The sequence below is a fragment of the Metopolophium dirhodum genome, chromosome 9 (assembly GCF_019925205.1).
Source record: "Metopolophium dirhodum isolate CAU chromosome 9, ASM1992520v1, whole genome shotgun sequence".
In the NCBI taxonomy this organism is placed as follows: domain Eukaryota; kingdom Metazoa; phylum Arthropoda; class Insecta; order Hemiptera; family Aphididae; genus Metopolophium; species Metopolophium dirhodum.
The window spans coordinates 9,772,324-10,039,524 of record NC_083568.1 but is presented as its reverse complement, the minus strand read 5'-3'; the positions used below and the strand labels follow the sequence as shown (position 1 = coordinate 10,039,524).

At 29.7% G+C, this 267,201-nt stretch overlaps 13 protein-coding genes and 1 long non-coding RNA gene across 22 annotated transcripts in view; 11 read left to right on the top strand and 3 right to left on the bottom strand.

The window, feature by feature from the left end:
* Positions 1 to 6,329: 6,329 nt before the first annotated feature.
* LOC132952434 (uncharacterized) lies at positions 6,330 to 8,632 on the top strand. The gene is made up of 5 exons (XM_061024733.1): positions 6,330 to 6,374; positions 6,739 to 6,843; positions 7,179 to 7,403; positions 8,090 to 8,188; positions 8,291 to 8,632. The coding sequence occupies exons 1-5, from the start codon at positions 6,330 to 6,332 to the stop codon at positions 8,630 to 8,632; spliced, it is 816 nt and encodes a 271-aa protein (XP_060880716.1).
* Positions 8,633 to 13,839: 5,207 nt separating this feature from the next.
* LOC132951754 (uncharacterized) lies at positions 13,840 to 14,827 on the bottom strand. Its single transcript, XM_061023681.1, has 2 exons — positions 14,739 to 14,827; positions 13,840 to 14,581 (listed from the first exon to the last, which is right to left on the bottom strand). Exon 2 carries the CDS (start codon positions 14,579 to 14,581, stop codon positions 13,997 to 13,999), a length of 585 nt encoding a protein of 194 aa, XP_060879664.1. The 5' UTR covers positions 14,739 to 14,827; the 3' UTR covers positions 13,840 to 13,996.
* Positions 14,828 to 18,875: 4,048 nt separating this feature from the next.
* Positions 18,876 to 22,226, top strand: LOC132951753 (WD repeat domain phosphoinositide-interacting protein 4-like). The gene is made up of 7 exons (XM_061023679.1): positions 18,876 to 19,438; positions 19,544 to 19,618; positions 19,709 to 19,892; positions 19,965 to 20,145; positions 20,205 to 20,413; positions 20,582 to 20,802; positions 21,985 to 22,226. Exons 1-7 carry the CDS (start codon positions 19,393 to 19,395, stop codon positions 22,092 to 22,094), a joined length of 1,026 nt encoding a protein of 341 aa, XP_060879662.1. The 5' UTR covers positions 18,876 to 19,392; the 3' UTR covers positions 22,095 to 22,226.
* Positions 22,227 to 22,898: 672 nt separating this feature from the next.
* On the top strand, positions 22,899 to 34,589 carry LOC132951752 (histone acetyltransferase KAT8-like). Its single transcript, XM_061023678.1, has 7 exons — positions 22,899 to 23,505; positions 30,598 to 30,709; positions 30,776 to 30,920; positions 31,996 to 32,214; positions 32,280 to 32,510; positions 32,590 to 32,834; positions 32,900 to 34,589. The coding sequence occupies exons 1-7, from the start codon at positions 23,313 to 23,315 to the stop codon at positions 33,144 to 33,146; spliced, it is 1,392 nt and encodes a 463-aa protein (XP_060879661.1). The 5' UTR covers positions 22,899 to 23,312; the 3' UTR covers positions 33,147 to 34,589.
* A 17,968-nt stretch (positions 34,590 to 52,557) lies between these two features.
* Positions 52,558 to 147,410, top strand: LOC132951620 (uncharacterized). Its single transcript, XM_061023433.1, has 15 exons — positions 52,558 to 53,312; positions 92,774 to 92,998; positions 95,284 to 95,426; positions 122,701 to 122,747; positions 123,748 to 123,848; positions 135,922 to 136,038; positions 137,933 to 138,186; positions 138,880 to 139,134; positions 144,740 to 144,818; positions 144,891 to 144,965; positions 145,032 to 145,146; positions 145,911 to 146,062; positions 146,137 to 146,340; positions 146,508 to 146,658; positions 146,834 to 147,410. Exons 1-15 carry the CDS (start codon positions 52,839 to 52,841, stop codon positions 147,274 to 147,276), a joined length of 2,835 nt encoding a protein of 944 aa, XP_060879416.1. The 5' UTR covers positions 52,558 to 52,838; the 3' UTR covers positions 147,277 to 147,410.
* A 4,055-nt stretch (positions 147,411 to 151,465) lies between these two features.
* Positions 151,466 to 152,421, top strand: LOC132951692 (uncharacterized protein C9orf85 homolog). Its single transcript, XM_061023567.1, has 2 exons — positions 151,466 to 151,798; positions 151,872 to 152,421. Exon 2 carries the CDS (start codon positions 151,880 to 151,882, stop codon positions 152,318 to 152,320), a length of 441 nt encoding a protein of 146 aa, XP_060879550.1. The 5' UTR covers positions 151,466 to 151,798; positions 151,872 to 151,879; the 3' UTR covers positions 152,321 to 152,421.
* Positions 152,422 to 154,861: 2,440 nt separating this feature from the next.
* LOC132951691 (large ribosomal subunit protein eL24) lies at positions 154,862 to 161,140 on the top strand. Its single transcript, XM_061023566.1, has 6 exons — positions 154,862 to 155,017; positions 155,235 to 155,310; positions 155,425 to 155,510; positions 155,583 to 155,744; positions 160,898 to 160,970; positions 161,028 to 161,140. The coding sequence occupies exons 1-6, from the start codon at positions 155,013 to 155,015 to the stop codon at positions 161,097 to 161,099; spliced, it is 474 nt and encodes a 157-aa protein (XP_060879549.1). The 5' UTR covers positions 154,862 to 155,012; the 3' UTR covers positions 161,100 to 161,140.
* Positions 161,141 to 167,054: 5,914 nt separating this feature from the next.
* Positions 167,055 to 181,749, bottom strand: LOC132951696 (mitogen-activated protein kinase kinase kinase 4). Of its 5 annotated transcripts, none has more exons than XM_061023573.1 (24): positions 181,586 to 181,749; positions 175,006 to 175,079; positions 174,597 to 174,755; positions 174,346 to 174,519; positions 174,104 to 174,264; positions 173,983 to 174,047; positions 173,721 to 173,926; positions 173,327 to 173,472; positions 173,174 to 173,229; positions 172,884 to 173,049; positions 172,626 to 172,746; positions 172,350 to 172,556; positions 171,316 to 171,623; positions 170,723 to 170,827; positions 170,431 to 170,623; positions 170,064 to 170,213; positions 169,780 to 169,995; positions 169,547 to 169,706; positions 169,096 to 169,460; positions 168,866 to 169,034; positions 168,546 to 168,668; positions 168,376 to 168,482; positions 168,130 to 168,309; positions 167,055 to 168,063 (listed from the first exon to the last, which is right to left on the bottom strand). In XM_061023573.1, the coding sequence occupies exons 3-24, from the start codon at positions 174,702 to 174,704 to the stop codon at positions 167,980 to 167,982; spliced, it is 3,570 nt and encodes a 1,189-aa protein (XP_060879556.1). In that variant the 5' UTR covers positions 174,705 to 174,755; positions 175,006 to 175,079; positions 181,586 to 181,749; the 3' UTR covers positions 167,055 to 167,979. The 5 variants fall into 5 exon arrangements, with proteins under 5 accessions (XP_060879556.1, XP_060879555.1, XP_060879557.1 ...); XM_061023572.1 differs by lacking the exon at positions 181,586 to 181,749 and adding an exon at positions 175,769 to 175,907; XM_061023574.1 differs by lacking the exon at positions 175,006 to 175,079.
* Positions 175,206 to 187,083, top strand: LOC132951697 (uncharacterized). The gene is made up of 3 exons (XR_009665380.1): positions 175,206 to 175,343; positions 175,532 to 175,973; positions 183,601 to 187,083. It is a non-coding gene; the product is annotated as an uncharacterized LOC132951697 (long non-coding RNA).
* Positions 187,084 to 201,762: 14,679 nt separating this feature from the next.
* LOC132952324 (pyrimidodiazepine synthase-like) lies at positions 201,763 to 204,768 on the top strand. 2 transcript variants are annotated; one of them, XM_061024603.1, is made up of 6 exons: positions 201,763 to 201,943; positions 202,012 to 202,117; positions 202,189 to 202,408; positions 202,986 to 203,115; positions 204,056 to 204,174; positions 204,219 to 204,360. In XM_061024603.1, exons 1-6 carry the CDS (start codon positions 201,835 to 201,837, stop codon positions 204,234 to 204,236), a joined length of 702 nt encoding a protein of 233 aa, XP_060880586.1. In that variant the 5' UTR covers positions 201,763 to 201,834; the 3' UTR covers positions 204,237 to 204,360. The 2 variants fall into 2 exon arrangements, with proteins under 2 accessions (XP_060880586.1, XP_060880585.1); XM_061024602.1 differs by having other exon boundaries at positions 201,765 to 201,943; positions 204,244 to 204,768.
* Positions 204,769 to 210,237: 5,469 nt separating this feature from the next.
* Positions 210,238 to 211,422, top strand: LOC132952406 (uncharacterized). 2 transcript variants are annotated; one of them, XM_061024700.1, is made up of 2 exons: positions 210,238 to 210,702; positions 210,764 to 211,422. In XM_061024700.1, exon 2 carries the CDS (start codon positions 210,803 to 210,805, stop codon positions 211,271 to 211,273), a length of 471 nt encoding a protein of 156 aa, XP_060880683.1. In that variant the 5' UTR covers positions 210,238 to 210,702; positions 210,764 to 210,802; the 3' UTR covers positions 211,274 to 211,422. The 2 variants fall into 2 exon arrangements, with proteins under 2 accessions (XP_060880683.1, XP_060880681.1); XM_061024698.1 differs by having other exon boundaries at positions 210,242 to 210,687.
* A 1,305-nt stretch (positions 211,423 to 212,727) lies between these two features.
* Positions 212,728 to 215,584, bottom strand: LOC132952405 (uncharacterized). The gene is made up of 6 exons (XM_061024697.1): positions 215,110 to 215,584; positions 214,266 to 214,647; positions 214,054 to 214,185; positions 213,860 to 213,979; positions 213,533 to 213,782; positions 212,728 to 213,196 (listed from the first exon to the last, which is right to left on the bottom strand). Exons 1-6 carry the CDS (start codon positions 215,172 to 215,174, stop codon positions 213,039 to 213,041), a joined length of 1,107 nt encoding a protein of 368 aa, XP_060880680.1. The 5' UTR covers positions 215,175 to 215,584; the 3' UTR covers positions 212,728 to 213,038.
* Positions 215,585 to 216,486: 902 nt separating this feature from the next.
* LOC132952926 (lipase maturation factor 2-like) lies at positions 216,487 to 227,577 on the top strand. The gene is made up of 11 exons (XM_061025442.1): positions 216,487 to 216,774; positions 220,325 to 220,505; positions 221,816 to 221,917; positions 221,987 to 222,219; positions 222,969 to 223,147; positions 223,294 to 223,399; positions 223,469 to 223,615; positions 223,683 to 224,129; positions 224,202 to 224,418; positions 225,609 to 225,760; positions 226,970 to 227,577. Exons 1-11 carry the CDS (start codon positions 216,678 to 216,680, stop codon positions 227,092 to 227,094), a joined length of 1,986 nt encoding a protein of 661 aa, XP_060881425.1. The 5' UTR covers positions 216,487 to 216,677; the 3' UTR covers positions 227,095 to 227,577.
* A 35,274-nt stretch (positions 227,578 to 262,851) lies between these two features.
* The window catches only part of LOC132952927 (S-adenosylmethionine synthase-like), a 9,776-nt gene continuing 5,426 nt past the window's right edge, over positions 262,852 to 267,201 (top strand). The window contains exons 1-5 of one of the 3 annotated variants that reach the window (XM_061025444.1): positions 262,852 to 263,011; positions 263,171 to 263,410; positions 263,931 to 264,008; positions 264,636 to 264,758; positions 265,870 to 265,982. In XM_061025444.1, the coding sequence (XP_060881427.1) occupies positions 263,278 to 263,410; positions 263,931 to 264,008; positions 264,636 to 264,758; positions 265,870 to 265,982 (447 nt within the window). In that variant the 5' untranslated portion in view covers positions 262,852 to 263,011; positions 263,171 to 263,277. Of the gene's footprint in view, positions 263,012 to 263,167; positions 263,411 to 263,930; positions 264,009 to 264,635; positions 264,759 to 265,869; positions 265,983 to 267,201 lie in introns of all 3 variants that reach the window. The other 2 variants (XM_061025445.1, XM_061025443.1) reach the window with 2 other exon arrangements.

Below are 267,201 nucleotides of genomic sequence, written 5' to 3'. Positions count from 1 at the left end.
AAACGGTCCGTCAGCCTATGATATTACCAAGTGTACTTGATGATATTATTGTGAATAAAGTAATTTATATATTTACGTGGAACCTTGTGTCATATATTGCAGACAGTCGTCAAAATAATATTATTTAATCTGAGCGCACGGCAGTGCGCCAGGCCAAGTTACAGCAATGCCACTATGCCAGTGTATCTTTACACGAACCAATTCGCCTTTTTTTTTCTAACCCATATATCTCTGTTTCCTCTTAAGATAAACTTTTGAAATTTAAAACACAGATTAACCTCTAGTAGCTTAGGACGCTTTAAGAAAATGAGTCTTTAATATTGTGCCATTTCAAAATGACAGGATTTCAAAATTTGCAATATTGTTACTGACTCACTGACTCACTCACTCACTGATCATCAAAATTATAAGACACTTCCCGTATAGGTAGAAACGTAAAATTTGACACAAAGGTAGATTTTACAATGTAACTAAAGGGAAAAATCTAAAAATTGAATTTTTTTCAAAATGAATGTCTCTTTAGAGTGTCTATTTCTAAACGTATGAAGTGGTGCGCTTAGCACGCATAAACGTTTACTTTCAAGCGTACGTGGCCCTCTCCAGGGTGACGAGCCTCCAGGGAGTTCACTTAATTAATTTTGATCCCTGTCAGGTGAAAGCCAAGAATAGTGCTATTGTTTAATATAACCGTCTAAGAACTTTGTATAGGCCAGACTTAACAGACATTCCATCTAAAAAGTCTCGACGACGAAAAATAAAAGACCGTACTTGGGTATCTTTGCCTGGTATTGACAACGCTCAAGAGTCCAATTTCTCAGCTCCTCAACAGAAATCCAAACGGTCTTACAAGAGAAAATCTACGACGTATAAAAAAATTAATTTAAAACAAATAAAAAAATAAATTTAAAAAAATAAATAAATAAATAATAACAACACGTCGTCCACGATGCTGAAGCCCGCAAAAATAAATGATATCCCCAACAAAAACATAACAGTGAAAAAAGGCCAAGTTCCAAACTCCCTCCCAAAAAAGTCGGCCTATCAAAGTAGTGAAATCTACATTGTGGCCAAGTCTGCTATTTTTTAATTCATAACCTCAATGCACTCCTACATTAAAGAGCAACACTTCTCTTTTATTTGTATTGTTTAACACTTGGTCAGTTTCTGAATGAGGAATAAAACATCATTATCGAATGTGCTCACTTATGACTTACGAGGGTGATGGGGAGAAGAAGATTCAGAAAAAAGTAAAAGGTTTAAATTTCTTCTAAAAAAAGACAGCGAATCATAGTAAGTAGTGGTATCTACATTGCGGCCAAGTCTAGTTTATTCCTCATTCAGAAACTGACCAAGTGTTAAACAATACAAATAAAAGAGAAGTGTTGCTCTTTAATGTAGGAGTGAATTGAGGTTATGAATTAAAAAAAAAGGTGGAAAAGTGGATGTCGCTCTGCTGCACAGTAGGTTACAAGTCGGTCACTGTAATGGATGGTGTTAAATTAGAATTCAATGATATAATATCATTGTATAAGAAAAACGATTCTGAGCGAAAACGGTCCGTCAGCCTATGATATTACCAAGTGTACTTGATGATATTATTGTGAATAAAGTAATTTATATATTTACGTGGAACCTTGTGTCATATATTGCAGACAGTCGTCAAAATAATATTATTTAATCTGGACGAGACTTACATGTACGACGACGATATGCTCAGACACTGGTACGACGAACCTCCATACGAGTCAGACCCTGAGGAGCTGCTCATGGAGCACGCCAACAACAGGTATAATAATATATAAAACGTCAAAAAAAGTTTCAAGACTAGAGGACGTCTGACTCGATTTATTGAGAAATGGTGCAGTGAATAGGTTTGATCGTACACTACGCATGTATACAGAATGTTTTTTTAAACGTATGATCACTGTCCTTGTTATGGTTAAATATTATTCAAATATTGGATTTTTGACTTTTTAAGTTTATTGAAGACCACAATTTTACAGAAATAAACTCTACTAACTTCAGTAAATATATCTGTAATAAACGTGTCTATTTAATTTTCAGATTCTAAAGACTAAGCATATCTTCTATATCTATAATAAGGAGTATACTCAAGTACACAAAATGTAAAAACCCAGAAACAACTTATTAGAATTTCGATTTCTCCATAGAATAATAGTGTTTATTCATTATTCTCATCTATGAAGAGTATAAAAATTTGCGATTTACGTTTCAAAATTATTAGGTATATAATACATATATTGCGTTATCCAGAAAAAAACGCGATGTCTTATAGTTTACTTCGGGAACCTTTTTTAAGAACTCAAAGTGTGGGGATGAATCGGAAAAGTTTGAAGTGGTGCTCACCCTACCTGCCTTAGGTTTCCTCTTCTTTCCCGGCGCATAATGATAATATATCCGTTGCCGTGTTCGGCAAGTGTATAATAATGTAAAGACTCACCGACGTCTCCATTTTCAGAGTCTATTACGGTTACGCCAAACACAGAGCGCCCCGGAACAACAATTCCAGTTCAGTCATATCGTTGCGCAGCGCCGGTGACATATCGTTGTCCGGTGGCCACCACCACCATGGTGGCAGTGGCATCACCGACAGACAGCCACGGGGCTCTTGTTGCCCGCTTCCGGTTCCGGTCAACCCACCACCATAATACCGTTGAGGCGACAGAACAGGGAAAGCGGAGACTATGCCACGTCTGACGTCCAAAGCGTTTGGTAATAATAAATTAATATATACAAGGCGATTAGGTAATATAGATTAGGTCAGGTATATATACACCGGGCATGGCAGAAACCTACGGGTTCCCAACTTAACATTCTGCCAAACCTAAAAACATGTTTCAACCAACTGTTCCAACAGTTCCCCCCTACAAAAATAACAAAACAGCCAATGGCTATAGTTTCCGGGCTTAAGTTCAATAAAAAAAAAAAAAAAAAAATGATGATACATACTAATCACTTTATTATATACATTATTACGCTAACTTTTATTTATACGCCTAGACGCTCGTAGTTTACAGACATTTTGTAAAGCAAATTATGTCTTTTTATATTTATATTTACGTCGTTTTTAATGTGTTATAATATTATGACAATCGGGAGCATCAAGATAAAAAAGGTGGATAAGTGGATGTTGCTCTGCTGTACAGTAGGTTACAAGTGGGTCACTGTAATGGATGGTGTTAAATTTGAATTCAATGATATAATATCATTGTATAAGAAAAACGATTCTGAGCGAAAACGGTCAGTCAGCCTATGAAGTATATTTGATGATATTATTGTGAATAAAGTAATTTATAGATAACCTATTTACGTGGAGCCTTGTTTTAAATTTTCAATCTTTAGCCATAAAAGTTAAACATTTTATACATTTTTAACTACAAAATAATTAACAAAATAAAAATTTCATAAATTTTGTCAAAATTTGAACTATAAATGCTTATAAAAATAAATTGTGCCTATGTATTTTTAATATTTTTTAACTGCTAGTAGAACGATATATCAGGAAATTTCACGCTTTTTTACCCAACAAATAAATTTTTTTGATATTTATAGAAAAAAAATTAAAAAAATTGAAAACTGACAAAGTCCGTAAACAGCTCAAAAAGAGTCAAAATATTTTCAAAATTTTATGGGGTATAGAAAATGCTAATACAAACATTCAGTGAAATTTTCAAGTATCTAAAGTCATTCGTTTTTTAATTACATTAAAATAAGAAAATGGTTACATGAGAAATCAAGTGAATATCAAATGTTGTAAAAATATAAATTTCAGACGCTCATAAAAATTTAATTTAAGTTTCTTGTAGACATTTTTTTTTTTGATAAAGGTAAACTAACTTATGAGTAATTTTATATTACATTTTCAAACTTTAGATTTAAAAAGAAAAATTTTTATGAATTCTCAACTCAAAATAATTTGCTAATTTTCGTGATTTTTCCGTATTTTGTCAAAATTTTAACTTTAAATGCTTATAAATAAAAACTGTGACAAAGGATTTTTAATTTTTTTCACCTGCCTTTGAAACAATAACCTAGGAGCCTTCTATTAAATTTTCAAGCTTTTTTACTCAACAGATAAAAATTTATTGATATTTATAGAAAAAAAAACTAAAAAAATTGAAAACTGACAATGGCCGTAAACAGCTCAAAAAGAGTCAAAATATTTTGTAAATATTATGGTGTATAGAAAATGCTAATATAAACATTCAGTCAAAATTTCATGTCCCTACAGTCATTTGTCTTAGAGTTACACCAAAAACCAAAATCGATTTTCTCGAAAACAGATTTTGCGTAAAAATTCCCGTTTTTCCTTAATTTTTCTTTTGTTTTTCACGTCGCTTGTGAAAACTACTGGGAAATTTTTACTTTCGACCCCCCAAAGTACCAACTAGATTCACTTTCCTATCAGAAAAGTTACTATTGAAGAAAATCCAAGCACTTTTACTGTCCTAAAAGGTGATGACAGACACAAAAAAAAAAAAATAAAATAAAAAAAAAACACACATCATTGTAAAATCAATACATTCATCGCTTAGCTCAGAATCTAATAGCAGACTTGGCCACAATGTAGATTTCACTACTTTGATAGGCCGACTTTTTTGGGAGGGAGTTTGGAACTTGGCCTTTTTTCACTGTTATGTTTTTGTTGGGGATATATATGTTATATAGGTGGGAATATTTTAAATTGTAAATTATTGACATAGGTCAGGCCAGCGAAGCAATATGTGCTGAAGCGACAATAATATTTTCTATATAACACCGCCGTATGCGCAGGCACAAGCAAGATAATATTAAAAACTCACCTTATGAAATACAAAAAAAGAAAAAGAATTAACTACCACAGAATCAAAGAATAAAATACCATAGAAGAACAACAAAAATGTACTGCTATTTGTCGAAATAAAAATATTATACTTCAAACTGTAAACAATCTCTAAGAATACATTTTTCCACAAAAGGACCAATCAATATATTTTCATAACCTTATATTCATATTTTTTTTTTTAGGCACGTATTATATAATTAATAATTAAAGTAGTAAGATTAAATTAACATTTAAGCATAATTTTATAGTCAACGACGCGAATAAGCCGAGACAGTAACCTAGTAATAAAATAAGTAGTAGTAGTAATAAGACATTTGTATGTAGCAATAGCATTAAAAAATTAGGGCATTTTTTCGAAAAAAACAACGGGGACTGTCGTATATTGCAGACAGTCGTCAAAATAATATTATTATTTAATATATATGTAATATAGGTGGGAATATTTTAAATTGTAAATTATTGACATAGGTCAGGCCAGCGAAGCAATATGTGCTGAGGCGACAATAATATTTTCTATATAACACCGCCGTACGCGCAGGCACGGGGCCGCGTTGTCGCCGAGTGATTCGGCCTGGACGTTGGTACGAGGTGCGTGTGAAACACCGATCGTCAGGGACGCCCGGAAGGAGTGGCCAGTGGGGGCCATTGCCCCCCCTGAGATTTTTTGTGTCAGTTACAAAATTGGAAATTTTTTACATAAAGCTGGTCTTAGGTATTTAGCGACAATCCTTGTATCTAACAAGTCATATATAAGCAGCATAGGCGCACATAGGGGGGTGCTTGAGGGTGCTTAGCACCCCCAAGCTTCAGACTAGCACCCCCAATTTATCTCAATCTTTCACCAATCATTTATACATTTTTGTGGTTTATTGGTTCGGAATTTTTTTCCATACCAAATATTGACAACTCGACTGTTCACGAATTCACTATTAAAACAGTATTGTGTGAATGCACGTTTCAGTGTTTAAGTTTTTGTCAATATGCAGCAATCATAATATTATTATTGATAATTATATTATCTTACGGTTCACGGTTGGGTACGAAATGTTCTATTAATAACTTTGGTTATTACTTGGTTTTTACTAATGTGCCTATTTATTTAATCTGCGGGCTACGCTGAATTGAATAAACTCGGGGAATGACAAATTAATATTATTAAGGCTTGAGAGGATGCACCCGCATGTCTGGTCTCCGTTTTACAAAAATAAAACTTAGTAAAAACGGTTTTGCGCTGATAAGAACCCCTCGGGCAATAGTTCAAGTTATGCAACCAAATGTTTCTACTAGAAAGAGGAGAACATATTGACTGTGCAACATTGTTTTTAATTTTTCATATTAAATATTGTGTTTTCCAAGTCCACGTATTGTTGAGTGTTGACTGTTGTTGCCCTACAATTTACAAATTAACCAATTTTAAAGTTAAAATAATTAAAAAAAATCGTTAAGAAGTGCAAACATGGATTCAGTTCCTTAAAAGAAGAAAATGAGGACACTTGACTCTTATTTTTCAAATGATAAAACAAAAAAGGTAAGCTCTTATATTGGATTATTTATATTTAATTTCTTGCTAATATTTTATTAAAATCACATTCTACCGACTACCATCATAACAATTTAATGTTTTTGCGAGTTAAATTAATTACATTCCTACTTAAAGTATGCATTTTTAAAGTTAATACAACTTACAAGAATACCCGGATATTTAAATAATAAATAGCCAATATTATTGGCACAATAAGGTCAATTTTTATTTTCATGAATATAACTATTAATTAAATACCTGAATAATAATTCAGTATCAGTTATAAATTACATTATAATGAAGTCTTTTTAATTATTTAAAAGTAAGACTCAATCTTTAAACTTAAATTTATTTTGTATTGTTTTTATAGCAGTCACTTGCCGCAATCGATCATCGTGAAGTAGAACTAGTAGAAAAATGTGTAGATGACCCTGCATTTGTTTCTAACCATACTGATACAGCTAATTTTAAAGAAGTAAGTGTGTTGTAAAATACAAATTGAGTTTCTTACATTTGATTACTTTTATTTAATTTTTTGTTAACATTTTATCAAAAATGAACTAATATAATAATACAATACAATTACAATAGTATACCTAGGTACCTACAACCTACTACCTACTTAAATAACAAATAGGATGTATTTTAAATAATTTTTTTTTTATGAATATAACTATTTACTACTAAATAATTATAATGTAGGTAATCTTTTTAATTATTTAAAAATAAAGCTCACATTTTTTTGATTATATTTTTATTTTACTGTTTTAATTGTAATAAGCATTAAATTTATTTGTTATGGTTTTATAGAAGTCACTTGTTATAATTGATCACAAAGATAAAGTAGAAGAATGTGTAGCTGATCCTGCATTAATTTCTGTAGACCACACCAATGTGCTTTCTGATAACAATTTAGGACATTTTATAGAAACTTATTCACAAATTTCTGAAGATAAAAAGTTTGATCTTTTATCTAATCTATGGACGCCTCGTAAACATTATTATTTTAAAAATTATGTTGAAGACAGTAAAGTAGTAAACGTCCATTTTTGTATAAATGGTTTTCACAATACCCATGGTTAGTACTTAGTATATTCAAAGTTATTGAAAGGAGGTCTTTGCCTTACTTGTGTTCTCTTTCGGGCTCATGTGACACACGGTATTCATACTTTGGATCTTTTATTACCAGCTCAATTGTAAATCATAAACAATTTGTAGAAAAGGCTAATCAACACGAGAAATAAATGGCATATTGAATCTTTCATACGGTCCAAAGATTTTAAAGATATGAAAAAAACAAATTGTGGTATTGACATAGGCGCAAATAGGGGGGGGGGGGCTTTAGGGGCTAAGCCCCCCCCCAACACTTCAATAGCCCTCCCAAACATTTTTTACATTTTTTTTAAGCTTTATCATGGATTATGATGCAAAATTTGTGTTCGTATTTTTAAGATTATGTACCTCGTAAATGAACAAATTTTATTTATCGTGGTATTATTTTTATTATTATTGTACATTGAAGACTATTGTAGCCATAAACCATAATACCTACCAAGAACTAAGGATAATAAGTAATAAGGAATAACTAATAAGCATTCTTATTTCTTATTACGGAGTCTGTTGTTGCAGCTCATATTGATATACCATTTGGTCCATTTGGCTGTTATACTTATACGTAATATTTTATACGCCTGTACGGGCTATACTATAGTCTATAATAGTATCGATTTTCACAGGAGAGTTTAAACATTGCAACAGCAGTTGATGAACTATTTAAATTAAATTTTCAACAATCATCTTTTCTTATTGATTATTATAAAGTACGTTGTAACTTGTATTTGAGCAATATTTATAAATTATAAATTCCATTTGACAAATACTTTTTTTAAACTATTTTGTTTTGCTTGTATATTTTTGTACAGGATACTTTTGATATCAATTTTTCAAACTTGAAATGTGAAATGAATGTAATGAAAAACATGATGAACGAAGTTAATTTTGAAAATATCGAAAAACATCTAAATGAAGAAGTATTTCCTAATTTATTTAAAATTATGCAAGTGGCAATAACATTACCTTTGAGCTCGGCCACTTGTGAAAGGTCCTTTTCAACTATGAGAAGGATCAACACATATGTCCGAGCTTACATGACTCAGGGCCGATTTAGTAACTTAGCAATATTGAATATCGAAAAAGATATTAAAGTAGATACTGAAACAATATTAAACACGTTTGCTAAATCTAACCGAAGAATACAGCTCTAAAAATGTATAAGGTACATTTGTAGTAAGCCAGTTACTACTTAACAACACCATTGTAATATAATAGTAATTATACTATGCCATAGATTAGCTATACTGTAATTCGGCATAAATCGGATATTAGAAACGGAAATAAGATTTCCTACTGTTTAGTATGAGAAGACAGGCTCACTGAATAATATAATTACTCGGGGAGTCCTGTGTACGACAATATTCAAATATAAAAATATAAAATGGTTAATTTAATTACAACGCGGTACGCGACAAAGTTCAATATAGAAACATAAAAGAGTAGAATGATTATTCAATTGAATCATAGATTAGCATTTTTAGCAATACGTAGAAATATAAGGAAGTCATAAAATGCGTGGGCCGGAACGCTGGTCACACACATCACATCCGTGAGCCGAGATACAGTATCTATAGGCAGGGGGTACGGGGAACTTCATATATAAGGGAGCCCGAATCGGCCTGTTTTCAGACGTGTACTACCACCCATTAGTGCAAGCACCTTCACGCCACTCTGTACGAGCATATTTTGGACTTAGAAAAAATTATCAACAATATAATAAAATTCACAATAAAACAACAATTGTCTTTTATTTATTATCAACCACGACTACAACATCAAACAAATTGTCTGCGACCCGCAACTATAATATCTCGGCAGCCACTTATCTACTATTAGTACTACGATAGTGGGTACCAAGCTGTCGAGAACATTACACATTTTTAAAATAAAAACTTGTTCTATAATTATATTATTTTGTTGTTAATTGTTGCTCTAAATCCATACTTACAGTAATAATTCCTATTGTTTTCCTAAAATTTATGTGGTGTATAATGTATATTATATATTATAAATATAATTTTGACAACTATTATAAGTACCTACTTGAAATAGCACATTAAAAAAAAAATGTTTAGTAAGTGTTATTTTCTGTCAATATTGTAATTAAGTAAGCAGTATACAATATACCTATATGTTGTATTAAAAATTTTTTTTGGTGTTAATTACTTGTATAAATGCTTCAATGCTTCATTTAGTAGCTAGGGCTTCAGCCCCCCCCCCCCAAATCTCAAACGCTATTTGCGCCTATGGGTATTGACCAAGTATTAGATTCTTGTTATAAAAATAAAATTGAAAAAAATAGAAATAAATTAAAGCCAGTAATTTCTTCACTTTTATTTTGTGCAATACATAATTTACCGATTCGAGGAGATACAGACAACACTGCAGTATTTAATGACTTATTAAAATTCAGAGTTGATGCTGGTGATTTGACTTTAAAAACTCATTTAGAAAAAGGTGGATAAGTGGATGTCGCTCTGCTGTACGGTAGGTTACAAGTGGGTCGCTGTAATGGATGGTGTTAAATTTGAATTCAATGATATAATATCATTGTATAAGAAAAACGATTCTGAGCGAAAACGGTCAGTCAGCCTATGATTTTACCAAGTATATTTGATGATATTATTGTGAATAAAGTAATTTAAATATAACCTATTTACGTGGAGCCTTGTTTTAAATTTTCAATCCTTAGCCATAAAAGTTAAAAATTTATAAATTTTTAACTACAAAATAATTAATAAATTATAAATTTGATAAATGTTGTCAAAATTTGAACTTTAAATGCTTATAAAAAAAAATTGTGCCTATGTATTTTTAATATTTTTCAACTGCTATTAGAACGATATATCAGGAGCCTTATATTAAATTTTCACGCTTTTTTACCCAACAAATAAAAATTTATTGATATTTATAGAAAAAAAACTAAAAAAATTGAAAACTGACAATGTCCGTAAACAGCTCAAAAAGAGTCAAAATATTTTCAACATTTTATGGTGTATAGAAAATGCTAATATAAACATTCAGTGAAATTTTCAAGTATCTACAGTCATTCGTTTTTTAATTACAATAAAATAAGAAAATTGTTACATGAGAAATCGAGTAAATATCAAATGTTGTAAAAATATAAATTTCAGACGCTCATAAAAATTTAATTTAAGTTTCTTCTAGACATTTTTTTTTTGATAAAGGTAGACAAACTTATGAGTAATCTTATATTACATTTTCAAATCTTAGATTTGAAAAGAAAAATTTTTATGAATTCTCATCAAAATAATTTGCTATTTTTCGTGATTTTTCCGTATTTTGTCAAAATTTGAACTTTAAATGCTTATAATTAAAAACTGTGACTAAGGATTTTTAATTTTTTTCATCTGCCTTTGAAACAATAACCTAGGAGCCTTCTATTAAATTTTCAAGCTTTTTTACTCAACAGATAAAATTTTATTGATATTTATAGAAAAAAAAACTAAGAAAATTGAAAACTGACAATGGCCGTAAACAGCTCAAAAAGAGTCAAAATATTTTGTAAATTTTATGGTGTATAGAAAATGCAAATATAAGCAACCAGTGAAAATTTCATGCATCTACGGTCATTTGTTTTAGAGTTACACCAATAACCAAAATCGATTTTGTTAAAAATCGATTTTGCGTAAAAATTCCCGTTTTTCCTTAATTTTTCTTTTGTTTTTCACATCGCTTTTGAAAACTACTGGGAAATTAAAATTTTGACCTCCCCAATGCACCAACGATATTCACTTTCCCATCGAACAAGATACTGAAGTCGAAAATCGAAGCATTATTTCGACTACTTATCCGATAAGTCTTATCGTGTACACAGACACAAAAATAAAAAAATAAAAAAAAAAATAAAAAAAAAAACACACATCATTGTAAAATCAATACATTCATCGTTTCACTCAGAATCTAAAATACAATAAAAATGCATTGTACATATCACACCGTGTGCAAAATGAATTATTAGAATGTTTATCTTCTAGTTTAAGATCTGTGATTACTAGAGCTAGGATTTTGGTGACTTTTGCATTTTTTTTCTTTAAGTGCTATACAATTCTTACCAAAAACTAAATTTGTTTCGTGATTTAACAATGTAGAATATGTAATTTTTATTTTGCATTTTTTGCATTTTTTGTGTTAAATGCATTTTATTGCATTTTTAAGGTCATTTTTACGTAATATTACAAATATTACGTTCATTTTGTGTATTTTAACTAATTTTTTTTTATTTTAAGCTTTTTTAATACGTGTTGTAAAGGTTATCCCAACTAGTACCTATAGGCAATTAGTAATTGCCAATTGGCAATACTAATAGCACCTACTCCAGTCCATTGTTATTGAAAAAGTAATCTAAGAGTAAGTAAGATAAGATTACATATCGAACGAACCCAAAACTATATAGGTATACACTATACAATAGTAGCTTTAGTAGTGAATACGACACGTACCTATATGGTTCTACACCGATCTGTACACTATTGTATACTGAACAAATAATATTACGACTAATATTAAAAATTAATATTAAAACTTTAAAAATCCCAAAAATTAAGTCAACAGTAGGAAGCCGTTTACGTAGTTTTGTGAGTGAGTTTGGTGCCGATATTTTTTCTACGGACGGTATGGTGCTTTTTTGTAAAGTGTGTAATGTTGCAGTTGCCTCCGAAAAGAAATTTACAATTCAACAGCACATCAGTCGAGATAAGCATGCTCGTGGAATTCAACGAAAACTGAATGAAGTGAAACAAAATGATCAAGTACTAATATCTAATTTAACAAATAATAGTGATCAATCGTCATTTAATTTAGAGCTTTGTAAAACATTATTAGCAGCTAATATTCCACTTGCTAAATTAAATAACACACATTTTAGAAATTTTTTAGAAAAATATATAAAATTTAAAATCCCAGACGAGTCTACATTGCGTAAAAGTTATGTTGAAAAATGCTATTTAAATACAATACGAAATATTAGACACTATGTAGGCGATAAAAAAATTTGGGTTAGTGTAGATGAAACGACAGACGTTGAAGGCCGTTATGTATTAAATATAGTTATTGGTACCCTGGAAGCAGAAAATTCAGGAAAAATATTTTTGTTATATTCTGATGTCTTGGAAAAAACAAATCATTCAACCATTGCAAAAGCGTTCGATAAAGCCATGTTTACATTATGGCCTGAAGGAATAAAACACGATAATGTCCTTATTTTTGTATCTGATGTTGCCCCATATATGGTGAAAGCAGGAAGAGCTATTTGCACTCTGTATTCAAAAATGGTGCACGTAACCTGTGTGGCGCATGCAATTCATAGAGTTGCGGAAGAAATAAGAACAAATTTTCAAGATGTCAATAAACTTATAAGTTGCGTAAAAAAAATATTTTTAAAATCACCATATCGTACACAAATGTTTAAAACTCTTGCTCCAGGTATTCCATTGCCACCCGAACCCGTAATCACGCGATGGGGAACCTGGCTAAATGCTGTAAATTACTATTGTGAGAATTTTTCTTATGTAAAAAAAGTTGTACTTGAATTAAATCATGATGATTCGACTAATATAAAAGAAGCAAAAAAACTTATGTCTGAATCAAGTTTAGAGGCTAATTTGATTTATATGAAATCTAATTTTGGTTTCATTCCTTCAGAAATAAAAAAGCTGGAGGCTTTAGGAGTTTTTAGGTCATTTTGCATTTTTTTTAGTGCATTTTTGTGTATTTTTTAGGTCATTAAAATCCTAGCTCTAGACTGATTACCAATGAAGCTATGGAAGCATTTTGTTTTTCATTAATTGTTGATGAAACGGCTGACATTAATGGTACTGACTACTGAGCAGTTATCAATTTGTGTAAGGTACCGTAAAATGGGGTGAATTGCAACAATTTTTGAGTTCTACCCAACTTTGATCTTCATTTAAAAATCAGGCATTTATACTACTGTTAAGGAAAACACTTTTTTAGAATTGCTGTTACCTTTTTCATCATTATAAGTATAATTCAAAAATATAACTTATAAAGTTTTTTTATAATATATTTTTATTTGACTTTGTTGCAATTCACCTTTGAATGGGGTGAATTGAAACATTGCATTAAAAATCATGTTTTATTCATTTAAAACAATTTATGGGTGAATTGAAACACTACATACATTTTTTTTTTAAAATAGGCAATTTTTTGAATTTATTGATATAATTTTCAATTTTTTCTGATTATTATAGGCAAAATAATAAATATCTCAAGTTTTAGTAACATAAAAATATAACAAACTTTGACAAATTTCAGTCTTTGAAATCACTTTATTATTTCATAAATTTATATAAAAGTGTATCTCCTAATTACCATATAGTAAGTAATATAACAAAATTACATTTTTTATTAATATCTTATAAAATAAAAAAAAACAAATGAGCAAGTAAGTAATAAAGCAAACTTATATATTAACATAATACAACAAATTTAACAAATTTCAGTCTTTGAAATCACTTTATTATTTCATACATTTATATAAAAGTGTATCTCCTAATTCTGCCAGGATCATCAGATAAATTAGTTTCATCATAATTAATAATATTTGATGATGGTACACCTTCAATTGATACTTCTAAATTATTAAAATAATTATCAATTTGTTCTGGCGAAACAGCAGCCCTTGCCCTTTTTATGTTTTGACAAATCCTGGGAGTAATGCTCTTTGCATGTCTTTTTAAAAATGACAGTGCAAACTCATGACCAGGCATATTGTCTTTAAACCGTTTTATAACTATACCTTTTTTATCACAAATATGTTTTACTATCATTCGTAGGTCCATAGTGTCCATGGGATAGCCCCATTCAGCACATTTCACTAATCTTTCAACAATCATATTTTCCATGTCTGCATCTAAAACTGTTTGACCTCCAATTGTTCTCCTTTTTCCGTTAGCTTTAACCCATCTTTGGAGTGTTGAGTAATGTACACTATGGTTTTCAGCAGCTTTCCTTAGAGAAATTCCATTTTTAACTTCAGTAGCAGCAGCATTTAAATCACTTTCATTTCTTTTTCTATACTGTTTCCCTCTGGGATCAGAAATATATACTCTGGGCATCTGAAAAAAAAAATGTATTTTAAAAGTAGGTTCATGAAAGTGTAAAACAACACATTTTTGGTACTATTTATGTTTTTGTTGCAAATCACCCCATTTTTGGTTAACTACTAAAAATGTTTGATTCAAAAATTTATAATTAATTGAAAAATGTACTTACGTTGTTGTATTGTAAATTTCTTATAAATTTACAAAATTTTTTATTCAGAAAAAAAAAATTACTGTGATAGTGACATTTTAACAATATCAACTGAACTAGGATTTTGGCGGTTATAAAATGAGTAAATTGATAAGCGCGAAGGAAATATTTTGCTGTGGAGGTAGAAATAATCCGATAACAATAATTTTTTTTCCAATAGATAACATTTATCACAAAGAATTTAATTCTTATTTTTTCATAGTGATAACACATAAATTGAATATTCGTCATCAATAATAAACAAATTACTGAAGACTTGTTGCAATTCACCTTGCAGTTGCAATTCACCCCGTTTTACGGTATCTGTATAGTAAAAATTTACATGAAGAATTTTTAGGGTTTTTCCCCTTACAAGAGTTTGATGCTTCATTTATTACTCAAACAATATTAGAAGCATGTACTAACCTAAATATTGATATGAATAAATGTGTTGGACAGAGGTACGACAGATGTGCTACGATGGCTGGCCATATATCTGGAGTGCAAAAAAGAATTAATAATGTGTATCCCATGGCTAATTTTTTCCATTGCGCTAGTCATCGTTTGAATTTGGTAATTAATGATTTGAATTCTCTTTCTGAAGTTAGAAATTGTATAGGGAAAATAAAAGAAGTTACTACATTTGTTAGATAGTGCACTTCGTAGAAATATTGTAGGGAGTAATTTGACAAAATTATGCGAAACAAGGTTTGTTGAAAAACATAAAAGTATCAGAAAATTTAAGGACCAATATGTTACAATTGTTGAAGGCTTGGAAGAAATATCAAAATCCAATAATTTTAACAGCAAAACTAAACAGACAGCGTTGCTATGAAATGCTTACTGCAATCACTACTCCAACATTTGTTGTAATATTATCAATCATGGCAAAATATTCTGCAAAATTTGAAACTGTATCAACACTTCTTCAAGGGATAGATCCCTGCAAATATTTACCTGCATGAAGCTACAAAACATATTCAAGACCTATTATCAATGTTAGAAATAGACTGTAATAATTGTGAGAATATATTTAATACAATATTTAATGAAGTAAAATTAGTTGCTTCTAAAATAGATCTTGAGTTAAAGTTACCACGGCGTAATGTTAAACAAGTACATCGTGAAAACTATCCAACTAACGATGTGGAGGTATATTTTAGACAATCTTTATTTATACCATACTTGGAATCAGTTATAATGTCTCTAAAAGATAGATTTTCAGATGAAAAATTAAAAATATTTACATTATACAACCTACACCCAAAAAAAAATGGAACTAATGAGCGACCAACAATTTGTAGAAAGTGTTGAATTTATTTGTACACTTTATGGTTCACTTCTAGACAATTTTAAAGAGCAAACACTGTCATGGTATGATCTATGGAAAAAGAAAGAAGTCGAACCCACCATGAAATTAATTGATATTCTCGATTACACCACATATTACCCAGCGGTATGCCAAGCAATACAAATTGCAATTACTTTACCTGTAATTTCCTGCTCAGTAGAAAGATCGTTTAAGTATGGTTTTTAAATAAATATTTCTACAAATATTATTCTGTGTGTAAATTCATATTTAACAATAACTATTTTATTATGTTTCAGCACTCTACGCCGTTTAAGGACATGGGTTAGAAATAGGATGGGAAACGAAAGACTGAGTAGCTTGGGGTTAATTAATATACACCGCCAAAGGTATGATGATAAAAAAATTTTTTAACAACAAATTGATAAATCAATCAATTTATTTGCTTCTAACAAAAGGAGATTGTCATTATTTTTTGTCTATTTTTTACAAAATAATTATTGAATTTTAAATTTCATAAATTTTGTCAAAATTCAAACTTAAAAAGCTTATAAAAAAATTGTGCTTATGTATTTTTAATATTATTCCTCTGCTATTGTAACAATATATCAAGAGCCTAGTATAAAATTTTTACTTTGGATCCCCCCCCCCCCCCCAAAGTACCAACTAGATTCACTTTCCTATCAGAAAAGATACTACTGTTGAAGAAAATCCAAACACTTAACTGTCCTAAAATGTGGTGACAGAAACAAAAAAAATTTAAAAAAAAATATACATCGTTGTAAAGTCAATACATTCATCAATTCGCTCAGAATCTAAAATAGTAGTAAGTAATAAAAAGTTGAGAACTCATAAAAATTTTTCTTCTTAAATCTAAGATTTTAAAATGCAATACAAGATTCCTCATAAGTTTGTCTACCTTTATCAACAAAAAGAATGTCTACAAGCAAATCAAATTAAATTTTTATGAGCGTTTGAAATTAATTATAAATATCAATAAAAATTTGTTGGGTAAGAAAGCGTGAAAATATAAGGCTCCTAATATATCGTTCTAATAACAGTTGAAAAATATTAAAAATACATAGGCACAATTTTTTTTTATAAGCATTTAAAGCTCAAATTTTGATAAAATGTATCAAATTTATAATTTAATAATTATTTTGTAGTTAAAAATGTATAAGATGTTCAACTTTTATAGCTAAGGATTGAAAATTTAAAACAAGTGTGGTATCACCCGTATTAGACAATACGCGGTAAACCAACTATACGCCTTACCCTCGTATTCTCTAGTTCAGTGGTTTTCAACCGGTGGGTCGCGACCCATTTTTGGGTCTCGTAAGCTTTAAAATTGGGTCGCGATAAGTCTTCTTTTTAAAATAAAAATAACATTTTTAAAATTATAAAAGGTAAAAAAATAATTTTTTAATAATTAAATTTAGAAATTTAATAAATGAAAATACAGTTTAAAAATAGTAGTGTATGTTGTGTATTATGTATCAACAATATTTTATAATTTATTGTTATTCTATATTCTATTCTATAATATTATAATGAATGTGAAATCACGGTATAATGTTTCATATTACACTGGTATGATTGTACGTAGTAAGATATTGAGATAAGAATTAACGAATAAACTGTGTTATTAATAGAATTAATATACATTGTTATCGTTAGAGTCCCATAATCTACGAATATTATCATAATAAAAAATTATAAAAAAATATTCATCAGTTTCGCAGTCGGCTTTAAAAGCATCGTTTTTGGTCTCTTATAGAATTGCAAAATGTTTGAAACCATATACCGTCGGAGAAGAACTAATATTACCTGCTGCTATTGAAATGTGTACGGAAATGATAAATGAAAAAGTTGCAAGCCAATTAAAAAATATTCCTCTCTCTGATACTACAGTCGCTAGACGTATATCACTTATTAGTAATGATTTAAAATTGCAACTTTTGTCTCGGTTAACAGGGAAATTCTCTTTACAACTTGACGAGAGCAAGGTTTGTCTTATTTTGTAGTTAAAAATTTATAAAATGTTCAACTTTTATATCTAAGGATTGAAAATTTAAGACAAGGTTTCGCGTAAATAGGGTATATTATATAAATTACTTTATTACAATAATATCATCAAATACATATACTTATAGTAATATTATAGAGGCTGCAGACTGACCGTCTTCGCTCAGAATCGTTTTTCTTATACAATGATATGCATTTTGAATAAAAAGTTGATTGTAGGTATACATCAATACATCATTGTTTTTTTTGAATTTTTTCAATACGCTTTATGCCAACGTTGCGTCAGCGCAACATTTTGTTACGCAAAGTTAGATTAACCAACAAAATTAAATGTTTTTTTAAGTGGTAAGATTATAAATATTAGCAAAACCGATCACAATTATAATGAATTTTTAGATTTTTAATACTTTGGCCGTTCGTGGGTTAATATTATATGAACCTTCTCTTTCACTTACCGAATATTTGGAAAATATTAGTTAATTCATTGTGTATTTTTATAGCACACAGGACACATCACACCAATTTTAGCATACTAATTACTAGGTACTAGGTAGTTTACTATTTTATATAGCATGTAAATTATAAACCCTAGTCGGCTAATAGTCCTAATTATTACAAAATATAGTAACGGCCTACGGTTGTTTTATACTTTTATATTTATACTAATATATTATTATTATTATTATTATTATTATTATTACATTCAATATTGTCAACACAAATATCAAATAACGTATCTACGTCCTAATGTACAAAATATGATAATGAGACAATGTGTCAATTTAAATTGTGTAAACAGTAACACGATAGACCAATAAAAGTATTTAAGTATAAACTTTAGTTGATAGTTCTATACTCTATACTATTGTGTAACACGCGCATTTATCATATTATCACAGAATTCTATTTATTATTCTACTTATAGGTCTGTGGACGCAATAGACTCTTTACAGGTGCGCAGTACCACGGCTGTAGAGTATAGATAATAGATATATTATCTACAATCTTGAGCACTGCGCAATTCGCCAGTACGTGCCACTGTACTCACTACTCAGTTGTTGTAGTACCACCGAACAACTACTGAATTACGCCTGCACGTTGATTGTAGACTGTGGTCTGTATACTGCGGTGATTACGATTTACGATACATACTCAAATATATTTAATAATAGATATAATACCTATCGTTATTGACGAATTCTTTTGTTTCTTGTGCGTTTTTCATTTTCTTTTTTTTAACGAAATATTCGAAATTAGTGCTTGGTCGACCGTGCGTGTAAAGACTATATAAACTATACAAACATGAATGAAAAAGGCATAATCAGTTTGAGTTTCAACCAAGACCATAGTGAGTACTGATACAAATTAAACATTTCACCGTCAACTATTATTGTATACTGTAGATAGTGTCGTTGGACGTAACAGTTATCTCAAAACATTTGTTGTTTTTCAGCTTTTTTTGCCTGCTGTACCGAAACTGGTGTTAGAATTTACAACGTTGAACCCCTGTCGCTGAGAGAAAGGTTTGGTAAGTCAATATTAAATAACGCTAAAGGCGAAGGTGAATTTTTAGCACCACATTTATGATTGAAACCATATTATTTGTTGTGACGTACAGATTTAGGCGGTGTATCGAAATGCGAAATGCTGAACTCATCCAATTTCATCGCCATAGTTTCTGGTGGAAAATATCCAAAATATTGTCAGAACACTGTACTAATCTATGATGCTGTGTTGGAAAAATTTGTGATGGAAGTTAATTGTGCTTCCAGTGTAAAATCTGTGCTAATGAGGAGAAACAAGTTAGTATAAACCTTTAGTATTATTCTTTTAACAGAATTATTAACTGGTTTTATTTTTAATTTGTAACTTAGGATGATAGTTGTGACTATGGACAAGATATCTGTTTTTACGTTTCCTACGGTCATTGAGCACATAATTAATTTGGAAACCCGTCCAAACCCGATGGGATTGTGTGAAATCACTCCTTTAGAAACTTCTACAAAACAAATCATTGCATATCCTGGGAATAAAATTGGAAGCGTTCATATTATGGTAATTACAGATATTATATTATACAAAGTTGTGTACAAAAATAACTATTTTAATTTTAGGATGTTTCAAATTTGGAAGCAACAAGTTCTAGTGCCCCGGCAATACTCAATGCTCACCAGGGAGAAATTTCTTGTTTGGCTATAAATCGACTCGGTACACTTATAGCTAGTGCAAGTGCCAAAGGAACCTTAATCAGAATCTGGGATACTTGTCATAAAGTCAAAGTTGCTGAATTAAGACGTGGGTCAGATACAGCAACATTATACTGGTATGTAATTTTTTGTTGAAGATAAAATATATTATGTAAATAATATTATGTATTTTTATTGTTTAAATAATCAAGTACAAGTTTTTAAAATTATATACTACAGTACATTTTATAAAATAAAAACGTTATATAATTAATGTAGCTTGTAATCTGTTTGCATTTTCACAGCATAAACTTCAGTCCAAATTCAGAATTTTTATGCTGCTCAAGTGACAAGGGCACAATTCATATATTCGCAGTGATAGAATCTGATTTAAATCGCCGATCTAGTCTATCCCCGTTCAGTTTTTTCAGTTCCTACTGTCAATCACAGTGGGCTCTGGCCACTTTTACAGTGCCTCCAGAAGTGGGCTGTATTTGCACTTTTTTGACTTTAGATACTGTTGCTGGTAAGAATAAAATTGTGTTTTTAAATACCTGATAGTATAAGATAATTATTGTAATTTAATATTTTGGTTAATTACAATTATGCTTTGTTGATTTGTGTGAATAATTTTTTTTTGGAATGAAACTATGTACTTTTATAAAGACAGTTCTGTGATAAGGACTAATGTCAGATAAGAAGTATCAATAAAATTCTGACTTTGTAATTAAATAAATTTGAAAAATATTGATATGGTATTCCAAGGCAATTCAGTATTAAATGGATGTCAGCGCAGTATTTGTTTTCTCTCTCTGGCCCACACGCAACATAGACAAAACGCATTGACAAAGAATCATTTTTTCTATGTTTTTAAGTAATCTCAGAATAAAATTACCTATCATGAATAAGATAGAGAATAATATTTTTAAGGGAATTACATACCGATTCGTCGAAATATTGTACCAAAACAATTTAAACATAATTTAAATTTACAACATTTTTTGTTTATTTAGAAAGTCGAATACAAAGTCAAATAACAATAAAATCGATATGTCATTCCTTCAAAAATATTATTCTCTATCTTTTTTGTAATAGGCGATTTTACTCTAAGATTACTTAAAAACATAGAAAAAATGATTCTGCGTTAATGCGTTTTGTACATGTTGCGCGTGGGCCAGAGAGAGAAAACAAATAGTGCGCTGACATCCTCTTTAACGGTTTTAGATAAATAGTTTGTTCTATTCATTCAGTACTTTTTGTTTATTTTATCAAAATTATTTCTTAGGAATTGCAAGTACAGTGAAACTTCCATATTATTAAGTCTTATAGGCAGCAAAAAACATTTGTATTTTAAAGAAATTTGTGAAACATAATTTAATAAATTTGATTATAATTTGGTTTGATTCTCAAAAATATTTTGTTTAAATGGGAATTTGTTACATGAAAATTTCACTGTATTACTAATATAAATCTAATACAACAGTGTGAATGTGTGTTGCTGTCTAGTGGTAGACGTATAATTTCTTACATAGCTGTCATTTCCAGTATAGTTTAGCTTACCTCATATTAAAAATATTTTTTGGCTGTTTGCCAGATTTGCAATTCATTTTTTGCAATCAATATACTATTGTTATTGACAGTTTGTTTATATATTAATATTATGTAGATTATTTTATTTTAATATAGTTGCATTGAACTTATGTTACAGCTATCTGCCTTGATGGTACTTATCATAAGTTTGCATTTTCCAAAGATGGTACTAGCAGACGCAAATCGTTCCAAATATATTTACACAATTGTGAAGATGATGAATTTTAAATTAATTTTTTTACCCAGACTTTCCATAATATTTATTTATTGTAAGTTAGTCCTAACTAATCTTAATATAAATTTAATTGACAATCTTATAAAAATAAAGGTTATATTTTATTATGATAAACATATAGTAAATCTATAGTTTTTATTTATACATATTTAATATTGTATGGTATAAGGCAAATGTCACGATTTTTATTGTTTTGAAATTTTAATTTAGTTCCAATATTAATAATTAATTTCCAAAATAATGTTTTTCATTATAAACATAAACATAATGAATATTGGAAGTTTAAAACTTTTTATGTTATACATTTGTAATAACTTGATCTTAGTTTGGTAATTAATTTTAATGATATATTATATTGTAAATATTTAATATAACATAATAAAACTCGTTTATTGCCTAATATCTACGTGTATACAGTATTATAGTATGCTGTATAGGTATTAGGTATAATGTGTATTGTGTTTGTTACTCTAGAAAAGAGATAAACCGTAAAAACAATAATAATCAGGGCCATGCACAACTGTTTGGACATCTATTGCAATTGATTCGAAATTCGAATGGTTCAAATGTTCAATGGTTGTGAATTTGTGACTAGACAGTAGCCGACAGCCGTGTTTGGTTCTCACTTCTCAGCATAGAAAATAACAGCTATATTATAAATTATAATTCTCAGTTTCTCACTCACGCTGTCTCAGTCATCGTTGTCTGTTCATGGAAAATATATTGCGCCTGTTCCACAAGACGTCACAACAGCTTCATTGTGTTACATCGATTTTCCGTTCCATGACGACGATGGCGAGGTCGTATGGGCGGCGCCACAGTGTGGCGCGCAGGTCGGCATCGGTGCCTGGATGGTGCGGGGTGGGGCGCGTAGCCCAAACAAAGCCGACACCGCCCGTAACCGACGTGCGCCGCTCTCAGACTTCTGAGCTCTGGTAGCGTCAAGCGTTGGCCGCCGACTGCCGAGCATCACTGTTCCACTAGTATTGTACTATAAAAAATTAGTGTAGCGGACGCCGTACAGTACTGCTCACTAACTTAATCTTTTTTCTATGTCACTAACACTCATCGCTGTCGCATATTCCTCGTGGTTGACGGTTAAATCACCGCGTTAAAAATCGAAAACTTATATTATTGTTTTTGCGATAATCTCGCCTCCGCTTTGCGCTTTTTATACTCGGTATCGTCTTAGCTGTCGCCCGGTAATTATTATGGTCGTGCATCACAGCGCGACGTCCGTCAGCATGGAGGTGGATCCGCCGCGGAACGCCAACAGTCCGGACGACCCGAAAACTGCTAACGGCTCATCGGAAAACGAGAAGGCCGAGGATTCGGAATCATCGGAAGACGGTCCGCTGGACGTGGGCGAACACTACCTGGTCCGCCGGTACGACGACTCATGGCGTGAGTACACATAACCGGCTGGTTGTTATTAATAACTAATTATAATTGTATGAGGTAGTTGATCGATCGATGCGTAAAAAGACGTTTTTGTTATCCTCCTTTGAAGCCACCGCCGGGAACCAACCCGGCCGGTGCCGCACAACGTGATTTTTGTGCGTGTGTGCGTGCGCGCGAGTCGCTGGTTTTACGCCGTGCTCGTGCGGGTGCGGGCGCGTAGCACTGCCACCGCCGATCGCTGACGAAATGTTGTGCAATCTATAGCCGTCGGCCGGCGCGCAACATGTGCGATTAAATTATTATTATGTGTATGATATATACACTACCCGCAATTATTATTTTGTTTTCCGACGACCGACTATGTGTGAAACGACAACAGGCGGCGTTCGATTTGCCGGTCGTCCGACAAACGCAAAGCGCCGCGCCTGGGTCGTCGACTCGTTCTTTTGTTCGTTTTCGAGCGCGCCAGCGGGTTCCAGTGCAATCCTGACCCCCTCTCCCCCACACACTACTTGCTAATCACTTTGTTCCCCGCGATCGTCACAACCGTAGTTGTTGTTGTTGTTGTTGTGGTGGCGGCGTCAGTTTGTGGCCCGTCCCACGACCTCTAAAACTTCAAAGAAGAAAAACGTAAATAAATAATTACGCTATGACGTTATGATGCCGCCAAAACACGTTCACGACCACCGCCGCGCCGCTTCTTGCGGTCAATACCGTTTGCCGTTTGGCGACGGCGGGGTTCTCGCGCGTAATTTTCACCCGCGCAATTCCCCCCCCCCCACCGTTACTCCGCGCAATATTGTTATTGTTCCGCTGGCCAACGCCGGCACGCCATGCCTGTGCGTTCTATAGTCTATTAGTCTAGTCTGTAGTCTGTACTCCTGTTCCACAACGCCGCCTAAACTACTTTTTGCTGTTTTCCGGCACACGTCTCGTTCGTACAGCGAGTGAGTGTAGAACATAGATTGTTACTGTATAGTGTAGAATGACCATATTTTATATTTATAAAAATTATAAACTGGGCGTGCGATTTTGGCTTGTCTCTAAAATAAACCTTCATAGTTCATTTAATTCAATAATTGTCTAGGTACATACCTTATAATTTATATATAATATGTTAGTGTTAATGTATGAAATTATGTAATTCTATAAAATAACTATAGTTACGGGTACTTTCAGTTAATATATTCAATGAATCCATAAATACATACTTCTACTAGTTATTCTACATAGGTATTAATCCGGGTATTAACTAGATATTTTATAAACTAACAATAACGGTTTAGTTAATGTATTTACTATTTAATACTATTATTGAATCTATATATAAAATAATTAATATTCATTTTGAAAAAGACGATTCTGATTTGTACAATGTCAATTTATTTAAATTATTAAACTATTATTATTACCTACAATTTTATTATTTAGCAATATAATTAGGTATACTGTGCAAGAGGTACTACATAATATCTCTCATGCCGACAATTATTCATCGTTAATCAACGATTGTTGTTTATAAATTTATTATTAACTTTTAACTTTTTTAACCTATTAACTTTGATTTCAAATATTATTTTGTATATTTTTTGTGTACAAGTTTTTCTTTTACACAAATAATAATAATAATATGGAGGGATCAGGGAAAAAACGTCCCTTCGTAGTTTGTCAGGATTCAGGACACAAGGGGTAAATGATGCTAAAAAATTAACAATCCATTCAGTTCATTATACCCTATGATTATAACTACATTATTTTATTAATTATTAATATGTTTTATTCGGTTGTTTCGTATTTTTTAATGTAATTTTTCAATTCGTTGGACGATAATAGTTAGCAAGATCCACAGGAAGAGAAATAAAATCGAGTGGGTTAGTGGCTGTAAAATCCACCATACACATCACCATGGCACTATATTAAGAATGGCGAACATTTTCCCCCGACTGCTTTCAGTGTAGTAGGACATCTTACCCAGATAGATTTTTATGCAGACAATTCCCCTATATTTTTTATTTTTTGACAAAATTAGACATTAGGCAAAAAAAATAAACTTTTAAAAAATATAGGTATGTATTATCTAATGTATTAAACATTTTTTATTGAGTTAAGCCCAGCAACTGGCCAATAACTGTTTTTGTTTGTAGGGGGGGGGGGATCATTTGTGGTCGGAACATGTTTTGTATATGTGGGAATGATTTATTTCTAAAAATTCCAGGTAGTTGCCCATCCGGGAGCGTTTCCGCAGTTGAGTGTATGGACCGCGCCACAAAGTTATGTTTTAAACGTTTATTATACCTACCGTACCTACCTAATATCTATTGGACACAATAAAAAGTATTCAATGTTATTTCAATGTAAAAAAATTAAGATGGAATACTTATTGTGATTGTTATAAATTTTAATCCACGTTTTAAACTTATTATTTTAATAGTACCTCGAGTGCTACGCCTTTTATTTAAAAATATACATCTATAATTCATTATATTAGTGGAAATATTTGGATTTCAGTCTTTAAACAAAATGAGACATTAGACAATAAAAAATAACTTCATAAATCAGTAAATAATAAACTTTTAAAAAATAAGTATGGGGGAAGATGTCCTACTACACCGAAAACAGATGTGGGGGAGGAGAGGATCTAATAAATTATAATTCGGTAAATGTTGCAACTATGTGACTATGTCCTTGATATTGTTATGTCAGTTCTTTGTTGAAAATTTAACAGATATCTACTACCGAGTCTACTACCTACTTACCTATTGGCTACTTGTAGGTAATACAAATTTGCCAATCAAATAATTTTTCAAGATAAATTATAATGTATCTAATAGTATCCTATAGTTCTTGTTGCTTAGCATCCTCAGTTTTCTTAAATGCACTTAGTTTCCCTGAGTAACTTTTCACAAATCACATGCAAACTATGGTTTGAATATTATGATGTATAGGTAGATACAATAGCTATTATGTAAGTAATCAAAAACTTAATGTTGTATACAATTACTATGATTGTTAATAGAGGATGTTAGCGCACTGTTTATTTTCTCTCTGGCCTAGGTGCAACATACACAAAACGCATTTACGCAAAATCATTTTTTTTTTTTATCTTTTTAAGCAATCTAAACTAATCTCAGAGTAAAATCACCCATTACAAAAACTATATGGTTTAATATTTTTGAGGGTATGACTTATAAATTTGTCTAAATATTGTTACAAAACAATTGAAACATCAATTAAATGTACAATATTTTTTCTTTATTTTGAAAGTCGAATACTAAATCAAATAATAATAAAATATAAAACCGATATATTATACCTTCAAAAATATTATCCTCTATAATGTTTGTAATAGGTAGGTGATTTTCGAGGTGATTTTACTCAGATTACTCAAAAATTATATAAAAACGATTTTAATGGTCCCAGTGCCAGTTTTAAAATTTTCCGCAATTCTATACAATTTGAAAATAAAATTTTATATTTTAGTGGCCACCTCAATTATAAGACTTTTTCACTAATCTACTACCCGATGCCTATTTAGGGAGGGGGATAGGGTGTATTATATCGAAAAAAATGACTACGGGAATAACTCTCAAGCTTTGTAGAATTATCGGATTTTGATGACTATTTTTTTATCTTAAAGAAGAAGACTTCCTAGAGCCTGCATTGATCTCTGATTTTGTATTTTATTTCAAATAATTGAATTAAAAAATTTGTAAAAAATGCTTTAAATCTTGTATTTTTTTAGACATATTATAAAGTTTGAGAGTAAAATATTTTAAAAACAAAGATCAATGCAGACTGTAGGATATATCCGTCTAACAATTAAAAAAAAAATTATGAAATTTGGTTGATTCTACAAGGCGGTATCGTTATTCCCACAGTGTATTTTTGAGGACAAATGGCATCAGCACCGGGTGCCTTAAGTGAAAGCGTTTCATCTATGTGAGAAAACAAATATTGCGCTGATACCTATCCTCATTTTATTGATTTAGGTATAATACCTACAAATTTTTATTTGTTATAAATTCATTAAAATGTTTGTTAAAATGTATTATTATAAAATATGAGAGTAAAGCCAGCCCCCCTTCCTCCCCAGGCTTTATACTAAATTATTTATTTATCATTAAAATTGCAATTATTGCACTAAATCTACACTTATGGACTTCACCCCAGTATGAGTTTTAGTAGGTCTTGTTAAAACAGATATCCTTTTCGACTGCACCATGCTGCAGTTTTCCAGCTGCCGGTGTTTATTGAAATTGGTTAAACACTTGTTTGATAGCAACAATATTATAATTGAAAATGTATTTTTAATTCATTTACTCAGACCAGAAAAAACATATTATACACAGCGTGTCTCGTGAGGATTTATTACCCATTGCAAAATCCATGAAATAAAAGAGATATCATAATTCTGGTTTTTAAATAAGACTCACAGAGGCAAGAACCTCTTAATTTATTTTAGTTTAGGTTTTGGTAAAAAAGTTAAAAAATATATTTTTTTATTTAATTGTTTAAAAAAAAAAATTGAAGATAGCTATTTTGTAGAGTTCATTTTTCTGAAAATATTGATGTTTAAACCTTTTAATTTCATTAATCTCCTGATTTTTAATATTTTTTCTAGTTTTGAAAAAAACTGCAAAATATTTAATACCATAGGGATAGGATATAACGTATTCATTATGACGTGTTTTTCGCGGTACAACGTAGATAAGAAATTGAGGTCGTTTGCTTACATTTTTGTATAGCATGATTAGGTATATATTTATATCTATAATAGTCATAATAGAGATAATCAGATGATCAATATAGGTATTCCTTTTTGGCCTCAATTTATTCATGTACCTAAGTAATAAATTGTATTCATCACTGGTAAGACTTAATGTTCAATCAGTGGTGACTGGTGACCATAATATTACAATAGTTTTTAAAAATTACAATATAATATGTATCTAAAAACCATGACATTATTAATTACATTTCAATTTTAAATAATTATGTTTTTATTTTTTCCATTATAGTAATTACTAATAAATTAGTAACAGAATATTATAATATATTATTTTTTACATTTTACCATAAAACTTCATACGCTCACTTTAAAAGAATATTAAAGAATATAATATTGAGAATTGTCTATAAATGTATATAATTTTTAATGTTCTTACATTTGATACAAAGTCTACATCCTAATTCCCAATACTTTTATTTAAATAGTAAGTATAAAAATTAAAAAAACTTATTATTTATAAACGTTTTAACAGTTATTGTTATACAATACATAGTATACATAATACACTTATTTAAATAGAAGGTAATAAATAATAATACATTTACAATAAAAAGTATATATTTTTTAGAAATATTTGTACAGTTCTTATTATTATTAAATAATAATAGGTAATAATTATAATTCTTTTTTTAAGAGAAAAAAATTCTAATTACAAATAATACAATATTTTAGAAGAATGTTGAGTTCTTTTTTAATTTGTACATACATATTATCTCAATCTAAGCAAGAAACTTACTTTTGGCCATTTACTAATTTTAATTCAATAACATTCTGTTATAATTAGCCCTATATGTATTACATTATACATATTATAATGTAGGTTCTTTCGCTAATGCTACTAGTCAGTGGCGTGACGAAGGACTTTATTTGAGACACGTGCTTCAGTTTAAAGGGTGGTGGGTGTTCAGGAGACTAGAGGCATTTCGCATATTATAATAATTTATTAAGTGTGTACTAAGACTAAGCCAGTCGTTCGGAGTTACCATTTACGTAAATACATAATTACTTAGGTTTATAAATTATTGTGCCTCATAAGTTAATGAAGTTCGCCATGCCACTGCTGCTAGTTGACGAATAAAAAAAATTCAATGCCTATTAATACAAGTTAACAATTTGTTGGCTAAATGTTCAAAACAAATAAAAGTTTTATTATAAAATTACGTAACCGTTAGCAACTAGCAGAGTATTCATGTATTATACAATGAACTCCTAAATGTGTCAAACAATTTAACCATCATTATAAGAAAAATAATGTCACATATGTCATGTAGAAAATTTTAAAATATATAAGTATAATGTCTATTTTTAGGAGAATCATTGATTTTGTATGTTATTTACTTAAGTCTGTCAATATTTAAATCTTAAAAGGGATTTCAACTATACTTTGTATTAATTTTCTAATACAAGATCTGCAATAATAATTGTATGCTATGAGATAGTCAGGGAAATACAATGTGTTTACCCACTACCTAGGGTTTTGTATCTTTGTATCTATACATATTCAAGCCACAAAAAATATTATAGGATACCCTTATTTTTCTTTTAAGATTATTGTAATAGGTAGGTATTTATTAAATTCCTAATTTACTATCTCACTAAATCTAAAACATTAATATTTGGTAGATGGCTGGCCACATGTTTGATATACCACTATGCCACTATAGTATTAAATTAATAATTTGCTGTTTTTCTAAAAACTAGAAAAAATATTAAAAATCGGGAGATTAATGAAATTAAAATGTTGAATCGTCAATATTTTCAGAAAAATAAACTACAAAATATATTTTTTTAACTTTTTACCAAAACATTAAAATAAATTAAAACATGAAATATTTGTAGTTCTTGTCCCTGTGAGTCTTACTAAAAATCAGAATTATGATGTCTCCATTTTTTCAGGAGATATCGCAATTGGTAAATCCTCACAGAACACCCTATATATACTCAGAATAAGAATAGAAAAGAATCTCAATGAAACAGTTGACACATTCACATGTGCAGTTTCTGTGGCTGCTGACTACTGGCCAATCACAGCGGTCCTACCATTCTGAGGCCACCCAGTTTTTCCATTCTTATTCTGAATAGAGTATAGGTAGTAGTTAAAGTAGTTTATGTAGTTTATACTATTATTATAAATTATAAATAACAAGTTGGTATTTTGATCTTATTTAAGTATTTTTCTGGGATTTAAATAACTGATAACTTATTATTGATCAATAACTTGATATGTATTATGTATTTTTACATTTCTTAATATTATATTACTGATTAATTAATAAAATATGTCTAATTTGTTTGTTAATCTTTAGATCCCGCTGAAGTCTTACATACGAGGTTCAATGATACAGAACATCTTTTTGAGTATTATGTACACTACGAAGGGTACAACCGAAGATTGGATCAATGGGTACCAAGAGATAGGTAAGAATCATTTAATTTTGATTTATAGTCAGCAATTAAAAGTCAAAACTTCAAATTATGGTTTAGGATAATGAATTCAAGATTTGATATTTCTGAAAAAAATTGGAAACAGAAGGATGTAAATAAAAATTTAGATCTTCTAAATCAGTCCGACAGAAAGATCACAAGGAACCAAAAACGAAGACACGACGAGATAAATCATGTTCCAATGGTAATAATTATTCACTATATTATTGTATCATCAAATTAAATTGCTAGACTATTAAGATTTTTGTAATAAAATAGTGTTATAAATATTTCAAACTCAGTGATGTATTTAGGATAGCACATGGTAGGTATGCATTTGTGTGTTTAAAATTCTGTAGTATGTGTAATTTTGGCTTGCATGCAGATACCCAATCAACACATTTAGCTTTAATAAAGTATTAAGTTCAAGAACTTATTAATTAATAAATAATATTAATTTAATCTTTTATCATAATGTTGAATTTACATATTGTTAAAAGTTATATTGTATTAATGGAAGCCATATTCCATACTGTAAAAGGATGTCAGAACTATTTTTTTTATCTCCATGAAACATACCAAATTTGTGTCCCACAAAACCAATATTGTTGTTTGATTTAATACAATTGTGTATTGATCTATATTCTATTATCAAACTCAAAGTTAAAATATTATCTGTGTTTGGACTCTGGCCTTTTTGTACGATTTAAATTTTTCTGCCCTATAATTTAGAAAAAAACCACAGATAATAGTTAATTGTCTATGTTTTGCGTGGTCAGAATCTAATAAAGAATTGAGTGCTTTGTCCTCTTAATATCTCTAGCAAAAAGTTAATATATTTTTTTTATTATTATTAACCTGCGGCAACTTAGGCCATTGGGTGATTTTTAAACTGTGGGGGAGGGTACTGTAAGGTGTAAACACATGTGTGTTGTTTTTGGCAGATTTTCAAGTGGGCACCCGTAGGTATCTGCCATGCCCGGGTGGGGGATGGTTGCACTTGTTCTTTGGACACTGTGACTTGCCCTAAAAAAAAATGCCGCCTGTGGCCGACGCCATAGTCCACTTGGCCACTCCGTCCCCGAAGTTAATATTGTTTGTTTATTATTGCAGTGGCTCCTTATAAATATAAAAATATTTTATAGACTGCTTAAACTATAACATACTAAAAAAATAGTTAAATGTAACTAGGTATTACAAAAAAAATATAATACAAAAATTTACTAAGGAAATAATTGTAGACAATTTAAATGGATTTCATTGTATTTTATTTAAACTAGTCTTATGCAGAAATGGATCCAACTACAGCTGCATTGGAAAAAGAGCACGAGGCGATAACTAAAATTAAATACATCAATAAAGTACAGTTGGGAAAGTATGAAATTGACACATGGTATTTTAGTCCATTTCCAGCAGAATACCAAAAAGAATCTAAAATTTGGATTTGTGAATACTGTTTAAAATACAGCAAACTAGAAAAATCATTCAAATACCATATGGTCAGCATTAAATTATATCTGTTAATAATTGTTTTTTGTTGCATAACTGTTGTGTCAAATTTTAGAGCCAATGCACATGGAGACAACCACCCGGTGTTGAAGTGTACCATAAAGGATCATTATCAATCTGGGAAGTGAATTCCAGTCAACACAAAATGTACTGTCAGAATCTTTGTCTATTGGCTAAGTTATTTTTAGACCATAAAACACTCTACTTTGATGTTGAACCATTTTTGTTTTACATCCTTTGTGAAGTTGACAAAGTTGGTGCACATTTAGTTGGATATTTTTCAAAAGTAAATCCCCCTATTACATTTTTAATTTAAAAAAATCTTTAAATTGTGAATATTAATGATTGTCTTTTTTTGATTTTAGGAAAAAGATTCACCAGATTGCAACAATGTAGCTTGTATATTAACAATGCCACCATTCCAGAGACAAGGTTATGGTAAACTATTAATAGCGTTCAGCTATGAATTGAGCAAGTTGGAAGGACTTGTAGCCAGTCCTGAAAAGCCATTGAGTGATCTTGGTAAATTGTCATACAGATCATATTGGTCATGGATATTGTTGGAAATTCTGAAAAATGCTTGTGGATCTTTATCAATTAAAGACTTAAGGTATACGTTTATTAACAATCATTGATAACAAGGAGAGCAGATAATAGTTATATAATTTATTGTAGCGCGATGACTAGTATTACCCAAACGGATATCATTTCAACGTTGCAGTCTATGAACATGGTGAAGTACTGGAAAGGCCAACATGTGATTTGTGTGACGCCTAAAAACGTTGAACAGCTGGTTAGTTCAGAACAGTATAAACGACCAAGATTCATATTGGAAGGAAGTGCTATCAAATGGACGCCAAAAAAGTACAATCCTCGCCCAGGACCATCTAGACATTCAAGATCACAATACTTAGCTGGATAAAAAAATTGGTGCAGATCCTGTGAAATTATTAACATTACCTAGTAGTCATTTAAGATTTACCTAATGTAAATAGTTAAAACTTTTTTACATATATATTTAAATATATATTTTGGGAAGGTTTAAATGACAAGGGCTAACATCAGTGTTGCTGTTCGTTAAGGACTGTTATGGATTATTCACAACATACATTGAGTTAAAAAATATTTTTTTCTCGGATTGTATCATATATCCAGCGGTTATTAAACTGTTAATGGGTGGTGTTGTAAATGATTTATGGTGAACACAATTGATGTGAAATTGGCATCAGTCTTTCAAAAATTGTGGTTGTTCCCCAATACCCTATGGTGTTTGTCTTGTGTCGGTACACTTATTATTAGGGTTCAGCGTGATGATGTATTTGCTATTTTAATTAAATACCATATTGCATTGTCCCTTGTCATGCCTTTTCATCATGTGATAGTATTTTATTTTTGACTTTTCCAAGTACACGCATAAGACATAAGTTGACATTATAATTATCTCATTGTATATCAATAATTTTCTATTTTATATCTTTTATATTTCATTAATTAATGTGAATGTGCTTATGTTTTAGCGTAAATAAATACAAACTTACATTAACTTTGGCATTTAATTTTAAATATGAGTTTCCGGTTATTTTATTATATTTAAATAATAAAAAAAAAATAAGTAAACATACTTTCCTATAGCCGGTCTTTATTTTGTATTGTACTTTTTTGGTTACCTTTTTTTAAATCCATACATTATTCATAAATGTATCGATATATTCTGCTCTTAGCTGTACAATAGCAAGAATAATGTTTGATGCTTTTATATAAAAATTTAAGTGAATCAACCGCTTACTTAATATTGACATTAGTTAAAAACCATTCTATGAATGTAATTTACAATTCGAATAATATTCGACTGTGAAATTGTGTAAAGTAAAACTTAAGATAACTTATGATAAAAATAATATATTATTAATTATACTACTGTATTAGTATTCAGTTGTTGGTGCAAAGTGAACCTATTATTAATTAAGGTTATTGCATTTATTATTATATTCCAATGGGTTTTGTTAAATATGACATGGCTTATGTTTGTAGACAATTAGATTACTTTCTATATTCTTTTGTATTGATAGGGAAAACTGTTTAGTTTCCATAAGACATTTTGGTATAATAACTAAGATAATGTGGAAGTAGTTGATGCTTATGTATACTATAGCTTAAGCAGATAAATATATTTAGATCACTGTTGAAAATGTACCATATTTAGTATCCTACTTCAATTTGTACTAGACGGTAATATTAATAATCCTATATTTTTTAATTACCTAATATAAATGTGTAAACAATTAAGAATACTAAAGAATTTATTTTACTTGTCCATAATTTTCCCTATAATTATAAATACATGGCCTTTTTGATATTATTTCTATACCTATTTGTTATTTTATTTTAAATTAATAGACATTCATCTGTTCATTTATAGGTTTCAATATAATATTATATTAATGAATAATAATTTATTATTATAATATACAATGTTTGTGTCCGGAATTGTGTAATTTATTGAAACCTAAAATGTTTCAACATTTTAATACTGATCATTGTGCGATAAGTTCTATTTCTGTTTTACTTAATTTCAAACAAATCCCACTGATTTATTGTATATTTCTTAAGTTTGAGTCTATGAAAACAAACAAGTTCATGAATGATAAAAAAAGTCTGTCCTCATTCTCTAAATGATGTTTGATATTTTTATATTTTTATTTTTTATTGATCAAAAATAAATAATATACATAAATTATTATCGAAGATAACATTTTTGATTATCTATCTCTTTTAAGCAAAGCTTGTGTTGGAGATAGATAGAGAGTTATTAAATTATATAATATAATTATTAATAAAAAGAAATTAAATTAAATTAAAATTTTAAAGATTCTAAATACATATAAAACTAAATAATGAAATATTAATGTAATATTTTTAAGAAATTGTACATGATGAAAAGAAAACTTTACAAATAACATTGTATTCAAAAACATGCACAAATAAAACAAACATACATTAAAATTATTTACATACCTTAAAATAAAAAAAGAGTTTAATTTAAGGTTGATTGCACTGTAACCATTCATTAATTATTTTAGATTCTGAGCGGAGCGAAGGAGCTAGTGGTTTTACAATGGTGTTTATTTTATTTTTATTTTTTATATCCTGTATACAAAATTTCTACCAGAAGAAGAGCTTCGATTTCAACATATAGTACTTTATGTTTTAGCAAATTGGATCAAGATGGTACTTTAAAGAGGTAATTTCTCAATAGTTATTTAATGCCACGGGAAAAACTACTGACAAATTATGAAAAACCGCTTAAAATCGGATTTTAATTTCTAACGATTTGTTTATTACTGTAGCAATGAATAAAAAATTATAATATTAATTCTACTTAAAGGCTATAATAAATAATAAAAATTTAAAAAATCCAAATTGCTAAAACCGTCTCTGTTTAGAATTGTTTTTCTTATACAATGATATTATATTATTAAATTCAAGTTTAATACAATCCATTACACATTGACTCACTTGTAACCTACTGTACAGCAGAGTGACATCCACTAACCTGCTTATTTTTATTTTTGTTTTTATAGTATACTAATTTCTGTTTTATATCATTCTCCAATGAATTGAATGTAGTAGGCCCAAGGTAGTCTATGCATTTTAAAATTATATTATGTATTCTTATAACAAACATTACATTTGGGACTGTTGACTATAATTTATTCTGTTATCTATCTGTCACTTTTACTATTTTTGTTTAAAATTTAATAAATTGGTAGGCAATTGTCAAAAATGTAGATACCCCTGCCCAAATGTTATTGTGCCGCTGCCACTGACACTTTGAATTTCCATATAATTTAGATTCGAATGATATACATTTTTAACTTTAAACAATTTACGATACATATTTTTTGACATGAAAACGAAATAAACTGAAATAGTGAAATCTTATAAAATTAAAAACAAAATAAATTAACTTACTTCTTAAAACTCGTTCATTTCACGTTTATTAAGAAAGAAATTTAGTAAGCCTAACCGAAGGTGGGTCATGGGAGGGTGTTACACCCCCCCCCCCCCCCCCCCCCCCCACTCGGCAATATTTGATTTTCAGTCAGCAAAATGGAATTTATTTTCACCTGAATTAAACCAATTTTTTTTAAGACGAGGAAAGGAAAATTAAATTAATTGTTTAAATGTTAATATTGTTTTGACTCAATATTTTCGTAATGGGTTATGGAGCGGATTCGCAAAAGTACATCGAGACTGCCACAACGGCAGTCGGCACAAGATAAAAACCTAATGAACGGCTCATAACATAAAACGCATACTTATAAGCAGTTATAACGATAATAGTATATCATGCATATTATAATATACAGTAGAAAATCGATAAACCGTCTATTTCTTTCATCCGTCATCGCATTTAAGCAATGCGGGTAATGGGTATACGGCCTTAGATCATACACTAGTATAATACTATGATCTAATAGCATGTGGCGACGGTTGAGGCAGGCGATTATAATATTATATTTAATATTATAATACGTTATCGAGTGATGGTACGTAAACATTTTTTTTTGGAATATCCAAAATACGCGATATTCGCGTTTCAAAGAAACACTCAACAGACGAAGATTACCGATTATCTTGTATCGTATAATATGTGTGTTTGATGTCCGTACAACTTACTGTAGTTGACAACAGTCTGTTGTACACCATATTCGGTATTTTAATAATTGTGCTTACTTCGCAAGTTATTTTCCGGTACAAGGCTTAGAAAGTACCGCGAGTTGTAAATTGTAATTTTTCATTTAAAACCTAACCTAACCTTTCAAGGCTTAAAATATCTTATATCTACATAATATGGTTCATCACTTTTATAATTAACGAAATATAGATTATAAGTATATAGATTAATTAATATTGATACAAAAAATATAGATTTTAAAAATATTATACATATCTCGTTTCACTCAGAATCTAATATTTTTTATTAAATTGAATGCAATTTTTTAATAATTAGATTAAAACCATTAGTAAATAAAGTAAGTAAATTTTGAATTTCAAATTCTAATCGGCAATTTTGATGAATACATACACCCCCCTATGATTCTTTTATTGAGATCGTCCCTGGTTAAGTTAATGAAAAGCCAAAAGTAACTAGTTAAATTAAAAAGTTAAAATAAAATTAACTTTTTAATTTAACTTTAACTTTTTAACTCGTTAATGCACAGCCTTGCTTGATAGCATAATAAAATAGATTTAAAATTTAAAATGTTGAAATGTTTTGAAGCAAATATGTGGTATGTTCAGCTTTGTTATAAAAAAAGTGGGTAGGTGGATGTCACACATCATTGTAAAATCAATACATTCATCGTTCCACTCAGAATCTAAAAAAAAATAAAAAGTTAGATATCCAATTTAAAGAGATTTTTTTATAACTTAAGGTGCCTATATACAACCTATCATATGATTATAATATGAGGCCAGACGGCGTATATTAGCTATATTATTATAATCGATTCTGCCGGTCTCTTACCAATTTTTATATGTGGATAGTGGATGTGGTTATCTTGCAGGTTAGTCATTTATGTTATTAGGTAATTAAAAATTCACATATAACAAACATTTTTTTTAGATTTTATTCAAATGAAATAATATAAAAAAATTGAGTTTTTATACACATTACAGGTAATTATAACGATGAAATATATCAAACGTTTAGATTCCAATTTTTGGAAATAATTTTTCACGTCTATATTTTTTTTTATCAACTCGAAGGTTGGTTTGGTTTACAACTCCAATTCTCCATTCGCTCGCTTTTTCTTTAAGTTCCTTAAAGATTTTGACTCTTGCATCACATTTAATGTATCCTGTATATAAGAGTTACGTGGACATCCTGTAGTAGTACTCTTCCCTCATATCATACAACTACTACTCTAGATAGGTATAAATAAAAAATAGACAAAGTACCAATATTCGTATAACCAGAATGTACGTGTATAATAGTTAAATAATAACATAGGTATTATCATGGCTAAATAAATAGGTATGATCGCATTGAGATGCATTTTCGTTTTGGGCTAAGCACGTACAATTATTGCATGTCTTAGCATAGACCTATAAATTATTATATAATTTTTTACGGTATCGATTTTTAATTTAATACTGGTATCCAATTTTTTTCGGTTTCGGTTTTTAAAACAGTTTCTGAAATCGGTTATAAGCCCTACTTGTTATTATTCAGTGTACGCAAATCGTCACGTTATATATTATACATTTTTTCATATTTTTAGTGGAGGCTTGAACCTTTTTCCTTGACTCACATTTAATATTTGTATACCTCCTTCGAGACATCACTACATATTATTATTATGTTATTTGTTATATTAACTCATATAACCGCTAAATAGCCATATTTATTATTGTTTTTATCTGTTGGGCCAACATTGACTTAAAATATATTTTTTAAGAGAAAAATAAAAAAATGTATGATATAAGATATGTTAAGATCAACGTCTTTCACAAGGAAACCGTTATTTTGAAACGCAAGTTTTATATTGCTGTATCGACACTGTATAGTTAATTTATAATTGACACAATTGAAAACAAGATTTGAAGGTCTTAGTGAAATAAGTAATTTATTTAGTTGTATTTTAAGACTGCTTGTAATATCAGATGACGAGATCAGTGAGAGTACAAAAAAGTTGGCGGATGAATTTTAGGACTTTAATCCAGCAGAACTTGCCGCACAAATTGAGTCATTAAAATGTCTGTTTGCTTCTGAACTTAAGTCTTGTAACAGTGTTTTTGATATGACTAAATTACTAATAACTGAAAATAATAATTAACTACTAGTTTCCCTGTCTTATTAACGGCATTTTACTTGTTCCTTACATTATCGGTTACTGTGGCGAGGGCAGAAAAGACATTCTCAAAACTTTAATTAAAAATTATCTAAGAAGCACCATGTCCCAAACACGGCTTAGTGGTCTTGCAATGATTTCGATAAAAAATGAGCGTGCTAAAAAATTGAACTTAACGTTAATATTGGTGAAGACGTTTGCTCAAGACCGTAGCAGAAAAAAATCATTTTTATTGTAAATAAAATATTATTATTACTGTTTCCGAAATTAAAATTTAGTAAATTATTAATTTACTATAAATATATTTTTTTTTATTGCGTACAAATAAACAGCCCAATGTTTAGAAATTTAAATTACAGATATAGGGCCTCCAAAATAGTTGTATTCACGGGCCTCAATGATCGTAGTTCAACCAATGGGCAGGTAGGTACTTACTATTAATTGATTATGATTATGAAAATACTATTAAGAGGACGCTTCACCGCGGCCATTTTTGTCTGCGTCTTACAATTACGCGTAACATAACAAATTTACGCTTAGCAGATCACGTTTAGCTCCGTTAGTTTAAAAATTAAATTGAATCGAACTTTTTAATTTCTTAATTCATAATATGTTAAATGAAAGGTTTGGTTATATACAGGGGGATTCACTAAGCATGCTCTGCAGTATGTTTATTCAAATTCTGATTGTTGGAGTTTTACTGCAGGGGGGGCAATCTGTGGTAAAACTAAAAATCTATAAGGTAAAATGACACTATTGCCCACTCAGTTGCCTCCCCAGATTACGCCTATGATCACATGCACGGAATAGCTATCAGTTATCAGTAGGGAGCGGATGTTTATGCTCCAAAAAATTTAAAAATATGCATGGAATTATGCTCTAAAAAGTATAAAAATATGCTTAGAATTTATTAAAAATATGCATCAATAAAATTTTTATTTAGAACTTATTTTGTTTATTAAAAATTAAAAATATATAGGTATTATATTAAAATTATTATTCTTAAAATTAAAACTTTGAAAAGAACTGTTGGTGAATTGTTTGTTAATCTGAAAATAATATGCATATACATGGGTAGATATTAGAAACCAAGTACCTACTAACTAAGCATTAAATGATTTGAAAACATATACCTAGTGATTGGGCATTGGACTGGATAATCAATGTTTTCTTTAATTTATCAAAAGTAAATTTTCTTCTGTTATCCGAGAAAAATCATGTCTAGAAGAACCCACGGGTGGAAACCGGCTATTGCCGCCGCCACCGCCGCCGTCGGGACATTTTGAACTATTAATTATGCGTGTCGAGTCCGTTAATATATTAGTATATTACGAAAAACCTCAAATATGCACTAAAAGCATAATGAATATAAAAATATGATCAATCAAGTAAAAATCGGACAAATATGCAAAAATATGCAAAATTAAATTGGTAAATTTGAACTCTTTAGGCGATGAAAACAAATTTTTATCTTACTTCCGCATTAATTTAGATGTTACTAAAAAATATGATAAATGCATAAACCCTAGTTATCAGTTATCACTAATATATTTTTAAATAATCAAGTATAATTTTGTATATACTTTGTATACTATGTTTTTTTCTAAAAACACTATTAATTCGGTAGCAAACGCGTACCGGTAATCGCTAAATATTGTCATCAATATTGAACCATCAGGGTCTAAAATTAAAATTTTTTGCTACTGCACACCTAATTCCACACAAAAATATTTTAAAATAATGAACATATAGACCTGGTAGTGCACACAGTGGCGTATTTGGGGGGGGGGGGGGGGGGGGGGTGGGGTGTCAGGGGGAAATTGCTCCGGGGCGCCAAATTCTGAGTCCCTCCTCATAGGGGCGCTAGTAGTTATAACAAAAAAAATATTTTTTATTTTTTTATTTTATTGGATTTGTTGAGAAATTATTTTAGTTATAACTAATAAGTGATAACCTGTATTTTTCTTATAATATCATTTCTATACATATTTCTATATATAATGTATTTTTTACATTGTCATAAAAAAAGGCTAAATATAATTTGTTTTATTTGATTATAAAGGTTGACTTTTTACTAGAAATAAATGGAGTGGTCAAAAATAAAAGTGTTCTCTAAATTAGTGGAAGCATCAATGCAATAAGAGGAAAATATACATTTTGGGTTATTACTTATTACATTTACAGGGCTTGAAACCGATTGAAAAATTTCGGTTTCGGTTTTTATTTTTCTCGATTTTGGTTTAAATTATTCAATACTGGTATATTATATTCAATACTGGAAATGTCGGTTTTGGTTTCAATTTTGTATACCGGTTTTCAATTTTTTTCTGATACAGTTTTCAATTTAATACCGGTTTCCAATTTTTTCCGATTTTGTTTTCGGTTCCAGTTTTTAAACGGTGTTTACCGGTTTCTAAAATCGGTTTCAAGGCCTGGACTATTTACGTTTATTCTTAGTTTATTAATTTTTTTGAATCGCCGGATCGAGCGTTTGAATTGCCAGTTGTGTAAAGAAAACTTGCCAAAATGTCAAGACACAATACCGATTTTTAAATTATATTCGGTTTAGGTTTTTAACTATAATATGCAAGGCTGGGCATTAACGAGTTAAAAAGTTAAAGTTAAGTTAAAAAGTTAATATTATATTAACTTTTTAACTTAACTAGTTTCTTTTGGCTTTTCATTAACTTAACTGTTAACTAACTAAAATTCTTTTTTAATTAACATGAAATTAACGAGTTAATTTTCCATATCAAGAAGTAAGTTAAGTTAATTTATTTTGTTTTTAGTTTTATTATATTTCACTATTTCAGTCTATTTCGTTTTTATGTCAAAAAATATTGACCATTAATTGCTTAAAGTAAAAATGTATATCATTCGAATCTAACTAATATGGAAATACTGCATAAAGTATAAACACTATAGTCTATAATTTAGTTTTGGGTTGGAAAAAAATTAAGTACTCTAGCGTTGTATAAACATATAAACTTTTTTTTTAACTTAATAAAAAGTTAACAAAAAGCGTGTATTAACGTTTAACTTAACTGAGTTAACCTATTGTTAAATTAACTTTTAACTTTTAATTTTTTGTTATTGGTGCATATTAACTTGACTTAACTGAGTTAAAAAAAATCATTAACTTGCCCAGCCTTGATAATATGTACCGGACCGGTACTTCCGGTATCCAATTTTTTTCGGTTTTTGTTTTAATTTAATACCGATATCCAATTTTTTCCGGTTTTGGTTTTGAAGTTAATACCGGTTTCCAATTTTTTTCGGTATCGGTTTTGATATTGTTTTCGGTTTCGGTTTTATAACGGTTTATACTGGTTTCAAGCCCTGCACTTTTAATGGAGAGAAAAAGTAAATTGTGAATTTGAGGTGGCTTAAAAGTTTTTTGTGACAATGAGTAAAAGGAAACTGAAAAAAAGGGGCGCCAAAATCGTAAATACGCCTCTGAGTGCACATGCTACATATAACTTCATTGCACTATTGGTTTTGCTATTAATTAATAATTAGGTAGGTAGTTATAATAAATACGAACTAAGAAAATCTTCTATAAACGTCCTTGACAGACGTCTATGACTAAACATTTTAAATTAAAAACGAAATAGCTTGGGTTAATATACTTATTATATTATAAACCACCCAGAATATAGTGTAGTCGGTATTATTTTTAGTGTTAAAGATTTTAAACGAACACAATATGCTAATTAGTAATTTTCAATAATTTAATTGAATAAAATCAAATACAAATTTATAAAAGCCGAAAATAAGTACTGCACACTTTTAAATTTGCTTCTGCACATTTAATATTAGCTACTGCACATAGTGTGTGCTACTGCACACAATTTTAGACCCTGAACTATTGTACATTGACAATGTGATCAAATTAGCAGATGGTTGTCTCTGAGGGAAGCAGATAGTAATAGTTCTGTTGCGGGCCCTCAAGGGTAATAGCGTTGCCATTGCAAGACTGGTTGCAACATTAAACGTTGTGTCTGACGTGGGACTGAAGAGTTGTGTAACAGTAAATGTCATGGCCAGTACAACTTGTAAAAATAAATAAATAATAATAATAATGCATTTTTCTATTTTTAAAAATACCTAGGAACATCATTTTAGATTCCGAGTGGAACGATGAATGTATTCATTTTACAATGATGTGTTTTTTTATTTTTTTATTTTTGTGTCTGTCATCACCTTTTAGGACAGTAAAAATGCTATAGATTTTCTTCAACAGTATCTTTTCTGATAGGAAAGTGAATCTAGTTGGTACTTTGGGGGTCAAAAGTAAACATTTCTCAGTAGTTTTCAAAAACGCCGTTAAAAACAAAAAAAAAATTAAGGAAAAAACGGGAATTTTTACGTAAAATTTGCTTTCGAGAAAATCGATTTTGGTTTTTGGTGTAACTCTAACACACATACATGAAATGTTCACTGGTTGTTTATATTTGCATTTTCGATACACGATAAAATTTAAAAAATATTTTGATTTGTTTTGAACTGTTTAGGAACATTTTCAGTTTCCAATTTTATTAGTTTTTTTTTTCTATGAATGTCAATAAAACTTTATTTGTTGGGTAAAAAAGCTTGAAAATTTAATACAAAGTTCCTACTATATTGTTACAATGATATTTGAAAAATATTAAAAATCCTTAGTCACAGTTTTTATTTATAAGCACTTAAAGTTCAAATATTGACAAAATTCCTAAAAAATCACGAAAATTAGCAAATTATTTTAAGTTGAGAATTTATAAAAGTTTTTCTTTTTAAATCTAAGATTTGAAAATGTCATACAAGATTCCTCATACGTTTGTCTACCTTTATCAAAAAAAAAATGTCTACAAGCAAATCAAATTAAATTTTTATGAGCTTTTAAAATTCATATTTTTACAACATTTGATATTCATTGGATTTCTCTTGTAACGATTTTCTTATTTTATTGTTATTATAAAACGAATGACTGTATAGATACTTGAAAACATCAGTGAATATATTAGCATTTTCTAGATACAACACAATTTAACACCATCCATTACAGTGACCCACTTGTAACCTACTTAAAAAAATACTGTTGTATATAAGAAACTGCGATTTTATTCGTTATTTCAGTAACTGAACTGTAAACGGTTTTTATGTTTGAAATATACGTTTAATGTTATTGTTTGCGAGAAATGTGCATGCATAGATTATAATATAATCGTTTACACACTCTGTCGTAAATAAAGACTGGCCAAAATTATAAACTACAAATAAATATTAATATATGTATAGTTTTAATATTAAATACATGAAACTATGAAAGTTGTTTGGAAAACACCAATCACTTTATATTTTTGTACCACGACAAACTGAATTATATAAATTGCTTTATCTAAAAAAATTAGTTTCATATTTTACATTACTACCTATAATAACAATTAGTTAAAATGTATTGTCTTTATGACGTTATCTATTACGCATTTTACGTGTGTTCATTTTATCCCGGGTAAGTCAGGTAAGTCAGCTATAGTATATAATATTATATATTATTATGTATTATGTAATAAATATTTAAATTTTTATAATATTATTCCATTGAAATATTAATTATATATTCTTATTAACTTCTAAGTCAATACTAACGTATACTGTAGATTGGTGTGAATCATTTTATATTTTTATATACTTGTTGGGAACATTCTGTCAAATAGAAAAGACGGACGATTGTGAGGGAATTGGAAAATAATTGTATGATCTGTTCTAGGGATAATAATTCTAAAACTAGCCTGCTATATATACACAGATTGTATAATATATAATATCAAATATACTAATATTATACTGCGCCTTTCTCAGCACAGCGCGTCGTGATGTGATGTATGTTAAATGGGCTGTGATATAGCAGGCTAGATATTATATAACAGACAGACGGGGTTGGGGTGCAGGAAGGCAACAGCACAAAGATTTATGAGCCCATAAACTTTATATTATACATATATTGACTTTAAAACAATTTTGCATCCCCACCCCACTCCTCCCCCTCTATTCCCTCACCACACCAATACAATTACATCTAACCGGGCCATAACAAATGCACGGGCGCCGCCCACGTATTATATTTAATTATTATATTGTATACGAAACGGCCGACTACCCTGTTGCCCTTGAAAATTGCAACCATTAATATAATGTACGTTCGACTAACGTCGGCGAACGCGTATTACGTATATTTTACATATTACTGATGTAGGTATACAGGTGTTTGGTATTGGTATAAGTATATTATATAGGTTATTACTTATTATATAGGTGCTCGTATAGTCGAATCCAGCGCGACGGTAGTGGCGCGATGCTAAGTCAAAAAAAATAGCGGAGTAGCCACTAACGTATGATAACAGGAGAACTATTTGGCAGGACGCAGAAGTTAACTTAAATAAATACAATTAAGTAACCAGTAACCACTATAGTATTTTTCGTAATTAATAATGTATAAACAATATGTTGACTAAGTATTTAACATTACAATTGATCTTATTTGTCATCATAGGTATTTGCAATATTATAAAATGCCATTTTATTTAAATTCCATATTATATCACGTATTTTAAAGATTTAATCATTACTAAATTTATTTATTTTTTAACTAAACTTTTTTTTACACGTAGTTATAATGAAGTGTTTTAGGTGTGATATTATATGGTCGGCAGAGTCCTACCCCCACCTCCACGCGGTGCCGACTGGAAACGGAATTCCGGTTCCGGCCAACGGGGGAGGCACAGAAGGCAAACTGTATAAAACCGAACACCGGCGGGTCAACACCAGCGACCAGAGAGGGCCAACATCGCCCTCCATAACCATCGACAACAAACTGAAGGCTCGATGCGAAGACAACCGGGAAGCGGGGACCAAACGGTTAGATCGCCCAGCGTCTCAGTACCATCATCCGAAACTGCCCCACAGCGGCAGGTGCGCCCCGGGGCATTATTAGGACACCCACAGCACGGCTTGGTCACCGTCCGGGTGATCGCGATTGATGTGGAAGCGCGCTCGGGCCGAACGCCTCAAGTCTTCGCCGACCGGGCAACTCAACGCACCGATAGCAGCACGCAGCAAGTGACACGGAGGAAACAGAAGGAAAACTGTATAAAACCGAATACCGGCGGGTCAACACCAGCGACCAGAGAGGGCCAACATCGCCCTCCAACCACCGACAACAGACCGAAGGCTCGATGCGAAGACAACCGGGAAGGTTAGACGGGGACCCAGGGGCTAGTAAACTCAGCGCCCCAGTATCATCATCCGAAACTGCCCCACAGCGGCAGGCGTGCCCCGGGGCAATAGTAGGACGCCCACAGCACGATTCGTCACCGTCCGGGTGATCGCGATTGATGAGAAGGGGCGCTAGTCAGAACGCCTCAAGAAACCACCGACCGGTCACTCGACGCACCGAGCAGCACGAACGAACGAACGAACGGAGGAAACAGAAGGAAAACTGAACAAACCAAAACACCGGCAGGCATCAGATCAGAGCGGGAAAACATCGCCCCCACCCGACAACAACAGCCGAAGACGGACTCTGAAAGACAATTCCCGCGACGCCGTCGGTTCAAACAGGAAAAAAAAAAAAAAAAGGTGTGATATTATATAACAGCAATATTACCTACAGCCGCTAGTTTAGAATCGCCTTAACGCCATTTTCACACCTTATTATTTTCACACCGAAAGCCGATAAAGTTTAACCGAATATCATTGGCTTCAGTCATATGCGTGTGTTATATTTATATATATTATATTATGCGCTAGGCACTTGCCAAGACACGCGGAGTGGCGTTAAATAGCAATAACGATTATTGCATACTAAAAATGGCGATTGTGAATGGTGGGCGATGTTTTTGCGCTAGACGGTATATTTCAGGGTTAGGTCAAATGTATGGCCGACCAACGATTAGCTATAGATAAGCGTTTTGGTATAAATTTGAATAAACAAATAAACAGACATGCGTAGTACGGAATTAAATTGAATTTGGCCGCATTCCGTATGCGATATAAGTGGTTAGGTGGTATCAGGGCCTAAAATTGCGTGCAGTAGCACACATTATGTGTAGTAGCTAATATTAAATGTGCAGTAGCAAATTTAAAAGTGTGCAGTACTTATTTTCGGCTTTTATAAATTTTTATTTGATTAATATTCAATATTGATTATTGAAAATTACTAATTAGCATATTTTATTCGTTTAAAATCCTTAACACTAAAAATAATACTGACTACACCATATTAGTTAATAAGTATATTAACCCAAGCTATTTTGTTTTTAATTTTAAAATGTTTAGTCACATAGCCATATCGGTATCAATGACTTGTATAGAAGATTGTTTTAGATTGTATTTAATATAACTGATTATTAATAAATAGCAAAAATAATTATGCAATGAAGTTATATGTTACTGTGCACTACTAGGTCTATGTTCATTATTTTAAAATATTTTGGTGTGGAATTAGGTGTGCAGTAGCAAAATATCTTAATTTTAGGCCCTGCAATAGTTTTTCTTCGCAAGCAGCTATTTCTTGGCGTGTGTAATTGTACTTAAGAAAACCATATTCTGTATACCTATAAAATAAATATTAATTACTTTTAATATAATTTATTTATTTTAATTTTAATGAAATATTTTTATTAAGAATTAACTTACAGAGTTTGTAGGTATAAGTCATTTTCAACTTGGGTGACAACTGCTAGTATATTTTGTGGAGAACCACGAGCTCCATTAACGTCCGGTATAGTTACACGTACAATTGTGCCTATTTCTCTGCTTGTTTTTCTAAATTTTGTTTTGAATTTTTACGTGCAATATAAATATTTTCCTGACAACCAACAGTTTTTAAACATAATGTTTTTGATTTTTTAACTTGTTCAATGCATTACACTTAATCTACTTACAATTAAAATAATAAATAATTCATTTCCAGTTGTACGGTAACTACATTATACGCAAGTACATAACCACGGTATAGTGCACGTGTACACGGTATGTGCGTGTTCGTATGTAAGTGTAGAATATAATATATTATATTATATGATTGTATAAAATATATTGTTGCTATAGGTATAATATATTATGTGTACATTTATGTAGTGGTGGTTTATATACTACATTATCATTTATTATACGTAGGTACTTTGTACTTACCTATAATATAATACGGGAACGAAAATTCGGATTAACCGGAAGTCCGGAAACATTGCTCTTATAACGTGCTTATATATATTTAGAATATAGATTATACCATCGGGCAATTTAACTCATTCACACAGGGTATAATCTATTTATGTATACAGTGTATATTAAACATATTATTATTTGACGTACTCGTGTGTCTATAAGTAGTATAAGTAGCCATGAATACGTCAGCGACGGTTCTTCGCGTAAACTTTTTACCCGCAGGACCCCGAACCCCGTGATGTATTATAAACTATATATTATAAGTTATAACGTCATACACGGTTATATACATACATACTTGTACTGCGATTTTCACTCCTCCTGTAAATTGGCTATACCTACATACATATATGCTAGGATGCCACCCAGAAGAGCCGCAAGCACTTCGACTAACGTCACTATATAATATACGTCTTATAAATATGACTATAATATAATATTTAGTTGGTACTTGATACGTAGGTATATGTATAGGTGCTCGGTGCTTGCGGTATATTATATTATACGACGGGGAGCTTGCAGAGTCTATAATAATTAATATTCCATCGGTCATGGTTATAATGATTTGCTAATATATATATAATATTAATATATATATATATATATATTAATATATTTATATATATAATATTATTAGGCCTAAGTGGTTTCTATTTAGCGATACAACTTCTAAAACACGGTGGCCTGTGATACTGTGATATACTCGTAAATAATGACGCAAAAAACACGTCAGCTGAAGATTTACGTAGGTACTCACTCACTGCATTGATCATTTTTGGCACACCTATTCAACATCTTTATGTATATATGTACCTACTGTATACGCATTAATTACACGGCAGTGCAGAACCTATAGGCCAGGGGGATCTGAAGCTTGTTTAAGGGAGTGGAGAGTAGGAATATTTTTCAGTGATGTATAATGATATATAAAATACTTAAAATGAAAATTTAACTTCTATATTAATTAATAATTAACTTATATTAGTTTATATGAGAATCCAAGTTCAGTTTAAATTTTAAATACTCTGAAAGTCTGAACAAACATTGATTAACAATTATTGTAATTAATATGATTAATTAAATAATCTCAGTTAGGTCTCAGTATAGTTTATAAATCTGACTTTCCAGGTGAGCAAAAATATGGCGTTTTAAATTCAAAAGTATAAAACTTTAGGTTTGGCATAAATGCAGTTCAGCTTTCAAGCGTTTTTTGGATTTTTTTCTTCAAAATGGGTGTTTTGCATGCATAATTTGATGATACTTTCAAATAAAAACGCTCAAACTTAATTTGTAAATTATGGTCAGCAAATTGTTTTTAAATTTTTCAAATTAGTTAATTTCGCGATGTAGATAATACACACGTGGTCACTTCCGATCTTTGATTAAGAAATTGTTGAGTCTTTATTTTACGGCATTTAATGCGGGCATTGGCCATCAGGAGCGCTAAGAAAGCCGGTTATTAAAATAATTCTGTTTAGGTACGCATTAAGACTTAGGAACGAATGTAGCTTACTTCCCAAGTGGTTTTTTTGAATATTTTATTTTTTAAATGTTAGTATTATTATGCTCGATGTGTTTTTGAAATCAGAATTTCTACACCGTATTATCTACATCATGAAATCAATTAATTAAAACAATTTTTTTTTAAATCCCAATGGAAGGGGGGGGGGGGGGTAATTGCCACGCTCCCCCCCCCCACATAAATCCTCTCCTGCTATAGGATAAAACTATTAATCCTTATATATGTTATACGGTAAATGATGTTATATCGGAAAATAACGTAATTCGCCGGTTTATTAGCAACAAATGTGGAAATTATCGTTATTTTCTGGTGATTAACATTAATAACCGTATACTATATAGGAAATGTTAATTATAAAATAATGTCCAATGAGTAATGATAAGGTGATCGCTAAACTAATTGTGGTACTAATCGGGTAAACTAATAAAACTTTATCGGGCACAGATAAGGCGTACCTATACGGATATACATAACATTGGTGGTTACATTTGAACATAATACGAAAAATTACGTACATAATACGACTTAACGAAAAATTATATAGTTGATTATGCTTTAGTATAATGTGTACATTTGTACAATAATTGTCGTCATATACTCATAATATGACATATGTACTAATTTGAAATGGCTATTGACTACAAACTGTTCGTACAACTTTCAACAAAAAATGAAGAATATTCTTATGAATAAACGGGATGATAATAACTCTTTTTTATCTACTAAAGATTAGTGATCAACATTGATATTCACTCGATATCTCATGTAACGATTTTCTTAATTTGTTGTAATTAAAAAACGTATGACTGTAGATACTTAAAAATGTCATTGAATGTTTGTATTAGCATTTTCTATACACGATAAAATGTTGAAAATAATTTGACTCTTTTTGAGCTGTTTACGGACATTGTCAGTTTTTAATTTTTTTAGTTTTTTTTTCTATATTTATCAATACAATTTCATTATCTGATATATCGTTTTAATAGCAGCTGAAAAATATTAAAAATACATAGGCACAATTTTTGTTTACAAGCATTTAAAGTTCAATTTTTGACAAAATTTATCAAATTTATAATTTAATAATTATTTTGTAGTTAAAAATTTATAACATGTTCAACTTTTATAGCTAAGGATTGAAAATTGAAAACAAGGCTCCACGTAAATAGGTTATATATAAATTACTTTATTCACAATAATATCATCAAATATACTGGATAATATCATAGGCTGACTGACCGTTTTCGCTCAGAATCGTTTTTCTTATACAATAATATTATATCATTGAATTCAAATTTAACACCATCCATTACAGTGACCCACTTGTAACCTACTGTACAGCAGAGCGACATCTACTTATCCACCTTTTTTTTTTTGACATGAAAACGAAATAGACTGAAATAGTGAAATATTATAAAATTAAAAACAAAATAAATTAACTTAACTCACTTCTTAAAATGAAAACATAACTCGTTAATTTCACGTTAATTCAGAAAGAAATTTAGTAAGTTAACAGTTAAGTTAATGAAAAGCCAAAAGTAACTAGTTAATGCCCAGCCTTGCTAAAAGGGTAAGTGGATGTCGCTTTCCTCTACAGTAGGTTACAAGTGGCCAGTGGGTCACTGTATAATGGATGGTACTAAATTTGAATTCAATGATTTAATATCATAGTAAACAAACAAATCCAATGCCGTATCTGAGGGGGTGTTAACCTAACCCCCCCCCAGAAATGTCTTTAATATGTCTTATTTTTAACCAAATATCAAAACCTTAATTCAATAAAATTACAATATACATGTTTTCGACCCCTCCCCCCCACCAACAAAAAAATTCTGGTTACGGCTTTGCGAATAATGATTATGAGCGGGGAAGGTTTGTCAGTGTGGTTATTTTATATTATATTTATATTTTTATTACTTATTATTAACACGGTAGCCGATAAGTTGAAATAATATTATAAAATTACAATAAAATAACTAAAATCGTTATTCTTGATTATTTAATATGTAATTTCCTTCAAATTTGAACGTAAAATATTAAACGACTATAAAAAAAACTGTGTTTTTATATTTTTGAGATGTTTTGGTTACAGGATACTTCACCTATTTACGTGGAACTTTGTTGTAAGTGTTCAATACTTAACTATATAAGTTGAATATCTTATACATTTTTAACAACAAAATCATTTAAAAATTAAAAATTTGAAAAATTTTGTCAAAAATTGAACTTCAATTTGACTTTCTTATAGACATTTTTTTTTGTTGATGAAGGAGATAACCATAACCTTATAAGAAATCTTGTATTACAATTTAAAATCTTAGATTTAAAAAGAAAAATGTTAGGACTTTCTTATTCAAAATTATATGCTAATTTTCGTGATTTTTACTTATTTTGTCAAGATTTGAACTTTATATGCTTATTAAAACAGTGACTATGATTTTAAATATTTTTCATCTGTCTTTGAAACAATATATTCGAAGCCTAAGCTTAAACAACTTAGCAACTGCCAACTAGTGAACTATGTAGGTACGACCAAACATTAGGGGTTCACTGACCACTGTTCACCGATAAATGATAATGTAAGAACTAAAAATATCTATATAAGACATAAGTGTGTAACTATCACTATGTACCTAAGCTTAATTCAATGGTAGGAAAACATGTAAAATTGTAAAACTGTCATAGCCGTGTAAAATAATGCGTGTCAATTCCAATTGTTGATGGTAGCGACATCTGGCTGGGTGGCTAGCAACTGCACCGAGAATGTCAATATGTCCTCCGGTAGAATGAGATTAGGCCGCACGCGTTGTTATCGCACTTTGGCTGCAGTAGTGCAGTGTTAACCGCACAGAATCCGCGTAAAGTTCACCGTCGTCAATCTTCCGCGTCTTCTTCGCAGTTCACATAGAAATTTTCTAATTTTTCATGGTCACCTCGAAGTTATGCGGCGCGCGCGTCGACCCGAACCGTTTGTGTTAGCCGTATGTGGTCGTCGTCCGGGCTGCAGTGTTGTACGTGTTGACGCCGTCCAATGACCACCAAAAACGGTAGCAACATTGTAGTTGAGTGGCTTCGGTCCCTGCACCTGGGCCAGTACGCCGATTCGTTCTTGGACAACGGGTATGACGACCTGGAAATCTGCAAGCAGGTTGGCGATCCCGATATGGACGCCATTGGCGTGTTCAACCCATCGCACCGCAACCGGCTGCTGCAGTCTGTTCGCACGCTGCGTGAAGAGGGTGCAGCTAGTGTTTATTTTACTCTTGAAGAGTCCGCCGCTATACAGGAGGAATGCAAGTACTCCACCTCCAAAGAGCAATGCGCTCCCAGCCCTGGCCACTCGTCGGGCAGTAGTACGCAAGAGCTTCAGCAGGTACATTATGATGAGTACGAGGAAGGAAAGGCTGAACTAGTCAGGATACCTAAACTTCAGTTGAAGCTGTTGCTTAAAGACAAATTATTACAAGATGGCATTCGTCTCAGCTCTCAACCATACACCACTCAGGTAGGTGTCACCTATTATATTATATTGGCCTATCTATGTGCCTAATTAGGTTAAATATTTTGTCACATGTCACCTGTTATTGATCAGTAGATAGAATTCAATATGTAGATTGATTGAAATCATTCTCAAGTTATTATTATAATACAGTCAGTGTTTAATATACACCTCTAATTGTCATACAGACTATAGAGTATGTCCAGTTAGCATAGTTATAGGAAAATGTTTATCTGGTCCAATACTGTCTGTGTTATGGGCATATTATAACATATTTTGTTACACAACTTTTTTATATAATAAAATTTCAATTTCTAAAAATTAATAAGGATCTTGTAGTTTTTTGGATAGGTAATGGAACTATTGAAAAAATTATTTTACATTGTGTCTTCATTTTAAAGTCTGAACTGAATAAGAATAATTATATATTTTATAGGGTAGGACGTAGGCACCTATTACCATTAGGCAATGGCAGACATCTGCTTCAATATTCTACATTATATTCTCCTTCCAGTAACAAAACCTTTAACAATGCAGACTAAATCATTTAATTTCTTTATTATATTTTTTATATTACCTATCTATTAACTGTAGTTTGTACCAGTCTTAACAAAAAAAAAATGTGTATTGTGCTTTTAATATGTTAATGATATATTTTCCTTTAAATGACACAGATATTAAGATGTTATTTTATTATAAAAATGTTCATAAATATGTTACACAATTTGTGATGTTGCAATCTACATTTTATTTAGAAACATCCAGAAAATAAAAATATAATTTTTTGATTTTAGAAAACTTCTATAAATGTATGTTTATAAAAGTTTAAAATACTTTAGTATTAACACAACGTGAAAAAAGCAAAATCATTTCGGTACTACTTAAAAACATATTCTGAACTACTCATCCCACTGCTTTCATATAATATGATATTGCACTTGTAAAATATCAATTGAAAAACAAATCAAAACAAATTTGAAATTGGAAGTCTGGATAAAATTAAAAATTTTGTATTTATATTGCTGCTCTTAATCCTCCTAGGATCCTGTGATAATTAAAAAATATAAGTATCTACTTAACTCTATTACCATCTATTACCATTATATTATTAATTATACTAGGTAGGTGCTAAGGTTCCTACTTTATTTTATAAATAGCTTAATGTATAATGTGATGTTTAATTAGTTTTTTATATTTTTTATGATAGGAATTTTTCTAAAAAAAAATGTTAAATTTTTACTAAAATTCACATATACCGTCTAAGAGTTAAAAATAATATAAGTAATTAAAGAAAACTCAAAATAGTATTTCTCATGAAAACAAAATGCCAATTACCTAGGTATACAGATAGGTACAATTGTTAAATATACCGAATTTAATTTAAAATCATTTATTTTTTTTTCTGTTTAAAATATTTTATTTATGTTACCCACTCAAATAACCTAATATACTTTCTACACAAATAGGTAATTGATTTGTTATCTTTAAGTGTAGATTACAAAGATATTATTAAAAACAATTTACAATAACTGCAATGTCGTTATGTAGGTACCTATTTACGGGTAGATATTTATTTACAAGTAATTAACATAAAATACGATTTAAAAATTAAATTATATCTAATTTTCCAAAACTCAGTATGTATTTATTCGAACTAATGATCAGCATTTAAAGTATATACAAATACTTGAAATGTATGTATTGTATGGAAACACCGATTAATATGTTAAAATGAAATATTAATACATTTTTATTATACTTAAGACTACTATAATCGCATTCGACTATTCGAATACACACGTCACTAAATAATGTTAATAATTTTTTATTACGATAGTTCAACTTTAAAATTGTATTCTGGATAAAATGTATTTGATGTATAAAAAATATGTGTACCTAGATATTTTATTCTTCTCGAGAACTAAATTATTATATTATAAGATTAGAAGGTTTTATATTTTATTATCATATTTTTTTACGTAGCGTAAAAATATAAAATACATTTCTAGTTCCTAAACATAAATAATCGAAACTGCAGTTAATTAATTTAATAAATTATCAATCCAAGTTTAAAAAATACAACCGTTGTCTTGGTTTCTATTGTTTGTTCATTTTATTCAGACATTTAGTATATATGCATATATTTTTTGTCATTAATGATCACGAAAAAGAGAATTTCAAAGTTTAATATACAATTTCTTGTTTAAGTGATAATTTTCTTTGATTATTGTGAATGTCACCAACAAGCCATCATTTTATCAATTGAAATCTTAACGTTTTGCCTGGTTCTACTCTTTTATTCGCTTTTATTTTTAATATTTACCAACCACTGGCGCCATTCCAAATATTACATTCTTGTTCCTAATGCATTTCTTGGATATTTTTATTTTGTACTGTACCAAAATGCATATATTATTATTATAACAAAAGAAAAATATTAATAGCTACTAAAACAAAATAATTAAAAATACAGACAATGAAAGTTTATTACGGGTTTTTACCTTGTCATTCCTACTTTCGTTACAAAAATGATACATTTTTATTATTATTTAGATTCGCATAAATAAATAATATTTTGTACTAGGTATAATATAAAAACCACCGTAAAATGCACCCACCAAAAAAATAACTACACTAGCCTCAAATGAATCTGTTACATTTCCGTTGAACTATTTACACTTATTCCAAATTTCCAAATGCAATAATTGGTTAAGATTAAGAATTGTAATAACTAATAAGTAATAACTGTGAATTATGGGTATTAAATTATCATTGAGTTTTTTTTTCACCCGTGAATTCACCGTATTAGTGTCTAATTGCTCGTCTCCCAAACACGGATCTTGAAAACCAGTCTGTCAGCTTTTTTCATCTATTGAACAATCCATGTCGTTTGTGAAAAGTAAGCTGTTAATCAGAGAGGCTACGAAGAAAATCTCGGTTACTGCTTATGTTATATGGCTCCCTTCTTCTGCTTGTAATACTAATATCAGTGTAGACTTTTGATCATATTTAGAACTTGTTTTCTGATATAAATAATTAATATTATGAGTATTATAATATATTATGTATCATGTACCTATGTCTGTAATGATGATACACATATTACATTATATTATATCGTTTAATATTATTAATTTAGGTATGCGTAAATTGTTCGTTGTTAATTGTATTTTCTGATTAATTTACTATCAAAAATTGTTCTTGTGTAAAATATTTGAAAACGACGATAAGTGTTGTAAGCTCCCAACGTTATATTATTTCGTTGTCGAAAAAGTTAGTCGTGTTCCATCTGAAAAAAGTGAGGCGAAAAGGTTCTTTATATTAACTGAAAGATGAAACAGATTGAAGTTATTGATTCTCAACGAATGAAAATAATGGATAAATTGCGTTTTCATAATAGAATAGTCGATGCGCTATCCGATGGTGTAGCGACATCTGCACTGTCAAATATGAAAATAATATCTGTATTTGTATGACTCATTTTTTCATTGGAATCTTTGTTGACAGGCTTCATCGAAAATGCGGATCATTTGTCACTAGGTTTTCCTACAATAGGGAATCGTTAATCACTTACTTATTAATTTTAGATTGTGAGAAGAGCAATGTTACAATGATATGTTGTTTGTGTGTGTGTGTGTGTGTGTACTTACCACGATAAGTAGTTGAAATAATGCTTCGATTTCAACTTCAGTATTTCAGTATTTTGTTTGATGGGAAAGTGAATCTAGTTTGGTACATTCAGGGGAAAAAATGTCCAGTAACATTCGAAAGGAAAAACCGAGGGAAAAACAAAAAAAAATTAAGGAAAAACGAGCATTTTTACGTATAATCAGTTTTTAACAATATCGATTTCGGTGTCTTGAGTAACTCTAAAACAATTTACCGTAGATACATAAAATATTCACTAGAAGTTTATATTAGCATTATCTATACACCATAACATTTTCAAAATATTTTGACTGGTTTTTAGCTGTTTAAATACATTTTCAGTTTCAAATTGTTTTAGTTTTTAGATTCTGAGTGGAACGATAAATATATTGATTTTACAATGATGTGTGTTTTTTTTTTTAATTTTATTATTTTTGTGTCTGTGTGCACGATAAGTAGTCGAAATAATGATTGGATTTTCAACTTCAGTATCTTGTTCGATGGGAAAGTAAATATCGTTGGTGCATTGGGAAGGTCAAAATTTAAAATTTTCAAAAGCGCCGGGAAAAACAAAAGAAAAATTAAGAAAAAACGGGAATTTTTACGCAAAATCTGTTTTCGAAAAAATCGATTTTGGTTTTTGGTGTAACTCTAAAACAAATGACCGTAGGGACATGAAATGTTGAATAAATGTTTATATTAACATTTTCTATACCTACACCAAAACATTTTCCAAATGTTTTGACTTATTTTGAGCTGTTAACGGAATTTCTATTTTTTTTAGTTTTTTTTTCTATAAATATCAATAAAATATTATTTGTTGGGCACAAAAGCTTGAAAATTTAATAGAAGGTTCCTAGGTTATTGTTCCAAAGGCAGATGATAAAAATTAAAAATCCTTAGTCACAGTTTTTATTTATAAGCATTTAAAGTTCAAATCTTGACAAAATACGGAAAAATGACGAAAATTTGTAAATTTATTTGAGTTAGAAATTCATAGTAAATTTTTTCTTAAATTTAAGATTTGAAAATGTAATACAAGATTATCCATAAGTTTGTCTATCTTTATTAAAAAAAAAAAAATGTCTACAAGAAAGTCAAATTCAATTTTTATGAGCGTCTTAAATTCATATTTTTACAACATTTAATATTCACTCGATATCTCATGTAACGATTTTCTTATTTTGTTGTAATTAAAAAACGTATGACTGTAGAATGTAGATATTTGAAAATTTCACTGAATGTTTGTATTAGCATTTTCTATACACGATAAAATTTTGAAAATAATTTGACTCTTTTTGAGCTGTTTACAGACAGTCTGTTTTAAATGTTGTTAGTTTTTCTTTCTATAAATATCAATAAAATTTTATTTGTTGAGTAAAAAAGCGTGAACATTTAATGCAAGGCTCCTGATATATTGTATAATAGCAGTTGAAAAATGTTAAAAATACATAGGCACAATTTTTGTTTATAAGCATTTAAAGCTCAAATGTTGACAAAATTTATTAAATTTATAATTTAATAATTATTTTGTAGGTAAATAGGTAATTCATAAAATGTTCAACTTTTATAGCTAAGGATTGAAAATTGAAAACAAGGCTCCACGTAAATAGGTCATATATAAATTACTTTATTCATAATAATATCATAAATATACTTGATAATATCATAGGCTGACTGACCGTTTTCGCTCAGAATCGTTTTTTTTATACAATGATATGATATCATTGAATTAAAATTTAACACCATCCATTACCTAACCTAACCTACTTGTAACCTACTGTACAGCAGAGCGACATCCACTTCCCCACCTTTTTTCCTATGAATGTGAATAAAAGTTTAATTGATTGTTAAAAAAGCTTGAAAATTAATACAAGGCTCTTAATATATTGTTAGAACAAAATTTGAAAATTTATCGTCACAGTTTTTTTTTATAAACATTTAAAGTTCGAATTTCGACAAAATTTATCAAATTAAAAATTGAAAAAACGGTAAATGGTTGTCGCTCTGTTTTACGGTAATTTTGGACAAATTTAGGTATTAAACGAGAAGCAGAACGATTTTAGTTTTGTGTTATATTTAAAAAATATTATTCGTGAAAAGCGTACCTACTTGAAACTTTTTAAGTATATTATTATATTCAATATGATTAACCTGACCTATTTTTCATCTAAATTTGTACTTATTCATATTTTTCAAATAGAAAAATAAACCACAATTTTTAAATTTTGATGTAGCTTTTTGGTAGCTGTTTTATTCATAATAAATAATAATTAATAGAAAATATTCATAACATATTGTAACTTAGGTATTGTGTAATAAATTTAATTTAAGTCAGTTTTTTTATTACATAAATATTTTTGTAGATACCTAATCAAATTTTCCGCAGAAAAAAATAAAAATATAATCGTAAAAAAGTAAAAAAACTTCAAAATGTAACTATTTATTAAATACTTTATTGTAGGTAAATTAAGAATAATAATATTTTTAAGTTTTAGGTAAATCCTTTATTACATTATTTCGTAGTGTCAGTAGTACTTTTAGCTACTATTTAGCCACTAACCGATAATCAGTCGATTGAGCAATATCAATCGTAAGGTCAATCGTAATTCGTAGGTCATAATATTCTAGTTCAATAAATTATGTACCGTAGTAATTCATATAGTTCATACGCATTATTATACTAATATGTTTACCTCGATGTTTATGTTATACTAATAACCTGCAGCTATGTATTGGAAATATCGTGTTTTTAGTTAAACAATGTAATAATATAGTTTTTTTTATTTAATAAAATTAAGTGTGTATGGAAATAGCCCGGAAAGGGTTAATAATTTCTGCGAATTTCTATACATTTGTAGCTAATAATAATTTATGAAAGCTTAAAAATCTAGTATACCCCAAAACGGTTGATATTTGTTTAAAAGTTGATATTTTATTCCGTAGGTTTATTGAAAAATAATGTCCTCTAAAGTAGGTACCATCGTGTGAAATTTTCTATTTAAAGAGAGCATAATAAAACTTTGTGATAATTTTTTGCTGACCCATATGAAGTATTAAAATATGCGTATAGTATAAGTTTATATTAAGTAATATATTTTAAATCAAGTATGTAGGTGAAATTATTTTGTTTATTTTATTAAATGGTATATTTCCAGACACTTTACTATTGTATTATTATACCTAAACTTATTATTTTCCATAGCTTAAATATATAATGTTTCGTCCATATTTACAGTACATATATATTTAAATTGATGGGCTCACTTCTTATAGCCATTACATTAAATTGGAAGACGTTTTTTTTGATGATTAAAAAAAAAGTTTTGCAAACTCAGATAACTTTTCATGAATTGAATGAAATTCAAATGAAATGGGTTTACGAAATGGGTTTGGCGAAGATTTCGATTAAAAAGACCAGGATTTTGGCACACTTAAGGGTACTTTTGTGATTTTTCCTTCGTTTTCTTTGCTTTCAAATTCTGATAGAACGTGTGTGTACCATATACTCTTCTTTGTGTATTTATAATATAATATAGTGATTAAAACAATGTGAATTATTTATGTCTATTAGTCCATATCAAGATGAATTGTCATAATTTGAAAATACCTAATAATTTATAAATCTCCCAAGATATTATACTCTCTAATCCCTATAGTAGAATAATTATACATTTATATCATAAATTAAACTCATCTCAATTTTAGATTCTGAGCGGATAAATGTATTGGTTTTACAATGATGTGTTTTTATTTTGTTTTTTTTTGTTTTTTTAATTTTTTAATTTTATGTCTGCCATCAGGTCAGATGTGTGTTGTTTTTTGTTTTTTGTTTTATTTTTATTTTTTTATTTTTGTGTCTGTCATCACCTTTTAGGACAGTAAAAGTGCTTGGATTTTCTTCAACAGTATCTTTTCTGATAGGAAAGTGAATCTAGTTGGTACTTTGAAGGGGGTCAAAAGTGTTGGTACTTTGAAGGGGGTCAAAAGTAAAAATTTCTCAGTAGTTTTCAAAAACGCCGTGAAAAACAAAAAAAAAATTAAGGAAAAACGGGAATTTTTACCTAAAATTTGCTTTCGAGAAAATCGATTTTGGTTTTTGGTGTAACTCTAAAACAAATTACCGTAGGGACATGAAATTTTGACTGAATGTTTATAATTGCATTTCCTATACACCATAACATTTTCCAAATATTTTGACTTATTTTGAGCTGTTTACGGACATTGTCAATTTCCATTTTTTTTAGTTTTTTTTTCTATAAATATCAATAAAATTTTACCTGTTGTTTAAAAAATCTTGAAAATTTAATAGAAGTCTCCTAGATTATTGTTTCAAAGGCAGATCAAAAAAAATTAAAAATCCTTAGTCACAGTTTTTATTTATAAGCATTTAAAGTTCAAATTTTGACAACATTTATCTAATTTATAATTTATTAATTATTTTGTAGTTGAAAATGTATAAAATGTTTAACTTTTATGGCTAAGAATTGAAAATTTAAAACAAGGCTCCACGTAAATAGGTTATATATAAATTACTTTATTCACAATAATATCATCAAATATACTTGGTAATATCATTGGCTGACAGACTGTTTTCGCTCAGAATCGTTTTTCTTATACAATGATATTATATCATTGAATTCAAATTTAACACCATCCATTACAGTGACCCACTTGTACAGCAGAGCGACATCCACTTATCCACCTTTTTTTATTTATGTTCATTCACGCACAAGACTAAATTTGCACGAGTTACCTTAATTTTTTGTGTAGGTTATAAAATACGACATTGTGATAGAAAGTGATCAACAATTCACCTGTAGTTTTTCACGGTATTTTCCCTGGGAATATAATATAATATATATACACATACACAGATAAATTTGTCCAAAATTCCTAAGACTTAATGTTAGTGTTTTATACTGCTAGCATATAAGTTTTATTTGATATTACTCTTTTAATTTATTTTAAACAGTCATAGTGTTTATTCTATTATATAAATACTATAATACCTAATTTAGTATATAATATTATGTAATATGTATACAATTTTTACGTTTTTGTCCGGGCATCTGTATATAAAACATTTATAAATTATTAAAACTTAATTTAATACAAACTGCAAATAGTTTGACAATGAAGCCGATGAAAACAATTTTCCAAAATGCTATTTTTAGCCTTGTAATGTTTAAAGATGTTGAAAAATATATAATTCTATATATAATCAATTAAATCATCAGTTAATGTTGTAAGTCTTTATAGAATTATTATTTTTTGAATGACTACAACATAATTTAAAAATACATTTTTATATTACCTGATAGTCACAATTTATTTATACCTATATGAAATCTCTTTCTAATAAGTCGTTACTTGAAACTTTTGGAGCGTTCTTTGTTTCTACCCTTAACGATAGCTGACAAAAGTACATAACTAACTTAAACAAAATAAAACACATTGTAAAATATTTTATATTTTTATTGTTTTTACGTACATAATATTTATTATGAAATTCTTTAAACTTTTGGGTTTCCTAATTTATTTATTTAATTATACTAGGTACTGGAAAAAAACCTATTATGTATGTTTAAATTTAAAATTATTTTCATTTTAAAGTCAGTTATTAAGCTTAAAATTTCTTTAAAAAAATAAGCCTATATTCAAATATGGTAATTTTATAAATATTAATATTCATACTTTTTTGTACATATCAATAATAATTAGGTAAGTATGAAAATAAATAAGAATTTAAATTGTTTCTTTTATAATTTAATTTGATAATTTATCACTAGTCATCATTTGATTAAGGATATTATATTATATTTTGTCTATACATGTAAATGATGTATGTGTAGAATAACTTACAACTTACTAAATACCTACCTATAGGTTGTGCGTTTGCTTCTGTTTATTTCGTCAAATAAAACAGTAATATTGTGAAATCGTGTTTTGACAGTAGGCGCGTGATGCGTCACATGTTCATCGACCCAAACTTATTATCACGAACTTTGTGCATAATGTATGACAAACAGCGTTTTTGTACTAATTTATAACGTTGCTATGTTTAAGGTTTGGTATTTGATGATTTGTTTTTTGTCAATTAACTTATTATTACTACCTATATCAGTGGCGTATATATGAATTATTTTCACCATAAGTGAAATTTTAGGAATACACATACTACATACAGTACCTATGGCATATGTTTTAATTTCTTATTAAACTTTAAATTTCATTGGCCTAGCCTCCCCTTATTGGGATATACTTGTATAGCTAGGTAGGTACAATAGATAATGTATATAAAATTATAAATTATATTAAATGTTAAGTTTAAAAAATTAACTTTAAGACTTACGGTTGCCTTAAAATATTATTGAATAAATATAATATCTATTGCCTATCGTTATTCCATTTTTCTTTCGGTTTTTACCATATAAAAAATGCAAAAGAAGAGTGTTTGCATGCGATATAATATTATGTACGTATCACGGTAAGACTAGACAATTAATCTGAAGGCATTGGGTGGGTTTTAATGTATTCACGCTAAAGGGTCGGACATAAATCCCGGAACCTCTTATCGGAAGCCTGTCCCTTCCGGCTTTCTCGGAACGCTGATAGTGTCAAGATAGCTCTACTTTGGTCTTTAAGCCTTTACACGCTTCGAAAATTTCAGTACCAAACTAAAGAGAAAATCGTTCAAACTGCTCGTTCGCACAGTACGCATAAGTACGGTTATACTCAAGTTTTGTCCAATGAAACTGCGAATGTTGCGTTAACATAATTAATTAATATTATAGAACAAAAAAAGATTAATTATAGGTACCTATAGGTTTATAACTCATACATTTAATACAATTTAGCTATTCATGAAGTTACTACTCCTATAATTGGTATTCACTAGTACTGGTATTACATTTTTTAATTACTTCTAACTGGAATGAGCAGTTATGTAAATAGATTACCAGTTATTGATCCATGATACCATTTTTAATTTACAAATTATTTTACTGTGGTAAACAACTTAGTAATATTGAATAGATTGTTACATAGGTATTAAATTTCATAATAACTAATGTTAGTGTACCTACCTACTACCTAGGTATACTTTATTTTTATATAAATAAATATATGGGTAGGTAGTGTTCAAACGATTTTAATTGTAGTTTCTAGAAACTCCGGCAAAAACATTTTTACTTACCTACTACAAAAATGTAGTAAATTATTTTTTTCTTCAATAATAATAGTGTATTATGTATAAAATAAATTATAATAATAATATATGTTAACTATAGATGGACGGTAGTATGGATAAAATGTGTGTTTAAATTGTTTCATTAATGTTGGATTATTTTTAATTTAAAACGAAACAGAACATATTAAACGCATTCATCTATGTATATTTTAATACCTAATAGGTTAGGTTATAGGTAAAGATAATACCTAATTTTAATACCTACCTATTCAAATATTTTTGAAGTAGAGAAATGTTGAATGATGTTTTTTTAATATCATTTCAGACTGATAAGTTAGTTGCCAGACAACAGTATTATAAAAATGCATTTTGTCTTTAACTCGTTCTTTAAAGACAAAAGCACTCTCTTATGATAAAACAATTATTTTCATATTTAAATTAAATTACTATTGTTTTAGAGATTTAGACCGGAGTAAACATTTTTTTTTATAAATATGTATTTATAATTCGCATCTCTTGTGTCATTGTTAGTGAATAATAGTTGCGGCGAATGTCTTTGATATTTAAAGGTATTGTTAGTTATTTAAGTACCTAATTAAAGTGTAATATCCATATAAGCGTAAATCCATTACAATTTTTGTGGGGGCTAACATTTTTAACACCAATGTGAGTGGGGGGCTTATGTCCCACAAAACTATAAAAACTGTTTTATTTTTTTTTTTTGGGGGGGGGGGCTAAGCTCCGTAGCCTCTCGGCGACTCGCACCTATGGTAATATACCTTTGGTGAAAAAAGTTAAACGTCTAAAAACGTATTTATTCAATAGGAATATATTCGAGCATTGCAGTAATATATGTATAATATCTCCAGTTAATTTAATTATTTTCTTTTAAGTTATAATTTTGTTGTCTACTTTTAGATTCTGAACTTAGGGCTGAATGTATTGGTTTCCAATGATTTTTTTTGTGTCATCACTTTTTGTAGCAATAAAATTGTTCCAATCATCAACGTTGAGAGTGTTTTCTAGTGTAAAATTGGATCTAGTTGTGCTACTCTATGACGAGGTACATTTAAAAACTAGATATTTATACTGCAGAGCGACTTCCCAGTTTTTTTTTTATTAAAACTGACAACTGTTATCATTATTTTACCTCCCGTTTCACTTAAAGATTTTAGTATCAATAAATATTATCTATATAAGTAGTTTTAAAATAAGTAGGTAGGTACCTAGTTTGTTTAAACGTGCCAAGAATTTAAAATAAAGCGGGGTTCACACTACACCGTGACGTGTAGTTTTGTGTTTTTATGTTTACACCAAAATGCAATACCAATGATATGAATATTGTACACGATGATAACATAATATCGTTTTTTTTTAGTTATTATCACTTTTCCGCACATAAATTTAACAGCACGGTCAAAAGTTGAATATATTCTACTATGCGGTATCGCCGGTATTGTTTGGTAACTGTGATTATTTTACACGTCACGGTATAGCGTGAACCCGGTTTAAGAGATAAATAACAATAATAATAATAATTAAGCCTATTGTTATCACAATTTGTAATTAAACATTTAAAAATTAGAATTTTCTATGTATGTAATATTAGTATTAAACTCATAATTCATGAATTAAATAGTTAAGCAATGTCTTATTTGATAGTCTTCCTGTAATTCTAAAATACCTTCCGTGTACAAAATCGTTGTATTCTATAGTTAGCGAGTTATGTGTCTTTTGATGAAATACCTACCTAATTTGAATACCTGCATTTGAATAATGTTCATAATGTGACTAAAAAAAAAAAAATGATATAAAGACGAATGAAGTATATATACATTTAACACACGTATCGTCCAAGGTTTTTGATGTTTTTCGATAATATAGCTAATCAACTCTGAACCCATCAGAAGGGCCAATTAACAGATCCTTTCAAATTTTCGGCTCCAATAAAATAAAAAAAAAGAAAGTAAGAAAAAGAGGAATATGACGTGAGGGTTATATTTGTACTACACACGAGTAAACTAATCTTCGACTCTAGGCACGTAAACTTCACAAATGACAGCTTAGGGTCTCCGGGGAGATTGAACGAGGGCGGTAGTGGCAGCAGCTATAGTTGTGTAGCAGCAAAAGCTAACAGAAACAAAATTATTATTCGACGATAGTATTCCGAGGGCCTGCCTGCTGATAAATTTGACCCCGGCGCATACGGCAATCGTAAAAATTAATCCTAACACTTCGTGTTGTGTAGCGTCACCGTCACCCACCACCCACTCGACCGGTCGTCACGTAAAATGTCTGCAGATATTTACATTATTTACAAAACGAACGCCTTTCATCCCTACTCTGCAGCGGCACACTCCCAATGGTATTAGGCCTTAGCACGAATTAAGATATACAAGATACGAAACGAACTTGTGATAAGTGAAACCCGCACCTTCTCACGTTGCGGCTAGACTACTAGCGCTTTATAGGATTGTTCTGTGTTAACCGGGAGAAAAAGGAACTAAATGACAATAGTTCATTATTTCCCTGGTTAACACAAAACAGTCCTATAAATCGCTAGCAGTCTATAGCCGCAACGTGAGAAGTGGGTGGACTCAGAAAAATATTGATAAGACCTTTCCGTTCCGTAACCTGTATATCTTAGTCCGTGGGCCTTAGACAAAAACAAATTGTACAGACATAAATTTGAAATATTTATAAATTGAATAGTATACTTTATATAATATAATACATTGTAATGTGTAATATTTTAAACGCATTTTGGAGGTGGTGTATGACTGTATGAGTGCCTCGGACTAATGGGAGGAGGCTGGGCTGAGGTCCTATATGTTGATGGAGCTAATATCAAGACGACCCCTTATGCATATAATTGGAAAGTTACTGTGACGATGAGACGGTAGGAGTGGGAAGAAGAGATGAGGATGCAAAGGGGTCTTTTTTCACCACACCGCTGTTGGTAATAATATTTCTACTGGGAAATTTCGCTAACTGCTTTTTCACCAGCAGCAACCCTCATTACAAAACGCATAATGTATAAATGCAACTAATAATAAAAATGAAACGTATGTAAACATACATAATTATTTTTTAATTAACAGTACTGATTAACATATACACCTTGTATAATATTTTGTTTTAAATTTCAAGTTAAGTATTTTTATTGGTTTTATTGGTTTTATTGTATCTATTAATGAGGTATGAACAACGAAAATCTAAATATATTTAATTTAATTTAAACAATGCAAATTTAATATTGATTATTATTATTTTGATATTTAAAACCTCGTTTAAAACCAAGTTTTAAAGATTATAATTTTATTACTGTGGCAAATATTTTATTATTTTTTTATTATTATTTATATACAATCTGTACCAGTAGGCACAATAAGAGTATAAGCTATATATAACTAAAAGGAAATCGCAAGGAAAACTGTGTCAAATATTTGCAATTTAAATAGTCTATAGTTGTTTTTCTTCATTTTACATGTTTATCTATTTATTTATCATAATAATGTTTTAGGTATTTGAAAATATACGTTAACTTTATAATATGTTTTGTTATATATCATTCCTTAAGTACTCACTGATAAGAATTTTTTATTACTTTAAAAATTATACTTTAGATATTTAATAATTTATGGTAACAACAATATCGTTGAATAACAATGTCATACATGTCGTCTTATATGTATATTTGATAAAAAAATGTTTACCTAGTTAGTCGTTATTTTGGTATCTAGTAATTAGTATAGATAATACAGTAAATTAAGATTTATTTTACATTTAAGTTTGCTCGCAATACTCTAAATAGATTAATACATAATATTAAATACATTTTATATTGTTCATAAAATAAAACTACTTGGTAGACATTTTTATATTCTGAGTGATTCTGAGAATCAACATTGTATTGGTTTTACAATTATGTTTGTGCGTTTTTTTTTCTAAAATGCTCTGATATTTAACTTTGAAAGAGGTTTTTTGTGGCAAATGTGATCTAGTTTGTACTTTGGGGGACAAATAAGAGTAGTAATCCAAAAATAAATAACCATGGACATGAAATTTTCACCAAATATTTATATTCATAGTACCATTTAATAGACGTTGGTACAATGTTGGTTCTTTTTGTGCTTATTTAAAAATTTGAATTTTTCGAATGTTTTAGTTTTTTTTAATTTATGTACCTATGTTAAAATATTTGTGTATGAGACAAAACATGAAAATCTTATACAATGTTTCTCATAACTTCTTACAGCAACCTCAAAAAAATGTCATTTTTTAAATAGATATTTCCTGTCGATATTGGTTATTTAAACGAAATATAATGATTTTAAATATGTTATTGTAATACAAAAAAATATTATTCGTAGGGAATTGAAACTTTTTACCATTACGTTTATTATTATTTACTATTATACTTAGGGCCTAGGGGTAATGATATTTTCATATAATTCATATTCATTTTAAGGTTTTTATACTACGAATCTACTTATACCATTCTACGGTACGTCTGTGTATTGCCTTATAAGTAACTCACAATTTAAGTTAATTATAGCTATCTAGTACCTTATAAATTATAGTATAAAATAATATCATAATAATTCTAATTATATTATATATGCGATTTGTTTTTAGCCATAATTAGTTAAACCTACTGTGTTACTAATATAAATATAAATGTATAACACCAATACAAAATGTATAGGTAGAATAAAATATTTAAATATTCTTAGAAGTATAGGCTAAAATAATCGTCTCCGCTCAAAATTGTTTTTACACAGCAGCATGATGGCTTTCTTTGATTTTAAATCTGTTTAATACATTTTTAACACATAGGTAATACCTATTACATTTTTTTTGGTATACATGAAATCTACCAACTTGTCCACTTACAGGTGGCATTACATTTTGAAGAAATCAGGGTTTTTAGGTACAAATAATAGAGTAATGTAGGTATATATAAAATATTTTTTTTTTTTTAGTGTTTTGAATTTTATAGTGGAATCAGATCGTTAGTTTTTATTGAACTTGTCATTTGGTAGGATTGAATATTCTTATTGAGTTCAAAGTTCGAAAGTTTGTACCAAAATCAAAATTGCGCATTATAAAGTTGCGCGTGTGTGGTTATTGTAAATTGCGCGTGCTTTTCATCAAAAGAAATATTTCCACCCTATAGATAATAGTTAATGACACTTGTATAAACTCAGTCAAACGCAATCCCGAGTGCCCTCGACCCCCCCCCCCCCCCTGCCAGTCCCGGTTAACCCTATATGTGTGAAAATTTAAAGACATCGCCGCGGTGCGTATAATTATAAATTATTATTATTATGGAGGAGTTCAGAATTTACTATAGTTAAAAGCCACTTGTGCAAAAGTTTTTGGAACACCTTATGGCGCACGTACCCGACCGACCGCGTCGACGATTTGCCCGGTGCGCACCTGCTGGTGCGTTAAAAAATAATAAACGAATATTCATAACTGCGTTTATCTTTTGCGCCGCAAGTATACTATAGTATTTAGCCGGGGATTGCTGTCGCAATGTGCTTTACCCGCATAATTCGAGGATCGGCTATGCATATGCTTTTTTTCTGTTTTATTTGAGAAAACCCATTATTTCGCATGACCTAGACAGGTTAAACATAACTCTTGATATGTAAAACAAAATCACATTTTCAATGGGACTCAAGTGAAAAAAGCATTCATTAATTTTTTTTAGTGCTCTAAACATTACCATTTCGAATGGATTGACATTATGCTAAAAAGTTCTTCATTTTTTGTGTTTTGAGACAATGATTAACACCGGGCATTTTTCAGATTAAAACGGAATCAAAAAATATTTCGTTTAAATTGTTTGAATATTCTGTTTTTAACATTTTTTTTTTATCTACATTCAAGACAGATTGCTTTGAAAAGTAACGAAAAAGCGAAGAAAAAACTTTACCCATTAATCCGGCTTATTAAGCACGGAAAAACTACGGATTCCATTGGCACCCCCGTCGGCCAAACAAGAATGAAAAAAATAAATTTATTGGATTCGTGAAAAATAACGGCCGGGAATCTGGGCAGAATTAATTGGTTTTATTGCAAAAAGTTCCTGTTAAACGATTTTCCGGACATCAGCGGAGTGACATACAATAATTTTCCCTCGTCGAAAATTGTCGAGGGTTAGATAAAAAACCCTCCACCAATGGCCGTTGCACGTTGGTCCGAAACGAATTAATTTTTATTTAAACACGTATATTCAGTGAAAAATTTCGAATTCACGCGCAACAATGGCAAATGAAAAACCGACAGGTAAAAAGTCCTTTAAAATAAAGGTCGCTTACCGCTATCATTTTTCTTCGCTTATAGTTTCCACACATTCCTGCGGCTATGTGTATATGCGCGTACACTACATTACCGCCAGATGCCCTTTTTGCGCGCGCGAAGGTTTCGTGCGAACGCCACACACAACACTACAACCCCGAGGTGAAACGACGGAAACCACCCTCCCTTCCGTTATCATACTCGTGTTATCCTGGAAGTCCGGGCCGTTAATTTATTAAACAGGATAAGTCGGCCAGAAACATAAATAACATTTCGCGTGGGTTTTCTTTCCTTCAACATTTGCTCTCTCCCATACACATACGCATACACACCATATTCTATATATATACACGAACAGGTTGATAGGATGACACAACTATTATCGCATGTCCGTCTGTCCGTGCATCTTTGCGTTCGTCCGTACACTCGCCACTCCACCACAGCCGTTGCCGTGTTAGAATTTACGACTGTTAGAACAATACCCCTTACAAAAGAGAGGAGAGATTATTTTAATGTTGTTCCAAACGGCGACAGCGACATGCTCGCACCCGCTACAAGTAACAAAATGAACACCACCGTCGTGTCGGTCTTCTTCTCTGGGGAAATTTGGCGTTGCGCTATAACCCTCTCCCCCCCCCCCCCACACACACACGCGCGCGCGCGCGCGCGAGTGTGTGCGTGCGCACCACATCTACACGGTGGTGCCGGCACTTGTTTTATTGTTCACTCCGTCCCAAATGAATTTGGAATGCCGACTGAATTTTTCAACTCTGTTTAACGTTCTTTCACTCACTAACAATCATTACGGTTTATTTCCGTAATGATCATAATATTCAATGTATAACACGTCATATATAATATACATATACCTCTACAGTATTATAGGTACCCAGTGCTTTATGATTTTGAAATGTAATAATTCACGGTTCCCAACATTGTCGTAACGCATAATATTATGTTATTTACATAATATCGTTTATTTAAAATTTACTTACTTATTAAAATCAACTTCACAATTATTCAAATTAGTGAGTGTTTGTATTAGATATTAAATCCTCGTGTATACTTAATTGTCAATATATTTAATGCATTCTCTCACACTAACCATTATTTTTATCAAAAATGTTTGGTTGTTTTTTTATTATATTATAATAAAACAAATTATTATTCTATACTGTACACTTACTGTATGTGACAATCATAATTTTATAAAACACTAAGATATTATTAGAAAATTACTCGGATAATTGTATTATAACTTATAAGGTAAGAGTATTAATAACTTTTTTTAAAAAAAGGTGGGCAAGTGGGTGTCGCTCTGCTTAGGTTACAAGTGGGTCACTGTAATGGATAGTATTAAATTTGAATTCAAAGATATAATATCATTGTATAAGAAAAACGATTGAGCGAAGACATAGGCGTGTCTACGGTGGCAGCCTATAGGGTGCCTGGGCTGCCCCTGCAATTTTTGAAAGGTGCCGGTCAACCGAGTTTTGAGTCAGAAGGGTTACAAAATTTATTTTATATTTTTAAACTTGATTTTTTGTGGGTATCATCATAATTACCATTTACTTATAAAGATTGATTTCCTGACTTCCGAAATAGGAAAAACCTACTATAAAGACTTGAGACAGACGACGACGGTACGATACGCATCTAGGTATTATTGATATTATTGTTGTATTATTTTTGAATTGTAGGTAAGTGGTGTAATCCAAGACTGTAGATGAATAATATTTCTGAAGTTACCGTAGATTATTATTGTAAATAGATAATTTAGACTTTTTTTAATCTAGTCACGCCTATGTATGATACTACTAAGTAAGTGTATTATTTAATACCTAACGTATTTACGTGGAACATTGTTTTAAATTTTCAATCCTTAGATATAAAAGTTGAACATTTTTAACTACAAAATAATTATTAAATTTTGTCAAAATTTGAACTTTAACTTTAAATATTTATTAAAAAATATTGTGCCTACCAATATATAATATTTTTCAACTGCTATTAACTACAATATATATATATATATATATATATTACATTTTCACGCTTTTTGGACCAACAAATAAAATTTTATTGATATTTGTAGAAAAAAAAATTGAAATTTGAAATTTTCCGTAAACAGCTCAAAATGAGACAACATTTTATGAAGTATAGAAAATTAAAATATAAACATTCAGTGAAATTTTCATGTATCTATACAGTTATTCGTTTTTGAATTGCAACAAAATAACAAAATCGCTAAATGAAAAATCGAGTATAATATCCAATGTTGTAAAAATTTTTATCTAACTCAAAATAATTTGTTTATTTTTGTGATTTTTACGTATTTTGTCAAGATTTGAACTTTAAATGCTTATAAAAAAAAAAATTGTGAATATGGTTTTTAATATTTTTCATCTATTTTTGAAACAATATATTAGGAGCCTTCTATTAATTTTTCAAGCTTTTTTACCCAATAAATAAAGTTTTATTGACGTTCATAGAAAAAAAACTAATAAAATTGGAAACTGAAAATGTCCGTTAACAATTAAAAAAAAATCAAAATATTTTGAAAATTTTATCGTGTGTAGAAAATGCTAATAAAAATAAATAACCAGTGAAAATGTCATGTATCTACGGTAATTTTTTTTAGAGTTACGATAAAAACCAAAATTCCTGTTTTCCTTCATTTTTATTTCGTTTTTCATGGCGCTTTTGAAAACTTCTGTACTTTTTGACCCCCAACCAGACCCATACCAACAAGATTTACTTTCCTATCAGAAAAGATACTGTTTAAGAAAATTTAAGCACTTTTACTGTCCTGAAAGGTGATGACAGACACAAAATAAATAAAAAACATAGGTTAGGTTAGGCTCATTGCTCCGCTCAGAATCTAAAAGGTTTGAAGATTAGCATTCCAATTAGCAATGAAGTACCCAGATTTTTGCATAGTTGTGATATGTTTATAGTTTTTAGTAAAATTTTAAGGATATTCCAAAACTTGTTATAATTATTAACGTCTATATTGAATTCAAGATACATTGTTTATACAACTTTTGGTACTTTCGTTCTACTCAAAATCCAATAAAGCGATAAATATAGCAAAAAAATAAAATCACTTTGTTAAACCAATATATTTATTTAGCATAGGTAGTAAATAGTCCATTGAATATAATCAGATTGTTTAATATTTTGTGATATATTACTGAACTCTTTATCTTTGTCTGTTTGTTCAAGATAAATTGGATAATAGCGGTCACTGTAAATAAAAGCTGTGTGCCTGTGTACATTCTTTACCTCACACATAATTATTTTCAAAAGGTTTATTTGTATACAAAAATACCGTTTCTTTTCTCTGTATAACGTTTCAATAAAATTTTAGGCCTAATTTGTTTATGGTTTTTGGGAAACGTTAAAAAAACATTATTGTGGTTCGTTTGTTGTTGTAAAGATCTTTTTAACCGCTTAACGGTTTGATGGAAATATGGAATACATTTATCCGTTTCGTATTGCTTTTTTTGTGCATCTACCATTTTATTCAACCATGGGATTTATATGGCTTTGTATTTTTGCTCCCATTTGCTAGAAAAATGGTTATCGCATCATTAACTTACTGTTACAATAATAATATATTGGGTGTTGTTCTGGAGTGTAGTCGTATAGACAGACACATATTATGAAATTAATTAAATGCAGTATGAATATCTCCTATATTGTAATAAAATGAGTTTTTTTACTGGCTATTTGATATTTAAAAGTGAAAGAACATAAAGACGGCTATCAGCATTATACATGTTACATTTATAAGAAATAGTGTTTTAGGTAGGAACTGGAGTGCACCTGCTTGTTTTCATAACAATAATAAGACTAAAACCATATTACCCTATTGAATTATTATTATATAATGTCGGGTTTTTGACTACTTAAACTACTTAAACTGTACAACGCTACGTTTTATCACTGTTATTTTTAGGATACCTATTGTGAATTTGTTTTTACTCCTTTGTTTGCATTCAAACTCTTCTGACAAGATCAATTATTCATGCGGTGGTGCTCGGTGACAGGGGGCGAGCGAGCGGTTTAAGTTGAAATATTAATCCCCGGGGTCGCATAGCTGCTTACAGTAAGTTGTACAGGCAGCAGCAGTAGCAGCATATGTGGACATAATCGAAACGTACAATGCTTTTATTCAATTTTAAGGCCAAATACTTTATTCTTGTATATATTATATGTATGTATAATAGGTATAATATAATATAATATATATATATATAGCGATCATGCACTTTGAATGTGATTTTGGTGATGGTTGGAGGGGAGAGAGTTGTTTAAAAAAAATTAGAAGTCGTTTGTTCAGACTTCGCCACGATAACAGTGGCAGGTCGTTTTATCTCCAACCGTTGAATATAAAGGGGAGGACCGCATTAAAACTGCGTAACCCGACAATGGAAATATTTGCGTGTGTGGACATTTTAAAGAGCAGAAGCAACAATGAGTGTCTAAAGTAGGCGGATAACACGACGACGACGACGGCGTGTGTGTGCGTAGTGTAGAGGTGTAGTAGAAAAATGAATGTGGGTTCACAGCGATGGTCTTAGTGATAAATGACTTGTGTAAATTACACAAACGTGTCGTCGTCAGATGGCCACCAAGTTATTCCCGAAACTTGTTAAATAAATAAATAATAAAAGGTTGGTCGGCATTGTTTATCATCATAGAATTCCAGGTTAGGTATATTATACCTTATATTATAGGTAGGTGACGTACAGAGATTCGGATTTGTGATGTTTTCTTATTTCATAATAATTTTGATTTGATATTACAATTATTTAAAAAAAAACAATAATAATGTTGTGTATTTCTTATACTCTATTCCAAATAAGAGATAATACAGTATATATACACCGAGCTTATATAGTACAGTTATAGATTTATATGGTTTTAATGATAGTGAATAATAGTGAATCAAAATAATTATGTCACCCCTATTCAGTAGAATTATCTGTGCGAGATATTGTATGTGTACCATATTAAAAACTTTACATTATTTTATTTTTTGCTTGATTACTTTTAATTTTGATTTTATACAAGGTGCCCCGTGAGCCGTGAGGATATAATACTCATTAGCCGTGGAAGGGGACTTGCTGCCTGGACAAAAACGGTGTTTTGCTGTTTTACCTATAAACTAAAAAAAATATTAAAAATCATGTGATTAATAAAAATATAATGTTGAAAGATCAACATTATTACACAATAAAACTCTATAAAATAGCCATCTTCGATTGTTTTAAAAATAAAAAAAATTTAAATTAAATATATCTTGTCTTTGTCTCTGTGAGTCTAATAAAAAAAAACAGATTTATGATAAATGTATTATGTCAGGAGATATCTTAATGAGTAAATCCTCGCGGGACACCCTGTATATTATCTGTTTTATTATACTTTTATCTCATATACTTACTCTACTCAGTTAAAAATAATTTTTAGTAGGTACCTATTAAACAATATTACGAATTTGATTTAAATTAAAGTTATAATAACGTTTAAACGATGAATGGAAACCGTATACCTTTACAACCTACACATTATGGGTCTTTATGGTTTATGTTGGATATAATAAATTATATGATTTGCATTCTTGAACGTGTACAACACATTCAATAATATAATAGTTATTTTATTGTGTTAATAATGCGTACTTGCGAACTTGCATACTTGCGAAAGAGTGTAATTTTTATATTTAATTAAATACGAATAAAATGTCTGTATAATTGATACATAACCTTTTAACATTATGCATCTAACCCTCGATAGGTACAATGTTAGGATTATATATTACTTGATTTAAATCAAAGTAGCTCTCTTATAAAATGTCAAATTATTCCGGTCGATATACTAATTATCTTTTGTAATATCATATTCAATGTTTTTTGATTAAAACGAGTGGTATAAAAATGTTCATACGTGTATTATTTTGATTTTATCAATAGTTTCTTTCTTGATCGTTAATAGAGGAATCATACCATCGAAACATATTGTAAATATGTATATCAGCTAATATGGTTTTAACCGGACTCAGACAGTTGTTTTTCGAATGGGATATCATCTTTGTTTTCAAATTAAATAATAAATACAAATTCATAGCACACAACAATTCAAAATATTATGTTTTCTTATTTGTCAATTAAATCGTTCAATCATAAATTTCTATCTTAACAGGCTATGAAACTCGTGAAAGTGTATAGGTTTAGATTAAGCCACTTGTACCACCGTAAACCATCACTATATGCTTGCGGATTATTGTCACTACAATGAGAATAGCGGCGGTTGCAAGAAAGTTATAACCACAATTCAGTGGTAGTGAGCTATAGTATATAACCAGTAACCACTGGGTAAAAGTATTATTAATTTATTTTGCAATCGTCTGCATCGTTGTATAGTCTATATAAACATTTTGGAAACCGATCACGAACCACCAACATTGTCCACCCTCACGGCCTCACCTAACCTAACATTCTCACCGCGTCCGTCGTTATACTGAGACTTCTCTGACATGACCTGCCCACCGATTGGCCGATTCAAATGCGACGGAGTAAATTTCTTTTTGTTACTCGCCTGCCGTCCATTAACTGCAAGCTAGACTTTTTCGTCTCCTCACCCTTCTCTACCACTGGCTATCCTACCGATTCACCCTAGTTTTGGTTCTCTTATTTATTAGTTTAAAATCATTCTCCTTTAAAATTTCCCCGATCCATAGTCGTCGCTTTATTCAATTTAACTTCGTTATATCCACTTGTACTTGTCCCTTCAACTTTGTACTGCCGCCATCATCGACAAGTCTTCAAACTTGATTACACAATCTTCACAAAGTTCTTTTAACAGATTTCCATTTCCTTTCCAAACAAAATCAAAATGAAACGTGTGCATGTATAATACATTTTCACAACGAGGTTAGACCTATCACCTATAGTTACATATTTACCAAAATAGTTTCTCTTTAATTACGATAAATAAATTTACTGTTATGTTTTTCGTTATAAACCATATTGAATTAATTGAATTTTAATCATACAAAAAATATATATTAACAAACATATTGAAAAAATGTTCCTTGTACTACAGCTCTGTTTTCCATTTAAATGTCTCAAAATTACTTCATAAAACTTTATACAAGAAGCGTATAAAAACGTACAGGAAAATAATAATAACTATGATAATAAAATACATTCAACTATTTTTATTTTTTTCATATTTACCAGACCTTCCCTGCAGTATTGCAAAAGTTGTTTCATAAATTTAATTCCACTATCTAAATATCTATTATGTAAACAGTCGTATTATATTATTATAAACTTATACCTTTGCTTACCTATATAAAAATTTTAATGCAGGAACGACAGTAACCATGTTGTATTGTATTTTGTATGCCAACGTTAAGATACAAAGCTAAAACTGTTAAACGTTTCGTGGACATGGCACATGGAAAACCAAAAATACGTGCTTTAGATAGCCCACGGTTCTTGAGGTTTTTTTTTGTAGTGTTCTTTGGTATTTTTTCTATTTTTGTCGCTGGGGAATCGTAAGAGGGATTTTCTATTGCTCTCTGATTTATTGTATAAAGGTTTTCTGCGGTACAAAGCCCTTTCAATTTAAAAAAGGTCTTCCGGAGGGATAAAAATAGCGCGAAGCACGCTTTAAAGTATTAATGGCGTCTATGATGCATTCCTAAGCCACAAACTGATAAATTTATAAATTTTCAATATTGAGAACTGCGATAATGGGTTCATATCTATCATTTTATTTTTTTGTTAATATTTTAACAGTAATTTATACGAAATTTGGGTTAGACGTATTTAATGTTTACCTATTAATTTTATAATTATTATTAGGAGGTGTCTTAATTTTAACTAACATTTTTGAGTTAGAATATTTTAATAATTTTGAACTGGTACCTATAAGCCATTGCAATTTATGTAATGTATAAAATTATTAATATTTTTTTTGTTATGAAGTTCTTTTGTCATTAGAGAAATTAAGGAGAGAAATTCATTATCATTTATTATAATTAATTATTAAAAAAAAACCTGTCATCTAGTAAAGTCACGAGTGATTAGTCACATACATAATATAAAGTTTAATTTATTTATAGGGAGCGCGTAGAATACTATTTTATTTTTTTTATTTTTTTAAATGTCGTTTATTTAGGAAAATTTACAATCTATACAAAAATGGTACAATAAGTAAATGTGAATAATGATTAAAAGTGGCAATGAGGGGAGTACAATGAGTAGAAGTTTCACATTAGAAATTCCTACGTAGAATACTATTTATAATATTACAATCGATGTTTGTAATTTTTTTCCCCTTGGGCCTAGACGTTATAAAGGTATTTTTTATGCATCTTCATTTTTTTATTATTATGCGATTAGACTGAATCAAAATTTGCATTAAACAATCGTTTGCGCGTTTCGTGTAAACTAGCTGGTTCATGTCAGATATAGGTAAATATGTTAAATTGGAAATGCCGTGTTTTCACTGTATGTATATAGTGTTACTAAAAATGATGGAATTCGATGAGATACACGTGCTGTATATTTCGTATATAACCGCAAAGTTTAGTTTTTTTTATTATTTTTGTCTCGAAAAATAACTTTTCTGCAACATCTTCGGCGACGAGGGTGTCCAGCGATAGAACCATTATATTATATAATATATAGTAGCGCCGGAACGTAGAAAAATTTACTACGGCACGTGACCTGTCGGATGACAACCGCCGATTTATAAACGATGTGATGTATACTCCCTTATACTGGATTTTCGATTGTTCTTCTAGTCATGAATCCGATATTTGCCAACTTGAAAAACGAAACCGTCTTTTATACATATACTCCCCTTTACTGTTTTTTTTGTTGCCTAGATTAACACGGAAATGGCGTTTCTATGGTCTGAAACGTATAGAATCACGTTTAGCAATATAAAACTGACCTCCGGATGTAAATTTTTTTATATTAGACTTTTATCGTTTATTTATATATACTTTAATTACCTTAAGTATATATTCACAATGTCTGTTATGTTCTATACACGTCTTTTTTTTTTTATACTTAGTAAAACGCTATAAAAAAGTTCTACGCAGTAACTCCATGTGAATTTTTATTGAACACAGATGGTAACTTCAGGGTCCAGGGAGATCACTTATTGAAATTATTAGTAGTTTTCGAAAAAATAGCAAATACAAACTAACAAATAACAAAGTAATAATGTAAGCATTTTCAGATAAACCACTAACCACTCGAAATCATTCTTCGATTCCAATGATTTACTATCGATTTAAAGTATAAATTGGTCACACCGCCCTTCAGTGGAACATCTTTTAATTTTTTAATTTAATTCTCTATTTTGACCTTAGGTATATGTAGAACATTACGCAAATAATCAATATTATTTCCAATTGTATATCGTCTAATAATTGGTGGTGTAATTATATTTATATAGCCATATAAGGTAATTGACCCCAAAACTTAGAGATCTGCTCGAGAGTTAACATTTCATTTTAAAAACTAGTTTGAGCGAATGCTGTAGGTAGCAAAGGCATAGTGAACAATTTTTTTCATCTTTTTTTTCACTGCAGTAGGTAGGAAGGCACTTCGTCAGATTTCACAGATAAATCCACTCGTGTTTCTGAGTTTTTCAAAAGACTAAGAGATTTTTTTTCTCTAATGAAAATCCAAGAGCTCTACTGCGTTTCATTATCCGGGCACAAAAGGAAAGGGCGGCCACGCTACTTGACCGCGTAGACCGCGATACTGCATTTTAAGACGTTTTACCCGATTGGCGGTCATACATATATAATTATTTATTACATTTCCTGCATTTCTATAATGAACATAATAATATGACAATTGCGATTATTGTTGCCATGTTAGTGCTTAATGCATAATATTTATTATTATTTACTAATTATTACATCCATTATTAATGCGAATCCATTAAAACTCATATTCGAATGTATTTTTATTTTAAACTTATGTACACTATACCTAACGTTCTACATAATTAAATCCATGCTATAAAATATATTTTATAATTTGCCTAAATAATAGATTTTTTAAAATTTAGTTATTATAATATATTTAATATGAGAACTATGAATGCATTCGTGTCATATTAATATTATCTACACAACAAAATATATCATAATAAATAAACATTTAAATTATTTACTGAGTAGATATATTTTAATTTTTTTAATAAGTTTTTCATATTGAGTAATTTATTGTTCATTAATCATTGAAAAATTCATTATAAAAATAGAAATATTAAAGTTTAAAATGTAATATTGTAGGTAGTTAGTTTATTAAATAATTTATTGTTGTATAAGTTATTAGTTATTAGTCGCACAGAATCATCAATATTAATTCTTAACTTTTTGTAAATTTTCTTTTTTAAATATTTTTTTTTTAGCTAAATCACCGCTAAATAGAAATAATTTTATATATATCAGTATACCTTTATGTATAATGTATATCACGTTTATTTTTTTCCTGATATTTTTCGTTCGCTGAATCCAATTTACTAAAATTATTATTTTAATGTATTGCGTTTATGTGGCTGTGTGAGTTATATGTTATGAGTTCAGGACTTATCGTATTTAAAAAAAAACTTTCAATTTATAAGAAAAAAAGCAATTTAGTTGAATTGAAAAAAATTAATACTATAAAATATTTACATTTCGAAATAATATATTGACATTTAATTAAAATATAAAAAGTAATTTTGTCCTCAAAATTGTAAGCTATGCCGCTGTGGTATTTTAGAATATAAATATTTTTTCAAATATCGATATAATCATAAATCTTAACGGTTATATCAATGGATCAATACAAAACGGTTTGAAATATCAGCTTTTATCCGACGTTAAACTATAAAATTATAAAAACTTAGTATAAGTAAATAAAAAAGTATCGGTGTGAAATTTATCCGGAGATTTTCGGGTTTTATTCGTGTTTATTGTTTTTTATAACACAGACATTTTTTTTTATGATTATTAAGAATAGGGCAAGTGAACGACGTATCTAAACTAAACACGGTACAGCTTTGTTATTCGGCGTGGGTGTTATTACAACTTTTAATGGGGTTCTTGTTTCGACCTTGTTTCTCTGTCTTTCTCTCTCTATATACACATATACATAGACTGAAATTCAAGTTAATATCGGCGACGAGCGGTGGATATACCCTGGTCCGAACTTCGGGCTTCTAAAAACTTTTTTGCTGATGACTGTGTGTTGGAAGCCGCCGCCGACGCCGTTTATTGCCGCCAGACTGAAAATATCCACTTAATTTCAACGGGGTCCCTTCTTAACTCCTCTCCGTCCTTCTCCAAGTAAGGGTCCTATTTTTCAGGAAACAGTACGGATTTATGTTTATTTTTGTTGTTGTTTGTTAATAGGCACAATATGCTGCGCTTGGTTCGGAGCTTTCAGACATTTTTTTTTTGTTGTTCTCGATTCTCCCACGGACACAAAAGAAGTAAAATAACATTAGTCATTGCGTCAACATTATTAAACGATAAAATACTATATTTTTACTTTACTGTCGGAGTGAAATCCTAAAGCCACAGCCTTTCATGTTATACATGGTTTTAATAGGTATAGTGACTATTTATCATTCACAAATGCTTGCGTTTCTTGATTGATTGAAAAAAATATTTTTCTGACATTTTTTATTCTTTAAATTTTAAATTTTCGCCGAGGTTGTATAATTATATAATTAAGAATATTTTTTTTATCTTTCTTGACTAATATCTCTCATTCTTTATTCTTAATAATGTACAGAGTTCATCATAATTTAAAATTATGCCCACACACCGATTTTTGTTATCTATCTCTCCCATATTTATGCATGAAACATAGTAAATTAATTTTCACGTAATCAACACAAGATTTGGGTAATTTTGTTAAGGTAAAATTTTGACTTATTATTGAGTTAGGTTAGGTTAGGTTAGGTGCATACCAATATTAATATTTATTTTACAACAAAATTAAAATATTATTTAAAATCACTGATTTAAAATAATAGCATAGCATCAACGATTGCAAAATAAAATTGATTTTGTTTTTTCTTTATTTATAATATTGGTTACACCTACATTTCCATTAACCTATAACCCACTGCTATCATTACGTGAAAACTATACTTGCCATGTTGCATGATTAGGAAATATCAGTAACCTATATAAAATTCGTGTAGTCGTCGTAAATATTATACAGCCTACAGTGCAATAGTATTATTCAAGTTTATAGTACATTCGTTCAGCAAAACAATATATGTATAAATATAATATAATTGATACGTTTATTTAGTAGGTAAAATTATTTTCACATGTTACACGTATTACTATTCGTCATAAATAACTGACTGTATATTTTAATAACATTAATATGTCAGGTTTAAAGTATAATGTATAATTTCGACACAAACCAACTTTCCAAGTTCAATATATACTAATAGTTTCAAATTTCAAATATTATGTAAGTAATATCGAATAAAGTATTGATTTGTGTTAATTTTGAGATTTTTAAAACGTCAGATATAAACGGTTTGTTAATATTAAATACAATTTTTATTTTTAAGTTTGGAAGTTTTTATTACCACTATAATTTTTCGTACTAATTTTTTGTAATAATTTTTCGCACCTATTACTTTCTACCTACGTAATGTTGGTAAAAAAGTCTCTAATGATATTTTACGTTCTTCAATGTCACAATATACCATACAATTATGAAATAAAATAGCATAGTTATTTTTGTTTGTTGTTGAACAAATGCTATATACTTACTGGTTTGATTGCTTTTCATTTTATGATCCATATACTGCTCATTTTCAAACATATCAATAAGAATTTTAATTAAATTGTTAATTATAAAATACTGTATAGAACATTAGAACATATAATAGATATGCGGTATACTGATAGCTAGTAAACTAACACAAATAATATATTACTTACGTATAAGTACTAACATAATATACAACAATAGTTATTTCCTTTTATAATATTTGTATATAACTTCAATTAAATTTTTAATATACAAAACCAAAATTTTCTATTTATTTTTCATTGCAACAACGTAAACTTTTACCAAAACATTTTACTTAAAAACATTTTTAATCTTAATTTAAAAAGTATATACTTAATTATATTACTTTCGTTTTCTTCATGGTTGGTAATTTTTTAGTTTTTACTCTAATTTGAAATTGCAATTGTATGTATTATTATTACAAATACAAAACAAATAATTTGAAAGTATTAACCTAAATGGTTTTCTAAGTGATCATTTCTTGACGTAATTTATCATTCAAATAATAACAATATTAAACAGCCACATACATAGGTAATATTTATTTTAATACTCTATTAAAAATAATATATGACGATTATAATTATGTGTTTAAGGGGATTGAAGGCGGTGATTTAATAAGGGGTCGCGTATAGGCAATTCGATGTCTTATATTCGTTACGCAGTGTGGTTGTGTGCGAAATAAATTATCATTAGTGTGCGTAGATACGTTCGGAATCCGTCGTGTGCCACTCTCGCACGCACACGCACATGTCAATAAATCGAGAAAAACGAAATATATTCTTCTATGCATCACCTATAAAAACTACTAAAAACGGTAGTAAATTAAACAAACTTCCTGAAGTTTGATTGTAATTTCGAAAAAAGGGTTGAATTCGTAAGCTCCTAGACTATGCTTTTTAAGAACCACTTTTTTGATATAAAACCCAAAAAGCCCAAAATAAATATAAATGTATGCAATTATTTCATGAGATTTTTTAAAAAAATATCCAAATTGTATGGTCCTTTAAAATTGAATATTGAAATTCGACTTCCTAGAAAGCCTAGTTATTTTACCTATGATTTCATACATATATTAAAAATTATAATCGGACATTCTGAAGTATGTGTAATTTACCATCGATAATTGGTCTAAAACATACGAAAAATACGTGACATGCGATCCCTTAACATATTAAGAGGACGCTACACCTGAATGTATGGTATCCGTCTTTGTAACGTATAACATAACAAATTTTACTCTATTATTTTAGATTCTGAGTGGAACGATGAATGTATTGATTTTACAATGATTCGTTTTTTTTTTTTTTTTGTGTCTGTCATCACCTTTTAGGACAGTAAAAGTGCTTGGATTTTCTTCAATAATAACTTTTCTGATAGGAAAAACGGGAATTTTTACGCAAAATCTGTTTTCGAGAAAATCGATTTTGGTTTTTGGTGTAACTCTAAAACAAATGACCGCAGGGACATGAAATTTTGACTGAATGTTTATATTAACATTTTCTATGGACCATACAATTTTGAAAATATTTTGACTCTTTTTGAGCTGTTTACGGACATTGTCAGTTTTCAATTTTTTTAGTTTTTTTTTCCATAAATATCAATAAAATTTTATCTGTTGAGTAAAAAAGGTTGAAAATTTAATAGAAGGCTCCTAGGTTATTGTATGAAAGGCAGATGAAAAAAGTTAAAAATCCTTAGTCACAGTTTTTATTTATAAGCATTTAAAGTTCAAATTTTGAAAAATACGGAAAAATCACGAAAATTTGCAATTTATTTTGAGTTAGAAATTTATAGTAAATTTTCTTTTTAAAATTTGAAAATGTAATACAAGATTACTTGTAAGTTTGTCTACTTTTTATCAAAAAAAAAATCAACAAGAAACTTAAATTAAATTTGTATGAGCGTCTGAAATTTATATTTTTACAACATTTGATATTCACTCGATTTCTCATGTAACAATTTTCTTATTTTATTGTAATTAAAAAACGAATGACTGTAGATACTTGAAAATTTCACTGAATGTTTATATTAGCATTTTCTATACAACATAAAATGTTGAAATTATTTTGACTTATTTTGAGCTGTTTACGGACATTGTCAGTTTTCAATTTTTTTAGTTTTTTTTTCTATAAATATCAATAAAATTTTATTTGTTTGGTAAAAAAGCGTGAACATTTAATATAAGACTCCTGATATATCATTCTAATAGCAGTTGAAAAATATTAAAACTACATTGGCACAATTTTTTTTATAAGCATTTAAAGTTCAAATTTTGACAACATTTATCAAATTTATAATTTATTAATTATTTTGTAGTTAAAAATAAATAAAATGTTTAACTTTTATGGCTAAGGATTGAAAATTTAAAACAAGGCTCCACGTAAATAGGTTATAATATTATATAAATTACTTTTCACAATAATATCATCAAATATACTTGGTAATATCATGGGCTGACTGACCGTTTTCGCTCAGAATCGTTTTTCTTATACAATGATATTATATCATTGAATTCAAATTTAACACCATCCATTACAGTGACCACTTGTAACCTACTGTACAGCAGAGCGACATCCACTTATCCACCTTTTGTTAGTTTTTCTTTCTATAAATATCAATAAAATTTCATATGTTGGATAAAAAAGCGTGAACATTTAATACAAGGCTCCTGATATATTGTACAATAGCAGTTGAAAAATGTTAAAAATACATAGGCACAATTTTTTTTTATAAGCATTCAAAGCTCAAATTTTGACAAAATTTATCAAATTTATAATTTAATAATTATTTTGTAGGTAAATAGGTAATTCATAAAATGTTCAACTTTTAAAGCTAAGGATTGAAAATTGAAAACAAGGCTCCACGTAAATAGGTTATATATAAATTACTTTATTCACAATAATATCATCAAATATACTTGTCACTTGATAATATCATAGGCTGACTGACCGTTTTCGCTCAGAATCGTTTTTCTTATACAATAATATATCATTGAATTCAAATTTAACACCAATCATTACAGTGACCCACTTGTAACCTAATGTACATCAGAACGACATCCACTTACCCACCTTTTTAAAATTAAAGTGAATTGACATAGTAAAATTTAAAGGTATGATTATTATTTATGGCATCACACAGGTTTTTATTGATATTAATATTTTAAACAAGTTATGACCTTTTAGAAACTGTACATTTAGGGTCAATAAACTCTAATTTTAAAAATAACAGAGTAAAATGAATATTGTTGACGTAAAATTTGGTATGTTGTACGTTTGATTGACGGATACAACACATGCGGGTGTAGCGTCGTCTTGATAACATTGTGTTTATGATTAATTTTTCTTTATAAATATTCTATCATAGTATACAATTAATTTAGATTCTGAGTGGAGCGATGAATGTATTGATTTTACAATGATGTGTGTTTTTCCATTTTTTTTCTTATTTATGTATGTACCTATAGGTAGTATACTACCTACTAGATAAGTAGTCGAAATAATGTTTCGATTTTCAACTTCAGTATCTTTTCCGATGGGAAAGTGAACATAGTTGGTGCATTGAAGAGGTCGAAATTTAAAATTCCTAAAAGTTTACAACTGCGCCCAGTAAAACAAAAAAAAAATAAGGAAAAACAGGAATTTTTACGCAAAGCCAGTTTACGACGAAGTCGATTTTGCTTTTTGGCGTTACTCTTAAAAAATTACCGTAGATAATATATGAAATTTTCTATATTTTAAACTAAATGTTTTATGTTTATATTAGCAATTTCTATGCATAGTACAATTTTTGCTCAGAATCGTTTTTCGTATACCTACAATGATATTATATCATTGAATTCAAATTTACCACTTATTAGACTACTTAGACCCACTTATTTTAACCTACTGTATAGTAGAGCGACACCCACTTACCCGCTTTAGTTCAAAAGGTTAGACTTTTAAATTCTAAGTGAGGCTATGAATGAATTGGTTTGACCAATGATGTGTGTGTGTTTTTGTTGTGTACCCACATTTTGGAGCATAAATTTGCTTCAATCTTCAACTTTGAGGGTGGTTTCTGTTAGCAAATTTGATCTGGTTGGTACTTTGCTGTGGTTTTAAGTCGACAATTTTCAGTATTAATTTCTGATTTTTTATGAAAAATTCAATGGACTACAGTTAAATTTACTGTAATATTGTTTTGTAAAACACTAGTTTTTGATAAAATCGATGTTGTTTAAATTGGAAGTTAAAAATTCATCAAATTTTCGATTGAAATTTCTAATACAAAAGCGCCGTTTGAAGTTCAATTTTTGACAAAACTGGATATTTCAACGAAAAAATTAATTGATGGTGTAAATGTATAGTTATTTTGTTGTACCTGTTTTAAAAAAATATACTTCGAAGAGACCAGAAACATTTTACATTACCTACGTAGGTATATTGTTATTTCATTTAGACAATTACCTATATATATATATATGTATTTTTAATATATTTAGACTTATTTTAAGCTATTTATACTACTAATCTATCCTTACTATTCTACAGTGCGTCAGTATTAAGTTATATCTATATTTTCTATATTTTAGCCAACAATGAATTTCACCTAGCTAATTAAAATTATAATAATAATAATTTGATATAAGTACACTATTCATATTGAATTAAAATTTAACGCATCAATTACAGGGACTTACTGAATAAGCTAATAAATATTTTATCACATTTTCGTCAATCAAATTTGTTTCATATTCCTTTAGTAAATCCATACAACATTAATACCTATCATTTTTTTTAAATTTAAATTTAATATTACAATTATATTAACTTATAAGTATTCGATATATTTGTTTTATAACACAAATGTGGTTCTATAAATTAATCTATAATTATATAGATAAATGATAATACTGGGATTTTTGAAACCAATGTGGTTTTTTAAAGTTAAGAATTTTTCTTTTTTGTCAAAAAGTGCTTGGTTTTTAGTATCGAATTAATTCACCATCGTCAATATTGAACGAATTTTGGAGAAATTTGTAACTATGATCTTGAGTTAATTTTTAATATCAACATAGAATATATAATAATACGTTTATAATATACTCTGAATATCAAGAGCTTCATAGATCAATATGAATTGAAGATCAAGACGTGACATGAAGCGTATTGTGAAGAGACAATAATAATAAAAAAATTGAAACATTTATGGAAATAATAATAATTTTGTTGAGTTTAACGAAAATTTCGAGATGCTGCTACACGCCGTTTATGTCTTAATAATAAAGAAATTATATCTTTAAACAAATATGATAGTTGAATGTATTATATCGATTTATACCCAGTACTATATTCAATCGGCAAAGGCGAATTGTCCATCTCGGCCGAATCAGTTCACTAAGCGAGTTACACCGATGCAAATTTTCGCGTGGATTGAGTTGCACCAAAACCAACATACACTTATATAGCGCTATATATCTTATATTATTATCATTTTTTCACGGGTAAAGCCGGGTTGTATACAGCTAAAAATTGATATTGGTTCGAAGTTAATATTCTTAAAAACTACTGGACCATTTTTAATAAAAGGTAGGTATATTAATAGAATCATTGAGAACTTAGAGGGTGTTTATAGCTTATTTATTAAACTCCTGTAGGTATCTAAAGGGTAGCCCCACACATGATTTTTTTAACCTATAAAAAAAGAAAAATGTTTCTTATCTAAATGACAAAATGATAACATACTATATATCACTATTATAATTAGAAGAAATATGGCATATACATTTTTCTACAAATATATTTATTGAGTATACAAATCTTTGGCTCGGACAGCTAGTATATAAAATAATTATATATAAATAAATAATAAATATTAAAAAAAACTCATATCATTTTAAAACCAATACATTCATCGCTCCGCTCCGAATCTAAAATGGTTTTAAATTATACATCAAATTTCAAATGGCTATGGAAAATATACGCTTATTATGTAAATTATATAAAAGACCGTGTCTACATATCTGAAAAACTGAGCTGTTGCGATATTTAAGATCGGCTATGTACAAAATGTCACGTACGTCTCACCAACACCACCATTTTCAAAATATTGAAATTTTATTATTCGACCTTTTAGTATACTCTTTATACGACTTGCGAGACTTCTGAAAAGAAAATTATGTATAAAGCTGTTGGTGTACGGTTTTGTTTTGTTTTTTTTGCACACACCGTAAATAAAAAATAAAACGAGATCAACAATATAAGAGTTGTTATCTGTGGGAACGATTATTGTTGGTGGACGGATGGGTAGTTACAAGTCGCGTAGGTATTAGAAAACATAACCTCTAGGGTGCAGCAGATACAATTTTTACCAGGGAATAATCATTCGAGGTTTTGAACTTTATTCTCCCACATCGACCCCTCTCACACGTCTGCCCCGAAGGTTTGGGCGCATGAAAAATTGACGTCTTGGCAGAACATTATAAACGGAAATTTTTCACGTAGAAGTTGGGTCGAAAGTCATTTTTTCCATTCTTGCGACGGCAGCTGTCTCAACGACGTATATCTTACGTATCCCTCGCCCCACTTCCTCTAGGTCGTTTTTGTTGCCGACGAATAATAATAATAATAATAATAATAATCGTAACCCTCTTGCTTCTCGCTCGTACTACCCACGTGCGCCTCCCTCCGACGATAATAACCGGATCCCTCCTCTACCTACCTACCCTTTGAATGACCTTTGCCGGTTACAAGCAGATAGCGCGTGCTTATTCTCTGCGGGGATTACGCGTTGACGTTAAGTCTAAAGTATTGACGGACGGATGAATGGTGGACGCACCATCGCCGTGGCTTACCTATAAACTTTGCTGCTGCGATTCTTGCAAAGTTTACATAACCACAGGAGTTAATCAAACATAAATAAATGTGTTTCTACTTTTCTGCTGCGTATATATATATTACAGCAATGGTAGTTACCCACTGTTCATGACACCGCTACAGTCGTTGAATCCTAACGAATTCATGTAAACGTACATAATATTATTGTACCTACCTGTGCATAATATAAACTTAAACTTGTTTGATATAAAGCCGAATCCCATTTTATAAACGTCCATAATATACACGTGTTTTGTTAAGCTTAACACAAATAAGCATGCCTTATATTATGCTATCATTAAGCAGTAATTTTTTGATTTTTGAACGCATGACATTCATTTAAAAAATCAAAGCTACGTTTTTGAGAAATAAAAGATATATCAAATCCTTTTTAAAATTATTTATTGTACATATTATTTATTCAGGTCCATAAGTAGAATATTTTCTCTAAAGATATCAACATCAACTGAATGCACGTTTTACAACTTTTACATTTTTGGGCGTTATACGAGCATTAAATTGCAAGGATGAATAGTCTGTAGCGAATTTGAACTGAACTTCTCTACAAGTACATGGTCTTAAATGTATAAACTATCTCAGGTTCCATATTTGATTTTCATAAATTACAATTTTAAGACCGAGAATTGAAAATAATATATTGAAGTTGTAGTTTAAAAAAAAGCAAAAACATGTCAGGTTAGGATAGTCATTTTTTTAATCTTAGTTTTTTGTATAAACTGTAATGTTATAAACTATAATAAAAGGTACATACTTAGAATACAAAAAAGCGAGTGTATTACGCTAAAATAATCACCTCGTTTATATAATATGCATACCTATAATATGTATAATTATGTATAGTTACATATATATGTACTTATTGTACTTAAATGATATTTCATGCAAGGTGATTCCCATAGGATTACTATAAACAATATTATACATACGATATTATTTTACATAATTTTATTTTTCATCGTTTATGGAATGTACAGTTTGCATGTAGAAACAATATTGTAATACGTATAATATCTACCTTACATATTTCGTATTTCGAATATCTACATTTATTTTCAGAATTATTTCTCTTGTATACTTTTGTGTGTTAACTCGTATCTTTCAAATTGAATCCTTGTAAAACCTATACATTTGCAATAATAGTGTGATCGAAGTAGAAATAACGTTAAAGAAATGTCTTACACTTGGCAAGAATTACACAGTTAAATTATTTAATGATATGGCCCATGAATATTGTTATATTGTTATAAACTGTTTTTGATGATTTTTTTTTGTATTAACCGCTTCATGTTATGTACCTACTGACTTGCAAATTGTGCATATCGATAAAACAACTATTATTATATTTATTATAAAGGTAATACTATAAGAACCTGCAGTTAATAATTACATAGAAAATATTTTTTTATAGGAATAATGATTCTGATGGCAGTACAATACAATCTTTTATAAATTATATGCGTGTTCAGTGGCGTACTAACAGTGATGAGGGTAACTACCCCCCCCCCCCCCAATTTAGTTCTAAGTACGCCACCGTATGTCTCATGTCCATAATTAATTAGTTAGTTAATGTTATAATAATTATTCATATCTATAAACAAGTTTTTGTATTTTTATCATTGATAAAACGTACTGTCTCTTTGTTTGTTTTATTTTTTTCTTAAGTCAAACAAACAATGTTAGGTGATTTAAAAAAATGATTATTCTATCCCTCGACGTACTCAATTTATGTGAATAATATGAATTAATTTTTTTAATATTAGATAGCATTCTTTTTTTTTAATTAATTAATTAAAATTATCTTAAGATTGATATTGAAGACGACGCCGACGGTGCAGTTTGTTTTTAATTTGTTTCGAACAACTTAGCGAATGGTTAAATTCGAAATAATAATATTTTAACAGAATAATACTGTAGTGAATCTGGTTATCTGTATGTTCTATTCTCGTAGATAGATTTATTCTCAACATATATACATTGGCATGTAAGGAAAATTGGAATCAGCTTGTAACCGAACTACCTAACAGAGGGGGCATAGTAGTGACACATAATATCTTTTTTGTGTCGATTTATTTCGTACTTCACGCGTATAAAGGTGCCAAGAATATATTATACTCTACGATACAAGGTTTATTTTTATTTTTCACAGTTGGATGGTACACGCTAAATCGTAAATCATACGAAAAAAAAAACGATAAATTTTTTAATATAGCCGGACCGGCTAATAAATCGCTTTCGTTATACTATTGTTTTATCGTCTACATTTCTTCTTTTTAACGGGGTTTGACAGTTATTGGAGCCCTCTTCGGGTGAATGAAAAATAAATAATGCCCAAAAAATGAGTTTGGGGGCCCTACCTGGCTCCACTGCAGGATTGGAAATCTCCGTCTGGTTCTTTTAATACCAATATATGTGGCGTGTGGCGTATTTCTCTACGCCTCCCTGTTTATATACGACCCTCTGGCGTGTACATATAAGAGATCATTTAACATTCACCCTCGGTCGCCCGTCACGATTGCCGTTTTAATGAGTTTTTCATTTAATTTAACTTAATATATATATTTTTTAATAATATTATTATTATGATTACAGAACGGCGAACGAGGCTATTTGGAAGGCTTAGCGTCCCGGTACGCGGATCTGTACAACACCCATTATCGGGACATTCTGGAGTATCTGGACGAACTTAGGGCCGCCGAGTGGGCCGAATTATCTCCCCGGATCACGTTGTTAGCCCCTTCGTCACCCTGCAGGTCGCCGTGCAACATTGCCGGAAATCCGTACTCTCATCACCTGTACGCGCCCGGAAAATACTCTGTGAGTATTCAAAATCACGATTTTCGTTCTATATTACATACCTACATGTTAAAAGATTTACGTAGGTACTTGAACCGTTGTTATGTTTCTATAATACTACCTACTGCTGCTTATTTTATTCTAAACAAAATGTTTAAACTCTAAATAATATTTTGTGAACAACGTATAATCACAAAATAAACATTACCTATAATATGTGTGTTTCGGATTAATTAAAAAATTTAAACACACAATTTAAATTTCATTTAAAATTTGAAAAAGCCATTTTGATCACAATCAATACCTCATAATCTCATATTTTATAATGTATATAATAAATTTTGATAAAAACATTCTAAAACTCTTATACCTGAAAATCGATTATGTTCATTATTTACTATTGTCAATACTTTTTTATAGTATTAGTATAAGCATTTTATTCCATACAATTAAAAAAAACCCGAACATTTAATTTGTAAAGCTTATTTTATTAATTTAATAAATGATGTTGGCGCGTTATTTGTTTTCTTTTTCTGACCTACGCGTAACGTAGATGCAAAACTTATTCGTACAAAGCAGTTTTTGACAATTCTTGAGAAGTCTGAGAGTAAAATCACATATTACAAAAATTACAGGGAATATGAATAGTATTTTTTTTAGGGTTATACGGGGTGAATCTTTTATCATTGAACACTCATTATTTCAAGAGGTGTAAATGTTTTGAAAATATTATTTTACACAGTTTCAAGTGGTTTAAAAAGTAACGTTTTTATTAAAAAATTATATTTTCAAGTATAATTATCCTAATAGTTTTTTGAATTTTTACTTTTTTAAATGATAACATGGAGTTTTAATTTCATATTCCAAAGCAGGATATTTTTCTAAGTATTTCGAACATAAAAATCGAATTTAGGGCTAGTAGTTTATGAGTTATAAGTATTTAAAGTTTATATAAGCGGAGTGGAGTGGTACTACGGAGCTACCCCTCGAAATATTTGTCTACTTGTCCGTTCATCTAAACTTTAAATACTTATAACTCATAAACTACTAGCCCTAATTTCGATTTTTATGTTTCGAAATACTTAAACAAATATTCTGCTTTGGAATATGAAATGAAAATTCTATGTTGTCATTTAAAACAGTAAAAACTTAAAAATTATAAGGATAAAAATACTTTAAATACGTTGTTTTTCAAACGACTTGAAACTATGTAAAATAATATTTTCAAAAACATTTACACTTCTTCGAATAATGAGGGTTCAATGATAAAAGAATCACCCTGTACATATCGAGTTGTATTTTATTTACTATTTGGCTTTATGTTCAACATTAAATAATAATAAAATGTTTATATAATTAAATGGATGTTCGATATTGTCTTGGTATTTAGACAATATTTAGACTAAAATATTTATTGAATTCTCGAAAATATACTTTCTATAATTTTTGTGAAGGTCGATTTTACTATAAAATAACTCAATAACCATAAAAAAAAAGGTTTTACATAAATGAGTTTGGTCTATCTAGCTCGTGGGCACTGACATCCTCTTAAGTATACTATTGAGAATCGTCAAAAACCCATAGTGAGCAAAATATGCAGAGTATAAGAAGTTTTAAAGTAATTATATAATATTTATGTTTGTATTTTTCTTCACTCAGTATTTTACGGTTTAATCGGACTTAGTACTCCAGTGTAATTATTATTTAAATACGTTCAATTTCTATGGATTAGAGTCATTAGATACTATACAATATATATCATAGATTATATGTATTTTTGCGTTATATCGTCCATGAGTATTCAATGTTATTCTGTCTAGACAAGAGACTATTGCTGTATATGTTAATGAAAACACCCAATCAAATCACTAGATTTCACCAAAGTCGATTTGCGAATAAAAGGAAAATTGTCTTAGCGCGCGTCTATATTATACATACCTAACCTAACGTAGATGTATCTGTAACTAGCGACCATTTCAATCAGTCGTGCTAGACTCTTTTGAGTGCAGTTGTTGTTAAGTGAGTGGGACCCTTAGGGATTAGAGAGACGTTCAAAGGAGCCGAGAAAACGGCGGCGCACGTAAAGCGCGTAGGACGGGTAACGTGGGGGCAGGAATGATGAGGGTGGTAACCTGGCTCCGTCCATTCTATTCAGTGTTGATTGGGAAACTTTTGTCTGTTCCGGTGCAAAGACGCACGTACGTGTTACGAAAATCTATACGGCGGAGTTTTCGTACCTATTTATTTTTCACTATATTTTGGTCTTATTTTTTTATTATTATTTGTTTTACTTTTTTATTCCGCAGCCGTCTAGCTGTCTAAGCGATCGCGAAGAAGACGAAATTTACGGTTTGACAATGGCCGAAAGAAGGTTTCCGCCGGCCGCCGCGGCCGTCAGACCACCCGTACACCTGAACACCGCCATCAGACAGCACACCGTACAACAACCGTAAGTACAGTGAACACGTACATATAAATGAGAGACCCTATATTATCCCTCTTTTTGAGACACCCTATATTATATACTATATTTATACATACGCGCATTTTACATGCATGCGCGTACTAGTATTATTTTCTTATTTCATAGCATGTGATCTATATATTAACGTTGTATATTATTCGTCGTATGTATTTGAAATGTCATGACGTAAGCGCGAGCCAACGGTTAGGTCGCTCCTAAAGTCCATGCAAATGTATAATATACCGTTCCAGTGAGTTTTTAGGGTTGTAGGTTATAACAATGTTATTATAGTATTAGCGTTTATAAACTCCTTTCGTTTCGTTCCAATTTACATGAAGTATCTCACATAAAACAAACGGATATATTAATGTATATATTCTTAAGAGCGATAATGCGATATAGATAGTACTATCTACTATATAGTTATTATTTTATTTATATGAAGCAGCATGGTTATAATTATTAATTTTTTTACACACGTCCACTCCACATTAATACATAATATTTTGTTTAAAAAAACGTAAGTTTTAAGTACCTATCTAATATTTTTTTAGTTACACACAATAGTAAGGTACCTTTATAAAAAGTTAAAGCTACTTATAAAATATTATCTCATTGCATTATATTATTTTTAATAATTTAACTAGGTGGGTAGGTAGGTACCTAACTTATATTTAAAGAATTTATTATTTGTTCATATAGTTATTTCTTATTCATGAAACAAAGTTGCCAGTAATAAAACATTACTCATTCAAATTCAAGCAAGAGAAACTATTATAAAAGTTATATGATATTATATATAATTACATATTTTAATTTTAATTAATATCTCGAAATATTTTGTACATAACAAATTTTCATTTTATATTTATATTTATATTTAAATATTTAAATATTTGATAAAAAATTTAAAAAAAAATACAATTTAAATTATGATTCTATGTGCAGATAATTGCTTGAAATTTGAATATTACTTTTTACTTTTAAATTTTGGTTTTAACTTATTTCTAAAATGTTTTATTCCTGTTTACATAATATGCATTATATATTACACATATGCATATCCTATTATAGTATTATGCAGGAAATTATTGTTTTTAATAAAATATTAAAATATTAATTTGTAAATACAGTAAATTCTGTAATAAGTTAAAAATATACAATAATTTAAATACAATTATTATTACTATTTGCTGGATTTCTTGTCAATATTTGATTAAGTCTTAATATAAAAGGAGCGTGTCATACGTATTACAAATAGCTGATTCACCCGGCGTTGTCCGGAAAAAATTTTGATTAATTAACTCCTTTTAGTTGTAATTCGTTGTGGCCGCTGTGCATATCGAAGCAAAATCATAATATATTTTAATTTTTAGCCATCTCGCGTGGAGCTGCCCGTGAGTCTCGCTTATGGCTATGCGAACAGTATATTATCAGGTAAGCAATCTACCTGCATTAGATTGCAGACCCAGTGAAGTTGGCGATAAGGCAAATGAATCAGTCAGGGCATCGGTCTAAACATTTTTTCCATGTTTAACACTTTTAACCCCTGTAGGGTTGAATTTTTAAAAGACATTCCTTAGGGGTTTTTGTATCATAAAATGAAACTACCGACTAAATTTCATACTCATAGCTTCAGTGGTTCCGGCTAAGTGATTTTTTTCATTTTTACCACTTTTAACCCTTTTTACCCCTGTAGGGGTTGAATTTTGAAAAATCCTTTCTTAATGAGTGTCTACATCATAAAACAAAATTACTGTCCAAATTTCATACTCATAGCTTCAGTGGTTCCGGCTAGGCGATGATGAATCACTCAGGACAAGTAATTTTATTTATATAGATAGAAGTTAAGGCCAAAATGTATTTTAATATTTAGGTAAGCTACACTAAATAACTAATAGGTTATATGCATATATTTCCACGCGCGTAGCATTAAACTAAATTATCATAATTTGTTTTTAGTGCACCAAGTAAAATTTTCAAATACAACATATTTTAAAATTAAATGTTTAATGATATCTTTTTATTCATTTTTCCTCAAGCAATATTACAATATTACAATATTCTCGTACTGCTTATTTATTATAGAATTGTATTATTGAAATTATATTTTTTTGTTGAGCGAAGCAATGAATGTATTGATTAATTGTATAATTATGGGTTTTTTTTTGTGTGTCTGAAGATACTTTTTGTTGTAGAAAAAATGCTCCGATCATCAACATTGATGAATCTAGTATTCTAGTCCGTACTTTAGTTAATACACATCATATACGCAGTAGAGCTCTGCACCGGCCGGCCCAGTCCGACCCGGCACGTATCGGGCCGGGATGGGCCATAAGAATAATACAACGTATATTATCGGAACTATGTTTTTTCCACAGAAAACTGAGGAACGGTAATTGTCGACGACAGTCGAAAATTCGATACGGTACTAATATAGTGATATTATATAGTTATAATGTATATACAACATAGGTACACTGTTATTGACTTGTCCAACGTATTTTATTATAGTTTTATAATTATTTTTATTAGGTTTTTAAATTAAAAACGGGCCTGGTCCGGTTTGACTTATAAAATAAATAAAGCCTGGATGGGTACAAATTTTTAATTATAGTTTCTGGCAGGTTTGGACCGAAAAAAAATTACCAGTGCATATCTCTAATACGCAAACTATTAGAGATTTTCTTCGACGTGACAACGTTTTTTCTTGTGTTTTTATGCAAAGTGTTACCCCAGGCATATCTTTTGAATATGGTTTCCACATTTATTCATCTATTTTGTAACCTTAGGGATTTGGGCTGTTTAAATTAGAACTCCAAACGCGTTTTGTCCCCAGAGCCCCATAACGCACTAACCCGTGTTTAAAAAAAAATTAAAAACAACAACTTTACAGTTGAAACATATTATTGCATGCATATATCATTATTGAGTTAATCGTTGAACAAAAGTAAATGTATTGTCCTTTATTTGTCGAGTAAAGTTTTACTCAAGTGTAAAATACGTAACATATGAATATTTACATGATATTTTTTAAACATAAATGTATCTTTTAATGCATGTTCAAGCATGGTAGCTAAAAATTCAGTGATATTCCATTTTCAGTTTAATAATAGTTACTGAAATTATATATATATTTTATGAAGAATATATTATAGTCTCATATTTTAACAGCTACATAATTAAACGTGGTAATTCGTAATATTATTATACAATTTCAAAGATGGCTTAATTTTTATGAAGGTATATATATTATAAGTTTTCACAAGTCGACAGTTTCATGGTGCATCTATAAAAAAAATGTTTCTACCATACAGGTAACAACAAATTTTTATTTCATCTTTATTAACAAACAAAGAGTAAGTATTTCATATCTGCAGAAGAAGTAGTATTTTATAAATTATTAAACTTCAGGGTTATTATTTATACATACTTATTTTATTGCCCTTTTCTATAAGCATTATTACACATCTGTTTTCGACTTTTTCATTTAGATTTCAATTTGGTATATGAGTAAGGCCATGAATAATGCATAATTTTGTTATTGAAATAGTAAAACTATATAGAAAATGATTCTCCTTTGTGAAACGCCAAGTATATTCATTATAATTGTATAATAATGTATGTTCTAAAATATTGATGAGTGAAAACAAATAATAAAAGTAAGTATATAGTTAAGAAAAAATATCAGCATTTTTTATGTAATTCAGAAAACTTAATTTAAAAAAATAATTAAGAACCAGCTCCTTTGAAACTTATAGGTAGCTACGTAATGTAGGTGTCTTTAAGAGTGAGTAATGCATATTGTATAACATTTGCAATTTTTACTTTTTTGCAAAATTCTTGCATGATTCCTAACCATCTTAATTTAAAACGAAATTTCAAAAATATAAACACTATATTATATGTGTTGACACTGCACACACGCGTACACGACCTGAGTACACACTATAGATCTCGTGAATATAAATATATACTAATATATAAAGCTGTAGAGTTTGTGTGTTTGAACGCGCTAATCTCAGGAACTACGGGTTTGAATTGAAAAATTATTTTTTTGTTGGATAGTCCATCATTCATCGAGGAAGGCTATATAACATCACGCTACGACTAATTAATAGAAGAGCTCAAACAGGGATTTTGAGATTTACGATGGAAATATTTGTTTATAAATGGTTGATATTGGTTATAGGAGAAGTAATTAATAGAAATAGTATATATTTATTATTGGTTGCTATTGGTTAATCGGCAGATCAGGTGCAAGCATGCATCAAATCGAATTTTCGCACATTGCCTACCAGGGTTAGGTTGGGTTAGGTTAGGTTGGGCAGTGAGTTACACCAAAAAGGAGTTGGACAATCACAATTTTTTTGTCATTTTTTATGGGCCATGAAGTGCGCAGTATATCAGCTATATTATTTATAAGTGAATGTTTGTGTGCAGATCTCTGGGAAGAAGATAGGCTAATTTAAAAAGGGTTAATTTTGGTTTTTTTTATTCATCGGATTTTAGTACGGTTAGGTTAGGTTAGGATTATGTATTAATTGATTATATTAATCCACCGTATTATATCAAAACAAACTTGGTATAACTTTGATACTTCAGAGTTAAATCATACACTTACGTACAAACAGCTCTGGGTCCGCGATCTATACCGCAGGTAGATTGCCTACCTGATAATTTACTGCTGTGAATCAGAATTTTTATTCCAGGCAACAAAAAAGTTAGGGTACATTTTGAACACCATACACCAAATATTAAATAACGAATTGAACAAAGTTTGAGTCATATAGAGTTGGTACATTTAACGGGGAACGAAGTGCACAGGATCAGCTAGTATATTATATATGTATATTGTTTCATTGTAAATTACCGTGGTTACAAATTGCGGTGTATCAAACTGATATTTAATACAATTTTATGTATCAACGAAACGTAGCTTTTGCAGTCAGGTCACCGTCGTCCGATGTCCCTCCTTTCAGGCTATATCCCGTTTGCGCCGGCGACGAGGCGCTATATAGACAAAACCAGAGTAATTCTAGACATAACGACTTGATATAATATATGCAAAACATACATTTGTCTAGTAAATTTGTTCTACAAGGCGTAATAAACAGATTTAGAACATTTTGATGCGAAGTTGCGTCCGTGCTTACCAATATTATAGTGCTTTTGATACGGGTTTTGCATAATGAGCGGAGTTGGTGGACACGAGGAAGTTGTGTGTGTGTGTGTGTGTGTATGAGAGAGAGAGAGAGAGAGAGAGAGAGAGAGAGAGAGAACTGAGTGGGCAAGGAGGTGGGTGGATTGTTGTAGTATGGGGAGTGCCGACGCTGGTGAGCAAACACGAATTATATGGTTGATTTATTGGGGGAGTGAAGCAGGAACGTGTGCCGGCGAGCCACCGGATTACCTGGCGATAATCAAAGTCCGAGCTTCATTACTGCCGCCGACGCACCCTCTACTCCTACCCCGCGGACCGTTGCAGTTAAGCCTTTCAGACACGTTCGGCAAACAGCCACACGGAAAACGTCAAAATATAAATGGTTTAAGCAATAGTGGTATGAGTATGGATGGGGAGAGCTCTGGGACGCGCGTATGTGTGGTTGCAGTATTATAATATAATGCGGGGATCGCCGCAGCAAATCATTGTGTTCGCACAGCGGCACGATAAAAACAAAATATTAATAAATATTAAACAATATATTATACATTAAAATTTAAACGCAATTTTCCACTTGCCCACGATGATATATGGTCGTTTTGAACATTTTGTTTCGGTGCGTATACAACACGCGTGCAGGGAGAATTGGGTCATGGAACTAACGAACCGTCTGTATAGAATGTCCCATGCATATAATATTATATATACAGTGTGAAATTGTACAGCTTGTTGCAAATGTACGAAATGATATATATTTGAGAAACCGACGCGCGCTGTACAGCGGTATGCGTTTATGATGTCTTGTGGGATATTCCGACGAAATTTATTACCGCTTACATTACCTTATGGCTTATTTTATACTAGAATATATAAGTGAAATGTCATGAATTTTATCTCGTCATCCTCCAAAGGTATGGGCTATATATAGCTATATAAGTGACGAAAGTTATTTTTAATCTGTGCTTCGTGGTCGAAATCTTCTGTTTTTGTTTCGCTTTTAACAAACTTATAAATATGGATCACAATTCGCTGCTCTGAAAATTGATTTAATCTTAATCTGCTTAGTGTTATATTCATTTATTATAAAACTCTTCGTTTGTTTCTCAATCGTGATCAACTATTATCAAGTGTTTGCGTAAATATGTTACATCTTTGTGATGTTTATTTTGTTGGTCGAGTCTCAAAACTTATTTATTATACGATTTATTTGACAACAAAAGCGTTTACAAATCGCTAAAATGACTAGTCTTGGAATAGTTTTTAGAATGTGATTGTATTAAAATTAAAATTGTAACATACTCTAATAAGTGGCACACTAAAAGTTTTAACATTGAAGCGTGTTTGTTTTTTGAATATAGTTGTCAGTTGAGCTCAATAATCATAAAATGAATTATTATGTATAAAGAATATTTAATTTTAATGATGATTTGAATAGTTTTTCCATTTTCAACATTCATTATAGTTATAGTTGTACAGTATTTTATTTTTTTTATTAATATTGTATAAGTTATGTGCTGATTATTTTAAGTAATTTAAATCCTATTACCCTATTTTTTCTTAAAAAATGCCAAATATTATCACGTGATGTGTCTTGTTTGTAGTTTTATATTAATAGAACTGTTTTTTTCTTTATTTTCTCTTGAGTTGTAAAGCGTTAAGAAGTTCATAAAACATTTTATTGACACTTCAGAATGTACTAATAGTCAAACTGTCCCTGGATGTCATCTTCTATAATCTCCTTTTTGGGTGGCTTGGACGTAACTCGATACGACGTTTGCTGTGGTTAAAATGTAACCAAAAATAAGGGAATGTCTTTCTAACCTAACCCAAACTATACAAGGATTCTTTACAGTTCATTTTTTTTTGTCCTGCATTTCCACTATGTTACAAATATATGCCGTATATAACCTGTGTATTACATACCTGTGTATTTTATCATAACATTTATCAACCAATTTTAAAAATTAAATAACATTCACTATACTATCTAATTTTTTAACTATTTTTTAATTTTATTATTTTTATATCAAAATTATGTTAGTTAGGTATTGATTTTTAAAAACATGGTAATTTAATTTTTAATTTTTAATTATATCCGTATATTTTTAGAATACTAGTTTTTAGGATAAGCTTTAGGTCTCTATATTGTTTATACTTACAAATATATTTTAGGTTAACTGCTCTATAATGCCATCCGTATATAAACACTCAATATAAATATTTATTGAAAAATTATATTTTTCTTAATGACATTCGGGTTATGATTATCTAGTTTTAAATTTTTTTTACTTATTGGTTTGAAATTGTAGGAAATATAATATTCCATTACTCCATTATTTGGAACCAAAACATTTTTGTGCGACATCAATCATATAGGTACTTAAAATATTTGTAAATTATATAAGTGTTTATACAAATTAATATAATGGTTTATTTTTATAGTCCCGACAAAAATTATTTGTCATTTATGCACATTTATCATTCTTATTCTGGGAATCTCAGGCGATTATATATATTACTAGAAAGGTTGTTCACTACAAAAAAGTTACTTAATACGGTAATTTAGGTATATTTAGTTTTTTTTGTCGAAGAGAGTGCCAAAAAAGGTAAGATAAATAAAACACAATTCCATAAATATGTTAAATATATCCAATTATATATAAGGTGTACACTCTACACCTTTATATATATATATATATATATACTGTAGAGGAACTGCAAAATGATAAAAACAGACCGCTGGTTATTTATCACTGTACGCTGGGGCCTGAATATTACGATGCCGTTAGAATAGCCTATTTATGCAATTATTATACGGTGAAACAGATAGGGTGAGGGACTTATATGAAACACCCGACAAACAAACGTACCACAAATATTTCGCATTAAAAATAAACATCTGCTTTGAAGATGGTTTCCCAATAGAGTCCATATATGGAATATAATGACCAGCTTTACTCTGTAACAATATGCTATATTATACGTAATATATATATACAGTGTGTCCCGCGAGGATTTACCCATTGTGATATCTCTTGAGATAATAAATACATATATCATGATCTGTTTTTTTATTGGACTCACAGAGACAAGAAATAAACATATTTTAGATTCTGAGTGGAACGATGAATGTATTGATTTTAAAATAATGTGTGTTTTAGATTCTGAGCGAAGCGATGAATGTATTGATTTTACAATGATGTGTGTTTTTTTTTTTATTATTGTGTCTGTCATCACCTTTTAGGACAGTAAAAGTGCTTGGATTTTCTTCAACAGTAACTTTTCTGATAGGAAAGTGAATTTAGTTGGTACTTTGGGTGGTCAAAAGTAAAAATTTTCCAGTAGTTTTCAAAAGTGATGTGAAAGGGACGTGACAGAACACGGGACCAACCGCATCGCATTCGCAAGTGGCCCCAGAATTCCAAAAACACTCACATTTTCATATCTGAAGCAAAATACATTGTTCCGAGATGTCACTGTAAAACGTGCTAAGGAAAAATAATTGAAATCCACAAAAAAGTACTTAGGAGAAGTAAAAAAGGCTTTCTGTGCGTAAGTTAAAGCGATTGGGAGAAAAAGTAGAATTTGGAGCTTAATAAAGAAACGAAATCAAACCCAAAATTCTGTGCCTCAACTTGAAAAAATATCAATTCACAAAAATTTCAAGATGTTCAACTGTACAAACATTGAAAAAAAAAATTAGCACAGAACGCACATCACATTTTCATATTTGAAGCAAAATACATTGTTCCAAGGCTCCTATTATATTGTTACAATATTAGTTGAAAAATATTAAAAATACATAGGCACAATTTTTTTTATAAGCATTTAAAGTTTAAATTTTGACAAAATTTATCAAACTTAAAATGTAATAAATTTTTTTTAGTTAAAAATTTATAAAATGTTCAACTTTTATAGCTAAGGATTGAAAATTTAATGCAAGGTTCCACGTAAATAGGTTATATATAAATTACTTTATTCATAATAATATCATCAAATATAGGTACTTAGTAATATTATCATAGGCTGACTGGCCATTTTCACTCAGAATCGTTTTTCTTAGTCAATGATATTCTATCATTGAATTTAAATTTAACACCATCCATTACAGTGACTCACTTGTAACCTTTTGTACAGTAGAACGACACCTACCAGCCTACTTTTTTAATTTAATTACATTTTTTGGTAAAAAAGTTATTTTTTATATTTTTATTTTTGAAACAATTGAAGATAGCCATTTTCTAGATTTTATTTTTGTGAAAATTTTGACTTTTTAATAATCTCACTATTTTTAATATTTTTTTAGTTTACAGGTAAAACGGAAAAAAACCAGTATATACTGATGTTGATGTAGGTTACTGTAGATTCTGTATTATATGGAACGCCGACAATCGAGATCCTTATAATTGATTGACTTTATGCTGCATAAATATCATCGTATTTGTAGGTATGGTATATTGGTATAGGAATGTTGGAACAATAGAAATTTTGAACAATTAAAGCAGTGATTTCGTTTTGTTTGATAAAAAAATCGTCCTTTAAAAAATATTTTCGTTTTCCTTAGTTATTTCCTGGGCGAGCTATTGTTTTTATAGTTTTTTCCGATATGTATTATGCAATATTTGGTTTTCATTTATGCATATTTTTTTGTTTTCCGATGAATTCGATATTGAAATTTAAAACATTATTCCAGAAAATATCAACTTTCGATACAAGTTTAAAACGTCATGGTTTTTTTTTTACTATTGCTTATGCTCTATTATTTATTAACGCCTTGCTTTAACTATTTATAGGCGTACCTATCGAATATTAGTGGTTTGTATCATTAAGTTAATGATATTTAAAATGTCCACAGTTTCAAAGATTTTATTTTACACGAACTATATGTATTATTTATGTGGAATTATGTAATATGTTGGGTATAGTAAGCTCAAACATTTTTATAGTTGTTTTTCTTACGGAGTTATCTGCCCAGCGTTATGTTTGTTCAATGGCCGACAAAAGACATGACACAAATAGCAGTATAATATATATATATATATATACGTATTATAATATTTATCGGTACACAAGCGAACGGTAACGTTTTGTTCAATGATCCGTGAGTTATGTTGTGGGCACGATTTTTATTTGTCGTCTGTAGAATCATTTCATACTTTAAATTATATATATTTCCAGTTTTATCTTTTTCCTAAATTTCCTAACGTTATCGTCCCCCAGTGTGTACAGGTCAGAGGATAATTTGGTCACAACGCACCATTGCTAAATTAAATATATTTTGAACTAAATATTTTTATATGTGTTAGTAATAATCGTATACCTACATCTGTTATTCTGTCTAATAATAATTCTTAGTTAACCTAACTACAAATTAGATAATCTACAAAAGTACCATACTACTATGCCTAATATAATTATGAGGTTATATTACTCTTGTTATTTCATATACATACGAAATGTTTAAGATCTCAATTTAACTTATTGAACCAAAGTATACATAATATAGACCGGGAAAAAACAAAGAATATTTCGATTTGTGTTTGACTGTATACGATTTAACATTAAAGGGACGCCACACTCGCATATGTGATATGTCTCTGCAGTCTTACAAATGCGTAACATACCAAATTTACGCTCAGAAGTTCACGTTTTATGCCGTTAGCTTAAAAATTAGAGTGAATCGACCTATCACAAAATTTAAAGGTAAGATTATCTAGCCATCTAGGCAATGTCATAGGCTTTTTTATATTTTAATTTTAATGCGAGTTATGAGTATTTTAAAATTGTAAATTGGTTTTACATCTTAAAATACTCATAATAATATATAATATCGTCGACATTTTAATGAAATTGTCCTTTTTTTGTATGGTAATTGCATAATACAATTCCGTATACATTTTTGTAGGGCATATTCTATCAATTTTTAATTGTAATCATTTTCATGAACAATTTATGAGAATTAACAATGTAAATTCCAATTTAAAAATTGAATAAAATTGTAACACAAATTATAGCTTAGATAGTATTCTTTAACGATTGCCTAATTGTTAAAAACAATTATTTATTTTAAAGTAAATTTGTTCTTAAAAATGTTCGTGTGTTATTAGTACAAAATATAATTTATCATTGCATTTATTTTAATGCGTGTTTGATGTTTGATCTTCTTTAACTTTATTTTATTTGACTTGACTAAATTATTATTTCCATACAACAGTTTTTATGATATATGTATATATATTTTTTTTATTTATTTAGCCAAAACAATTACAATTGAATAACTACAATAAAATACATTAATAATAGCTGATACCAACTGAATACCAACTGAGCTATAAGCTCGTATCTGGTATACGGAGTTCAACGATATTACAATTCGTTTAAAGTAAAATACTTATACAAATAAAAATATGTTATAATTAAACAAGATGATAAAAGAAACCTGAGAAACAAAAATTAACATCAGCATTACATATTATAGGTACACATTAATATATTATACGATATTATGTTTAGACATATTGACTTTTTATGATTTTATTCATACACACATTATCATAAAGATCACTAACTATTTTATTTATTGCCTTTATTATTTGATTTTAGATTCTGAGCGAAGCGATGAATGTATTGATTTTACAATGATGTGTGTTTTTTTAAAATTTTTTTTTGTGTCTATCATCACTTTTTAAGACAGTAAAAGTGCTTGGATTTTCTTCAACAGTAACTTTTTTGATAGGAAAGTGAATCTAGTTGGTACTTTGGGGGGCCAAAAGTAAACATTTCTCAGTAGTTTTCAAACGCGACATGAAAAACAAAAGAAAAATTAAGGGAAAACAGGAATTTTTACGCAAAATCTGTTTTTGAGAAAATCGATTTTGGTTTTTGGTGCAACTCTAAAACAAATGACTATAGGTACATGAAATTTTGACTGAATTTTTATATTAGCATTTTCTATTGATTTTACAATGATATGTTTTTATTTTGTTTTTTTTGTTTTTTTAATTTTTTAATTTTTGTGTCTGCCGTCACCATAGATAATAATTGAATAAAGAATGAAAGGACATGCCTATAACAGTTTCATACGGGGACTTGTTTTTTTTTTGTGAGAAGAGAGAACGTAAAGAGAGAAAGACGATATGGGGCTTTTTTTAAGGTTATGTCCAAAAACTGTTTACAATATTTGTCAATTTCAAATTTGTATTCTGTGCCTGGAAATGGAAATAGGAATACTCAAATTACTCTAAACTTTGCGTACATAATTAATTGTAATTATAGTATAGATGAATATAGATCGTTAATTATTAATAATTAATCATTAATGTTATTTATTATCATTTATCAATTATCATATCGATATTTGTCCCATATAACAATAAAAACGTATCACTAAATTTTCTAGTGATAAGTTCTTATGTCCTATCCATTCTTATATTATCCATGTGCATTACCTTTTAGGACAGTAAAAATGCTTAGATTTTCTTCAACAGTTTTCTGATAGGAAAGTGAATATAGTTGGTACTTTTGGGGGAGTTTTCTATACACCATAACATTTTTCAAATATTTTGACTTATTTTGAGCTGTTTACGGGCATTCTCAGTTTCCATTTTTTTAGTTTTTTTTTTCTATAAATATTAATAAAATTTTATTTGTTGGTTAAAAAAGCTTGAAAATTTAATAGAAGACTTCTAGTATATTGTTTCAAAAGCAGGTGAAAAAATTAAAAATCTATAGTCACATTTTTTTTTAAGCATTTGAAGTTCAAATATTGACAAAATACGTAAAAATGACGAAAATTTGCAAATTATTTTGAGTTAGAAATTCATAGTAAATTTTCTTTTTAAAATTTGAAAATGTAATACAAGATTATCCATAAGTTTGTCTATCTTAATTAAAAAAAAAAGGCTACAAGAAAGTCGATATAAATTTTATGAGCGTTTGAAATTCATATTTTTACAACATTTGATATTCACTCGATATCTCATGTAACGATTTTCTTATTTTATTGTACCTAATTAAAAAACGAATGACAGTAGATACTTGAAAATTTCACTTAATGTTTGTATTAGCATTTTCTATACACGATAAAATTTTAGAAATATTTTGACTCTTTTTCAGCTGTTTACGGATATTGTCAGTTTTCAATTTTTTTAGTTTTTTTTTCTTTAACTCAATAAAATTTTATTTGTTGGGTAAAAAAACGTGAAAATTTAATATAAGGCTCCTGATATATCGTTCTAATAGCAGTTGAAAAATATTAAAAATACATAGGCACCATTTTTTTTTTTTTATAAGCATTTAAAGTTCAAATGTTGACAAAATTTATCAAATTTATAATTTAATAATTATTTTGTAGTTAAAAATTTATAAAATGTTCAACTTTTATAGCTAAGAATTGAAAATTGACTACAAGGCTCTGCGTAAATAGGTTATATATAAATTACTTTATTCACAATAATATCATCAAATATACTTGGTAATATCATAGGCTGTTTGACCGTTTTCGCTCAGAATCGTTTTTCTTATACAATGATATTATATTCAAATTTAACACCATCCATTATAGTGACCCACTTGTAACCTACTGTACAGCTGAGTGACATCCACTTACCCACCTTTTTATTAATTATATTAACCATAATCGTTGGTATTATTGGATTTAACTTTTTATTAGACTCTTTACTTCGTTATTTAAATTGTTGGAAATAGTTTTCCCCGTGTAATTAGGAGAATTTCTAGAACTAGTTGATAAAATATATGATGGTTTAATGTATTTTTCTGTTCTTCTGTCTATTATTTCTGTAGCATTGATTGTATGGATTTAACTAAAATTTGCCTGATGTATAATTTATAAACAGATAATATATTATTATGGTTGAATAATTCCTGTGATGGGCATTTTAATGGTAGAGAGTATGCTACTTTTGCAATCATTTTTTGTGTAGTATGCAATGTATCTGTTCTGTTGGTGCCTCCCCAAAATGTTATGCCGTTTAATAGAATCGAATTACACAGTGCCATGTAAATTTGTCTTATAATTGATTTATCAAGGAATCGAATTTCGTAAAATAATACAGTTAAGCTCCTCATTTTATTTTTGATATTATGTATATGTTCTGACCATTTTAGATTAAAATCCATTGTCACTCCTTAATATTTGAATGATAATACCATTTTAATTGGTTTTCAACTACGATTTGTCATACTAGTTCCACATTTATGTACTTTAAATGTATTGTATGTATAATGTATATAGTATAATAAATTATATTTAAAATTATATATTTACGATTTTCCGAAATAGAAACGTTTATAAATGGTAAATTGTGTTAAATCATCATAGTTATACCTAATATTCTTATTTTATTTTCATGATTAAATAATCGTTTAGGACAATGTCTTAATAAAACAAGTGTAACGTGGTTGAGGGAAGCCGACCTAACACAAGCATTATAGGGGTAATATTTATTACTTAAGGGACATTTTTAAATTTAAGTTTTAGGTATGGATATTTATATCAATTTTATAGTTTTTAGATTTCTCTGTGGATCTAAAACTTGCTGTGAGTTTTATTATTTTTATATAATATAGTTATTTTAACTTGATGTTTGGAGTTTTTGATAAAATATATCTGAATTATACAAATACAGAATTCATTATTAAACTGATAATTGATAATTTACCAAAGTGAATAATGAAATAACAAACTTACAAATATAATATTTTTTATGTATAGGTACATTATACTTATTCATTTTTCTAGTAAGCACGTATAATAATAGTGTGTACATAACGCTAAAATGTTAGAGCCACATATTGTTATTATTATTATTATTAAACCGTTTATATTCGAAATAAAAAAATAACAATATAAAGACCGATAAAGGTGTACAGTGAGCATAAAGAACGTTTAGGAAATGACCCGCGAAATAGGATCATTTTATTAGATCCACACAATCCTAAAAGTAAAGCAAATGAAAAACTTGGTGCGATAAAAGGAAAAAAATTGAAAAGTTTAAGTTAAAAAATAGTATGCAATAACGAAAAGCAATACTCTGTTGGCTTAACTTTGCGAGATTACGATTTTTAAAGAGTTATATAATATGCTCATCCCTCCCGTCTCCTTGGCCCTTTCCACTGCGTGGTTTCTCGGGTATTTGGTTGTATACATGTATTGTATATAAGCGTATATTTACGTACAAATGCCTTTACTTCTAAAAGAGAATCTATATAATATAACTATCGTTTCCGGAAAAGAACCTGGTCCGACTCGTATACATAGCAGACGCGAGCCTCATTAAAAACGCTGAAGCTTTGAAGCCATCGTATATTTTTTTCAAACGTCGTTATTATTTTATCTACGTAAAAACGAATATACGTTCGGTCAATTGATTTTTTTCTACAAAAGACACGTTAATCGAAATTTGAAACACGCAGTACCACGCTGTTATATATGGAAATGAACATATTATAATATAGACAGTCATACTTTATTACCGCAGTAGTATGCCCAACAATCGTGTATATAATTTAAATATTGTCTACCCTTAGGTGTAATAATAATTATATCATATTATATAGGTTTAATCAGTACCGGATTTAGAATTTGATTTGTTCTCAGTCTTACAATTTACAGGCCGTATAATACATATTTATATATCAATACAATTTTCCCACACAAATTATATGCATATAATATATGTTTATAAAAGATATTTGTACGTTTTTCTTTTAATCGTACACATTTTTCAAAGTTCCTATTTCAACGAAAATATTTCACCTCCTCCATCCACGCGTTACACCCAACCGTGACCTCACCCCTTAGTATATAAATAATAATATAGTATAGTGACGCGTCTAGTTATTGACTGCGGTCGTGGGCGGCGAATGGCGTGGTGGGGTAGGTGGTTGTGGTGTGGGTAGCGATGACTATGGTAAATATCAATATATAACAGCAGCTGTATAATACACAATAGTTTTATTCAGCGAGGAGCTGTGCTCGCGGAAACGCCGCAGCTATATGTGTGGCGCGCGCGTCTTATTGTTTGTACAGCACTCGGGCGAAGGCGGAAAGGTGAGATTGTGCGTAAATATATACAGTCACACTCCGTGTAGTCTAGTGCGGTGGCCGTGCCGTAATACGAACGAAACGCTAAAGAATTTATATACTTTAATATATATATATACGATTTAGCGCTCAGTCAGCTATCTTATATTATATATTGGCGCCGAACAGTCAATATTTACACTCGTTTTGACCCCCAGTCCGCATCCTGTCTAGGCTGAGGTTAACGTCTCGTTTAGCGCAGACTGATATTTAATAATACGCGTACGGCGTACCTATAGTGTAAATTGCGTTTTCCGCAACACGTCGACTGATGGTGACGGTAAAAACTCGGCTACCCCCGATTATAATATAATATCAACGGCTATTATTCTTATACACGTGGTAAAGGTCGAAAATCCATCAGCTAACGGCGAATTGTATATAATATTTCATAAATATGCGCTGAGGGAATATATTATAATATTATCGGTACAAATTTGATTATTATGGATCGTGAAAATTCCTTAGTCGACGAAATCGAACGCCAATCCTATTTACATTCCTCTGACGGTTGCCGTTTATGCAGTGTTTCTATGTGTTTTCTGTCTGTCTATATACCGCCTCCGGGCCCAAAAATCGTATTATAAGAGGCACTAATCCCACCCCCTCCCCCGCCACCAATGGGATAATATAGGTTACGTAGATCGCGGTCATCGATGAAATATCAACAAACGGTAAAATTGTAATGTGTAAATTGCTTGTATATCGTATATGTATAAATTCCACGTGGTGTTTGCTTTTGTAATTTACCTACACGACTATTAGGTAAGTACCTACAGTGGAACCTCGATAAGTCGAAAACCTCGTCAAGTCGAAACAATGACATTTCCCTTGAATTTTGACTTATCGAGGTTCCACTGTATATATTAAATACTGTATAATGTGTATAGATTATATAGTGTACTGCACATATAGCTCTGCGCACGTTTATCGGAATCTTTCACACTATGAATATAATTAAAAAATATTATCCCTGTTCTTTATTAGTGCCTACGTTTAAAGGTCCGTAATCTAGACATCCTGGTGCCCCGAAATAAAAATTTTGAGGTTACAAATTATTACAAAGTAATTACTAATTATTTAATATGGTTTGGACTTTGACATTTTAATTTTGGGATTTTAGGTTTACGGACCTTACGCTTAAAACTATGCAAGTTTTCAATTTTTCCTTGGTGAATTTATCTGAATATTTTTCAACATAATAGAATAAATTGAAATAAAACCGATTATAAAGTCTTTATATCGAACAGGGTCTCAAGTGACATTATACTTCGCAAGACCAGGAACTATTGATTTTTGAATAAGGTGGTATGTGGCTCATTTCCTTAGAAAACATTGGGTCTGAAAATCATCAGTGATGATCCTACGGTGGATGTGAGTTTATATAAATTAGAGTGGTCTGATTGTTATGGGTCAAGTCGTAAAACTTTTTACAATAAAAGTAGACTAGTGCTAATATTTTGTCTGTACTAAAGTTATCGGCAATTGATACAGTTTATAGTTGTCATACTGTTGTTAAAGAATTTGCTATTTGTCGAATTATTTATTGGGACAATAATTATAAAATTTTAACGTTTCATAAGTATTTACTTGAACTCTGTGTAGTTGGTGGAGTTTAGAACTTAAAGCAATTTTTTTATTTTACTTGGAAATTAAATCTTATCACCTACATATTTAATACATTTTATGTTAAATTGTTGCACTTCTCCATTTATTTAAAAACCAGGCAAATATATATATGTTTTGTTATTTTAATAACAATATCGTTTTGTTATATTTAATATTTATTAAGTAAACGCTTCGTAATTATTCTGCTTAATTAAGATTACTGTTTAAAAATGATGATGCCATTAAGAATTTAATACCTCATCAACCATCTATTGTTTTCACTTTTATAATTAAATAATAAATGACAACATTTAGAATTCGTTTGGCTGGAGTTAGTTATTAACATTATTTTTGACATTGGCCATTTTTCGGAACAAATTCGATTTATATTCTCAGAATCTCAGCTATTTTAAATTTCTATTATATTATTTAAATTTATAAAAAATATTCGATAAAAATAGTCTACATATAACTAGTTATAATAATTAAAATAATGTGTGGGTATCATACGCATAAACAATCTTATAACACTTGACATAAATTTAATGTTTATGGTAAGATAAGGACTAAAATACAAGGTAAAATAATAAAAACCTTGTCGTGACGTTTTTTACAAAGTGTACATTTTCGACAATTTATTTAGTAATTTATGTCGCTTTTAATAGTTTTAATCAGCTAATAGCAGTTATTAGATTTCAATGTAAATCTTCTGGGACTTAATAAAACGGCTATGAGGTTTTTACGTTAAAGATTTGTTTGCATACTGACGTCAAATAGTATTTATTGCGCTAGCTATGTATTTTAACACGTAATTCTTAAGCGGATTAAATCAATCCTTCGTTTACTTATTTTTCTCATCAGGTTACTGTCAAGTTAATGAAACAAAATTGTTAGCGATGTCTTAAACTGTACCACGTCTAAAAGTAATTATTACGTTTAAAATGTCTTACTATGAAAATAAAATTGTAATTATTAATTCGATAGTTTAATAAATTGTTTGTCCATAAGGAATAATACATTTATATTTATAAGAAAAATATAACAATTACAATGTATAAAAGGAAAAAAGGCTTTCTGTGCGTAAGTTGAAGCGATTAGGAGAAAAAAAATAGAATTTTGATGTTAATAAAGAAGTGAACTCAATCTCAAAATTCTGTGCCAAAAAGGCCCATGGTTGAAAAAGTAGAATTTGGAGCTTATTAAAGAAATCAAATCAAACCCAAAATGCTGTGCCTCAACTTGAAAAATATCAATTCACAAAAATGTCAAGATGTTCAACTGTACAAACATTGAAAAAAAAATTAGCAAAAAACGACGCGAATTATAGATTGTCAAAAAAATGTCGAGACAGATTAACTCAGAACAAGTCGACAACTCCGATTTATGGCTACTTTCATCATTATATGCCGTTCTGTGCTAATTTTTTTTTTTCAATGTTTGTACAGTTGAACATCTTGAAATTTTTGTGAATTGATATTTTTTCAAGTTGAGGCACAGAATTTTGGGTTTGATTTCGTTTCTTTATTAAGCTCCAAATTCTACTTTTTCTCCCAATCGCTTTAACTTACGCACAGAAAGCCTTTTTTACTTCTCCTAAGTACTTTTTTGTGGATTTCAATTATTTTTCCTAAGCACGTTTTACAGTGACATCTCGGAACAATGTATTTTGCTTCAGATATGAAAATGTGAGTGTTTTTGGAATTCTGGGGCCACTTGCGAATGCGATGCGGTTGGTCCCGTGTTCTGTCACGTCCCTTTCACATCACTTTTGAAAACTACTGGAAAATTTTTACTTTTGACCACCCAAAGTACCAACTAAATTCACTTTCCTATCAGAAAAGTTACTGTTGAAGAAAATCCAAGCACTTTTACTGTCCTAAAAGGTGATGACAGACACAAAAAAAAATTTAAAAAAATACACATCATTGTAAAATCAATAAATTCATTGCTTCACTCAGAATCTAAAATATTTGTTCATGTTGCATGTGGTTGTGAGTAATATTGTAGTCTGGAGATTTTTTTCCTAGGGTCGGGGATTTTTTTTTGGGGTTGTTCGTCGGGGGATGATTTTTTTCCTATATTATAGGTACATTTATACCTGCTACCTGGAAATATACCTGCAAACAATAACCGACGACCGACGACCGTTGACCGCAGATAAGACGGTACGACGGATCCACGGAACGAAAAATGAGAATCATAAAACTGCAGTTCTTATCTCTGTTTCTCTCGCACTCCGCGAGTGAGAGGTCCGAGCGCAAAAACGAAACTTAATGTATAATAGTCTCGCTATCGTAATTTGTTTGTTGTTTTTTCTCGGTGTTTCTTACACACAGAAAGGAGTCTCTAGCGAGATCAATCGGTTCACAAATCACACGAAGACGGCGTATTGTATATGCAATTTTGATGCATCACCACGTGTACCGGCCCGCGGGCCGCGGCCCGTATATAGGTCATTGTATAATATGTTTATTATTCGTGTAAAATACACTATGGTTTACGTGCGTTGATATTATATTTACATAAAAATCGTCGTGTACCTAATATAATAGTTATTAATAACAATTTCCTAGCATAATACAGATCCGTTTCCTGTTGTTTTTATATGTTTAAAAGATTCTATCAAAGGCTTAATGTTTCGATAAAACGATTATTACATTTTACATTATCGTAATCGAAAATATTTGATTTGGAATCCTCATTTCACAGTATTATTTTATACTTGTTAACCGTTAATAGTAATTTCAAATAATATTAATGACACCGAGTGAATTAATGCCTTCATTTTTGGTTGATAGATTACTGTAAGTATAACTATTAGCAAACGGTAGGTTACTTTTTTTAGGTTAGGTAACTACTTTTTGCATTAATATTTTTATTAAATATCTTAAATAATGGGGCCCTGTTGGGAAGGGGGTCACGCAACGCCAGGATGTACATTCTGTCAATCAAGCCCTTATAGAATAGTTACGGTTATTAAGGGGATCGCATGTCACGTATTTTTCGTACGTTTTAGACCAATAAGCGGTGGTAAATTACACATACTTCTGAATATCCGATTTAAAAATTCGTTGGCAAAATAACTAGGCTTTCTAGGAAGTCGAATTTCAATTTTCAATTTTAAAGGACCATACAATTTGGATATTTTTTTAAAAAATCTCATGAAATAATTGCATACATTTGTATTTATTTTGGTTTTATATCAAAAAAGTGGTTCTTACAAAGCATAGTCTAGGAGCTTACGAATTCAACCCTTTTTTCGAAATTACAATCTAACTTCAGGAAGTTTGTTTAATTGACTACCGCTTTTAGTAGTTTTTATAGGTGTTGCATAGAAGAATATATTTCATTTTTTTCGATTTATTGACATGTGTGTGTGCGTGCGAGAGTGGCACACGACGGATTCCGAACATATCTACGCACAGTGTCGCACACTAATGATCATTTATTCGCACACAACCACATTGCGTAACGAGTATAAGACATCGAATTGCCTATACGCGACCCCTTATTAAATCACCGCCTTCAATCACCTTAAATATTATTCTCAATAGTTACCACCGGTTGTAAAATAAAAAAACGCTTTGTGTAACCAAATTTTTTTGATGACCTATATATTGTCTTCTGTCTTTGTTGGATGTAGTCGGTGTTCTCATATATTATTATTTCATACACAGCTACCATAAATCAGATTTTATTTATTAAATATAATTTCTCAGGTAGACTACAATAAATATTAATACATAATTATTTTCTAAACTAAACTAAGCTAAAATAATTATATATATAATATATAGCACGCATTAAATATTAATAATCCCAGCTAAGAAAATATCGATTAATCTTTCCGGCGATATACTCAACATATTGACTGGTCGAAACCTTGTTTTATGCGCGCTGTGTCCATAAATACATATACATTCAAACGCTCGTGTATTATGTAACAAATTTACTTTGTCGTCTGAACAATTCTCTGAGTACCCGACTAATATTATATTAATAATATATTGATTTCGGGTATATGTTTAAATCACTGACATCCGTCGCAGATATATATTGTATTATTATTAATCAACGCTTTGTACATATTATATTTTATATTGCTATATATTTATCGTGGTCATGCGTGGGCGATTAACTCTGTGCGAGTTAATAATAATAGCAGGCCGTGATTCTTCGGGATATGCCATTAAACAATAATATGTTTATGCGTAGGTACCTATATGTATAGTTGGTATTATAGGTAGGTGTACCCATTGGCGCAAATAGGGGGGAGGGGCTTGGGGGGACTTATCCCCCCAGTTCAAAATCTAGTAATTAGTACTAATTTTTATATTCTGTGGTACTAAGCAATATGGCCTATTGATAGGGGGGTTTGAATCCCCCCCCAAAAAAAAAAATTTAGTCAATTTGCGCCTATGGGTGTACCTACCTATATATAATATTTACGCTCGCTTGGATTTGGCGTGATCGCGCAAACACTTTTATTAATTATAATTTGTCCTGCGAAATTAAACCGCTGTAAAATTAGCTCGTATATTTTAATCGGACGACTGTTTTATTTTTTATTTTTAATATTTCCACCCCCATCTCACATAAACTCCGTTACGCCGCCGATGTGATCCGGCCAGTCTGATTCGTCGCACACTCCCTCCTGCCGGCGGCAACGGTAGTTTACGACCGCCGGGCAAAAGGGACCTCTAAATTAAAATAAACGAAGAGTGTTTTCCGTGTGCGATTCTGCTGCTGGTGCAATACAACTATATTATTATAATAATATATGTATACACGACCGTCTCTGTACGCCACGCCGCCCTCGGACATTCATTAAATTTTCGTTGGCACATGTAGTATATTGGGAAGACAAATTAACACTGGGAGCGCTGTCGACGTCTATCGTACTGATGGTTAGGCGGGTTCCCCCCTACGCGGAGTCTAAACTCGAGTCGGGAGATTGTATGTATTTTCCCGACATTTCGCATATATTTTGCTTTAAGTGAAGTGTATTTGAATGTATTTAATAATATTAGTAGAAATTGTACTTACCAACGTATACAGTTAGCTATAAAAGCGTATAAAGTTTCGATACCAGAATTCATTTATTATAAAAAGTAAAATAACCAATATAAAACTATATCTATACATCCCGAATTGGAAGGTACAAATTGTTTCCACCAGAGCGCGTTTTGTTAATCTGTTTCCCCAATACGTTCGTTTATTACGATTACTATTATTGTATTCTATTATTATTATTATAACTATTTATGCCGGAGCGTTGACATTCAGTTGTTTGTGCGTGATCTCATCTCTCCATAATATGTACATACAAAGAATAATATTTAATAACGTCCACAGCCCGACGAACGCACAACAGTGACTGGTGAAATAATATAATATTGAAAAATTGCTACCACCCCACGGACGACAAACCGTGGCCATTCGTCTACACGACAACCACGTGTCTTATAGAAACACCGCCGTATAGCCCACATCCGCCGTCCGCTCTTAAGAATAATAATAGTAATAATACTATATTATATATGTATATATAACATGTATAGTGTCTACCACTCGCTGCGTAAATCGATCGCGTTGCGCTGGAAGTGGTTATAGAGATTCTTTCTTGTTTATCGAAATTTTATCATCCGCGGTGGAATACCATATTATTGAGTGCATATGCCAACAACGAAGCTCGATTGCCAACATTTTTATTGATTGAATTTTTTTCTTTTGTTAGGGTCGACACAATTTTACGAAGTTAGACTAAAATATAATGTATAAATATTTGATCGCGTTAAATCCTTGGTCTCGTCGGTGCAGTGCGACATGTCGAACTTACGCTTCGGGTGTCGACCGGACTCTATACGCGTTCTGTGGTTTTCCCACTAAACCATAACGGCGGGGTATGCTGTCGAAAATATGCGACCAAAAGTATGTGTGTGTGTGTCGGCAGGAATTTACAATAGAAATTGCCCAAATCACTGCTACTTCTACTGCTACTAAGGTGAAATGGGACTAAGAATGTGAGTTTCAAGTATGTAAGTGCAAGCCATATGTATATGTATAGTACGCATCTTTGAGGTAGATGTAGGTACGCCGTCAAATATTGCACTTTTTGCGTAGTTCGTATTATAAATTATAATATAACATTGTAATATATGTATATTTTTTTTAGAATTTGTGAGTTAGGGTTATGTGCTTACGTACTTAAGTAGTTACTCAAGGGCTATAACGGATTTATAATGTTTATAAAATGTATTGAGGATGAAAAATACAAAACCATTTTTACTTGAATCTGTTATTTTTATTTGCATTATTAATAGTGAACTATAAAAATCGCTTAAAGATCATTGTATATAATATAGACACATTAGGTAGGTAAAATATACATTTGTTTATACTTTAATTCAATTTGAAAATGTATGTTCATCTCTGTACTTAATAGGTCGTATCGTCGTTATATATTATGTTTTTAATCAGTTAACAGCCATCTATTATTGTTCATGTCGTATCGTATAACATCTTCGAGTGTATAATGTATATAATATATAAAAATAAGGTTGTCTGATCGTGGCCGGATAGAATGCATTACGTATAATACGTGCCTTTAATCTGTTTAATTATTTACAGTCTAGAAATCTCGTTTTATTATTATCATATATATTATTTTACACAGTTAACATAAAACATTTTGCTGTGGTATTCTTGGCTGCAGCTTCTTAGCTATATGTTATACATTAGGCTTCGATTACATAATAAATAAGACCGTGTAACGATCACGTATAATTTATTACTTGTCATAAATCATTTTTATTCTATATATTATATATTTATTTATTATCATTATTATTTCTTTTGAAGAAAGGCATAACAACTTTTATTATCGTACTGAGTTGCCATCCCTGAGGAATCTTATGCCATATCTCCTGAAACACTCGCTTAGTCTCAAAGTTAATTTTCATGTTCACAAATATAGAGGGATTTTTAATATTTTATTTTTATTTTTATTTATTATTCAATTAAAAAATATATATATGTCAGTGTGGTTTCATAAAACTAAATCATTGTTTTATGTAAAATACTAAAATACAATCAATATATATATTAATATATTATGCATGCCCATAATTGTATCATTTAGTCAAATATAAAATTATTATCAATGACTATGAAAGCATTATAATATACTTGTTCGTAAATTGTATTAAACAATAATTATTATAAAAATGTATTGATTATTCGTTTAAGCTAAATCATTTTAAGAATATATAATTATTCATATATTTGTACAATATATGTTTTATGAAATTAAAAATCTATATAAACATAATCATGCATGTATTAGATTTCAAAATTATGGATAGTGTTACATTTAAATTCAATGATATAATATCGATCATTGTATACAAAAAATTATGCTGAACGGCGACGGTTTGTCTGCCTAGGATACTTAATATTATATTTATATTGTAATGACTTATAACTATTATGATAGCTGGAAAAGGTGAATTATTATAATTTGTTTATTATAATTTATAATATTTGTATATAATAATATACTTTAGAAGTTTTTTTTGATAAAGGTAGAAATACTTATTGGAAATCTTGTATTCAATTTACAAATCTTAGATTTAAAAAAAAAAATTTTTATGAATTTCTAACTCGAAATTATTTGCACATTTTCGTGGTTTTTACGTATTTTATCAACATTTGAACTTTAAATGATCATAAAAAAAATTGTGCCTATGTATTTTTAATATTTTTCAACTGATATTGTAACAATATATCAGAAGCCTTTCATTACATTTTCACGCTTTCTTACCCAACAAATAAAATTTGATTGATATTTATAGAAAAAAAAACTAAAAAAAATTAAAATTGACAATGCCCGTAAACAGATCAAAAAGAGTCAAAATATTTTCAAAATTTTAATGTATACATAAAATTGGAATATAAACATTCAGTGAAATTTTCGTGTATTTACAGTTATTCGTTTTTGAATTAAAACAAAATAACAAAATCGCTACATGAAAAATCGAGTGAATATCCAATATCCAATATCCAACATTGTAAAAATATGAAATTCAAACGCTCATAAAAATTTAAGATTGTAGACATTTTTTTTTTTGATAAAGGTAGATAATATTATGAATAATCTTGTATTACATTTTCAGACCTTAGTTTTAAAAAGAAAATTTTTTATGAATTCTCAACTCAAAATAATTTGCTAATTTTTCGTGATTTTTCAGTGTTTTGTCAATATTTGAACTTTAAATGCTTACTAAAATAAACTGTGACTAAGGATTTTTAATGATTTTCAAATATCATTGTAACATTATAGTAGGAGCCTTATTGTATTATATTTTCAAGCTTTTTACTCAACAAATAAAGTTTTATTGACATCCAGGAAATGTTCCTAAACATTTGAAAACAAATCAAAATATTTTTTAAATTTTATCGTGTATAGAAAATGCAAATATAAACAACCATTGAAAATTTTATAGACGTTCATTTGTTTTAGAGTTACACCAAAAACCAAAATCAATTTTGCTAAAAATTCACGGTTTTCCTTAATTTTTATTTTGTTTTTCCTTGCGCTTTTGAAAACTATTGGGAATTTGAAATGTCGACCTTTTTCCATGTACAAACTAGATTCGCTTTCCCATTGAATAATATACTGAAGTTGAAAATCGAAGCATTATTTTGACTACTTATCGTCTACACAGACATATTAAAAACATTTAAAAAAACACACATCATTATTGTAAAATCAATACATTCATCGCTCCGCTCAGAATCAAAAATATTATAATTTTTTTACATGTTGTTTTTTAACTACTAAGAATCATGTAAACATTTTATTTCAAAATCATTTATGGGTACTTTTTAAAATAATGAGTGTTCAATAATAACCCCCCCCCCCCTGTATATGAAAACATCAGATATTTGAGTACCTATATATGGTAGAGGTACTCAAATATCACTTAAATGATAATACTTTTTTGGGTACAAGATGGTCAAGTATATACACAACACTCAAAAAAAGTTTGTGATTATACTCGATATATTATTATCTTAAAAAAATGTTTTTCCGTTAAGAAATCTTTTTGAACAATCCTGTTTTATGGTTATTAATGTTTATAATATTTATGTAAGATAAAGATAGTAGCATAATATTTTATCAGAAAACTGACTACAGCTGGTCTTCGACTGATATAAAAAAAAAATTGAAAGTGTTCTCGATAGTATTTATACTCTTGATAATAATTTGTGAAGGTATTTGCATATGCGTAGATAAGTTTGAATATAATTTTAAAATTGTTTTATGCATACCTATGAAATTATTTATTATTACTTATTATGCATCATATTATATGTTTCAGGTGCTTGAGTCCAAGATCTGCATATTTCTACGAGTTTCCTCCTGCTGGTAAATAAACGTACTTTTATTTACTTAACATGTAGTCAGTATTAATGATTTGCGTTACTAAAAAGTAATCGCTTGACGGAGAGTAGTTTCAATATTATAAGTTATATTCATATCCAATCGCATATTAATAAATAATAACAAGCAAATATCCATCCGTCTACGACAATAGTATTATTATAACTGTATATAACTATTCTGTTTTTTATTTCTTATTATTTATTTTTATTTTGTACGATGAGTTAATTAAAAATGAAAAAGGTCCTTCCACTCCATTCCAAAGCTCGTTTATTCGGTACACTTAACAGAAACGATATTAAAATAAGAATTTCCATCTTCTTTACATGAGACAACGATGGTGGTGGAAATTTGGGACCAGCAAATCCAAAGAGTGCTAGAGATGCGGAAAAACCTTTTTTCTCTTTTACTCTTTCTCCTCTATCTTTCTGCTCGCTTCCACCCTTTTCTTTTTTGGACCATGGGAACTCCGCAATTTCGCGGTTTTCCCAAGGCCAAAATGGATTTCATCCAGTGAGCCCGGGATAAAATTTAAATGGAAATTAGACGGTATCCCGGGGGAGGAAACCGGGTTGTGGTGGATTTGAATCGTTATCGGTGGGGTGAGGGGGATTGAAGTGAGATAGTTGGACTATATATATAGTGTATGCTTGAAAATGGGGTTTGTTTTCCAAAGGTTTCGGTGAATTTGTAGCAAACGTGTCGATGTGATGTTCGGCAGACAAGTTTGTGCATCCACCCGAGCACACCTTGTCCGCGTTGATTTATTCCTATATTTCCTTTGTGCTAGTCTTCTCTGTCCCTAAAATAATGGCAACATTCAAAATAGCAAAATAATATCTTTTAAAAGGTTATAACTTTATTACGTAGGCGTTTAACGTCGTGTGCAAACATAAACGAGAAACATCCATCAAATAATAATAATAGAGTTTAAAAATTGCATGTAGTAAATAATATGCGATTCTTTCTGTAATTTGTTTTGCAGACCGACCCGGCAAAAAGAAGATCACATTGACGCGGTTTTTGCGGAATTTCAAGACCCACAGGAGAGATAAATCGCGAAGTCAACAAAACGTTTCAGCCCGGGTAAGGATACATATTATTTTACTGTTTGCAATACGCGCGAGAGTAGTGGTCCGACTGTGCACTTTGTGTTAACTACTGTCGGCGGAAATACTGTACTCAAGCGCGCACAAACACACACACTCAAGCATATATTATACACAAACTACGAGTCTATGGATATGTCTGTGTGTGTATAAAATAACGCGCAGCTGTTTCTAAAGCTTTTATGCGCGAGATGGTAGCGGCTATCCACTCGTCCGTGTATTTGGTGTGGTTTAGTGGCATTATAGGTGGTAGTTTCCTCATTAATCGTTAATTAACGTTTCAAACCAGGAGAGAACGGTTTGACCTCATTTTTTTTACTAAATCAAATGGCATAATTAATTCCTGTACGTTCGAAAAAACATTCCAATGGAACGCTTATGAGACCCCCCTCTCACTTCACCAAATCTCACAAGTAACTATGGTAACCGCCGTCTATACTCGAGACTGATATATAACTAAAAAAATTTAAGGTACTATAAAATCGTTCGGCTAAGTGTCTTTTTATATATGCATTTTTATATGTATTATATATATTATTATATTGTGCCCCAGTAATTTTTTTCTCGTCTCGTTTTTTTAAAAATTTTATTGATCCGTCTCTTTCTTTTTTCCATCGTGGCTGTTGACCCGAAAATGTCTGTTACGTTTTCATTTTATATTTCAAATACGACATTTCGGTGAAGGCGTATATATACTAGCGGCTATAGCTGGTTGAGGTACATATAGAAATAGTAGCAAGACGGTGGCAATCACGCAAAAGTCGGCGACGACATTTCCGTAGAAAATCAACCCTCTTTTATTCATTTACATCGTGGAACGTGCTTACAGGTGTACTGCTCAATGTTCGATTATTATTATTATATTTATTTATACTTGTTTCTGCTACACTTAAATGCTGTTTTTACGGATTTTATAAAAACTATTTGTATTCCTACTTATTTGTATTATCATATATTTTTACACATCATAAACTATTATTTAATTTATCTATTAACTATAATTGTTATTAATAATAAAATTAGGCTTTCAAATAATCATAAAAACTTATTGAAAAATAGATTATAACTAAAAAAATGTATTTTAAAAATCAGTTAAATGTTGGTTATTGTTTTAATAAATAAGTCACTTAAAAATGTAATTCACTAGATTATAACGTAGGTACCTACTTAATATATTGTTGTTCTCTGTATTTACGAGCCCGATGATATTTTCGCACGAATAATAATTTGTTTTTTTATCTTCATCCCACGTTGTTCAATATTAAACAAACAAAAATTTGCTTTGTTTGACGGTAACATCACGCGATAATCCAATCACCAAAAGTATAAACAAGTATTACATAATTTGTAAGTCCGATTAAATTGTAAATTAAAAAACATACTGCAGTATTGTCTATACAGGAAACAGTATAGACGATGTTGATGCTAATATGATATATATTATATTATATGCCACCAAATATATATTCCTGATTGCTTCTGACAAATATTTAATCGTCTTATGTTGTTTTATGATAACACGTAATATTATTATGTGAGTACCTGTGGTTGGTGGGTCATGTGGATCGAGTGTGTACTCTGGTGACGACGACGATGTGTCAATGGAATACCGATTTGAGCATTTCTACGTATTTGCATGCCAATCAGTATAGGGACCGGCGCTGGATTTAGTCAAACCAAAAGGAGAGAGGAGGATTTGATATAAAAATAAAAATAAATAAATAAATCCCTCGAGATTTACTATTTTCACTATATACCCCATACACCCCTTGACTTCGTCGCGGATACTGTACAATCAAATTCGCAAAGTACATGCATAATATATATTATATGTTATGAGTGTGTATATTTATATTTTTTTTTCACCTACACCGCACGTGCGTATTGTCAGTATTATACAAACATATAGGTTTTGTATGATATCCCGTGCTCGTACATATAATATACATACTGTGGCAGTAGCCTACTACCCATATCCGGTGCTTGTATACGTATAGTATGACGTAGGTGTGTGTATAGGTAAATATAAAGTATTAGTAGGTATATATTATTATATTCCCTGTATACAAATCGTCGACCGAATTTGATTCTCCGAGGTCACGACTCACGGGTGGTAACCGGTGATCCGACACCGGGCTCTCGTTCGTATCTGCGCGATGACATTTCACACCCGAACAGATTTAATACGAAAAAAAAATGTATTATATAAAATAACATATACGACGCACTGCAGTATGTATACCGGGTGATATTTTTAACATAAAACTATGCATCCATTTTCTCTGTTAAGTTTCGTGTTTTTTTAATAAAATATCGTAAGCGTAGGTCTGCAGAGACCTTTAAAATAGGTTTTTCTGTAAAAAAAAAAAACTGTACTCATGTATTCTAAAAATTGCTTTAAGCTCTCCCCCTCCACAATAAATAACATTTACGAGAGTGCCGCTATCACGACACATTTGAATTCGTATACGAAAATTATTGATTGTAACACACAATAGTAGTAACAATTTGTACTTATATCAATTTATTGTTGATTTTTATTTAAAATATTACATAATATATGTTGAAATGTCAAATGTGCACAACAGAATTTGATATTCCGATCATATTATGTTTATCAAAAGAGATAGGTAATAGTAGAAAGTAGATAACAGTACGGTTGTAGATATGCTGTATGCGAACAGTGTGATTTCGCCGCGAAGATTGCCGATTGAAAGTGATAAGATGTAACAGCACGGGGACGCTGTGTATCATTTATATGTTATTTTACCAGTTCCCCGTTACAGATCCACCCCCGACGACCTAATAATTGGTAAGCTTTCAATCGCCAATAAACGGTAAATGAATACACATGGTTATTGTGGAATTATTTATGTTTATTGAAATTGTATTTATGCACATGCGATTAAGCGGAGGTAATGTCTGTTGGGAAACGTGTTCGTTATGGAAATACGATGAACGGACCGTCGATAATTTTGATATCGTCCGGTAACGAACACAAATCGAGCCTACATTCGACTACTCTCCCCATCCCGTCTCTAAGCCGTCTCCTTGAAGCTGGTGCGCGTGCTCTCTCCACCCGACAACCGCTGACTTCGCATCAAAAAACGCGAGAGCTGCGTAGACCTAATAATAATATGTGATAACATATATAATAATGTATTACAAATGTACAGATTATTACAATTTATGAATTGAAAGTCTTAATGGTTTTTATGTTGTACCCAAGCCCGGATTAAGACCTTCAGGGGCCCATACACAGTTGTGGGCCCCCATCAATAAAAACAATTCTTTAAAATTATAAAAGTAGGTGTACAATAAAAACAATTTAAACCTTTTTATTTAAATATGATAATAATAATAATATTAAAAACATCATTTTTTTTTGATACATATTTACAAATAAAATTAAGTATTGTTTAAGTAAAAGTTTTTCTAGCTTTTTGAGTAGCAAATATTTGTAATGTTTTATCGAAGCTAAATTTTGAAGAACATCATTTCCTGTTGATAAAATCATTAATGATGACAAATTATCTTGTGTTTGTAAAGATCTATTTTTATTTTTAATTCTGGCCAACTTCGAAAATGCTCTCTCTACAGTAGAATTAGCAACAGGAATGGTAAGATATATTCTCAAAGCAATATGAATGTTAGGGGAAATATTAATAACATTACATTCAGTTATCCATTCAAGTATCTTGAGTACATCACTTCCATCAAATGTTGGTTTTAACTGATCCCAAAACTGCTTGAAATGTACTATTTCATACTTTATTGAATCATCAAAATCATCTTTATATACACTAATGAATTTGTTAACACTTATTTCCTCAACATCAATAGTAGACTCAACATGTAGTTTAGTTAAGAATAACAAATTATCAACTACTACAGTATATGTATTTATTATTTTGTCCAGGTCTGAGCAAAATTTATCAACTATTACATGATGTTTTTCAACCCAAAATTTATCAATACCACTAAGTGCAGTTAAAGTTTTATTGTATTACCATCAAGAAATTTTTTTATAATTTTTTTTTTATTTTCATCTTTATATATGATACTTATTTGGGAGCAAAATTCTCCAACCCTATGTTCATAGACCATGTTTGAATCCCTTAAACTTGAAACAACATTTTTTAAACTTTTCAACAAATTCACAGCTTTTAAAATATCATTGCTTTTGCTTTGTAAATCAATAAATACTTTATTACAATGTTGTAATATGTCATTCCAAAATAGACACAAATAGCCGGTTTCTTTTTTCAACATTTTTTTCAACAACACCTTTGCATTATATTTTGTATCCCCATTTTCATTTTTGGTATCAGATATTTCAAAAAGTACAGTTAATATAGTTTTATAATTTATAGTGAGTGCGCGGCAAGCCTCAGAATGGCATGCCCATCTTGTGTCACTTAAAGATTCCCTATACACACAAACCTGGCTATGACACTATGTGTCCCCACTTACCATGCTATAGGTGGTAAACACGGTCGACGGGCCCCATCGCATGTTAGTTCAAACAAGAAAAAAATTAAAAATAAAAATATTCTTGTAGGTACTATAAAAAGTGAAAATTATCACTCGATGTAATTTTAAGCCGAGAAGACTATGGGCCCTTTACACACAGGGGCCCCGGGGACTTGACCCACATGCCCCCCCCCTTAATCCGGGCTTGGTTGTACCACTATTATTGTACCTAGTCTACAAAAGTATAACTATATAGATAATTTTTATGTAATATAAGTAAACATGTATAGGTATGCATAATAAGTATGAATTCATAAGTTTAAGTATTTTATCTATTTAATGAAAATATAACGAAATAGATAAATTAGTGAACTATTTATTTAAACCTATGAGAATATTATAAATGAGTATATTAGTTGTATAATCATAAACTTAACAATACAAATTATTTATACATATAGCTGTATATATTATAATGATTTATTATTAATTAATATTGATATGATTATGGCGCAAAATTCAAACGGACCTATGGGAGCGCTGGGATAAAATACGGCATTGGGATTCTCTATAAGGGTTTGGTAATACGCGCGGCCTGCCTTCTGCTCCCTCGTTTTCGTTGACATTTTTCGTTCTTGACGATTTTACTGAACAGGCACTCCACAGTGCGCGCAACAAAACGTTGCTATAGAATTCGTAAACGAAATTGAAAAATCCTTAAAAATTTTCTATGAAAAATCATACAATTCAATCTATTACGTTTCAACAAAAAATTATCAGCCTGTATAAATGCCACAATGGATTTGTTTTATTCGACCGCTTGAATAGATGCTCAGTCTCGGTCAACGCTGATCGCGCACTGTGTGTGAGATAATGACTTAACGGGTGCACTTATAATCGAAAATGCCTTATCGTCCATATTATAATATTATATGATTTGTCGTTATATTTTGTTCCCGTCCGAATCGTCGTTGTCGTCGTCTTTTTTGGTTGTTTATATATATACCGGAACTCCGCGTCAAATAATGTACACATTCCGACCACTAGTGGATTTCTATGTGTAATGACCTTAGAGACCGAAATTACACCTCTCCACCACCCATCCCCTCGCCCTATTCACCGCCGACCCAGCTGCAGAAGCTCTCGATTTTTCTCTATCCTATCCTCTGAAAACTTTACAACGCATACGGATTATAATGTATAAACTCATGAATATAAACATTTAGGTTCTTTCTTTACACGTAATTTAATCAAAAATACTTTTTAATATACAAAAATCGCCTTTCTTTTTTTTTTGCTGTCCATGTAGCAGCAGGCGTTGTTTCGCGGCCATACGGTTAAAATAATACGATTCTCGAAAACTCAACACTCGTATTAATTTATATGTATAATACGGGTCGAGCTTATATTGTTGTATAAATAAATTTCTTATGCAGATGTTCAAGATAATTTTTTTTTCATTTTATACTATTTTGAAGAGAAAGTATTTTATAAAAGTTGTCATTCAAAATAAAATATAAAAACTAAATAATGACCGAAAAAATGTAATATCTTGTATGAGTATATGAACACTAAGAAAAAATCACATTGTGCTTTTATGCTATTGAAGTCTTGATTTTCTAAACCGTCGGATCAACACTGTTTTCGGATTAAGTTTGGGGTTGCGTGTTGGTATATTAATTATATACATATATTTCCACTCGTTGTCGGATCGTTTCCCGCGCGATTTTGGCGAGAAATCACCAAAATTCTCACCGATATTCCTCAAGTCATCCATTGGCCTTACACCCCCACTATAACGTGAGCGCGTGCGCGCACACACACTCACACACCTATTTCAGATTACATTCCATCCCTTTCCACACGCTCAGAATCACTATATAATATCGTGTGTGAGTATTAGTGCCGACGGCAGAGGGGTTGAAGTTACCGAATGTTTGGCACGAACCCCCAAATTTTCCATCTCTCAGTCGAATTCCGGCCAGCGCTCGGCGTTTTTTGCCAGTGCACAAACGCATTATTATTTACGGGTGTTATACACACACACGCATAATATATATTATACACGTAGTGCGCACTAGTACCCCTGAGGCAACCTGTGGACAGGTCGCATTTTTTCATGCTTTTCCCTTGTTGGCAGCTTTATATACGTATATGTGTATTACAATATACAGTCGATGATAACTTCGCTTTACACATAAACGTATGCGTATATACGGAGCCGCTAACGACTTATTGTATGATTTGCTTAGTTTAATTTTAATTGATTCTTCATGATATCATTGAAACACCTAAGTAAGTTTTACATTTTTTTCTCTGATGCAGATTGCCATGAAGCAAAATATAAACATTTTTGTCACATATTTCATTGTTTTAATGCTTTTTTGGGTTTTTAACGGTATATTTTACGATTTCATTGTCATAGAAGAAGAAAATGTCTGAGCAAAATAATTTTATTATAATATGTAAAATTTGTAATCAGGAACAATTTTTAACATTTAACAAATGTTATTTTTATTTGTGACGTCGAATAAATATGCTGTTTAATTTATTTCTGTTTATTCATACCTATCCATCATATTATACTGTATTTTTTGCATATTTCAACATTTTCATACAATATTTAAAGTTCCTGCGAATGCTTTTAAGAACAAATCACTGCGCTTATAATAACTAGTTTTTTAGAGCTACAGTATAGTCACTAAATCTATATTATAGAATATAATATTTTATATTATAATAGTACACATATATGTTTTGCCAATCGTTCGACAGCAAAGTTATTAACTACATTCTCGGGGCGTCGTACGACCGCTATGTTCACAATAGTATACATACGCGTATAACTTTTCTAAACACAATTTGATCGTAAAGAAATTCGTTGATTTAAAATTTAAAATTATATAATTGGAAAGGCAAGAAACATTTTAAAACATTATAATCTAACTCGAGATTTTAAAAAAAAATTATCTACATACATCTCAATAAATATATAAACCTTAACTAAAAGTTAAAAACCAAATTAAATATTTAATATTAATTTAATTATATATTTGAACTAATTTTTAATAAATCTATAATTTATTATTAAGTATATTATATTTAACCAAATTCTGATGACACGGCGTTTTGGATAGGCATTTCAGGTACAACACGGCCATCAAAATCGTTCTCAAATATTGTATACTGTCTTGTGCGGTTGTGCCTTGAGATAACAACAATTTAATTTAAAAATCCGATTTATATAAATATGTATTGCAGTTGTTATACTAGCATTTTTCTAAAGTCTCACTTATGTGCATAACACTTTCAGATACGTGCTACAATTATATTCGAGTGTTTGAAATTGAAAATATCTCTCGACATATTTTTAAAAACCCTGTCTGATGGGGGGTCACAACTTTTTAATTTATACATGTCGTTTAATGGATTTTTTTTAGTTGAAATCAGTTTTAAAATTTCAAAATATTAAAAGCTAAACCGATAACAGCTGTAATTTTTATTTTGTAACAAAAGTATAATAATACCTAATTGTAATAGTTTAATACTTATTCGATGAAATATACCGCTAACATAATTTTATATAACATAATATTGTGTTATTAAAATTATCGAGTTTTAGACATTTTAGCAAGGCTGAGCACTAACGAGTTAAAAAGTTAAAGTTAAGTTAAAAAGTTAAAATTAAATTAACTTGTTAACTTAACTAGTTACTTTTGGCTTTTCATTAACTTAACTGTTAACTTACTAAACTTCTTTCTTAATTAACGTGAAATTGACGAGTTAATTTTTCATTTTAAGAAGTAAGTTAAGTTAATTTATTTTGTTTTTAATTTTATAATATTTCACTATGTCAGTCTATTTTGTTTTATGTCAAAAAATATGTATCGTAAATTGTTTAAAGTTAAAAATGTATAATGTATATCATTCGAATCTAACTTACATGGAAATACTGTATGAAGTATTAATAACACTATATCCTATAATTTAGTTTTGGGTTGGAAAAAAATTAAGTACGCTAGCGTTGTATAAACAAATTAACTTTTTTTTACTTAATTAAGTTAACTAAAGTTAACAAAAAGTGTGTATTAACTTTTAACTTAACTGAATTAACCTATAGTTAAATTGACTTTTTGTTATTGGTGCATATTAACTTATCTTAACTGAGTTAAAAAAAATCATTAACTTGCCCAGATTTTCATTTTAGAAACAAAATCAATATTTAATATAGGTACAATGACAGTGTGATTAAAAAGTGTATTGCCGGTGTTTATTGATTCTATGTGCATTAAAATGAAAAAAATACATTTTTTATGTAGACGTTTTATTTTTTAAATTTGTAAATTCCTGTTATATACCATTTAAAATAACTATTTTTTTTCATTAGTATTCTGGTTGGTTTTGCAAACACTTTTTATTTGTGTATAATTCAACGTGTTTTGAATATCATATGTGTCCATTTTCAGTTTTACTTTAAACAATACGTGTTTAGTTCAATTCTAGATTTCAAAACAATTTTTGGTACCTACTTCGATTATTACTATCTCGAATTCAATTTTTTTTTTCACCTCGATAAAAAAACGAGTGAATTAATAAATATATTTATCTAAAACATTGTACATATATTACACAATTTACTGATAGATACTAGGTCTAGAGTGACATCAATTGTAAAGTAATAATAAATCATCGTTTTGTTTCAAAAAAAATGTTTAATATTAAGTTAAAAACCACTTTGACTAACTTTATGATGTATGCTGTTTTTAAAAATCTGCTCGGAAATTTTCACAAAAATGTTCATCTTACTTAATTTTAAATCCAATATAGCAATCTTCTTGTAGCGTTTTAAATTTAAAAACATTTGTTAGAAACGCGCATAATTTAATATTGTATTCACAATTGTTTTATTTTAGACTTATTATTTATATAATATATTCGTTAACTATTAAATTATTAGATGATTTATTTTAGTATTAAGTCTACGTTTTATCCAAAATGTGCTCGACATTAAAAAGTGTATGTCATACAATAGTGTTGTAATACTACAAAATCTCATTATCTGATTGCTTATAAACATTTATATTAAACTGCTCTTATCGTACAGAACCCCAACAAGTCCTAAACCCATTTTGGCGATGCGCCATTTAAAAAACTTTACTATTGTACAAAATCCAATATTAGTTTAAGTACCTACCCACTGTTAATGTTATATTTATGAACCCGTTTTAATTGATTTTTATACAGACCCGAAGTATATTGGCATTTTTTCCATCCCCAATGATGATTTGTCACCCTAAATCAATAAAAAAATAATAAATTATTAAACTACCTATTAACAATAAAATTATTTAAAATTAGTTAAATTTTTTCTTTATAATTAATTAGTAAGTCACGTTTTATACTATGGAATTTGCACAAATCAGTGTAACTAATTTATCAAATATTAATAATTTTCTATAATCGAATTATTATAAATTAGTAAGTTGTGTTAATTAAGTTTTTAATTAAATAATGAATAATTATACTGCAAATAGATGTACGTTATATTAATAATAATTAATATGTTATCATTTAGGTCATGGAAGTATAAATTTGCGTTAAATTAACATGATTTAATATTGTTATTAGATAAGTTAAAAAAAATGACAACCTATATTCTGGTGAATCAACGGAATTAACTTAAAATTAAATTAAGACCTCATTAAAATGTAGGTATTATTAGATTTTGATCTTAAAAAATATTAATTATTCACTTATCAAATTATAATAACATTCATTATTTGAACATGATGGCGATGACCATTGCAGAAGAACTTAAATTTGTGTGTGTTTTCTGTACATAATATATAATTATATTTTATGCATGCATAATAAAATATGATATAGTATAATATAGTCCGATTATTTTTTTTTTTTTACTTTTTTTTTTTATTATTATTTAAAATATAATTACAATCTATACAACAATTTAGTACAATAAGTAATTTAGATATAGTATTTACATATCGAGAATAACAGATGGGGAAGGGCACTCAGTAGTGCCACCCGACAGATTAAATTAGAAGGTCTCTAGGCCAGGAGCGTTTTAAACGTCTCTGGGGGTTATCAGGGATTGTTAGAGAAGATATGCGTTTTATTAATGGATTGTAGTGTTGGATTAACTTGGAATGAAAGGAGACGTAGTGAGACTTTGTTAATTGAGTGAGCAATGGAATATTTAGATCTTTGTGGAGATTGTTATTTGTGATAAACCATGGAGCAGAGACAATTTGCCTCAGACAGATAGACTGGAATGCCTGGATTGTTCTCGTGTTGGAGGGTTTGGCAGAGCCCCAAATCTGGATGCCATAGGACCAAACAGGTCTGATGATGGTTTTGTATATTAATAGTTTATTTTTTAATGATGTCTTGGATCTAAGAAGTGGGCGGAGTAAATGGAGTCTGGAGTTGACTGTTTTTCTTTTTATTTTAAGGTGTTGGGCCCATGTGAGGCGCCTGTCAAAGATCAAACCTAGGTATCTTATTGTCGGGGTGATTGGAATTTGGTTATTATTAAACGATACAGAGGGGCAGTCCCCTGGTCTAAGAGAGAAAGTGATAAAGGATGATTTAGCTTCATTAATTTTGATCTTCCAGTGGTTTGACCATAGTTGAATCGAGTTGAGATGATTTTGTAGCCGGAGATATACTACCTGGGGGTCATGGTTTGAAGCCAGGATTATCGTGTCGTCAGCATATGTACCCAGTGATGTATGAGGAGAGGTCGGAGTGTCGTGGGCGAATATAGAGTATAAGAAGGGAGCTATGTCACTTCCTTGAGGGACTCCAGCTAGTATTTGGAAGTTTGACGAGTAGCTGTTGTTAACGCGGACACAGAAGGTGCGATTTTCGAGGTATGATTTTAAGAGAAGGTAGTAGGGGGGTGTCCGATTATAATAATCACCGTTAAGCAATAATTATTTTGTTTTATTCTATTTTAGAATATATACCGGCTCCTTTTAGTACAGTTAATAAGTAAGAATATATACATATAAATTACGAAAAATAAATATTAAGAAACAAAGATATAAAGATAGAGAAATAAAAAGAAACTATTATAATATAACAACAAAAGCAAATAATTACCAAATGAAAAATATAACAAAATTCTGACTTGAGGTGGTTATAAACAAGAAAAGTGAGGTCTGTATTGGCATTATTCATGTCATACTTCGTATATAGGCTCATTTCACAAGTAATATAATTCATTTGAGTAATTTACTATTTCTACTACCTACACGGTTAAAGAATTGGTGTAAACACTGTCATCATCTCTGAAATATTATTATTGTAAATGGAGTTGATTTTCATAATAAAGATTAATATTATTATTATAATTGTATAAAATGCCATGTCATAACATGAAATTATGCCAATCACGGATACAATTGTTGTACATGCAACAATATTATACTATACTATGCCTATTGATTATATTTACAATATTTGCATACTTTTATCATATAATAATATAATCATATAAAAAAAATGTAACTAAATAAATATCCCAATTTTAACATCAATTAATCGTGTTTCAGGCCAACACTCCCGATTGTTTGGGCATGACAATGATGGATAACAGAAATCGTTGTGTGCCTATGTCCGGCAGAAACCATGTCAGCAATCCATCTGGTTTTGAAGAAACCATCCATCGGGTGAGCGAAAATAATAATAATAACTAACGTTCCCTTATTGTAATTTGAAGCTTTCCGGCCAACGCGGTTTCGGATGGATTTCGTCAAACATTTTAACAACATACATAATATATTGTATTATCTTTTTATTTTTGAGTCATTATTAAAACATTTTTACCTCATAAGTTTGAAAACTTATGTAGGTGTATTCGTTAAAAAGTAATTTCAACCATTTAAATATCTGCGTTACGATTTATCTCTTTCATTTATTATTTATATATGCGGGAACTCGTAACATAGACTTCATATGAAATAGTTTTACATTCCAGAAATGTGTTCTTATATGTATTATATAGGTTATTATTTTCTACAATTTTGGAGTTATAAATATAATTTAATTAGTTCACGCATCGTATATATTGCATCGTACATGCGCTGATATGAAATAATTATTATTTTCGTTGTACATTTTCCTATTGTTTTTCATACAACCAACATGAAAGTCGCCTGTGGGTTGCTCGTACATATATCTTTGCAAATTATTTGCCGTCGTGTGTACTTGTTTTGACCAAATCTACGAGACCGTTGGTATATCATACACAAATACATGGTGTACGGTTTGGCACACCGGAGACTTTGGGGAAATAAAGCGTATACGATTTCCGATCGCCGCCGAGATCCGATCGCTGCAAAGGGCGTGTCGGACGAATGAAATAATAAAAAAACAACCCTGTCCTATAATAAACAACGGGCAACAAAGCTCCGGTTTTCGCGTTTCCTCGTTTTTTATTTTTTTTTTTTTATCGAAATAGTTTCCCGCACTCACTGCAGCAGCTCTGTACGCGTACCTGTACGTATAGAGGTGCCGTTTTATTTATATTATTTTTTTTCGTGAGTCGATTTCGCTCCATTTCACCCACTCCCCTCTACATCCTCCTCATCCGATACCAGCTGCAGTCGTGTTCATAATATATTATATTCCTGTACTCGCGACGTCGTCTACATGCGCACATATTATTATATTATCTGCGTTTTAGTTTGCGATATATTCAATGCGTAAATAGAACGAAAACGTAGTGACGGCGGCACGTATATATACACGTATTATACCTACGCTAATAAACAACATTAAAGTCAGATTAGGTGGCGCACGGACGAGGAGGAAGCCGAGGCGAGTCATTAAAAACTTTTCAACGCCGTGGCTGAGTATACGCGATAGAAAGAGAGACAGAGAGACAGAAAAACCTATACATACGTATGCCCCTTTTTTCGACCGCCGACGCCTTTGCGGTTATACCTTTTTTTCCTCTCTCTCGCGCGCGCACACACACAGACACAGCCGCCCGAAATAACGCGAACACACGATCGTGATGGGTATACGCGTGTTGTTTTCGTGCGGAAGCCCATACACTCGGCGACGGTGGTGTGTTAATGCGCTCGCGTTTCACGACCCGCAGGGACCCATTAAAGGTCATGTGCGGCGGCGGCCGTTACTGCCGTCTGGAGTAACATTAATCTTGTTATGCGCGCGTATAAGGCGGGGAACGAGTTATACGGCGAGCAGAAAATAATAATATTCTTTCCCCTTGTACGGTATGGGTATCGTGTAGGTGTTCAAATATTATATACCTAGGTATAATATAATATATTACAATATAATATAATAACGATATACGAGCGCAAAAACTGCCTCAAAAATGTATAAATATCGCTATAGAAAACGGTCCATAGACAGGTTGGTGCGCGGTGAATTTTTAGGGGAGACACGTTCTGCGGAGTAGTCGCAAACATTCTAAACGTGACCTTGCTGCTATCCGTCGAACATAATATAATAACTAGATATAAAATATGTATAAAAATATTTTCTACATAATCATGTATAATCGAAACGCTGGCGCGTATATTATTGTCGCAGTTGAAAGTCCAAGAGGCCATGATCAAGAAGGAACGTTTCGACCGTGAACACGAGGACATCCTCCGGGAGATCCGTCACGGACTGTTGCGATACGGTGGTGGAGGTGGCGGTGGGGGACCCGGCAAGCCCGTGGCCCGTTGTAACACCTCGGACGAGACTTACATGTACGACGACGATATGCTCAGACACTGGTACGACGAACCTCCGTACGAGTCAGACCCTGAGGAGCTGCTCATGGAGCACGCCAACAACAGGTATAATAATATATAAAACGTCAAAAAAAGTTGCAAGACTCGAGGACGTCTGACTCGATTTGTAGAGAAATGGTGCAGTGAATAGGTTTGATCGTACACTACGCATGTATACAGAATGTTTTTTTAAACGTATGATCACTGTCCTTGTTATGGTTAAATATTATTCAAATATTGGATTTTTGACTTTTTAAGTTTATTGAAGACCACAATCTTACAGAAATAAACTCTACTAACTTCAGTAAATATATCTGTAATAAACGTGTCTATTTAATTTTCAGATTCTAAAGACTAAGCATATCTTCTATATCTATAATAAGGAGTATACTCAAGTACACAAAATGTAAAAACCCAGAAACAACTTATTAGAATTTCGATTTCTCCATAGAATAATAGTGTTTATTCATTATTCTCATCTATGAAGAGTATAAAAATTTGCGATTTACGTTTCTAAATTATTAGGTATATAATACATATATTGCGTTATCCAGAAAAAAACGCGATGTCTTATAGTTTACTTCAGGAACCTTTTACAAGAACTCAAAGTGTGGGGATGAATCGGAAAAGTTTGAAGTGGTGCTCACCCTACCTGCCTTAGGTTTCCTCTTCTTTCCCGGCGCATAATGTTAATATATCCGTTGCCGTGTTCGGCAAGTGTATAATAATGTAAAGACTCACTGACGTCTCCATTTTCAGAGTCTATTACGGTTACGCCAAACACAGAGCGCCCCGAAACAACAATTCCGGTTCAGTCATATCGTTGCGCAGCGCCGGCGACATATCGTTGTCCGGTGGCCACCACCACCATGGTGGCAGTGGCCATCACCGACAGACAGCCACGGGGCTCTTGTTGCCCGCTTCCGGTTCCGGTCAACCCACCACCATAATACCGTTGAGGCGACAGAACAGGGAAAGCGGAGACTACGCCACGTCTGACGTCCAAAGCGTTTGGTAATAATAAATTAATATATACAAGGCGATTAGGTAATATAGATTAGGTCAGGTATATATGATGATACACCGGGCATGGCAGAAACCTACGGGTTCCCAACTTAACATTCTGCCAAACCTAAAAACATGTTTCAACCAACCGTTCCAACAGTTCCCCCCTACAAAAATAACAAAACAGCTAATGGCTATAGTTGCCGAGCTTGAGTTCAAAAAAAAAAAAAATGATGATACATACTAATCACTTAATTATATACATTATTACGCTAACTTTTATTTATACGCCTAGACGCTCGTAGTTTACAGACATTTTGTAAAGCAAATTATGTCTTTTTATATTTATATTTACGTCGTTTTTAATGTGTTATAATATTATGACAATCGGGAGCATCAAGATAAAAAAGGTGGATAAGTAGATATGTGTACAGTAGGTTACAAGTGGGTCACTGTAATGGATGGTGTTAAATTTGAATTCAATTATATAATATCATTGTATAAGAAAAACGATTCTGAGCGAAAACGGTCAGTCAGCCTATGATTTTACCAAGTATATTTGATGATATTATTGTGAATAAAGTAATTTATATATAACCTATTTACGCGGAGCCTTGTTTTAAATTTTCAATCCTTAGCCATAAAAGTTAAAAATTCATAAATTTTTAACCACAAAATAATTAATAAATTATAAATTTGATAAATGTTGTCAAAATTTGAACTTTAAATGCTTATAAAAAAAAATTGTGCCTATGTATTTTTTATATTTTTCAACTGCTATTAGAACGATATATCAGGAGCCTTATATAAAATTTTCACGCTTTTTTACACAGCAAAAAAATTTTTATTGATATTTATAGAAAAAAAAATTAAAAAAATTGAAAACTGACAATGTCCGTAAACCGCTCAAAGAGTCAAAATATTTTAAAAATTTTATGGTGTATAGAAAATGCTAATATAAACATTCAGTGAAATTTTCAAGTATCTACAGTCATTCGTTTTTCAATTACAATAAAATAAAAAAATTGTTACATGAGAAATCAAGTGAATATCAAATGTTGTAAAAATATAAATTTCAGACGCTCATAAAAATTTAATTTATGTTTCTTGTAGACATTTTTTTTTGATAAAGGTAGACAAACTTATGAGTAATCTTATATTACATTTTCAAATCTTAGATTTAAAAAGAAAATTTTTATGAATTCTCAACTCAAAATAATTTGCTAATTTTCGTGATTTTTCGGTATTTTGTCAAAATTTGAACTTTAAATGCTTATAAATAAAAACTGTGACAAAGGATTTTTAATTTTTTTCATCTGCCTTTGAAACAATAACCTAGGAGCCTTCTATTAAATTTTCAAGCTTTTTTACTCAACAGATAAAATTTTATTGATAATTATAGAAAAAAAAACTAAAAAAATTGAAAACTGACAATGTCCGTAAACAGCTCAAAAACAGTCAAAATATTTTCAACATTTTATAGTCTATAGAAAATGCTAATATAAACATTCAGTCAAAATTTCATGTCCCTGCGGTCATTTGTTTTAGAGTTACACCAAAAACCAAAATCGATTTCTCAAAAATAGATTTTGCGTGAAAATTCCCGTTTTTCCTTCATTTTCCTTTTGTTTTTCACGTCGCTTTTGAAAACTACTGGGAAATTTTTACTTTTGACCCCCCCAAAGTACCAACTAGATTCACTTTCCTATCAGAAAAGTTACTGTTGAAGAAAATCCAAGCAATTTTACTGTCCTAAAAGGTGATGACAGACACAAAAAAAAAAACACACATCATTGTAAAATCAATACATTCATCGCTTCGCTCAAAATCTAAAAAAAGCGTCCAAATGTGTTCCGAAGAAAATTCCCCATATTATATGGAAAGTGATACTTTTAATATTTATAACACACAATATCTCGAAAAGTAGTATTGTTTTTGCTAATATTTATTTTTACGCGATTTAATTACCACTGCAAATCAACATCTTTTCACGATTTTTATCATTTTCATTTTGTAAGTATTTTATTTTTTCCAATGGTGATAACGTTCATTTTTATTTTTTTATTCCAAAGCAGACTACTTTTAATTACTTTTCTGCTGCTAATATTTAGGTGAGTGGAAAAGTGGACCCATTATTTTGATGGGTAATTTATATGCTTGTGTCACTTCACTCCGCTCGTCTTAATAATATAATACGTATAATAGATAGTACTATAAGTACTATAACTTATAAGTTATAACTAATTAACTATTCATTCAAAATTTGAATATTTTTTTGTTAAATGTTCTTTAGTAATGATTTTAAATTAGGTATGTAAAAAAATATTACCATAATGTTAGTAAGTACTTTTCTGTAAAACGATAGTGTTTACCTTTTAAATAATCACGTCACCTTGCAGTTATAATCTGACTCTTAAGACTTAAATGTTTGGATTTACTCGACAATAATAATATAATTTCATACATAGACCCACTTTCTGCAGCGGTTATTCTATATTACGCAATGCTGTCGGTCCTACACTCCTACTTAATATTGTCTTAATACGTGTATTTTATCGAATGAGTCTGTATTATAATAGTATAATTTGTAAATCGGTAGTTTGAACTCCCGACGCGTTACAGCTGCAGCCAACACGGAATTGTGGTGTATATAATATTATTAACGTGCATTAGAGAAAACAACATCAACAATAATTAGTCGTAATACTGCAGCCTGCGTGCGACAATATGCCGACAATTCCGGGCTTTAGCGAAACCCGTTTTTTTCCTGCCCGACAACGAGACTGCAATCTATATTCATATCGAACCTTTATATATATATACATATATACCCACTCCGACATGGACTACCCTGCACCACGTCACTCTGTTCTCTAATTTATAATTATATGTACCATCCCTATACGTCGCAATAATGTGCCATCTATATTATATTTAGTCTACCTGTATAATTTTTTAAACATAATTATAGTGCCTCTCCATCCCTAGAGATTTTCTACCGTCACCGGTCCTAAGATAAAATTTATTTTTTACGAACTACGGTGTTTTTAGCACTTATTTGTTAACGTTTAAAATCATGAAAGCAAAAAACAAACTTAACACACTTCAGGCGCAGGCCCGTCATTACTATTTTGGGTAGACATTGTTTTATGGGTATATGTATAGATTATAGGTATTTTAATGGGTGTGATGTAATTTCAAATTTGATATGAATAAATTATGTTGAATCAATGTTTTTGAAAATCGATTCTGATAGCCGAGGTTATTATTATATTTTATAAATAATAATTTTAATAAATTACAATTTATATTATTTTTTTAACTGCTCAGACACAATCAGTACATTGAAATACCTATTGAATAATTAATTGTTGTGTAACATTATGTTAAACGTCAAGTATAAAATACAATCTACGGCTTATTTCCAATAAATCAGCCATTTGCAAAATGTATACTTGCTATAATAATGACAAATGTGGGTTCAAATTCAACTTCATTATTCTATACTCCTGAAAATTTTTATGTTTAATAAAATACGTCTTAAGCTCAAAATTATTTTTAAAATTAGACTACGTTTAAAATATTCAATTTAAGTTAAATTTTATATTTCATTTCAAAGTAAAATACATTTGTCACCGAGATAATATTCTTAATAAACCGATAACCACTTTTATTTTAATCATAAAAAGTATTTTATTTCATTATTCATCTTAAAATTATTATAATTATTTAAGATGAATTATAAACCTGACTCATAAAATACTATATATGTATAATACTGCATTCATATTAAAAACTTTTAATTCGAACTTTAACGATTGAAGATAAAGAGACTTTTATTCCATTATAAAAATAATTATTTTTAGTGAAAAAATTTGTGAATAATGGTGTGTGCTAACTAATATTGGTCGCATTTTCAAATAAAAATAATGAGAGTTCTGATAACTTACGACAGTTCAAAGAACGAAAATTTGTACCAGACTCCAATTTAAGAATGAATTGTTTTGTCCATAAAATATAAAATACAATCTTCTCTGAATTCCACTAAAACATTGGTTGATTCCAACATTATTCGTACCTACTTAATGTATGTTAGTTGTTACCTATAATTAAAGTAACTAACTTATTGCTAAAATATATAGTAAATAATATTTGATTTTGTCTATTTTTGCTTATAGTTATTAGTTAAACATTAATAATTTCTATAATTTTTTTTGTTACTATGCATTTCTTTAAAAATTTTACAGTTTGATAAATTATATCTACATGAAAATTTAAGAATACAATACAAATTCAAAGTTAAAATTGGGGCTTTTAATATTTTTATTTTGTTTTTAAATAAAGTATACGGAGTCTATTTACAGTTAAATATTTTACTTAAAAACCATTGTACTTAATTAGATTTTTTTTACTTGGAATCCTAGCTTTTATTTTAAAAGAGACGTTTTATAATACCTACCGTGATAATACGTTTAGGTTAACGACTTTTTATCAGACAATCGCGGGCAAAGGAACAGGATTTACCGAGGGCTATGGCACCATGTATTTCCGGATGCTTGGGGTCACAGATATTTAGATGTACGCATAGGGTACTTGAACGTATATTTAAATATTATCTATAGATAATACAGCATATTAATTACTACAATATATTTAATGTGAAAAGTAGCCTGTCAGTATATTATACAATAAATTAAGTAAATATATTGTTGTAAAATATATTAAATTCTGTTATTTTGTATTTTATTTATAGAAGAGATTAATACTGTTTCTAATATTGTAAATCATACATTTTATACATCAAAGTACCTAAAACAATTTTTTTTCATTAAAGCGTTATAGCGTTGTTTATAATCTTATAAACGTAAATAAGTTTGGTAACTACACTATTTAAATTCGATGCATCATTATAAGACCATCCATTTTCCATACTTCATTATTGTATTATTTCATTATGAATTTGGTGAAGTTTAAGTTGTCAAACTATTTAAGTTGTTTAACCTTCGTTCCGCAAATCCAAAATATCATTGAACGTGCTGTCAAAAAACCACACCATTTAGCGTGTACCAGCAATAAGTTCAAACTTCAAAGTGCGTATAGAGTTTTCGCTACAGTTATATGTATATACATATTATACAATAATATTTTATAATATGCTGTGACCTTTTAACATTACCAAGTACGGAAAAGTCAAACCGACGGTGCGCGGTGTAGCAGACTGTCATTTTTAGTTCACCCGAACCTAACGCGTGTCATAATTATCGTAGACAATATTCGCCCAAAATAAAAAAGAATTTGCAAAAACAAATGTACATTATGTCCTTCAAGTCCCGTATCACCCAAAGTATCTCTGTGAGACCGTGACACGTGAATATATTTAATACGGTTTTTCAATATTCATCTGTTTTCTATTAGAAAATCACAATTTACTGACATAAATTACACATTTAGATAAGATACTGTTGAAAAAAGCTCATTTAAATATATTATATATTTTTATTTATTTTATTTATATTTTTAAAAATCTTTCTGCTTAAATTGTTGATGAAATTAAATTTATTAATGAAAAAACTCCATTTTACCGATATTTAAACGTCATATTGTTTTTATACAGTTCTAGGATGTCATCGTTATCCGTAGAGACCAACCGATCGGACTACGACCAGGAACTTTACCACAGACTCAGAATGAACGTAAGCGCCTGTCAATTGGGTAATAATTATTAGCGACTTCGGTTAATGTTCATTATTTTTATTTTTGTATAGGGAATGGACACCGCGGTTTCGCCGGGACACAGTTCAGACTACGCCGATCAGGATGACTCATTTTTGCAATCGCCTGTAAGTGTTGCCGCTGTCTGTCATCGGTTTTCTGTGCTTAACAATAAAAACACGTTGTTTTTTTAGCGTCACAGTAAAAGGCAACACCACCACAGATCCAAAACGTCCTCAAAACAACTAAAACAAAACCAGAGACCTAACCGTCATCATAGTTCTGCTGAGAGTCTGCCGAGCACTTCTAGTAAGTTATTTTTAACCCACACACACACACACACACACACACAAGTTATACAAGGTGAATTGCCAGAAATGCTCACCCACTCCTTTCATCCTTTTATCCTTAAATTATGTATTTATTAAAACTATTTTTATAATAAAATGTTAATAACCTGATTTTTTTTAAAAATTGTAATGCAAATAACCAAAACTTGAACGAATAGTTTCAGAAATATTTAACTTTGTGTACTAACTACTAAGGATAATAATCCTTAACACCTAATGGTTTTACATCATGTATAATATAATATATGTAATATTCAGTCTAGTACTTACTATACTCGATTGCAGCGTTTCCCAAACTGTGGTCCGTAGACCCGAAGAGGTCGGCATATATACCGAAGGTGGGGGTCCGCGAATAATTGTTATTTATTATTGTTAGGTTATTTTTATTACGGGGTCCGCAATCATATTTACTATACATTAAGGGGTCCGGTGTAAGAAAAGTTTGGGAAACGTGGCTCTAGGCCAATAATCCAAATTAATTTTTTTAATAATTCTAAAAGTAACTTCTAAAAAGTGTGAAAAATTTAATTTTTATCGACAAAAAACACTTTGATACAAAAATCTAAATCTCTTCACAATATAGTAAAATAAAAATTATCTTTTACCCCACCTCACTCCTTGCGTTTATCGACTACTCATCTCAGTTACTTATTAGTTAGGATTAACTTGCTTACCTAACACTGCAAAACATACATGCATTTTGTGGTTTGTATGTATATTTAGGCGCCCAAGCGTTAATGGGAGCAGCGTCGCAGAGCTCAGAAGAATCACCGACTTCTTGCGACGGGACGCAGAAAGTACAAGTGTTGGCATTGGCACGTGCCATGGCTAACAGCAGCCCGAACCCTTATGACAAAGACGCGTTGAAATTTAACGTACGAATTACCCTCGAAACCTTCGTGTCTTTCGAAATGACTAATCCTGTTTGTTGTTTATGTTTATCGTTTAGAAAGGTGACGTGATATTGGTGACCACCATGAATGCCAGCGGCATCTGGAAGGGGATGGTCAAAGGCTGTGATAGAATAGGCACGTTCAAGTTTGGCAAAGTCCAACCGTTGGTGAACGAAAGCAACGGGCTTGAAAAGAGCAAACAGAACGCGAAACACAGGCCCAAGTCGTTGCTTCAGCTCCTGCGGACCATAGGCATGGAGGTGAGTGCAATGTTTCTTATTTTTTGTCTATCGATCTATACATTTGGATTTAATGTGGTACTCTTCGACATTATAATATTAAACCACATTTTTACTAACCTAGTAATAGTAGTATAATATATCTATTTATAATATAATATGTATTATGTGCTATTGGACCCGCGCAGGAACAAATGTCCGTATTCGCGATGAACGGTTTTGGGGACTTGCAGTCGTTTTGTGAAATACGCGAAACGGACCTAGACTACATGGGCATAATGGCGCCGGAACAGAGAGCGAAAATATTGGCAGCCGTCCAGGTCATGCATGACTATCAGTGTGAGTATATAATATAATTTAGTTTGTAATAATATCCAGCCGTTCGCCACGCATTTATTATCGACTACAGGTCGAGTCGAGTGGATGTTTAACGTTTATCATCGATGTTGTTGTATGCTGAAGGTTTATTAATATTGTTTTATCATTATTATTATTATTATTTTCTGGTCGACAGCGCCCGAAGACGATTCTAGCAGCACCGAGGAGAATAAAACGGATCCAAGCTGCGACGACTCTCAGGAAGCTGCCCACGGTCAGCGCGCAATCGTCCCGGGCGCCGACGTCACCAAGTCAAAGCCGACGCCAAAACCGCGTTTCTCGGCCAACAACGGTAACGACGCGGCCCTATCATCGCCCGAGTACAGTAAAAAGGCACCTAAATCCACAGACGAACGCCAGCACTTCGGCGGCGACACCACCAACTCCTCTGCCACTGCCGCCGCCACCAAACCGAACTCGTGTACTTCCAGTGAAAAGTCTTCAGACTCGGGTGTCAGCACCAGTTCGTCCGTGTGTTTTGGCAACATGGCCCGGGGCAAACGCAACGGGGCGAGCCACCAGTTAAACGGCAAAAACAACTTCGCAGGGCACTTGGTGCAGCAGAACGTCAAAGACTGACGATTGTTGGGTGCTTCTTCTCGTGCAGTGGATTCCTATACATTTTATACTATAACCGATTAAGTAAGTGGGGTCAAGGGGAGGAAGAGGGTCGTTGAGGAACTCACGTGAGATAAAATAACAAACAACCACCATCACTGTGAACACATCAAGAGAGAGTCATAATCATCATTTTATGTATGCATTACTTAAATTAATTATTTCTAAACTTGCATTTATTACTAATCCTGGGCATTCGTTATTGTTAAATTTAAAAATCGAAACAAAATATTTATAATATGTACTCTTTGGCCTACTTTTCTTTTTTCTTTTTAAAATTAACGTTTTGTCGGGAAACTTATATATTTTGTTCAGAAAGCTTTTAATGCCGTTTCGTACGGCAGCGCTATTATTCAACATGTACCTATAATATGGCCGCAATGTTTAATTAGATTTGTGATAGTGTACTTGAAATGACAGACACTCGTTACTGAGACTTGTGGGTCCATTATGTTTCTTAGTGTTTGGAATTTTGGATATTCGATTTTTGTGGCAAATTTTTTTAGTCAATTTGTTGTTGTTTACGATAATTTTTTTTCCTTTTGTTACCATAATAATATATATAATATGAGAATGGACATAATTGACTTAATACAATTATTGGTTTTGCTAAATTAAATTTAAACAGAACTGGCTAGAATCAAAATAATTTAACTAGTTGTGTATGGTATAAACAAACTAATAGATAATGATGATATTGTTAGTATTCTAGTTGGGTATTTAGAATAATAATATATGTATATTATAATAATTTTCTACAGATGTATTTTTTTCCTTTTTAATTTATTGAAAGTTATAACGAACATTAAACATTTTCTTTTCTATGTGTTAAAATTACAAAGTGTTAATGTACATAAATAATGCATTTTGAACAAGCAAAATATTACTTTTGTCAAATATAAATACCAAAAATTAAAGAATAAATTTTTGTTTTTAAATAGTTTGTTATTATTTGTCTTGTAATTTTTAATTCAATGTTTTTCTATTAACACATTGACTGTACATTTAATCTTGCAATACTGTTACATTTTTGATAGTATGAACAATGAACATAATATTATATTTACAAATTATGCATACAATATATGTAATTCCCATCTTATAGTTATTATGTTAAAATAAAATATCCAACATACTAGATGATACATCAAGATTTTAGAGGATGTCAAATTGAATAATGTTGTTTATGGCAGGCAGAAACGTGTGCTTTATGTAATTAGCTAAATTTTAACCTAACCTGTTATGAAAGTTTGATGAAATTAATTCAGAACACACGTGATTTATGTCAAAACCTGCTACACAGTTAAGTTGTTTATAGAAAGGTGAGGAGCAGAGGCAACAAGTGTTCAGTGTCTTAGACATGATACTTAAATAATAAACATGTATTCATGAAAGTACTTAATAAGTGAGTATATTAGTATATAGTATATTCATAAAATTAAATAAAATAAAATCTGGTAAGTGGGGAACACTCTGCTGTAATTTCGGTGTTTAGAGAGTCACTGTAATGGATGTGCTAAATTTGAATTCAATAATCATTGTAAACAAAAAACGATTCCCAGCGGAGACGGTCTTTCAGCTTAAAATATTACTAAGTAAATTATAATATGATATGTGATTAAAGTAATTTATTTTACAATTAAACAATTAGTTCTACAGTAGGTTAAGTTATTTTTGCCAATAAATACTGTATAGTGTATACAATATAATAATGTACGCTAAAAATCTCAAGTAATAATATTTTTTAATTACATTAAAATAACTGTTTTTATATTTTTTTAGATTTTTTGGTTAGGAACTATGTATGAGAATCCTTGTTTTACATTTTCAACTCTCAGCTATAAAAATTGAACATTTTATAATTTTTTAACTACAAAATAATAAGAACATTTTCGAGATTTTGATAAATTTTGTCAACATTTGAACATTAAATCAGAGTCGTGTTTTACAGGGAGCAACTGCCCTCGGCGTCATAATTTTCATATTTTAAGAACGGTGTCAACAATTTTTTTTACCAATAATCTATTATTAGGAAAACGGGCAAATAATATTATAATTATTAAATATTTGTTTGAGGTTTTTGTGATAGCTACTTATACAAATAAGTAACTGACTATAGTTGGTCGTGTATTTAATTCTAAATTAAAAATTCTTCAATTAAAAAAATCATGGTTTATTCGAAAATAGATCATGAGGCATGTTGAAGAAACTAAATATAAACAGATACTATACTTTAAATATTATGTAATTTTGCAAATTAAAACATACATTAATTTAACTATTTTAAATTTTCATATACACAACACAACTGTCGTGGTCAGTCGCTAAAACAATAATTAAAATCGAAAACTTCCCTCGACTTGTTATCTAATGTTATATAAAACCACATTGGGTGGACATCGGACTATCGGAGTTAAAACAAAATTATTAAAAGCACGCATACACACCCTCCGTGGTTAACATCCCTGGACTTGTTTTCAAATTGAATTTTTTTTTACACCATCGTTCTTAGGTCTTAACTTGTTGATATAGGTACGTAGTACGTACAGTGGCATAAAAAAGGGGGGTATTTAACCCCCCCATTGTCTTGCCACATATAATATTATTTATATTATTGACTATTGTATATTTTATTAATTCTAGTACCTTCTATCTATAAAAATATATGACATAAGACGTTTCTGAATATTCCGAGAACCTCGTCCAGCAACCTGATTGATAATAATTATAATAATAATAATAATATTATATTTTGAATAATACTATCTGCACGGGTTTCCAACAACACTGTGGTTATGACCACGACTAAAGATATTATTTATGGTTGTGAATTATGACAATATTTGATAAAACTCTTGGCTTATAATTTATAATATCACGATATTTATATTCAAAAGTGAGACTATTGTTATCTATTATTTTTGGTTGTGTGATACTCATAGATGATATAAGAATAAAATTCTTATATTATCTATGGTGATACTGTGAAAAAATAAAAATCTGCAAATTTGTAATTACGAATATACAAATATAATAAGATAAAAAAAAATTTTACATGTCTTTAACCTTCTTCAAATGGCAAATTTGATGATGATAATATAAAACAACTTATCGAAATGTACCAATATGATTTGGATTGCGGTAAATTAGCTGTAGTCAGAGAAATAAAAACATGGCAACAAAAATTTGTACAGACACAAGTTTTTCCAAAAAATGCCCTCGACGCTCTTCAAGAATGTAATGAAACGATTTTCCCATCAACTTTTAAATTAATTAAAATCTTAGCAACCCTTCCAGTTACTACTGCCAGTAGTGAAAGGTCTTTTTCTACATTGAAACGATTGAAGACTTATTTACGGAACACGACTTTCGAAAATAGATTAAATGGTTTGGCACTTTTGAATATTTATAGAGAAATAATATTACAGCCGGAAGACGTTTTGAATAAATTAGCCATAAAAACAAGAAGAATACGTTTGATGTAGATAAATAGTAAATATTATACCTAGTTATGTTCATAATATTATTAGGATTTGATTTGTAATGTATAATTTTATTACCTGTACAAATAATAATGTATTTATTTTCATATTGATGTGTTTATAATATATAATATTGTACATTCACAAGTTCACAACTGAACTTTGTTTTTGAATAGTTCAATTGGGTAACAAATATAACGAAAACTGTAAAAAACTAAGTTTAATTTTTACTTAAACTTCCCCCCCCCCCTTGAAAAATCCTGGCTACGCCATTAGGTACGTATGTTTCAAAAAAAAAAATGGTGGGTAGCTAAAGTAAATTTATGCCAAATATATTATAATTTATAATTTTTGTATGGGTACCTACACTAACTTGTGTAGAATGTTACAGCAAAATTTAATAATTTTGTGTATAGGTAGGCAAGGCTGGGCATTAATGAAATAATGAATAATGAGGTTAGGTCTTAGGTTAAGACGGTTAAGTTAAAATTAAGTTAACACATCATATAAATTTCTAGTTCCATAAGTATCCACTAAGACAGCGCTAGTAATGCTAAAAGTAAAATATCCCCCTGTACTCTGCCGGTTGTACTATACATTACGTAGTCAACCCCCCCCCCCCTCTCCAACATTGTCATGACCAGTCCTGTATATCTAACCTAACCGGAGATCTAAGGCATGCAGGTAGGCAACAGCATCCGTCTTTTTTTGTTATACATAGTTCAAAAGAACGACACTAAAAGCGCTTAATGTGGCTTTTTGTTTTCAACGAGTCGCTTATCTCTAGTTAAATAGTTTCCTTATCATAATATATTAATATCTATAAAAAAAAAAATAGTATCTTCAAACCTACGGTGTGCTTTCAACAATATATTTCGTCAGTAATCAGTATAATTATAACTATTACGAGTGTTTGTACTTTACTTTTAGTACAAAATACAGAAGTCACTACTCGGAAATAACTGAAAAATATTATTGGACTATTTAAATCTATACTAAAGGTATTCGAGTTTGAATTCTCAACTTACCTAATTCACATTGTACTTACCGCCTTTTATTTTATTTAAATTTTAGTAGGCGCCATGAGTAGCCAGAAAGGGAATGCAGCACGCATTCGACCACAAAAACATCAAAATCGGTTTGCGTTCAAAAATAACCTCCACGACACAAATGTACGTACCAAACGTATGAATTCCATACAAGTTCACAGTGTTTGCCCTAGATGTAAAGACATATTGGAATGGAAGATCAAGTACAAAAAATATAAGATGCTGAAAGCAGCCAAGAACTGCAACAAATGTCATAATAAGACTGTCAAAGAAGCTTACCACACCATGTGCCATCAATGTTCAAGCACCTTGGAATTATGTCCCAAGTGTGCAGTACCGAGGATCGAATGGGCTAAAGATGATCAGAAAACAACATCTGAAAACGGAGGTGATGACAAAAATGATTTAGAAAACAGTGATGATGAAAACAATGATTCAGGAAGTGATGCTAGCAGTAATCTGTCCCCTAGTTGACCTGTGTATATTATAGTTGTTATATCTAACTCATTCCCATTATTGTTTCATTATTTCAATTGGTTCGATTAAAACTTACTTAGCAGTAAAGTATTTACATATGTTAATATTTATTCTTATTCTGTATATATCTGAAATTGAACAGTTCAGTACAAAATACAAATAGTTTTGTAACAGTAACATTCAAATGTAATCCTCTTAACAATAACATTAAATATAAATAGGCGATTTGATTCATTGTGACTGGTTAAATAAGTATAGCATAATAATAATAATAATAATCAGGCCCAGCTCAAGGGGTAGGCGACATAGGCCCACACCTAGGGCGGCATTTTCAAAACACTGATAATATTATATTATTAGGGACGGCAAAATTTGATTTTGCCTAGTGCTCCATTTTTGATTGAGTCTGTCCTGATAATAATATATACTATAGAGGGAATAATATTCTTGAAATAGTATAAATACAATATAAATAAAATAAAAATATAAGCCACATTTATTTTTTTATATTTTTAATTTTATTAAGAGGACGTGGTGGTGTACCCGCATGTATTGTCTCCGTCTTACAAATGAACAACATATGTACATGTGCTCGCTACGTCACAGATAACAGTGGCAGATCCAGAGGGGGGCAAAGGGGGCATTTGCTCCCCCCAATCGCCGTAGTTTCCTTTGTTTTGCACTATGTTTAGCCAATTGTATAGCCATTTTTTGTACTTTTGCCCCCCCCCCCAAAAAAAAAAAAAATATTAGCCCTGGATCCGCCACTAACAGATAATATTCTTCCCTATGCATTTTGGTAATTCCTTAACAAATACAAAGGGAGTAAAATTTTTCCGCACAAAACAGTTTTTGCTATGTTTTACATTTGTAAGACTGAGACAACATATGCGGGTACCACATTCTCTTAATTAAGAAAGGTATAATCCTATGGTGTCATCTGTAAATTAATTTTTAAGGATTTGGGGCATGGTGATAGATATCAATCCACTTTGATTTGAAAGCTTGCTTATCGGGTAGTGTGAACAGAGAAACCATCCATTGGTGATACTGCATGTACATTTATTTTATTTATTATGTACATAATTTAAGAACTAAATATAATATTTTAAAATAAAGTAAAAATAAATTTGTTTTGACGAAAGCATTTTCAAATAAAATGTTGGTATAAACTTATAACAATTACAAAAATACAGTACTATTTATATTTATACTATATATACTATATATATTATTATTATTTTTCTTAATATCTGAATATTTAATATGACTGTTTGCATTGAAGATCCTTTGTGAAACTTTAAAATATATATATACCTAGTCATATATTTTATAATATCTAGATAATTTATTTTTCAGTGAAAGGATTTATTTTTGTAAAAATGATTTAATTGTGTTAAAATTTGAATAATATAACTTATAATTATATATTTACAATTTTACACGGATGTCAGAATTGTATGATTTACATATTTGATTTTAGTCTATGTACTTGAACACGGGTAATCGTTACAATTCATGACTAAAATTCGAAGAAAAAAATATTTTAGAGAATATTTAGGAATACAACACAATATAAAAAATGTTTTAATAATGTTTTGCTTAATTAGCCATTCCAACAATTCATTTTAATATTTCTTCAATAGCATAATCAGATAAATATTCCTAAAAAATAGCTTTATCTATGTTGTATCTATTTGACAACTGAGGTTGAATGTGTATTCTAGAAAATGTACTGATAAAATCGACAAAGCCAAAGATTCTTAAAAATGCACTATTTAATATTTTACAAACATAAAAATTATTAAAAATTATTTCTTTAATCTTATAGGAGCCCTATTAAAAAAATTTTAAAATATACATTTCAATACTTTTAAAATTAAAATATGTACCAAGTAGATTTTTAAATGGTGTACCCTGTACACCTAGAACTTTATTTCGTCATATTAAGTATTTCACACAAATTACTAGTTACTAAGTAATTAGTACTACACAGAACCACTAACCCGTGGCCACGTGGGTGTTATCATTTAAGCAGTATGGATAATTCAACATAATATGTAAAAAGGGACGATTTAAACTGAAGACATCAATACGATCTAAGAATAAAGATCAGACTTATAAAGAAACTCTACACTCGTGCCTTCATGATGCTAATGCCTAATACATTACAATTAATACAATTATTCAATTATCGCAATCGAAATTCAAAAAATCAAAATATTAAATACTGGAAGAAGCTACTAAGAACGCAATTGCCATTTTGCCAATTACGCATTTATGCAAGTACACAACATTAATGTCATTAATGTTTATCGAATATTATTTTTTTATCAGATTGAAAAGAAATGCACAACATTTTAAAATTATGTTGAATCATATGTGTGTATGTCAATAATTTTCTTCTTTAATGCGTTTGAACTTTCATAATATTTTTGATGAATCCGTCTGAACATTCACAAAAAAATAATTAATTAAATTTACAAAATGTCATCTAATCCACCTACCAAATAATTATTATGGGTCCAACACCAAGAGTTTTCCACGTTGGCGACACTGTATCACGTAACCAACTTCATGCCCGACCAATGCATTTTGCAGTGCCGATTGCCGAGCTACAACACTTGTATGCTGAGTCGATAATCATTTTCTTCTTACCGATAGTTGGAGTTCTCATAAATTTGTCAAAATGAAGTAAGTTTTATCCACATTAATCCTGCTTCCTTACCAATTTCCAATTTTTTCAACTTGACAAATGCTTTTAGCGTTACTTGGTGCCACGTAATTACCTAATTTTTCGCTCGTCTGACTATCATGGACGTCGAAATATCGCTTTCGAATATACCGCCAATCTATCCTACTCTAATGGTTGATGTCTGGTTTTCATTAATTTTTGTTTTTTTACTTAAAGGATCGGACTCTGCGCCTACAGCGGGTACAAAATCTACCCAGGACATGGCAAAACCATGATCAAAGCCGACGGAAAGGTGAGTTTTTTTGTCGAATTTGTGTACTTACCGTTTCTCATTGCGCTTTCCGACTTCACGCTGTAGAAAAGTGACTTTTGTTCCGCGTAAATAATACTGCCTTGTTATACCTAGACATTCACTTTCCTCGATTCAAAATGCGAACGCGCTCACTTAATGAAGAGGAACCCCCGTAAAGTGACATGGACGATATTGTACAGGTAAGCAATTGTTGATTGTTGTCTTCTTATTATATGGGTATATTTATCTTATTTTCGTTTGATGTTATTCAGACGCAAGCATCGCAAAGGTCAAGAAGAAGAAACGACCAAAAAGAAGACCAGGAGAACTCAAAAATTCCAACGTGCTATTGTCGGTGCATCCCTCACTGATATTTTGGCTAAGAGGAACATGAAACCTGAGATGAGAAAAGCTCAACGAGATATTGCCATCAAGTAAGATAATATTTTTTATAGATTCACATAATTTATTTTAAAACATTTTTCCCAGTTGAATGTACCTTTATCAATTTGTCATCTAACTCAAATATATTTTTAATTGAAAAATATCCCTTGTTTATCGTGTTTGGATCTTAAATTAAATCTAAACGTACTGGTGAGGGTATATCAAACAACATCTTTTAAACACTCATATATCGAATTTAAATGATATAATGAAAGTACCTGTCGAGATGTACAATAATCTTTAATAGGCCAATTTTTTATTTTTATAATAAATTTTATTAGATACCTTGGTAGGTATACCCATCATTGTATTTGCACCTACCTATTTTATTTCCAGTGATTATCATTAATAAGTATTTGCTACTATTGAACAATGGTAATGATTAGAAATCATGACTGAGGAAATAATAATAAAAAAGCACCTATCTTATATTATTGACTTTTAAGTTGAATTTATTCAATTTTAGTATTTGTCCAGTGATTATCATTAATATGTATTTGCTACTATTGAACAATGGTAATGATTAGAAATCATGACTGAGGAAATAATTGTATTGAATATGGCTAATACTGATTTTTTTAAGTTTTAACTATCTCCTATCATTATTTTTTGAATTTGAGTATTTGAATTTCAAATTGAAAAAATAGAAATATATAAGGAATAAATTATAGGTACGTAGTGTGATATAACCTGTATCGGACTCGGACTTCGATATGAGTGTATGTAACGATTCCTTGTTGATACATATCTAATTTTTCTTGAATATCTTGATTATGTTAAATCTTTATGATTATTATTCTTTAATTCGAGTATTTGCTATCTTGAATCTAAGATATGATGAAAAACCATTTATGAGAGATTGCGCATATAATAAATATACTTAAAACACAGTGTAAATTATTCTAACAAGTTTTCTGTGATTATTTATTAAGTATTTGCTACTATTGATTATTCTGATATTGAATTCAATACTGAGAAAACATTAACATACACAATATAATATATTCTCTTAACCTAGTATATGGTGTTGGGTTAAGACGCTTAAATTATTGAAATCAATAAACATTTATATTGCTATGACATTTTTTATTATATTGTCAACTGACTAACAACAGATATTATTTAATATTCAATCAAACAATTTATTTTTGTTTTATTTTATTTCATTAAAATAACACTATCCTTATGATTATATTTTAATTCGAGTATTTGCTATCTTGAGCTTATAATGATGAGAACCCATCTATGAAGGATACTTATTTTTTATAAATTTGTTTATGTTTACATGTAATATAAATCCTTATGATTATTTTTTTATTTCGAGTATTTGCTATCTTGAATTTTAACATGATGAGAAACCATGCATGAAGGGTAAATAGTTTAGTTAAGTTAAAATATTTAAATCCTTATGATTATTTTTTTATTTCGAGTATTTGCTATCTTGAATTTTCACATGATGAGAAACCATGCATGAAGGGTAAATAGTTTAGTTAAGTTAAAATATTTAAATCCTTATGATTATTTTTTTATTTCGAGTATTTGCTATCTTGAATTTTAGCATGATGAGAAATCATCTATGAAGGGGTATATATAATAATGTCGTCAGCTATTTTCCAACTTTGTAAATGTTATTTTTACACAGTACTAAGCACGAATTAAGATATACAGGATGCTGAACGAGAGCTTATCAGGTGAAGACGGAAGTTTCCAAAAATCCAGAATGACTTGTAGCGCTTTTTACCACAGTAGCGTTTAATGAACTAAGACAGTGCTACCATCTACTAAGATTTATAATTTTTACGTATCTGTATCATAAAAATTATCATCATGTTGATTGCGATACTCGATGGTCGTAATCATACAAAATTAGTTAAGGATTTCGCCATAACTTAATTTGGGAACCTGAAACTTTCGACTTCACAAAAATACTGATAACGGGCTGTCGTTCAGCATCCTGTATATCTTAATTTGTGGTACTAAGATAATATTAGAAAATTAGACCTTAAGAGGACCCTACCCATACATTTGTTGTCTCCGTCTTTAACACACACGACATAGCAAATTGTCGTTCACTAGTTTCAATAGTGTGCTGTTAGTTTTTGTACTAGAGCGAATTGACATATTATAAAATTTTTAGGTAAGAACATTATCTGTGCTTATGCGTTGGTGATTTTTAAAAATTTCTATTTTCAAGCAAGATATGGGTATGTGAAATATCAAAAATTTTAAATGTTCATATCTCGCTTGAAAATTAAAATAGCGAATAAAAGCCAACACTTAAGCACAGATAATGTTATTATCTCAAAAATTTATAATAAGTCAAATCACTCTAATATAAAAATAATTACACACTATTGAAACTAGTAAACAAACATTTGCTATGTTGTACGTGTGTAAGACGGAGACAACAATGCATGGGTAGCATCCTCTTAATAATTTTAACAGAAAAATTTTCATTTTGGTTTTTAAAGGTAAATTACAATTTAAACCCTTGTTCATCGGGTTTTAATTTTACATAAGTTTGAACGTACTGGCAAGGGTATTTTAAACATCTTTTAAACACTCGTATATCCATTAAAAATTATATAATGAAAGTACCTGTTGAGATAAACATAAATATTTTCAGTTTTATTTAGTATCGTTTATATTAAATTTTGTAGTATGATGTTAAGTTAATTATTATTATTAATGGCTAAAAATAGTATAATTATGATAATAATTGTAAATAGAAATAATAATATATCTTATATGCCTAATTGATTTGATTTTTCCCTTGTTTATCGTGTTTGGATTTTACATAAGTTTGAACGTACTGGCAAGGGTACACTAAATAATATCTTTTAAACACTCATATATCGATTAAAAATGATATAATGAAAGTACCTGTCGAGATAAACATCAGCTATTTCAGTTTTATGGAGTTATTCATATTATAGTTCTTAGCTTAAGAGGATGCTATACTGGCATGCGTTGTCTCCGTCTTACAATTGTACAACATAGCATAAAACTGTTTAATTTATAGTAGTAGTACCAAAATTTCACAACACATAGGGAACAACTTTATCTGTGTTTTGGCATTTTAATTTTTTTGATAGCATTATTACCAATAATTTTTAATAATTAAATGAAAAAAAAAAAACCCTTATGTTCTCAAACTGATAACTTCAATTTAATTTATGTTATCCAAATAATAAAAACGCCATGACACAGATAAAGTTGTTCCCTATGCGTTGTGTTATTTTGGTAATTCTACTATAAATACCGAGGGAATAGTTCTATCCCATGCAAAACACTTTTGTTATGTTGTACATTTGTAAGACGTAGACAACGCATGCGGGTATAGTGTCCTCTTAAATTAAGATTCTAATACAATGTTTAATTTATTATTAATGCTAAAATGTCTTAAAATAATAATGATTTGGGATAAAGAAATATCTATTTGTCGTATATATTACATACCTCTTAACTTGATTTTATTTTTCCCTTGTTTATCGTGTTTGGATTTTTCATAAGTTTGAACGTACTGGCAAGGGTATATTACTAACATCTTTTAAACACTCTTATATCCATTAAAAATGATATAATGAAAGTACCTGTCGAGATTAACATAAATATTTTTAGTTTTATTTAGTTTATTGTTTAAATTTAATTTTGTAGTATGATGTTTAGTTAATTATTATTATTAATGACTAAAAATAATATAAATATGACAATAACTGTAAATAGAAATAATTATATATCTTATATGCCTAATTGATTTGATTTTTCCCTTGTTTATCGTGTTTGGATTTTACATAAGTTTGAACGTACTGGCAAGGGTACACTAAATAACATCTTTTAAACACTCATATATCCATTAAAAATGATATAATGAAAGTACCTGTCGAGATTAACATAAATATGTCTAGTTGTATTTAGTTGAACATGTAAATTAAATTTTGTAGTATGATGTGTTTAGTTTATTATTATTATTAATGGCTAAAAATCGTATAAATATGATAATAATTGTAAATAGAAATAATAATATATCTTGTATGCCTAATTGATTTTATTTTTCCCTTGTTTATCGTGTTTGGATTTTACATAAGTTTGAACGTACTGGCAAGGGTACACTAAATAACATATCTTTTAAACACTCATATATCGATTTAAAATGATATAATGAAAGTACCTGTCGAGATAAACATCAGCTATTTCAGTTTTATGGAGTTATTCATATTATAGTTCTTAGCTTAAATTAAGATTCCAATACAATGTTTAATTTATTATTAATGCTAATGTCTAAAAATAATAATGATATAGAAATATCTATTTGTCCTGTATATTATATACCTGCTAACTTAATTTTCATTTTCCCTTGTTTATCGTGTTTGGATTTTACATAAGTTTGAACGTACTGGCAAGGGTACACTAAATAACATCTTTTAAACACTCATATATCCATTAAAAATGATAAAATAAAAGTACCTGTTGAGATAAACATGTAGGTAATCTATTATATTTAGTTCAACATACAATTCTTAAGACTACTCTTATACAGTAATTTGTTATATCCATCTCATCTTAATCAACAAAGGAAATTAAAGTTCTGATTAATTAATACACTAATAACTTTATTATGCTGAATTTTAAATTGCTATAAAAGTTTGCCAGACCGAGAAAACTAAATTTACCAACAACTTTTTAGTTAGATAAATTACAACTGAAATATAATGATAAATTTTTAATTAATTTTGCCGTTTTTTGTATTAAAACTATTATTACTTTAATATAAAACGAAAGTTTTTAATAAACCTCACCTTCATAAAATGTATACTTGTTTATAGTGTTTAGCTTTGATATTAAATTTGAAAGCTCTCGCAACAAAGGCATATTATATAAATTATCTTTTAACCATGATTTAGTGAAAAAAAACATGTCGAGATGAACATAAATAGTTAAAGTATGAGTGTATAACAATGTTGATTGTATTTACAATTGTATTATATAATATTAGTTAATTTATTTAAACATCTAAATAAGCTCAATTTTTAATCAATTAAACATTAAATATTATTACTATGATGCCTAAATGACAATGATTTATGCCAATAAAAATATATAACATGGTATGAATGTGTATTATAAAATTAAAAAATTTTAGGGTTGCTAAGGACCAAAAGAAGGCTGCTAGGGCAGCTAAGAAGCCTCCTCCACCACCTCCATCGAAAACGAAGGTAACATTTAAATTTATTATTTGTGATTATTATTCAACATTTATTTTATTTTTGTAGAAACAACCCAAGAAAGTGCAAACAAAATCTGTACAACAAAAGGCTGCTCCTCGTGTTGGTGGAAAACGATAGTTATTATCGCCTATTAATAAAAAACTTCATTGAAAAAAAACTATTTTCATTTTATCTATAAACCTTTCCTAACTGTAACAGTCTAACAAATGATACTTTAATTTGTTATATTTGTGTTACATATTTCTTCTCAAGTCAAAGTCTAGAGAATCTATACTCTGTTTTAAAAGAGTATAATCAGTCGTCAGACTGATTTTTGTCAGTCTTGCAAATCTACAACCAATGACCAAGATGTGATTCTCGACGCACAAATAGTGATTGTTCACTTTTGAAAAAGAGTATAAGTATGTTAACAAGTCAACATTATTCTGTTCAAGAACAAGTTATACATATCTTAATAATCATTTTATTACTCAACACATTAAATATTTAAATAAAGGTAATACCTAAGCTTTTATTATTATTTTTGTCCATTGCAATTTGAGATTAAAGTGTTTTTTAATTTTATGTACTTTGTTAACAAAATAACATTAAGACTTCGGTATTCAAATTAAAATTGTAATGAATTTTTAACTAGAAAATTATTTTTTACACTGTAAAAAAATGTCTGCAGTGTATTTTTGATATTATCTAATTAACAACTTGTATTAAATGCATGTTTGCTGATGTAAATATGGGAATCTAGGTGATTTTCAATTCTTGTAATGATCCTTGTAAATAACATCGATAGTCTTACTGGTAATTTTAAATGAGGAGACGTACCCACCTAATATGTTATTTCTGTCCTCACACAATACATACAAATTTTTTTCACCAGTGCTTTGTTGATTTTAGAGTGAGTAGGTACCACAGGCGCAAATAGCGATTTGGGAGGGCTAAAGTTCATAATATTAAATAAGCTTAAATCAAAATGTACGACATTCTTAACTCCCCCCCCCCCCTACCCTTTTTGCGCCTATGGTAGGTGGTACTAACATTATCAGTGGTCTCGATAGTTCTCTATGTTTTAGTTGACTATTCTCGATTTTTAAGTGACAGGCGTGAGCTATGAGCATTTTCAAATATCAATACTTTCATACTCATAACTCGCTTAAAAATTAATATATCGTGAAAACCCGACCAATAGAACATGGATAATGTTCTTACAATCTTACCTAATAGTTGGATAATAAGTCAATTCACTCAATATCAAAGCCAACAGCACGCTATCAGGGCCGGCGTTTTACGATTTCGAGGGGGAATCATATCTGCCGAATAAAAATATCTAACCGTAATTTCTCAAGACAAACTATGTCTATGTGATATAATATCTATACGAATTCCTGGTTTTTCTGTACGAGACAGGTATGCTGCGCTAAAATTCTTACGCTAAATTCTAATATTCTTTTTATAATATTTTTAAGATTTGAAAATGAAATACAAGATTATTCATAAGTTTATCTACCTTTATCAAAAAGAATATCTAAGCAAATTAAATTTGTATGATTGTTTGAAGTTCACATTTTTACAAGATTGGATATTTACACTCGATTTCTCATGTAGCGGTATTGTTATTCTAAAACGAATAACTATACATACATGAACATTTTACTGAATGTATGTTTTCATTTTCTGTTGGCCATACAATTTTGACTTTTTTAGCTGTTTACGGACATTGTCAGTTTTCAATTTGTTTCTTTAAATTGAATTAAAATTTTATTTGTTGGGTAAAAAAGTGTGAAAATGTAATGCAAGTCTCCTGATATATTGTTACAATAGCAATTGAAAACTATTAAAAATACATAGGTATAATTTTTTTTTTATAATCATTTAAAGTACGAGTTTTTACAAAATTTATCAAATTTTAATAATTATTTTGTAGTTAAAAATTTATAAAATGTTATAGCTAAGAATTGAAAATTTAAAACAAGGTTCCACGTAAATAGGTTATATATAAATTACTTTTTTCATAATAATATCATCAAATATAAGTAGGTACTTGCTAATATAAAATTATAAACTGACTAACCGCCTTCGCTCAGAATCGTTCTTAAACAATGATATTATATCATTGAATTCAAATTAAACATCATCCATTACAGTGACCCACTTGTAACCTACTGGCTACTGTACAGCAAAGCGACACAACCACTTACCCACTTTTTTAATATACAATTACCTATATAGGTACATCATATTTAAAAAAAAAAAATACCTTACCTTCCGAAGTATGAATATTGTATTGAGTAGTAAGTTTTGAATTTGTATCGTCAAATAGATAACAATATTTAAAAAAATAATATGTAATATTATAAATTAGATTTTTACTTTCCCGCACGGCATTCTTGCGATACGATGTCCATTGACTAATCAGTGGTGTGGCGATGTGGGCATTTGCCCATGTCTGATTTTAAATGCAGCCCGATGGGCCGTTACATTGTGGTTTTCGATTAATCCGTACCTATTTATTTAACGGACGTTAATCCAATTTACATAATATATAATGTATAAATTAGATAAAAAAAAAAATTATTAATTTCGGGAGAATAGAGATCAAAGATATAGGCCGATAGTTAGTAATTAGTGATTTATCCCCTTTTTTGAGAATTGGGGTTATGAATGTAGATTTCCACAAAGAGGGGAAGTACTAGCTGTAGAATATTTCCCTCTAGCAATTAAAAAAAAAATTATGAAATTTGGTTTTCTACAAGGCGGTATAGTTATTCCCACAGAGTGTATTTTTGAGGACAAAATTGCATCGACACCGGACGTTGGAATAGCGGGGTGATGGCCCCCCAGGTTAGGTTAGGCTAAATTAATTTATTTTACAAGGATTTGTGCCTTTTATATTTCATTTTTATTTTGTGTCTGCTATCACTTATTAGGACAATAAAAGTGGTTCAAATTTCTTTTTCAGCATATTTTCTGATAGGAAAGTGAATCTAGTACTCAAAAGCATAGGCGTGCACAGATTCCGGTTTTAGGGGCAGCAAGAGATTAATTCACCATTAAACCCAGCCCATAGTTTTACTTTTTTTGTTATTGGGTATCAAAATTGAAGTTGCATTGATTATTTGTTTATTTGGATAAACAGTTGTACAGTAAGGTACTAAGCCACTTAAGGTGTACTTTTCCACAAGCCTATAGTTAATAATTATTATTTAAAATATGATAAAATAAACAAACATTAATAATAATATAAAGTATATGTATATTTTAAAAATAATAATAATTAAAGTAATAACAATTGGTAGTAAATAAAACAATAAAACCTTTTATTAACATTCATACACTTTTTTTACAAACTTATAATCCTAATCTACGCTCTACAGTCTACAGGTATTATATTTTTAAATTCATCAATTATACTCAATATTTATAATCTTTTCTGTGTCCAACATAACCCCCCACTTATTAGTTATTTTATAGTGATTGTTGGCGAAATGCATGCGTAATAACTCGTTGTACCTTGAAATTAAATGGGTGGTAGGGGGGGGGGGGTTATGTTGGACACAGCTTGCTCGGTATACGAGAAACACGCACATAGCTCCATCCATTGTATATTATCTAAGACGATATTACGATAACGTTAAAAACCCAGTTTATTTTTAGGTTTGTTGACCATAAATGATAATAATATTTACGATTAAAAATCATGGCTATTTCTTTATATAGTAAACAGGTTCATTAGTTTTATACTGATAAATTCTATAATCATAAAATATCCATATCTATACTTGACCAAAAAAAAAAAAAAAATCATTTATGGAAATATAATTTTACCTAGGCCCATTATTTAATATTTGCCGGCCCCGGTAGCCCCAAAGAAAGTCCAGGGGCAGCATATGCTGCCTCTGTTGCCCCCGTGCGCACGCCTATGCTCAAAAGTAAAATTCCCAGTAGTTTTCAAAAGCGTTGTGAAAAACGAAAAAAAATTAACAAATAAAAGTAATTTTTACACAAAACCAGTTATTGACAAAATCGATTATGTTTTTCTATTGTAACTCAAAAATAAATAACCGTAAGAACTTTATATTTTAACAATAAATGTTAATATAATATACTAGCTGAACCCGTGCACTTCGTTGCCCGTTAAATGTACTAACTCTATATATGACTCAAACATTGTTCAATTCGTTATTTAATATTCGGTGTATGGTGTTCAAAATTAATCTTAACTTTTCCGTTGCCCAGAATAAAAATTCTAATTCGCAGCAGTATATTATCAGGTAGGCAATCTACCTGCGGTGGATCGCGGACACCATACTGTTTGAACGTAAGTGTATGATTTAAGTCTAAACTTTAGACTTTGACTGGTTTAACTTTTATACTTTAGACTCTAAAGTATAAAAGTTAAACCAAGTTTGACATATTCTACCTATGATGAAATAATATAATCAATTAATACTAACTCCTTACCTAACCATACTAAAATCAGATTAATAAAAAAAACCAAATTTAACCATTTTTAAATTATCTTCTTCCCAGAAATCTAATCTACACACAAACATTCAATTATAAATATATATATATTGACAAAAAATAATAATACAAATCAACAAACATGCTCAATCAACCAATAGAAACCATTATAATATAATTATTTTATTATTATTCTCTCTATTTCTTCTTTTATTATTCTCTATTATTATTTTAATCTGCAACAATAAACTACATTTTTTATTTTTTGACATAAACATAAAATTTGACCAAATTTCCTACTTTTCCGGTGGATTTTCCTAAAATTTTCTGTCATAGAAACCTTCTCCGTGGTATACTCTTTCGTTTAAAAAAAAAGTCATGAAGATCTGATAAGTAGTTCCAGAGTTACCCTGTACAAAGATTTTCATTTCACATTTATATTGTTAGAGTTAGAAGATAATATAATAGCAAGCAATACACTATTATTATTTTATTCTGTAACTAAATTTTTTATTATTTAGTTTATTTTTTTTCTGGACAGATGGCGCCACTATTGTTGTTTTTTTCATCCATATTTTCTACTTTTCCGGGTAAGTTTTCTAAAATTGTATTACATAAGAACCTTCTCCTGAGTCCTGACAATTACAAACACAACAAAAAAAGAATTAGCACAATCGGTACAGCCGTTCACGCGTGATGCGATGATCAAGGAATAGACGTTGTTGTTTTTGGCCATGTCGCCAGGTGTGCATTTAAGAGGCCATAACTCCGGAACCACTTATCCCACAGCGTAAAAACTTCACAGAAATCATCTACATATCAATCTTAATATGTCCTGAATTTTTTATCGAAATCGGTTTGGTGGATCTTGAGTTATAAAAGTTTATTCAAAATGTACACTTATTTTTATATATATAGATAGAGATGAGCATTTTCCTTACAAGATATTTTCCTCTTTTTATGCTTTAAAAATTTTTATTTTTAAATATCGTCGATAAATAATTATCTCTCTCAGTCAAGTTGAACACAGATCCACAATTCTTTTTTTTTCATACGCGTCTAAAGTTAGAACTTCAACAAATTTCATTAAAATTGTGAACATCTTAACATTTTTATTTGTCTACCCAAGAAAAGTTAAAAGTCACATTTATTTCGTATAAGCATTATTTTGAAATTACATTTTTACGATGAATATTCTACTGTTAATTAATAATTTCTCCATAAAAGGTTTTTGATATTTTGTTGTAATTCAAAAATTAACTATAAATAGATGCTTCAAATTTTCACCAAATGATTATAATAAAATATTATGATTGTCTGTAGCCAGTGGGTACCTTACATGATAAAATGTTCAAAATTTTTTGACTCTTTTTGACAGATTCATACATTTGATATTTTGAAAAAAAATTTTCTTATTATGGATCAAACAATTATCACAAGGCTCTGCTTGTGTAGTTGTGTCAACTTTCAACAATCCGAAACCATCCATCCCCCTAGCTGCGCCATTATCAGTAGTATCTTGTAAATCGTAGAAAAAACTGGAACTATCGGTTTTTAAATGATGTGGGTTATATTGATTGTCTGTGAGAGTATAATTTGTAAACACAACCAAGCTTCTTAACAATACTATAATTTATTGTACATTTATAAATTTATAATAAAATAACATTTTCATTATATGAATAATATATTATATATTTACCATTTTTAACATAATTATATATTTTTTAAAGGACGGCATGTATAAGAATATAATTTAAACAATTTAACAACTACTTGATACATACATAACGTAAAAAAATAATAATAATAATAATAATAAATGATGATTGGCATAAATATCATAGAACAAAATGGGTATGAGGTATTTCATATTCACTAAAACAATATTAATAATCCTAACAAGTGGCCGCATAATTTGAATATTGAACTAGTTGTGATGTGATCAATAATTCAAGTTAATAAATAGACTAAGACACATTTTAACATAAAAGTTACTTATTGGATACAAATCTATCTATTAAATACAAAACCACAATAACATTCACAAATAATTTACAGACAAGGTAGTAAAATTAACGATACATAGTAGTAAAATTTATTTTGTTCTTTAATAATTAATCAGCAACACCTTTATTTTTTTTCAATTATATAACCAAAAAATCTATTATAATTTTTAGTCCAATAATGATGTCATCCAACGACTTAAATATAAATTTTTTTAATTCCTAATATGATAAAATTTAATTACTAGCTAACACATAATATAATTTTAATTATTGCGCGTTGTACTTTAAAGACTAAAAAATAATATTTACAGTTATCTATCATCACTATACATTGACCTAACAAAAAATATTACCACGTTTTTGTGAGATCAATATATTTGATGGTCTAGATTTAGTGGAACTAGCAAAAAAATTTTATAATAGAAAATAAAACATCTCGAAGTGTATATGAGTAAATAATTAAAATGTTACATGAATATAATGTTCAAGTATACAGTATAGGATTAAAATAATATAAAAAATACTGGATGCTATCGTTTAAAACCCAATTTTATGTATTCCTCCAGCATTGCAGTTGAAGATATTCGACAGGAAACACACTCCTCGGGCATAACCTAGAACAGTGACACGGGTGAATTTCAAATGAACAATAACTAAACAAATTTATTTATTATAAATACTTTGATAAAGTTATGTTCTTGCAGTTTCGAAATAGTTGCTCTAGAGTACGGATCATGTTGTAGACAACTGTCGACAAACTGTTGGCCCTCATCGCACAGTGTGTCCGGTACAGTTGGCAAGACTCCCATGCCCACTTTAAACATGATTTGGTAGTTAGAATCATACTCGTGCCACGGTCTCTATAGAAACATTAATAACAATATAAATGTTATAATGATCACAATGGTGATGCTGTAAATGCATACTTTGCCTGAAGCCATTTCAATTATCACACATCCTATTGACCAAATGTCTACGGCTCTACCATGTCCTTCCGTGTTGGATTTCATAAAAACTTCTGGTGCCATGTACGCTAGAATATTTGATTTCATGTTAATATCAAATGTATCTCTCTATTAATATTGCTAATAGCTACCTTGTGTTCCAACAAACCCTTTAAGTTCTCCTGGAACTGTGGTATGCGCTTTCATTTTTACTGCAGAACCAAAATCACCCAGTTTCAAACAGTTGCCTTCGTCAGTCAAAAAAATGTTTGCACCTATTTTAAAAGCAACATTTAGTTTTTGATGAAATTGAATACATGTTTAAAGGACTGTTTGAAGGGACCAGCCAGAAAGTTTGAGTTATCCAAGGATAATACAATAATTATAGGAAATTATAGGGACCAGGGAAAATGTTAGGTATCAATGATTTCGTGTAAAAGAAGTTTGATTGTATATTATGGAAATATCTTACTTTTAATATCTCTATGAACGATGGCATGCTGGTGTAAAATGTCCACTCCACTAACCAACTGTTTAGTAAACCTACGTAAAAGAGCTTCTGGTAGTCCACTTTCTGTGGCTGCGACTAAATTTTCCAATGTCCCTTCAGCACACAATTCCATAAATATGAGCATCTCTTCCTAAAAATGTAATTTAAATGAAAAATTTCATAAGATTGGCACCCATTATCTATACCATTACCCTATGAATTTCAACGCCATAATATCTAACAAGATGTTCATGAGTGATGCCTTCAAATATCCTTAACTCAACAGCTACATTTCTGATTGCATTGTGATCAAATGGTTGCAATTGTATTTCTTTCATAGCCATCAATTCTCCAGTTTCATTATTAACGGCAGTGTATACCTTACCAAAACGGCCTTGTCCGATTTTTATGCCCCGTTGCCAACTAAAATGTACAGGACGAGGACGAACATACTCAATACGTTCGATATTATAATCATGTCGAATGTGCCCAATTAACTCTTGTGATCGCAATTTCTCTTCTAATTGATGATCTAGTTTATTAACAGCATCCATGACCCGTACATTTCTCTCAATATCTAATTTGGTTTTTTTATTTATAACAAAGAACATGAAATTAATTAAACCAAATTAATTGATTCACATAAGTCATTTTTATAATTACCACTTTTAAAAGTTTTTTCAGTCTTCAACATTTTATTCCTCCCCTCAATTGCGGAAGAATGACGCTTTTTTTGTATAACACTAGGGTTTGAAAACGAACCACCATCGTCCAATTTTCCAATAATATATACTACACAATTTTCTATCAAAATCTTAAAATTCTATACAAAGAAGTAATTAAGTTACACAACTTTTCTTTTAAATTGAATACAACATAATGTTCATATTACATACCTTAAAATCCACATCACTAAGTCCAGCAACGTTCTGAGGTTCACATACGCTGAGTAAAAAATCTACTCCATTATTTGCCCATTTGGGCTTTAAACCTCGACCGGGTTCACATCGTTTGTGTACAAAATTTATCCAACGTTTTGAAATAGATACGTTGTAGAGAGTGGCTTGGTCTTTATACGGACCACACATAATTTTGTTAGCTTCTTTATGATACTATCCCATAAACACATTACATAAATATACATTTTATACATTTAAGATTTGACTATTTTAATACATACCTCAAATCCAAATTTATACATCTGGTGCAAGACTTCTCGAATACGAGGGGCTAATGTTATATCGTCAATATCACTGTTACAAGTATCAGCTGCTTCCTCTAATGATGTAATTATTTCTATAATACACCGACAAACTTCCAACAATTTTTCCTATAATATGCATTCAATTTTTATTCAAATATCAAAAATTCAACTAACTAAAATAATGTCCACATAAAATTATTTCTATTTAGTAAGTAAGCTTTTGCAACAGTGTCTTTGCTTTTAATTCCAAGTGAACCAAAATACAATTGCATCCTCAATAAATAAAATAATTTGTTGATTTTTATTTATTTTACTATTAATATTACACAAAATATTTACATACTTTTAAAGGTATCATTGTAGTCAAAATTGGAGATAAAGGACCATCAAACTTCACATTATTCATTTTATCTTTTTTATACTGTTCGATCATATCTTTGCATAAATTTTTAACTAATGACATCACAAGAAAAGATTTTTCTCTGAATAAGCTTAATAAATTTTGTAATTCTCTGCATATGGCTAGTAAGTTTTGCCTAAAAGTATATGCATTATAATTTATTTCTTATCATATGGTTAAGAATACAATTAATATACAATAAATAATAATATTTTGATTACAAATTTATATTTACTTGGTTTGAGAATGATCAACATTTTGTACTATCATTTTTATTTGATTATGAGTTTGGTCCTTGAAATGTTTTAATATTGTTTCCAACATGTGTTTGGCAATTTCGCTACAAAAATAAAGTATATTTTTGTATTAAAATGGTATAAACTATTCGATATATGTACCTACAAGATTTTAAAACACTGACAAAGTTATTATACTTTCATTTTTAGTGTAGTATAAAGTGCTAAATGTTTTTATAACTAAAAAGATCAAAGTAAGACATTTAAGTCCATTATTTTTTAGTTGGAGATAAAAGCATTTTAATATTTTAAGCCACAATTTTATATATAAATCAGTTTTCCAGCGCAACATACTTTTTTAAAGTATTCGTTAATATAATAAAATAATATAATCTATATATTATTAAAAGTTTATTTAAATTAACATTGCAGTGATTGACTATATATTATTATTGGCTCATTGTAGCAGACATGGTAAAACTTTAAATAACATACAAAAGCAACAAAATAGTACTTTTGAGTTAACTTTTAAGAAGTTATTACCAACTATTTCCTACAATGTCACATTAATGTTAACTAAAACATTACATACCAAAATGTTTTTGTGACCGTTGTCATACCATCTGGAATATGAGGAATTATAACTTTCATGTCATTCCATTCTTCTTCCAGCATATTTTTTTGAGCTTTACAATATCCCATCATCACTACCCATTGTTCCATATACCCCAAATAAACTTCCAAAACAATTTTGGTACACTCGTCAAAATGGCTTATACGTTCTTTGAATATTTTCATACCAATTTCTGTATCAGACCATAATGTTGATTGTATATGACGAACAAAACGTCTCCTGTGTACTACAGCCAACATTAAACCTTCCTTTAGCTCGCAAGTCAACTAAAAATTATAAATTGTTATTAAATATATTTTTTTTTATAAGTAATTAACATGGCTCGTAAGTTCGTACATTTGTATATCAGTCCTGCCAAATAGTATTAAGTAATTTGGTAAGATAGAAATTTGCTTCAAGGTGAAGTTGTTTTCGGCACGTTTAATATGATATATTTAGGGCATACCTATTGTGCATTTAAGATTTTTAAATTTATAGTTAACATCGTTAATAGTTTTGTTGCACATTTATTTTTGTATCTATCAAGTACAAAATGTATTAAAATAAAATTTTATAAAAACTTTAAAAATACTAATCTATTGTATTTACATTTTAAAAATATAATTAATATGTACATGGTTAAATAGTTCAAAATTAGATGTTTAAAGTAATGGTCTAATGCTGGATTGCATAAACAATTTATTAAATTTAATGGTTCACTAAAAATTTAATGGACCAATCACGGGCCACTAAATCTTGTTTAATTAAGGGACCATTAGCTCACTATTGATTCATTAAATGTTTTGTGCAATCCAGCATAAGAAAAACAATTATAATACATTAAACTAATAAAATATGTTCATACAAGTTTGAAATCAAAAATATTATGAAACTATTAAGTTTGTTTATAAATTATTACAATAATAAATTTACATCAATTTTTTTCTTCATTTTCAATTGTTTTATAGTAGGTATATGAACTTATGAACCCTGATAGTTAAAAAATATATTACTTGTCTGATGCTCATTATTGAAGGTTTTTCTGGTCTAGTATCAAGTCTCATACGAAGATAAGCATGTATAAGATCCAATGGAATACGAGATAAAAAAATAAATGTAGCTCTATACGAAGGTAAGTTCAATTCCTTTGATTCTTGACTCCAATAACTATAACGCAATAATTCTTCATCATGAGGTACATCATGTTTAGAATCGTCTTCCTAAAATAAATGTTTGATTAATAGATATAAAATTAATTAATATTTAATTTTAAACTAATATTGATTTACCACTGTTGATTCTTCTTTAAGAGTTAAATGTGCTTTACGCAGAACATTTTTGTATAATTCATCAAGAAATTTTAATGCTTTTCTTAAACCCTTAGTCTTTAATACACCAGCAATAAATTGCCTAAAACATAATTTATAATTTACTAAAATGTATCTATGTATTTACTTGTTAACGCTTTGTTAAATAGTAAAAACTATATAATATTATAATAACTGACAATGGTTTGATAAAATAGATAATTCTAGAAAATGACTTACCTATAAGTTTGAGAAGCATAGCAAGATGAATTTATTCCTATTGTGTAAGGGAAAAAATGTTGTCTAAGATGAGCTATAGGCTGGGTGTTATATAAATCGAGATCTTTATATGATATTGGTTCACGATAATTCACAGTAGATCTTTTGAATTTGAATTCAAAATTTTCTATAAATACATTTAAAACAATTTAGTCATTAATAAATAGATTTTTATTTCAAATGCTAAATAAAAATATTTTATTTTTATTAGATAATATAAAATTAAAAAGTAGATATACAAAATAATTTACCAATACTAGTTCTAGGAGAAGGTGTTAATGAACCTTTGCCACTATCATTGGATACACTGAAAACAAAAAATAATACAAATCAATTAAAATTAAGAATACTTATAATACTTGGTAACATATATTGAGTATTTACTATAAATTGCTTTTATTTACCTGGGGGAACCTGAACTGCAACTACTAGTTGCCATCAAATGATTTAATGGCTCCAACTCCACTTCTTCTTCTTTCATTAAATGTCTGCCTAAAATTAACAACATCAATCGCTGTCTCTTTGTCATATTGTACCACACACACATTGCCTAAAATAAAAATACAATGTTCATTTTCCAATACTGAAAGCTTAAAACTATTCCTGAAATACATTTTAAACATTAACTATACAATTTTTTTTTTTTATAATCGATAAATTAATTTCAGTTTTGGTTTTACATAACAGAATTTTACAATGATACATTTACAAACAACAAAAGATTATAAAGCATTATCTTAAAAGTTTAGGAGTAAAATAAATTAATAAATTATTGTTAAAATTAGTTGGGAATCTTACCTTAACTCTATTAGTGAATTCTGAACTTTTAAATAAAGGATATTGTACTGCAAATGCTCGGCTAGATGGAAATAAAGATTCAGCATACTCTAATCGTTCCATAAGTTTTTGTACTTGGCAGAGAGCTAGATTTTGTTGTTCAATACATCGAGAACAAAATAGTCCAAGACATCCACTGCGACTTGAACATTGACCAACATCTTCATCTATAATATTCATATTTATAGAACTTAATAAGCAAACTGTATATTTGATATCTTACCTGAACAATTATTCGATTCTTCACAAGTTGGGGATGTTTTTGAATGTAATTGATCAAATCTAAAACTAAAGTTTAATTATTATATTAACATTTTTAGTAAATATTTACATATAATACAAACCTGAAGTTTATAATTTCATCAAGGAGATAGCAGATATTTTTTCTCTCTTCGCACAGATACTTGTCTTGACTCGTTATAGTCCGGTCAGTTAGCCTGGCACGCAATTCTAACCATATTAAGTCTTTGAGTTCACTTTGCCATAATACCTCCTCTTGACTTAACTGGACAGATAATTACAGTTCAATCATTTGTAATAATTGTATAATTAAATAATATATAAATACAATTCAATATTATTTTACTTGTCTGTTGAGTTCATATGAACTAGTCACTTTTTCATTATTAGCTAAGCACTTGAGTTTGTTATAGAAAGCGATCCTGTTGACGTCTTCAGACTTTGCCAACTTATTGTTGATGAACTTTCGACAGACCACTAGTTTAGAGCCAACACTCCAAAACCGGTTATTTGTTTCGACCTAAACAATTTAAAATGTTCAAATTACATAGGTACTGATATTTGATTAAAACACCGGGTATAAACCCGTTAACATACCTTGAATTTACTAAGCGGTTCATCGTGATCCTCCATTTGGTCTTGGTCCTCAACCATCGAAACTGAATCCTGGACTTTGTTCTGCTCTCTGACGTCGAAAATCTCCATTTCGTAATCGAAGTAGAATCGAAACTTTTTGTTCACATCAATACGATTTTTCTGGCAGAAAAACGAAAAGACCATGCCTCCGATTATATAACTGTACACTATAATATTTCGGCCGTATGGCGGCGACGGCGGCAGTGTATTCAAAATTTACGTAACAACAACTATTATGATTATTACTAATGTCTAATATTATGCTGGTCGGGTGGCGAGAGTGGAACATTTCTCATTTCCCAACGGAAGCGGCGGAGATCTCGTGATGAGGAGGAGAAGGACGTTTTTTAGTTTCTGTTTTTATACTTACTTATCATAGGCTATCAGAAACTGGTTTCTCATCGTCGTCAACGCATTTATCTGTGTGTCCGCTCAAGCCACGACCTGGGGACAAAGTTCATCGGATTTATCTCCATCAGCCTATCGGTCTCGATAACGCGCAACAAACAAATCATCGATCAACCTAACTTTTTTGCTTTTTCCTCGTCCTTTTTTTATTTTAATATTAGTTAATATAATAATATGTTATTGTAATTAATTCTCCTACGCGCTCGGCTCGGCGGCGACCGGCAGTCGTCGAGTGCTGATTAGTGTAACGTGACACCGGTATTATCACGGAATATAATATTGCGCGATTATCGTATATAGGTACGTACGTTATTATTATTTATTAAGTAATAAAAGTTATCGTCATGTATATTATAATACAGTTCGAAACGATAATATTACGTATATTCTATATTGGTGGGGACGTCAAACGAATAAACAATTTGTCATAAAAAAATAATATTGAAATATTCAACTTAATTCAATAATAACAATTTATTATTAAATAGGTATTATCCCAAAATCCGAATTCTGCGATCCCGCAAGAAACGGAGAAAGTCGAAGAGAAAAACAAGTGTCGACAACGTAGTCACAACCGATCACAGACTTGTCGGGCACTCGGGCAACCAACAGTCGGCGGACGCGCGAGTATGAGACGGGTAGAACATCTTCATAACTCTAACCGTACAACACTACCGCACTAGCGCATAACGCGACCGAAACATAGATAAAAGATTAAACCGTACTGTCGTAGACCGTAGTGTCAAGACTTGTGAGCAGTGAACACTGAGGACAGAGCGTCTCAGCGTAACCTGTCGGACTGCCAAGTGCCAGAGTGGCGGAATGCTGGATTCGGAACTCTGAGCGTCGGATGTCAACCAGCGCGCCACACTGACACAGTGGCACACCGCCCGTCATCGACCTTAACGAGGCCAATTAAGCCCCCCTCAAGTATGATATTATTATTATCATGTAGTATGTACTACTTACAATATTATTATTATTGTCAAGTTTTGCTGGTGTACGAAAATACGCAGTAAGGCCTCAGGGGCCGCCTCGGTTTAATATCGCGTGTGTGCGTGCGTGCGTGCATGTGTATGATAGCGGGGGGGGCCTTATGTCCCTATGGTATAATATAATATCATCTAGATAATGATATTATTATGTTTATGTATAATGTATACAGCCGGGTGATTCATCAAGCATGCTTACCCCTCCCCCCCATTTTCCTTTAATAATACATTTATTCAAATTCTGATTTATGACAATTTTAAGGGGGTTTAGATAAGAACCATATTATTATGTTCAGTTATTTCGATTTCTTATACAATTTAAGAAGTGTCCTGTAGGCTGTGGTGATAATTATAAATTACATATTTTTAAAAATAAGAACCATCTTTGTTTTCTGTAAATTGTTAAGAAGATGACTCTTTTGAGCATATTTTGATGTAGGTATATAAATCCTAATTAGAACGAGTGACTTATTACTTACTAAGGATTATAATTTATAACCTTGGTTCATGATAATAGGTTTGAAAAATAATATGTGGGCTATGATAATTTGACAATAAATTAATACTTATATGTACCTATTAATTAATAGGTAATTAATATTTTATAATTTGAAAAAAATTGTATACCTAATAAATACTATATAGATTCAATATGAAATCTATATATTTTATACTTTTGTATATAATAATCAGAATTTGAATACATTTATTATTGAAGAAAAAATTGTATTATGCTTGGTGATCACCTTGTATAATATGCATACTATGCCGGTGAGAATATTGTAAGTATAACAAATTATACTTAGACCCATGTATACAGTAGGCTATAGGCCAAAGCCGATAGCCCTATACAGGATATACTATATATAGGATCAGCTTACTAAGTACATCGTGAGATTAGCCTTTCCGCAACAAAAAAATATAATTTTTTTCAAAAATGAATTTCTTTACGTTTTTTTAAATGATATATTTAATATTGTGATAACACATATTTTATTTTACTTTGATAATATGAAACAATACTTTCTAAAAACGTTGATATTAATTTATAAGCATTTGAAGATTAAAGTTTTAAGTCTAGATTACCGAACTTTTAGTCCCTTATTATACCGCGCATTATTATACAGCTCATTTGCTCTTCTAAGCTTTAAATGTTTATAAATAGAAAAATATATTCTGCCATCTACACTACAATTTTGAATTTTTTGTTTTGAAACGTAGAAAAGTATTCTTCAGCACAAAGTTGTACAACTATTCAAAAAAAAAAGTGAACAAATAATTTTAGAAAAATATGAGAATATTTCAACAATTAATAAGTAAAGCTTTGTAGAGGTAGCCAGGTAGGGGCAGCCTCTATAAATATATCTAATAAGAATACACTTCGATGTTAAAAATTTAAATTATGCTTCATACTTATATATTTTTTTGTTTTTTAAACACAAAAATCTATTGATGTCTGATAATATTAGAGTTTCCCATTAAATGGATCATATATGCGTTGTACATTTTTAATAAGGTCCTCAATAAATCTAGTTTTTATTTTTATTTTTTACTGTGTAATTACTACTGTTGTCTTTTTGCGTCGCACACATAACGTTATACAGTTGTATTATACAGTATAATATATTCATATACAGTAAAATATACTATAATTTATAGTATATATAGGTACGACGTAACCCGTACACATATATAAAATGTGCATTATTTATTTTCGGCTTTTTATTCGGCGAGTACCTACGATCGAAAATTTGGCAGTTTGGATAGGACCGGTCGGCGTTACATCATATAATATATATATCAACCGTAGGATAGGTGTAATAATATAATAATATCGTGTGAATTATTATAGGTACACGTGTGTAAATTATAAAAATACCAAGTCATGTTTATGTTACGTATATGTCTGTTGTACTTAGTATACATAGTAATTAGTAGCCAGTAGGTACCTTGTACCTTTTTTTTTTTTTTTTTTTTTTTTTCCAGTTTATAAGGTACCTTGTACCTATAGAACTAAGTAATATGTATACCGGGGATTTCCTGTTGCGAAGTCGTAAATCATAGTATATCAAATGTAATACCTCTGTACGAGTACGACTGTTATAATAATATTATACTTATACATATTTATATATTTTATTAATGTTATAATCATAATATAAACGTTGCGCGAGTAGATAGTACAATATTATTATACATATTATAAATTATATTTCGTACTGGTGCAATAGATGATGACGAATAACAATCTACCCGGTGGCCTGTGCACAATAATATTATATAAGTATCTACCAGCTAGTCTGATTGAAAACAAAGTTGTCGGGAGACGCAAATACTTTCCATTAAAATATTACTTAAACATAAATAAATAAATTATAATCAAATCAATATTAGGTGTATGGGCAGATTCGGACAACATACATGTCCTAGATTATTATATATATTGTTTACTGTACACACAGACACACATTATAGTACCTTGTATCTGTACCTATATTAATATATTATTATATGTTATTATAATATGTGTGTTAGTATTATATTATGTTGTATTGTGTACACAATTTGGGATCCAAAGACAATATTACCCCCTTATTCCCCCGTAGATACGCCATACGCCACTGTGTATGTTGGTCCCTTGGTATTTCGTAATTCATTAGAAAAATATTATCGAAAAAAGTATAATATTTTAATCAATTAGCTATATAGAAAAATTGTATACTTCATATTTATTAGCTAATTTTTAAAAAATCACGCTTTTTCTGTAAATTGTTAATTAGATGACTTTTAACGAATGTTATATTGTATAAATCGAAATTGGAAAGAGTATTTTTTGGGTTAACTGTGTGTACTATGCATGGGCGTAGACCTTTGGTGATATGGGGGATGGATCCCCGCATGACCTTGTTTGGATTCTGATTTTCTACTTCAGCATATTTTCTGGTAAGAAAGTGAATCTAATTGGTACTTTGGGGAAAAGTTGACCAAAAGTGAAAAATGTTTGGCAAGAGTTAAAAATTCTCATTAGTTTTTAAAAGAGTCGGGAAAAACAAAAAAAAAAAATAAGGGAAAACAGAGATTTTTACGCCAAACTAGTTTTCTAAAAAGTAAATTTTGTTATTAGGTGTAACTCTAAGATATAATAACCGTACCGCAGTTAAATTAAATTTTCACCTAATGTTAACCTAACCTAACCATTTTCTATGCACAATAACATTTTCAAAATATTTCGTCTCTTTTTATGCTATAGGCAGAAGGATATTTTGATTTTTATAAGTTTTTTTTAAAAATTACTGTCCATAAAAAAATCTAATACAAGGCTTATCATAAGTTGTTGTCAGTGTAAATTAAAAAAAAAAGATGAGCGTTTTTCCCATAATATTTTTTTATGAGCGTCTGAAGTTAGATATTGGATATTCACCGGTAAGTTAACAAAATCTCATAATTCACCTTTCTTAATTTGTTGTAGTTCAAAAACTAATAACCGTAGGTACTTGAAATGTTCACCTAATGTTTTTATTTTATTATTTTCTATACATGAAAATTGATAATGTTCAAAATATTTTGACTAATTTTGATCTATTACCTAATAGACATTTTTATTTTTTATTATTTTTTATATAATTAATGTCAATTAATTTCTTAATAAGATGCCTACTGTGCAGCAGATCAGTACCCACTTGCTTATTTTTTTATATATAATATTATTGCGGGGGGCACTATACCTGTGATTTATCTTAAAAATTATGAATATATATCCCCCCCCCCCCCCCAATGCAAATTCCTGTCTACACCACTGGTACTATGGATACATATTATACTACTATTATACTAGGTTCATGATAATACGTTTGGAAGATAGGTAGGGGCTATGATGATTTGTAAATTATAGTAATTATTAATTCATATTAATCTACAAACACTCTATAATTTTTATTTAATAATAATTGTTTGATAGTATTATAAGTACTTACTAGATTAAATGTTTAATGTTACACCTATTTTATATTATTTATTAAAACCATTTTCAAGGACTATATTATATCCTATAGTAATATAGTGTATACATTTAATAACTCAAAAAATACTCTTACACTTGTTTGAATTTTGATTTAGATATAACCAAAGTAATAACTACCTAACAATTCTTATGAATAAATATAGTAGAACGGAATCTATTCATAAGAATAGAATCTAATGACATTATGACACATATCTCTGAAAATTATCTTGGGATTTGGGCACCACTGTAGTTTCCAGGACGCATGTGATTTTGAGACATACATTATTTTATATTGCCCACCGTTTACAATAAGTTCGTTTTGAATTAGCTATTATATTCCAACCTCGCAACTCATACGAGTCATCTGCTATATATATAGAAAATTAGAACCTATTTAATTCATAAATTATTTATGTTAATAATATATAATAATATTTTTTTAAATACATTATATAGTCATTAACTCATTACACATATAATTATACGTTCTTTCCTTTTAGATAATATATGCCATTTCTTATGTACACAGTATATATTATATACTGTTATATACTATTGTTATTAGTTATTACCCATTACCAGATAATCTTAAACTCACAATAACTTGACAAACTGAAGCTATATAATTGAGCTTACGACCCAACCATATCTTATGATTCTATTTTATTATACCGGTTGACATTATTCAACTACGAATAACCTAACCTAGGTATCGAATAACCTAACCTAACCTATTCAATTACCCATGATAGGCTATGGCCTATGAGTATGGCGGGCATAGGTAAAACCTAGGGCTGACCGGTATTTTAAAATTATTTTGGTTTACCAAAACCGTTCGGTTTTCCAGAATACCGAAACATTTCGGTTTTTCGGTATACCGTTTCAAACAGGTTTTGAAATCAATACCTTAATACCGAAAATTATTTTTAATACCGTCAGCCCTAGTAAAACCTACTTTCGGAACATCTGTACTATACCCAATTGGTCCAATATTAGCTTACATTATAATTGATTAAGTATTTACAATTTTAATATACCTACCTAGAAACCTACCTATGTATTTATTTTAAAACATTGTATTGAGTTGTAAGCATTTGCAAATTCGATTGTCCAATAAACAAATACAATTATATTATAACCTAATAGGTATAAATTTAATAATTGTTGCTTTTCGCGTATAGATAATCTGTGTAATATGTAATATTATAATATGTTTAAAATTTAATTGTTTTCGATATGGTTTTGTTGGTTGACGTCTAGAAAATCGAATCTTTCCCCCGTGTGTTAATATTATAGTATTTATTTTATTTTTATTTATTCTTCAAGAAGATATACTGGGCCCTACTGAACATTTTCGTAGTATGCAGTCCTTAAACAATATACCTAATAATAATTAATAGGTAATATGTAAAAACTATAAAGTTCAATAAAGTTAATAGTTATTAATTATTATGCTTAATATTGTTGTATTAACTACTTAATTAAATAACCTATAATATTTTTAAAACTAATAAAATATATAATACCATTTTATGTATAATAATCACCTGATTAAGGTCCTATAATGCATCATGCCTAATAACGAATTCGCACGATCAGCGTGATAATTAAAATGATACAAACAGAATTAAAAACATAAAATACTAAAAACATTTGTACATAGATATATCCTATAGGTACTAGTGTTATAACATGAATGTACTCAATGCTAATGATTTTTGTATACTGTCTACTATTTAACACGTTGAACGATAAAGAACAATAATAATGCTTATATGTAGGTACCTACTATACAAATTATTTTTAATATTTTTAATTAAGTATAGGTAGGTATGTATATTATATATTACTACGCAAACGCATATGTACCTATAGATTGTAAATACGTAGGTGTTAACAGATTAGATTATTTTATAAGTATCATACGATATATCTATATAAAAAATATGAACTTCAATAGCTTTTACTATATATATGACGCATTTAAATAAATAATATAAATATGTGTGTATGTGTGTGTGTACAGAAATATGCACTTGTTTACTAAGGGAAAATACATAAAAATAATCGTTGGTATTCCATATAGTATAATATGTGTATAATGTATACACAGAGTGTTTCATGAATATTTACTGTTTTTTTTAACTTTTAATAAATAGGTGGCAGTATTGTATATCATATTATATTATTATGTATAAATCATGACCACATTATTTTAATATCTATAAAATAGTTAAGTAAATAATAATTTTAGGTACATTTAAAGTCTTATGCATATAGGTACTATTGTACGCTAATATTCTTTGAATATCAAAAACTGATGTGTTAATATTATAGACCTTATAAACATGGACATTGACATATTATATACATTCATATTTGACTATTTGAGGCCTTGAAGTTATGCGGTTCTTAACATCAGTGGTGAAACTAGGGGGGGGGGGGTTAGAGAAGCTTAGCCCTGGCTAAGATTTAGCCCCCCAAAAAATATTCCTTATTGATTTATGTATAAGCTGTCTATGGGTTATTTTAAATTAATAGTTTTATGGGGCTGAAGCCCCCCAGAATTTTAACCCTAGTTGTGTCTATGCTTAACTGATACGAATTTGAGGTCGCTTGTTTACATTTTTGTATGATATGATTATATACATATCTATATATATAATATATTGATACTCATAGGTATACTTATTTTGCCTCAATTTGAATCACTTTTTTACCGTTGATAAGACCGTTATGTCATATACATGTTTATTAGATCAATGGTGAAAATACTAATATCAACATTAATTTTTTGGAAAATTCTAGACAATATCGATTTAAAGACTTGAATACTTGATTATCTGTATTACGTTTCTAATATTTAAATATATATATATATATATAATACCTATAACCTATGTCAGCTATAAAATACCTATATAACGTTAAAAAAATCATACACCAACAGACGACAGTCCCTATGACTTAAATGTATTTTTAGATGTCGTCCCGTGGATTGTGACCCGATAAGGACGCAGTTGCAATGTAAATTCGTTTATATATTTGTTTAATGATTTAATGATGAATAACGTTTAGGTTATATTGTTATAATATGTATTCCCATTTGCCACTTATATCAGAATCAGATTAACATAGTCGTTTTCGCGGTTGTTCGTTAACGCGTGAACAATAAGTTTGTTCCAAGTTCCAACACAACATTTGGGACTAGTTGCAGATTGATTTATTGCGCATGTGCTAACCTAGATGGATTATGGATCATGGACTCAGGTCTCAGAGGTTGGACTGCTGGAGCTCTGATGGAACCATAGAACATAATAGCGAAGCGACAGCTATTAAAACACCATTGTTCACTGAACAATTTTTCAGTTGACCTTGAATCCACTGTTATCATTTTGTCTATGATATCCGTGATAATGTTAATTGCAAAAATTAAACCCTTTTTTATCTAAGTATCAAATTAGTTTTAATTTTATTTATGCTAATTTACTAATTATTACTTAATAACGTATAGTTTAGACTTAAAACAGCTTTTAAGTTATACATTAAAATTTGTTTATAGAATAAATTAATATATAGAAAAAAACAGTTACACCATCATGCCGAGCCACCGCTGCTAACATATTCAGAATTCACGGATCGTTTTGACTGTCAGTAACCATAAAACTGGTCTAGTGACGTGTTGAAACAAGTACAACCGTCATACATTTTGAGCTTGCGTTTCTGCCTTTCTAGTGTGTTGCCGTGTCGGAACCGCAAAATTCAATTGATGGAACAAAACTTATATATATTACCTATATGATTTATGTTAACCTCCACAACAAAATGTTTTAGTTTTTGAGTTTTTATGATAGATTTTATAATTAGGTATATTATTAAAACAATATCTGTTTTAATTAACTTCTTTCCAATAATGACTTGTCCTTGATATTTTGTGAGTATATAATAAACATAGTCAGCAGCCAACAAAATAAGATGTTTTTAACTTTTAACATTTAAATACAGAGTGATTATTTTATCATCGGACACTCATTATTTCAAGAAGTGTAAATGTTTTTGAAAATATTATTTAGTCACTTGCAATACACATATATTACACAAAAAAAATTTTTTTCACACTGAAAATAAAAAATTTAAAATTTGTTTTAAATTTGTTTGAATTTATTCAAAATAGTCTATTTGTGAATCTGGTTATAAGAACATTTTTGACAGTAAAAACATTTATCTAAGTCAAGTAGTTTATTTTTTAGAATTTTTTTAAATATTAATATTTTTTTGATTAAATGAATTTGGAACGTACCTATAATAACTTTTTTCAAAATTTTTTTTTCGGAAATTTGCTGACATGAGTATATTTCTTAAATTATTGACTAATTATATCATTTTTGTCATACCTATGTTTAAGTAGGTAGCATAATTTTTTTTTTCGTCAGGTCTTTCTGTTACACCTTGTATATACAAGGTAATAATTAACCAAGTATGCAACTACGCTTTTTCATCCTTTAATAATGTATTTATTAAAATTCTGATTTTTGGAATTTTTAAATATTTACCTATATTGAAACCAAGACTTAGAAATTAGGCCTATAAAAAATTACTATACCAATAATTAGTATAGAAATTTAATAATTTCTATACCATTCAAGCAGATGGATTTTATTATAATTGTTGATGCATAGGTATGCTTAAATGATATTATATCTAAATTGAAATTTAAATAAATAATTTCTACATTTTTAACTTATTATGTATTTAATCCTTGGTTATAGGTACATGAAAATTGAAAATATATCAAATGTATGTAATAGGTTATAGCTAATATTTTACATAATCTATAAATAGTTTGTATAATTTTATGTTTTTAAATGTGATGTGATAATGTAATGTAATATAATCAAATGTATTGTAATCATGTGCACTATGCAGTTAATATACTCTGTTACTAATAGTTTGTAATAGACTATGAACGCAATTAGGCTGTCTAAAACAGTATACCGGGATGCAAATATAGGCTATGACCCTTTTTAGTTATAACTTATAAGCCTATAATTTTAAAATAAGTCAGACTTCCACTCCATTTTCAGCATGCTTAACTAAATTGGTACATTAAAATTAAAAAAAGGTGGGTAAGAGGATGTTGCTCTGCTGTACAGTAGGTTACAAGTGGGTCACTATAATGGATGGTGTTAAATTTGAATATAATATCATTGTATAAGAAAAACGATTCTGAGCGAAAACGGTCAGTCAGCCTATGATATTACCAAGTATATTTGATGATATTATTGGGAGTAAAGTAATTTATACATAACATATTTACGTGGAGCCTTGTTTTAAATTTTCAATCCTATATATAACCTTTATATATAACCTATTTACGTGGAGCCTTGTATTCAATTTTCAATTCTTAGCTATAAAAGTTGAACATTTTATAAATTTTTTACTACAAAATAATCATTAAATTTTAAATTTGATAAATTTTGTCAAAATTTGAACTTTAAATGCTTATAAAAAAAATTTGCCTAAGTATTTGTAATATTTTTCAACTGCTGTTGTAACAATATATCAGGAGCCTTGTATTAAATTTTCACGATTTTTTAACCGACAAATAAAATTTTATTGATATTTATAGAAAAAAAAACTAAAAAAATTGAAAACTGATAATGTTCGTAAACAGCTCAAAAAGTGTCAAATTATTTTCAAACTTTCATCGTGTATAGAAAATACTAATATAAACATTCAGTGAAATTTTCAAGTATCTAAACTCATTCGTTTTTTTAATTACAATAAAATTAGAAAATCGTTAAATGAGAAATCGAGTGAATATAAATTTCAAACGCTCATAGAAAATGTAGAAATTTTTATTTTGACAAAAATTTTCGGGATTTTTCTGTATTTTGTCAAGATTTGAACTTTAAATGCTTATAAATAAAAACTGTGACTAAGGATTTTTAATATTTTTCAAATATCATTGTAACAATATAGTAGGAGCCTTGTATTAAATTTTCAAGCTTTTTTACCCAACAAATAAAGTTTTAAAATCTATGGAAAAAAATACTAATAAAATTGGAAACTGAAAATGTTCCCAACAGTTCAAAACAAATCAAAATATTTTTATAATGTTATCGTGTATAGAAATTGCAAATATAAACAACCAGTGAAAATTTCATGTATATAATATACGTTCATTTGTTTTAGAGTTACACCAAAAACCAAAATCGATTTTTTCAAAAAACAGAATTTGCGTAAAAATTCCCGTTTTCTTTAATTTGTCTTTTGTTTTTCACTGTGCTTTTGAAAACTACTGGGAAATTTTTGCTTTTGACCCCCCCCCCCCCAAGTACGAACTAGATTTACTTTTCTATCAGAAAAGATACTGTTGAAGAAAATCTAAACATTTTTACTGTCCTAAAAGGTGATGACAAACGCAAAAATAAAAAAAATTAATAAAAAAAACACACATCATTGTAAAATCAATACATTCATCGCTCCGCTCAGAATCTAAAAGGTTGTTCAGTAAAACAGAAAAGTTCTTAACGTGCGGTAAAATATTGAGTTGTTCGAATGCGTAAAACACCAAAGATTGTAAGGCTATAACTTAAAAACAAATGATTGTCGGCAATTAAATTTTGCAACAACTTTATTATTAACTCGTGGTAATACATAGGATTCTGAACAAAAAAATTGAAAAATTAGCGTGGGTGCTAAACTAGATTTGTTCCCAATAAATTATTATAATTATATGTAAGTACATAGGTACAAGGTGATTCAGTTTGCCTGAAACACTTATTATTTCAAAAAGTATTAATGTTTTTGAAAATATTTTCAAATTGTTAAAAAATTATATTTTTTTCCTTATATTCCTTTAAGTTTTTTACTTTCCTGAATGACAACATAGAGTTTTAATTTCATATTCCAAAGCAGAATATTTTTCTTAGTATTTTTATACATAAAAATCGAATTTAGGACTAGTAGTTTAAAAGTATTTTATGTTTAGACAAGCGGAGTAGTGCACAAATATTTTGCGGGGTAACCCTGTACCACTCCTTTTCACCCATCTAAACTATAAATACTTATAAGGTATAATTCATAAAGTACTCATGCTAAATTCGATTTTTATGAATCAAAATACTAAGAAAAATATTCTGCTTTAGAATATGAAATTAAAAATCTATGTTGTCCTTCAAAAAAGTAAAAACTTAAAAAATCATAAGAATAAAAAATATAATTTTTTAATAAAAACGTCTTTTAACAACTTGAAACTATATAAAAAAATATTTTCAAAAACATTAATACTTTTTGAAATAATGAGTGTTTCATGATAAAAAAATCACCCTGTATATTATATTCATAAAATGTCCATAGGAGGGGGGTATTGACGGTATAGCACACCCGTGCTTACGGACATATTATAATATAATATAGTTCGGTAAAATAGTTACGTATCGTGTCGTATATATCAGTTTTTAGTAAGTATAAGTGTATAACAATTTAATATTATAAAGTATTATTGTGTATTATTGTCGTTTTAGGTATAACGCAATTTATATACCTATCTACCTAAAAAGTAAATACCTAATACCATTATGGTTATATGGCTATATATATAATATATAATATTTTAATATAATATTATGATTATGTAGTTAATATCCCTCTCCCAAAGATGTCCCTGGGTTGTAACTTGTATGTGACTTGGCTAATTATTTACTTTTACTCGGCTTGTTTGTGTCATTATTATTACGGTTGTAAAGTTTGACTGACTTTCAGCCATCCAAACTTATAAAGGTATACTCCGCTGAAGTATAGGACACAGTACGCGCCGCGCACCGACCAAAACTGGTCCCCCCCACGCAATACCCTGCCAAAGGGGAACCGGTTTCGATTGCAGGGTGACGCGGGGGGGATGCGCAGAATTGGCGCGTTCTTTCGCTGGACAGAGTATAGGTATTTATGTAGGTGCATAATATTTAATATCATGATTCACGACTATAATATAGGTAGTATGTAAGATTGTTTATTGATGATGACGTGCACTTATAACAATATTATTATATTACAAGGTATTTATTATTATACGACAGTTATAGGTTAGGTTAGGTAGGTATTCTAGAATATTCTTTGATTATTTAAATAGGTATTAAACAATTGTTTCTCTATAATATTCTATCTAGGTACTTTATCTATCGTAACATGGCGTTTTTATTAGTACTTGTCTTTTATCTAGACCACTAATATAAAATAAACTTATGTAAATAGTCTATACTATGTATGGTAGTATTTGAAGTTTGAACAGAAACTGACTATTGTATAATGATAATCATAAAAAAATAACACTAAAATTAATTTATACCACGCCAGCACCCGCCTATCATCATATATCATATTATCATCTATATAATATTACCTACCACAGATAAGTTGAATTCAACTACTTCTACAGATAAATGTGTTTGGCGCCACTGAATTGTATACTTATGGCCTGTTGCAGGTATTTTGTACATCATTACACCAATACATTATAATAAAATTAATATAATAAATTACGAAATTCGTAAGCATATACAATTATTATCTCTATACTAGGTATAGTAATATTTGTGTTAAGCCAAACGATCATTAAACTACAAAAACCGTGTACATTTAATATGTGTTTAAAAATCAAATAAAGTACGAAAAAAGTTCAATATAACACGCACACGAAACATCATAGCGTTTAAGTATTTAAATTGTATTTAAGTATTTTAAATGTTTTATGAAAAACATTATATATTTGTAATAAGTATATATATACTTAGCTGAGTTACCCGGCTTCACTCATGTACAGTTAGTAATGAAATTGTACCACCTATTTAATTGAACTAATAAAATTTATGTTTTTTTGTTTTGTTGATCTTTAAGCCCGGTCATTAGCTGTTTAGTAGAGAGGGTACTGTTGGACTGGAACATGTGTGTGTAAGTGTGGCAAGGATTTGTCACTGAAAAGTAAAAACCCAAGTGGTCACCCATCTGGGAACTAGTGACACTGGCCGGCGCGTTTCGTGACTGAATGTAACCACCACGCTACACCTAGCCACTTCACTTATGTGTTATATGATTATTTACATATATTATTTTAAATTTTATACGCTTTGAGCTTGTAATATTTACGTATATTTTTTTATTTTATTCGAAAATACATCGCTTTAGATACTTTTTAGAACGAAGTTTCGTTCAAAACTTTTTTTTTATTATACGCCATATTTCTACTAATTATTTTAATAGTAATATAATCTGTAACCTGCATTGACAGCGATTTAAATAAACAAAAAATAGAATATTTTCTACAGCCAAAATTGAATTCATGTGTCATGTGTGAGCCACTTATAGAAACATATCTAGGTGTTGAAAAAACAAGCTAAACACCATCCAATACTATTGACATAACTTTTATTGAGAACGGTCCAGTAATTTCTTAATACTTAGAGAACGAAGAAACATTAATTTATATACATCAATTATATATGTATAGATATAATATACATAAATATCATATAAATCTTAGAACTTACGCAGTTATGCACGAGGAAGTTCGTAATATAGTTTATGATTCGCAAATCGCGATGATGGTATTTACTAATGGGCAAAAAACTGCGGGCATGATACACTGATACATATGGATAACTAAAATATATTTAAGACCGAAATACTATATCGATTCACGATTTTTCATTCTATAAATGCGTGAGGCAGTGCATCAAACACCCAAAAACGTTGATATTTATGTTACATAATATATACGATTGCGATTACCAATTATATCTGCGAAAAAATTATCCATACCTACTATTTTCAACGATAATTTCTGTCGAACCCCAAATGTGAATAGTTTTCGGAACTCAGTTTCACCGCGTAAATGTACTGCATAATCAGTACCGTGGTTATGGTTAGGTATGTTTAGCAAATTAAACTTATTGATTATAAGATATAGCTATAATTGAGGAAACTCAAATAATAAATATCGATGTGAGCAACTTTGACACGTATACTAACTGCAACTGGATATATATGTACACTGAGGCACGCGCTTTGTGGTAACGGTATATCGCTATAGATAAATAATTTGACGCTGTGTACTTGCTGTTTGCAGCTAAGTTAGCATGGGTATACAGTCGACTAACGAGAGATAACGGATGAGTAATGGCATAGTATTTTAATATACGCTCGTAAGTGGTGGTAAGTAGGTTGGTGGTTATAATGACGTGCAGTACTTAGCTATAACTTCAGCCATAAGATATGATGTAAAAATTTGTAGTATTTCGTTGAGTTATAGTAGGTCATTTTTACACTTGCAGACCAAGGTTGAGTTTGGGCACCAAAATCATATAATTGAAATATAGTAGTACCATAGATATATACAACAACTAGAAAGCCGTCTTTATACTACAGTTGTGACTAATGTTGAAATCGACCGCCATTTTTAAAGCAGGCAATGTTTTTCATTGACAACGATATTCATTTTTAATTCATTATATTTAGCAATATAAGTACGGTTAACAATACATAAAACCTGAGTGGGAAAGATCCATCAGCCATCGTCAACTCCTCAAATACTTTACTGTACACAACGATTGACAACATGCATGACGGGTATAGAGGGTGAGACAATATTTATATAACACTTATAGTACCGAGTGCGATTGGCAAACATCCGGTTTATGTACACTGTCGAAGTGTCAAACCACAACTGTAGTAATACTATTGTATATCTGTATAGTCTACAAGTTAACGGCTATGTATTCATCCGCCAAGTATAATATATTATAGAGCAAAGGTGATATTGCCTGTTGCGAGTCAGCTCACAATTTTATTTTTGTCTTAATAGGATGCGTTCAATTATATATGCAGTTATCTCTGTCTCAGTATCTTATACATGTACATACAAACTAAAGTAAAACTGTGCTTGTCGTTTTATATGCCCAAACTTGTGTAGGTTATACCTGATAGACATACATACGTCTTAAACATTAGGTAATTTAACAGAGATTATGTAACAATATTTTTAGTATCATAATGTTAATACGTAATTATAATTATGTTATGTACTGCGGAGACTGTGGGAGATAAAGTCATAGGGATCTACAGAATGAATCATTTTATCGTTTTATGGCAATTGTTTTTATAGCGAATAAGTAACGAATAAATTTAAAAAATAAATCAAATAGGAAAATGACACGTAAAACATAATATGACCCTATGATTGCCTACACAGAGCGCCGTCCCAGAATAAGATGAGATGAGATGTTATTTGATATTATATAAAAACTAATGTATATTACTCTCTGACTTATAATTTATACTAGCTTATAGTCTATGGACTCGTCAGCCACTGAACCGATCTTGATGATGTTTATATTAAAGTAATCGTTGTACAAAGGCGAGTACATGGGTTACTATTTATCCCGAAATGCAATCGCTAAATTTTTTCCCACACTTGCATTTTTATTCAGCTCACTAATATTACTCAAATATTTGTTTTTATTTATTTATATAATATAAGGTTGCCATTGGTTACAGAAAATAAAATAGTTATTATGATTGGCTATAATTTTAGATTCTGGGTGGAGCGATTATTAATGTATGATTTTATAATAATGTGCATTCATTTTAGATTTTGAGCGGAGCGATGAATGTATTGATTTTACAATGTGTGTTTTTTTTTTAAAAATGTTGTGTTCCCGTCATCACCATTTAGGACAGTTAAAGTGCTTAGATTTGCTTCAACAGTATATTTTCTGATAGGAAAGTGAATCAAGTTGTTACTTTGGGGGTTCAAAAGTAAAAATTTCCTAGTAGTTTTCAAAAACGCCATGAAAAACAAAAGAAAAACAGGAATTTTCAGGCAAAATTAGTTTTTGACAAAATCGATTTTGGTTTTTGGTGTAACTCTTAAACAAATGACCGTAGATGCATGCAATTTTGACTGGATGTTTATATTACCATTTTTATACTCCATAACATTTTCAAAATATTCCACGTAAATAGGTTATATATAAATTACTTTATTCACAATTATATCTTCAAATATACTTAGTAATATCATAGGCTGACTGATCGTCTTCGCTTAGAATCTTCCAGACCTAGTCTAGTGACAGAAAATGCCGTTTATGAGGTAACGAAATTTCTATATGATGAACTATATAATGGTAAAAAAATATTTACTGTTTTCTTAGATTCAGCAAAGGCATTTGATACTATACATCACGATATTCAAAAAATCAGAATTTAAATAAATGTATTTTTAAAGACAAAAATGGTAGTGATAATTTTTTCATTAAAATGTGAAGTAAATTTTTTTGGGGCATTTGTATTTCATTATGGGGCCCCTCAAATAAACTGATCCATGGGCCTTTGGTGTGCCAGGCCAACACTGTTCTTAATACCTGTAGAAAAAAGTGTGTCGTGATGCGCTCTCTGCCCGCCTGCTCGCTGAGCCGTCGGCTGGGTGGTGAGGTGGCACGTTTGACCGTGGGTGGGGGGGACACCGGCTACGGCCGACTCACGGCCTATGGGCCGGTGGGTTTGCTGTCTTTCTCGAGTTCATGTTACAGTAGGACCATCTCATATTTTTACCACATTTTTTAAACTTATTATAAAAAAAAGTAAAGTACAGTGGTATTAATTAACAAAGTGTTATTTTGTGAAACGTACAATCCTCTGGTTTGCAATACAGTTACCCATGACTTCATCAGTACCACACAGAATCGCGTCCTTGGTGCAGTCAATAACATGATACTATAAAAACCACAAGGCCCGAAAAGGTGAGTAAAGTTTTTATTATTTTCTCTTTGCATTAAGTCTTTTTGGAACCTCCCATCTATAAAACACGGGGAACACAACATGCATATGAATTTGAATATCGAATACACATAAAGTAAATTAGGCCAGGACTTCATGTTTTAGCACACGATGCACACGATGCAGTACGGTAATAAAAAACTCAGCGAACTAACAATCGTGGAACTCAAAGGGGAACTGACCACAAGGGGGTTAGGAACGTTGAACATAAAGCCAGGACTCTGCCTAGCTCTTGAATATCACATCTGGACTACAGAGGCGAAAAATCCACAAAACTACGTGTTTTCCAAATCCGAACAGATCCCGCCCCAACCACCAACAAACCTAACCGGAGAGGACCAGAAGCAACCAAAAACCATGGGGGGAAAACCCTAAGGCCAAAATTAGACAAACCCAGACAACCCGAGTTCTGAATTAGAGATAGCCCTAAGAGAGGCTCTAAACCAGCTAAGAGACTAGAGACTTCAAACTTTAACGAAGCCATCATGGGAGCGGTCAAGAACCTAACAAGGCGGAATCAAAAACGGGAAAAAACCTGAAAACCAAAAAAAAAACTCAGAAAACACTTGGTTAGGTTAGGTTAGGTTAGGTATACTGACAATTAAACAAGAAACACCATAATCCCTCGTTACAACATCGACAAAGGAGAGACCCGGTATGACTACGGGCAGCAGGGTTTTACCATGTCACCCAACGAGGGGATTCCCTGGGTGCACTCAATACCATTCACGACACAGGGAACAATCACAATGGTCACTACAAACATCACCAACGTATCACATCTACGTCGTGTGCCGATATCACCATGAAAGGAAGAAATCCAGACATTCTCGAACACGGGGAAACCCAGAAGCGTCGAGCTGAATTCCCCAAGATGGAAAACACGTTAAATAATATTCCATACACAACAACGCACATGGAAAATCTCGCAGAAATGGATACCACCTACCAATACCAGATAATGCTACGGGGCTGGCCGGAGGAATCAAACCTTCTATCACAAAAAAATCTCCAAGCAGCAAGAGATGTGTTATCAGAGTTCGAAGAGAAAAGATAGGAGGAATATACTGTTCCTACACACAACGAGGGATGTTATAATAGAAGTGAAAATCCCGCAACAACGATGGGTCAAGGTGCTGGCCCCTCAACTAAATGGAGAAGCTGGGACATGGTGGAGCAGAATAAAAGCAATTGATACCACATAGAAAGAATTTACCAACTAGTTCAACGAACCTCAAAGTAGAGGAAAACTGCATACAGAACTAATAGGATGAAATTAACTCTATGGACAATCAATGGGGATATTTTTTTACAAAAAATACAACTACTCCGGAGACTGAAAACAGAATTAGTCGAAGAAAATGCAGTGGAGACCAATATCGAACAAATGCGGTCAGAAAACTAAAACCTAATACAGATCCGAAAACCGAAAACGTTCATGGAGCTCAACGAAGCAACATACACGGTTAGGAAACCAAGTTCAGAGAAAAGGGAAAACCCAGTGAGAAGAACCCGCACCAGACAAATCTGAGAGGAAAACGCCGACACAAAACAGACCAAACGAATTCTGGAACACCAAGAAATCGGTAAATGGGAAAACGGTAGGTGGAAACGGGGAAAACCCACGAGCTAAAATATAAACACCCAAAACAAAAACAGTGACCTCGGGAAAAAAACGCCACATCATTGTTCCTAAGAACAGTTAAGCTGTAGAAAGCTCACTATTTGCGGTTACCACAAATCGGGACGTCAAGTGCCCGACAGGAACTAGACATACTCCAGAAGTGAACAGCTTGTATGAAACACGGGAAACATTCAGCGTACACGTAAACGATAACTTATGTGAGTACTCTAAGTCAGGCTAGTTGAAGACTATAGAAAATATGGGAGGACAGTCACAACACAACTTTGAGGTGGAAGCCGAAAAGCAGGTGCTGCTAGTAGAAAACTACCACAAAATGTACGATGAAGATCATCAACAACTTACTCCAATCAAGACAGAGAATCCCGTAACAGCTTCCAAGAAGAAGCCAAGACACTAGCAGTGGAGATGGAATTTCAAGACAGAATTGTTCTATTTGCTTGACTCACAAGCCAAAAAAACGTACGTGCATGGATAGCCGAAAAATACGGAAAACAAGCAGACAACCGCAAAGTGATTGTAAGGATGGCCGGCGGGCACAAACGGGAAACAAAAGGTAAATAACAGATCAAAGCCAAACTCGCAACGCTGGAGGTGGACTTCGAAGCAGTAATCCTGAAGGAACTCATAGCAGATATACTAATAGGCCATGACTTCCTGACAAAACAACAAGTGGTATGGGATTACAATGCAGCCACAATCCACTTTGGCGCAGAAAACAAACAACGGTGAGTTGATGAAAACAAATAAATCCAAAAAGGGTGAAATCAGATCTCTCAGAACTGGAAATCCCAAATGGATCAAATGGGGAAGCCCTACGCAAAGTTTTAGGGAAATACTCATCAGTGTTTAATAACACCGTGGGGAGAACACGGGTTGTAGAACAAGGAATACGACTAACGAACTGTAATAACGTAGAAATAAGATAAAATAAAAATATATGGTGACTGCTGTCGATAGTTATATTAAAATAGTAAAAGTTAGAGTAGTAAAATTACGCTATTACCTTCCTCCAGGTGTTCAGAGGGCTCTCGAGATCGTGTATTTGAGAATTAGATCAAATACACCGTACAATATAATTTTATAGAAAAAAAGCACATAGAATGTATTAACTGCAATCAACATACAATATTATATTATATGTCTTACCTGATTCGCAGTTGTTTGTAGATAATATTGTAGGAGTTTTAGGTTTTAGATAAAGCAAATTAATACTTCAAATACACAAATTGAATTAAAGAACGCACTGATTATTGCTTGCATAAGAAGTCCAGTTGTCGCTCGTTGAAATCGGTTTCTTTGGTACTTGAGAGGTTGTTACTCTGGTGGTTGGTGCTCATGCACTGATTTAAGGGACGGACGCGAGGATGCTGACCAGAGAGTGGTGGGTGGCTTTGTCACTAAATTATCGTGGGCCTGGGAACTAGATTATTCTTTGGCGTCAGCATAAAATAAGGTCACACACATTCTACGTAATATTGTTATGAGTGCGTGTCGATATCTTAGTTGTCGTTGTCAATGGTTTTATTTGATGCGACCGATTTCTACAAGCGACAGTCTGGCCGTTGTTTATTATTCTGTAAAATTTTAGTTTATTTTAATGGTGTGTGAGCATATCATTACAGAACTGAAAATCAGTGGCAGTAAACTCTTACTGTTACATCAAGGAAAATACAGATTTAATATCAAGTATGATTTGCGATATGGAGAAACAAGGGATGATAGAACCAAGTGTTTCCCCATGGGTCACACCAATCGTTCTAACATCGAAAAAAGATGAGTCAAATAGATTGTGCATCATAGACCCCAAAATCTCCAAACGGAACTGGACGCAAATCTCATACCGGACCTACACGACAGGGTATTCTGAGGGATTAGCGGAACAAAAATGTTCAATACCTCATATTTCAAATTTGCCTATTGTCAAGTAAGCTTAACCTGAAGCCCGACCACTAAAAGTGTTTCGGACCCCTGGGGGTCTATACCTGTTTAAAGTGATGCCTTTCAGTTTAAAGAGAGCTCCCGCAACTTTTTGTCGACTCGGAAATGAAGTTTTCCGTGTTTATATCAGTGATTTTATCCTAATCTACTCGGACGATATCGTGGTTTTCTCCAAAATATCTGGGACACCTACAAAAGGTGCTGGAACGACTACAACGCTATAAACTAACATGTAAACCAAAAAATGCAAATTAGGGTTACCAAAAAATGGAATTCATATCGAAATTCCCAACTCCAAAAGAGGTAAAGGAAATCCATCGCTTTTTAGGAATATTCGGATAGTACAGCCAATTCGTAAAAAACTATTAGGACATCACAACACCTCTGACGAATATTCTCGTGAAAGATAACACGTGGAAATTGACAACATTGGATGAAGAGGCCCTATTGAAAACTCAAAGAATCAATTACAACAGCACCAAAGCCATCCCCGCCAGACTACACGAAGCTTTTCTGTTTACTAACAGACGCAAGTGAAATTGAAGTGGGGGCCGTGCTATTCTAAAGGGGAGAAATACAGACAAACAGGAAAATAATCAGTCATGCAAGTCAAAAACTGAACGTAGCATAATCCAATCACCCACCAGTAGAAAGAGAATGCCTAGTGATCAGGCGCGGCGTTTAGGGGGGGGGGGCATAGGGGCCATGGCCCCTCCCTAGAGGCCTAGACATCAAACTACGTAAAAATAATAATTTTTTTCAGAAATCTGTATAGAAGTTCTAAGAATTATAATCACGGCCTCTGTAGGGTGTAAATAGTTTTGGTATGTTATCTGGCCATGTTATTGATAATATAATCTTGAATCTTTTATCTTATATCTCTCATGATATCTCTACGCTTCGCGCTTATTCCCTAAACTATAATATTAAATATTGAATTTTCAAATTGTCTATAGTAGTATAGTGTAGTAGTGTGTACTGTGTATTATAGTGTGTTCCGACTAGCGACTACTATTAACTTTTAAGTTAATTGTCATTGTTTGATGCTTTGTTTCGCGCAGTTGTTTTTCCAGAGAAAAGTGTACAGTGTATTGTATTGTATTATTTGTATTAATTATGTCGTTTTCTAAAAGGAAACAGAAATCCATTTTTCAATTTTTTCGAAAGAAATCAAATGTACCACTTGATAACAATATTTATTTTATATTTTTACCTTCATACCTACCTATTACATGTTTTTCCTCTGTTGGTTGAAAAGTAGTATCATTTGTGGACCCAAAGGATATTGCCCCCCCCCCCCCCCTAGAAGACGAATCAAATCCGCCACTGCTAGCGATAATATGGGCTGTAGATAAATATAGACCATATCTGGAATCAGAACATTTCGAACTCCTAACGGACAACGTGGCACTGAAATTTCCGGAAACAGCAAAACATAACAATAAAAAAAGCTACTACACTGGGCAGTGCAATTAGAACCATATAACTACACCGTAACACAAGTCCAAGGAACCGAAAACAAAGCAGCTGACGCATTATCAACGAACCCCCGAAGGTTCCAGAAGTCGACGAGGAATTGTTGGAAGAAACCCTAATTAAACCCCCGATCGGACGGGAAATCCCATGAAACACGCAACAAATGATCGGAGCCATCGCTGGAGATGCCACAGAGTGGAAAGCCCACATCCCTATGGAAGAAATCAAGGAATGGTAACAAGTAGAAACAAATAAAACGAATCATCGAGGGGTTAAAATCACAAAGCCCCAGCGCAAACATTTAAGGGAAACCAAAATACTAGATGACAGCACACTATACAAAAAAACAACAAAGGGGGTACCCCCAGTGGTAATACCCAAGTCAGCAGCGAACCACGTACTATGGAAATACCACAACCACCCAGGATCGAAAGAAGCTTACCGGACGATTCAAAGCAAATAATAGTGGACAAATAGTAGAAACGTAACGTCCAGGTACGTAAGAAACTGTCACATCTGAGCTTGTACCAAACCAGTAAACTCGAAACCAGAGAACATAATGACCACTAAAATACCAAGAAAAGAACTAAACCAACTTGGGATAGACAATATTTTTGAAGCAGCTCTGAACAGAGATAGATAGATAGATAAATAGATAGATAGATGGAAGGAGATTCGTTTTGCAGCAATTAACTAACCTTAATGGCCTTTAAAGCTGGAAAATAATAAAAGGAAGAAAATACCAAGACAACCTTGGAAAGTACTAAGCATCGACCTAATGGAATCGAAAACAGCGAGGGGAATAACCCTGGTAATGATGGTTACGGATTGCTTCAGCAGATGGGCTGAGGCTTATCCAATCAGGACAGCAACCACGAGAGTAATAGTCAACACCATCGAACAATAATTCTGCTCACGCTACAGATACCCCCGCGTCATACTATTAGACAATGGAACACAGTTTGTATCGAAACTAATGAAAGATACCTTAGCAAACTGAGGGACCGAAGCATGGACAACGCCTATCTATCACCCACGCACCAATCCGGTAAAACGGTGAAATCAATAAATAAAAAAAAGTCTAGGAACACAACTTCTACTGGGAACACACCACATGACATGAGGTGGGGTTTTACCATAAATATTTTTTTCTGTAAGAAACATGAAAAATCAAAACACAGGCCACTCACCCGCCTAATTAGTCTAAGGCAAGGGAGCAAAAGCACCGGGGGACTAGTTTCTAAAAGGAGGGAAGGACTGAACAAACCCACCAACAACCACAAACTCCCCGCCCCAAGCACAAAGTAGGCGAATAGCTCTACTACCAGAAGACAGAACCATCCACTATCCAAGGGGGTCAGGGTTTCCATGCAGGGTTAGCCCCAAAAAGGTTGGGACCTGTCAAACTCAAGAAATATCTTGGGGCGGGGTTTTTACCACTGAAACCAATCCGGAAAAACTACATAGATCATGTTTTCATACACCTCCCGTGGGAGAACCCGATAGTGACCAAATTACTATTACAGATGGCCGCCAAACACACACATAGGGAAGATCCAAGAGTCGGTGCAGCCTGGAGAACTCTGACTGCCGTCCTGACAGGTCCACGGTGGCTGACATCATCCATGAGCTTTTAGACGGAGCCGCAGTCAACCTGGTGATGGTTGGACGACTAGCAGACCAGACAGCGGGAGTCCCCGCATGGGAGGATCTGACCCTAACTTGGCAGGAAAGAAATTGCAGAGCGACCACATGAAGCATGGAGACACAAACCACACTGGGAAGGAGATAGGGAGAACAATAACGTTACGAGAAACGCAGACGGGTCCGCCCCAATACCCATACTAGGACAAGTGGCGAGGTGGGCCGTAACCGCTATACCACCCGAGCTAGCACACGAGGTAGTACAGGTAGCACTGCCGCACTGGACTGAGGGGTGGCCACTCTAGAAGCAAGCAGAGTGTCCAGAGTCGACAAACGTCCTTATCAAACACAGACCGACAAGGCACTGAACGGAGGTCAATCTCAGAGTCGACCCCAAACACCAAATCAATTTCTAGTGCTGAAGCGGACACGTTATAACGACCACTCCACTGGAAGAAATAAACCAAACATGTTTTTGTATATATTTACTTAAATATGTATTCATTAATATTTAGTATTTATGTACACCTCTAAATTGTATTGTTAAAGATCATTGATCGTTATAATAAAAAAGCCTTCAGGTGGTTAAAGAAAAAAAATTATTTTGTGTTTGCCGGAGTCATATGCTAATATCTCTATATATAAAAATGAATCCCGATTTCCTTGGTCATCACGCGTGAACGGTTGGACCGATTTTGCTAATTCTTTTTTTGTTATTTTCGTAATTGTCAAGAGAAGGTTCTTACAAAATAACATTTTAGGAAAATCCACCGGAAAAGTAGAAAATGTGGATGTCATAAAATACAATAGTGGCGTCATCTGTCCAGAAAAAAAATAAACTAAATAATAAAAAATTTAGTTGCAGATTAAAATAATAATAGTGTATTGTCTATTGCTTGCCATTGGTTACAGGCATATTTGTTGATTTGTATTATTATTTTTTGTCAATATATATATATCTTCTAACTGTATAAATGTGAAATCTTTGTACAGGGTAAACTCTGGAACTACTAATCAGATCTTCTTGATTTTTTTCTTTAAACGAAAGAGTATATGCCGGAGAAGGTTTCTATGACAGAAAATTTTAGAGTTAAATCATACACTTACGTACAAACAGCACGGGGCCCGCGATCTACCGCAGGTAGATTGCCTACTTGATAATATACAGCTGTGAATCAGAATTTTTATTCCGAGCAACGAAAAGTTAAGATTAATTTTGAAGACCATACACCGAATATTAAATAACGAATTGAACAAAGTTTGAGTCATATAGAGTTGGTACATTTAACGGGCAACGAAGTGCACGGGTTCAGCTAGTAATATATTATTATACAAGGATTAGATTTTACCAGGAATTACCATCATTATTCATTAGTTGTTGGAAGGTTATCTATTATTTAAATAACTAAAAACATCGTACTGGGTAGGTATAGTTATAACAGTTTCTGTTTGTAACACAATGTTTACTACTTACAGTTATGACTGTTCGGCCGAGGAGGGGGGTTATACCTACACATTTGATTCTCAATCACTCAATTCAATCTTTAAATCCTGACACAGGGGCTCATACAAACAATGTTGAAGGCAGGGCCGTACTTAAGGGGTGGTTGGGGGGGAATAGCCCACCCTGGTTAGGTTAGGTTAGGGGGGGCGACTATAAAGAAGTAAAACCATGTTTTTGAATATGCAATGGAATAATATACATTTTTAATAAAATAATAAATATTTATAAACATTTGTGTAATATTGGTTCCTAATCTACAACCGGGGATTCCGAGGAATCTTAAATAATTTTGTATCTATAAAGTGAAACTTGTAAAAACGCCTCTTAATAATTATATTTATACTATCGTCAAAATATTATAGGAAACGTAATATTTTATTAATTATTTAAATTTAGTTTATAAAGAAATAACATAATATCGTAATATAAAACAAAATAGGAAGTATTAAAAAATATTTTTTCAACTATTTTCATGTGGTTGTGAGTAATAACTAATAATGTAGTCTGGGGGTTTTTGTATTAACAATTAAGGGAATTATGCGAAGGTGCCTCCCACACCTACTTAATTTACTTCAATGCTTCAACGCTTCAATGTTCAGGCAGAACGGCCTATCTATGGTTTTTATAAACCGCCATAAATATTAAATACCTGCGTAATTGCGTTATCAACAACAACGGCCTCTTATCTTGTGACGCAGATTTTAAATCGTAGGTAAGAAAAAGTCTACCGTTGCTTCAACTTTAATATATTTTTTATGCGTTGCTCATTAATTATTATACAATTATTATTATTATTCAAGTGTCAGTTTTCAAAACCTAGATTGTCCGGTAAAACAACCATGGCCATCAAACACTTGTCTAAAGGTAAGTGTGGGTGTGACGTCACGTCTTGATTGTTGAACTGAACTAAGCGTTTTCCACGCGTCTTCCAGATTCCGTGGAACCGCCAAAGGTGCCAGGTTCATTGCGCTTCTACTCTATGCGATTCTGTCCATACGCTCAGAGGGTCCAGTTGGTATTGAACGCCAAGGGCATGCCGTGAGTAATCCATCGTTTGGTCCCTAATCCGCCAATGTATTATGATAACTTTTTTTATTGCGTTTGGTCAGGCATGACACAGTGTTCATTGACCTGTCAGACAAACCCGAATGGTACTTGAAGATCTACCCAGCTGGCAAGGTTCCAGCTTTGATTTATGATGACAAGTTCCTCTCTGAAAGCCTGCTGCTGGCTGATTTCCTTGACAAACAATACCCTGAACCGCCTTTGCAGACTAGCAGTCCTCTCCAGACAATTTTGGACAAACTCCTAATAGAGTCTTTCGGGAAAGTAAGTGCATGTAGCTTAAATACTCTACTTAACCAATAATTATATACGGAACAATAAAACAAATATACAGGGTGTATATATATAATATATCCCCTGAGGATCTACACATTAGCCGTAGACGGGAACTCACCGTCCAGATAAAAACCGGTTTTTTGCTGTTTTACCTATAAACTAAAGAAATGATTAAAAATCATGAGAATAATGAAAATAAAATGTTGAAAGGTCAACATTTTCAGAAAAAAAAAACTATAAAATAACTATCTTGAATTGTTTAAAAAATAAAATAATATAATATTTTGTAGTCCTTGTGTCTGCGAGTCTAATAAAAAAAAAAAACTGTTTTAGGATATATTTATTATCTCAGGAGATATCACGATGGGCAAATCTTGCAGGATAGACTGTATATATTATACTATATTTAACCTAAGAAATGAATTATTGTTTGATTTACTTTTTTTTTTAATATGTTAATAAATGGTTTCATTGTATCCACTGTTATTATATAGACAAAATAGCTACTCAACTGAGTAAACAAATAGTATTTGTTGTTTATTTTTTTAAATTATTTAATTTTTAGGTAGGTACAGCATTTTATAAGTTAATGATGACCACAAAGGAAATAGAAAAAAAAAATTTTGATGAACTTATTGCTAGTCTAATTCCCATTGAAACCGAACTAGTTGAAAGAGGAACCAAATTCTTTGGAGGCAAGTAAACAAATACAAAACATTATTCTATTGATTTTTGTAAATTAGCGGAAACTATTTGAAAGCATGTTAAATGTTAGTTATTGGTATCTGTTCAGTATATTATTAACACATTATTCATTGGTTCAATATGCTACCTATTCAAATATCTAATTAACATTTGTAGACTTGCAAGTTGCAGTTAATATAATTATATAAGATATCTGTACTTGTATCTAATTTTTTTGTTAAATATAAATAATTATTGCTTCACCTTAATTGCTTTTTAAAACTTTGAATATAACAATTAAATAAACTGCTTACAAGTCTTATTAATTAGTATTATTTTAATATCTTAATATGGTATGGTATGGTATGGTATGCAGTTACTAGTTTATGTCTTAAATTGTATTATAGTGTGTGCCTACCAAGATCATTATTATCACATATTATCACCTGCATGTATTGTCTCCATCTTAAAGGGCATAACATATCAAATGTACGTTCAGCTGTACTCATTTGTCTTTAATTTATATTGTAAGACTGTAAGAGTGAATTTACCTATTATCATTGATATAATAATATTATTAAACACAAAGGTAACAACATAATCTGTGGTATGTTTGAAGTATTTATTAGATATTTTAATTTTAAAGAGAGTTTGTAAAATATTCAAAAATCATCATACACTCACTTCAAAATTAAAATATCAAAAAAAAATGTCTACCACAGAAAATATTTTTACCTATATGAGAACTGCTGAATGTAAATTTGCTATTACACACTCTTACAGACTGATAAAGCATGCAGGAGAGATAGGTATCCACTTAAGTCTCAATAGATATCATAATGAACTTTTGGAATATCTGTAAGGTATATTTGAAGCCATTGATATCATATTACACCTATACTCATAAGTTAGAACCATAATTTAATTCATTATTTTTATTTTTATTACTAGGTAACAAGCCAAACATGGTTGACTATATGATATGGCCTTGGTTTGAGCGTTTAGATGCCATAAATCCATATTCTAATGGAACGTTTGTTATTCCTTTCGAAGACAAATTTCCCAGACTAGTGAGATTTGAGTTAATAATGAAATTATATTTATATATTTTAAGTTTTGCATTGTTTTATAATTTCCAGACACAATGGAAATCCTTAATGATTGCTGATAAGGCTGTTGCACCGTACTACATCACCCCAGAAAAGCATGCTGAACATTTTACAAAAAAAAAGGCTGGATTACCTGCATATGATATCTAAAGCAATCCTCTTAATTGTTCAAACTCAAACATTATTTTTGATATGTTTATTATTCATTAGACATCTGGGTTAAATGGCTATTTTAAATTCAAATTAATACAATTCTTTTTTAACATTAAATATAGGAATAGGTTAAGTACTCTTTTTAATATTACTTTAATATAATAAATTACACAACAAAAGAGTAATACTGAATTATAAGTTTAAAATGGTGCTTGTATTTTTATTATTTTTTTTTAAAAATTTAATTTGTACTTAAAATTATTTATTTACGTTAATTTATCAACTTGATATTATATTATTATACTGAAGTTATAAAATTAGTTATTACGGTTATTGCCATTTAGTTAATTAAAGTGTTGGGCACAAGCCTGTTTCTCATTAATAAATCAGTAATCTCATCCACTCATTGTTATGCTGTATATGAAGATCTTAGGCTAGGTACACTCCGTTTTTAAATCAATTTAAAATAAGTATACATTGTTTCTAATGATCTATTAATAATTAACATTATAAATTGTATTAATTTACATTTACACTTTCCAAGTCACGCTATATGTTGGGCCTATACGGCTATACCCCATATCCAACCACATTCAATAAGTATTTATATTATAATAGGACAACCAGATAGTAATCTTAATATTATGAACAGATAAGAACTTTATGTGGGTAAACCTAGTACCTCAAAAGAAACCTTCACTATACACTGCGTGCGCGAGATGGAAAACAACGCGGTCTAGTGTTAGTCGGGAGAATAAATGGTGGGCGCTGATGCCAACGCTTCTGATCGTGATTTTTAGTGTTTGGCAAGTTTCTTATAAAAAGGAATTTATTCCGTTCCTCGTTCTTATTTTTAAAAAAGGAATTTTTTCTGTTTCTTGTTTCTGAAAAAAAAAAAGAATTTGTTCCTTTGTAAAATGAACAAGTTCCTTTTTTAGTTCCAAATAAAATAAAAATCCTTATTTATCCATTAAAGTTTTTTTTTCATATGCATACTTCTTTAATTTTTAAATATATAATACACCTACAAGTAGGTACATATTTTATAATTCTATTTTTGAGATTTTCTTCAAAATTAAATTGTTGGCCGACGTATGTCGACTGTCTTGTTGTTTATTGTTATAAATAATTATATTTTATATAGGTACTCAATTCTATATACATTTTAACTTATAACTTATGAGAAATATTAATAAAGTGACTAATGAGTAACGATTAACGTCGATACTCGATACTGTTCACTAATCATTACATTATACTCATTAAAAAAAATATATATCTAGCTTCAATTATTTATACATCTATAAATTATTGAAACTAGAAAAGAACAAATAATTTCGTTATTTTTCCATGAAAAAATGAACTCATCTTGTTCTATTTTTTCATATAAAGGAATTCATTTTTTTTGTAACTCATTCCTTCCAAATACTGCAAAATAGCTTAACACCCGTTCCATTATTTCCATCCGAAACATACAATAAACCATCTAATGCACTTTTGCATTTTTTGTTGTATATAAATGGTTACCATTACCTAGGTACTCGGGTATATGAGGTAAAATCATCCATCAAATAGTCACTTTTATGGTTTTGAATAAAGAAATTATATCTTAAAACAAATATGAGAGTTGAATGTATGTTTGTAACTGTTATATAGATACTAAAAAACTACTTAACCAATTTTTTGAACATTTCAAATTGTTCTTGGAGATATGATGAAAGTTTAAAGAGTAGTTTGAACCACTTTCGATTTAGGTATACCAATCGAATCCAATCTACCACAAATTAATTGTCCATCTTGGTCGAATTAGTATGCACAAAGCGACACAAGTTTCCATGTGCACTGACTACCTAACCTATGGATATCTTACTAACAAGCAACTCAAACGGACGATACTCGAGTAGTCGAGTATCCGTCGTGTCGCCTGGGAGTTGCCTGGTGTGGAGAAGTCCTTACAGTCAGGTAGGTAGCTACTAGATATTAACGATACACTTATATATCACTTATATATATACACTTATAATCTAAATTTTATATATTTTCACGGGGGAAATCGGGTTTTACAATTAAAATTGGATATTGGTTCATCTGAAGTTAGTAGCCTCAGAAAACGACTGGACAATTTTCAATAAATTACTTGAAACTTTGAGGGTATTTATAGCTTAATTATTCAACTCATATAGGCTAAAAGATAGTTCACAGAATATGTGCTTTTTTTCAGACTACGAAAAAAGAAATTTTTTCTGTTTGTCTAAATGGTTGCAATTGGTTCCATATTATATTATAAGTATTATAATTAGAAGAAATGTGGTATACCTATACCTATGTTATACAAATATATTTAATATTATTTTTTAAAAATAGCGGGGAAGTGGATGGTGTTAAATTTGAATGTAATGGTATAATGTCATTGTATACGATAAACGATTTTGAACAGAGATAGTTTGATCAGCCTAGGATATTTTTTATAACTATTCACATGAATTACATGAACCTAATTTTACAAGTTCAATAAAAAATGCTAAAAATCTAATTTTAAAAATATTATAAGAATAATGTCAAATAATATTATTTACAATTGTTTCACAAAACGTTCTCAAAGAATTTTTTTGTATGTTATAATAAGTATAATAATATAGGTATATATGTTTTTGATTGATTTTATAAATAGTCAAACATTTTTCTATAGTAATCAATTTGAATTTTTACCAAGTAAATCAACTATGGATACTCTGCTTATTCTTAATAAATTTGTTCATTAAACCTATATTGTAAAAAGGTGGGTAAGTAGATGTCGCTCTGCTGTACAGTAGGTTACAAGTGGGTCACTGTAATAGATGGTGTTAAATTTGAATTCAATGATATAATATCATTGTATAAGAAAAACGATTCTGAGCGAAAACAGTCAGTCAGCCTATGATATTACCAAGTATATTTGATGATATTATTGTGAACAAAGTAATTTATACATAACATATTTACGTGGAGCCTTGTTTTAAATTTTCAATCCTTAGCTATAAAAGTTAAACATTTTATAAATTTTTAACTACAAAATAATTATTAAATTTTGTCAAAATTTGAACTTTAAATGCTTATAAAAAAAAATTGTGCCTATGTATTTTTAATATTTTTTAACTGCTATTGGAACGACATATCTGGTTAGGTTAGGTATATCAGCCTTGTATTAGATTTTCACGCTTTTTTACCCAACAAATAAAATTGTATTGATATTTATAGAAAAAAAAACTAATAAGAAGAAAATCGTTACATGAGAAATCGAGTGAATATCAAATGTTGTAAAAATATGAATTTCAAACGCTCATAAAAATTTAATTTTACTTTCTTGTGGACATTTTTTTTTTTTTTGTTAAAGGTAGAAAACCTGAATAATCTTGTATAACATTTTCAAATCTTAGATTTAAAAAGAAACATTTTATGAATTCTCAACTCAAAATAATTTGCTAATTTTCGTGATTTTTCAGTATTTTGTCAAGATTTGAACTTTAAATGCTTATAAATAAAAACTGTGACTAAGGATTTTTAATATTTTTCAAATATCATAGTAACAATATAGTAGGAGCCTTGTATTAAATTGTCAAGCTTTTTTACCCAACAAATAAAGTTTTATTGACATCCATAGAAAAAATACTTATAAAATTGAACCTAACTATAATTGTGTAATGATATTATATTAATCCACCATAGATGGAATACGACAAACTTGGTATAACTTTGATACTTTAGAGTTAAATCATACATTTACGTACAAATAGCACGGGGTCCGCGAACTACCGTAAGTAGATTGCCTACCTACTTGATAATATACAGCTGCGAATCATAATTTTTATTAGGTGGATCGCTACCCAATCTTGAGTCGCGTAACCTGTATAACGTGAAAGGTTTTTTTACAAAAAATAAGTTTATACAATTATAAACTATGAATTCGAATAAGTTATGAATGAATTGAAGAATCATATTTTACAGTAGATATAATGGCAGTTAAAATGTCTACTGACATAGAAAATCAATAAATTGAGCTTACATGTGATCCCAAACTTATGTACGGAAATTACACAAAACTAGCAGCTAAAGTTTTTTTTTCTTTCATGGCCTACAAAGTTGACACGAGTCGTGAAAATATTGTTACAAAAACAATGGATCGCGAGTCAAAAAGATTGAACACTTTACACTACTAGTCGAAACCATAGAAAGGATGAAAAATATTTTTATATAAAAAAAATATAAAATCATCATTAGGTATTCATTAGGTCTTTGACAACAATTTAGATCCACTCCAAATTTTAATAAAAATTATTTTGGGCATTAGTTTGTAGTTTGTACCGTCCCCTCGTCAAAGTAAAAAAAGTAGGTCAGCGCATTTCGGTGGTGGATGTTTGTCCATCGTCTCTTCGGGCCTCGGACAAGATAGTGTAATTTTACTGTATTCGATTTGAATGCAATGATTGCATTCGATAAAAAACGATTCTGAGCGGACGAGGGAATCTTCTTTATTTAATTTTATTCGTTTCTATGGTGATAAGCAAGGCGTTTTAAGAACAGCTTAAGAACGATTTATATAATTATAATTAAAATTTATAATTAGGAAATATGATAAAAATAAAAAAATATAAAATAAAAGAAAAAGCTCATAAGTCTCTCAAATGTTTTGAAAATTTTACCATGTCTAGGTAAGGGTAGTATAAGTAAACACCCAAATTTCAAGTTTTTACGAATGTTTTTAACCGAATTACAACAAAAAAAAAATAAAATGTCTATAAATAGCTCTAAAATGGCTAAAATTTTCCGAACTTTAAACCGTAAGGAACAAAATCCAAAATACAACAAATATATTTCTTGTCATTTTTCATTTGAAGCAATATTTCTGGTAGAAAACGTCGTCCGTAGTTATTTAATATTATAAAATCGTGAAATCGTACGTTCTTTCTCCTTTAACCACTTTTATTTCGAGTAGCGTTTCGAAAATCGAAAAATTATCTCTCTAAAGTACCAGCTCAAGAACATTAACTTTCAGAAAAAATGGTATACTTGATACTTTTGAGCAAGTTTAGAAGGAGAAAAAGTGTTTACAGAATAAAAAAGAAAAAGAAATAAACATCATTGTAAAACCATTACATTCCTCGCTCCGCTCAGAATCTAGAAAAATAGTTGGGGTACGCAAAGAAAAAATAAAAATAGTAGAGGAGCTCCGTCCCCCTGCGCACCACCCCTCCACACAAATTCGAGCACTGCTTACAGAGAGTGTTGCATACTGTCTATTGTCTTATTATTGAAATGTATTGTATACTTATTTGCAAAATAAAATTATTATTATTATTATTAATAATATTTAAAAAATATTGCATTGATATGCTAATTGATAGCTGAATATTATTTATTTTAATTACATTTATTATAATTTATTCAAGTGGACTGTCAGTCTGACAGCTTGTAATCTTTATTTAATATATTTAAAAAAAAATAAATGTTTCATAAAATAATTTATAATTATCAAACGATAAATAATTAGATAGTAGATACATAAATAGAACAACTAGATAGTTTTTCTCTACTAGAAATTTTTTTCTGAAGAAAAAAGCCGGTAAAATACTAGTGATTCACACAGCTGCAGGCTCCGTTAATGCCATGAACCGTGATTTCTGGAAAAAAAATTATCTGTGATTTTTCAAAATTATATGATATTTTTCACATGGACTGCGCGCTTAGATTGTGTCAGTGTTGCCAGACTTACAAACAGTAATTCTCTTACTATGGCTATCAAATTCTCATATTTTCATTGACATTTTCATATCACTCAAAGTGTTCGTACCATAGAATAATATTATACGGAGTGTCGCAGTCGCACGATTAATTATCTCAATTAAATAAATTAGTCTCCAAAAGTAAAAACCTTAAATTTGAGGAGTATTAGAAATTAATATATAATTATTAAGTTAACGAATCGATAAAAAATACATTTATAAAATAATTACGGCAAAAAAGACCAATTTCATTGGATAAAAAATAATATTATTGATAGACGATAGTCAAATATTTTCGGCATATCTATTTGTGGTTAAGAAAATTTTAAAAATGATAACTGATAAGTTGACCCAACATATTGTTATTATCCTTCAAAATCAAATCAGAGGTTTGTTCTGTGGTTTGAATGTCTAATTTTAAAAACTCTAAAGTGGTCCATGGATTTTCGTATTTATTTTACAGATTGCAACTTGCAATTGAAGTGATTGAACGAGTTTTAAAATAATAATCATAATTATTTCAACTTTATAATTTTTAATCTCCACAGCAGCTACTATTTTGGTAAATAATCAACATGTAATAACTCATTATTTTTTTTTTTTTGATAAAATTGATTAACTTTAAGTTATCTTTTTAGCTGATCATCTATCGTAAGTATTAAAAACCGCATGACAAAATGGGCGGATCATCTAGCACTACTCGAACACTAGAAATTGAGAATCCAAATGTGATCACTTTGTCAGACAAGGTTGTTGAGAGACTCCGAGGTCAAGAGCAAATAGCACCAGTTGACCAGGGTTCACACATTTTACAGACGTATGTGCAACCTTCGTCTCTGCAAATACAGAAGGTTGTTCAGCAAGAGCTAGAAGCCAATGACAAGCGGTGGGAGCAGCGTTTTCACCATGTCAACAACAGTCAAAAAGCTCTGAACCGCAATGTCGAAATAGAATACAAAAACACATATGAAAACGTCAAGAAATTGTTACCTATAATTAAAGACGGAGTACTGAGTGAAACTACAATAGAAAAAGAAAACGTTCTATTGGATTGTCTAGCTAATAACAAGGGAACCCCGTTAAATTGCACTGATGCTGTCAAAGATTATCAAAAGGTGTTATTTCAATCTACAAATCAAAAGGTTTGATCATCAGTAGTTCAATAGAAACTTTATATAGGAGTTCAAATGTTTCAATGATAATATGAAAGATTATGCTTAAATGTATGATATTTTAATTATATACTTAAAATCATGGTAAGTAGTTCTGTTTAAATGAATAAAAGGCTACTTTGTTATGTTGTTGAAATTTTGTTTATTGATATGATGAATTTACTTTAATCAACTTGACAGTTAAGAACAAAACACAATACTGTAGTTTTCTTCTAAATTAGGAGGTACATTCAAATGTTTTCAATAAAAAAATAAAATGTTTTAATTTACTTCTTGCCTATTTGTAGTATTTTTATTTTTTTTTATGCCAATGATTTACCCAATGCATAGGTATTATAAATTATGGAACAATTCTAGTTTAGCTCCCAAGCAATTTTTTGAATTTTTTTTTTTTTTTGTAAAATATGTTTTTGTATGCTTTTTCTAATGGTACTTTAAAAAAGTCGCTCAAACTTCTAATGGAAGTTATGTTCAAAAAACTTCAAAATACTCGATTTTCAAGTTTCAAGTTTCTAAGTTATGACACTTCAAATAAGACAGTGATTACACAGTTTGTGGCACTCATCGTTGGCTCCTCGGCCAAACCTGAGAGTCGAGTCCCCCGCGCGGCATTACAAAGTATAGTGTTCCGCGCATTGGTATAAACGTAAAATCGCTAACTTTGGAAGGCCATAACATCGAAACTATGTCCGAGCGACTTTTTTTTAAAGTACCATTAAAAAAAGCATACTAAGACACATTTTGCAAAAAAAAATTTCAAAAAACGCTTGGGAGCTAAACTAGAATTATGCCTAAATTATTTGATTATCGAAAAATCATAGCTCCATTTGGGTATATAATATATTAAATAATTGTCATTATAAATTTGATCATATTATTGTATTACACATGGGTATTTCAAATAGTAGTAAAATATTAGACAATAGTTCACCAGTTGTACAAAGTAAATTATTTTTAGTATAATCATAAATAATATTCTAGTTTAATCAGTCTTGGAATAATTAAGACATTTTACAAATATTTTAGGCATATTATTGATAATAATAGTTTATTTAAACAATTTAATGCGGTCAACCAAAATTAATGTTTTGAAACAAGTTATTTTATTTTATACTAAATATCAGTGGAAGATTCATATGTAGGTCAGGCTTGCTGTTTGCAAATAAGTAAGAAATGTTGAATTGGACATATTCATGTATTTGTATACTGATAGGCTGATACTAAATAAGTTTAGATCAATTATGTATTTATCAACGATATAATTAATTCCTCATCGTTACTGAAATTAAAATAACTGTAGACAACCCCAGTTTTCTTAAACTGTGGAGGTACCTTAATTAAGTAAAATTATTTTTTTTAGTTCTGAAATAAATTGTAATGCTTTGTACATATTGTAATGTTATGGTTTATTAAATCAATAGTTATAATTTATAATATTATATACAATTGGTATTAGTAATAAAAAATAATTTAACGATTAATACATATTATTTTGAAAAAAGATTATCATAAAAAATCATCCAATGGATATTTTATTGAAACACGAAACCAATAATAATTTAAAATTAAAACAAAATTAGGTACTGCAGTAAGTATATATTTTTGTGCATTTTGTTATTTAGTTAAAAATATTTTGAAATACATAATTTTGTTTCTTAAAAAAAATTATCACTTAGCTAACTAACATAATTTGTGTATCAATATTATAATTTAATTCAAGGTATTATGTGCATTAAATTGTTTACATAACCCTGTATATGATTGTTTTGCTATTTCTGGTAATGAAATGTAAGAAATATAAAATAATGCATAACATTAAAACATATAGGTATACATATAGACAAGCAAATCTTGATGGAAGCCATAAAATAGTGTATGTGACTGAGTGTCTGAATGTATCTGAAAACAATTTAAATACTAATTAAACAACTTAAGTTATGTTTAATAAGATATTCTAAGGTGTGTTAAAAAGATAAAATTATAAACGGTACTACACAAGTCACAATTACACATCATGGATATTAGATAAAATATAATTACAAGGTTGTAAGTTTTTTTTTTTTTTTAGTAACAAAATACTATAATTTAAATCTTACTATTACAATGCAAGTATGCATGCTTAATAAATAAAAAGATAATTTCTGACAACTAAATAAACCAAATTAGTGAAAAAGATAATTAAATTATTATAATATATTATATTATAAATTATTTTATAATGTCTCACACTCTTACCAATTGTTAATACACCATATCCTATATTATTTGATCCCATTCTATACGAACAGGTTGGCACAATTATTTCACTGACTGAATTTGGTGATTGTTGCCCAAACCTCCATTGAGCTCTGGACATTTCATCAAAGCTGTTATGTCCAAGCTTTTGAACATATGTTTGTTTTCTTTTTTTAATGTCACTAATAAAATTAAAAGAAGAGTGATCATGAGCTGAGAATATGAATTCACTCTTGAACTCATTTACAACCTGAAATAATATTTAAATGTTCTTAGAATTATAATTGAAATTTAAATTAATTAAATAAAGTTATAATGAAAATATACTTTATCCGTAAATTTTGTCCATCTTGTTGTCAAAGGAATATGTGAAAACATAATTTTTACAGTATTTGTTCGATTTGTAGGATTATTGTTTGTTGGCATTGAATCTATCAGTTGATTTACCTACATTTCAATTCAATATAAATAACAAAAAATAATACTAAAGGCATATTTTCAATAATTGTATTGAATTGTACCATGATAAATTCTATCTTTTCATTTTCAATTACTCCTGGCGAACCAAAGTAAAGATTAAATCTATCAACTTTTTCTCGAATTACAATTTCTTCATCCCCACCAATATCATTATCACCTGGTATAAAAATTACCTAAAAAAGAGCAAGGATTAATAAATAAATATTAAATACAATTTAAAATATTAAGTGAATAAAATAAAGTAACTACTTACATTTTTAGATGCAAGAGGAATTGTATTTTTTAAAAAAAATATTTTACTAAATCTATGTAAATAACGTTCAAAAGTTTTTTGATCAGCTAATGATCCTTCATCTATTAAATCACCCATAAATATAACACTATTAGGGTTAACATGCTGCAATGCTCGACCGTATGTATTGAATAAATATCGATCGCTATCCCAGCGTGCTATTACATTTGCTCTTTCTTCTCCTAATATTTGTGGATCAGCAACTAGTAAGATGGTCTTACAAAATTTCTCATTACCACAGTATAATGTTGGCCATTTACTTGCATACAGTGAGTATACCAACCATTCATTGTAAATTGTAGTAGAAGCAAGAAGCAATACCAAATAATAATAAATATATTCACTGAAAACACAAGAAAAATATAATATTAATGATAATTTATATTGAAATTAAAGAAGATTGTCTTAATTATTGTCATATTGTGTAATTTTCAACTGTATAGTATTTGGCCCAGTAATTTTCTAAAAAATAAACCAAACATTTTTTTGGGCAGGACTTGTAAAAAAAACATTATTTATTTCAACCTTAGTATATTTACTGGAAATTATAGATTAGTAAGACTTTTCAGGTTGTTTGGTTTTTAAATAAGTTATAAATCTTACTTCACGTTTTATAATTAGATAATTATGAAATAACTAGTTTCCCATATTGATGTTTAGACTGTGTATATTAGATACACTGCATTTAATATTTATTATTTTTTTTAAAATTTAATAAAAAAATATACACATTATATTATATTAGACTATGATAATTATACTCTTTAATTCTTAATTAGAATGTATCTATCACACATAAACATACTTTAATTTATGTTTGGTCAATTCAAAAACAGTCTTCAGTCTCGTTAAATAAAACAAATGAAACATTTTAATGGCATTAAGCTCATTGGCAATAAAAACACAAAACAATAAACATCGGTATTTTCTTAAATATAGTTACAGATAGAATTTAATAGGCAGCTTCCACTACAGACAAGACCGAAATCAAAAAATATTTGGACGCATCAAATGAAAGTGGTAATACAGCATTCAGTTATAACTTTGGGTTTATGACTCATATGGTTCTCAACGAGTTTCATATTTTCAAAAATAAAAATATAGTAGGTACTCATAAACAGTCGTAACCACGGTCTTAATTTATGTAACTACCAACAAATATAAATCTTAACATTTCACATTTCACAAGTACAATATTATTATAATAATAATAACAAATAATCCTATACTATAAAGTTATCTAAATATTTATATTTTATATATTTTAATATTAATAATATTTTATTATCTTCATCCTGCTTACATGGTTATCACTTCTTATCAACCGTTAACATAGATATCACCATGGCTAAATATATAGGTATGATCGCATTGAGACGCATTTTCGTTATGGGCTGCGCACGTACAATTATTGCATGATTTAGCATGGAAGGGAATCTCAGCTGGCAGTGATTTTTGGATTTATTTAGCCAAGAAATTAATAACTTGTATGGTTTTGTTAGCAAATAAATCGAAGTGATAAAATTCACTGCCAGTGGCGGCCATGACACCTGCGTATCACAAAGTTGCGATCATACCTATATATTTAGCCATGGATATAAGTGCATAACCACAATTTAAAGAAAATGGATTTATTTATTATTGATTGATAAATCCATCTTGGATTTTACAGAATTATCCACCTTGGCTAGGGATAGTATTATAATATACAAGGTATAAATAAGGTATATAAGTATAAATGGTTAATGGATATATTATTATATTATATTCTGTGGTGGAGAATCAGTGGAGATATCGAGTTGCAACTAGCAAGCTTGGATGTGGAAGACGTAAAAACCAATAACCATGACAAATTAAATTTAAAATTTTTAATTTTATAAAATCATGGTAAAATGTGTTACCGCCAGGTAAATACATGATTACGGTTTACCACAACCGTGAACTGCAAACAAACTGTAAACTAACCACAATTCGCATTTTGCAAAACCTGGATCGGTATTCGGTATTCGGAGATAAATAATCCATGACCGTGCGGTGGCCGGATGACGGATAGCGTCACAACGTAATCAAGTCCGGTTCGACCAATCGGCGGGCTCCACACTCGCGAAAGTTAGAAATATTTTGTACCGGTGAGGTGGCTACACCGGTTTGTCTGAGGGAAAATAAAACCGATAATAAATATATACGTCGGGACCGCCCGGCGAATGGCAATATTGGCAATCCGTTTCGTCGACTGTCGGTGCCTCTAGAGCTTTCCTATCATAGTTAATCGTCATGTTTACTAGTTTCAAGTCTCAACTTTTAGTTAAGTAAATATACATTTTTCTCTAAAGCTTTGGTCGACTTGCTGCCCCACCGGCGACCACAGCAGACATGCAGCAGTATATAAGATATACCAGAAACCTGTTCCTGAGAGGCGTCTCTGTCATCTACCTGCAAGCATTCGTTGCACTGTACGTGCAAAACTCCGGTGAGTATGCGATAGGGTTCAACGGTGGGCTGGCATCCTTTTTTCTTTGATCTGATTTGTCCAATCCCGGCATGCAATATCCATGACTTGTATATTTCGTTGTCACTCGCCTTTCGTATTTCGACGGTGTCGTGGTACTGGAGGTTGTATTGCATTTGTGCCACAAATTATAATTAATTAATTATTATTTTACATTAATTGTTATTACGCCACGACTTTTAGACGATTGCTCAGTCCCCCTTCCGCTATCCTATATGATTTTGATCGAACTGATATTGTTTCATTAACTCTCTCACTCGATCATATCAATATCACCGTTGTTAATAAATGTTTTTTTGATGACATTGGATTTATACAATTGTTAGATTCCATGTAACTCAATAAACAGAGCAAACTTACTTCACTTTTTACACTACCTGTCTATCTGTCAATCTGTGTCTAATCAAAATCAATACTGATGATAAGTGATCAGATAGGTATTAAGTACTCAATGACAACAAATAATATTAGTATATTAAATTGTCATGGTAATTTAAATTTAATGTATTCGGATTTTAGAATCTAGACTTTAAATATTTGAAAGGTCTAGAACAAACTCTTTTGTATAGGTAGGTACATGATTTATGCTTTTCTAAAACAATATACTATTTTAATTTTTTCACCCTTATATTTATTGGTGAAACCGCTATCAACTTTTGATTTTCAAATGGTAACATATAATAAAATAAATAAAAATAAATTAATAAAACCATTTTTTTTTTTATGAATTTACGCATTTACATTTTTATTTTTTGTTGATTGGTTTGCAAAATGCAGCTCCTCAAAGTATTGGTTTTATAGTCGGTACCGCTACAAATACCGTTTTTATAGGTACCTACCTACATGTCACATAAGAGATTTCACTTCTCAAATGTAGACAAAAGTCTGTTAATCTTAAATGTTGAATTGTAATTTTTTATGTAGGGGGGCTTTTCCAAAGCTAATTCTTATTGCCAAGACAAATGTTTGATGTCAATTTTGGCTTTTAGTCAGTTTGATGATAAGATTATAAAATGAATGACACTTAAAAATAACTTTATTGAGGTGACTGGTTAATTAATATAAATTGTTGTCTTGTAGAATTTTGTTGTTAGGTGGTTATTATATAAATTTAAGTTTTAAACTGTTGTTTTTTATAATATCAATAAAATAGACATATCAGGTTAACCTATGTGAGTTTGAGAGGTAAGTTATTAAAAAAAAAATAGTTGGTGGGAAAATTCTTAACAGGTTCAATGTAAATTTGCAACATACCTTTAGGTAGTTGTGTATGCAACATACCTTTAGGTAGTTGTGTATGCAACATACCTTTAGGTAGTTGTTTAGGTGGTAGAACCTAATATATTTTATAAATCGGGTCGGTAGGTATTCAATATTTGTCATTAATTGTTCAAATGAGTCGTCTATATAAATGTTTTATTTGATTAATGGTACAATTAATGAACAATTGATTGATTCTATGCTAAGAGTAATACAATAGTAGTATTTTATTTAAATAATTTATAAATGTCTATCTCAACTCAAGCAATATTTATTATTCAAATAATAGATTTATATCAAGTCTTTACTTAATAGATTTATGGATTCTATGATGAGAGCCAAATCTTACTAATCCATATATATTCAAGTTTAAAGAAAAAGTTTAGAATTTTTTTAATAAAACATTATTTACTATAATAATTGTATAGTCAGGAATGCTAGTAATTATACTTATATATGCTATACAAACTAACCTAACCTGATATGTACCTAGCTAATATATGTAAGTAAATATTTAAAAAAAAATTTTATTTTTAAGTTTAAACTATTATAGCTTAACATTTAAAATTTTTATATAAGCAAATTGTACAGCTTGCCACAATTAAAATATTTGAGCACAGTATAGATAATATTAATAAAGTAGTATAGGTTCATATTCAGTGGCATATTTTCGGTTGGGAGGAGGGTTCTGGGTCTTTAATGGAATAATAAAATTATTAATTTATAACTCATGTATTTTTTTTTTTTAATTGGTCATTAAGCCCGGCAACTATGGCCATTAGCTGTTTGTTTGTTTTTTATTTGTAAGGGAGGATACTGTTGGTTGGTAAACACGTGTGTGTAAGTTTTTGGCAGATTTTCAAGTGGGCACCCGTAGGTATCTGCCATGCCCGGGTGGGGGATGGCGGCACTTGTTCTCCGGACACCATGACTTGTCCGAAGAAAAAAGCCGCCCATGGCCGAGGAATCGAACTCAGGTCAACTGCGTCGCAGTCGACGGCTTAGTCCGCTCGGCCACCCGTCCCCCATGTATTTTTATAATATTATAGATTTACTTATTTTTTAGACCCCACAACCATTTTTAAAATAAGCCACTGTTCATATTATTATATTAAATAAATATAATCAGGATAGTTAAGATACAAATATAAAATATAACTATGAGTCTTATGTAATTTGTTTGCATATTAAAATTAATAATAACAATATTATGGGTAAAACATAAAGTGGTATAGAACATTGCCTCACCTTTACTTAATAAAGTAGTTTGAAGATTTTTAAAAGTTGAATTACTAATATCCATTGGTTATTAAAATGATGGGTACGTTTTAAAGTTTGGGCAGGAGTTGAAAGAAAGAGTTTATAGTAGATAGATGGCAAGAACTTGGCTTTGTATTGAAGCTTTTAAGGGTAGGGGCCACAAGTCCTGAAATTTTTTTATACCAATAAACCCTTATGAGTTATGACACTACTGAATAATTTTTGTACTAGTTATATACATACCATATTATATTATATAAGTATTTTGAAAATGGTATAGCAAAGTTAAAGTTAACAATATTACGTTTAGGTACACATTTACTCCGAAATAATAGTGTGCTCCAAGGCTCCCATATCCAAGATACTCCTATGTATATGTATACAAATATCTACACAGTAAAATACTATCTTAATTACATAATTGAAAAAAAAATGTTTAGAATGCATTAAGTAGGTAATTAAACATTTTAAAATGTAATTTACTAAATAATATTATATTGAGTCATATATCCTACAAGGGAGATACATATTAATTGGGGATAATATCTATGTTGTGTATCCAATCTACCTACTAGATAAATTATTAACACTTTCAATATACTAATAATTTATATCTACATGTTAAAATACAAAATGTGTTAGTTTTTGTGTAGGTATTACTTTGGTCGAAAGTTAAATTAATAAAACCGTAGTACGTACTCAATATTTTTCCTATACAAGGAAAATCTATGATACATAAATATGTTCATAAATATATTTTTGTTAATAAATAATCATGACAATGAAAACCATACAAAAAATCTTGTATCCAGCCCAAAAACATATTAATGTTAAAATATTTATGTTTAATTACCAGTCAAATACTTAATTAAATTTACATTTGTAATAATTTATATTTCATTATTAGTTGTTATTAGTTTATTAGTTACAATGTATAATTTATATAATTTTAAATCTATTCATTTCATACTAATTACTATTAATTTTCTAGGTCTGTTTGGAGAAAATGGAGTATTACCAGCCAAAAATACATTGATTAATGAGAGTCCTAAAATATTTGATAAATTCAATTTTAAACCTACATTATTATGGTTTTCATCAGAAATTGGTTTGAATGCTGAATATATGTTTGATGTAATATGTTTGTTTGGAATATTTTTTGCATTCCTTGGGTAAGTTATCTTGTATTTTTACGTGTATAATCTATTAAAATATAATAAACTTGTTATGTAAATAATTATGTAATTATAGATATGTACATATTATTAATGTTTGTTTAATGTACAGCTTTTACGGTGAAGCTTTAGAATAAAGTATTTGATCAGTGTTAAGATATCTACTTGTTTGTATATTATAATTTATCAATAGAGCCTGACTGCATAGGTATCAAAGCAATAAATCATTTCCTTTTTGAATTCTTAACAGGAAATTAAACTTGAAATAAGACTTAAAATTAATATTGAAGAATGGGTATAGTATTTGAATGAGTACCTACTTCCCTATATTATATACAATTTGTATGTATTAAATTAAAATATATTTTTGATATTTCAAGATTTCTTTACAAATAATATTAATTTACATAACATAGTATAAAAATAATTAAATTGACCAAACTACATTTAAATAGACAATAATATGACCCATACATTTCTATACTAGATAAACAACCCAGAATATAACAATAACATAAAGAAATAGTCTTAAGCTCATCATGATTTATATCTGTAAAAATCCATAAATACATAAATTGCATATTATTTCAAAGATATTTATATTTGCTTATTAGTTTACCATACAAGTTGTGATAATGTAACAATTTATTTCTCGACATAAATTAAATTAATTTAATCCCTAGTGTTTTGTTATAATATTTAATATAACTGATCCACTTATAGTTTCCTTTTAGATAGTTAAAACCTTTGTTTAAATAGTATAAACTGAGTCTAAATTAAAGTGGTAAAAGATGCTATTGTAGTTCAGATGTAAATGCAATAACTATAGTTGTATTATTATTTTTTATTTAATACAGTGTACACTATTATCCACGTAATAAGGTCCGCTTGGCATCCATGGATAATTCAAATTCAAATTAAAACAAAAATTCAATAGTAAAATTATTAAAAGAAATTATAATTATGAAAATCTTGTATTATATATGTATAGTATTTAAGGAAAATTAAATGAGAACCCCTTTTATTTTTTGCGTTAACTGATAACCCGATAACAACGCGTGTTGTATGTTAATTGAATTAATCCGCCTACGTGTAATTGGGAGTATACTGTACTATTAAATATTAATATTAGTTTAAAAGATAGTAAAAGTCAGTAAGTAGTAAGTCATAGTAAGTAAAAGTCAAAAAGTATTTGATAATTATAAAAGAAGTACTTTGTACAGTTGTTTGTATACATTTTTAAATAATTAAAGAATTGTATTAATTTCCCTGAAAACTTATTAATATATTTTTTTTGTATGTTTAAGGTTCTTGACACAAAAAGTTTGTAACAAATTTTTATTTTTCTCTCTTTGGATCTCATATTTATCATTGTACAATGTTGGTCAAATATTTTTGTCAGACTTAGCGTAAGTATTTTATATAATATGTATATTAGTTAACACAATTTTGTTGTCATACAAATTTATTTAATTTAGTGATGAGCTTCTACTAGAAGTGGGATTATTATGCATATTGATTGCACCATTACCTTTTCAAAAATTAAGGATTCCTTCAAAGAAACGCAATTTACGTCTACAAACTTCTCTTGCATCATTACCACATGATTCAATTCCTTTTTGGCTCGTAAGATGGTTGCTATTTAGAGTAGCGTTTTCAGCTGGTGTTGCTAAAATGAGTTCTAAGTCGTCAATCTGGTATGATTTGACTGGTATGTTACATTAAATATTTTTAATAATATAGTTTGCTCCATTTAATCACAATACTTCATGGTACCTTAGATATTTTTCAGTTGATTTTTGTAATTTTGAAAGACAAAGTACACTGTTTGCAAAGAGAATGTGGTTGCATACAAACCAAAACACACACCTAGTCACAAAAACCTACCTCTCCACTCCTCGCTCTCAGTTGAATATGTGAAATATCCACATTCTCTTGGCGAACAGAGTACCAATAAATTTAAGTATTTATAAAACCATATATTTATTGCCAAATGACTTAAAATTTGATTTTTTCACAAACTTTTTATTATCCTGAGAAAATAGCCATATCAGATTAATTTACTTAGTATTACATTTACTGAATTTATAATCATACTAATGAAGAGCGTGAGCATAAAATATAAAATAAATGAAGTTCTGTTAATTGAGATGTCTTATTCTATACTGTAATGACTATTTAAAAAAAAAATTAGTAGTTATAGCACTGATTATAATTTATAAATACTATAGATCGCTCACTGTGGTAGAAAATATTATTCACTAATTTACTAGCAATCCTGGTGTTAAATGCCAGAAATTGACTGATATAAAATAAGACGCCTAGTCAGTTTCTGGCATTTAACACTAGTATTTAATCAATGATAATAGGTAACGACTATTAAGTCATAACATTAAATTTAATAATGCTGTGAATTATGTTCTAGAATTAAATAAATATAATATTTTTATTTTATTTCAGCTTTATCTAGATATTTTGAAAGCATGCCTCTACCAAATGCTATTTCCTGGTATGCTCACTATTTTCCACTTTGGTTTTTGAAAACTATTACAGTATTTGCAGAAATTAATGATTTATTTGTTCCATTGATGTTCTTGGTACCCATTCGGTCAGTTAAAAAGTTGGCATTTTATATTCAGGTATTATTTTAATTTGATACTAAGTACAATATATATTGATATAGTGTCTATCAAATGATTGCATTTTCTAAAATAACTTATATCTTTAAGGTAATATTCAAATAACTTAAGTACCTACACAGTATGAATTTTACTTATATTTTTAGGTATTCATGCAAGTTGGAATTTTGGCATCAGGAAATTATAGCTATTACAATCTTTTATACATAGTTTTATGTTTATCATTGTTGGATGACCATACATTTTATAGAGGTAAAAACATTTTGACTATTGTTAATATATTATTTTACAGTTAAAAATGAAACTATTTAACTTTATTAGAACTAGCTCTGGCTAGAACTCGCCAATGGTGTTCTACTGTGTTCACAAGACTTATGACGATCAATGTTATTACCGTACTTATAGCTGTTTTTCCCATGCTGTATAATTTCCGCATTTCCCCGGCAAATACACCAGATTTTACAATAGGTAAATTTTTAATTTAATTTTAATATTCTAAACTTTTTTTTATTATTAATTAATTGCTTTTTTTCAGCATTTACACATCAACAATTTAATGTCATATTGGGCAAAAGTTTGCCCTTTATTGCCTATTTTGCATTAGGTTCATTTGTTTTTGAATGTTTAAAGGCACTTTATTCATCTCTGCCTTTAAAGAGTAAAACTGATGGTTCCTTTTCAGCGTTAATAACATCAACATTATATGTATCCATTTGTTTGGGTATATTCTCATTGAGTTCAGTCAATTTTTCTGCTCTTCATCAAAGTGTTAATAATACTGTTCCAAAGGATTTAAAACTATTTTACAATAAATTAGCTCCTTATAAAATTAGTAATTCTTATTTACCACCCAAAGAATTCATCAATCTTGAAAACCGTAAAGAAATTGTAATACAAGGCGCTAGTGATATTAAAGGACCATGGTATGAATATCAGTTCTTATACAAACCTGGAAATGTAAATGTTACACCACCGATTATTGGTTTGTATTTTGTTATATATAATATGTACTTTATTTAATTTTTATTTAAATAATACTTAATACTATTTTCAGCTCCTTACAAGCCTTTACTTGATCGCCAACTGTTTTTTGCTGCTCACTCTTTACCAGCTCAAAATCCTTGGCTTATGAGTGTTTTGTATCGTCTATTAAATAATCAGAAAGAAGTACTCTCATTATTAAATACCAATCAAATACCATTTGGGAAAAATCCACCTAAGTTTGTTAAAGTATCCCTGTACAAATATCAGTTTTCATCAAAATTACAACGGTAAGTTTACTAAAATATATTAGGTTTATAACAATAATAAAATAATGATTCATATTATTTGTTTAAAAAAAAATTAATTAGTTAAGAGGACGTTGTACCCACATGTGTTGTCTTTGTTTTACAAGTACGTAACAGCAAATTTAGTTCTCAGCAGTTCACGTTTATCTCCATTAGTTTAAAAATTAGAGTGAATTGAACTCTTATAAAATTTAAAGGCAAGATTATAATCTGGGAGTCATTGGCATTTTATTATATTATAATTTCAAAGTGAGTTATGAGTATTTTAAGATGTTCAAACAATTTACAATTTTAAAATACTCATAACTCGTTTTAAAATTAAAACTAAAAAGCCTATGACATTGTCCAGATAATAATCTTACCTTTAAATTTCATAAGACGTCAATTCTTAAACTAACGGAGCTAAACATGATCTGTTGAGCGTAAAATGTCCTATGTTACGTACTTGTAAGACGAAGACAACCCATGCAGGTGTTCATCCTCTTAAATTATGGTATTTTATTAATTTTAAACATGGCTCGGATTTTATACTTTTGAATATTTTTATTGGTTGATCGTACTATATGCTAACTGTTAAGTAAGTACAAAATATCCTTTGTGAAAGTTTGATTAAAAATATGAATTCTTTTAAAGCACATTTACTGATTTTACAGTTTGTAGACCATATTTTAAGATTTTAGGGTCATGTTAGGTTAGTGTTTCCTCACTAGACAGACTATAACAGGGGTCACTAACCTTCTCAAACAAGTGAGCGACATAAAATATTTTAAGTACCAGATAACCTATCACTATTTGTTTAGGTATACCTATTTATATTATTACAAGCAGCATAATAAATTGTATAATATTCTCCTTTCATTATTTGTCCAAAGGAAAATTGTATGTTTTTCTTTGCTCATAAATACTTTACCTTGTATACAAAGCGTAAAGGTGTATTTTAAAGTTTTATACTTTAAGATTGCGTACATGATCAACAAATATTAGTATAATTCATTTTTCATAAAATCAACCAATATTTCTCTAAAGATCGACTGGTTGACTACCCAGGCTTTATAGTATATTTGGTACATAATGCATATTTTTAAGTACATATTTATATGCTCAAATTTAAATGTTATAATTATTGTTAAATAGTTGGATTTACAATAAATAATAACATACTATGTTTACAGGGAAAGAGGAGTTTGGTGGAATCGGCAAATACTTAATTCTGAATTCATAGCTCCAATGGATAAAAATAATCAAGTATTATTGGATACATTGAAGTCCCATAAAATTTTACTGAGTAATAGAACTCCATTACCTGTGAACCCAGTTTTTAAACGTAAGTTTTATTTTGTAATTATTTTATCCCAGACGCAGTATAATTGAATTTTACAGTTATTGGTTTTTACTTAATATTAGTACTTTAAGTTATATTTTTACTATAAATTATATTCAACAATATGAACAAATCTTACAATTATAAATTTATAAAAAACAAATAAAATTGAATTTATCAGTATAATTATGAATGTATGTTGTGCGGTTACATTATAAAAGTATACTGTGGTGTAATTTTATGGAATAGTCAAGAATTAATTAGTTAATTTAGAGTAGCAATAATTATTTTATAAATAACAAATAAGTAGTAGCCAATAATATTTATAGATTTACACTATTTCAAAGGTGTAGGTACAATAAATATTGTGTTTATATATTTTTATATTCAAGTTAAAATTATCCAAGATGCATTCAAACAAAGAGCGGACTATTACTAGTCCAGTTGTAATATTTCACAGGTTAACCTAACCTAGCCGGTGAGTCCGCTTTCTGTTTGAATGTGCCTTTATTGTTATTAATAATTTCATTTTTATAAAAATATAAAATTTAATAGTAATTTTAAAAAGCCAGACAGGATACATACTTTACAGAGACAATATTATCAATATAAATTTGAAATTAAGTTATAACTGTACTTGTTGATATATTTTTTCTTACAATTATTGGACTGGAGTTATTTTACTATCCAATGGTTCACCAAAAATAACTGACAGTCAACAGAAATATAAATACCTGGACATAAATTCAAAAACATTTTACCTGTTTATTGTGTATGTTTTTTTTTTTTATTAATTTTTAAAGGCATCAATTACAAGGTTATTAGCCTGCGTTACATATATTAAATTACATAAATTACTTATTGCTATTATATTTGTACATTTTCAATAATATGACGCAGTTCAGTTTCATTTATGAATTTGATTACTTTCTTGGACGTCTAGAGAGTAGGTGAAAGTATCTTGTATAGTGTTTCCAGTAGTTCCTGTTGGATGCGCATTTCGTTTATAAACTTGAGTGGCGTTGGAGAATTTTTTGGCGGGGGTCAACTGAACCTGTACCGTTTTTTATGTATAATTTATATACTTAGATCTATACTATAGAATATATTTTATATTATGTTGTAATTCATATAATATTATAAGCTATAATGCATTTATTATAATAAAGTTGTAAATTACACTTATTTATATATGTATGTTTTTAATTACAGAAATATTGGACCAAATTAGATCAATTCTCCTGGCAGTCGATCCACGAATATTAATATTTGGATTTTTAATGGCCGGTTTTGTATTGATATTATTACCCGTCGGCTCCAATGTTTCTTCTATTTAAATGCAATTATTAATATAAAAGTTTGTGTGCTGCTGATGACTTAATATGGTTTTTTTTTTTTATTCAATTAAAACACTTAAAATTTTTGTTGTTAATCTTCCCAAGATGATCTGTAAACTCAGAAAGTATTCAATTTTTTAAAAAAAAAATGTATTTAATGTATATACACCTTTGTATTACTTTAATTTTTAATTTTTTATATTCTCTTTTATTTTGAATTTTGTGGTTTGTATTTACATTTTTTTTTTTATGTTATGATACATTAAATTGTGTTTCTTTTTTATATTAATTATGTTATTATTTTAAGACTGTTGTGTTTTAAAATAATTAGCATAGGTCAATCTCCGTACCCATGTGTAGTAATTTTGTGTGTAGCAACAAAGTAGTGTGTTCAAGTTTTTGTATAGTGGTTTTAGATTGTCATAATAATTTTGTAGTTTCAGATTTGCATTTCAAACATTAATAAATGAAAATGTATTAATATTTTATAGAATAATTTAATACATACAATAAATTTCTATTTCTTATGAAATTTAAATTATAATATCATTATAATTTGTTGTCTAATAATAGCTTGAAACAAATAGAACATGTTATCAGCAAACAATACGATTACCCATTAAATTTACTATTAAGTGAGACCATACACACATACATACACAATGATACGTCACCTCTCGTACGATTTAACCTTACACCAATCATTGAAAAGTCGTCAATCTGATGTTAGTTGTAGTCTTGTTTTAAAATTTTTTTTTAAATCATTTTTTTCTCTCTTCTGTTTTATTTATTTATACGCGCTGGACCCAGGATATTTATAAGCCCGAAGGTAAGTTCTTAAGTAAATATTATTAGTTGTATTAGTATTTAGTAATTATAAATAGATTTAGAATAGATGCGCGACGCTCGTAACTGAGTATCCAACGTATACTAATTTATTTTATAAATTATGCATTTTAATTTTCTCAAAACATTTATTTGAGCTAATAACGGTGAAATCTGCGCCGATGTTTGATAATATATCTATATATTATTATCTCTTTCAAGCGTTGAACATGGAAAAAACAAACTCGTGTAGATTCGATAAATTATTGGAAATCTGTTTAACCCAGGTGGATATATATTTTTATTTAAATCCACCTTGGTTTTAACATTAAAATTAAGGAATATTTTTTATTATTATTATTTATTTGCTGAAAAAATATTACATAATATATGCATACACTTATAATATTTCTACACACCTTTAAGTCGAAACTTGTGTTGGAGATGTAGTTCTGAAAATTAGGATTGTACGTACATAGTTAACAATTTTACATGATTTTATGATAGTAGATATTTGACATCAAGGTGGATATATATATATATATATATCCACCTTGTTTGACATATTTGACATTTATTATAAAACAACAATAACATAAAATAGATAAGATAAACAAGTGCACACTATACATAACGGCATGGTAGTTGATAGGTTGAATATATAATATAATATTATATATAATAATAATCCTGAAAACATGATTGTAATCTGTATTAACAATTTTACAAGTACCTAGTTGATGTGTCGTAACTCGTAAATCGTAATTTGGATACATTAAAGTCTAAAAATCTAAAGCCTAATATTAAGGTCCCCACACACAGCAGCGGTGGCGTTAAATTCTATTGATTGTCTATTACCACCCGGTGAAATGTGTCCTGCAGGAATTCACCGCTGCGGTGTGCAGTGGCGGATCTAGAGCTTAATTTTGGGAGGGCAAAAGTACAAAAATTGGTTAAACAAAGGCTTTAATATATGCATTTTATTCGGTCAAGTTAAACAGACATTATATTATATTTGATAGGAATTTGTCCCGGTGACGTTAACTGGTATTTATACTATGTCACTGCAGTGAACTCGCTGACTAAGATAGTATACCCGGTTCAAAATAAGAAACACATCGATTTACTTAACAAAACCGGATTTGCCCGTGGCCGCCTATGTGCTTCTTATTTTGAACAGGGTATATTTAGGTATATTTTCTTAGTCCGTGAGTGAACTTAATATGTAAACAAAATACAAGTCCATTTAGTGGCGTCATTTTGGGTGGCAGAGTGGGCATTTCCCCCCTTGTCATTAGCGTGCCGGGCATGGGCTAGTTTTGGTCTTTCATATAAGGTAATAGGTAATATGTTTAGGTATCCCTCTACAGATATGATTGGACAACCGAAACAAGTATGTTATCTAGAGGCGGTGGTGTACTTATCGCTGTTGGAAATAATTTTCATTCAAAGCTTATATTAATTGAAAATAATTGAATAGAATTTGTATTATAGAATTAATTTAATAGAATTTGTACTTATAAACGGTTCTAATCTCACTATTATTATTGGTTCTGTGTATATTCCAAATAAATAAAATGAAAATGTATATAATTCTTATTTTGATTACCTATACATATTGAATCATTGTATAAAAAATACCATAATGCTATTTTCTTACTGTTTGGCGACTTTAACCTACCATCAGCACATTTTTCAAACATAGGTATAATCTTATTTTTATGATCAAATTCATGATCATTTTTAAATCTTTCTCAATTAAATTGTATAAAAACACTATCTTGGATTACATCTTAACAAATTCTAGTGCTATTGATGTCGATTTATGCATCTATTAATCCAATTATGTCCATTGATGTATTTCACCCTCCAATAACTGTTACTTTTACACATCATATATAACAAATTATCTACCTTGTTATGATTATACGTATAATTGGCGTGCAAGTGATTACATTTCTATTGTAAAATATTTAGGACTTATTGAATGTATAGACTATTTTAATAAATATAGCATTGACAAATGTTTGGATTTATTTTATTATCGCATTCGTTATATCATGGATCACTTTATTCAATTCAAATTTATGAATCCAACTATCTGAAATGGTTTAGTAAGGAACTAAAAACACATATAAAACAAAAAAAAAATATCTCATAATATTTATACGCATTTAAAGTTCAAATCTTGACAAAATACTGAAAAATCATTTGCTCGTAGACATTTTTTTTTTGTTAAAGATACGCAAACTTATGAAGAATCTTGTATTACATTTTCAAATCTTAGATTTAAAAAGAAAAATTTTTATGAATTCTCAACCCAAAATAATTTGCTAAGTTTTGTGATTTTTTCGTATTTTGTCAAGATTTGAACTTTACATGCTTATAAATAAAAATTGTGACTAAGGATTTTTAATATTTTTCAAATGTCATTGTAACAATATAGTAGGAGCTTTGAATTAATTTTTCAAGTTTTTTTACCCAACAAATAAAGTTTCATTGACATTCATAGAAAAAAAAAACCAATAAAATTGGAAACAAAAAATGTTCCTAAGCAGTTCAAAACAAATCAAAATATTATGAAAATTTGATCGTGCATAGAAAATGTTAATATAAATGTGAAAATGTAATGTATATACTTTCATTTGTTTTAGAATTACACCAAAAACCAAAATCTATTTTCTCGAAAACAGATTTTGCGTACAAGTTCCCGTTTTTCCTTAATTTTTCTTTTGTTTTTCACGGCGCTTTTTAAAACTATTTTGACCTCCCCAATGCACCAACAATATTCACTTTCCCAACAAACAAGATACTGAAGTTGAAAATCGAAGCATTATTTCGACTACTTATCGTGTACACAGACACAGAAAAAAAAATAAAACACATCATTGTAAAATCAATACATCGTGTTCCACTCAGAATCTAAAAATGTTCCTATATTACTTTTCTTTAAAAAGACAGCCTATAAAATTTAATTATTCTTTGGGTAATATAAATTTATTGAGTCTCTACGGGACACAATGTTAGGGTAAAATTTGACTCCAAACTATCTTTCAAGGACCATAAACTTTTTATTAGGAATAAAGCGTCAGCAAAGTTAGGTTTTTTAAAACGAACCTGTCGAAATTTTAGAAATGAATCTGCATTAAAAATATTATACTACTCGTTAATCCGTTTACATATTGATTATGCCCTCCTCATAATCTGGCATCCATAATTAGTAACACAAATCCAAGATTTAAACAAAATTCAAAATAATTTTATCAGATTTTTATGTTATTAATATTTAGTTTATAGAGCACCCCATTCTGACTATATAATGTTACAATCCGTTTTTTTAATATAGGTACAGTCGCTAGAACAATGATTTATGCAAATTAAATTAAAGTTTTTATTTAAATTATTAAATAATATGATTGAATGTCCAGAATTACTGCAAAATATAAATTTAAAAATAAATCCAATGAACTACCGATCTTTAAATTTATTCTACACAAAACATTCAACTAAAAATTATATGCAAAATTCTCCATCCAATATTTTAATGTCCACAGGTAACTCAATAAAAAATATTGATTTTTTTTGTAATTCTTTAAATATGTTTATGGCAAATGTTTAAGAAATATATAACAAATTAGGTACCTACTATATAGTATATAGCTCAATAGAAGCATAAAAAATATCTCGTTTTTATTTCATTTTGTTTTTATTTAATAAATTTAATAATTTAAATATTATAATGTATGATATTGATACCTATTTCTTCTTTTATTATTATCATTATTATTCTTATTATTTATATTATTATTATTGTTATATGTAAATTACTGATAATGTACATATATAATATCATATTATACGAAAAAAACTGTAATTGGAATTTATTTCCGCAATAAAGAAAATATTATTATTATTATTACATAATTATGTATTAATTATTAAGTCATTGTTATCTTTCAAAAAAATGGGTTATTTATGCCCATGATAGTAGGTAACCTATGAATTATGAATTATGAATTATGATACTAAATGGTAAGTAGGTTAGTAAGTATAAAATTATGTAAGAAAGATATATTTGTATTTAGATAAAAATACAATTGTAACGTATTGTAATGTAATTGTTAGCAAATGGTTTTTTTTCGTTTTATTATGGGGGCCGGTCAAAAATGTTGCCTCCTCTATGTTAAAAACTGAAATGACGCCACTGAGTCCGTTGAATCAATGTGAAAATCTTAGTGGGTTGCTTTCAAAAACCTCAGTTTGTTTTTGTTTTGGTATGTGTTCAATTTGTATAGCCCTTATAAGTTATAGCACCGTATCACTTTAACAACTTATTTTACAGTTGTTTAAAAACCGTGTTACTAGTTTGGTTAGGTTATGAAAATTCCATATTTATGGTAAAATATTTTGGAATCTGACACCATTATTTTGATTATACCTAACGTCGTGTACCTAACGGCTGACACACCTGGAAGTCCCATAAACTATAAACATAATCGGTAACTGGTACCTATATGGCTTCATCAAAATGACTGAGACACGATTGAGCATAAAACACCTTTTTTGCGACACGATTGAGGCAAATTGTCGGTGTATCAAAGGAAATCGGAATACTAAAGAAAACCTACACGATTGAGCATAAAAAACTGTGAAACGTAGCCATTTTTCATTTTAAACTGTATTATACGTAAATTTTTATTTAAATTATTATAATAATTCAAAATAAAACATATCAAAAAAATAACATGATTTTAATAGTCAATAATATAGTCACATAATATCATAAATCTGTTTGATAATAATAATAATGATAATGATAATAAAAATAATAATAATAGTTATGAAAATAATAAAATCAAAATATGGTACGAATTTAAAATAATACTGCATGGTTTATAAGTCAAGAGTACTATAGAGTATAGGTGATCGAACACTGATATTATTTCTATAATTATTTTGGAATTTTATCTTAATTTATTATCTTATATTTCCCCCAATTTTAAATGTTTAAAATATCGGAACTTTATTGCTCCAGAACTAATTTTTTAATCAATAGCATTGTCGATAAAGCTGGGCTCAGCTCGCAAAATTTCACAAAATTTCGGCCACTTGAATGTGGCAACATCGCATAAAATATTCTATGCTCAATCTTGTTGCAAAAAGGTATATCCTTAATCGTGCTTTACCGATCAAAATAATTGAGTAAACCACTGCCTCTGGTAGTCTGGTGGCATTATTATTTTTCTTAAAAATATTGATTCCTTCTATTATAGTTTAATATACTTTGTTTTCTGGTCAATCACAGTAAGTAATACTAAGATTTAGCGATAAGATTAGTTCAATTAGTGAAAATTAGTCGGACGATTTAGTTTATAATATCATGGTTTACTATATAATAATATTATTAGAGGAATTAAAAATGTGTAATATAGACAAATAACCTGTTGAGCTTATTTTAGATATTATATTGATTAGTATATTTTTTTTTCTTAACAAATTGTTTTAGCAAAAAATATTTTATAAAAACAAGTTGCAAGTGGGACGAACGTGAGAGACACTGTACCTATAGCTTATTTCATAGATTTTTTTATTCTAAATTCCAGTCAAATATTGATAAAATAGCATTTAACTGGTGTCTGGTACTTTATTGTTGGTAATAATATTGTCAGGCAACTGCAGCTTATTACCTACCTACTAATTATACCTTATTACTATACTATAATATTGTATGAACCTTTTGGCTCTTGCTCTTTTTCTTAGGTGATATAATAATATTACAAAGTCCATTTGGACAAGTCAACAGCCGTGCCCGGTCAATGTCTGAAAAATTTCAATTTTTTTGTTCTTTCATAGATCATTAAATGTATTGTTTTATAATAATAAGCAGCCGAATAAATCTCATAATGCCTTATTTTTTCGGATTAATATGTTAGACAACAATATTATTTAGCAAATATCAGTCAGTCATACCTACGGAAAGTGAGAGGGGAATGGAGCAAGTGCTCTAGGGCGGCAAATGTTTAAACATGTACCTATGTTAAATTTAGAATAGCCATCGCGTGACAGTTTACACATTACCTATATAGGTAGGTACAGTTAGTTTCAAAATCACGTCGTGTTCACATAAACCATGTAAGTACCTACGATTTAATATTAACTTTGTACAGATAAAATTAACTTTAACGGTACATTGGTACTATTGACTTACATCATTTTTTAATGCTTCACTACATTATGCGTATGTACTATTATAGTCTATAACTATTACTATTGTAATATAATAATATTATTATTGATGATATGGACCTATGGTAACTTGAACAGTTGTACAGAATATGGTTTGGATTCATAGAGAAAAACAAAGTCGTATTCCATGCTTATATATAGCCATAGAAGTATAGAAGTATAGAACAATGATATTGCATTACTTCATTATAGATGCATTATAAATTTACATAATTAATATTTTTTTCAGTATAGCCGTATAGGTACATAGGTATAGTAATAGGTATATAGCCTTATGTATTTATATTAATTTATCTATACTATAAAAGTAAGTCCCGATTTTTTGTCACGCATACAAATCCAAACCGTTCAACGTATCGTCACCAAATTTTTTACTGTTATACCTGACAGTCTGCTACTCTTGACTCTTCTGAAGATTATAGTACCACTTTTGTTAGTAAAAAAATTAATAAATAATTAGTTATTATTAATTAAAATAAACGTGTAAATTATATACCTACATATTATACATATTGTGCGGCCCGCAGGTTTTCAGCTACCACCAACTTGACCTTTTTTCTTTTGTGTGTGTTTTAAAAATTAAGTATACAATTCCCTTGGACGCGGCGTTGTGGCATCACGCGTGAACGGCTGGACCGATTTCGCTAATTATTTTTTGTTGTGTTCGTAATTGTCAGGAGAAGGTTCTTAACTCTTAAGTAAGAACATTTTAAGAAAATCCACCGAAAAAGTAGGAAATCTGGATGTAGGTGCCATCTGTCTAGTAAGAAAAGAAACTAAATACAATAATATATTTTTGTTTATTGTAAGGTTGATCATGATTGAATAATGAATATAATTTTAGACCTGTAGCTATATAGCTTGGTAAAAATGGATTCCCAAGACTAATTTTTCGACACATACACATCGTAATATATTATCAACATGTTAATAAAACATTCGTAATTACGTACGCACTTGGAAGGGTCTGCAATCAACCGCAGGTGGATTGTCTACCTGAAAACAAACTGCGTGTCTCGCGCATACAAAACATACAATCGTGTCTTTCGGGTAATTATATATTCTAGATGATCGATGACAATTTTTAAGTTTTGAACATCATACACAGAATATTAAAACAACGAATTGAACAAAGTTTGAATCATAAGAGTTGGTACATATTTTAACGAGCAACGAAGTGAATGGGATAAGCTATAATATATATACAATTAATGCGTTTTTGAGTCCATGAACTTATACTTATAACTTATAAGCATAGCCGTAAATGGCGTTTGGGATTTGGGGGGGCTAAAACCTTATTTTGATGATATGAATAAGCTTACAACAAAATGTAAGAAATGTTTGGGGAGCTTAGTGCCTAAAGCCCCCTCCTATTTGCGCCTATGCAGTTATAAGTTATAATATTGCCAATAATGTATTTTACCTGAGGTAACTTTTGCCCGGGCAACGCCAGGTGGGACAGCTAGTCTAATTATAATTTAGCGAGCATCTACTATATATTATGTAGGTGTAGGTGCTTGTATAAATTTCGTCAGTGGCGCAACTAGGGTTAACATGTTGGGTGGGGGGGGGGGGGGCTATAGCCACAAAAATTACCCCAAAAAGTACTTTTTGTCACGCCTGCACCGAAAGTTTGGTTTTTGATAGCGGTTGAAGCGTTGGAAAGCGACCCTTTTCCGTCCAACGGGTGGTAAAATAGGAATCCCAAAAAGTGCTGTGCGTGCATATCTCGCGTACCTATCTCCTGGACAACCTGCAGACACTGAAATCTATACCACGATCCTAACAAAACATAAACTTTTGTATACATCTTAATATAAATCTTAATATATTCAGATAATAACCTCCTTGCATGACGCATAAACATTTTTAAATCATGAAATTGTTTTCGTAGAATAATCTGATTGTTGCATAGATGATAGATCCCTTCATATAGTGCATTTACCTTTGCCGTAATCAATAGCGATTACTATTGATTAATGATTACATTGTTTTATTCTTATTTTATTTTCATATAATAATTATTATTTGCATTTAAATCTATACAAAGGTCCTTACAAAACATAAACATTTGGTTACACCTTATATTCATATTAATAGGTATAACCACTATGCATGACGTTTAAAATAAATAAAACCAAATCGTTTTTTTCTTTCATGAAATATTGTTTTCGTAAAATAGTCTGGTTGTTGAATAGATCCCTGTATTACACTTGCCGTGATCGATGAACGCAGAGGCGTGACATAAAACAGTATGTGTGGCTCGTGCAGGAAGGCAATTTCAGTCTTGGGCGAAATCGTCATACCACCGCACTGATTTTATTAAGTATTTCATTATATTAAGTAGTGTCACTAACGGTCATATATAGATAAAACCCAGGTCAGTTTAATTTTTCGATCTCAGTATATTTCAAACTACAATATGTCAGTGTAATCATAATATTATCATCAAATCGAAAGAATATAACTCATCGCTTAATTGAATACGAATTTACAATAATCGTGTGAAAATAATTTGTTGGCATTCTAAATACTATATTTTTAAGGTATTTTTTTTCACAAAGCTGTTGCCTGTGGGCTGTGGGTTACATTTATAATCTCGCAAACAGTGGTGTAGTGGGGCGTATACGCGGGTATACGGCGTATAACGACTTCTCCAGTTTTTGGTTGATGCGTAAACTTATAACATAATTTGTGATACACAGGTATACGGCCCATACGGGTATACGTATACTTTATAGCTAAAGTCTATAATCTATAATATAAACAGGATTACCAATAATACCAAACATATTTCCTTGTTATCACGTTCATTTTGGAACGGTTATTATTTTTACATTTTACACATCTATTTTTAACTTCATTGCATATAGATCTATATTTATTATATACATATTACATATACATACATTATATATTATATTATATAATACATCTAAAATTATAAGATTATCGATAACGATCGTCGACGCCGAGATGCACGATCACATGCATTACTGAAAATAATGTTGACAGTAAATATTATTTCGTGTACACTGTGTCACACAATTACATAAATATAACAATTGATCTACAAAAATTGATGTTTTAATTTATTTTTAATTACTCAAAGTTGTGATACCTAATTTATATACTAATTTATATACTTTTCAGACTATAAATATTAATAAATATTTAGGTTTTTTAACTTAAAAAGAAGTGGTGAGAGGGGGTTAAGAAATTAACATAGGTTATCATAAAAAATTTAAATGTACAATAATATAATTATATTTTAGGAGTATGATTGTAAACTATAGAGGCTCAATTGTGGTAAGGTAGTGATAAAGTGTATGTAATTATAAATATAAAACTAATAATAACGTAGTATATATGGGGGGCAAAGCCCCCCACGTTTACTTATCAAGCACATTAAAGCGTATACTCAGTAAAAAAATTACGACTACATCACTGCTCGCAAAAAAAAATAATATGGGTCAATGTCAATTCAATGCGCCGCGCCACTGACAGGTAATATTGATAATATTAGGTAATACTGCCAATTTTGTACGATTTATTAATTTTTTAATAATCAAATTATTATATTATTATTGATTATTAGCGTTACAGGTATTGCTTTATAGTTTATAATAATTAAAACATCGAGAAAAAACTATTGTATGATCATTGATCACAGATTAGATTATCCGTTTTAAACATAATAAATTTATAAATAATGGTATTATTTACTCTTGGTTTAACCTTGAACCCATTATGTTATGGAAATATGTGGAAATGCGAAATTGGGTATTTTACTATATTGACATATTGTAATAAATTTCACTGTAAATTGTTGGACAAAAGAAGATGGTAAATCATGTACTTGTTAAGTTGTAACTTGTAACACGAACTCAGGTTTATTAAAAATCATAACTTACAATAATAGTAACAGATTAAAACCGGAAGGCGGAAACAATCAATAAACTCGCTTATCATAATTCTACAAAATATGAAATGTCTATCGCGTCGTCCTCCAATGTTTTGGATAATTTTTTAAGGGGGTCCAACTGTCGAAGAAAGAAAATTATGTAAAACGAATGACTATAAAAAATACTTAATACTTGAGTTTACACTACCTATAAAACAAAATCCTGCAATTCTGAAATAGCTATAGCTATAGCCACTGGTTAGTGCCGCAAATAGGAAAAATTTTTAGGGGGAGCTCAAGCTCCAAAAATAATGTTTTTAAACTATAATATGTATTATAATATTTTTTTTTTTTGAGAAGTATTTGAGTGATTTTGAGGGGGCTAAGCCCACTGCTTATAACTTTCTCGTTCAAAGAAAAAAATATTCTATAACCTATTCTAAAGTCTTAAACCAATAGGTACCTATAACCTATATAGCAGTATAGTACTTACAACATTTACTTATTATTCAAATACATATTTTTAAAATTCTTGTAATATGAACGTAAGAAAGATATTCTATATGCGTACCAGGATAATTATTAAATAGGTATAGGTAGGCGGTAGTGTAATATAATATGTATTATGTATATTTAAAGTTGGTTTTTGCAAATGATCAGAGTTAATGACTTTTTCTTGTCGACCACCTATTATTATGTTCTTATCGTCTGTTTAGTCTTCTACGATCGTTTGTGTTCGCAGACGTGTGGGTTGTCACTTGCAGGGACGTAAAAAGGGGGTTTGGGGGGTTCAAACCCCTCCCCCCATTAAAATATCCCAATTGGTTAATATATAATATCAGGAAAAATTGCATATAGGTACTACAAATAACAACAATTAATTTTAAGTTAAAGATAAGAAAACAATTGATATATTGCTAAATTATAATCAAGAGCAAAAATCAATATTTTTGTAGTACAGTTTTATAAGTAAGCGTTTGTTACGAAAAATAATAATTGTCTAAATAGATATCTAATGTTATACTTATATTCAATATTGTAATAGCTAACTATATAAAATATTAACTACAAAATTGAGTGCCCGACGCCCGTATCTTATTTTGACCCACGACGCATACAGCCGTACCAGCAATACTGCTAATAAAAGTTTATTAATAGTATAAGAATTTATCACTGTGTTTGAAATTACGTAATCACCGATTTACATCAGGTAATTTATTCAGGAGCTGTTGCTCATTGCAGTTGTCTCAGACCTCAGTTTGCGTGTAACTAAATATTATTTTCCAGTCAGCAGGTAATTTATTAATTATTATAATTTTTATTATATTATGTATTTTATATAATAAAAAGGTGGATAAGTGGATGTCACTCTGCTGTACAGTAGGTTACAAGTGGGTCACTGTAATGGATGGTGTTAAATTTGAATTCAATGATATAATATCATTGTATAAGAAAAACGATTCTGAGCGAAAACGGTCAGTCAGCCTATGATTTTACCAAGTATATTTGATGATATTATTGTGAATAAAGTAATTTATATATAACCTATTTACGTGGAGCCTTGTTTTAAATTTTCAATCCTTAGCCATAAAAGTTAAAAATTCATAAATTTTTAACCACAAAATAATTAATAAATTATAAATTTGATAAATGTTGTCAAAATTTGAACTTTAAATGCTTATAAAAAAAAATTGTGCCTATGTATTTTTAATATTTTTCAACTGCTATTAGAACGATATATCAGGAGCCTTATATTAAATTTTCACGCTTTTTTACCCAACAAATAAAAATGTATTGATATTTATAGAAAAAAAAAACTAAAAAAATTGAAAACTGACAATGTCCGTAAACAGCTCAAAAAGAGTCAAAATATTTTCAACATTTTATGGTGTATAGAAAATGCTAATATAAACATTCAGTGAAATTTTCAAGTATCTACAGTCATTCGTTTTTTAATTACAATAAAATAAGAAAATTGTTACATGAGAAATCGAGTAAATATCAAATGTTGTACAAATATAAGTTTCAGACGCTCATAAAAATTTAATTTAAGTTTCTTCTAGACATTTTTTTTTTGATAGAGGTAGACAAACTTATGAGTAATCTTATATTACATTTTCAAATCTTAGATTTAAAAAGAAAAATTTTTATGAATTCTCAACTCAAAATAATTTGCTAATTTTCGTGATTTTTCCATATTTTGTCAAAATTTGAACTTTAAATGCTTATAAATAAAAACTGTGACTAAGGATTTTTAATTTTTTTCATCTGCCTTTGAAACAATAACCTAGGAGCCTTCTATTAAATTTTCAAGCTTTTTTACTCAACAGATAAAATTTTATTGATATTTATAGAAAAAAAAACTAAAAAAATTGAAAACTGACAATGGCTGTAAACAGCTCAAAAAGAGTCAAAATATTTTGTAAATTTTATGGTGTATAGAAAATGCTAATATAAACATTCAGTCAAAATTTCATGTCCCTAAGGTCATTTGTTTTAGATTTACACCAAAGTACCAACTAGATTCACTTTCCTATCAGAAAATTACTATTGAAGAAAATCCAAGCACTTTTACTGTCCCAAAAGGTGATGACAGACACAAAAATAAAAAAAATAAAAAAAAATTAAAAACTTAAAAAAAACACACATCATTGTAAAATCAATACATTCATCGCTTCGCTCAGAATCTAAAATTATAAAAATTATTTCTATTAAAATATTTTTCAAAATTAATTATTTAAAAGTTTACGTATTTATTGTATTTTGGTTTTTTTGTATTCCTATCATTTTTGAGTTTACTCGGGACACACGTATTTTATACATTTACCGTTTCAAATAAAAATGTAGTTCAAGTCATTTGTGTCTGTATAAGTACCTACATATTACACCATTTTTTAAAGAGAGTTATGACTTATGGCTTTATTAGCGAACAGTATTATCATTAGCGCCAATAGGGGGGGGGGAGCTTGGGGGGGACTTAGCCCCCCCCCCCCCCCCCAAATGTCGGCCAAGTCTCCCCAGTTCAAAATCTAGTAATTAGTACTAATTTTTATATTCTGTGGTACTAAGCAATATGGCCTACAGTGACGGGGGCTTGCCCCCCCCCCAAAAAATTTAGTCAATTTGCGCCTATGAGTATTATACAATTTAAAAATGTTCATAACGTGCATAAAATTCAAATATCGTATAAATACAGATGATGTCCTTACCTTTAACTATTCGGTTGACATATATAATATATAGGTAGAAAGCCGTTTGTCACTAGATCACAGTATCACACATTGTATCTATATGACTATCAGACTATGTAGGTACTTGAGTGACTGTCTGAAAATTGTCCACGTTGTATGCGTGTACGTTTGAGGGAACGTTGTATAGTTAAATAATATAATATGCGGGAGTGGATGTGTGGTGAACTGGTGACTGGTGTCTTCTTGAAATATTTCTTTATAATATCCGTTATTAAAAATTACAAAAAAACTCGACGTTTTATTTCACATATTTTGTTGTCGTTTATGATTACCTGACAAATTTAAATTAGCAATAACGAATATTCCTTGATTATATTTTCGTTTTGGTGAAAAAAAAAATGCAGACGCTGTCAATTTCACTTTTATCTGCTTATCTAATACTAAATTATGTAGTCGTGTCATTTTAAATTAAAATTAAAAATTGTATAGGTAAAAATAAGTAAAATACTATATATACCTTCTAATATTAAAACATAGACATGTGGTGGACTTGGTGAAGGTGTAATAGATAATTTTTAAACGACACACGGATGTAAAGTTAAAATTAATGTCACGTTATTAAAAACTATATACCTACTTATAATATAGTATACAGAGTGATTCATCAAGCATGATCACCCCCATTTTTCTTTCGACCTTTATTTCTAGATTATATTCCTAAAATCCTAAATAATATAATAGGTATTAAACTACGTAATGTTTTCAAAAACATTTTTAGTTATTAAAAAATTGTAATTGTTTCTCACTATTTATGATCAAATGAGTACCACGCAATAAGTGACGTACCTACCTATCAGCGTGCACTAACGTTAATATTATGTGAATTTTACGAAAGTCATAAATAAACTAATAAAGATAAACCATATAACTATATATAACTAGTAAGCCCCATAGGCGTGCGCATGGGTGGCCGCAGGCGGTGCACTTGCATACCCTGCGGCAGTGTGGCTTTACGGCCTGGTGTTTGTTGTAGAAACAAATATTTTAAGTATTTTACTATGATTAAATCTTTTGGAATTAATTAATTTAAAAAATTAAAAATGACGTTTAAAATTTGTTTTTTATCAATTATCATACATTTATAGTAACCACGGTTTTATTTAAATTGTAATAACTGTTGTTTTTTCTAACAAACTTGGCATTACTGATGAATGGTGATGATTATATTATTAAAAAAATAAAGTATAATTTGTTAAAAAAAATTATTTTAAGTGAAACCATGCCAAGCATTTCCAATATTTTGTATAGGAAAACATTTTGGATGATAGCAAAAATAGTGGTAAAATTTAATATAGTAAAATAGGAATGCACCACTTGCAAGCAATGTCTGCGCACGCCTATGGTAAGCCCCTCAATAAAGCGTATATTATATAATTATGTTATGATCAAGATAATCCTGCATGCTCCAGCCGCACTCATATGCATTAATCCCGTAGAATTGGTGTACCATACCCCACCCTATAGGACACAGCCGACCGTATATAATGGCTGGTAAATCGTATATTATACTAGGCGATGGCGGTAGCCAGTATAGAAAACCAAAAAATTGAAATTTTAATATTATAGTTCCTAAATTAAATTTTGTACTACTAATTTTCAGACTCAAAATAAATAATAATATAGTAACACTAGTAACAGAATATCGTACACAATCGTGTGATTTTAAAATTTTCAGGTGATTTTGAGTTTTGACAGTCCATTGTTTGCTGTAATGTTATGTTGTATAGCCGTATAGGTACTTAATTGTGTTCCCAAAACGGCACATCGTATGCAATCATATGAAACCGCTTCAATTTTCCGGAGAAATTTTAAGTTTGAATATACATATATATAGTAACTATAAACGCAAGTATAATAAATAACTATAATTATAAATTAATAAAAACAAAACAAACTGTAGGTGCGGAAAAATATTATATACCTATATACTATTTGTTTTTTATTTCAAAATTACTAAATCATATTTCGCTATTTTTATTTTCTTTAAACTTTTCCAGATTAACTAGGATCGTGTTTACTTTTACTACATGTTATTTGAATATGGTTGAATATAGTCAAATAGGTTTACGAAACCGGGAACATCCACAGGAATTTATTGATAGATCGGGCAACCGGGGTTGTTGCCGGGAATAGAAAACAATTAAAACATATTTTTAGAAGTAATTATTTACTATAGTTTTGAATTGAATTATATTTTAAAAGATTTCACATTATATTATATTATAAAATAGCAACAGGTGGACGGAGTGGCCGAGCGGACTAAGGCGTAGCTTGCGACGCGCACCGTCGCCGGTTCGAACTCAGTCATGGGCGGCATTTTTCTTCGGGCAGTCACGGTGTCCGGAGAGAGAAGCCGCCATCCGCCACCTGGGCATGGCAGATACCTACAGGTGCCCACTTGAAAATTCTGCCAAAACAAACACACACGTGTTCAAAACTTACAGTACCCTCCCCACAGTTCCACAAGCTAATGACCTCAGTACAACTGTTGTCGAAGCCTCAACCCAAAAAAAAGAGGAACGGTGGTTTAGGTACATGCCAAAATAAATATTAGTATTTAGTTAGTAAATGTGAATCGTTCCAATATAATATTATACGATTTAACTATTATTGATGAATCGAATTACTGAATTAGTTTTACGTATTTAATTTTTATGACATTTGGCAGTAACTATTATACTTACTGTAGTATAGTGTTGTTGCATAGAATAACAGTTGAATGGCGGACATCCCCCCCCCCCCCCCGATAAATTTTTGACTGTGGACATTTCCCCCCTGTTTTTTTATTTTTAATTATTTACCTTCAAATATAAAATTATTATTTTTAACACATATTTTTTAGCTTTTATTCATATTTATTTTATTTTATTTTTGTAAAAACTGTACTTTAACTAGAAAATCTTTAATCTTAATTTCAATAAAAAAATAATAAAAAATATTTAAAATAAGTTAAGTAAAAATATAATTTTAAATAAAAGATTGTCTAAATAATATAATATAGTACAATCCATCCGGCCAAAAAATCCGACATACAAATAAAAAGAATATTGTATAAACAAAATATAGTTCATAACTAATACAATTATTACAATTGACTAAAAATGTCGACATATAAATTATACAGTTTGTAAAAAATTCTTTATTTCTGATTCATTTGTTATTCCTAAACACATATTTTTAACACTTTTCTTAAGTTTGGTTTCACGTCTGTCTGTGATCAAATCTTGCGCGCTCGATTTGAGGCACTTTTTGAAGATGAAAAATTCTGAAAATTGGTATAGACCTTGGTCTTGGATGACAATACAATAATCCGTTGTCATTTTGGGACATGGACCAAAAAAAAAAAAAAAGGATTGTCCCCACGACGTCGCCGTAATATCTCTCGCAGATATTGAACTTTCTCTCTTCCCCAAAAAAAAACCGCAACCTCTTACGAAGCAAGTATAGGCGTGTCCTATCCATTATTATAATATCTATGGTAACAACGGTAATTATTACCAAATAACATTATACCGGTATTCTGATATAGGTACCGAAAACACCGGATACCGATATTCTTTAAACACTACAGTCAGCAGTGAAAATAAGAGCAACAGACTGTTCGTAACTTCATGTTCTTAATTATTTACTTTCAACTAAAAAGTAGAAAATAAAAAATAAAAAAAAAAATTTTAAAAACACACTTTTCCATAAAAACATTTAAAAAAAAATTTTAAAAATTGCACTAAAAAGACAAAAATAATTTTCTGTACTTAAAAATAATGAAAAATTTATTGATGAAAAATTTAAAAGTGTGTGGTGCATCATACAAAACATTAAAAGCCGAGCTAAGTCTCACATACACTTCTTTGTTCAATCCTGTTTATAAGATAGTGACTGGCAGTATATGTCAAGTATAAGAGCAAAATAATGAAAAATTTACTGATGAAAAATTTAAAAGCCAAGGAAAGTCTCACATACACTTCTTTGTTCAATCATGTTTATAAGATAGTGACTGGGAATATATGTCAAGTGTATGAGCACCACACACTTTTAAATTTTTCATCAATAAATTTTTCATTATTTTTAAGTACAGAGAATTATTTTTGTCTTTTTAGTGCAATTTTTAAAATTTTTTTTTAAATGTTTTTATGGAAAAGTGTGTTTTTAAAATTTTTTTTTTATTTTTTTTAGTCTTTTTTCATATTTATTTATTTTTTTTTGGAAAAACTGTACCTGTTTGAATATTTAATAATTTAATATTTGCTAGTGAATTTGATCTCTGGAGTGCTTCAATGAACATCCAAATATTTGGATGCTGAGTTCTTATCAAACTTTTAAATTTATTATTGAAACCTTCACTTAAATTATTTGTTCTACCTGTATTTTTCTTTGAAGCATTATGTACATTCCATAAATAAGGTGGAAGTATCGGTCAAGATCGACATAATGACAAACCATTTGATTTTGTAGTAGTTGTCTTGTAAGTTCCATTGACGTATGTTCTATCAAAGTACAACAATAGTTCATCGATACCTGGATCATTGAGGTCATGTGATAAATATATATATATATATATAACAAAACATATATTATAAATTATAATAGAAGTAATAGTAATAATATTATTAACATAATATATAATATTACATACCTTTCTTAACATATTTCAGAGGCAATAAACCTAAACCTTTCAACATGCCAACTATTTGACGACCATTTTCATTCTCCTTATATTTTGTAGCTAATCCTATGTTTTGAACTTTACGCCAAATACTTTGAGAAAGATGATAATAACAACATTGATTATTAATGTCGACAAATGAATTGTTCAAAGTCGATACTTATAGTTTTTAATTTCAAATCAGACAACATACTTCTAAGTGTTGATAACAGTTCAACGTAGATTTCTTTAGTTTTTCTTTGTAATTAAGCATAAACACATGAAACTGATGTGTTTTAATACATGCATAAATTATGTATACTTGATAAAATTCTTTAGGATAAGTAAAAAATGTTCCATCCATACACCATTTGATCGATTTTGACAACTCTATAACATTCCTTCGAGAGACGCAAAAACAATTACCTATTCGATTGGTATTGTTTTCATTATCAAATAATAAAAACGGTTTTGGTTCGGGCCCTCCCGTAGTAGCCCAAATACCATTTATTTTTAATTCCGATAAAGGGCATAGCGAAGGATACTTTTTATTACGAATACTTCTTAGTGATCTTTTGACCGATTTTTCTTCTGTTAATAAAACCATTGCTTCGTTTGATAAATATTAGACGTTTCTACTGCGAAAAGTCTGGAAGGAGTATCAAAATTGTCTTGGGATTTAGTATTCATATTCAACATAACTTTTGTTACTTCTACTTGCGGTGGAGACGGTGGATGGTTCTTGTGTTCAATATTTTTCAATACATTTAAAATCATTTGATCAGTTAACCACTAAACCACTACTAAACTGCTTTGAACAGTTTTGATATAAAATATTGACTCAATCCTCATGACGATGTAAGATTGTATAAGAATGTTATCTTAATATAGTCTTAGTAATTGACTGGGTTTTGGACACAATTTTAGATTTCAATGTTACCCATCTAATTCAATAATTTTTTTTTTTAATTATAATTTTACTTAATTTTTTTAAAATATTATTTATTATTTTTTTATTGAAATTAAGATTAAAGATTTTTTAGTTAAAGTATAGTTTTTACAAAAAAAAATAATTAATTAAATAGGGGGAAATGTCCGAGGGGAAATGTCCAGGGAGAAAATGTCCGGATACCATAACAGTTATGGTGGTGTAGACGCTGTGATAAGCACCACGTAAATGTTATAATAATTATGAATTATGATCAAAAATTAACTAAGAATATTTATCTCGTCTCTGGTTTTAACAATATTTTATACTAATGTCTTAAGTTTACTATAGTTTACGTACGCGATTACCATATTCCATTCTTTATTTCCACAATGTAATTTATTTATTATTTTCATTATTTTAGTTTCTGAGCTGAGCGATGAATGTATTGATTTTACAATGATGTGTGTTTTAGATTCTAAGTGGAACGATGAATGTATTGATTTTAAGTTCAAATTTTAACAAAATTTATCAATTTTAAAATTTAATATTTATTTTGTAGTTTAAAATTTATAAAATGTTCAACTTTTATAGCGAAGGATTGAAAATTTAAAACAAGATTACACGTAAATAGGTTATATATAAATTATTTTATTCATCTTAATATCATCAAAATAAATATACTTAGTAATATCATAGCGTGACTGACCGTTTTCGCTCAGAATCGTTTTTCTTGTACAATGGTATTATTTCATTGAATTCAAATTTAACACCATCCATTACAGTGACCCACTTGTAACCTACTATACAGCAGAGCGACATGCACTTACCCACCATATATAATATTTAAAAATAATACTATTAACAGAAATTTGTTTTTCACCCTCTGCCTTTTTAAGAGTTAACTATGTATTTATATTTTTATGAATAATTTGAATCTAATAAAATTGAAATACTCCATTAGATAACACAATTACTAATTAGGCATTAGCAATAAGTAGTGGGCGATATTACCGGGCATTATTTTTATATTCCCAGTTAATCCCTAGCATTTCGGAGAATTCCCACCAAGTTAAATTCTTGGGAATTACCCTAACCCTAAAAGTCGACTGTTATTTATAACCGGCTATTCTCAAATGTTTTACACTTTTACTCTTTTTTTTACACTAAATTCTTACAAAAGATTTTTAATTTTAATCATTTAAAAAATATTATAAACTAAAGTTAGTGTTATTTTTTTATAACCGATTTTATATCATACTTAGGTACATTTATTATTAATAGCATACAAATTATACACTACTCAATAATTTATATTAAAAATGTTATCTATAATGTTTATAAACTGTGCGTGAGTACCTACTGATTATCAACTTGACTTTAAAATCGCATCTCCTGATATGTTTTTTTTAATTATGAAGAGATAATTTTTCTGAAAACGTTGATGTCAGATGTACATATACAGGGTGTTTTTGAAATGGATGAGGTAATTAGTATATGCGTACTAGGATGCTCAGAGAGATGACCCATTGAATATTTTTTTGAAATTTTTTTTCGATCTTAAAAATCTGGGTTTATACAATTTATTTTTAGAACATTATCTTAAATGTAAAAATAAATGGTCGAGTTGTATTTTTTGCAAAATTCTCATACAAATCGAGGTGTCACATCATTTTTGCGCTTGTCACTTGTTTTTCACGCTCGAAACGCCGACAAGAAAAAAATGGTGTAGCATATCGATTTGTATGAGAACACTGCAAGATAGTGATGATATTTATTTGTTATCATTTAACATACATGATTAATTAACTTATTATTTTACATTGTCAACCAATAAAAATGACAAAATAATAACAAAATTAGGGTTAACAAAGTTTTAAATTATCAAATTTACTTGCATACATTTAAGTTGTGTTACATTGTAAAATAATCATAATTAAATACACTTTATTTTGAAAACTTATTTTTATCTTCAATTGTTCAATGTGAGTATGTGACTACCGTTAACTTCGATGCACTTTTCCATCCGACGATGTAATGAACTCCAATTTTTTTCCAACCAATTTGGTGTTTAACGAATAATATCAGCTACAATATTAATTATGATCAAAAAGTTCATCTCTATTGTTTAATTCTTTAGCATAAACATGTTCTTTCTGCAGATGTTCTCTATGCATGAATATTTAATGTTAGTGTACTCTATTATTCAAAATTTAAATTAAAAACTTTTAAATCTTAAAAACAAATTTAAAGTGTTGTTCAATATCAAGTAATGAACTCGGCTATAATCAAATCAACTAATGTTATTTATGTACAAATTACGGTCAATTAGTTATTTTATAATAGACATTACGGATAAATAGTTACCATATTTTATTACTTGTACATCTAAATCACACAAATTAATGTATGTCAGTAAATTTGATCATTTAAAACTTTGTTAACCCTAATTTTGTTATTATTTTATAATTTTTCTTAGTTGACAATGTAAAATAATACGTTAATTAATCATGTATGTTAAATGACAACAAATAAATATCACCACTATTTATCTTGCAGTGTTCTCATACAAATCGATGTGCCACACCATTTTTTTTTAGTCGGCGATTCGAGCGTGAAAAACGCGCGACAAGCGTGAAAATGATATAACATCCTGATTTGTATGAGAATTTTGCAAAAAATACAACTTGACCATTTATTTTTACATTTAAGATAATGTTCTAAAAATAAAATGTCTAAACCCAGATTTTGAAGATAGAAAAAAAATTTCAAAAAAATCTTCATTGGGCCATCACTCTGAGTACGCATATACTAATTACCTCATCCATTTCAGAAACACCCTGTATATTATACATTAAACTAGTATCAAAATTATCGTATATATATTTTATTATGTAGTTTGTTAATTATAAATATTTAATGTTTTGATTAGATGAGTAGATAAAATAGTTATCTAAAAATAGATAAAACCAAAACCTTTTCACATTTCACCACAGCCTCAACTTGAAATTATTATTATAATAAAATAATATAATAATTAATACGTTCTTCTGATAATATCAGATTCATGTATAATATGATATTCCTATAGGTACAGTATATTGTATAATATAGAGATCACATGGTGTTTCACCAAGCATGTTCACTCTCCTTTTATCCTTAAATAATGAATTTATTAATATTTTAATTTTCGGAATTTTTAAGTTCACAACAAAGATTATATTCAAATATTTTGATTTTTACAACATTTAAAAATTATTCTATGGCGACAAAAACTTATTTTTTTCACAAGAACCATGATTTTTACTGTTATTTATTATAATTTTTTTATAATAATAATATAATAATAAAAGATTTACTGACACCAAATTAGAATTGTAGTAAATATTACCTATATGAAACAAGAAGATTGTACATTAAATATACATTTATTCTCCTTTCAAAAGCGGGACTTGTGCTGAAAAGACAAGAAAGATTGAAAGATTTAAATTGAAATTTGAAGTAGTTATTAGTAATAATTAGTAATTTGAATTACTAGTTCTGAGTTAATAAACTTTATAATTTATGTAAGTATCTCAGAGGCGGACTGTGGATAGATCGGTCCAGGGAAATTCAAAAAGTATATTAACTTGTAATAACAATTCTGGTCTATACAATTTAACTTATCTCTGTATATTAACATATTATTGACAATCAGCAGAAATCAGGGGAGATTTTGGGATCCAAAGCTCTTCAACGTATTTTCGAAGTCCTTGGTAAACATCAGCTATAATATAGGTGTATAAATGGTAAAAACTCAATTAGTTTATATTATCAAACAAATTTTTATTTCTTTGGTTAGGTTTAATTAACTTAATAATTTACACATTAGTGGGGAACTTTGCTTCACATATTCTAATATTTAACCTAACCTAACTTTTCATAATTTTTAGCTTACTAAAGCTTCTCTCACAGTTCATCTGAGTAAAGGACAAAGTGAGGATAAATTCATACGCCAAGTATAAATTAGTAAATGCCACCGAATGCATATTAAATTTAAATAATAGCTTAAAACAACAAATTAAACAACCAGAACATTTGCTTTGTTTTCCAGTAGCTGACTTTTTTTAATGCATAGTAAACTTGCAGCTTAAGCCATTATCAACACCTGTTTAATAAAGTAAACACAAATAAAAAATGATCAAGTGATTAATTAAATATTGCTAACTTCACATACCTAAATTATTCATGATTGTATTTGGAGTTGTGTCATCTTCATCTACATTAGGGATGGGCAACCCGCGGCCCGCCTTGGAAAGTTTTGCGGCCCGCAAGATTTATCAAATATTTACAAAAAAATTTATTTTTGTGCCAATAGAATATTCTGGAATGCCCTAGCAACGGAGAACCCCTATTATTAACAACGCAATCGCAACATAAGTAAATAGATTTTTATAACATTAATATCACAAAAGAAAAATTTTTGAATTTGAGAAATCTGGCACAAAAAGTTGTGAGTGTTTTTGGATCAACTTACACGTGTGAATCGTTTTTTTTTAAATGAAATTCGCCAAAGATAAAACACGCTCGAATCTAACAGATGAAAACCTGCAACATAAATTATGATATGCAAATACAAGCATTTCTAATGATTTACAAAAGCTTAGTGAACGAGTTGTGAAACAAATATCTCACTAAATTACTAAATAGTGAAATTATTAATTAATACACCAAAACTTATTTTATAATAATTATTAATTCTGTTAGAATGTTTACTCCAAATTGTTTTGTATTAATACTAATATAATTTTATATGTGGTCCGCTGAAATATCAACACAATTACTTATTGTAGTATTTGTATATAATTTACACCGGCCTAGGGAGATAAATCTCCCCAACTCCCCTGGATAGTCCGTCTCTGAAGTATCTACTAAAGATAAACCTATTAGTAATGGTTTTAATGGTTTTATATTAAATATAAAATGGATTTAAGAGGACGCCAAACCCGCATGTGTTGTCTTTGTCTTACAAACGCGTAACATAGGTAAATTACGCTCAGAAATGCAAGTTTTATGCCGTTAGCTTAAAAATTAGAGTGAATCGACCTATTATGAAACTTGATGGTAAGAACATTATTTGTGTTTTGTTGGAAGTTTTTTTTACGATAATTCAGTTTTTAAGTGAGTTAAGCGTGTATAATAAATGTAAATTAAAAATACTCATTACTCACTTAAAAACTGAATTATCGTAAAAAAAACTTCCAACAAAATACAAATAATGTTCTTACCATCAAGTTTCATAATAGGTCGATTCACTGTAATTTTTAAGCACCTAATGGATGATGTTAAATTTGAATTCAATGATATAATATCATTGTATAAGAAAAACGATTCTGAGCGAAAACAGTCAGTCAGCCTATATTACCAAGTATATTTGATGATATTATTGTGAACAAATAAATTTATATATAATCTATTTACGTGGAGCCTTGTTTTCAATTTTCAATCCTTAGCTATAAAAGTTGAACATTTTATAAATTTTCAACTACAAAATAATTATTAAATTATAAATTTGATAAATTTAGTTAAGACTTGAACTTTAAATGCTTATAAAAAAAAATTGTGCCTATGTATATTTATTTTTTTTCAACTGTTATTAGAACGATATATAACGATATAGGAGCCTTATATTAAACTTTAACGCTTTGTTACCCAACAAATAAAAATTTATTGATATTTATAGAAAAAAAAACTAAAAAAATTTAAAACTGACAATGTCCGTAAACAGCTCAAAAAGAGTCAAATTATTTTCAACATTTTATCGTGTATAGAAAATGCTAATACAAACATTCAGTGAAATTTTCAAGTATCTACAGTCATACGTTTCTTAATTACATCAAAATAAGAAAATCGTTACATGAGATATCGAGTGAATATCAAATGTTGTACAAATATGAATTTCAAACGCTCATAAAAATTTAATTTGACTTTCTTGTAGACATTTTTTTTTTTTGATAAAGGTAGACAAACTTATGGATAATCTTGTATTATATTTTCAAATCTTAGATGTAAAAAGAAAAATTTTTATGAATTCTCAACTCAAAATAATTTGCTAATTTTCGTGATTTTTCCGTATTTTGTCAAGATTTGAACTTTAAATGCTTATAAACAAAAACTGTGACTAAGGATTTTTAATATTTTTCATCTGCCTTTGAAACAATAACCTAGGCGCCTTCTATTAAATTTTCAAGCTTTTTTACCCAACAGATAAAATGTTATTGATATTTATAGAAAAAAAAACTAAAAAAATGGAAACTGAAAATATCCGTAAACAGCTCAAAATATTTGGAAAATGTTATGGTGTATAGAAAATGCTAATATAAACATTCAGTCAAAATGTAATGTACCTACAGTCATTTGTTATAGAGTTGCACCTAAAACCAAAATCGATTTTCTCGAAAACAGATTTTGCGTAAAAATTCCCGTTTTTTCTTAATTTTTCTTTTGTTTTTCCCGTCGCGTTTGAAAACTATTGAGAAATTTTTACTTTTGACTCCTCCAAAGTACCAACTAGATTCACTTTCCTATCAGAAAAGTTACTGTTGAAGAAAATCCAAGCACTTTTACTGTCCTAAAAGGTGATGACAGACAAAAAAAAACACATCATTGTAAAATCAATACATTCATCGCTTCACTCAGAATCTAAAAAATAATACATTTTAGGTGTAGGTATACAGGCACATGGATACAACCACTTAAATGTCTTGATAATTTTTGTACACTTTCTAATATCAAATATTTTGTTGACAGTCACAGTCATATTATAATTACTATAGTAATAATTATATTATAATTATATACATTATTGATAACCAACGTACAATTAATCTTTATTAAACATTTTGTTTTTTATATTAGATTTTTCACATTCATGAAATATATTTATTAAATTACGTAATTCAATATTGTGTACCTACTAGGTACATCGTATCTATTTAAGCACAGTACTTATTAATTATCTATGCGAGGATGATACGATTAATTTTTACCAACTTTTATCGAATAATTAATTGATAATTAACCGACGAGTGGACCAATTGAAGTGCATTTTTGTGTTGTAAGTAGGTATACCTACTACAGTACTACGTATGCGAATGATAAAATTCGAACGAAAAAAATAAAATAAAAAGTGGTGTGATCAATGTAATCATTATACCTAATGGTATTAATTATATAGTAAAAGTGTAAAATCGTTTTATAGTTTTATACACAAACAACTAACAACTAACAAGTACCTAAACATCGGCACTTGTGTTTCAAGATGTATGGATTCATCTATGTACGACGACTGTGTAATATTAATGTTAGTTCATACTCGCGAGATTGATTTTATATTTTAATAAAATATTTAATTAAAGTTCGAGCCTGATAACATATCGCGATAAGTATATTAATATTATAACGCCATAAAAGCTACATATTTTCATATACCTACGTCCTACATATATATTATATTGTCTGACCACTATAATTGTTACGTCATGGCCAAATGCTCGCTACCGAATCTGAAATATTATTATTATTATAATCTCTATAGAGTAATATTATATTATTTATATTTGTTTTTTTCGTTTACATCGGAAGATCAACGTTTTGTGTGTGTGTGTGTGTTTAGACTTTGACATTAGTTATTTCCACCTCAAGGTAAACGCAATTATAATATATTATATATTATTATAATGAGATCTAGACGCATACGACTATTATATGCTATATACCATTTGCGTATGTACCTATATAACTTACCATTATAATATAATATAATATGTATATGTACCCTGCAGTCCGCCAACAATCGAGTCGTGTTATTTAAAGCGCATGGTACCGTGTAGTGTATAATATATTATTATTTAATTTTATATAATAAAAATAATATTGTACACTAGTTAAAATAGTTTTTGATAATTAATAAGTACATTATTATGCTGTAGGTTTAGTGTTAGTCAATTAACGAAACAGTGTATAAGAAAATAAAAAGATTAATTCTTATCCATTTTTTACTATCGCTTGCAACAAAAATTTTCACAGACCAAACGCATTAATAAATAATATGCAATTATTTTTTTTTGCGAACCCGATATCGGATTTACATATTATAATATATAGGTAGATATCTGTACATATAGGTATACTTTTATATAAAAATCTCATATCGTAAATTTGAATAAAATAATATATAGAATTTCTTGTAGAATTATTAGGTATATAATAATTCATGGTAGGCGGAACGGTAGAGCTATGGTTACTATATATATTACCTGCATACCATTTTTACCTATATAATATTATAGTATAAAATTATGGTACCCTTATATCTGTTTAGTTTTTACCTTAATAATATTTTTTTATTTCGAGATTTCGAATGCAGCATAATATAATATATTGCAGGGCACGGGGGCAGACGTTATCTTTTATTTAAGAGTTTAATAACTTTATAATAAAGTATATACTCGCATTCCGTGTATTTGAGAGAAATATTTTTTACAAGCCTGGTTAGTACCTAACCTATTGATTGTACGTCTAAGATCGTAAGAATATTGCATATATCATAATATTGCAAATAACCTGTATTATTTTTAAGTTTTTTTATTTTTTATCAACCATAAACATAGCGACGGTTCATTTGTTCGTATACATTTTTTACGTTTTATACATACTATTAAATTGAAAAAGAATTTCGAAAAAGTCAGTTTTTAAAAACGATTTATCAACTATCATAATATACACGCATAGTATAACTCGCATCAACCTACCTAAATATATTTTTCATCTGTTCATTATGATTTTTTGTTTAGCGGTGCCGAGCGCCTGAGCCGCCGCGCTTTTGCATCAGACAATGATTAAACAATGTTTTTCTACTCGTCCATTTAGCTCGATTTCTAACTATATATTTCCGAGAAGCCTTTCATACAAGATAAATCATCTCGTTCATAATAAAAATTTCGATTTGAAATATTGTCGAATATTAATACTCTGCAAGATTACCATTTCACGCCGTACTCGTATAGGTCAGCGCGTCACGCACTCATGCGCCGTTGCTTTTTCTACGCAGTAGGTATATAATTATAGTCGTATTGTAGTACTACGTACCTTTACAATATAATACACTATGTAGTAGTTAGGCTTTATTGCAGTGCTGCATCTAATAAATTCAGTGTTGTAACAGACACTTTTTAAAAGTATTTAAATATAGACACAGATAATATATACCTACTGATTTTCATAAGTATTTAAAGGATTACTTCAACTATAGGTACACATAATACTATAATTAATATATTTAAACGATACGTATTCGAATACTTAAACTCAAATACTTTTACTCGAATACTGGTAGGTAGTAGGTACAATACATCAAATAATTTATTACATTTTCCGATCAATGATTATTAAATATTATGTTCGCCCATCGAGGGCCATTTTCTCCGGTCACTTTAACTACTTCCAATACACTTTCATGTGACCCACCGTTTTTGAAACATGAAATCTGAAACACCCTGTAATAATAATCTGTTCACGTGTATGGCACGTATTACGTATATATAATATAGTTATACCTACCTTCATAAGCAAAGCTTGATGATAAACCTATTTGGATGGGCTTAATGGTTTTATAAGCTCTATTTTTTCATAATCTTTATATTTTACATATATGAATAAGATGTATACTTTGTATTAAAAAAAAATATTTAATTGGGAGGCTAATTTTTTTTTTAGGAGGACTTAGCGGGCCTGTTGTAGTAACTTGTAACATTCCACTGGTTCTATTTTTTGACCAGCTAAAATAAACGCAAACTACCCCAGACTCCAATATTTTATATGTTGACCAATTTAATTTTTATTAATTTTATTCTTAAAATTTGAGTTAAAACTAAATTTGAGGCCAAAATGAATTACGCAACGCGTTCAATGTCACAGACATTTTTATTGCTTAAATGTTTGATTTTTGATTATTATTGTGTAGATTATAAATTGTGATAGTAGGTATCTAATATATTATACATTTGTAAAATATTAAATTACCTACGTTCAGTTCTGATAACGCGTATATAGCGCTGTAGTTCTAAATTTTCCCTATCTATTATAATCATAAATCATATAGTTGGCAAATTTAGTTTTAATTAATTAATTTTTACTATAATATCAATATTGTATAAATAGTTTTAGATAAACAATTTGTAAATGTATCGTATTATTTTAGATTCTGAGTGGAACGATGAATGTATTAATTTTACAATGATGTGTGTTTTTATTTTTAATTTTTTTTTTTGTGTCTGTCAGCACGGTTTGGGGCAGTGAAATTGCTTTTATTTTCTTCAACAGTATCTTGTTTGATGGGAAAGTGAAACTAGTTGGTGCATTCGGGAGGTCTAATTTTGAAATTCCCAATAATTTTTAAAAGCGCCGGGAAAACCACATAAAATTAAGAAAAAACGGGAATTTTTACGCAAAATCGGTTTCCACAAATTTTTGGTTTTTGGCATAACTATAAAATTAATGAACGTAAAAATACATGAAATTTTCACTGGTCGTTTATAATTGCGTTGTCTATACACAATACAATTTTAAAAATATTTTGATTTGTTTTGAACAGTTAGGTTAGGTTAGGTTAGGATATTTTATAAATTTATTTATAACAGAAAATATCATTTTATAATCATAGTACCTATTTATAATCAATGGTATAATGTAAAATATCCAGTTAAAAATTCCACTTTTTACATAATTTTATCTTATTATATACAATTTATTAGTATAATAGAAAACAATTTGTATATAGATTAATTTTAAAAATATCCTTTACTAGACTTATTAGATCTTCTTTGCTTGTACAAGAAGTTGAGCAAAAGATTGTTCTCCATTTAGATCGAAAATGTGATTGTTAATTTTGAAGTTTTTAATTGATTTTTATTAACGACTCTCAGGCCTCAGCCTTTTGTTATAAAATAGGTAATGACAATTTGCAGCATAACATACATATATTTTCATATTTTAATGTACCTAATTAACGCACAGTTGTATATTGTCATGGCAACATATTATATTGGTTCCGGTTGCACTACAAAATGCACCATAAATAGTAAGTATATACAAACCTATTCAGTTATAGTTGTTGAATTTATAAAGAGTAGATTTTATTATGCAAAAACTAAAAAAAATAAATAAAAAATCATCACAATATAACTGAACGATAATTCGGTGTCAATAACCGTTAGATTACGTTTTGTGTGTAGAGTATAAATTCAATATTATAATATAATATACTGATGATTCTCGAAAAATTGATTTAGACAAAACACGCCAATATGGTTTTCGTAGAAAACACACGCATTATATTTTTTATATATGAAAATTATTGTTAACGCCATGTTTTAATAGTAAGAAGTGAATAATAATAATAATAATAAAAAAAGTAATAAATATGAGTTTACCTACCGCAGCAACCATTTTTCAAAATTATTTGTTATAATATACAGTATGTGACAATTATGTCACTGTAGATGATAGGTTAGGTATAGGCGTGGTTTTTTTTATGATTATATTGTATAGATAATATTAGATTTCAAAAAAATAAATTAAATTTGTTTAACCATCATATTTTTATACAATTTTATTTATTTTTATAAACTAAAACTGTAAATCTATATTTTTATGAAACATATATAAAAAGTAGTAGTTTGTGTAATTGTGTAGTAGTAAAAGTTAGTTGTTATTATTTAGAAAAATTAAATTGATTTTGCTGCAGTTTGTATATAACTGCGTACTCAAAATTATTAAAATCTGTAAACATTTCCCATACAAGATAGTTTTATTCGTTTTTCATAATGCAGTTGATTCATAATATTATTATTAATTTTAATTATTAACCTGCACGCCTCACGACACAACGATACAGAAGATACACCCTGTATTTTTATACAATTCTTAATTTTTTTTCGGAAAAATAATAATTAAAACAAATTGTATTGAGTATATAATATATTCATTTAAAGTACGTGGGTGTTATTAAGTAACTACATTAACCATGACGTATTGAAATGAGGAGGGTTTCCGGGTCAACAACCCGCGAAGATATGATGACCCATGTCGATTTTAGATCAAGTGTTTTATCGTATATGTTATAGAAATGTATAAGGATATTGCCGTAATGCTAAAATCCACGTGTTGTATTCGGTATATAATTAAGATAATAGGTGAAAGAGGTCCCGTTACCTGGCTCATGGCTGCTATTCGATGATAATTTGTATTTATTCTGATTTATTTAGTAACAACTTATATCTATAGTACTTATTAGTTATTATAAGCACATTTTAATAAACTATTAAAATAATTAAATTGTTGGATAATTGTTTTTTAAATGTATAAATCGTATATTGTAACTATATAGCCATAGAAAAAATCAAAATAACAAAATTCTGACTTCCGAATACCTATGTTAAAATTATAATTAATTTAAGTTAATCTTTTAAATAGGTTCCACGAAATAAGACTATTTACTATACCTACCTACAAATAAAACATATTATTATACATAAAATCTTTTTTTTATTTATTAATAAAGAACTCTGCACGGCAACTATAGATTCATAAACTATTAATTATTATACATTTATACATATGATACAATGTCTTAATAGTAGTTAGGTATACCTAACTATAATTTATAAATTAATACATATTAGCTGGTAAAATACATTAAATTGTATTAAATTGTATTAAATTGTACATACCTATAGTCTGTTCAAATAAGTTATAACTTAAAAGACATAAAATATGTTGTATATAGTTGCGAGAGAGTCTAATATATCTTTGGTGAATCAGAGGTCCGGACTAACTAATTTATCTCGTGTTTATATTACTATCGTACCGTGCAGGTCTAATGATGTAGTACCTATTAAATACTGTGTCGTTAATTGTTTACATCGAGAACATTGATTTGTTTAAAGGCAAAACAAACTTGAATCATAAATCATAATAATAAGTAAAAAACTAAAAACACTCAAGCCCGCATGTCCGATGAAAAAGCAAACAATAAAAGCCAACGACGTATTATTATGAAATAACCCTCGGAAGAGTTTATTCTATAGGTAATTTAAATTTGTCTGCAGTCACTCGGCACTCCAGTATTACATATTATGTAGTGATTAGTGAAGGATGTATACAAAGACTCTTTACAATTTCAATAGATGTACCAGGTACCTACAAAAATATTGGATAACATGAATGACAATAATACAATATGTTATAATATTGGTATTTACTATTTACTATTTTGTAGAAATAAATCGAATCGCGATCATATTATTATGCATTTGTGGCAAATTCATGGAACTCGTTTTCATATTTATTTAAGTCTGTGGCTCAAACTATGTGTTTATGTGTTATTAAACGGCTGTCCGGGTTAAGCGAAATCCGGTCTAATGGGGTTTGGATTAAAAAGGTTTTACTGTACTTCAGTAAAAAAATTTAAGTTTAAGTCAGCCTCCATTTTTTTTTCAAAACTTTTGCTTGTATACCATTACAGGCTACATCACGGCCTTTCTGCAGTAAGCAATCGAAATCATTCATGTAAATAATATCTTTCATATTCCATATTTTGTTTTGCATGATTGTAAAGATAACCGTGGCTGTATTAATTAATGTGGCACGCAGTTTTAATAACTTAAAGCTTAATCTTGCCCGGAGCAATTTTTCGAGTCTCGGAAATCAATATCTATATCGCAGCGACTATTTTTCAAAGAAATTCGTACTACACATTTTATGTACATTGTGCAATGATATCTACAGTGATGTGGAAGGCCAATCCCTCCAAACCCTCCTTTGCACTACTTCCATATGACCACAGCATCATTATAATTTAAAACAAAATATCATCAATTCTTTTTTTTAATCAAATTACACATTATTGTTTGGTAACTACAAACCTATAATTATTTTTCAAACTTTATAAAATATAATCCTGAAAATGGCTGAAATATAAAAGTAAAAACAAACAGGCACTATATTAACATTTAAGTATCTAACAAATACTTTATTTCATGTACGATATACAATTTAAAATGTAATTGATATATTAATTGATTCCTCATATGTAGTCTTGCCTAAACTTGCTTCCTAGAAAATACCTTCATACCTCTGTTGTTGTAATAAAGCATGGTGGATAAACCTAATCATGACTTATATTGTCAGCAGAAAGCCATTTTATAATAGCTGGATGATTATCCAAATTGGAAAGATTATGATTGTATATAGAATAGCTATACTGTAGAACAGTATAAGTGTATTTTTTAATAGTTTCTGGTATTAACGATGACCTTCCCCTAGTTTTCAAAATATTATAGTATGATATTAATTAATAATTATTAATCTCTCGCTGAAGGCGGTTTAGCAGCAAAGATCTACATATGCATGCATGTATATGCATAAAAATTACACAGAAAAATAATTAAATTAAAATTGATATATTACACCTACACGATACAATGCAAAATGTAAAATATAGGGCATAACATTTTATAAATTTAAGAGAGTTAAAATTATACAACAGAAATAATTGAAGGTTTCTGTACTTCATAATCATTCAACTCCGTTTTTAAAACTTCTTTTACCTTTGTACTGTACTACTGTGGGATATAGCACGCTTTTTTATGTGAACGAAATGGATCAGTTAAAATTCTGGAACCTATATCTTATTGTGAGTTGAGACATATTTTTAATTCTTCGTTAGTAATTTTATTTTTGTTTTTACCTATTCAATCATGGTAGTTAATATTATTATATTATTTTGTGTATATATTATATACCTACCTTGGTAATGTACATTATACATGGATAACATTTTAAAAATAATATATTATGACGAAGAATCTCCTTCATGAATTTACGATAGTGCCGTAGTTAGTGGGTATCTATTCGGTAGTGTGTTCACTATTCATAATTCAAAGTATAGAGAAGTAAAGATCATTTTGTTAAACGGAAACTGAAAATAATTTATTTTTTATTTATATAAAAGATTTTCTTTCTTAAAATTCGAAAAATTTTAATATAATAAAATAAATATACATGTAATATAATATAATAAAATATAATAATACCTATATTGTTAGTAGGTAATCTTATTTATTATTTCACACTTCTCAAATCCGTAGTACACACTTCGAATTTCTGACTACACATTGTGTCTGAGTCCACTAAAAATTAGTAAAAAATAGTGACTGCTGTATCGCATAATCGCGTGTTCTCCATATTTTATCAATCGACGACTACCTGTCGGAGTAGCGATAAAATTATGCCTGATGTAGTTTACGTCTGGGGCACGATGTATTGATCTATTATGGTGATCGCCGGGTAATACAATACTTAGGCGGACTGTACGACAATGGGAGATAAAACGATTTACCTACGTACATTATTTTTATTATTGTCTTATTGTCGTTATAATAATAGCACCGTGCTGAAAACGTACACAAAAATAAACCCGGAAACGTACAAACGCGTGCCTAAAAATACGCATCCGGCCGCCGCCGAGCCGTATCCCCGGGACCACAATGGAATAGTAGAAATCCACGTATTGTGGCTATTTACGATAACGATCTACATAATGATTTATAAATTATATAAACATAATATATACAGATGTCATATATATTATTAATTTATGTATACACAATATAATATATTAACATAACAATATAAGTGGATAATATAAAGTATGAGACAAATACATTGTGCTTTTTGTTATTTAAAATTTTGTGTAATCGGTTGTCGCCATCCGCACGTGTGCGCCGCCGCCGCCGCTACCGTTGGACACGCGGCGGTCGTTTAGCGGTAGTGGCAATGCGATGTGTGTTTCAGTGGGGGTGGGTAGGCGTTTCGTTCACCCGGTAATCGGCACGGTTATGCGCCCCCGTTGGCAACACTGTTCCGGCGCGTTTTGTGCCGTTCCGTATCGGCCATCTCTGGACGAATCGTTCTTTCCGCACTTGGCAGCCGTACAAGCCGATCGAAGCTTACAGGGCCGTGCCGCCTTAGCAATAGCATAGACAGAATAAGCATACCTGCTATCAACACGAACCGCTGCCGTCCGTAGTTATTTTATTTACTCTTATTAACAGTTATTATTATCCATTATTTATTGTTTTTATTTCCGTCGTTATTTTAATATTAATCATTTTATCATCGTGTTTAGTAGTTGCCGACGGTTATAACGATTAACGTTCCTTTTTTTTTCGTTCCAGCAGACGTCGAACTCTTCGTAACGGAAAACGCCGCAGCAGCCTGATCAAAAGCCCGACAGCACCAGTAGCGCAGCACTACAACGACTCACATTACCTCAGCCAAAATCGTCATGCCCGAAGAAAAGAAATACGCGCACACCAATGGGTTCGCCAACGGACACGGAAACGGAGGACTTCCGCCAGAAAGCCCGGACGGTGAAATGTTTCTGTTCACTTCCGAATCCGTCGGAGAAGGACACCCGGGTAAGACGATCGATATAATAAACTTAACACTATGATCACTGATCACATACACACTCCTGTTCGTTCGGCTGCGTAAGTGCGGTTTTTAAGTTTTTAACAAAGTTTTTTTCCTATCTAAAATTATTTTACATATATTCGCTGAACACGTGTTTTGTACGTCCGAAGCGTATTAATCGTCATTGCCCGACTGAATTGCGTCGTTTCCGAAAGCCAATTTGAACTTTTCCCCGTTTACAGTTTAATAATGTCCCCACATCCGTCAGCCGTTCAATGTTTATTATCGGTGCATATTTCATGTATGTAAATCATTGACAACCGGTCTGTATTTGTTATTCATATTTCTCGCGATAAAATTTCCGATGATAAGAGGTAACGGTGGGCCGCCGAAATCATACCGTACGAAGTAAATAGCGTTAGAAGTTGGTTTGTCTCTTAAGATCGTTAATTTCATATTCCGGAAGATTCCTGCCGAACGAAAAATGTATTTTAATATATAGTACTATAACGTTTTTTCTTCTAGACAAAATGTGTGATCAGATCAGTGATGCTATTTTAGACGCACATCTGGAACAAGATCCCGACGCAAAAGTGGCTTGCGGTGAGTTTTATTATTATTTTAATTTTTTTTATCACGTTTTTACCGCATTAATGTTTTGTATCAATATTTACATTAAAATAATAATATATTAGACCTACGACTTTTTATCATTACTGTAAGTTTTTAAGGTTATATTTGATATGGAATATTTATAGTTATGCCATAACCTATAAAATGAAAATTTTTCAAATTCCACAAAAAAATGTATTACTAAAATCGAAAATTTGTACAAATATAAAGTTGGAGGTTTATATTATCATTTGGAAAAATATTATAGACATTATTTATTCATTTGATATACAATTTCATAATATTATCTATTAATAATGTATATTATTGATATAATTAACTTAAGCGCAACAGGAGAACATTTTATGCATTTTATCAAAATATGTACCAAATGTTTGACACTATTTATTGATACTACCTACTACCTAGGCTATATTTGTACCTTTATAGGTTATATTTGTACTTAATTTAACATAATGTATAAAATGAAAAACTTATTAACTAAGAAATAAATAATAGTATAAAATATAACTTCTATTTTTAGCTCATTTTATACCCATACAAAATGTTAATTATAATTTATTTTATATTTAAACTTAAACACAATTTTTTTTTTAGAAACCGTTACCAAAACTGGAATGGTTTTACTATGTGGAGAAATAACATCCAAAGCCAATGTTGATTATCAAAGAGTAGTTCGAGACACAATTAAACATATAGGCTACGATGATTCATCAAAAGGTACTTTATGTTTACTAATATCCTAAGTATAATTTTTTAGAAACAACCTTCTGGGAATTTTTTCTGAAAATTAAATTTAACTAATTTTATTTATAACAAGTATATTTTTTAATGGGACCGATAGGTGCCAAATTAATGGTATTATTTATCATTAAATGTGACTAATCAATTACAAAGTCAATAGGGCAGGATTACAAATTGTACGATTACTAAACAAGTTTGAATAAAATTATACAACTAGATAATAAATGTATTAAAATTTCAATGTAGATAAGAAATCCGGAAATTATTCATTTTATTTGAATAGGTTGTTAATTAAAATGTTATGATTAATATTTATGAGAAAGTTTAACTTGCAGTAACTTGTAAAAATAGTATTTAATTAAATTTAAAGAACTTTAAATCCTTAAATCATATTCAATTATTTATTTATTGATAACATTTTAAATACCACATTAACTTAAAAATTATTTGTGCTGTAATGGGTATCTCATAACTTCCACCTTATTTAATATCTGTTAGTAAATAATATCGATTAATAAGTAATAAAATTAATTTTTGGATTATTTGAATTGTCTTATTATGACAAAATTTTAAGTTTTATTTTACAAAATTACATTTTTATTTTTAAATTAATTGTTATTTTGGTTATTTATGCTTTACTAAGATTACATACAGTTTTGCTATCACTTGAAATTAATGTGTATATTAGATTATACCCAAAGACAGCTTTGTAGTTACATTTATTTATTTAAAAAAATATATACATTTAGCTGGGTTTATTATTTAGAAAAGATTATGTTAAAATTATATAACACTGTTAATGTTCTATGATACCTAAGTTTCATTGTGATATTCCTGAATTTATTTTTACATTGCCATTTTTACCTGCTCTTACTATAAATTATGTTTACTTGCTTCTTGTTTGATTTCAATATGATCATTTTTTATGAGCTTTACATGTTCATATATTTTATAATTAAGGTAAGGTGGCTGCTTATCCTATACCACAAATACAAACATCCTATTTACATCATAAAACAAAATTCAGTTAGGTCTAAGTCCCATGATTATAGTTTAAGTCATATAAATATGCATATACCACCAACAGGGTTTGACTACAAGACATGCAATGTTCTCGTCTCAGTTGATGAACAGTCATCTAATATTGCGGATGGTGTACACGTTAACAAAATTGAAGATGCAATTGGGGCTGGGGATCAGGTAGGGTATCCACAAAACATTGGTTTTTGGGGGTAAAATGAGTGGCAACAAATTTTGTGATTGTCATATTTTACGAGATCAGCTTTTGTATTTTTGGGATTTTATCATATCATTGGAATTTATGCAATTCAACATTATAATTGATAATATAAAAGGTTTCCATCACATTGCTTTTTATTTTAAATTTTTTGATATTATGTGAGGTAAGTGGTTTTCGTGTATATTAGTGCTTATGTATCAACAAGTTGGTCATAATATACATAATAGATATGTTAAGTAAATTAAATTAAATTCCATTAAATTTCTTTTTAAAATAGGCTTGAATGTTAATATACGCTTTTATTACATACCACAATGCTAAAATTATTGTTTCTTTTTCAAGTTAATAATCATTAGTTTCAATGTATGTTCCCGAATAATAAGAGTATGAAAGTAATATATTTTAATGTTGGTGGATATGAATGAAAAATGTTTTAAATTCATTGGGTTGCATTAATTATTAATAACTAATATGTATACTGCCTAACAACGTTTTTTATTCTTGCATGTAAAAATAAGAAACAGGGGTCCATATAAAAAATAAAATAAACATTATCTGCTTATTGCATGAAAAAAAAAAACTGTTATTAACTGAGATCATTGTCGATTGTTTAACTATCGATCAATGAAATCCAACAGTGTACTGTACCTATGAATTTGTGGGAGGTATAATGAACAATAGTGTATCTCATTTTTCTATACATGAATTGAATATATATGTTTTTACTATTTGGTTATTCGGTATAATAAATTTATTGTATTTCCAACAAGATTAGAAAGTGTGTTTGAGTGTGTGTGGGTGGTTTTGGACTTATAAATAAATACTGAAAACTTATTGTCATATCTACAATGTTTATTCTTAATAATAACTTAGAAATTTACTGTTTCTGAACAGAAATATTTAAGTGAGTTTAGGATACTGTAGCTACCTCCTATTAAAATCAATATAAGAAATTAAAAGTTTATAATTTATGTAAAATTTCACTTGTTTAATTATAATCACGATTAAAGATAGAATGGTTGCCCAATGAACTATGATAAGAAACAATTTAATCGGGCTCATAGTTTCTTTTATTATTAATGATACTCTAGAAACTTTCACCAGCGCTCATAGGATATAAATTAAGTATGGAGTATCAATTATTATAAAACGTGTTCTTCAATATTTAAACGTCTGGAG

Excerpts from the sequence above, each read along its gene's own strand:
- LOC132952406 (XM_061024700.1), top strand. The coding sequence starts at position 210,803 with ATGGGCGGATCATCTAGCACTACTCGAACACTAGAAATTGAGAATCCA.
- LOC132951752 (XM_061023678.1), top strand. The coding sequence starts at position 23,313 with ATGGTCGTGCATCACAGCGCGACGTCCGTCAGCATGGAGGTGGATCCG. Across the intron at positions 30,921-31,995 it reads AGATAAATCATGTTCCAATG|TCTTATGCAGAAATGGATCC; the intron begins GTAATAATTATT and ends TATTTAAACTAG. Across the intron at positions 32,835-32,899 it reads TTATCAATTAAAGACTTAAG|CGCGATGACTAGTATTACCC; the intron begins GTATACGTTTAT and ends AATTTATTGTAG.
- LOC132951753 (XM_061023679.1), top strand. The coding sequence starts at position 19,393 with ATGAATGAAAAAGGCATAATCAGTTTGAGTTTCAACCAAGACCATA. Across the intron at positions 19,619-19,708 it reads GTCGCTGAGAGAAAGGTTTG|ATTTAGGCGGTGTATCGAAA; the intron begins GTAAGTCAATAT and ends TGTGACGTACAG. Across the intron at positions 20,414-20,581 it reads GATACAGCAACATTATACTG|CATAAACTTCAGTCCAAATT; the intron begins GTATGTAATTTT and ends GCATTTTCACAG.
- LOC132951620 (XM_061023433.1), top strand. The coding sequence starts at position 52,839 with ATGACCACCAAAAACGGTAGCAACATTGTAGTTGAGTGGCTTCGGTCC. Across the intron at positions 53,313-92,773 it reads CTCAACCATACACCACTCAG|AACGGCGAACGAGGCTATTT; the intron begins GTAGGTGTCACC and ends TTATGATTACAG. Across the intron at positions 138,187-138,879 it reads ATGGAGCACGCCAACAACAG|AGTCTATTACGGTTACGCCA; the intron begins GTATAATAATAT and ends CTCCATTTTCAG.
- LOC132952434 (XM_061024733.1), top strand. The coding sequence starts at position 6,330 with ATGAGGACACTTGACTCTTATTTTTCAAATGATAAAACAAAAAAG. Across the intron at positions 6,844-7,178 it reads ATACAGCTAATTTTAAAGAA|AAGTCACTTGTTATAATTGA; the intron begins GTAAGTGTGTTG and ends ATGGTTTTATAG. Across the intron at positions 8,189-8,290 it reads TTCTTATTGATTATTATAAA|GATACTTTTGATATCAATTT; the intron begins GTACGTTGTAAC and ends ATTTTTGTACAG.
- LOC132952324 (XM_061024602.1), top strand. The coding sequence starts at position 201,835 with ATGCGTTGCTCATTAATTATTATACAATTATTATTATTATTCAAGTGT. Across the intron at positions 202,409-202,985 it reads TAATAGAGTCTTTCGGGAAA|GTAGGTACAGCATTTTATAA; the intron begins GTAAGTGCATGT and ends TTTAATTTTTAG. Across the intron at positions 203,116-204,055 it reads AGGAACCAAATTCTTTGGAG|GTAACAAGCCAAACATGGTT; the intron begins GCAAGTAAACAA and ends TTTTATTACTAG.
- LOC132952926 (XM_061025442.1), top strand. The coding sequence starts at position 216,678 with ATGCAGCAGTATATAAGATATACCAGAAACCTGTTCCTGAGAGGCGTC. Across the intron at positions 220,506-221,815 it reads ATATTTTTTGCATTCCTTGG|GTTCTTGACACAAAAAGTTT; the intron begins GTAAGTTATCTT and ends TGTATGTTTAAG. Across the intron at positions 224,419-225,608 it reads TTTTCATCAAAATTACAACG|GGAAAGAGGAGTTTGGTGGA; the intron begins GTAAGTTTACTA and ends CTATGTTTACAG.
- LOC132951691 (XM_061023566.1), top strand. Across the intron at positions 155,311-155,424 it reads TGATCAAAGCCGACGGAAAG|ACATTCACTTTCCTCGATTC; the intron begins GTGAGTTTTTTT and ends TGTTATACCTAG. Across the intron at positions 155,745-160,897 it reads CAACGAGATATTGCCATCAA|GGTTGCTAAGGACCAAAAGA; the intron begins GTAAGATAATAT and ends AAAAAATTTTAG.
- LOC132952405 (XM_061024697.1), bottom strand. The coding sequence starts at position 215,174 with ATGTTTCATTTGTTTTATTTAACGAGACTGAAGACTGTTTTTGAATTG. Across the intron at positions 214,648-215,109 it reads TTGACCAAACATAAATTAAA|TGAATATATTTATTATTATT; the intron begins GTATGTTTATGT and ends TTGTGTTTTCAG. Across the intron at positions 213,783-213,859 it reads GGACAAAATTTACGGATAAA|GTTGTAAATGAGTTCAAGAG; the intron begins GTATATTTTCAT and ends ATATTATTTCAG.
- LOC132951696 (XM_061023570.1), bottom strand. The coding sequence starts at position 174,779 with ATGGTCTTTTCGTTTTTCTGCCAGAAAAATCGTATTGATGTGAACAAA. Across the intron at positions 173,050-173,173 it reads TTCTCCTAGAACTAGTATTG|AAAATTTTGAATTCAAATTC; the intron begins GTAAATTATTTT and ends ATGTATTTATAG. Across the intron at positions 169,461-169,546 it reads TGAAAAAACTTTTAAAAGTG|ATATTGAGAGAAATGTACGG; the intron begins GTAATTATAAAA and ends AAACCAAATTAG.
- LOC132951754 (XM_061023681.1), bottom strand. The coding sequence starts at position 14,581 with ATGCCCAGAGTATATATTTCTGATCCCAGAGGGAAACAGTATAGAAAA.
- LOC132951692 (XM_061023567.1), top strand. The coding sequence starts at position 151,880 with ATGAGTAGCCAGAAAGGGAATGCAGCACGCATTCGACCACAAAAACAT.